This window comes from Maylandia zebra, linkage group LG6 (genome assembly GCF_041146795.1).
Source record: "Maylandia zebra isolate NMK-2024a linkage group LG6, Mzebra_GT3a, whole genome shotgun sequence".
Classification (NCBI taxonomy): Eukaryota; Metazoa; Chordata; class Actinopteri; order Cichliformes; family Cichlidae; genus Maylandia; species Maylandia zebra.
In genome coordinates this window covers 7,916,871-8,205,228 of record NC_135172.1, presented here as the reverse complement: position 1 = coordinate 8,205,228, position 288,358 = coordinate 7,916,871, and the positions used below count along the sequence as shown (strand labels likewise).

The window sequence follows — 288,358 nt, the reverse complement described above, 5'->3', positions numbered from 1 at the left end:
AGAACTCAATATCCCCGTGCTGGGCAAACAGGTTTTGCAGCCGTTTGAGCTAAGATTTAAAAATTATTCACATAATGAAAACCTATACTTTGTTTCAGGCGAGTTTCCCATTCAAATGCATGTAACAGTGAGAAACGCATTGTCTTGGCGAAATAAAGCGTTTTTGACCAACTTCATATAAATCGCTGTAACTTTTGATAGAAGACTCAGACGAACATGTTTATGGCTTTATCTTATAGAACTCAATATCCCCGTGCTGGGCAAACAGAACAGGTTTTGCAGCCGTTTGAGCTAAGATTTTAAAATTATTCACATAATGAAAACCTATACTTTGTTTCAGGCGAGTTTCCCATTCAAATGCATGTAACAGTGAGAAACGCATTGTCTTGGCGAAATAAAGCGTTTTTGAACAACTTCATATAAATAGCTGTAACTTTTGATAGAAGACTCAGACAACCATGTTTATGGCTTTATCTTATAGAACTCAATATCCCCGTGCTGGGCAAACAGAACAGGTTTTGCAGCCGTTTGAGCTAAGATTTTAAAATTATTCACATAATGAAAACCTATACTTTGTTTCAGGCGAGTTTCCCATTCAAATGCATGTAACAGTGAGAAACGCATTGTCTTGGCGAAATAAAGCGTTTTTGAACAACTTCATATAAATCGCTGTAACTTTTGATAGAAGACTCAGACAAACATGTTTATGGCTTTATCTTATAGAACTCAATATCCCCGTGCTGGGCAAACAGGTTTTGCAGCCGTTTGAGCTAAGATTTTAAAATTATTCACATAATGAAAACCTATACTTTGTCTCGGGTGAGTTTCCCATTCAAATGCATGTAACAGTGAGAAACGCATTGTCTTGGCGAAATAAAGCGTTTTTGAACAACTTCATATAAATCGCTGTAACTTTTGATAGAAGACTCAGACAAACATGTTTATGGCTTTATCTTATAGAACTCAATATCCCCGTGCTGGGCAAACAGGTTTTGCAGCCGTTTGAGCTAAGATTTAAAAATTATTCACATAATGAAAACCTATACTTTGTTTCAGGCGAGTTTCCCATTCAAATGCATGTAACAGTGAGAAACGCATTGTCTTGGCGAAATAAAGCGTTTTTGACCAACTTCATATAAATCGCTGTAACTTTTGATAGAAGACTCAGACGAACATGTTTATGGCTTTATCTTATAGAACTCAATATCCCCGTGCTGGGCAAACAGAACAGGTTTTGCAGCCGTTTGAGCTAAGATTTTAAAATTATTCACATAATGAAAACCTATACTTTGTTTCAGGCGAGTTTCCCATTCAAATGCATGTAACAGCGAGAAACGCATTGTCTTGGCGAAATAAAGCGTTTTTGAACAACTTCATATAAATAGCTGTAACTTTTGATAGAAGACTCAGACAACCATGTTTATGGCTTTATCTTATAGAACTCAATATCCCCGTGCTGGGAAAACAGGTTTTGCAGCCGTTTGAGCTAAGATTTTAAAAGTATTCACATAATGAAAACCTATACTTTGTTTCAGGCGAGTTTCCCATTCAAATGCATGTAACAGTGAGAAACGCAATGTCTTGGCGAAATAAAGCGTTTTTGAACAACTTCATATAAATCGCTGTAACTTTTGATAGAAGACTCAGACAAACATGTTTATGGCTTTATCTTATAGAACTCAATATCCCCGTGCTGGGCAAACAGGTTTTGCAGCCGTTTGAGCTAAGATTTAAAAAATTATTCACATAATGAAAACCTATACTTTGTCTCGGGTGAGTTTCCCATTCAAATGCATGTAACAGTGAGAAACACACTGTCTTGGCGAAATAAAGCGATTTTCAACCACTTCATATAAATCGCTGTAACTTTTGATAGAAGACTCAGACAAACATGTTTATGGCTTTATCTTATAGAACTCAATATCCCCGTGCTGGGCAAACAGGTTTTGCAGCCGTTTGAGCTAAGATTTTAAAATTATTCACATAATGAAAACCTATACTTTGTTTCAGGCGAGTTTCCCATTCAAATGCATGTAACAGTGAGAAACACACTGTCTTGGCGAAATAAAGCGATTTTCAACCACTTCATATAAATCGCTGTAACTTTTGATAGAAGACTCAGACAAACATGTTTATGGCTTTATCTTATAGAACTCAATATCCCCGTGCTGGGCAAACAGGTTTTGCAGCCGTTTGAGCTAAGATTTTAAAATGATTCACATAATGAAAACCTATACTTTGTTTCAGGCGAGTTTCCCATTCAAATGCATGTAACAGTGAGAAACGCATTGTCTTGGCGAAATAAAGCGTTTTTGAACAACTTCATATAAATCGCTGTAACTTTTGATAGAAGACTCAGACAAACATGTTTATGGCTTTATCTTATAGAACTCAGTATCCCGTGCTGGGCAAACAGGTTTTGCAGCCGTTTGAGCTAAGATTTTAAAATTATTCACATAATGAAAACCTATACTTTGTTTCAGGCGAGTTTCCCATTCAAATGCATGTAACAGTGAGAAACGCATTGTCTTGGCGAAATAAAGCGTTTTTGAACAACTTCATATAAATCGCTGTAACTTTTGATAGAAGACTCAGACAAACATGTTTATGGCTTTATCTTATAGAACTCAATATCCCCGTGCTGGGAAAACAGGTTTTGCAGCCGTTTGAGCTAAGATTTAAAAATTATTCACATAATGAAAACCTATACTTTGTTTCAGGCGAGTTTCCCATTCAAATGCATGTAACAGTGAGAAACACATTGTCTTGGCGAAATAAAGCGTTTTTGACCAACTTCATATAAATCGCTGTAACTTTTGATAGAAGACTCAGACGAACATGTTTATGGCTTTATCTTATAGAACTCAATATCCCCGTGCTGGGCAAACAGGTTTTGCAGCCGTTTGAGCTAAGATTTTAAAATTATTCACATAATGAAAACCTATACTTTGTCTCGGGTGAGTTTCCCATTCAAATGCATGTAACAGTGAGAAACGCATTGTCTTGGCGAAATAAAGCGTTTTTGAACAACTTCATATAAATCGCTGTAACTTTTGATAGAAGACTCAGACAAACATGTTTATGGCTTTATCTTATAGAACTCAATATCCCCGTGCTGGGCAAACAGGTTTTGCAGCCGTTTGAGCTAAGATTTAAAAATTATTCACATAATGAAAACCTATACTTTGTTTCAGGCGAGTTTCCCATTCAAATGCATGTAACAGTGAGAAACGCATTGTCTTGGCGAAATAAAGCGTTTTTGACCAACTTCATATAAATCGCTGTAACTTTTGATAGAAGACTCAGACGAACATGTTTATGGCTTTATCTTATAGAACTCAATATCCCCGTGCTGGGCAAACAGAACAGGTTTTGCAGCCGTTTGAGCTAAGATTTTAAAATTATTCACATAATGAAAACCTATACTTTGTTTCAGGCGAGTTTCCCATTCAAATGCATGTAACAGTGAGAAACGCATTGTCTTGGCGAAATAAAGCGTTTTTGAACAACTTCATATAAATAGCTGTAACTTTTGATAGAAGACTCAGACAACCATGTTTATGGCTTTATCTTATAGAACTCAATATCCCCGTGCTGGGCAAACAGAACAGGTTTTGCAGCCGTTTGAGCTAAGATTTTAAAATTATTCACATAATGAAAACCTATACTTTGTTTCAGGCGAGTTTCCCATTCAAATGCATGTAACAGTGAGAAACGCATTGTCTTGGCGAAATAAAGCGTTTTTGAACAACTTCATATAAATCGCTGTAACTTTTGATAGAAGACTCAGACAAACATGTTTATGGCTTTATCTTATAGAACTCAGTATCCCGTGCTGGGCAAACAGGTTTTGCAGCCGTTTGAGCTAAGATTTTAAAATTATTCACATAATGAAAACCTATACTTTGTTTCAGGCGAGTTTCCCATTCAAATGCATGTAACAGTGAGAAACGCATTGTCTTGGCGAAATAAAGCGTTTTTGAACAACTTCATATAAATCGCTGTAACTTTTGATAGAAGACTCAGACAAACATGTTTATGGCTTTATCTTATAGAACTCAATATCCCCGTGCTGGGCAAACAGGTTTTGCAGCCGTTTGAGCTAAGATTTAAAAATTATTCACATAATGAAAACCTATACTTTGTTTCAGGCGAGTTTCCCATTCAAATGCATGTAACAGTGAGAAACGCATTGTCTTGGCGAAATAAAGCGTTTTTGACCAACTTCATATAAATCGCTGTAACTTTTGATAGAAGACTCAGACGAACATGTTTATGGCTTTATCTTATAGAACTCAATATCCCCGTGCTGGGCAAACAGAACAGGTTTTGCAGCCGTTTGAGCTAAGATTTTAAAATTATTCACATAATGAAAACCTATACTTTGTTTCAGGCGAGTTTCCCATTCAAATGCATGTAACAGTGAGAAACGCATTGTCTTGGCGAAATAAAGCGTTTTTGAACAACTTCATATAAATAGCTGTAACTTTTGATAGAAGACTCAGACAACCATGTTTATGGCTTTATCTTATAGAACTCAATATCCCCGTGCTGGGCAAACAGGTTTTGCAGCCGTTTGAGCTAAGATTTAAAAAATTATTCACATAATGAAAACCTATACTTTGTCTCGGGTGAGTTTCCCATTCAAATGCATGTAACAGTGAGAAACACACTGTCTTGGCGAAATAAAGCGATTTTCAACCACTTCATATAAATCGCTGTAACTTTTGATAGAAGACTCAGACAAACATGTTTATGGCTTTATCTTATAGAACTCAATATCCCCGTGCTGGGCAAACAGGTTTTGCAGCCGTTTGAGCTAAGATTTTAAAATTATTCACATAATGAAAACCTATACTTTGTTTCAGGCGAGTTTCCCATTCAAATGCATGTAACAGTGAGAAACGCATTGTCTTGGCGAAATAAAGCGTTTTTGAACAACTTCATATAAATCGCTGTAACCTTTGATAGAAGACTCAGACAAACATGTTTATGGCTTTATCTTATAGAACTCAATATCCCCGTGCTGGGCAAACAGGTTTTGCAGTCGTTTGAGCTAAGATTTAAAAATTATTCACATAATGAAAACCTATACTTTGTTTCAGGCGAGTTTCCCATTCAAATGCATGTAACAGTGAGAAACGCATTGTCTTGGCGAAATAAAGCGTTTTTGAACAACTTCATATAAATCGCTGTAACTTTTGATAGAAGACTCAGACAAACATGTTTATGGCTTTATCTTATAGAACTCAATATCCCCGTGCTGGGCAAACAGGTTTTGCAGCCGTTTGAGCTAAGATTTAAAAATTATTCACATAATGAAAACCTATACTTTGTCTCGGGTGAGTTTCCCATTCAAATGCATGTAACAGTGAGAAACACACTGTCTTGGCGAAATAAAGCGATTTTCAACCACTTCATATAAATCGCTGTAACTTTTGATAGAAGACTCAGACAAACATGTTTATGGCTTTATCTTATAGAACTCAATATCCCCGTGCTGGGCAAACAGGTTTTGCAGCCGTTTGAGCTAAGATTTTAAAATGATTCACATAATGAAAACCTATACTTTGTTTCAGGCGAGTTTCCCATTCAAATGCATGTAACAGTGAGAAACGCATTGTCTTGGCAAAATAAAGCGTTTTTGAACAACTTCATATAAATCGCTGTAACTTTTGATAGAAGACTCAGACAAACATGTTTATGGCTTTATCTTATAGAACTCAATATCCCCGTGCTGGGCAAACAGGTTTTGCAGTCGTTTGAGCTAAGATTTAAAAATTATTCACATAATGAAAACCTATACTTTGTTTCAGGCGAGTTTCCCATTCAAATGCATGTAACAGTGAGAAACGCATTGTCTTGGCGAAATAAAGCGTTTTTGAACAACTTCATATAAATAGCTGTAACTTTTGATAGAAGACTCAGACAAACATGTTTATGGCTTTATCTTATAGAACTCAATATCCCCATGCTGGGAAAACAGGTTTTGCAGCCGTTTGAGCTAAGATTTTAAAATTATTCACATGATGAAAACCTATACTTTGTTTCGGGCGAGTTTCCCATTCAAATGCATGTAACAGTGAGAAACGCATTGTCTTGGCAAAATAAAGCGTTTTTGAACAACTTCATATAAATCGCTGTAACTTTTGATAGAAGACTCAGACAAACATGTTTATGGCTTTATCTTATAGAACTCAATATCCCCGTGCTGGGCAAACAGGTTTTGCAGTCGTTTGAGCTAAGATTTAAAAATTATTCACATAATGAAAACCTATACTTTGTTTCAGGCGAGTTTCCCATTCAAATGCATGTAACAGTGAGAAACGCATTGTCTTGGCGAAATAAAGCGTTTTTGAACAACTTCATATAAATAGCTGTAACTTTTGATAGAAGACTCAGACAAACATGTTTATGGCTTTATCTTATAGAACTCAATATCCCCATGCTGGGAAAACAGGTTTTGCAGCCGTTTGAGCTAAGATTTTAAAATTATTCACATGATGAAAACCTATACTTTGTTTCGGGCGAGTTTCCCATTCAAATGCATGTAACAGTGAGAAACGCATTGTCTTGGCGAAATAAAGCGTCTTTGAACAACTTCCTATAAATCGCTGTAACTTTTGATAGAAGACTCAGACAACCATGTTTATGGCTTTATCTTATAGAACTCAATATCTCCGTGCTGGGCAAACAGGTTTTGCAGCCGTTTGAGCTAAGATTTTAAAATGATTCACATAATGAAAACCTATACTTTGTTTCGGGCGAGTTTCCCATTCAAATTCATGTAACAGTGAGAAACGCATTGTCTTGGCGAAATAAAGCGTTTTTGAACAACTTCATATAAATCGCTGTAACTTTTGATAGAAGACTCAGACAAACATGTTTATGGCTTTATCTTATAGAACTCAATATCCCCGTGCTGGGCAAACAGGTTTTGCAGCCGTTTGAGCTAAGATTTAAAAATTATTCACATAATGAAAACCTATACTTTGTTTCGGGCGAGTTTCCCATTCAAATGCATGTAACAGTGAGAAACACACTGTCTTGGCGAAATAAAGCGATTTTCAACCACTTCATATAAATCGCTGTAACTTTTGATAGAAGACTCAGACAAACATGTTTATGGCTTTATCTTATAGAACTCAATATCCCCGTGCTGGGCAAACAGGTTTTGCAGCCGTTTGAGCTAAGATTTTAAAATTATTCACATAATGAAAACCTATACTTTGTTTCAGGCGAGTTTCCCATTCAAATGCATGTAACAGTGAGAAACGCATTGTCTTGGCGAAATAAAGCGTTTTTGAACAACTTCATATAAATCGCTGTAACTTTTGATAGAAGACTCAGACAAACATGTTTATGGCTTTATCTTATAGAACTCAATATCCCCGTGCTGGGCAAACAGGTTTTGCAGCCGTTTGAGCTAAGATTTTAAAATTATTCACATAATGAAAACCTATACTTTGTTTCAGGCGAGTTTCCCATTCAAATGCATGTAACAGTGAGAAACGCATTGTCTTGGCGAAATAAAGCGTCTTTGAACAACTTCCTATAAATCGCTGTAACTTTTGATAGAAGACTCAGACAAACATGTTTATGGCTTTATCTTATAGAACTCAATATCCCGTGCTGGGCAAACAGGTTTTGCAGCCGTTTGAGCTAAGATTTTAAAATTATTCACATAATGAAAACCTATACTTTGTTTCAGGCGAGTTTCCCATTCAAATGCATGTAACAGTGAGAAACGCATTGTCTTGGCGAAATAAAGCGTTTTTGAACAACTTCATATAAATCGCTGTAACTTTTGATAGAAGACTCAGACAAACATGTTTATGGCTTTATCTTATAGAACTCAATATCCCCGTGCTGGGCAAACAGGTTTTGCAGCCGTTTGAGCTAAGATTTAAAAATTATTCACATAATGAAAACCTATACTTTGTCTCGGGTGAGTTTCCCATTCAAATGCATGTAACAGTGAGAAACACACTGTCTTGGCGAAATAAAGCGATTTTCAACCACTTCATATAAATCGCTGTAACTTTTGATAGAAGACTCAGACAAACATGTTTATGGCTTTATCTTATAGAACTCAATATCCCCGTGCTGGGCAAACAGGTTTTGCAGCCGTTTGAGCTAAGATTTTAAAATGATTCACATAATGAAAACCTATACTTTGTTTCGGGCGAGTTTCCCATTCAAATGCATGTAACAGTGAGAAACGCATTGTCTTGGCGAAATAAAGCGTTTTTGAACAACTTCATATAAATCGCTGTAACTTTTGATAGAAGACTCAGACAAACATGTTTATGGCTTTATCTTATAGAACTCAATATCCCCGTGCTGGGCAAACAGAACAGGTTTTGCAGCCGTTTGAGCTAAAATTTAAAAATTATTCACATAATGAAAACCTATACTTTGTCTCGGGTGAGTTTCCCATTCAAATGCATGTAACAGTGAGAAACACACTGTCTTGGCGAAATAAAGCGATTTTCAACCACTTCATATAAATCGCTGTAACTTTTGATAGAAGACTCAGACAAACATGTTTATGGCTTTATCTTATAGAACTCAATATCCCCGTGCTGGGCAAACAGGTTTTGCAGTCGTTTGAGCTAAGATTTTAAAATTATTCACATAATGAAAACCTATACTTTGTTTCAGGCGAGTTTCCCATTCAAATGCATGTAACAGTGAGAAACGCATTGTCTTGGCGAAATAAAGCGTTTTTGAACAACTTCATATAAATCGCTGTAACTTTTGATAGAAGACTCAGACAAACATGTTTATGGCTTTATCTTATAGAACTCAATATCCCCGTGCTGGGCAAACAGGTTTTGCAGCCGTTTGAGCTAAGATTTTAAAATTATTCACATAATGAAAACCTATACTTTGTCTCGGGTGAGTTTCCCATGTAACAGTGAGAAACACACTGTCTTGGCGAAATAAAGCGTTTTCGTACAACTTCATATAGAAGACTCAGACAAACATGTTTATGGCGTTATCTTATATAACTCAATATCCCCGTGCTGGGCAAACAGAACAGGTTTTGCAGCCGTTTGAGCTAAGATTTTAAAATTATTCACATAATGAAAACCTATACTTTGTCTCAGGCGAGTTTCCCATTCAAATGCATGTAATAGTGAGAAACACACTGTCTTGGCGAAATAAAGCGTTTTTGAACAACTTCATATAAATCGCTGTAACTTTTGATAGAAGACTCAGACAAACATGTTTATGGCTTTATCTTATAGAACTCAATATCCCCGTGCTGGGCAAACAGGTTTTGCAGCCGTTTGAGCTAAGATTTTAAAATTATTCACATAATGAAAACCTATACTTTGTCTCGGGTGAGTTTCCCATTCAAATGCATGTAACAGTGAGAAACACACTGTCTTGGCGAAATAAAGCGATTTTCAACCACTTCATATAAATCGCTGTAACTTTTGATAGAAGACTCAGACAAACATGTTTATGGCTTTATCTTATAGAACTCAATATCCCCGTGCTGGGCAAACAGGTTTTGCAGCCGTTTGAGCTAAGATTTTAAAATTATTCACATAATGAAAACCTATACTTTGTTTCGGGCGAGTTTCCCATTCAAATGCATGTAACAGTGAGAAACGCATTGTCTTGGCGAAATAAAGCGTTTTTGAACAACTTCATATAAATCGCTGTAACTTTTGATAGAAGACTCAGACAAACATGTTTATGGCTTTATCTTATAGAACTCAATATCCCCGTGCTGGGCAAACAGAACAGGTTTTGCAGCCGTTTGAGCTAAAATTTAAAAATTATTCACATAATGAAAACCTATACTTTGTCTCGGGTGAGTTTCCCATTCAAATGCATGTAACAGTGAGAAACACACTGTCTTGGCGAAATAAAGCGATTTTCAACCACTTCATATAAATCGCTGTAACTTTTGATAGAAGACTCAGACAAACATGTTTATGGCTTTATCTTATAGAACTCAATATCCCCGTGCTGGGCAAACAGGTTTTGCAGTCGTTTGAGCTAAGATTTTAAAATTATTCACATAATGAAAACCTATACTTTGTCTCGGGTGAGTTTCCCATTCAAATGCATGTAACAGTGAGAAACACACTGTCTTGGCGAAATAAAGCGTTTTCGTACAACTTCATATAGAAGACTCAGACAAACATGTTTATGGCGTTATCTTATAGAACTCAATATCCCCGTGCTGGGCAAACAGAACAGGTTTTGCAGCCGTTTGAGCTAAGATTTTAAAATTATTCACATAATGAAAACCTATACTTTGTCTCGGGTGAGTTTCCCATTCAAATGCATGTAACAGTGAGAAACACACTGTCTTGGCGAAATAAAGCGATTTTCAACCACTTCATATAAATCGCTGTAACTTTTGATAGAAGACTCAGACAAACATGTTTATGGCTTTATCTTATAGAACTCAATATCCCCGTGCTGGGCAAACAGGTTTTGCAGCCGTTTGAGCTAAGATTTTAAAATTATTCACATAATGAAAACCTATACTTTGTTTCAGGCGAGTTTCCCATTCAAATGCATGTAACAGTGAGAAACGCATTGTCTTGGCGAAATAAAGCGTTTTTGAACAACTTCATATAGAAGACTCAGACAAACATGTTTATGGCGTTATCTTATATAACTCAATATCCCCGTGCTGGGCAAACAGAACAGGTTTTGCAGCCGTTTGAGCTAAGATTTTAAAATTATTCACATAATGAAAACCTATACTTTGTCTCAGGCGAGTTTCCCATTCAAATGCATGTAATAGTGAGAAACACACTGTCTTGGCGAAATAAAGCGTTTTTGAACAACTTCATATAAATCGCTGTAACTTTTGATAGAAGACTCAGACAAACATGTTTATGGCTTTATCTTATAGAACTCAATATCCCCGTGCTGGGCAAACAGGTTTTGCAGTCGTTTGAGCTAAGATTTTAAAATTATTCACATAATGAAAACCTATACTTTGTTTCAGGCGAGTTTCCCATTCAAATGCATGTAACAGTGAGAAACGCATTGTCTTGGCGAAATAAAGCGCTTTTGAACAACTTCATATAAATCGCTGTAACTTTTGATAGAAGACTCAGACAAACATGTTTATGGCTTTATCTTATAGAACTCAATATCCCCGTGCTGGGCAAACAGGTTTTGCAGCCGTTTGAGCTAAGATTTTAAAATTATTCACATAATGAAAACCTATACTTTGTCTCGGGTGAGTTTCCCATTCAAATGCATGTAACAGTGAGAAACACACTGTCTTGGCGAAATAAAGCGTTTTCGTACAACTTCATATAGAAGACTCAGACAAACATGTTTATGGCGTTATCTTATATAACTCAATATCCCCGTGCTGGGCAAACAGAACAGGTTTTGCAGCCGTTTGAGCTAAGATTTTAAAATTATTCACATAATGAAAACCTATACTTTGTCTCAGGCGAGTTTCCCATTCAAATGCATGTAATAGTGAGAAACACACTGTCTTGGCGAAATAAAGCGTTTTTGAACAACTTCATATAAATCGCTGTAACTTTTGATAGAAGACTCAGACAAACATGTTTATGGCTTTATCTTATAGAACTCAATATCCCCGTGCTGGGCAAACAGGTTTTGCAGCCGTTTGAGCTAAGATTTAAAAATTATTCACATAATGAAAACCTATACTTTGTTTCAGGCGAGTTTCCCATTCAAATGCATGTAACAGTGAGAAACGCATTGTCTTGGCGAAATAAAGCGTTTTTGAACAACTTCATATAAATCGCTGTAACTTTTGATAGAAGACTCAGACAAACATGTTTATGGCTTTATCTTATAGAACTCAATATCCCCGTGCTGGGCAAACAGGTTTTGCAGCCGTTTGAGCTAAGATTTAAAAATTATTCACATAATGAAAACCTATACTTTGTTTCAGGCGAGTTTCCCATTCAAATGCATGTAACAGTGAGAAACGCATTGTCTTGGCGAAATAAAGGGTTTTTGAACAACTTCATAGAAATCGCTGTAACTTTTGATAGAAGACTCAGACAAACATGTTTATGGCTTTATCTTATAGAACTCAATATCCCCGTGCTGGTCAAACAGGTTTTGCAGTCGTTTGAGCTAAGATTTTAAAATTATTCACATAATGAAAACCTATACTTTGTTTCAGGCGAGTTTCCCATTCAAATGCATGTAACAGTGAGAAACGCATTGTCTTGGCGAAATAAAGCGTTTTTGAACAACTTCATATAAATCGCTGTAACTTTTGATAGAAGACTCAGACAAACATGTTTATGGCTTTATCTTATAGAACTCAATATCCCCGTGCTGGGCAAACAGGTTTTGCAGCCGTTTGAGCTAAGATTTAAAAATTATTCACATAATGAAAACCTATACTTTGTTTCAGGCGAGTTTCCCATTCAAATGCATGTAACAGTGAGAAACGCATTGTCTTGGCGAAATAAAGCGTTTTCGTACAACTTCATATAAGTAGCTGTAACTTTTGATAGAAGACTCAAACACACATGTTTATGGCTTTATCTTATAGAACTCAATATCCCCGTGCTGGGCAAATAGGTTTTGCAGCCGTTTGAGCTAAGATTTTAAAATTATTCACATAATGAAAACCTATACTTTGTCTCAGGCGAGTTTCCCATTCAAATGCATGTAACAGTGAGAAACACACTGTCTTGGCGAAATAAAGCGTTTTCGTACAACTTCATATAGAAGACTCAGACAAACATGTTTATGGCGTTATCTTATATAACTCAATATCCCCGTGCTGGGCAAACAGAACAGGTTTTGCAGCCGTTTGAGCTAAGATTTTAAAATTATTCACATAATGAAAACCTATACTTTGTCTCAGGCGAGTTTCCCATTCAAATGCATGTAACAGTGAGAAACACACTGTCTTGGCGAAATAAAGCGTTTTCGTACAACTTCATATAGAAGACTCAGACAAACATGTTTATGGCGTTATCTTATAGAACTCAATATCCCCGTGCTGGGCAAACAGAACAGGTTTTGTAGCCGTTTGAGCTAAGATTTTAAAATTATTCACATAATGAAAACCTATACTTTGTCTCAGGCGAGTTTCCCATTCAAATGCATGTAATAGTGAGAAACACACTGTCTTGGCGAAATAAAGCGTTTTTGTACAACGTCATATAAATCGCTGTAACTTTTGATAGAAGACTCAGACAAACATGTTTATGGCGTTATCTTATATAACTCAATATCCCCGTGCTGGGCAAACAGGTTTTGCAGCCGTTTGAGCTAAGATTTTAAAATGATTCACATAATGAAAACCTATACTTTGTTTCAGGCGAGTTTCCCATTCAATTGCATGTAACAGTGAGAAACGCACTGTCTTGGCGAAATAAAGCGTTTTTGAACAACTTCATATAAATCGCTGTAACTTTTGATAGAAGACTCAGACAAACATGTTTATGGCTTTATCTTATAGAACTCAATATCCCCGTGCGGGGAAAACAGGTTTTGCAGCCGTTTGAGCTAAGATTTTAAAATTATTCACATAATGAAAACCTATACTTTGTTTCAGGCGAGTTTCCCATTCAAATGCATGTAACAGTGAGAAACGCATTGTCTTGGCGAAATAAAGCGTTTTCGTACAACTTCATATAAGTAGCTGTAACTTTTGATAGAAGACTCAAACACACATGTTTATGGCTTTATCTTATAGAACTCAATATCCCCGTGCTGGGCAAATAGGTTTTGCAGCCGTTTGAGCTAAGATTTTAAAATTATTCACATAATGAAAACCTATACTTTGTCTCAGGCGAGTTTCCCATTCAAATGCATGTAACAGTGAGAAACACACTGTCTTGGCGAAATAAAGCGTTTCTCACTGTTACATGCATTTGAATGGGAAACTCGCCTGAGACAAAGTATAGGTTTTCATTATGTTAATAATTTTAAAATCTTAGCTCAAACGGCTGCAAAACCTGTTCTGTTTGCCCAGCACGGGGATATTGAGTTCTATAAGATAAAGCCATAAACATGTTTGTCTGAGTCTTCTATCAAAAGTTACAGCGATTTATATGAAGTTGTTCAAAAACGCTTTATTTCGCCAAGACAATGCGTTTCTCACTGTTACATGCATTTGAATGGGAAACTCGCCTGAAACAAAGTATAGGTTTTCATTATGTGAATAATTTTAAAATCTTAGCTCAAACGGCTGCAAAACCTGTTCTGTTTGCCCAGCACGGGGATATTGAGTTCTATAAGATAAAGCCATAAACATGTTTGTCTGAGTCTTCTATATGAAGTTGTACGAAAACGCTTTATTTCGCCAAGACAGTGTGTTTCTCACTGTTACATGCATTTGAATGGGAAACTCGCCTGAGACAAAGTATAGGTTTTCATTATGTGAATAATTTTAAAATCTTAGCTCAAACGGCTGCAAAACCTATTTGCCCAGCACGGGGATATTGAATTCTATAAGATAAAGCCATAAACATGTTTGTCTGAGTCTTCTATCAAAAGTTACAGCGATTTATATGAAGTTGTACGAAAACGCTTTATTTCGCCAAGACAATGCGTTTCTCACTGTTACATGCATTTGAATGGGAAACTCGACCGAAACAAAGTATAGGTTTTCATTATGTGAATAATTTTAAAATCTTAGCTCAAACGGCTGCAAAACCTGTTTGCCCAGCACGGGGATATTGAGTTATATAAGATAACGCCATAAACATGTTTGTCTGAGTCTTCTATCAAAAGTTACAGCGATTTATATGACGTTGTACAAAAACGCTTTATTTCGCCAAGACAGTGTGTTTCTCACTGTTACATGCATTTGAATGGGAAACTCGCCTGAGACAAAGTATAGGTTTTCATTATGTGAATAATTTTAAAATCTTAGCTCAAACGGCTGCAAAACCTGTTCTGTTTGCCCAGCACGGGGATATTGAGTTCTATAAGATAAAGCCATAAACATGTTTGTCTGAGTCTTCTATCAAAAGTTACAGCGATTTATATGAAGTTGTTCAAAAACGCTTTATTTCGCCAAGACAATGCGTTTCTCACTGTTACATGCATTTGAATGGGAAACTCGCCTGAGACAAAGTATAGGTTTTCATTATGTGAATAATTTTTAAATCTTAGCTCAAACGGCTGCAAAACCTGTTCTGTTTGCCCAGCACGGGGATATTGAGTTCTATAAGATAAAGCCATAAACATGTTTGTCTGAGTCTTCTATCAAAAGTTTCGCCAAGACAGTGTGTTTCTCACTGTTACATGCATTTGAATGGGAAACTCGCCTGAGACAAAGTATAGGTTTTCATTATGTGAATAATTTTAAAATCTTAGCTCAAACGGCTGCAAAACCTGTTCTGTTTGCCCAGCACGGGGATATTGAGTTCTATAAGATAAATCCATAAACATGTTTGTCTGAGTCTTCTATCAAAAGTTATAGCGATTTATATGAAGTTGTACGAAAACGCTTTATTTCGCCAAGACAATGCGTTTCTCACTGTTACATGCATTTGAATGGGAAACTCGCCTGAGACAAAGTATAGGTTTTCATTATGTGAATAATTTTAAAATCTTAGCTCAAACGGCTGCAAAACCTGTTCTGTTTGCCCAGCACGGGGATATTGAGTTCTATAAGATAAAGCCATAAACACGTTTGTCTGAGTCTTCTATCAGAAGTTACAGCGATTTATATGAAGTTGTACAAAAATGCTTTATTTCGCCAAAACAGTGTGTTTCTCACTGCTACATGCATTTGAATGGGAAACTCGCCTGAGACAAAGTATAGGTTTTCATTATGTGAATAATTTTAAAATCTTAGCTCAAACGGCTGCAAAACCTGTTCTGTTTGCCCAGCACGGGGATATTGAGTTCTATAAGATAAAGCCATAAACATGTTTGTCTGAGTCTTCTATCAAAAGTTACAGCGATTTATATGAAGTTGTTCAAAAACGCTTTATTTCGCCAAGACAATGCGTTTTTCACTGTTACATGCATTTGAATGGGAAACTCGCCTGAGACAAAGTATAGGTTTTCATTATGTGAATAATTTTAAAATCTTAGCTCAAACGGCTGCAAAACCTGTTCTGTTTGCCCAGCACGGGGATATTGAGTTCTATAAGATAAATCCATAAACATGTTTGTCTGAGTCTTCTATCAAAAGTTACAGCGATTTATATGAAGTTGTACGAAAACGCTTTATTTCGCCAAGACAGTGTGTTTCTCACTGTTACATGCATTTGAATGGGAAACTCGCCTGAGACAAAGTATAGGTTTTCATTATGTGAATAATTTTAAAATCTTAGCTCAAACGGCTTCAAAACCTATTTGCCCAGCACGGGGATATTGAGTTCTATAAGATAAAGCCATAAACATGTGTGTTTGAGTCTTCTATCAAAAGTTACAGCTATTTATATGAAGTTGTACGAAAACGCTTTATTTCGCCAAGACAATGCGTTTCTCACTGTTACATGCATTTGAATGGGAAACTCGCCTGAGACAAAGTATAGGTTTTCATTATGTGAATAATTTTAAAATCTTAGCTCAAACGGCTGCAAAACCTGTTCTGTTTGCCCAGCACGGGGATATTGAGTTCTATAAGATAAAGCCATAAACATGTTTGTCTGAGTCTTCTATCAAAAGTTACAGCGATTTATATGAAGTTGTTCAAAAACGCTTTATTTCGCCAAGACAATGCGTTTCTCACTGTTACATGCATTTGAATGGGAAACTCGCCTGAGACAAAGTATAGGTTTTCATTATGTGAATAATTTTAAAATCTTAGCTCAAACGGCTGCAAAACCTGTTCTGTTTGCCCACCACGGGGATATTGAGTTCTATAAGATAAAGCCATAAACATGTTTGTCTGAGTCTTCTATCAAAAGTTACAGCGATTTATATGAAGCTGTTCAAAAACGCTTTATTTCGCCAAGACAATGCGTTTCTCACTGTTACATGCATTTGAATGGGAAACTCGCCTGAAACAAAGTATAGGTTTTCATTATGTGAATAATTTTTAAATCTTAGCTCAAACGGCTGCAAAACCTGTTTGCCCAGCACGGGGATATTGAGTTATATAAGATAATGCCATAAACATGTTTGTCTGAGTCTTCTATCAAAAGTTTCGCCAAGACAGTGTGTTTCTCACTGTTACATGCATTTGAATGGGAAACTCGCCTGAGACAAAGTATAGGTTTTCATTATGTGAATAATTTTAAAATCTTAGCTCAAACGGCTGCAAAACCTGTTCTGTTTGCCCAGCACGGGGATATTGAGTTCTATAAGATAAATCCATAAACATGTTTGTCTGAGTCTTCTATCAAAAGTTACAGCGATTTATATGAAGTTGTACGAAAACGATTTATTTCGCCAAGACAGTGTGTTTCTCACTGTTACATGCATTTGAATGGGAAACTCGCCTGAGACAAAGTATAGGTTTTCATTATGTGAATAATTTTTAAATCTTAGCTCAAACGGCTGCAAAACCTGTTCTGTTTGCCCAGCACGGGGATATTGAGTTCTATAAGATAAAGCCATAAACATGTTTGTCTGAGTCTTCTTTATGAAGTTGTACGAAAACGCTTTATTTCGCCAAGACAGTGTGTTTCTCACTGTTACATGCATTTGAATGGGAAACTCGCCTGAGACAAAGTATAGGTTTTCATTATGTGAATAATTTTAAAATCTTAGCTCAAACGGCTGCAAAACCTATTTGCCCAGCACGGGGATATTGAGTTCTATAAGATAAAGCCATAAACATGTGTGTTTGAGTCTTCTATCAAAAGTTACAGCTACTTATATGAAGTTGTACGAAAACGCTTTATTTCGCCAAGACAATGTGTTTCTCACTGTTACATGCATTTGAATGGGAAACTCGCCTGAAACAAAGTATAGGTTTTCATTATGTGAATAATTTTAAAATCTTAGCTCAAACGGCTGCAAAACCTGTTTGCCCAGCACGGGGATATTGAGTTATATAAGATAACGCCATAAACATGTTTGTCTGAGTCTTCTATCAAAAGTTACAGCGATTTATATGACGTTGTACAAAAACGCTTTATTTCGCCAAGACAGTGTGTTTCTCACTGTTACATGCATTTGAATGGGAAACTCGCCTGAGACAAAGTATAGGTTTTCATTATGTGAATAATTTTAAAATCTTAGCTCAAACGGCTGCAAAACCTGTTCTGTTTGCCCACCACGGGGATATTGAGTTCTATAAGATAAAGCCATAAACATGTTTGTCTGAGTCTTCTATCAAAAGTTACAGCGATTTATATGAAGTTGTTCAAAAATGCTTTATTTCGCCAAGACAATGCGTTTCTCACTGTTACATGCATTTGAATGGGAAACTCGCCTGAGACAAAGTATAGGTTTTCATTATGTGAATAATTTTTAAATCTTAGCTCAAACGGCTGCAAAACCTGTTCTGTTTGCCCAGCACGGGGATATTGAGTTCTATAAGATAAAGCCATAAACATGTTTGTCTGAGTCTTCTATCAAAAGTTACAGCGATTCATATGAAGTTGTTCAAAAACGCTTTATTTCGCCAAGACAATGCGTTTCTCACTGTTACATGCATTTGAATGGGAAACTCGCCTGAGACAAAGTATAGGTTTTCATTATGTGAATAATTTTAAAATCTTAGCTCAAACGGCTGCAAAACCTGTTCTGTTTGCCCAGCACGGGGATATTGAGTTCTATAAGATAAAGCCATAAACATGTTTGTCTGAGTCTTCTATCAAAAGTTACAGCGATTTATATGAAGTTGTACAAAAATGCTTTATTTCGCCAAGACAGTGTGTTTCGCACTGTTACATGCATTTGAATGGGAAACTCGCCTGAGACAAAGTATAGGTTTTCATTATGTGAATAATTTTTAAATCTTAGCTCAAACGGCTGCAAAACCTGTTTGCCCAGCACGGGGATATTGAGTTCTATAAGATAAAGCCATAAACATGTTTGTCTGAGTCTTCTATCAAAAGTTACAGCGATTTATATGAAGTTGTTCAAAAACGCTTTATTTCGCCAAGACAATGCGTTTCTCACTGTTACATGCATTTGAATGGGAAACTCGCCTGAAACAAAGTATAGGTTTTCATTATGTGAATAATTTTTAAATCTTAGCTCAAACGGCTGCAAAACCTGTTTGCCCAGCACGGGGATATTGAGTTATATAAGATAACGCCATAAACATGTTTGTCTGAGTCTTCTATCAAAAGTTTCGCCAAGACAGTGTGTTTCTCACTGTTACATGCATTTGAATGGGAAACTCGCCTGAGACAAAGTATAGGTTTTCATTATGTGAATAATTTTAAAATCTTAGCTCAAACGGCTGCAAAACCTGTTCTGTTTGCCCAGCACGGGGATATTGAGTTCTATAAGATAAATCCATAAACATGTTTGTCTGAGTCTTCTATCAAAAGTTACAGCGATTTATATGAAGTTGTACGAAAACGCTTTATTTCGCCAAGACAGTGTGTTTCTCACTGTTACATGCATTTGAATTGGAAACTCGCCTGAGACAAAGTATAGGTTTTCATTGTGTGAATAATTTTAAAATCTTAGCTCAAACGGCTGCAAAACCTGTTCTGTTTGCCCAGCACGGGGATATTGAGTTCTATAAGATAAAGCCATAAACATGTGTGTTTGAGTCTTCTATCAAAAGTTACAGCTATTTATATGAAGTTGTACGAAAACGCTTTATTTCGCCAAGACAATGCGTTTCTCACTGTTACATGCATTTGAATGGGAAACTCGCCTGAGACAAAGTATAGGTTTTCATTATGTGAATAATTTTAAAATCTTAGCTCAAACGGCTGCAAAACCTGTTCTGTTTGCCCAGCACGGGGATATTGAGTTCTATAAGATAAAGCCATAAACATGTTTGTCTGAGTCTTCTATCAAAAGTTACAGCGATTTATATGAAGTTGTTCAAAAACGCTTTATTTCGCCAAGACAATGCGTTTCTCACTGTTACATGCATTTGAATGGGAAACTCGCCTGAGACAAAGTATAGGTTTTCATTATGTGAATAATTTTAAAATCTTAGCTCAAACGGCTGCAAAACCTGTTCTGTTTGCCCAGCACGGGGATATTGAGTTCTATAAGATAAATCCATAAACATGTTTGTCTGAGTCTTCTATCAAAAGTTACAGCGATTTATATGAAGTTGTTCAAAAACGCTTTATTTCGCCAAGACAATGCGTTTCTCACTGTTACATGCATTTGAATGGGAAACTCGCCTGAAACAAAGTATAGGTTTTCATTATGTGAATAATTTTTAAATCTTAGCTCAAACGGCTGCAAAACCTGTTTGCCCAGCACGGGGATATTGAGTTATATAAGATAACGCCATAAACATGTTTGTCTGAGTCTTCTATCAAAAGTTTCGCCAAGACAGTGTGTTTCTCACTGTTACATGCATTTGAATGGGAAACTCGCCTGAGACAAAGTATAGGTTTTCATTATGTGAATAATTTTAAAATCTTAGCTCAAACGGCTGCAAAACCTGTTCTGTTTGCCCAGCACGGGGATATTGAGTTCTATAAGATAAATCCATAAACATGTTTGTCTGAGTCTTCTATCAAAAGTTACAGCGATTTATATGAAGTTGTACGAAAACGCTTTATTTCGCCAAGACAGTGTGTTTCTCACTGTTACATGCATTTGAATTGGAAACTCGCCTGAGACAAAGTATAGGTTTTCATTATGTGAATAATTTTAAAATCTTAGCTCAAACGGCTGCAAAACCTGTTCTGTTTGCCCAGCACGGGGATATTGAGTTCTATAAGATAAAGCCATAAACATGTGTGTTTGAGTCTTCTATCAAAAGTTACAGCTATTTATATGAAGTTGTACGAAAACGCTTTATTTCGCCAAGACAATGCGTTTCTCACTGTTACATGCATTTGAATGGGAAACTCGCCTGAGACAAAGTATAGGTTTTCATTATGTGAATAATTTTTAAATCTTAGCTCAAACGGCTGCAAAACCTGTTCTGTTTGCCCAGCACGGGGATATTGAGTTCTATAAGATAAAGCCATAAACATGTTTGTCTGAGTCTTCTATCAAAAGTTACAGCGATTTATATGAAGTTGTTCAAAAACGCTTTATTTCGCCAAGACAATGCGTTTCTCACTGTTACATGCATTTGAATGGGAAACTCGCCTGAGACAAAGTATAGGTTTTCATTATGTGAATAATTTTTAAATCTTAGCTCAAACGGCTGCAAAACCTGTTCTGTTTGCCCAGCACGGGGATATTGAGTTCTATAAGATAAAGCCATAAACATGTTTGTCTGAGTCTTCTATCAAAAGTTACAGCGATTCATATGAAGTTGTTCAAAAACGCTTTATTTCGCCAAGACAATGCGTTTCTCACTGTTACATGCATTTGAATGGGAAACTCGCCTGAGACAAAGTATAGGTTTTCATTATGTGAATAATTTTAAAATCTTAGCTCAAACGGCTGCAAAACCTGTTCTGTTTGCCCAGCACGGGGATATTGAGTTCTATAAGATAAAGCCATAAACATGTTTGTCTGAGTCTTCTATCAAAAGTTACAGCGATTTATATGAAGTTGTACAAAAATGCTTTATTTCGCCAAGACAGTGTGTTTCGCACTGTTACATGCATTTGAATGGGAAACTCGCCTGAGACAAAGTATAGGTTTTCATTATGTGAATAATTTTTAAATCTTAGCTCAAACGGCTGCAAAACCTGTTTGCCCAGCACGGGGATATTGAGTTCTATAAGATAAAGCCATAAACATGTTTGTCTGAGTCTTCTATCAAAAGTTACAGCGATTTATATGAAGTTGTTCAAAAACGCTTTATTTCGCCAAGACAATGCGTTTCTCACTGTTACATGCATTTGAATGGGAAACTCGCCTGAAACAAAGTATAGGTTTTCATTATGTGAATAATTTTTAAATCTTAGCTCAAACGGCTGCAAAACCTGTTTGCCCAGCACAGGGATATTGAGTTATATAAGATAACGCCATAAACATGTTTGTCTGAGTCTTCTATCAAAATTTTCGCCAAGACAGTGTGTTTCTCACTGTTACATGCATTTGAATGGGAAACTCGCCTGAGACAAAGTATAGGTTTTCATTATGTGAATAATTTTAAAATCTTAGCTCAAACGGCTGCAAAACCTGTTCTGTTTGCCCAGCACGGGGATATTGAGTTCTATAAGATAAATCCATAAACATGTTTGTCTGAGTCTTCTATCAAAAGTTACAGCGATTTATATGAAGTTGTACGAAAACGCTTTATTTCGCCAAGACAGTGTGTTTCTCACTGTTACATGCATTTGAATTGGAAACTCGCCTGAGACAAAGTATAGGTTTTCATTATGTGAATAATTTTTAAATCTTAGCTCAAACGGCTGCAAAACCTGTTCTGTTTGCCCAGCACGGGGATATTGAGTTCTATAAGATAAAGCCATAAACATGTGTGTTTGAGTCTTCTATCAAAAGTTACAGCTATTTATATGAAGTTGTACGAAAACGCTTTATTTCGCCAAGACAATGCGTTTCTCACTGTTACATGCATTTGAATGGGAAACTCGCCTGAGACAAAGTATAGGTTTTCATTATGTGAATAATTTTAAAATCTTAGCTCAAACGGCTGCAAAACCTGTTCTGTTTGCCCAGCACGGGGATATTGAGTTCTATAAGATAAAGCCATAAACATGTTTGTCTGAGTCTTCTATCAAAAGTTACAGCGATTTATATGAAGTTGTTCAAAAACGCTTTATTTCGCCAAGACAATGCGTTTCTCACTGTTACATGCATTTGAATGGGAAACTCGCCTGAGACAAAGTATAGGTTTTCATTATGTGAATAATTTTAAAATCTTAGCTCAAACGGCTGCAAAACCTGTTCTGTTTGCCCAGCACGGGGATATTGAGTTCTATAAGATAAATCCATAAACATGTTTGTCTGAGTCTTCTATCAAAAGTTACAGCGATTTATATGAAGTTGTTCAAAAACGCTTTATTTCGCCAAGACAATGCGTTTCTCACTGTTACATGCATTTGAATGGGAAACTCGCCTGAAACAAAGTATAGGTTTTCATTATGTGAATAATTTTTAAATCTTAGCTCAAACGGCTGCAAAACCTGTTCTGTTTGCCCAGCACGGGGATATTGAGTTCTATAAGATAAATCCATAAACATGTTTGTCTGAGTCTTCTATCAAAAGTTTCGCCAAGACAGTGTGTTTCTCACTGTTACATGCATTTGAATGGGAAACTCGCCTGAGACAAAGTATAGGTTTTCATTATGTGAATAATTTTAAAATCTTAGCTCAAACGGCTGCAAAACCTGTTCTGTTTGCCCAGCACGGGGATATTGAGTTCTATAAGATAAATCCATAAACATGTTTGTCTGAGTCTTCTATCAAAAGTTACAGCGATTTATATGAAGTTGTACGAAAACGCTTTATTTCGCCAAGACAGTGTGTTTCTCACTGTTACATGCATTTGAATTGGAAACTCGCCTGAGACAAAGTATAGGTTTTCATTATGTGAATAATTTTAAAATCTTAGCTCAAACGGCTGCAAAACCTGTTCTGTTTGCCCAGCACGGGGATATTGAGTTCTATAAGATAAAGCCATAAACATGTGTGTTTGAGTCTTCTATCAAAAGTTACAGCTATTTATATGAAGTTGTACGAAAACGCTTTATTTCGCCAAGACAATGCGTTTCTCACTGTTACATGCATTTGAATGGGAAACTCGCCTGAGACAAAGTATAGGTTTTCATTATGTGAATAATTTTTAAATCTTAGCTCAAACGGCTGCAAAACCTGTTCTGTTTGCCCAGCACGGGGATATTGAGTTCTATAAGATAACGCCATAAACATGTTTGTCTGAGTCTTCTATCAAAAGTTACAGCGATTTATATGACGTTGTACAAAAACGCTTTATTTCGCCAAGACAGTGTGTTTCTCACTGTTACATGCATTTGAATGGGAAACTCGCCTGAGACAAAGTATAGGTTTTCATTATGTGAATAATTTTAAAATCTTAGCTCAAACGGCTGCAAAACCTGTTCTGTTTGCCCAGCACGGGGATATTGAGTTCTATAAGATAAAGCCATAAACATGTTTGTCTGAGTCTTCTATCAAAAGTTACAGCGATTTATATGAAGTTGTTCAAAAACGCTTTATTTCGCCAAGACAATCCGTTTCTCACTGTTACATGCATTTGAATGGGAAACTCGCCTGAGACAAAGTATAGGTTTTCATTATGTGAATAATTTTTAAATCTTAGCTCAAACGGCTGCAAAACCTGTTCTGTTTGCCCAGCACGGGGATATTGAGTTCTATAAGATAAATCCATAAACATGTTTGTCTGAGTCTTCTATCAAAAGTTACAGCGATTTATATGAAGTTGTACGAAAACGCTTTATTTCGCCAAGACAGTGTGTTTCTCACTGTTACATGCATTTGAATTGGAAACTCGCCTGAGACAAAGTATAGGTTTTCATTATGTGAATAATTTTAAAATCTTAGCTCAAACGGCTGCAAAACCTGTTCTGTTTGCCCAGCACGGGGATATTGAGTTCTATAAGATAAAGCCATAAACATGTGTGTTTGAGTCTTCTATCAAAAGTTACAGCTATTTATATGAAGTTGTACGAAAACGCTTTATTTCGCCAAGACAATGCGTTTCTCACTGTTACATGCATTTGAATGGGAAACTCGCCTGAGACAAAGTATAGGTTTTCATTATGTGAATAATTTTAAAATCTTAGCTCAAACGGCTGCAAAACCTGTTCTGTTTGCCCAGCACGGGGATATTGAGTTCTATAAGATAAAGCCATAAACATGTTTGTCTGAGTCTTCTATCAAAAGTTACAGCGATTTATATGAAGTTGTTCAAAAACGCTTTATTTCGCCAAGACAATGCGTTTCTCACTGTTACATGCATTTGAATGGGAAACTCGCCTGAGACAAAGTATAGGTTTTCATTATGTGAATAATTTTAAAATCTTAGCTCAAACGGCTGCAAAACCTGTTCTGTTTGCCCAGCACGGGGATATTGAGTTCTATAAGACAAAGCCATAAACATGTTTGTCTGAGTCTTCTATCAAAAGTTACAGCGATTTATATGAAGTTGTTCAAAAACGCTTTATTTCGCCAAGACAGTGTGTTTCGCACTGTTACATGCATTTGAATGGGAAACTCGCCTGAGACAAAGTATAGGTTTTCATTATGTGAATAATTTTTAAATCTTAGCTCAAACGGCTGCAAAACCTGTTTGCCCAGCACGGGGATATTGAGTTCTATAAGATAAAGCCATAAACATGTTTGTCTGAGTCTTCTATCAAAAGTTACAGCGATTTATATGAAGTTGTTCAAAAACGCTTTATTTCGCCAAGACAATGCGTTTCTCACTGTTACATGCATTTGAATGGGAAACTCGCCTGAAACAAAGTATAGGTTTTCATTATGTGAATAATTTTTAAATCTTAGCTCAAACGGCTGCAAAACCTGTTTGCCCAGCACGGGGATATTGAGTTATATAAGATAACGCCATAAACATGTTTGTCTGAGTCTTCTATCAAAAGTTTCGCCAAGACAGTGTGTTTCTCACTGTTACATGCATTTGAATGGGAAACTCGCCTGAGACAAAGTATAGGTTTTCATTATGTGAATAATTTTAAAATCTTAGCTCAAACGGCTGCAAAACCTGTTCTGTTTGCCCAGCACGGGGATATTGAGTTCTATAAGATAAAGCCATAAACATGTTTGTCTGAGTCTTCTATCAAAAGTTACAGCGATTTATATGAAGTTGTTCAAAAACGCTTTATTTCGCCAAAACAATGCGTTTCTCACTGTTACATGCATTTGAATGGGAAACTCGCCTGAGACAAAGTATAGGTTTTCATTATGTGAATAATTTTAAAATCTTAGCTCAAACGGCTGCAAAACCTGTTCTGTTTGCCCAGCACGGGGATATTGAGTTCTATAAGATAAATCCATAAACATGTTTGTCTGAGTCTTCTATCAAAAGTTACAGCGATTTATATGAAGTTGTTCAAAAACGCTTTATTTCGCCAAGACAATGCGTTTCTCACTGTTACATGCATTTGAATGGGAAACTCGCCTGAAACAAAGTATAGGTTTTCATTATGTGAATAATTTTTAAATCTTAGCTCAAACGGCTGCAAAACCTGTTTGCCCAGCACGGGGATATTGAGTTATAACTCAATATCCCCGTGCTGGGCAAACAGGTTATCTTATATATAAGATAACGCCATAAACATGTTTGTCTGAGTCTTCTATCAAAAGTTTCGCCAAGACAGTGTGTTTCTCACTGTTACATGCATTTGAATGGGAAACTCGCCTGAGACAAAGTATAGGTTTTCATTATGTGAATAATTTTAAAATCTTAGCTCAAACGGCTGCAAAACCTGTTCTGTTTGCCCAGCACGGGGATATTGAGTTCTATAAGATAAATCCATAAACATGTTTGTCTGAGTCTTCTATCAAAAGTTACAGCGATTTATATGAAGTTGTACGAAAACGCTTTATTTCGCCAAGACAGTGTGTTTCTCACTGTTACATGCATTTGAATTGGAAACTCGCCTGAGACAAAGTATAGGTTTTCATTATGTGAATAATTTTAAAATCTTAGCTCAAACGGCTGCAAAACCTGTTCTGTTTGCCCAGCACGGGGATATTGAGTTCTATAAGATAAATCCATAAACATGTTTGTCTGAGTCTTCTATCAAAAGTTACAGCGATTTATATGAAGTTGTTCAAAAACGCTTTATTTCGCCAAGACAATGCGTTTCTCACTGTTACATGCATTTGAATGGGAAACTCGCCTGAAACAAAGTATAGGTTTTCATTATGTGAATAATTTTAAAATCTTAGCTCAAACGGCTGCAAAACCTGTTCTGTTTGCCCAGCACGGGGATATTGAGTTCTATAAGATAAAGCCATAAACATGTTTGTCTGAGTCTTCTATCAAAAGTTACAGCGATTTATATGAAGTTGTACAAAAATGCTTTATTTCGCCAAGACAGTGTGTTTCGCACTGTTACATGCATTTGAATGGGAAACTCGCCTGAGACAAAGTATAGGTTTTCATTATGTGAATATTTTTAAATCTTAGCTCAAACGGCTGCAAAACCTGTTTGCCCAGCACGGGGATATTGAGTTCTATAAGATAAAGCCATAAACATGTTTGTCTGAGTCTTCTATCAAAAGTTACAGCGATTTATATGAAGTTGTTCAAAAACGCTTTATTTCGCCAAGACAATGCGTTTCTCACTGTTACATGCATTTGAATGGGAAACTCGCCTGAAACAAAGTATAGGTTTTCATTATGTGAATAATTTTTAAATCTTAGCTCAAACGGCTGCAAAACCTGTTTGCCCAGCACGGGGATATTGAGTTATATAAGATAACGCCATAAACATGTTTGTCTGAGTCTTCTATCAAAAGTTTCGCCAAGACAGTGTGTTTCTCACTGTTACATGCATTTGAATGGGAAACTCGCCTGAGACAAAGTATAGGTTTTCATTATGTGAATAATTTTAAAATCTTAGCTCAAACGGCTGCAAAACCTGTTCTGTTTGCCCAGCACGGGGATATTGAGTTCTATAAGATAAATCCATAAACATGTTTGTCTGAGTCTTCTATCAAAAGTTACAGCGATTTATATGAAGTTGTACGAAAACGCTTTATTTCGCCAAGACAGTGTGTTTCTCACTGTTACATGCATTTGAATTGGAAACTCGCCTGAGACAAAGTATAGGTTTTCATTATGTGAATAATTTTAAAATCTTAGCTCAAACGGCTGCAAAACCTGTTCTGTTTGCCCAGCACGGGGATATTGAGTTCTATAAGATAAAGCCATAAACATGTGTGTTTGAGTCTTCTATCAAAAGTTACAGCTATTTATATGAAGTTGTACGAAAACGCTTTATTTCGCCAAGACAATGCGTTTCTCACTGTTACATGCATTTGAATGGGAAACTCGCCTGAGACAAAGTATAGGTTTTCATTATGTGAATAATTTTAAAATCTTAGCTCAAACGGCTGCAAAACCTGTTCTGTTTGCCCAGCACGGGGATATTGAGTTCTATAAGATAAAGCCATAAACATGTTTGTCTGAGTCTTCTATCAAAAGTTACAGCGATTTATATGAAGTTGTTCAAAAACGCTTTATTTCGCCAAGACAATGCGTTTCTCACTGTTACATGCATTTGAATGGGAAACTCGCCTGAGACAAAGTATAGGTTTTCATTATGTGAATAATTTTAAAATCTTAGCTCAAACGGCTGCAAAACCTGTTCTGTTTGCCCAGCACGGGGATATTGAGTTCTATAAGATAAATCCATAAACATGTTTGTCTGAGTCTTCTATCAAAAGTTACAGCGATTTATATGAAGTTGTTCAAAAACGCTTTATTTCGCCAAGACAATGCGTTTCTCACTGTTACATGCATTTGAATGGGAAACTCGCCTGAGACAAAGTATAGGTTTTCATTATGTGAATAATTTTAAAATCTTAGCTCAAACGGCTGCAAAACCTGTTCTGTTTGCCCAGCACGGGGATATTGAGTTCTATAAGATAAATCCATAAACATGTTTGTCTGAGTCTTCTATCAAAAGTTACAGCGATTTATATGAAGTTGTTCAAAAACGCTTTATTTCGCCAAGACAATGCGTTTCTCACTGTTACATGCATTTGAATGGGAAACTCGCCTGAGACAAAGTATAGGTTTTCATTATGTGAATAATTTTTAAATCTTAGCTCAAACGGCTGCAAAACCTGTTTGCCCAGCACGGGGATATTGAGTTCTATAAGATAAAGCCATAAACATGTGTGTTTGAGTCTTCTATCAAAAGTTACAGCTATTTATATGAAGTTGTACGAAAACGCTTTATTTCGCCAAGACAATGCGTTTCTCACTGTTACATGCATTTGAATGGGAAACTCGCCTGAGACAAAGTATAGGTTTTCATTATGTGAATAATTTTAAAATCTTAGCTCAAACGGCTGCAAAACCTGTTCTGTTTGCCCAGCACGGGGATATTGAGTTCTATAAGATAAAGCCATAAACATGTTTGTCTGAGTCTTCTATCAAAAGTTACAGCGATTTATATGAAGTTGTACGAAAACGCTTTATTTCGCCAAGACAGTGTGTTTCTCACTGTTACATGCATTTGAATTGGAAACTCGCCTGAGACAAAGTATAGGTTTTCATTATGTGAATAATTTTAAAATCTTAGCTCAAACGGCTGCAAAACCTGTTCTGTTTGCCCAGCACGGGGATATTGAGTTCTATAAGATAAAGCCATAAACATGTGTGTTTGAGTCTTCTATCAAAAGTTACAGCTATTTATATGAAGTTGTACGAAAACGCTTTATTTCGCCAAGACAATGCGTTTCTCACTGTTACATGCATTTGAATGGGAAACTCGCCTGAGACAAAGTATAGGTTTTCATTATGTGAATAATTTTAAAATCTTAGCTCAAACGGCTGCAAAACCTGTTCTGTTTGCCCAGCACGGGGATATTGAGTTCTATAAGATAAATCCATAAACATGTTTGTCTGAGTCTTCTATCAAAAGTTACAGCGATTTATATGAAGTTGTTCAAAAACGCTTTATTTCGCCAAGACAATGCGTTTCTCACTGTTACATGCATTTGAATGGGAAACTCGCCTGAAACAAAGTATAGGTTTTCATTATGTGAATAATTTTAAAATCTTAGCTCAAACGGCTGCAAAACCTGTTCTGTTTGCCCAGCACGGGGATATTGAGTTCTATAAGATAAAGCCATAAACATGTTTGTCTGAGTCTTCTATCAAAAGTTACAGCGATTTATATGAAGTTGTACAAAAATGCTTTATTTCGCCAAGACAGTGTGTTTCGCACTGTTACATGCATTTGAATGGGAAACTCGCCTGAGACAAAGTATAGGTTTTCATTATGTGAATAATTTTTAAATCTTAGCTCAAACGGCTGCAAAACCTGTTTGCCCAGCACGGGGATATTGAGTTCTATAAGATAAAGCCATAAACATGTTTGTCTGAGTCTTCTATCAAAAGTTACAGCGATTTATATGAAGTTGTTCAAAAACGCTTTATTTCGCCAAGACAATGCGTTTCTCACTGTTACATGCATTTGAATGGGAAACTCGCCTGAAACAAAGTATAGGTTTTCATTATGTGAATAATTTTTAAATCTTAGCTCAAACGGCTGCAAAACCTGTTTGCCCAGCACGGGGATATTGAGTTATATAAGATAACGCCATAAACATGTTTGTCTGAGTCTTCTATCAAAAGTTTCGCCAAGACAGTGTGTTTCTCACTGTTACATGCATTTGAATGGGAAACTCGCCTGAGACAAAGTATAGGTTTTCATTATGTGAATAATTTTAAAATCTTAGCTCAAACGGCTGCAAAACCTGTTCTGTTTGCCCAGCACGGGGATATTGAGTTATATAAGATAACGCCATAAACATGTTTGTCTGAGTCTTCTATCAAAAGTTTCGCCAAGACAGTGTGTTTCTCACTGTTACATGCATTTGAATGGGAAACTCGCCTGAGACAAAGTATAGGTTTTCATTATGTGAATAATTTTTAAATCTTAGCTCAAACGGCTGCAAAACCTGTTCTGTTTGCCCAGCACGGGGATATTGAGTTCTATAAGATAAAGCCATAAACATGTTTGTCTGAGTCTTCTATCAAAAGTTACAGCGATTTATATGAAGTTGTTCAAAAACGCTTTATTTCGCCAAGACAATGCGTTTTTCACTGTTACATGCATTTGAATGGGAAACTCGCCTGAGACAAAGTATAGGTTTTCATTATGTGAATAATTTTAAAATCTTAGCTCAAACGGCTGCAAAACCTGTTCTGTTTGCCCAGCACGGGGATATTGAGTTCTATAAGATAAAGCCATAAACATGTTTGTCTGAGTCTTCTATCAGAAGTTACAGCGATTTATATGAAGTTGTACAAAAATGCTTTATTTCGCCAAAACAGTGTGTTTCTCACTGTTACATGCATTTGAATGGGAAACTCGCCTGAGACAAAGTATAGGTTTTCATTATGTGAATAATTTTTAAATCTTAGCTCAAACGGCTGCAAAACCTGTTCTGTTTGCCCAGCACGGGGATATTGAGTTCTATAAGATAAAGCCATAAACATGTTTGTCTGAGTCTTCTATCAAAAGTTACAGCGATTTATATGAAGTTGTTCAAAAACGCTTTATTTCGCCAAGACAATGCGTTTCTCACTGTTACATGCATTTGAATGGGAAACTCGCCTGAGACAAAGTATAGGTTTTCATTATGTGAATAATTTTAAAATCTTAGCTCAAACGGCTGCAAAACCTGTTCTGTTTGCCCAGCACGGGGATATTGAGTTCTATAAGATAAATCCATAAACATGTTTGTCTGAGTCTTCTATCAAAAGTTACAGCGATTTATATGAAGTTGTACGAAAACGCTTTATTTCGCCAAGACAGTGTGTTTCTCACTGTTACATGCATTTGAATGGGAAACTCGCCTGAGACAAAGTATAGGTTTTCATTATGTGAATAATTTTAAAATTTTAGCTCAAACGGCTTCAAAACCTATTTGCCCAGCACGGGGATATTGAGTTCTATAAGATAAAGCCATAAACATGTGTGTTTGAGTCTTCTATCAAAAGTTACAGCTATTTATATGAAGTTGTACGAAAACGCTTTATTTCGCCAAGACAATGCGTTTCTCACTGTTACATGCATTTGAATGGGAAACTCGCCTGAGACAAAGTATAGGTTTTCATTATGTGAATAATTTTAAAATCTTAGCTCAAACGGCTGCAAAACCTGTTCTGTTTGCCCAGCACGGGGATATTGAGTTCTATAAGATAAAGCCATAAACATGTTTGTCTGAGTCTTCTATCAGAAGTTACAGCGATTTATATGAAGTTGTACAAAAATGCTTTATTTCGCCAAAACAGTGTGTTTCTCACTGTTACATGCATTTGAATGGGAAACTCGCCTGAGACAAAGTATAGGTTTTCATTATGTAAATAATTTTTAAATCTTAGCTCAAACGGCTGCAAAACCTGTTCTGTTTGCCCAGCACGGGGATATTGAGTTCTATAAGATAAAGCCATAAACATGTTTGTCTGAGTCTTCTATCAAAAGTTACAGCGATTTATATGAAGTTGTTCAAAAACGCTTTATTTCGCCAAGACAATGCGTTTCTCACTGTTACATGCATTTGAATGGGAAACTCGCCTGAGACAAAGTATAGGTTTTCATTATGTGAATAATTTTAAAACCTTAGCTCAAACGGCTGCAAAACCTGCGAAACATTTCAAGAGGGCTTGTGTTGATGGCTGATGCGATCCAAAACACAAAAGGGCCTGTGCTACTGGCTGAGGACATTCACATTTCACCAGGACCTGTGGTCATGGCTGACTCCAACTACATTTCACCAGGACCTGTCGTCATGGCTGATGCCATCCAAATTACACCAGGGCCAGTGCTCCCTGTGATGCCATCTTCACCACACCAGGGCCTGCGTTGCTGGCTGACGCCATCCACATTGCACCAGGGCCACTGCTCACTGTGAGGCCATATTCAACACACAAGAGCGTGTGCTGCTGGCTGATACCTTCCTCATTTCACCAGGGCCTGCGTTGCTGGCTCATGCCCTCCTTATTACACCAGGTCCAGTGCTCTCTGTGAAGCCATACTCACCACACCAGGGCCTGCGTTGCTGGCTGAGGCCATCCTCGTTTCACCAGGGCCTGCGTTGCTGTCTGATGTGATCCACAATACACAAGGGCCTGTGCTACTGGCTAAGGCCATTCACATTACACCAGGGTATTGGTGGTGCTGACCAATACCATCCATATTTCATCAGGGCGACTGTTGTTGGCTGAGGCCATACATATTACACCAGGGACAGGGGTTCCTGTGAGGCCATCTTCACCACGCCAAGGCCTCTGCTGCTCGTTGATGCCATCCACATTTCACCAGGGCCAGTGGTGTTGTCTGAATGGCCTCAGACAACACCACTGGAAAAAAGTGTTGTCACACCAGGACAGTGCTTCCTGTCAGGCCATCATCACCACACCAGGGCCTGTGGTGCTGGCCAATACCATCCACATTACACCAGGGCCAGTGTTGTTGGATGAGGCCATCCAAATTACACCAGGGACAGTGCTTCCTGTGAGGCCATCTTCACCACACCAGGGCCTGTGGTGCTGGCTGATACCATCCACATTACCCAAGGGCCTGTGTTGCTGGCCGAAACCATCCACATTTCACAAGGGCCAGTGGTGTTGCTGGCTGATGCCATTCAAAATACTCAAGGGCCTGTGCTACTGGCTGATGCCATCTACATTACACCAGGGCCTGTGGTGCTGGCCAGTACCACCGACATTTCACCAGGGCCAGTGTTGTTTGGTGAGACCATCCACATTACACCAGGGACATTGCTTCCTGTGAGGCCATATTCACCACACTGTGCTGTTGGCTGAAACCATCCACATTACATCAGGGCCATTGGTCCTTTCCGATGTCATCCACATTTCACCAGGGCCAGTGGTGTTGGCTAAGGCCATCCACTTTACACCTGTCTGTGGTGCTGGCCATTACCATCCACATTTCACCTGGGCAAGTGTTGGTAGATATAATTCACATTATTCACACCACGGCATGTGCTCCCTGTGAGGCTATCGTCACCACACCAGGGCCTGTATTGCTGGCTTAGGCCATCCACATTGCACCAGGGCTAGTGCTCCCTCTGAAGCCAACTTCACGACAGCAGGGCCTGTGCTGCTGTCTGAGGTCATCTATATTTCACCAGAGCCTGTGTTGCTGGCTGATGCGATCCACAATACACAAGGGCCTGTGCTACTGGCTGAGGACATTCACATTACAACATGGCCTGCTTTGCTGGCCAATACCATCCACATTTAAAGAGGGCCAGTGTTGTTGGCTGAGGAAATACACATTACACCAGGGACAGTGCTGCTAGCCTTCCACATTACCCAAGGGCCTGTGTTGCTGGCTGATGCCATTCACAATACTCAAGGGCATGTGCTACTGGCTGATCCCATCTACATTACAGAAGGCCCTGTGGTGCTGGCCAATACCATCCACATTTCACCAGGGCCACTGTTGTTGGCTTAGGCGATCCACATTACACCAGAGACTGTGATGTCGGCTTCTACCATCCAAATTACACCAGGGCCTGTGCTTCCTGTGAGGCCATCTTTACCCCACCAGGGCCTTTGATGCTCGTTGATACCATCCACATTAGGGCCTGTGATGCTGGCCGATACCATGGACATTACACCAGGGCCAGTGGGGTAAGCTAAGGCCATCCACATTACACCAGGGTGTGTGGTGCTTACCAATACCATCCATATTTCACAAGGGCCAGTGTTGTTAGATTATGCCATCCACATTACACCAGGTCCTGTGCTGCTGGCTGAGGCCATCCACATTGCACCAGGGCCATGGGGTTGGATGAGGCCATTCACATTGCAGCAGGGCCTGTGCTGCTGGCTGAGGGCACCTATATTTCACGAGGGCCTGTGTTGATTGCTGATTCCATCCACAATACACCAGGGACAGTGATTTCTGTGAGGCCATCTTCACTAGACCAGGGTCTTTGCTGCTTGCTAATGCCATCGAAAATACACCAGGGCCAGTGATTCCTCTGAGGCCATCTTCGCCAGACCAGCGCCTGTGCTGCTAGATATCCAAATTACCCAAGGGCCTGTGTTGCTGGCCGAAAACAACCACATTTCACCAGGGCCTGTGATGTTGCTGGATGAGGCCATCCACATTACCCCAGGGCCTGTGCTACTCGTTGATACCATCCACATTTCTCCAGGGCTTGTGTTGCTGGCTGATGCGATCCACAGTACACAAGGGCCTGTGCTACTGGCTGAGGACATTCACATTACAACATGGCCTGTTGTGCTGGCCAATACCATCCACATTTCACCAAGGCCAGTGTTGTTTGCTGAGGACATCCACATTACACCAGTGACAGTGCTTCCTTTCAGGCCATCTTCACCACACCAGGGCCTGTACTTTTGGCTGAGGCCATCCATATTACACAAGGGCCTATGGTGCTGGCCAATACCATCCACATTTCACCAGGCCCTTTGGTGCTGTCCGAAACCATCCACATTTCACCAGGGCTTGAGTTGCTGGCTGATGCCATCCACATTACACCAGGGCCTGTAGTGCTGGCCAATACCATCCACATTTCACCAGGGCCAGTGTTGTTGGATGAGCCAATCCGCATTACACCAGGGACAGTGCTTCCTGTCAGGCCATCATCACCACACCAGGGCCTGTGGTGCTGGATGATGCCATCAACATTACACCAGGGCCTGTGCTACTCGCTGATGCCATCCACATTACACCAGGGCCTGTGGTGCTGGCCAATACCATCCACATTTCACCAGGGCCAGTGTTGTTTGCTCAGGCCATCCACATTACACCACTGCCAGTGCTTCCTGTGATGCCATCATCACCAAACCAGGGCCTGTTGTGCTGGCTGAAGCCATCCACATTACACCAGGGCCTGTGCTACTCCTTGATACCAACCAAATTTCACCAGGGCTTGTGTTGCTGGCTGATGCGATCCACAATACACAAGAGCCTGTGCTTCTGGCTGATGCCATCCACAATACACAAGGGCCTGTGCTCCTGGCTGATGCCATCCACATTACACGAGGGCCAGTGGTGTTGGCTGAGGACATTCACATTACACCTGGGCCTGTGGTGCTGAACGATATCATGCACATTTCACCAGATCAAGTGGTGTTGGCTATGGCCATTCACATTACACCAGGGTGTGTGGTGCTGACCAATACCATCCATATTTCACCAGGGACAGTGTCGTTAGATCAGGCCATCCACATTACAACAGGGCCTGTGATACTGGCTGAGGACATTTACATTTCACCAGGGCCTGTGGTCATGGCTGAGGCCAACTACATTTCACCAGGGCCTGTGTTGGTGGCTGATCCCATCCACAATATACAAAGGCCTGTGTTACTATCTGATGCCATCCACATTACACAGGGCCAGTGCTCCCTGTGAGGCCATCTTAACCACACCAGGGCCTGCGTTGCTGGCTGATGTGATCCACAATTCACAAGGGCCTGTGCTACTGGCTAAGGCCATTCACATTAAACCAGGGTGTGTGGTGCTGACCAATACGATCCATATTTCACCAGGGCCACTGTTGTTGGCTGAGGCCATACACATAACACCAGGGACAGTGCTTTTGGCTGAGGCCATCATCACCACACCAGGGCTTGTGGTGCTGGATGAGGCCATCCACATTACACCAGGGCCTGTGTTACTCGTTGATGCCATCCACATTGCTCCAGGGCCTGTGGTGCTGGCAAATACCATCCACATTTCAACAGGGCCACTGTTGTTGGCTGAGGCCATATACATTATACCAGGGACAGTGCTTCCTGTTAGGCCATCTTCACCACACCAGGGCCTGTGCTACTTGCTTATACCATCCACATTACACCTGGGCCTGTGGTGCTGACCAGTATCATGCACAATTCACCAGGGCCAGTGGTGTTGGCTAAGGCTATTTACATTACACCAGGGCCTGTGGTGCTGGCCAATACCATCCACATTTCAACAGGACCACTGTTGTTGGCTGAGGACATACACTTTACATCACGGACAGTGCTTCCTGTGAGGCCATCTTCAACACAACAGGGCCTGTACTGTTGGCTGAGGCCATCCACATTACTCCAGGGACTTTGGTGCTGGCCAGTACCATCCACATTTCACCAGGGCAAATGTTGTTGGCTTCTACCATCCACATAACACCAGGGACGGTGTTTCCTGTGAGGCCATCATCACCCGACCAGGGCATCTGCTGCTTGTTGATGCCATCCACATTACACCAGGGCCTGTGCTCCTGGCTGATGCCATCCACATTACACCAGGGCCAGTGGTGTTGGCTGAGGACATTCACATTACACCTGGGCCTATGGTGCTGAACGATATCATGCACATTTCACCAGATCAAGTGGTGTTGGCTATGGCCATTCACATTACACCAGGGTGTGTGGTGCTGACCAATACTGATAGAAGTAACTTTTAAGTTTAAACTGCAGATGTCTATTATTAAAAGATACCTCCGTTATAAAGCTTTCAAATGTATTAAAATGTTCATATATTTTTGTATCACATGCCATTACATCCTGACACACACACACACACACACACATACACATGCTAATAAGTAAGCTTGAAAAACAGGAAATGCTATGCAACTGTCTCTTGGTATAAATAAATCTGACTGCAATGCCTCGGGTGTGAGTATCACTCGATCACTCACCCGTGCACGTAGCTCTATAAAACTCCTTTTGACTGTCTTGTATTCCTTCATCGTATTTAAAAATGTCACACACCACTGACATTTAATTGGTCCTCCGAGCCGGAGATTTTGACTGATATTATTATATCATCTAACTGTCCACAGACGGAGTCATCGGATCCTGACGTTGTGATCGCCTGCACTGCAAACGCTCGCTTCCAGGAAGACGAGGAAAGCCCAGAGTCGTAAAATTCGTCTACTGGCCAGTGTTTTAGACAGGCTTCACGGCGCCAGGACTCGATTACACCGGGAAAGAACACAGCGCTACTTTGAAGGTGAATATAACACAGTCATGAACATCATGCGTTTAGAATAAATCGACTTTAGAACGACACTCACAACCGTAGAATCCTGTGTGGATAATAAGAGAATCCTGTGTGGATAATAAGAGAATCCTGTGTGGATAATAAGAGAGGTCCTGTGTGGACCGAAGGTTAGAAAGTAACCTATAAGACGGGATTGCATGTCCTGTGTGGACCCGCCCCCGCTAAAAACTTGACTACGAAAAAGAGTGTCGATTAAAAGCAGGTTTTCGTTTAAACGCGCAATGTATGTGTGTGTAAAGAGTAAGTACATATTTGAATAGAGACTCCAGGTCTCTGTACTACTCTTCTGTTTTCCTGTGAGGTATTGAGTGGTGGGAAAGAGGAAAGGTTGCGCTTCATCGCATAAAATTGAGGCCGCCCTGAGTTTAGCTCAGGGTAGAAGGCTGCCTCAATAACCTCCTCCAACCCTAGTACCACCAAGCCCCATAGTGTGTGTTGGCAGTATTAATAAAGTAAAAACAAATAACCATGGGAAACAAACCCACAAAACCTGAATTAACCGCTGATGAGCAGTGGATGGAGAAAATCCATCCAGGTGCCGGCCAAATAAGTGCAAATAAGTGGAGGAATCCAGATAAACTTAACTGTGTTGCCTGGAAGGGAATCAGTAACCCCACCCCAGTGCAACAACTCGGACAATGTCTGAAGGAGGAAATAGAAAAAAGCAAAGGCAAAAAGAAAGGTAGACGTATGTCAGAATACGTTAGTTTCTTTGTGCCATGGCAGGAAGAGAGTAAAAGACGTGAGGAAAAGAGAAAAGAAAAACAAAACAAGCAGGCTAAGAAAGTACCCACCGAGACCACAAACCCCCCACCTTATAAACCACAGCCCTCAGCCCCGAATCCTTTTGAAGCGGGACAGCCGAGCCCCCCAACCCCATGTCCCACCATCTCAAAAAACCCTTTCACCAGCCCTCAAGATCCATACGCATCAGTTAAGACACAGCTAAAGTTAATGACGCAACCGGACCCTTCTCCAGGGTTTCCACCCCCTTTATGGCCCCTGTCTCCGTTAGGCCAATTCCCATTGATCCAAGAACCAAACCCAAACTATGGACGCGCAACGGGACCAGCAGTAGACGGTGTAATCCCCAGGGACAATAGAGTAGTTACATACTCATTCCGCCCGTGGTCAGCAGAAGACCGAAAAAATGTTCTGAAAGATGTGCCCCCTTTAAATGAGGGACACCAGCAGTGGAGAGATGCAGTAGAGCTAATCCGCGCAGATTGGTGTCTTAATGGTAGAGAAATGCTACAGGTGCTGCAGGACCTTTTAGGTCTAAGATTAGCCAGGGTAAGGGGAAATTACATAGGGACAAGAGAAGATGGAACGCCGATAGAAGCGGGCCATGCTGATCTGACCGCCGCACTAAATGAGGTTTACGAAAGAATTAGGGTGACTTTAGCCCCCAGACCAGATTATGGAAAAATAGGAGAGACAAAACAAAAAGATAATGAGTCTGCTTCAGACTTTTTAGACAGGCTGAGACCAATCTTTAGACAAAATTCAGGACTGGAATACGATCCAGCCCCTAACTCCCCTTATGAACAGCAGCTAAAGAATGCATTTTTAAAGGGCCTCCTCCCAAAGGTCCGCGCTCACATAGACAAACACTGGGTCACCCAAAACACTGGGAATTTAGCCGATGCTTTGCAATACGCGGAACATGCAGTAAAAGTTCAAAAGAACAAAACAGCCCAAACTGGAGTTTTTGTAGTAAATACTGAAGGTGGAATTGTTGCATACGCAGGAAGAAATCCACAAAAAGGGAAAGGCAGGAAACAGAACAGAGATGACAAAGAAAAACACAGGAGGTGTTATAACTGTGATAAAGAAGGGCATCTTGCCAGAGATTGCAGGAGCAGACAGAGGGAGGACCGCAGGGATAGGCGGGACAACAGGGACAGAGGCAGGGACAGATATGACCGCCCTGCTAGACGAGAAAGGCAGGACAGAGACGACAGGGACAGTACTGAGGAAATGTGACTAGGCCCCCACCCAGACACCTCAAACGAACAGCAAGAGTGTGGGGCTGAAATTTTTAACATTCATCAGTTACTTTTGGGTTCTGAATACAAACCAGAGGTAACTATTTACATAAATGGCAAACCTTACACAATGTTATGTGATACTGGCGCATGTATGACAGTTCTGACAGAAGAACCCCCGAGAACACACTTCTCAAAGGATGCCCGTGTGGTCACCTCAGCCTCCGGGCACACCACCACACAATTGTTAACACAAAAGTTAGACTTCCTACATGCAAACAGCGACCGAAAGTGCAAACTACAATGCATTATTGACTCTAGCTGCCCGGTAAACCTATTAGGCCGTGACGGACTGATGAAGCTAAGAATAGGAGTAGTTCCTGAAAGCAATGGCATGAGAGCAGAATTAATGCTCTCAGAATCACACACGCTCGTGTGTCACGGGGATGGTGAACCACACTATTATTGGACGCTGGCTTTGCCATCCTCTAAACAGCTAATTACAATAACTGAGAGATATTTACCGCGAACATCAGAAGTAATGCCGCACAATGAACTACATCATACTCTGCGTTTTAAACAAACACCAGGCCCTGACCCAGAGTATGACACTCAGGTCCACCGTCTAGGACTACAGAAACTAACCTTGCAACACCTTTATGTTACAAAAAGCGGAAATGCTGTGTGCTCGGTAATCCAACCCCCCAGAGTAAGAGATTTAAATAGGATGCCTGCCCCACATGTTTCCACAGCAAAAAACTCCCAAACACAATGGAAAGATCTAGGGATCGTTCTAAAACGAGTGCAGGATGATTATTATGAAAAGACAGAAGACACACATGAGGGCTGGCTTCAAGGCCGCAGGACAGGCTGTATGAGATACACTCTGGGGTGGGTTTTAAATGTAAAGCCCAGCACCCACCTAACTGACTCTCCAGCCTCATGCCTTGTAACTGAGAGGGCAGAATGATCGCTGTTGGCACCTGTAAATGAAACAGACATTGTAAACTTGCCAAAATCCCTATGGTCCACTGGACCAACAGATGTCGGCCTGATAAAAAACGCTGACTCAATACAAGTAAAGGTAATCTCAAAACACAGACCAATGAAGCCGCAATATCCACTATCTGCAGAAGCAAAAAACGGAATCCGCCCAGTTATAGCAGATATGGAAAAAGCAGGGATTCTCATAAAAACAAATAAAACAACGTGTAACACACCTATATTTCCAGTAAAAAAAGCAAACACAGGGAAATATAGACTTGTTCACGACTTAAGAGCAATTAATGACATTACAGAACAAATACCTCCTGTCGTGGCGAATCCACATACAATATTGAACCAAGTGTCACCCAGAGAAAAATGGTTCTCAGTCATAGATCTTTCTAATGCATTCTTTTCCGTGCCCCTGCACCCAGAGTCACAAGGGCTATTTGGCTTCACGTTTGATAACCAGAAATACACATACACACGCTTACCACAAGGTTTTCAAAATAGTCCAACACTATATGCGGAAGCTCTTAAGCACTCAATGTCTACTTGCACTCTGCCTGCTCCAGGAAAGTTCCTACTATACGTAGATGACATTCTGGTGACCGGAAACACGCAGGCAGACTGCAAGGCAAACACCCTCACCGTGCTATATCACCTAGCACAGCAGGGTCACAAAGTGTCACAACACAAGTTACAACTGTGGCAGTCAAAGGTCATATATCTAGGTCATGAACTGACAGGACAAGGCCGCAAACTGTTAGACAGCCGAAAAACAGCAGTACAAGAAGCCCCAAAACCACTAACAAAGCAGCAAATGATGAGTTTCCTCGGTCTCTGTAACTTTTGCAGAAGCTGGATTCCAGAATATGCTCTCAGAGTCCAACCCCTACAAGACTTAATATATGGGAAAAATCTAGCTTTAAGAGACAAACTGACATGGACACCTGATGCTGAAAAATCATTTCATGATCTGAAATCAGCATTACAAACCAGCACTGTCCTAGCATTGCCAGACTATGACAAACCATTTTATTTACATGTGGATGGCAGCTCTGGATATATGAAAGCTGTACTGACACAAGCCTTTGGGGATAAACAACGACCATTGGCATTTTATTCCTGCAAACTTGACTGTGTAGCCTCTGGTCTCCCCACCTGCGTACAGGCTTGTGCAGCAGCAGCAGAAGCAGTAAAAAAGTCAGCAGATATTATTTTGGGACATCCTTTAATAGTCAAAGTACCACATGCAGTCACCTCAATCCTGTTGCAAGCAAACTTATCATATCTGACACATGTAAGACAATTATCATACGTAGGTATTTTGCTATCACAATCGCACATCACCATAGAGAAGTGTGGCCAACTTAACCCAAGCACATTGCTTCCTGCAGAAATAGATGGTGACTCACATAGCTGCCTTCACAAGCTAGATGAGGAAACGAAACCACGTGCCGATATATATAGCACACCACAACCATCCTTTTTAGATATTTTTGTAGATGGGTCCGCAAGTAAAGACAACACTGGCCGAAACTGTGTAGGTTATGCTGTGACAACAATAGATACAGTCATTGAAGCACAGCCATTAACCTCCTCATACTCAGCACAAAGTGCCGAGCTAATAGCGGTAATCAGAGCCTGTGAATTACACAAAGATAAGGATGTAAACATCCACACAGACAGCCAGTATGTCTTTGCCGCAGTACACCATTTTGCTAAAATCTGGCAGAACAGAGGAATGGTAACATCCACAGGGACCCCAGTACAACATGGTGAACTTTTGAAAAAGCTTTTAGAAGTAATTATGTTGCCAAAACACCTAGCTCTATGCAAATGCGCTGCACATCAGAAAGATAATTCAGCCATTACTAGAGGGAACAATTTTGCAGATGAAACCGCAAAGGAAGCAGCAGGCAGAAAAACAGAAGTTCTCGCATTAACTTCCTCTCCTTTAATACCCATAACAGTACTGATAGACGAACAAAAGGCCGCATCACAAAATGAAAAAACCTCGTGGTTAAAGGAAGGAGCAACATTAAAGGATGATATCATGACATGTCATGGCAAACCGATTTTGCCGAAGTCCCTGCATAAAACTGCAGCGTTAGTGACACACGGTAATACCCACGTGTCAACAGCAGGGATGGTAGATATACTCTCTAAACAATTCTACACAAAAAATTTTGAAACTTCAGCAAAAGAGTATGTTAGAACATGCATGATATGTCAAAAACACAATGCCCAAGGGAATCTAAGGCCCAAAAGAGGTCATTTCCCCACTCCACCTCACCCTTTTCATACCATACACATGGATTTTATCCAACTACACAAGCACCAACAACTAGAGTACGCACTAGTAATAATAGATGTATTTTCAAAATGGCCTGAGATCTATTCAGTGAAAAAGGCTGACGCAATAACAGTAGCAAAATGTCTGTGCAATCACTATATTCCAACATACGGAATACCGAGCCTAATAAGATCTGACAATGGCACACACTTTGTGAATGAAGTAATATCAAAAGTCTCTGAAGCTTTAGGTTTCAGCATAAAACACCATTGTTCCTACCACCCACAGAGCGCAGGATTGGTAGAAAGAACAAATGGCACGATCAAACAAAGGCTAAGAAAATGTATGGAGGAAACTGGCCGCCCATGGCCTGAGTGCATAGGTTTAGTTAAAATGTGGATGAGATTAACACAGGGCTCAAACAAACTAACACCTTTTGAGATAGTACATGGGCGACCCTTCCCCCTCCCTGTTACCAGTGAGCCAATAGATAAATCAATAAGAGAAACAACATTAGCAGAATGGATGGCAAAGCTGCTAGAGAATAAAGAAATAATAACGAACAATCAACTGCCGAGTGATTCTCTTCCAGTCTCTTCCAGGTTGAAACCAGGCGACTGGATCCTGATCAAAGTACTCCAAAGAAAAAACTGGAGCACTCCCAGGTGGGAAGGCCCCTACCAGGTCCTGATCACCACGCCCACGGCATGCAAAATTGCTGAACGACCTTCGTGGATTCATCAAAGTCACACCAAAAGGGTAGAGCCTATCTAAAGCATAGACCCTAGTCTCCTCCAGACCTCTTTGTGTTCGCCCGGTGGGGGGTAGGGTGATCAGGTGGCAACACTCGTGAACCCACCTCTCTGGCCGGGGTCTACTCACTGGGGGTCTTGAGAGAGAGACACAAGGTCAAGAAGAAGAGACGCTCACCCAAGGGAAAATCATCCAATCAAGATGACCAACATGCTATTACCAACTCTTCTGAGCCTGCTGGTTGTCTCCCAGACACACGGGTTCAACCCTTGTAATGACACAGACGGACAGGCAAAGAAAACAGACGACCTTTACCTGTGTTACAACAAGACAAGCTTCACCTCTACCGTATGGATACCTTTTAACTCATTCTACATAGGAGGATACAAAGCCGAAGCCTGGAAAGGCTACGACTGGTACCTATCCAGTTCAGACGGAAACAACCCAGGATGGGACACCGTTTTCACTTATACTGGAAATGATTGGATGCCATATCAAAGCAGTCAACTGCAAGAATCAGCAAAAAACCTTTCAAAGCAAATGAACTTGACGAAGACAGCCGAACACCTGATCCTCAACTTCCACACGCTGAACAACCCATTGCTGGAGAAGCCACCAAAATCACAGAAAAGAACCCACCTGGTTCCAACGCTGGCAAGTAACTCTAACTGCTACCATCTGACCCTATTTATCTACAAGACCGGAAAAGATCCACATCACTTCGTGTCAATATGCAATAACATAACGAAAGGCATGGTCCCATCATCCACAGAGGCGCCACAGGAAGAAGACGAACCAAACGGAAGCCCGGCTTTATCTGCAGGCCCACTCTCAAAAACGATGAATACTGCCATAATAGTGGGACCAAAACTAAAGCCAGACGACTGGTTCCGAGTCACCACAGGGATCACAGGACACTCAAATAACTGGTTACTATTGGCAGAACAAGCAGCTCAAGATGCTAGTGATGACTGCATGGTCTGCCTAGGACCAAGACCAATACTGAGAGTGGTACCTGCACCTATGGAAGAAAACTGCCTGACAGCTGTAATGAACCATACCAACATTCAAGACAAGAACTGCACAAAATGGGACAGAATCTTTCCCATCACCAACGAAGAAAAAAGAAAACCCATATTCTCACAAGATGTGATGGTAGCAAACCACACCTGCATAAATATGATAGGCCCAGGAGAAAGGCTGGGAAGCCTCAACGCAACTAGCTGCCTAACCATTACAAAGGTGGACTCCTCATTCAAGCCACGAAGCAGAGCTGATGTCTGGTGGTGGTGTGGAGACCCAAACCTGTATGATCGTTTGCCTAACAACTGGATCGGCATGTGTGGATTGGTATCACTGTTGTTACCCATTCAGGTTGTAAAACTCAAAGCCACGGATATAACTATAACAGCAGGACGACTGAAGATAAACCCACGACAAAAGAGATCAGCACCAGAACAACCTGGACCAGACCCAACGTACATCGATGCCATAGGCATTCCCAGAGGAGTACCAGACGAATATAAACTAGTGGACCAAGTGGCTGCCGGTTTCGAATCGTCGGTGTGCTGGTGGTGTACAATCAACAAGAATGTGGACCGAATTAACTATATCCACTATAACGTCCAGAGACTAGGAAACCTGACACAATCAGGCTTCCATTCAGTGGCCGAGCAACTAAGAGCCACCTCACTGATGTCTTTCCAGAACAGAATTGCATTGGACATGCTACTGAGCGAGAAGAATGGGGTGTGTTCGATGTTCGGAGAGCAATGTTGTACCTTCATCCCTAACAACACCGCAGCTGATGGAAGTCTGACCAGAGCCCTAGAAGGCCTGAAGACTCTGAACGAGAAAATGAAGGAGCATTCTGGAGTTGACACTTCTACGTGGGACAACTGGATGGACATGTTTGGGAAATATCGGAGTTTGGTGTCATCAATCCTGGTATCTGTAGCAGTATTCGCAGCCATACTCACCTTGTGCGGATGCTGTTGCATACCTTGTATCAGAGCACTGATAAACAGACTTATCGCAACAGCCATAACTCCCCATGTCACATCCCCACCAGAGACTATGATGCTCCTTGAAAACAATGAAAGTGACACAGACTCTGAGGAAGAAGAGGACGACATATAAATAAGGAAAAAGAATTTATAATGTTGAACATTTAACTTTGCTAAATGACACTCTAGTTGAAAATGTACCCGCAAGTGACTAGAAGTTGATAAGATGCAAAATATTTGAACAACAGCAGGGAATGATAGAAGTAACTTTTAAGTTTAAACTGCAGATGTCTATTATTAAAAGATACCTCCGTTATAAAGCTTTCAAATGTATTAAAATGTTCATATATTTTTGTATCACATGCCATTACATCCTGACACACACACACACACACACACATACACATGCTAATAAGTAAGCTTGAAAAACAGGAAATGCTATGCAACTGTCTCTTGGTATAAATAAATCTGACTGCAATGCCTCGGGTGTGAGTATCACTCGATCACTCACCCGTGCACGTAGCTCTATAAAACTCCTTTTGACTGTCTTGTATTCCTTCATCGTATTTAAAAATGTCACACACCACTGACAAATACCATCCATATTTCACCAGGGACAGTGTTGTTAGATCAGGCCTTCCACATTACAACAAGAACTGTGATACTGGCTGAGGACATTTACATTTCACCAGGGCCTGTTGTCATGTCTGAGGCCAACTACATTTCACCAGGGCCTGTGTTGGTGGCTGATCCCATCCACAATATACAAAGGCCTGTGCTACTGGCTGATGCCATCCACATTACACCAGGGCCAGTGCTCCCCGTGAGGCCATCTTCACCACACCAGGGTCTGCGCTGCTGGCTAATTTGATCCACAATTCACAAGGGCCTGTGCTACTGGCTAAGGCCATTCACATTAAACCAGGATGTGTGGTGCTGACCAATACGATCCATATTTCACCAGGGCCACTGTTGTTGGCTGAGGCCATAGACATAACACCAGGGACAGTGCTTTTGGCTGAGGCCATCATCACTACACCAGGGCGTGTGGTGCTGGATGAGGCCATCCACATTTCACCAGGGCCACTGTTGTTGGCTGAGGCCATACACTTTACATCAGGGACAGTGCTTCCTGTGAGGCCATCTTCACCACAACAGGGACTGTGCTACTGGCTGAGGCAGACTACATTTCACCAGAGCGCATGTTGCCCACTGAGACCATCTACATTTCACCAGGGCCTGGCTGCTGTCTGAGGCCATCCACATTACACCATGGCCTGTGCTTCCTGTGAGGCCATCTTCACCACATTACGGCCTGTACTGTTGGATGAGGCCATCCACATTACACCAGGTACAGTTCTTCCTGTGTGGCAATCATCACCAAACCAGGGCCTGTGATGCTGGATGAGGCCATCCACATTTCACCAGGGATTGTGTTGTTGGCTGATGCGTTCCACAAAACACAAGGGCGTTTACTACTGGCTGAGGATATTCACATTACACCAGGGCCTGTGGTGCTCGCCAATATAATCCACATTTCACCAAGGCCACCGTTGTTGGCTGAGGCCATACACATTACACAAGGGACAGTGCCTCCTGTGAGGCCATCTTCACCACACAAGGGCCTCTGCTGCTCGTTGATGTCATCCACATTAGACCTGGCCCTGTGCTGCTGACCGATATAATGCACATTTAACCAAGGACAGTGTTGTTAGATGAGGCCATCCACATTACAACAGGGCCTGTGCTACTGGCTGAGGACATCTACATTTCACCAGGGCCTGTGTTGGTGGCTGATCCCATCCACAATATACAAAGGCCTGCGTTGCTGGCTGAGGCCATCCACATTGCACGAGGGCCACTGCTCCCTGTGAGGCCATATTCACAACACCAGGGCCTGTGCTTCTGGCTGATACCATCCTGATTTCACCATGGCCTGTGTTGCTGTCTCATGCCATCCATATTACACCAGGTGCTGGATGATGCCATCCACATTACACCACTGCCAGTGTTTCCTGTGAGGCCATCATCACCACACCAGGGCTTTTGGTGCTGGCTGAGGCCATCCATGTTTCACCAGGGCCAGTGCTCACTGTGAGGCTGTCTTAACCACACCAGGGCCTGTGCTTTCTGTCTGAGACCATCTTCACCAGACCAGGGTCTGTGCTACTGCCTGATGCTATCAACATTATATCAGGGCCACTGCTTGCTGTGAGGCCATCTTCACCACACCAGGGCCTGTACTGCTTTCTGAGGCCATCCACATTACACAAGGACCTGTGTTGTTGGCTTAGACCAATTAAATTTCACCAGGGCCTGTGCTACTCGTTGATGCCTTGCACATTACACCAGGGCCTGTGGTTTTGGCGGTTACCATCCACATTTTTACAAGGGCCAGTGTTGTTGGATGAGGCCATCCACATTACACCAGGGACAGTTCTTCCTAAGAGGCCATCATCACCACACCAGGGCCTGTGGTGCTGGATAAGGCCATCCACATTACACCAGGGCCTGTGCTACTCGATGATACCATCCACATTTCACCAGGGCTTGTGTTGCTGGCTGATGACATCCACAATACACAAGGTCTGTGATGCCGGCTTCTACCATCCACATTACACCAGGGACAGTGCTTCCTGTGAGGCCATCATCACCACACCAGGGCCCGTACTGTTAGATGAGGCCATCTACATTACAACAGGGCCTGTGCTACTGGCTGAGGACATTTACATTTCACCGTGGCCTGTGGTCATGGCTGAGGCCAACTAAATTTCAACAGGGCCTGTGGTGATGGCTGATGCCATCCACATTACACCAGAGCCAGTGGTGTTGGATGAGGACATTCACATTACACCAGGGTGTGTGCTACTCGTTGATACCATCCACATTTCACCAGGGTTTGTGTTGCTGGCTGATGCGATCCGCATTTCACCAGGGCCAGTGTTGTTGGCTGAGGCCATCCACATTACACCAGGGCCACTGCTCCCTGTGAAGCCATCTTCACCACACCACTGTCTGTGTTGCTGGCAGAGGCCATACACATTGCACCAGGGCCAATGCTCCCTGTGAGACCATATTCACCACACCAGGGCCTGTGCTGCTGACTTATACCATCCACATTTTTCCAGGGCCTGTGCTTTTGGCTGATGCCATTCACATTACACCAGGGCCAGTATTGTTGGTTGAGGACATTCACATTACACCTGGGGCTGTGGTGCAGAACCATTTCATGCACATTTCACCAGATCAAGTGGTGTTGGCTATGGCCATTCACATTACACCAGGGTGTGTTGTGCTGTCCAATACCATCCATATTTCACCAGGGACAGTGTTGTTAGATCAGGCCATCCGCATTACAACAGGGCCTGTGCTACTGGCTGAGGACATTTACATTTCACTAGGGCCTGTAGTCATGGCTGAGGCCAACTACATTTCACCAGGGCCTGTGTAGTGGCTGATCCCATCCACAATATACAAAGGCCTGTGCTACTGGCTGATGCCATCCACATTACACCAGGGCCAGTGCTCCCTGTGAAGCCATCTTCACCACACCACTGCCTGTGTTGCTGGCAGAAGCCATCCACATTGCACCAGGGACAGTGCTCCCTGTGAGGCCATATTCACCACACCAGGTCCTGTGCTACTGGCTGATACCATCCACAATTTACCAAGGGCCCACGTTGCTGGGTCATGCCATCCACATTACACCAGGGCCTGTGCTACTGGCTGAGGCCAACTACATTTCACCAGGGCCTGTGCTACTCGTTGATGCCATCCACATTACACCAGGGCCTGTGGTGATGGCCATATATCATCCACATTTCACAAGGGCAATTGTTGTTGGCTGAGGCCAAAGACATTACACAAGGGACAGTGGTTCCTGTGAGGCCATCTTCACCACACCAGGGCCTGTTGTGCTGGCTAATACCATCCACATTTCACCAGGCCCTTTGTTGCTGTCCAAAACCATCCACATTTCACCAGGGCTTGTGTTGCTGGCTGATGACATCCACAACACAGAAGGGCCTATGATACTGGCTGATGCCATCCACATTAAACCAGGGCCAGTGGTGTTGGCTGAGGCCATCCACATTACACAACGGCCTGTGGTGCTGGCCAATACCATCCACATTTCACCAGGGCAAGTGTTGTTGGATGAGGCCATCCGCATTACACCAGGGACAGTGCTTCCTGTCAGGCCATCATCACCACACCAGGGCCTGTGGTGCTGCCAATACCATCCACATTTCACCAGGGCCAGTGTTGTTTGCTCAGGCCATCCACATTACACCACTGCCAGTGCTTCCTGTGATGCCATCATCACCAACCCAGGGCCTGTTGTGCTGGCTTAGGCCATCCACATTACACAAGGGCCTGTGCTCCTGACTGATGCCATCCACAATACACAAGGGCCTGTGCTCCTGACTGACGCCATCCACATTACAACAGGGCCTGTGATAATGGCTGAGGACATTTACATTTCACCAGGGCCTGTGGTCATGTCTGAGGCCAACTACATTTCACCAGGGCCTGTGTTGGTGGCTGATCCCATCCACAATATACAAAGGCCTGTGCTACTGGCTGATGCCATCCACATTACACCAGGGCCAGTGCTCCCCGTGAGGCCATCTTCACCACACCAGGGTCTGCGCTGCTGGCTAATTTGATCCACAATTCACAAGGGCCTGTGCTACTGGCTAAGGCCATTCACATTAAACCAGGATGTGTGGTGCTGACCAATACGATCCATATTTCACCGGGGCCACTGTTGTTGGCTGAGGCCATATACATTACACCAGGGACAGTGCTTTTGGCTGAGGCCATCATCACTACACCAGGGCGTGTGGTGCTGGATGAGGCCATCCACATTTCACCAGGGCCACTGTTGTTGGCTGAGGCCATACACTTTACACCAGGAACAGTGCTACTGGCTGATGCCATCAACAATACACAAGGGCCTGTGTTGGTGGCTGATCCCATCCACAATATACAAAGGCCTGTGCTACTGGCTGATGCCATCCACATTACACGAGGGCCAGTGCTCCCTGTGAGGCCATCTTCACCACACCAGGGCCTGCGCTGCTGGCTAATGTGATCCACAATTCACAAGGGCCTGTGCTACTGGCTAAGGCCATTCACATTAAACCAGGGTGTGTGGTGCTGACCAATACGATCCATATTCCACCTTGGCCACTGTTGTTGGCTGAGGCCATATACATTACACCAGGGACAATGCTTCTTGTGAGGCCATCTTCACCACACCAGGGCCTGTACTGGTGGATGAGGACATCCACATTACACCAGGGACAGTTCTTCCTGTGAGGCCATCATCACCACACCAGGGCCTGTGCTACTTGCTGATACCATCCACATTACACCTGGGCCTGTGGTGCTGACCAATATCATGCACAATACACAAAGGCCTGTGCTACTGGCTGAAGACATTCACATTACACCAGGGCCTGTGGTGCTGGCCAATACCATCCACATTTCACCAGGACCACTGTTGTTGGCTGAGGCCATACACTTTACATCACGGACAGTGCTTCCTGTGAGGCCATCTTCAACACAACAGGGCCTGTACGGTTGGCTGAGGCCATCCACATTACTCCAGGGACTTTGGTGCTGGCCAATACCATCCACATTTCACCAGGGCAAATGTTGTTGGCTTCTACCATCCACATAACACCAGGGACGGTGCTTCCTTTGAGGCCATCTTCACCACACCAGGGCCTCTGCTGCTTGTTGATGCCATCCACATTACACCAGGGCCTGTGCTACTGGCTGATGCCATCCACATTACACCAGGGCCAGTGGTGTTGGCTGAGGACATTCACATTACACCTGGGCCTCTGGTGCTGAACGATATCATGCACGTTTCACCAGATCAAGTGGTTTTGGCTATGGCCATTCACATTACACCAGGGTGTGTGGTGCTGCCCAATAACCACTAAGAGGCCATCAACACCACACCAGGGCCTGTGGTGCTGGATAAGGCCATCCACATTACACCAGGGCCTGTGCTTTTGGCTGAGGCCATCCACATTACATCACGGCCTGTGACGCCGACTTCTACCATCCACATTACACAAGGGACAGTGCTTCCTGTGAGGCCATCTTCAACCCACCAGGGCCTCTGCTGCTCATTGATGCCATCCACATTACACCAGGCCCTGTGCTACTGCCTGATATCATGCACATTTAACCAGGGACAGTGTTGTTAGATGAGGCCATCCACATTACAACAGGGCCTGTGCTACTGGCTGAGGACATCTACATTTCACCAGGGCCTGTGTTGGTGGCTGATCCCATCCACAATATAAAAAAGCCTGCGTTGCTGGCTGAGGCCATCAACATTGCACCAGGGCCACTGCTCCCTGTGAGGCCATATTCACCACACCAGGGCCTGTGCTTCCGGCTGATACAATCCTGATTTCACCAGGGCCTGCGTTGCTGTCTCATGCCATCCATATTACACCAGGGCATGTGATGCTGTCCGAAACCATCCACATTTCACCAGGGTAGTGTTGCTGGATGATGCCATCCACATTTCACCAGGGTCAGTGTTTTTGGCTGAGGCCATCCACATTAAACCACTGCCAGTGCTTCCTGTGAGGCCATCATCACCACACCAGGGCCTGTGGTGCTGGATAAGGCCATCCACATTACACCAGGGCCTGTGCTACTCGATGATACCATCCACATTTCACCAGGGATTGTGTTGCTGGCTGATGACATCCACAATACGCAAGGGCCTGTGCTACTGGCTTAGGACATTCACATTACACCAGGGCCTGTGCTGCTGGCCAATACCATCCACATTTCACCAGGGCAAGTGTTGTTGGCTAAGGCCATATACATTACACCAGGGACAGTGCTCCCTGTGAGGCCATATTGACCACACCAGGGCCTGTGCTGCTGGGTGATACATCCTCATTTCACCAGGGCCTGCGTTGCTGGCTGAGGCTATCCACATTTCACCAGAACTACGTTGCTGGCTCATGCCATCCACTTTACATCAGGGCCTGTGCTACTCGTTGATGGCATCCACATTACACCCGGGCCTGTGGTGCTGTCTGAAACCATCCACATTTCACCAGGAATTGTGTTGCAGGCTGATGACATCCACAAAACACAAGGGCCTGTGATAGTGGCTGATGCCATTCACATTACTCCTGCTCCACCTGCTGCCATTATTTCTTCTGTTGAAGATTGTGAAACTTTTCTTGCTTTCTTTTTAGAAAAAATTAGCAACATAAGGAAAAACTTGTCTTTTTCAGCGTCTGCGCTGTCAGTTCCCACTCCAGCTCGGCCTGTTGTTTTATCAGAATCAGAATTGGAATCAGAATACTTTATTCATCCCGAGGGAAATTAGGGTTACAGCAGGCAGCACGCTAATGGCGCATGCGCACTTACAAAGGAACCTGACCAACTTTACACAAACATCACATTGGGCAGACATGTCAGAAAGGTAGGCTGATAGGAAAAAACAACGAAAATACACTACATGAGGTAAGAGGAGGAGAAAAAAAACTCCACTCAGACTGAGCTCCTAGTGGGAGAACAGTTTGATAACAGAAAAAACATCTCAGCACATGACTATCAATACACTATAGAAACACAAGACAAGCAACAGGGGCGGGTAAAGGGTAAGAGAGAGCCGGTGTAGACAGCGCATCCGGTCCTGCAGCATCTGTGCTGGTCCAGTTGACTGCTATCTTCCCCGGTAGGGCACAAGCATCGAAGGCGTTGGAAAGGGAGGGGGGATGAGTGAGTGCTTATCAGTGTAAGTGTGTGTGTGTGCGTGTCCATAGTTTAGCTGAGACAGTGTCCTTCGGCCTATCAGGCTAAGTAAACAGTCCTCCAGCCAATCCAGGTGTCCTTGCATGGGATGGGAAGAATAGCCGTAACACAGTCATTATCAGGTAGTGATTGTTCGGCTCCAGCCTTGGGCCTGCAGCTGGCGCCGTGATGGGGATCCGCAATGTTTATGTTGGTTTTGTTAATTTCCATGCGAGCAGCCAAGGAGAATTTTTCAGGCTGCTCTTTAACACTCCGACACTGGCCTCTCGGTCTCCCGTTGGAGAGTTGTGAGCCTCCCCATGATGGTATCAAACTTCTGTTCCATGGTGTTATCGTTCTTTTGATTCTGAGACCTCACAACTGCAGTGATCCGTTCCGCGATTTTTTCCAACTGTCGCTCAAGGGTCTCATTTTGAGCAGGCCTCTCTCTGATGTTTCCCCTCATACGCTCAATGATGTTGTTTTGAGCCTTCACAGCAGCTGCAAGCGTCTCCAAGGTGTTGACCATATTACGTTCGTTGTGAGAGGTTGCGCCTCGTTCCATTTCGATTCCAGCGGGCAGCCTTGGGGGGGTTTGAACAGCCGGTTCCGCTCTCTTATTTCTCCGATAAACCAGGGCTAAGCCAACTCCGATCAGCATGAACCCTGTTATCATGCTTCCGAATAGATAGACATCTTCAGCGTCCTCGATCGACAGTCCCGCCAGGCACATGATCCTCCAGTTCTGCCACCCGTCCATCGTGTATCCGGCAGGGAAAGTCCCTCCAGGGCACTCAGGCTCTCCCGAGCCCAGATTTCTTGTTGAGAAAAGGGTGTCAATAGCATTCAGAGACCAGTTGATCAAATCCATAATTCTCTTTTAGGTTTTAGAGAACGACAGTGGGAGGCTATTCCAGGGAAAGTAATGCACACAAGACAAGACAAGGACATAGAGGCTAAGCAGGGAAGATAAGGGTGAGGAGGAGAGGAGAAAAGTGCGACCGCCTTCGCTGAGGGCTAAAGAAGAAGAAGGTTTTTCACCTGTTTCACTACCAGAGCTGGGAAAAATAGTTAGTGCAACAAAATTATCCTCTTGCTCTCTTGATTTCTTACCTGCATCATTATTCAAAAATGTCTTTTACTCTACTGGTCCCTGTATTCTTACTATAATTAATACCTCCTTGGCCTCGGGCATAGTCCCTGCCTATTTTAAAACTGCTGTTATACATCCCTTGTTAAAAAAGCCTATGCTGGACCCATCTCTCACTAGCAATTATAGACCGATCTCAAAAATTCCGTTAATTGCTAAGATTCTAGAGAAGATCGTGGCTAAGCAGCTTACAGCAGTTTTAGATAAATATAGTATTTTCGACAAATTTCAATCTGGCTTTCGTAAAGTTCATTCCACTGAAACAGCCCTTCTTAGAGTTTCTAATGACATTTTGTTACAAAGCGATGCAGGTAAATGTTCTGTTCTCTTAATGTTGGATCTTACGTCGGCCTTTGATACTGTTGACCACTATATTTTACTTAACAGGCTGAAATACTGGGTCGGTGTCTCTGGGACTGCATTGAAATGGTTCTCCTCGTATCTCTCTGAACGATATTCTTCTGTGGCAGTTTCTAAGTATAGATCATCTTCTGCGTCCTTGTCTTTTGGTGTGCCACAAGGCTCTGTGCTGGGGCCTTTATTGTTTCTAGTTTATTTACTCCCTCTCCAGCACATTTTGAGCCCTTTTGAGGATATTTGTTACCATTGTTATGCGGACGATATCCAACTCTATATATCTTTTAAACCGGAAGAGGCTTCTAAGCTGCGGCTTTTAAAAGTGTGCTTGGAAACCATTAAAGGCTGGATGGCTGAAAACTTCCTCCAACTAAATGAAAATAAAACCGAAGTCCTCTTATGTGCCCCAGATAGACATATCCAGTATAATAAATGCTCTTGGTCCTCTTTCAACGTTTGTAAAACCATCTGTCAGGAACTTAGGGATTATCCTTGATCCTGCTCTTACGTTAGATAGTCATGTTAAATCTCTTGTTCGGTCTTGCTTTTATCATTTAAGAAATATTTCTAAATTGAGCTCTATAATATCCTATACCGAACTGGAGATTGTTATTCATGCTTTTATCTCATCACGACTGGATTATTGCAATTCCCTGTTTACTTGTTTAAACAAAGGTTCTTTGGAGCGTCTGCAGATCGTTCAGAATGCTGCAGCAAGACTTTTGACAAAAGCTTCTAAATTTTCACATATAACACCGTTGTTTATGCAGTTACATTGGCTTCCTGTCGAATTTAGAGTCCATTTTAAGATTTTGGTTTTAACTTTTAAGGCTCTTCAACAACAAGCACCACCATATATTATTGAACTTTTACAGCCCTATGCCCCTAGTAGGTCTCTGAGGTCGAGTAGTCAGGGCCTACTTGTCACTCAGTATACGAGACTGAAAACTAGGGGTGATAGTGTCACGGGTCTGGGTCCGTTGGACCCAGTATGTGGAGTTTCATGTTTTTGTTATTCCATGTTTGAGGTTATTATGTTTTGGTTTTAGTTTGAATCAGGGATTGTTTTCTTGTTCTCTTGTTGTGTTGATGATGATGATGATTATGATGTTTATTATTTGAGTTTCATGTTTAAGGATTTGTTCTCGGTTGTATCTCACGTTTAGTTTAGTTCAGGTTCCATGTGTCATTCTGTCTGTCTCTCAGTGTCAGGTCTGCGTCTTGGTGTGGTGTTCTCATTTCCTGTTTTATTGTGAAGGTCTGGGTCTCATGTGAGTGTGTTCAGTTTTACCTCTGTCTCGTCTTGTTGATCATTCCCAGCTGTGTCCACCACCTGTGTGTAATTCCCCTGTGTTTCTCTGGGTGTATTTAAGTCATGTCCTCCGTCATTGTAGTTGCTGGTCCGTCTGTGTTTCCACCCTGCTTCATCTGTGTGTTTCCCTGCAGTCAACCATCATCTGTTTCCGCCCGCTCTCATTCATGTCCAGGTTCGTGTTCTGTAGTTAGTTTGTTCCCAGTTTAGTTTAGTCATTGCTCCGTTCGCCGTTTGTCCATTTCCTTTTTGTGTTTAATAAACCACCCTCACACCCATACAAGTGCCTGCGTTTGGATCCTCCTTTATTTTCCACACGGCTCATCTCACTCGCCGTGACAGATAGAGCTTTTGCTACTGTGGCCGCCAGACTGTGGAATTCCCTTCCTCAGGACTTACGATCCGCTGATTCATTGATTACTTTTAAAAAACAGCTAAAAACACATCTTTTTAAAATTGCTTTTTGCTAACTTTGTTTGTATCTTGTTTTTATTTTGTTTTTTTTTATAATCTGTTATATCTTGTAAAGCACTTTGTGATTTCTATCTAGAAATGTGCTATATAAATAAAATTTTACTTTACTTACTTACTTACATTACACCAGGGCCAGTGGTGTTGGCTGAGGACATTCACATTACACCAGGGCCTGTGCTGCTGGCCAATACCATCCACATTTCACCAGGGCCACTGTTGTTGGCTGATCCCATCCACAATATACAAAGGCCTGCGTTGCTGGCTGAAGCCATCCACATTGCACCAGGGCCACTGCTCCCTGTGAGGCCATATTCTCCACACCAGGGCCTGTGCTTCTGGCTGATACCATCCTGATTTCACCATGGCCTGCGTTGCTGGCTCATGCCATCCATATTACACCAGGGCATGTGGTGCTGTCCGAAACCATCCACATTTCACCAGGGCTTGTGTTGCTGGATGATGCCATCCACATTTCACCAGGGTCAGTGTTTTTGGCTGAGGCCATCCACATTACACCACTGCCAGTGCTTCCTGTGAGGCCATCATGACCACACCAGGGCCTGTGGTGCTGGCTGAGGCCATCCATGTTTCACCAGGGCCAGTGCTCCCTGTGAGGCTGTCTTCACCACACCAGGGCCTGTGCTTTCTTTCTGAGACCATCTTCACCAGACCAGGGTCTGTGCTACTGCCTGATGCCATCAACATTACACCAGATCCAGGGCTACCTGTGAGAACATCTTCACCAGACCAGGGTCTTTGTTAGTGCCTGATGCCATCAACATTATATCAGGGCCACTGCTTCCTGTGAGGCCATCTTCACCACACCAGGGCCTGTACTGCTTTCTGAGGCCATCTACATTACACAAGGGCCTGTGTTGCTGGCTTAGACCAATTAAACTTCACACCAGGGCCTGTGCTACTCGTTGATGCCATGCACATTACACCAGGGCCTGTGGTTTTGGCGGTTACCATCCACATTTTTACAAGGGCCAGTGTTGTTGGATGAGGCCATCCACATTACACGAGGGACAGTGCTTCCTGTGAGGCCATCATCACCACACCAGGGCATGTGGTGCTGGATGAGGCCATCCACATTACACCAGGGCCGGTGCTACTCGATGATCCCATCCACATTTCACCAGGGCTTGTGTTGCTGGCTGATGCGTTCCACAATACCCAAGGACTTTCACATTATGCCAGGGCCTGTGGTGCTGGCCAATACCATCCACATTTCACCAGGGCCAGTGTTGTTGGATGAGGCCATCCACATTACACCAGGGACAGTGCTTCCTGTGAGGCCATCATCACCACACCAGGGCATGTGGTGCTGGATGAGGCCATCTTCACCACACCAAGGCCCGTACTGTTGGATGAGGCCATCCACATTACACAAGGGACAGTTCTTCCTGTGAGGCCATCATCACCACACCAGGGCCTGTGGTGCTGGATAAGGCCATCCACATTACACCAGGGCCTGTGCTACTCGATGATACCATCCACATTTCACCAGGGCTTGTGTTGCTGGCTGATGACATCCACAATACGCAACGGCCTGTGCTACTGGCTTAGGACATTCACATTACACCAGGGCCAGTGGTGCTGGCCAATATAAACCACATTTCACCAGGGCCTGTGGTGTTGGCTGAGGACATACACATCACCAGGGCCTTTGGTGCTGACCGATATCATGCACATTTCACCAGGGCCAGTGGTGTTGGCTAAGGCCACTCACATTAAGATAATAAGATAAGATAAGATAAGATAACCTTTATTAGTCCCACACGTGGGAAATTTGTTTTGTCACAGCAGGAAGTGGACAGTGCAAAAGTTATGAGGCAAAAATTAGAATACAATAAGAATAAATACAGTACACAACTGTACAGAATAGAATAAAATAAAATACTATATACAGTAGAATAAAATAAAATAAATATACAATAAGATAAAAATAGAATACAAATACAAATACTATATACAACTGAGTAAAATACAACGATGACAGAAAGGATTATTGCACTTAGTATTATTGCATATGTATGGATATGTGTGCTTGATCAGTTAAAGTCTTTATTATGGAGTCTGACAGCAGTGGGGAGGAAAGACCTGCGAAATCTCTCCGTCCCACACCGTGGGTGCCGCAGTCTCCCACTGAAGGAGCTGCTCAGTGCTGTCACAGTCTGCTGCATGGGGTGGGAGATGTTGTCCATCAGGGATGACAGCTTAGCCGCCGTTCTCCTGTCACTCACCACCTCACTCACCACCTCCACTGGGTCCAGAGGGCATCCTAGAACAGAGCTGGCCCTTCGGATCACCAGGGTGTTTGGTGCTGACCAATACCATCCATATTTCACCAGGGACAGTGTTGTTAGATGATGCCATCCACATTACAACAGGGCCTGTGCTACTGGCTGAGGACATTTACATTTCACCAGGGCCTGTGTTCATGGCTGAGGCCAACTTCACTCACATTTCTTACAGCCGTCATGGTCTGCTGTGTGGCAGGTAGAGTGTGGACCCAGATGCAGGACACAGAAGGCAGAAATAAACTCATAAAGTTCACCAAATGTTTACAGATGTCAAGAAGTCACAAGCAAAGAGAGACCACACCATGACACATGTTTAAACAAGGAATGTTTATTAATCAAAACTACTTATTAATCAAATAGACATGTTCAAAGCACCACAGTGGTAGAACGATATCACACAGCACCGTCACATGATATTAAACAGAAACTGGCAACAGTCTCTGTAGAGTGAGCGATCATAATGAAGCAGTTTATTTTAAGTTGTGATTCAACCTGCTCTTCATATTTCAGGCCACCAGATGTCACCAAAGACAACTGTGGTGAAAAGTTTCAAGTAATCAAACCTTTTTCAAAGCTTTTCAGCAGTGTTGGTCAAGTTTCTTGAAATTGATGAAAAACCTTCATCCCAAAATGCATCAATGATGTCACAGAGACCAAGAGAGTAACAAGAGAGTCATAACTCGAATAATAAAAAATACAAAAGTTGAATAAAAGTATGTAAAAACAACATGTAGAGTGTAATCATTAGCTGAATTTGTATAGAAGGAGACCACTGGTCAAATCATTCCTGATCTTCCAGCAAAGCGCTGACCGTTTCTTCTCTGTTGGCATGATGTGGGCGTTAGGCACGTAAACTCTCTGAGGTTTAGGCTGCAAAGACGAGGGGTAAACTGTTTAACCTCTAAAGCTGATCAGGTTTGGAATGTTTTGAGACATGAACTGTGATCTATGCCAGTGGTTCTCAAACTTTTCACTATGAGTACCACCTCATAAAATATATGTCTCTTTAAGTACCACCCTTATGACCAACATTAAAGTACAGTAGTATAGGCCAGCGTTCCCCAATCTTTTTTGTGCCACGCACCAGTTTAATGTCAGACAATATTTTCACAGGCTGGCCTTTAAGGTGTCGCAGTTAATACAACAAAATAAAATGATATGATATGACCAAGACAAAAACCGTGGTTATTTTGTAAATATAATAATAAATCCAAATTTGCTGTGTAATTGTGTAACTTTATAAGCAACATCCCCCTGAAATGCACCAACAACATTGAGAGTAACATCCTCCTCTCTGCCCCTTAATGCTCACTGGTCGCTATGGTAATGCGTAAATAGTTCTTTCAAAATAAGACACACAACTACAACACCGGTAAAAACCCAGGGAAACAGAGTTAATGATAAAAACCCTGAAAACCATACATTTCACTCCCGAGCCTCAACTCTCGGGCCCAGTACCAAACGACTCAAGGACCAGTACCGGTCCGTGGCCCAGGCGTTGGGGACCGCTGGTATATGCCTATCCATATACAGTTGACACAAGACAAGGGCCGCGTACTCAAAGACCGCTAAGGCCGGAAGTGCGAGGCTTGTGTAATGGGACGGTCTAGCCTCCGCTGCGCTGATACTGTTGTTTGTCAATAAAGTTTAAAAAAAAAGCCTCCGTTGCGCTGCCCAGGTTGCCTAGCAACCATGATACTAACCACTGGAAACGTGTCATACAGCTTTGTTTGACAGAAATGAAGGAGAAAATCTTTTGTTCATTTGTTTGTTTGTTTCTACATGAGCTTTGATCATTCTCTGTAAGATTAAGGTCAGCTATTGAACGGCGTATATTTTAAAGTAAAGGCTTTAAAACCAAGTTAGTACAAACGTCACTAATGTCACATAACTTTGCCGACATGTGGCCAACAGTAATGTTTAATGTTCTTCGTTATTAAACATTTGCACATAAATAAGTGACATAATATTCAGTACTTAAAGTGTACTCTTCGGCCGCCCCTCATCCGCCGTTTTTTTTTCTGCAAATTTATCCACACCCATTGCAGCGCTATGCATTCTGGGATATGTTGGACCACGAAGGCTACACTGCCACAGCCTTAAAATTCAGGGAAATGAAGGACGCATTTCAGGGCCGCATTTCAAGCAGCCTTTGAATTGGGACAGCCTTCGGCGCGCCGCTGTGACGTAATTGGCCTTGAAGTCCGTACTTTAAGGCTGCAGACCCTGAATTGAGAGACAGCCCTGGTGTGTTGTAGATGGCCTCAACATGCAGCACAGGCCCTGGTGTGGTGTAGATGGCCTTAGCCACTAGCACAGGCCGTGTTGCAGAGGGCATGGTGTGGCTCAATTGGTTTTTGCTAGCAGCACAAGCCCTAGTGTGTTGTAGAAGGCCTTGGCCAACAGCACAGGCCCTGGTGTGTTTTAGACAGTGTCAGCCACCAACACAGTCTCTGCTGTGTTGTAGTTGGCCTCAGACAGCAGCACAGGCCCTGGTGTATTGTAGTTGGCCTCAGCCAGCAGCACAGGCCCTGGTGTATTGTAGTTGGCCTCAGCCAGAAGCAAAGGCCCTTGAGTGTTGTATTTGGCCTATGCCAGCAGCAGAGGGCCAGGTGTGACTCAATTAGTTTTTGCTAGCAGCACAAGCCCTTGTGTGGTGGAGATGGCAAACGCAGGCAGCACAGGCCCTGGTGTGTAACAGATGGCCTCAGCCACCAGCACAGGTTGTAGATGGCCTCAGCCAATAGCACAAGCCATTGCTGAAAACAGCCAAAAAGAATGTCGTTAATGTGCCCTCATTAATGGGCAGCTGCTTTGGGTCTTTCAACACCCTCCTTCTCTGGATCAAAAGCAGTTCAATGACATGAAAAGGAAAAGCTTACAACACCTGGTATTCCCAGGAATTCTCCCATCCAAGTACTAACCAAGCCCAAGCCTGCTTAGCGTCTGAGAACAGAGGAGATCGGGTGTGCTGAGGCTACCTACAATACATCAGGGCCTGTGCTGCTGGCTAAGGCCATCTACACCACACCAGGGCTTGTGCTGCTAGCAAAAACCAAATGAGCCACACAAGGCCCTCTACTCTTGGCATAGGTCATCTACATTACACCAGGGCCTTTGCTGGTGGTTAAATGCTAAACTGAGTCCTTGAGTAAAGCAAGTAAAGCAAGCAGCCCAAAACAAAAACAGACGACCAATCCAGGGCGGGCGGCGGGGGCCCAGGACGGAGGGACCAACACCGAACAAAACAAGCTCCAGCGAACCGAGGGAATCGTCCAAAACAAAAACACACATGCTTTTGTTTTGGACGTGCTCCCCAAGCGTACTTGGGGAGCACGAGAACAAAACACAGTTCAGGAGGCCGGCCCGGAGGCTGACAACTCAGAAGTCCAGGACAGTTCATCTTCTGAGGCCGGCCACGTCGGCGACGCAGATCGATAAGCCGACCGAGCGGAAGGCAGCGGTAGCTCTTCCCGCTCCACCACAACCACCCACACATGCAGGGCCTTGGAGTAGGGGTATGTCACCAGGGTGCAGAGGAGGCTACCCCCCCCCTCTGTCCCCTTCTGGCTGCCTCTGCCTCAATTTTATCCCACAACTTAGACATTCACATTACTCACACTCTCATTACACATACATATAGGATCTTGGGGGTGGGCACGATACACGGAGTCCAAAGTACCATCAGGGTGTACACCCCACCCCTGGCATCATTGCCCACCTCTCAATTTTAAATACACGTAGACATTGAGGGCTAGCAGGAGGGACCATGCGCTTACCTGCTGCTCTCTGGCAGGTAGCTCCAAGCCCTCCTGGGTTTTAAATGCACCTTAGAACACACATGCATCAACACTACAATGGAGTCTTCTCTCACCCCCATTCTCTGCGACCTGCTGGAGCAGGGGGGCTAGGACTAGGAGGAGGAGTTGGCCGTCCGACTGCGGTCTGGAGTGTGGAGCCTTCCTGCTGCTGCGGAGTCGGGGCGGTCTGCCTCCCCCCACCGCAGGGAAAAGGGAAACACCACCTGGGTCTGGGTGCAGTTCCCCCCTCCAGGGGCGGGGGCACCTAGACCCGGTTTGTAGAGTACGCTTGGGGAGTGTGATCGTGTGTACAACGTCTCTTTATGTCTGTCTCCACGTTGGTTGAGTGTGGAGTAAGTGCATATGAGAGCATGAGGGTGGGAATGGATGTTTGTATCTGTGTGTGCCTGTATGTCTGTGTCTATATGTCAGGTTGGGTGTCAGGCGCCACCTCTCTGGGGACATCTCAGGCCCTCCAAGGTTTGGAGGCCTATCTCCCCCTACCACCACTTCCCCTGGCAGTGGCGGAACCCCTCAGACATCGGTGCGTTGGTGGTTCTTTGTGTCCGGGGATGGGCGTCCAGGTACACACCGGCTCACTCCTTGGCGGCCGCTTATCGGGGCCTGGAGCCTGGGGCTCGCTCGGGCCACTTCGGAGGTGGGGTGCCCCCGGCCTCTCGGCCTGGGGCTCGGTCACTCAGGCGCAGCTGGCTGCCGGCGGAGCTCACGGGCGCGTCACTGCAACCCCCCCTGGCTTCTGCTCCGCGGCTGCTGGGTGAGCCCTCATCTGGGACTCTCCTCAGCTCTTTCCGGGACAGTGGCGCAGCTGCCCCTCTGTTGGTCTTCCTTGGTCTCTTGTGTTCTGGGGGCCTCTGGATGTCTGGAGTTTTGATCTCCTCCACACCTGCTTCACGCCCTGGAGGACGGGGCTGTGGCCCCCCCACACCCTCTAGCAGATTATTACATGAAGGAACCTTTTAAAAAACAAAAAACAAGCGCGTCCATGCTCACAGGTGTACACACGGGTGATCACACCCACAAACTACACCCTTTTTGGCTCCTACCTCAAAGCACACTGTGTTCTGTTGATCTTATGTGCTGCACAATAATGTTTAACATTTAGTATTTACTGTCATATTCCCATATATCATTGTGATGTTGTTTATTCTATTACTCTTGTTCTCTTCTGCTTGCTTTCTTTTTTCTTTCTCAGCAGGTGATCCAGGTGATTGATATATGCATTTTTTTTCTCTGCCTGTTCTGTTGGTTTTTGTCTTTTGCCCTTCTCTCCCGTTCCTCTTCCCAGCTGTTTCTCTTTCCTTCTTTCTTTCTCCCCTTCTTTCCCCCAGTCAAGTCTGTCCCGTATTCAGTAAGTGAAAATAAAATAAACAATAAAAGGTGAATCAAATGGACCATTACGGCAAGGCTGGGATGGTCAGTTTGGTAAAGTAAATCCGTTGGGCATCTTTCTTTGCCTTTAGACAACAATTCTGATGGCAAAAGAGCCAAACGGGACAGGCCAAAAAAAAAAGAAAAAAAAAAAAAGGAAGGCAGCGGTGGCGGAGTGGAGGCAGTTCAGGGGGCCGACCGTGCACATGGCAGCAGCGGCAACAGGGAAACTGTTCAGGCGGCCGACCGTGCGGACAGCAACGGCGGTGACGAGGAAACCGTTCAGGCGGCTGACCGTGCGGACAGCAACGGCGGTGACGAGGAAACAGTTCAGGCGGCCGACCGTGCGGACAGCAATGGCGATGACGAGGAAACAGTTCAGGCGGCCGACCGTGCGGACAGCAACGGCGGTGACGAGGAAACAGTTCAGGCGGCCGACCGTGCGGACAGCAACGGCGGCATCTAGGAGGTCGTCCATAGTGACGATGACGCTCCACCAGCGGCCTGGCAGATGACCGCCGACGTCGAGGCGGCAGTTCAGGACCCGAAGGTGGCGTAGCCGTCGCAGCACCAGACGAGACCGAAGCAGAGGCTGGACCAGGCGCGGCTGAAGCTGAAGCGGAGGCTGGACCAGGCGCGGCTGAAGCGGAGGCTGGACCAGGCGAAGCTGAAGCTGAAGCGGAGGCTGGACCAGGCGAAGCTGAAGCTGAAGCGGAGGCTGGACCAGACGAGACTGAAGCAGAAGCAGAGGCTGGACCAGACGAGACTGAAGCAGAGGCTGAACCAGACGAGACTGAAGCAGAGGCTGGACCAGACGAGACTAAAGCAGAGGCTGGACCAGGCGAAGCTGAAGCCGATGCTGAAGCCGGGCCAGGCGAAGCTGAAGCCGATGCGGCAGCCGATGCTGCAGCCGGGCCAGGCGAGGCAGATGATGATGCTGCAGCCGGGCCAGGCGAGGCAGACGATGAAGCTGCAGCCGGGCCAGGCGAGGCAGACGATGGAGCTGCAGCCGGACCAGGCGAGGCAGACGATGGAGCTGCAGCCGGACCAGGCGAGGCAGATGACGATGTTGCAGCAGGGGGCTGGACGGGCTCCTCAGGCCCTCCAGCTGACGAGTCTTGGGGCTGGACGGGCTCCTTGGGCCCTCCAGCTGACGAGTCTTGGGGCTGGACAGGCTCCTTGGGCCCCCCAGCAGGCGAAGCAGGAGGCTGGACGGGCTCCTCGGGCCCCCCAGCAGGCGAAGCAGGAGGCTGGACGGGCTCCTCGGGCCCCCCAGCGAAAACAGTCTCTGGACCAGTGGGCACCGGGGCCCCTGGAACACACAGTTCAGAACCAGTAGGCGCACGGGCCTCTGGTAGGCACAGTTCAGAACCAGCAGGCGCACGGGCCTCTGGCAGGCACAGTTCAGAACCAGCAGGCGCACGGGCCTCTGGTAGGCACAGTTCAGAACCAGCAGGCGCACGGGCCTCTGGCAGGCACAGTTCAGAACCAGCAGGCGCACGGGCCTCTGGCAGGGACAGGTCAGAACCAGCAGGCGCACGGGCCTCTGGCAGGGACAGGTCAGAACCAGCAGGCGCATGGGCCTCTGGCAGGAACAGATCAGAACCAGCAGGCACACGGGCCTCTGGCGAACACAAAGCGGACTGCGGCTGCACAGAGCAGTGACTCAGCTCAGGCAGCGACAGCCGGATGCAGTCCTCAGCTGGCTTCTTAACCTCCAGGGGTCCAGAGTCGGCTGGGGGCTGGAACCCAGCCTCTGGGGAGGCCCTGGAGTGTGTCACAGTCTCAGAACTGGCCAGCTCTTGAGGAATGTTTTCAGTATTGTGTGGTTTGTCTCTCACAGCTGGCAGTTCCGAAGTCCTAGTCTTCGGCTGTGGGGTGATGCGCCGACGGCGCGATCGTCGCTTCCTCCCGGGCAAAGCCTCCGGCGGGCCGGGCAAAACCTCCGGCAGGCCGGGCAAAACCTCCGGCGGGCCGGGCAAAATCTTCGCCGCTGGGCTGAGTTGGGAAGCGGTAGCGGCTGGTGGGTGAAGGTGCAGTTCGTTGAGTATGAAGTCCTGTGCGAGCGGGTGAAGAGAGTCCAGCAGCCAGGAGTGAGCGGAGATGAGCTGCTGTAGCCTGGCTTCTACAGCGCGGAGACACTCTTCCCCCTCATGCTCGAGCCATAGGTTAACCAACCTGGAAACAGAGTCAATTAGTTCCTCCCGAAGCTCCTCGGGAGGTGCGGATGCCGCTGGGTCCATGTCTGGTCGGCTCGTACTGTCACGGCTGGCGGAGAGCCGTGTGGAGTGGAGGAAAAGGAGGACCCAAAATGCAGCAAACTGATGATACGAGTGACGTTTATTTACAGGGTGGTAGTGGCAAAAACAGGCAATGAAGCATGAGTAATTACAAACGGAAACCTAAACTGGGAGAAACTAAGTGACAAACCTGAGACCATACAAAAGGGGTGCGGGGCAGAGAGACGCAGAGACAGGAACACCATAGAACGCAGACGAGCCGACAACGAATACAGACCGACACCCACTATATATACACACACAAGGTAATCAGGTAATCGCACACAGGAGGGAAGAACAGCTGATCTGAATACACATGATGACTGGAGGACACAAGCTGAACACAATGACAACAGACACAGACTTTCAGAACAAAACAGGAAATCTAGAACCCGAACCGGACACAAGGGGGAGGACACAGAATAACTAGAACAGAGGGAAATAATCACAAAACACAAAACGCTGGGTCAACGACCCAGGACCATGACAATATATACATATATATATATATATATATATATATATATATATATATATATATATATATATATATATATATATATATATATATATATATAGTATATACACTGGGTGAATGTGCAGTAGTAGCAGCAAGCAGGTGAATTCTGTACATTAATATGAATAGACATCTGACTATTTTACAGGATAGACAATATAAACATATTTAAAATTAAAGGAATTGAAATGTACATTGTGCCTTGGTTTAGAGTGTCTGGAAGAGAGTCCTGTCTCAGTCAATTATAGATGATGTGAGAGGGCGGGTGTGTGTGTTTAGGGCACGGATGGCTTGGGGATAGAAGCTCCTCTTGAGTCTCTCTGTCCTTGCCCGGAAGATGCGGAACCTTCTACCAGATTGCAGAAGTTGGAACAGTTTGTTGCCTGGATGGGACGGGTCCTTCAGTATCTGCGCTGCTCTAGTCCGGCATCTCCTGGTGTAGGTGTCCTGAAGCGGGGGGAGAGCAATCCTGCAGCAGCGTTCTGCTGTACGGATCACTCTCTGGAGAGCTTTTTGGTCCTTCACACAGCTGTTCCCAAACCACGATTTGATGCAGTGTGAAAAAAATGCACAGAAATCAATTATTTTTCAAGAAATATTAAATAGATTCAACATCTCTCTTCAACAAAATTGCAGACTGCACAGATGGTACCTTCCCAAAGGAAAAAGTACTATAGCTTACTAGGGTATATATATTAGACTTAATACTCATTATATACAGTAATTGACTTCTATTCATTTTACATCAAATTAAAACTTTGCGTGTCAGATAATTATTTATTAAAAGCTAGACATTTTAAATGAGAATAAGAAAGAAAAGTATGTCTTTGTGCCCCCTTTTCCCTGTTCATGCCCTATCGGCCCCCCTGGCTAAACTTTGCTAGATCCGCCCCTGCACAGTTACCAGCGTCAGCTACGTAGAAAAAGATCCTGGTGTAGAAAGTAATATTAAATAAATTCTAACAACAACTTATCAAGCTTAAACGTGCTGCTGTTGTTTATCCACTGGTTTCCTCTTTCTGGCGTGAAGTGGGCCAAAAACAAACAAGAGAGACGGACTCGCGACAGAAAAGCAGTTTCATGATTGAAGTAGCAGCAAGAAGAGGCAGTTGCTTGTTAAGCTTAACGCAGGAATGCTTTACAAACATTCAGAGATGGACTTACTTGCTTTACTTCTGTCGGGGATAACTTTGTCGGAGATGAAATGCCGGGTTGCTAGCGAAGCTCCACATGCTAGCCAGACCACCAACAGGTCCCGCATGCCACAGCCACTCTATCACGTGATGCATACTGCTCCTACGTGCTAATGTTCTGAGGCGAGTTACGGCGTGTTGCAAGTTTTGTGAGGTGCTTTCGTGATATTTAATGGATCGGATTACATTTTTAATTTTTCTCCGATATCCGATCCAGTAATTTAGGTCAGTATCGGACCGATACCGATACGTAATATCGGATCGGTCCATCTCTAGTTTAAACCTCTGTATGCTCTTAACTTTTATCTTATCTTTTCCAGTTTTTGTGTTTTTATTTGTTGTACAGTATCCTTGGGTGCTTTGAAAGGTGCTATTTTTAAATAAAAAATGTATTATTATTACCACCCTGAGCACACCTGATCTTGTTTGATCTCAGAAGCTAAGCAGGGTTGGGCTTTGTTAGTACTTGCATGGGAGACTTCCTGGGAATACCAGGTGCTATAAGCTTCCCCTTTTCATGTCATTGAACTGCTTTTGATCCAGAGAAGGAGGGTGTTGAAAGACCCAAAGCAGCTGCCAATTAATGAGGGCACATTAACGACATTCCTTTTGGCTGTTTTCAGCAATGGCTTGTGCTTCCGGGTGAGACCATCCGCACCACACCGGGGCCTGTGCTGCCTGCTGGTGCCATCTCCACCACACCAGGGCTTGTGCTGCTGGCAAAACCTAAGTGAGCCACACTAGGCCCTCTGCTGCTGGCATAACCAACTACAACACACCAGGGCCTTTGCTTCTGGCTGAGGCCAACTAGAACACATCAATTCAATTCAATTAAATAAAATTTTATTTATATAGCGCCAAATCACAACAAAAGTCGCCTCAAGGCGCTTCATAGATACAGAGAAAAACCCAACAATCATATGACCCCCTATGAGCAAGCACTTTGGCAAAGTGGGAAGGAAAAACTCCCTTTTAACAGGAAGAAACCTCCAGCAGAACCAGGCTCAGGGAGGGGCGGGGCCATCTGCTGCGACCGGTTGGGGTGAGAGAAGGAAGACAGGATAAAAGACAGGCTGTGGAAGAGAGACAGAGGTTAATAACAGATATGATTCAATGCAGAGAGGTCTATTAACACATAGTGAGTGAGAAAGGTGACTGGAAAGGAAAAACTCAATGCATCATGGGAATCCCCGGCAGCCTACGTCTATTGCAGCATAACTAAGGGAGGATTCAGGGTCACCTGGTCCAGCCCTAACTATATGCTTTAGCAAAAAGGAAAGTTTTAAGCCTAATCTTGAAAGTAGAGATAGTGTCTCTCTCCCGAATCCAAACTGGAAGCTGGTTCCACAGAAGAGGGGCCTGAAAACTGAAGGCTCTCCCCTCCCATTCTACTTTTAAATACTCTAGGAACAACCAGTAGGCCTGCGGTGCGAGAGCGAAGTGCTCTAATAGGGTGATATGGTACTACAAGGTCATTAAGATAAGATGGGGCCTGATTATTTAAGACCTTGTATGTGAGGAGCAGGATTTTGAATTCAATTCTGGATTTAACAGGAAGCCAAAACAGGAGAAATATGCTCTCTCTTTCTAGTCCCTGTCAGTACTCTTGCTGCAGCATTTTGGATTAGCTGAAGGCTTTTCAGGGAGTTTTTAGCACATCCTGATAATAATGAATTACAGTAGTCCAGCCTGGAAGTAATAAATGCATGAACTAGTTTTTCAGCGTCACTCTGAGACAAGATATTTCTAACTTTAGAGATGTTGCACAAATGGAAGAAATCAGTCTTACATATTTGTTTAATATGTGCGTTGAAGGACATGTCCTGGTCAAAAATGACTCCAAGGTTCCTCACGGTGTTACTGGAGGCCAAGGTAATGCCATTCAGAGTAAGAATCTGCTTAGATACTATATTTCTAAGATTTTCAGGGCCGAGTACAATAACCTCAGTTTTATCTGAATTAAGAAGCAGAAAGTTAGCGGCCATCCAGGTCTTTATGTCTTTAAGACATCCCTGCAGTTTAACTAATTGGTGTGATATATCTGGCTTCATAGATAGATAGAGCTGGGTGTCATCTGCATAGCAGTGTAAATGTATGCTATGTCTTCTAATTATGCTGCCAAGGGGAAGCATGTATAATGTAAACAGAATTGGTCCTAGCACTGAACCCTGTGGAACTCCATAATTAACCTCAGCGTGTGAAGAGGACTCTCCATTTACATGTACAAATTGGAGACTATTGGATAGATATGATACAAACCACTGCAGCGCAGTACCTGTAATACCTACAGCATGTTCTAATCGCTCTAATAGGATATTATGGTCAACAGTATCAAATGCTGCACTAAGGTCTAGCAGGACAAGCACAGAGATGAGTCCACTGTCAGAGGCCATAAGAAGATCATTTGTAACCTTCACTAAAGCTGTTTCTGTGCTGTGATGAGCTCTGAAACCTGACTGAAACTCTTCTATTAAGCCATTCCTCTGCAGATGATCAGTTAGCTGTTTGACAACTACTCTTTCAAGGATTTTTGATATGAAAGGAAGGTTGGATTTTGGCCTATAATTAGCTAAGACTGCTGGGTCTAGAGATGGCTTTTTGAGTAAAGGTTTAACTACAGCCAGCTTGAAGGCCTGTGGTACATAGCCGATTATTAGAGATAAATTGATCATATTTAAGATCGAAGAATTAATTAATGGCAGGACTTCTTTGAGCAGTTTTGTAGCAATGGGGTCTAAAAGACACGTTGATGGTTTGGAGGAAGTAATTATTGAAGTTAACTCAGAAAGATCAATTGGAGAAAAAGAGTCTAACTTAACATCAATGGTACTAAGAGTAGCTGTAGATAATATTACATCTGTGGGATGATTGTTGGTATTTTTTTCTCTAATGATAAAAATTTTATTTGTGAAGAAGTTCATGAAGTCATTACTAGTTAACGTTAAAGGGATGGTTGGCTCAAAAGAGCCACTGACTTTCTGACTTTTTGTCAGCCTGGCTACAGTGCTGAAGAGAAACCTGGGGTTGTTCTTATTTTCTTCAATCAGTGACGAATAGTAAGATGTTCTGGCTTTGCGGAGGGCTTTCTTATAAAGCAGCAAACTATTTCTCAAGGCTAAATGATGATCCTCTAAATTTGTGACACGCCATTTCCTCTCCAGCTTACGAGTCATCTGCTTTAGGGTACGTGTTTGAGAATTATACCACGGAGTCAGGTACTTCTGATTTGAGACCTTTGTTTTCACAGGAGCTACAGTATCCAGAGTCGTATGTAGTGAGGAGGTAAAATTATTAACAAGATATTCGACCTCTGTTGGAGTAGTGTTCAGATAGCTGCTCTGCTCTATGTTGGTACAGGGCATTGAAGATGATAACAGTGGGTGGATTATATTCTTAAACTTAGTTCCAGCGCTTTGAGAAAGACATCTACCTTGATAAAGTCTACTCTCCACTGGTGTGTAATCAATTATTGTAAATGTAAATGTTATCAGGAAATGATCAGACAGGAGAGGGTTTTCAGGAAACACTGTTAAATGTTCAGTTTCTATGCCAAGATCTAGAGTGTGATTAAAGTGGTGGGTGGGTTATTTTACATGTTGAGAGAAGCCAATTAGCATCTACATGGATGTTAAAATCACCCACAATAATTATTTTATCTGAGCTGAGAACTAAATCAGATAAAACGTCCGAGAAATCAGACAGAAACTCTGTGTAAGGCCCAGGTGGACGATAGATGATAACAAGTAAGACTGGTTTCTGAGTTTTACAGCTGGGGTGGACAAGGTTAAACATCAGGCTTTCAAATTAATTTAAAGTCTGTCTTGGTCTTTCGTTAATTAATAGGCTGGTGTGAAAAATTGCTGCCACACTGCCCCCTCGGCCTGTGCTTCGAGATTTCTGGTAGTTAGAATGACTCGGGGTCTTGATTCATTTAAACTAACATAATTATCCTGCTGCAACCAGGTTTCTGTAAGGCAGGGTAAATCAATTTGTTGATCAATTATTAAGTCATGTACTAACAGAGGCTTGGAGGAGAGAGACCTAATAATTAAGAATCCACATTTCACTGTTTTACTCTTTGGTTCAGATGAGGATACAGTATTGTTCTTTCTTTGTGATTGTTTATGTTTAAGTTGTTTATTGCTGGAGGCACCAGGGCCTGTGCTGCCGGCTGAGGCTGTCTACAACACACCAGGGCTTGTGCCGCTAGCAAAAACCATTTGAGCCACACCAAGCCCTCTTCTCCTGGCATAGGCCATCTACAACACACCAGGGCCTGTGCTGCTGGCTGATGCCATCTCCAGCATACCAGGGCTTGTGCTGGTGGCTGAGGCCATCTACAACACAACAGGGCCTGTGCTGCTAGCTAAGGCCATCTACATTACACAAGGTCCTGTGCTGATGGCTGAGGGAAGCTACATTACACCAGGGCCTGTGCTGCTGGCTGAGGCCATCACATCACACCAGGGCCTGTGCTGCTAGCTAAGGCCATCTACATTACACAAGGTCCTGTGCTGCTGGCTGAGGCCATCTACATCACACCAGGACCTAAGCTTGGTAGAGGCCATTTACAGCACAAAAGGGCCTGTGCGCTGGCTGATGCAATCTACATTACACCAGGGCCTGTGGTGCTGGCTGAGGCTATCTACATTACACGAGGGCCTGTGGTACTTGCTTAGGCCATCTACATTATATCAGGACTGGTGCTGCTAGCTAAGGCCATCAACATTGCAACAGGGACTGTGCTGCTTTCTTAGGCCATTTAAATCACAGCAGGGCCTGAGCTTCTGTTGGTAGAGGCCATCTACGGCACACCAGGGCATGTGCTGCTGTCTTAGGCCATCAACATCACAGCAGGGCCTGTGCTTTATTGCTAAGGCCATCTCCATCACACCAGGGCCTAAGCGTCTGTTGGTAGAGGCAAACTACATTACACCAAGGCCTGTCCTGCTGGCTGATGCCATCTTAATTGCACCAGGGCCTGTGTTGATGACTGATACCATCAACAGCACACCAGGGCCTGTGCTACTAGCTAAGGCAAACAACATTGCTACAGGGCTTGTGCTGCTGTCTTCGGCCATCAACAGCACAGCAGGGCCTGTGTTGCTAGCTAAGGCCATCTACATCACACCAGGGCCTGAGCTTCTGTTGGTATAGGCCAGTTATAGCACACCAGCACATGTGCTGTTGGCCGAGGGCATCTACAGTACACAAGGGACTGAGCTGCTGTTGGTAGAGGCCATCTACAGTACACCAGGGCCTGTGCTTCTGTTGGTAGAGGCCATTTACAGCAAAACAGCGCATGTGCTGTTGGCTGAGGCCATCTACAGCACACCAGGGCCTGTGCTGCTGGTTTAGGCCATCTACATTACACCATGTGCTGCTCTTAGGGGCGATCGTGGCTCAAGAGTTGGGAGTTCGCCTTGTAATCGGAATGTTGCCAGTTCGAGCCCCAGCTTGGACAGTCTCGGTCGTTGTGTCCTTGGGCAAGACACTTCACCCGTTGCCTACTGGTGGTGGTCAGAGGGCCTGGTGGCGCCAGTGTCCGGCAGCCTCGCCTCTGTCAGTGCGCCCCAGGGTGGCTGTGGCTACAATGTAGCTTACCATCACCAGTGTGTGAATGGGTGGATGACTGGATATGTAAAGCGCTTTGGGGTCCTTAGGGACTAGAAAAGCGCTATATAAATACAGGCCATTTACCATTCACTTACAGGGGGGTCATCAGTGACTTTGTTGGCTGGTGTGAGACCAACGTACTCCAAATCAACGCCGGCAAGACAAAGGAGATGATTATAGACTTCAGGAAGAAGTCAGAATCAGAATACTTTATTGATCCCTGGGGGAAATTATTTTTTGTTACAGTGCTCCATTTTAAACCAACATTAAGACAAGACAGACAATACGCTAACTAAGAATAGTACAATATATACATATATATACATACATACATACATAAGTCACTTATAAATAAATATTTGGAAAAGAAACATGTGTAGTTGTAGCAGCAAACAGTGTGTTAAGTGGATGCGTTGTACAGGGAGATGGCCACAGGCAGGAATGATTTCCTGTGTCGTTCAGTGGTGCTTTTCGGTAATCTCAGTCTCTCACTGAACGAGCTCCTGTGACTGACCAACATGTCATGGAGTGGGTGGGAGGTGTTATCCAACATTGTCTTTATCTTGGACAGCATCCGCTGTCACCCCCTACAACACCGATGAACATCCAAGGGAAAGACATTGAGATAGTGGACTCTTATAAGTACCTGGGTGTTCACCTCAACAATAAACTGGACTGGACTACAAATACAGACGTCCTGTATAAGAAGGGCCAGAGCCTCCACCTGCTGAGGAGACTGAGGTCCTTCGGAGTCTGCAGGACTCTGTTAAGGACATTCTATGACACTGTGGCAGCATCTGCCCTTTTCTATGCAGTGGCCTGCTGGGGGAGTGGATGCACGGACATGGACAGGAGCAGGATTGACAAACTGGTGCGGAGGTCTAGCTCCGTGTTGGGATGTCCCCTGGAGTCCGTGGAGGTGGTTAGTGAGGGGAGGATATTAGTAAAGCTGACATCCATCATGAACAACCCACATCACTCACTGCATGAGTATGTGAGTGGGCTGAGCAGCTCCTTTAGTCAGAGACTGAAACACCCTCACTGCAGGAAGGAGCGCTTTCGCAGATCATTCATCCCAACAGCAGTTAGACTCTATAACTCCTCAATCACGATGTCATAAGCAGTGTTGGGTAAGTTACTTTAAATTAGTAACTTAGTTACATTACTAGTTACTTCTATCAAAAGTAACTCAGTTACTTCAAGTTACTCGTTACTTTCAGAGTAACTAGTTACTAGGGAAAGTAACTTTGGTTTTACTCAGAATTCTCTTGTTAATGTGTTGCTTCTGTAACTGGATACCCAGCCAGACTACCAGTCTTCTAGCTTGCTTACTTGCCACAAGTGCACTGTGCCACCTACCAATAGAAAGGAAAAAAATAATGTGCACACTTCCATGAGAGAAATCCCACGCCTGGACCGTCGTTGACCGCCGCATGATTCTAGCCTGCTTTTTACATCCAACACAAAAACTGCAGTCGTGGTGCTTTCGATTGTACTTAGAACTCGGAAATTCTGCCTTCTGTATAGGAAGATGCAGGTAACACCAGAGTGCAGATGAGCTGCTTACAGGGCTGGACTGGGACAAAAAAAAATCATCCTGGGCATTTTGACTAGAGACCGGCCCACCATTATAGGAAAAATCATAAAGCCTTTGAATGAAAACAAACGCTGTTGTGACAGTGATGTACACTGTTCTGATGGTATATATGTATCAATCTATCAATTGTTTGTTGTAAGACTCAGATAATTATTTTTTAAAAGCTAGACATTTTAAATGAGAATAAGAAAGAAAAGTATTTCCTTGTGCCCCCTCTCCCTGTTAATGCCCTACCTGCCCCCCTGGCAACACTTTGCTAGATCCGCCCCTGCACAGTTACCAGCTGTCAGCTACATAAAAAAAGGATCCTGGTGTTATTTCTCAGAAACAGTTCATAACTTCCCTTCAACTCATTCATGTCACCTAAAAGGTAAACCTGTTTCTCCATCACCTGTTCAGCTCTGATGATCCAGTAAGGACATCTCCTGGTTTCATCTTCATGTTTCCATCTCACCACATATACAAACCGATATCATGACCAGCAGCTTTACAGCTTGGCTCCAGCAAACATCAGCTGATACAAGAAATTAATATTAAATAAATTCTAACAACAGCTGATCAAGCTTAAAAGTGCTGCTGTTGTTTACCGCGACATCCGCTGGTTTCCTCTTTCTGGCGCAAAGTGGGCAATAAACAAACAAGAGAGAAAAGCCGATCAGCTGATCATTGATCAGTTTCATGATTGAAGTAGAAACAGGAGAGGGAGGGGGGAGAATGAGAGAAGAAGAGGCAGCTGTGCAGCGTAAACACAGAGTAACTCCAGCTTTGTGTCTTTTTCATTGTAGCTGAAGTCCGGGACAAAATGTTCCTTTTCACCTCAATACGAAACCCGTAAAATTTTCTCCAAATACAAGACGATTCTGTTTTTTACGGGACGGTTGGCAACTCTAATAATTAACCGTATGAACAAAATAAAGTTCAACATCCGTAACATTGCACCCACCCAGCTGTATAGAAACTCCGTCATGCTAGCTAGTACGCAGTACGAAAAAGTCAGCATAACGAAAATAAACTCCACCTAAACTTGATTTATATGTGACTGAGATAAACTGCAGGTTATAACTTCTTACCTGAAGTTCAGTTCACCTGATACTCGGACCGGCGGCTGCTTCAGGTCTCTCCTCTTGCATCCACCTGCTGGCTTCCACCACTTGCTAATGTTATTGAATCTGTGGAAGCTCCGCGATAGCCACCACACAAAGTAACGAATAACGAGCCTATTTAAATCCCAGTAACGAGTAACGCGTTCCTGGTTTTGGCATAATAACTAGTTCCCGTGCTCGTTACCACAATGATAACGTAGTTACTGTAACGCGTTACTTAATAACGCGTTAGTCCCAACACTGGTCATAAGTCACTGGACACTGTGAACATCCACGGTCACCACTTCATGCATAATGGACCTTCCATGACCTTCCAAGCTATATAGTTTATGTCTTCCATATTTCCAACTATATCCATAATCACATACTGTGTATGCTACCATTGTATATAGTGTATTATCTTACTTTTTTTCATTGATTGTACTTAATTGTGACGCAAAAATTTCCCCGTTGTGGGATCAATAAAGTCTTATCTTATCTTATCTCTTGGTAGAGGCAATCTGCAGCACACAAGGGCCTGTGCTGCTGACTGAGGAATTCTACACAACATCAGGGCCTGAGCTGCTGGCTGAGGTCATCTACATTACACCAGAGCCTGTGCTGATGGCTGAGGGAAGCTACATATACACCAGGGCCTGTGCTGCTGGCGGATGACATCCAAAGCACACCAAGGCCTGTGCTGCTGGCTGATGACATCTACATCACACCAGGGCCTGAGCTTCTGTTGGTAGAGGCCATTTACAGCACACCAGGGCCTGTGCTGCTGGCTGAGGCCATCTACATTGCACAAGGGCCTGTGCTGCTACCTTATGCCATCAACAATGCAACAGGGCCTGTGCTGGCGTCTTAGGCCATCAGCATTACACCATGGCCTGTGCCAATGGCTGACGCCACCTACATTACATCAGGGCCTTAGCTGATGTTGGTACAGTCCATCTAAGGCACACCAGGGCCGGTGCTACTGGCTGACGCCATCTACAGCACACCAGGGCTTGTGCTGTTGGCTGATTCCTTCTAAATTACAACGGTTCCTGTGGTGCTGGCTGAGGCCATCTACATTACACAAGGGCCTGTGCTGCTGACTGAGGAATTCTACAGTACACAAGAGAATGAGCTGGTTTTGGTAGAGGCCATCTACAATACACCAGGGCCTGTGCTGCTGTTTGCTGATGCCATCTACATCACACCAGGGCATGTGCTGCTTTTGGTATAGCCATCTACATCACACCAGGGCCTGTGCTGCTAGCTAAGGCCATCTACATTACACCAGGTCCTTTGATGCTGGCTGAGGCCATTTACATCACACCAGGGCCTGAGCTTCTGTAGGCTGAGGCCATCTAAAGCACACCAGGGCATGTGCTGCTGGCTGAGGCCATCTACTCAACATCAGGGCCTGTGCTGCTGGCTAAGACCATCTACATTACACCAGGGCCTGTGCTGATGGCTGAGGTCACCTACATTACATCAGGGCCTGAGCTTCTGTTGGCTGAGGCCATCTAAAGCACACCAGGGCATGTGCTGCTGGCTAAGACCATCTACATTACACCAGGGCCTGTGCTGATGGCTGAGGCCATCAACATTACATCAGGGCCTTAGCTGCTGTTGGTAAAGTCCATCTAAGGCACACCAGGGTGGGTGCTACTAGCTGAAGCTATCTACATTACTTCATGGCCTGTGCTGCAGTTGGCTTAGGCCATCAACAGTACACGAATGCCTGTGCTGCTGCTTGAGGCCATCATCACAACATCAGGGCCTGTGCTGCTTGCTTAGGGCATCTACATTACACCATGGCCTGTGCTGCTTGCGAGGCCATCTACATCACACAAGGGCCTGTGCTGCTGGTTGAGGCCATGTTAATTGCACCAGGGCCTGTGTTGATGACTGATACCATCAACAGCACAACAGGGCCTGTGCTACTAGCTAAGGTGTTCAACATTGCAACAGGGCTTGTGCTGCTGTCCTAGGCATTCAACATCACAGCAGGCCCTAAGCTTCTGTTGGTAGAGGCCATTTACAGGACACCAGCACATGTGCTGCTGGCTGAGGCCATCTACAGTACACAAGGCACTGAGCTGCTGTTGGTAGAGGACATCTACAGTGCACCAGGGCCTGTGCTGCTTTTGGTAGAGGCAATCTACCGCATACCAGGGCCTGTGCTGCTGGCTGAGGCCATCTACATTACAGCAGGGCCTGTGCTGATGGCTGAGGCTAGCTACATTACAGCAAGGCCGGTGCTGCTAGCTAAGGCCATCAACATTGCAACAGGGACTGTGCTGCTTTCTTAGGCCATTTACAGTACACCATCGCCTGAGCTTCTGTTGGTAGAGGCCGTCTACAGCACACCAGGGCATGTGCTGCCGTCTTAGGCCATAAACATCACAGCAGGGCCTGTGCTGCTAGCTAAGGCCATTTACATCACACCAGGGCCTGAGCTTCTGTTGGTAGACGCCATCTACATTACACCATGGCCTGTCCTGCTTGCTGATGCCATCTACATCACACTAGGGCCTGTGCTGCTGGTTGACGCCATCTTAATTGTACCAGGGCCTGTGTTGATGACTGATACCATTAACGGCACATCAGGGCCTGTGCTACTAGCTAAGGTGTTCAACATTGCAACAGGGCTTGTTCTGCTGTCTTAGGCAATCAACATCACAGCAGTGCCTGTGCTGCTAGCTAAGGCCATCTACAGTACACCAGGGCCTGTGCTGCTGGCTGAGGCCATCTACATTACACCAGGGTCTGTGGTGCTGGCTGAGGCCATCTACAGTACACCAGGGCCTGTCCTGCAAGCTGAGTTCATCTACACAACATCAAGGCCTGTGCTGCTTACTTAGGCCATCTTCATTACATCAGGGACTGTGTTGATGGCTGAGGAAAGCTACATTACACCAGGGCCTGTGCTGCTGGTTGATGACATCAAAAGCAAACCAGGGCCTGTGCTGCAGGCAGATGACGTCCAAAGCACACCAGGGCCTGATCTGTTAGCTGATGCCATCTGCAGTAAACCATGGCCTGTGCTGCAGGCTGAATCCATCTACAGTACACAAGGGACTGAGCTGCTGTTGGTAGAGGCTATTATTGTTATTGTATATTTTACACATGTTTGTATGGGATATTGTATTCGTTTTAAATGTTATATACCAATGTGGTATGTGACTTTTGTTGCCATGATGCCAGGTCTCTCTGGGAAATGAGATTTTTAATCTCAATGAGATTTGTTACCTGGATAAATAAAGGATTAATTAAAAAAAAAAAAACTACATTACACCAGGGCCTGTGCTTCTGTTGCTAGAGGCCATCTACAGCACAGTAGGGCCTGTGCTGCTGGCTGATGCTATCTACATCAAGAATAAAGTTACGTTGAATCCAAGCACACCATTGTTTTTCTTGTGACATTACCAATAAGTGTGATGTGTCACATGGCCCTCTTCCTATTGAAGAAACAAAAGTTGTATCCAAGATGGCCGACTTCTAAATGGCCACCATGGTCACCACCCATCTTGAGGAGTTTGCCCCCTCACATATACTAATGTGCCATAAACAGGACTTTAATATCACCAACCATTCCCATTTTATTATGGTGTATCCATATAAATGGCCCATCCTGTATACTGAGTGCAATGTACATACCTAAGATCAATATATTCCTTTCAATAGTAACCTCTCTTCAGCAATAAATGCTGGTGTGTTTTATTTTTTCCATTTTTGTGTGTGATGTGAGAATTATTAGAGGTTTCAATTGTTTTTCTTTCACTTGCTCTTTCTGATTCTGAAGGAAAGTATATTTTGAGGGATTCTAAGTGTGTGAATGTTGTGAGTACTGGGTTTGAATGATTCTGTGCGAGTCGTACTAAATAATAAATAAATAATAATCACACTACACGGGTTCATAGCAGAGTGTGTGAACAGAGGAAGTCTGAGAGAAAAGTGTGTGTGGGACGGCGAAGTTTAGGGAAGGATGCAAAATGCTGAGGAAACTATTGTGTGGATGATGCTACAAAACTGACCTAAAGAATGGTGATATGTGTGGAAAAACAAACAACAAAAACTGTTAATTGTCCTGAGGTCTGAAAGAGATCTGCTAAGTACGCTGAAGACTGTGATGAATGTTGGGTCTGTGTTTCCACAAGCCCCGCTAATTCTAGAGACTTATTCATCATGAAGAAAACAAGACAGTCGATCGATCGATTATTTGCGCAAGGGAGGCCTCGTCTGTGTCCACCACGAAAATGACCCCCAGATCTGACCTCCTCCTGCTACCTTTTATTGAGAGACAGTTCACACAAAACACGTCAGAACAAAGCCACACCCCCTTGGTTCTAAGACAAAGTATTTTATGTGTGAACTTCTGTAAGAATGTGTGTGCGTGTGTGTGTGTGTGTGTGTGTGTGTGTGTGTGTGTGTCAGACCTCCTGCTGACCAAAGGGTCGTAAACCCAGGAAGCTTACATCAAAAGAAACAGAACTTTCAGATAGGATGTATCTACAATAAAACCTCCCCCAGCACAGAGTGGTTGGAGAGGTGGTCAGGATCAAAGGAATGGCTTTGAGCCTACTGCTTGAACTAAGACTGTACAAATTTAAGAAACACAATGGCAACATTCAACAAAGAACTTAGTATATTTAAAAGTGTGTGTGTGTGTGTGTGTGAAATAAGGGTGCATTGTTTTTAGATCAAGACTTAGCAGAATTACAGAGGGTTTATAGACTGTAAATACAAAAAATAAGAGTTTGATTATCCTGAAGAAACAGGAAGGAGAGAAACAGAAAATATGAGTCTGTGTGGCTGTGTGTGTGACAGGAAGTAGTGTGTGTGACAGGAACTTTGCATGCCCATAAAAGGAAACTGGCTGATGTGTGTAATGTGAGACCAGGGAGAAAGACTTAGAAGGATTGTCTTAAGAAAAAGTAATAAAAAAGGATATTAATCACATGTTTTAGTGTGTCAGTACAGGTGGACTCTTCTCAACCTGAAAACATGAGTACAGCGCAAAAGGATAGATTAACAGAATTGCGATGAAAACAGGCCAGTCTTTGGCTTAAAATTTTTTACAGCTTGACCTCTCATTCTGTCCCAATCCTGAGAAGAAGCTTAAAGGACAGACAATCTCCCGATGAAGACAGACAGAACACCGTGTACTTGAATAATTAACAGCAGGCAAAAAGACAGTGCAACTGAACTATTACACTGACGACTCCAGCAGCAGCATGTAAGGAAGCACGTGATGCAACATGCACTGTGAATTACAGGTTGGTAAGAACAGTGGGATAAATAACTGTTGGAAAGCACTGGACACTGATTTTCAGATTTGCCATGTGAGTGAGAGGTCAAGCCCGGACGAGTTCGAGTGAGAGAGTACAGGATATGACTGGATTGACAATGGTGACTGAATTCGTGGAGGTTTAGAATTGTCCACCACATCACAACAAAGAGGTAAAAAAAAAAAAAGAAGAAGGTAAAAATAATGAGAGGAACTAACTAACAATTACATTAATGAATAGAAAACACACATACACAAATTGTTACATGTGAAATTATTTTTTGGAAAGAATCAGAAGTGAGACAGTTTGAATCCACAGCTCAGTGTAAAGATGCATGAATTAAACCTTATTATAAAATACATATGCAATGAAGAAACAGCTTACACTCAACATTAATATGAACACATAACATAAATGCAATGAAGACACGCTTACACTTATATACATGACATGAATTGTTATTTCTGGCGGGTGGGAGAGAAGTGGGTCGGTTAAGCACTGATGATAATAATGAAAATGTCTCAGTTTTGTTATTTTCAGGCGCAAAGCAGACCTGGACCAATTTTCCACATGCAGCGGTCGGAAGAAATTTATAGGTGAACATCACTGGTGTCACTAATTCTGACATGAGAGCTCTCACTCCTGGCTGAAGACAAGGAATGCTGTTATTTAAGGTGGGAAATCAAAATTTAGGTTAGCAACCTTGGGGAAGAGAAAACTGTCTGATTAAGTGGGAAAATTGTGAAGGAGTCTGAAACACTGCAAAAGCAACATATACAAAATCACACACACAAACAGAAAATGCATTAACCTTAAGAGAGCTCATGAAGATTAATGCACAGACATTGATTAAACCTGGCTAAGAACACAAACATATGCAATGAAAATCAGCTTGCTACTTTCATAAGTATTAGAATAGTGTGAAGTTAACACACTTAAAGCTTGAAGTTGAGGAATAACTCAGGGAGTTCCATGACAATGAAGTGATTTATGTGAAAAGGAAAATGTCTCCAGCTTGAGAAAGGGTGAAATTGCAGATCACCCGAAGCCCTTGCTGGATACAAAATGAAATATAAATAAAATATTATAATAGACTATTGTATATTAGTAGTATAGTAGTATATTGTAATATACTAATAAAATATTGTAATGTCCCATTGCTGTTATATAAAAAGGTAATAACATCAATAATGACATAATATTAATACGAAGAGGCACCTTAGTCAGTTATGATGTGAGGTTAAGCTTAAGGTTGCTCAAGCCTGTAGAATTGCAGAGAGACCATTTTGGATTCATCAGAGTCACTGCAAGGAAGTGGAGCTTGAAGCCCAGACTGTCACGGTCGCAGTGGCAGACCGTGTGGAGAGTGTGTGGAGGACTCAGGTGCAGACACAGGCGTGGACACAAAACTGAGTTGAACGAAAAGCGAGCCTTTATTGTGGCTGAAGACAAGGAGTGCAAACAAGGCAGAAGCGCAGTGACAAAACTAAACTATAACTAAACTGGGAAAGTGATACCAGGATAAACTATGAAGACACAGGAAATCATAACTATGAATACAAAAGACTGGCTGTGACAACATGGAGGGTGGGAACACAGACGACGCGACACAGACTGCATGAAACACCGAGACTAAATACACATGAGGGATGATCAGGGGAAGTGGCCACACATGGGAGCACAGCTGACACACATGAACCTAACAACAGGACAGGAGAGGTGAAACTAAATACACTGACATTGAATACAGACTTTCAAAGTAAAACAGGAAACATGGAGATTAGACATGACATGAACTAAACATAACCACGCACACATGACTCATGACAGGTAGACGCACGAACCAGGGATACGGAGTACAGGGGAAGATGACAGAAGTGACAGCATGAACTTGACAACACAAGATACACAGACATAAACACATGAAGGGCAAGGGAGGCTTAATACAAGGGTAATATAATTACAAATGAGCTGGAATAACTTAATGAACCTAACAAACAATAAACATCAAAATAGACTAAACACAAAACACTGGGTCGCACGACCCAGGACCATGACACAGACCACTAGAGATTCACAAGTGTAAGGAGTATCTCACCGGTGTCAGTGGGTTCAGTGGTGAGGGAGGAGTGCTGATTGAGCTCAGCTAGCACTCTCATTCTCTCCAGCCACTGACCAACTTTAGGCTCACTGATGCATTTGGGTGTGACCAACCTCAAGCATGAAGTGTTCTCAGGTGGAAACTGGCGTCTTACTACTGGCAACGGCTCTGCTCATCACGCTATCCGCACTGGAAGATGGCAGAAAACAATACACGAGCCGAGAAAGGAGATGGACACATGACAACTCACATCTAACGCACATGACACAAGCACATCAGTACATCTAACCATATATGGAAAAAAAGTTACGAAGCATTCTGCATACTGATGAAAGCACTGAACTATAATCATTGTATACACAGAGTGCTTATTAAGAAGTGTGTTCTGGTTGACCACCTCAGGGAATGAGACAACACCTGAGGTTGTTGTCTCATTCCCTGAGCCAGAGGACGGCTAGAGAGGGTCAGAGCGAGGGCAGTGGACCCCTCGGCGGTGACCCCGATGTCCATGATGCCATTGATGGACATGGAAGCAGCTGAGTGGGCCGAGGAGTGACACAACACAACGTATGGTGACCTCTTGTGGTCAAGAGGTCAAGAGAGGGAATTGTGGAATTGAACAAGTTATTTTACTGCTACAGTATAATCTACAGCATTAACATTGCATTAACAATATAACAGATAGCTTTAAGATGTTTAAACATACAGGCACCATATTAACCTTTATTCCAGGTGCAGTTATAACCATTTTATACACACCTTGCAGTTTGTGCTTTTTAAAGAGTTGAAGCTCAGTCAGTTAATTGAAGGTCAGAAGCTTCGTCCGGCGCTAGGTCCAGACGATCTATTGTGCAAAGTGACTTAGAGTTATGGAAGGATTGCCTACATGCTTACAAGACACATATGCCATGTTACTCATTATTATCTTTTAGTTGTTTATATCCTTTTTATTAAGCTTTGAGTAGTGGCATTTGATTAAAGCATTTATTCAATATATTCCGTATATATAGTTTCAGTTAGATTATTACACATATGAGAGTGACTTCCGTCTGGTAAAAGGTCATGAGTTTAGTTGGCGAGGTGAGACAGAGTGCATTTGAGGTCAAGACACACACACACACAGGAGGTAGACTCATATTCTAGGTAAGAGTTCAGACATATTTTGCTTGTAGCTGCATTTTGTGCCTGCATAAGTGACAGTTTGTTGTAGGACGTGCGTCTGATGTTCCAGAGATAAGCGAGAGCAAGAAGCATCTACAGGAAGCACCTGGCGTGGAGACGGAGAGAATGTTCTTTTCAAATGTGTCAAAAGTTGTCAACAGAACATTTGTGGTTTTGAAACTTATGCATGTGCTTTGACGCATGAGGGGGCGTAAGAATACCCTGATGTTATAAAAACTGCTTGTGTATTGTTAGGTGGAGATCGATGCTGATTGTGTGTAGTGTTCATCTCCCCACGCGTGTGTTCATTAAAATCATTGTTTGACCCAAACTCTTCTGGACCATCATTGTTTTGTTCTCATCCTCAATATTCTGAACACGCGACAAGGGTCAGCAGTGCTAAGTTCCTGGGTGTACACCTTTCTGATGACCTGTCCTTCTCCATTAACACAACAGCAGTTATCAAAAGAGCACAAAAGTGTCTCCACTCCCTGAGGAAACACTGAAAAGGAGGACTCTCCACACTTCACCTCACAATTTTTTACTGTGGCACCATTGAAAACAGCCTGACACAAAGTTTTACATCTTGGTTTGGCAGCTGCAGCTGTCCTATGAGAAGCGACAAATCAATAGGATTGTTAAGACCGCCAGGAGGATTGTTGGTACACACACAAACACACACACGTGTATACGTATATGTATATATATATATATATATATATACATATACGTATACACTGTCACACTGCGACTGAACGGACTCACACGCAGGCTCTAGGTCTTGCCGATAGTCACACACACACACTCCGTCCACTCCTCTTCACACTCCACTTGCTCGGGTAACACAGGGGTTGGTCCAGGGAATCTGTACACAGAGACACGAAGGGATAGTAAGGCAAATCGCTGTGAAAGCACTCTAGAAGTAATTGAGCTGGGGTTACACTGACGAGGGTCGGCAACGGTCCAGCGACGAGAAACACAGAGCTGCCATCTTATAAAGGAGCTGGATCACTCGTGATGAGCCATAGGTGCATGGGCCAAGGGCAGGAGCCCACAGGTGAGCTCCGCCCAGGCAGAAGGAGGAGGGAAAGGGGGGAAGGGAGAGAGCAGGAACAAAAAAAAGAATACAAAAACATATGTAGCCATACTGAGCCGACCGGGTAGGCACAGGGACCCTGACATACACACACACACACACACACACACACACACACACACACACACACACACACATATATATATATATATATATATATATATATATATATATATATATTAGGGGTGCAACGATACACAAAATTCACGGTTCGGTTCGATACTTTGGTGTCACGGTTCGATATTTTTTCGATACAAAAAAATGTTCATGCCTTTTTAATTTGTCATTTATTAAAATTATAAATATATATTTTAACTCAAAAGTACAGTTTTTAAATTTAACCCTAACCCTTGTGCGTGTTTTTTATTTTGACAGCGAATGCGCACCTGCGGACCACTTATGTGCAGCCCTGGTTATTTAGCTCGTCATATTGCAGCCACAGAAATTATTTTGTCCATGAAACCATAAAGCTGCACTTTCTTTTTGCCTTATAGTCTGATTTGTCATAACTTCTCCGTTTTGTGGTAAGCTTTTCTTTGGCTGTCACTTCTTCACCCTGACCTGTCTTGTTTGGCTCAGCAGAACTGAAATGCTTTTACACACTCACTCACATAAGCTCAGCGATCAACCTCTCACATGTTTAAGCTTGCTGCGGGAGATTTCACTTGTCATGTTTGCATAGTAAGCTAACGATTAATAAGACGATGTCAGAGGAATTGGTGCGCAAATTATCATCACTCACAGATCAGTGCTGTCGCTCTCTATACACAGTTCGCACAATTGCAAAGTGAAAGCAAAAAAACAAGCGCAAATTCAAACGCGATTTCAATATGTCACATATTGACAGTGGCTCACCGATGCCAATAACATAATTACCCAGCTACATTTCTGAAAGAATGCAAAACATTGACATATATTTTCCCTTCCTACAATAGCCCGACGGGCAGGGTAGCCCGACTGAAAAAATCGCTAGCCCCAGGACGTCAGGCTAGCGATATTGCAAGCCCTGTATCTGATTGAGGAATCACTCATCTTTGGAAAAGAGAGTTTATTACAGAGAAATGTCTCTTTCCAAAATAAAAGCTATACTATCCGCTTCTTCTGGGCTATATTCTCAGCAGCATAAGGAGAATCATGTGCTAACAGCTGTCTAAATGACTCGGCTAAAGTTAGTAGCATGCTTGTTGTTTTTGTCTTTGCACTAGGATGATGTCGGCGTAAATGTGCAGTCATATTCGTTGTGTTCCCACTAGTGCTTTCAGGTTAATCTCGTTGAAATGACCTTAACGCCACAACACGGCAAATCTCCGTTAACGAGCTACCGCCGATCGCCCGTGCATGGGGCTAGACGGCTAACACGTTAACGAGCTAACTGCGCTAACACACTAGTTCCCACCCATGTAATTGAGCATTGCATGGCACATCCAACATACTGTTTTACTTTAGTCCATGACTCGCTTACCTTCAGGGTCATACGTCACATGAAAACCAAAATAATTCCAAACGCCAGATCTGAATGAGGGTGGGGGAGGTGCCCTGCGCTCTTCCTTCTGACGATGCTGTCTGTGTGGAACACTCAGTGGATCTGCGCTCGACAGTGCAGCCTAGGCGGAGTAGTCGAACGCAGATTCACTGAGCGCTCCACACAGACAGCATCGTCAGAAGGAAAGTTGATAAAATAAATTACAAATGTTGTATTGTTCGATACATATGCGTACCGAACCGAAAGCACTGTATCGAACGGTTCAATATCGATACGAATATCGTTGCACCCCTAATATATATATATGTATATATATACATACATACATATATATGTATATATACACATACATACATATATATGTATATATACACATACATACATATATATGTATATATACACATACATACATATATATGTATATATACATACATACATATATATGTATATATACATACATACATATATATATACATATATATACATACATATATATACATATATATATACATACATATATATATATATATACATATACATATATATATATATACATATACATATACATATACATATATATATACATATATATATACATATATATATACATATATATATATATATATATATATATATATATATATATATATATATATATATACACACACATATATGTATGTGTCCCTTGACCACAGAGGGTTAAGGAGACTCACCTTCTTTCCATTTCCAGAGTGTAGCAACCAACCACCTGTGTGAAGTCTGAAATACCCATGATGTTGATTCAAAATGTGCTCTGGCACAATCATAGGCATTGGTTGCTACTGAAAGCAAGAAATAAAGCCGGTCTGCGCTATGGGCTAAACCATTTCTTAATGGTGGAAGGGGGGGGGTGTAACACAATGGAATACATTCAGTTTTAGAATTTATATTTAGTGTTAGCCATATAGATGGCTCAAAGTGTCAATGCTCTTATTTTAATAAACAACAATGTCATATGCAAAACTAGGGTGGTACTATAGGTGGCAAGAGATCATTTTAGGGTGGCCACCCCATGCCGCCCTTCTAGATCCGCCCCTACAATAAATCCCTGTACCCGTACAGCTGGAATCCCTGGAAACAGAAAGGAAGTGGACGAGCTCGGCATGGAAGCATCCGATCACCCATTTGGAGAGGAGGTGCCTCTTTTTGATCTTATTGTAAAACTTCTGTTTTCATTTTTTCCCTGTCTGCTGTTGAATGAACATCTGTTTTATAGTCCAGCGTATGCTCGTCTCTGTGTCATGACTCCCAGAAACATGATCACCCTTCAGTGGAGTTGATCTGGAAGGATTCCCATGCTGGAGGCCAGTATGGTCTGACTGGTTCTGTGTTTCATTCAGGTGGAGTGTCTCATGGACCCAGAGGACCCACCAGTTACTACTACATGTTACCCATGAAAGTTCGAGTGCAAGGACTCAAAGTGGCGCTGAGCTCCAAGATGGCTCAGGTAAGAGAAACCCCTTTGTTTCATGTGAAGAGCAAATACAGCTGCTAGTGATGTTAGAGGCTCATAACATCTGTAATAAGAGTTGTAAAACATGCAGTAACATATGACGGTGTCCACAAGCAGCTGTTTTTGTCACCCACTTATCTCAAGCGCTTATTGCTGTTGTTATGATGTCACAGAGACGATAACCCGTACAGATATCTCACACGTGTGAATACAGAAGCCGCACCCACCTATTGTTCAGACCCTTTGTTTGCAGTGGTTAGCCACTTAGAAGAAAGTTTGCTTAAAGAGGGGAGGAGATAAATCCACTTGTTTTAAATGGAGAATTTCTTCACCCTTTATGTTCTCATATCATTTCTTGAGAGTATTTGGTTTGTAGCAGATTGGTGACAGTGACGAACTTGTAAGAAAGAAAGAAAATCCTTTCTTTATCTGTGACACTATAATTAGAGCACATAACAAATGTGAGAATAGGATACACGATGACTTTAACTACATTATTACGTATCCGTAATATTTCTTGACAGCTGAATACTTTCCCCCCTTTTGAACTGCTAGCTGACAAAGGATGATCTTCACATTGTGAACTCCCTGAACATCCCCACACCAGACTCTCAGTACCTGCTTGACCTCATCAGACACAGGGGAGAGTCTGTGTTAATAGTGGATGTGTGAGTATCTTTAGCAGCACTTCTGTACAAATGCGAAGGCGGTCACACTTTTTCTCCTCTCCTCCTTACCCTTATCTTCCTTGCTTAGCCTCTTGTATCCTTGTCTTGTCTCGTGTGTATTACTTTCCCTCGAACAATCTCTCACTGTCGTTCTCTAAAACCTAAAAGAGAATTATGGATTTGATCAACTGGTCTCTGAATGCTATTGACACCCTTTTCTCAACGAGAAGTCTGGGCTCGGGAGAGCCCGAGTGCCCTGGAGGGACTTTCCCTGCCAGATACACGATGTCCTGACAGTCCTGGCGGGACTGTCGATCGAGGACGCTGAAGATACCTACCTATTCGGAACCATGATAACAGGGTTCTTGCTGATCGGAGCTGGCTTGGCCCTGACTTATCAGAGAAATAAGAGAGCGGAACCAGCTGTTCAAACCCCCCCAAGGCTGACTGCTGGAATTGAAGCGATGGGACGAGGCGCGACCTCTCACAACGAACGCAGCATGGTTAACACCTTGGAGACACTTACGGCTGCCGTGAAGACTCAAAATAACAACATTGAGCGTATGATGGGATACATCAGAGAGAGGCCTGCTCAAAATGACACCCTTGAGCGAAAGTTGTGGGGTTGTGGGGTCTCAGAATCAAAAGAATGACAACACCACGGAACAGAAGTTTGATACCATCATGGGGAGGCTCGCGGCTCTCCAACGGGAGATCGAGAGACCAGTGTCAGAGTGTTAAAGAATAGCTTGAAATTCGGAGCTGCTCGCATAAAGGAGAAATCAACAATATTCAACATATGGACACCACGGCGCCAGCTGCTCAGGCCCAAGGCTGGAGCCAATCAACAACTTCCTGATAACGACTGTGTGATGACTATCCTTCCCATCCCATGCAAGGCCACCTGGATTGGCTAGCAGACTGTTTATTTAGCCTGATAGGGCGAAGGACACTGTCTCAGCTGAACTATGGACACGCACACACATACACTTACACTGATAAGCACTCACACATCCCCTGTCCCCTTCCAACGCCTTCGATGCTTGTTGCCTCCTGGGAACACGAGGCGGGTCTGGGCCCGCACTGGAGAGTCGGCGCAGTGGCAGGATGGCTGCTGTGTTGCCTGGGAGAACTCCTTATCCCCTACCGAACCCTGTTACTGGTCACGTGCTCTATAATGTTGTACTGTGGACATTTATGTGCTTTTCTGTGCAGAGGAGTTTTTTTGTTTCCTGTTCTCATGCTGTCCTCCTGTAGCCCAGCATGAGTAGAGGTCTCTTTTTTTCCTCTTGTACCTTTCCCACTGTAGTGTACATTTCAGTGTTTTTTTCTGTAATGCAACCGTTCTCTGACTTGTATCCCCATGTGATGTCTGTGTTGTATGTGTAAGGTCAGGGGGCGGGTTCATTCCACTGCAGGGCAACCTGCCACTGCATGTGGCGAATAAACTTTGAACTCGAAATGATCAACTTTAAAATCTGTTTGAATCTCCACCACTGGACGCCCACTGTTGCTCAGTGCTCACGTTGTTGTTGTTGCTTTCAGAGGTGAAGACTTTTCTGAAAACATCCTTCAGGCCACGGCAAACTTGAAGACAGTGAACATCATTCCAGCAATCGGTAAGTTCACACTGAGTGATTTTTGTCTCTCTTAACTCAGTTTTAGCAGATTAATTCAGTGGTTCCCAAACTTTTTTCGAAGGGCCCCCCTTTGTTTTACAGAAAAATGTTGGCGCCCCCCTCACGCGCACACACACACGCGCGCACTAACACATCCTCCAACCACACACACCCATATTTGCTCAATTGCGGTTTATTTCACACCTCAAACATTTAGTAAACAATTAAGCAAATACAAGTAATCTGCAGGTAGTAAGAAAATAAACTACTAACGCACCTACACGGGTATTTTTGAAAACGCAGCTGTTTCTTCCACACGTAAACGGCGTTTCGAATCACCGAAAACTGAGATTTTTTAAAACGAATTTTTTGCGTTTACGTGTGGACGAGGAATACAGAGTTCTTCACGCAACGTTTATGGTATGTGCCTTTTTTCACATCAGCTGTGCGCCACGTTATTGCTTACATGAGGGGAATTGCAGAATGGCAGATAGTCAGATTAACAGTATTTTGTATATCTTCAGGTTTTACACGCTTACATATAAACACGCAGTTACTGTCCCTCTATTTACAAAGGCAGAGGCATCACGGTGTAATTATTTTACATCCATCCATTCGCTTCTGCTTATCCTTTTCAGGGTCGCGGGGGGCGCTGGAGCCTATCCCAGCTGTCATAGGGCGAGAGGCGGGGTACACCCTGGACAGGTCGCCATTCTGTCGCAGGGCTAACACAGAGAGACAGACAACCATTCGCACTCACATTCACTCGCACATTCACACCTGTGGCTGTAGCTCAGGTGGCAGAGCAGGTCAGCCACTAATCAGAAGGTTGGTGGTTCAATCCCAGGCTGCCTCCTGGCTGCATGCCAAATATCCTTGGGCAAGATACTAACCCCATGTTTGCCTACTGGTGGTAGTCAGAGGGCCCGGTGGCGCCAGTGTCCGGCAGCCTCGCTTCTGTCAGTGCGCCCCAGGGCAGCTGTGGCTACAATGTAGCTTGCCATCACCAGTGTGTGAATGTGAGTGTGAATGGTTGTCTGTCTCTCTGTGTTAGCCCTGCGACAGAATGGCGACCTGTCCAGGGTGTACCCCGCTTCTCTGTGAAGCGCTTTGGGGTCCTTAGGGACTAGAAAAGCGCTATACAAATGCAGGCCATTTACCATTTTACACCTAATGGCAATTTGGATTATCCAATTAACCTATCCCCACAAGCTGCATGTCTTTGGATTATTTTACATGTAGTTTTTTTTCCTCCATCCATCCATCCATCCATCCATCTTCATCCGCTTTATCCGAGGCCGGGTCGCAGGGGCAGCAGCCTAAGCAAAGAGGCCCAGACCTCCCTCTCCCCAGCCACCTCCTCCAGCTTATCCGGGGGAATACCAAGGCGTTCCCAGGCCAGCCGAGAGATATAATCTCTCCAGCGTGTCCTGGGTCTGCCCCGGGGCCTCCTCCCGGTGGGACATGCCTGGAACACCTCACCCAGGAGGCGCCCAGCGGGCATCCTTGTCAGATGCCCGAACCACCTCAGCTGGCTCCTTTTGATGTGGAGCAGCAGCTGCTCTACTCTGAGCCCCTCCCGGATGGCCGAACTTCTCACCCTATCTCTAAGGGAGAGGCCAGCCACCCTGTAATAATATTCAACATTGCTATCAATACATTTTTCAAAAAATGCCTCTCTGTGCAAAATATTTCATGCATTGAAGTCTTTGCAGCACTGTGTCTATGGACCCCTAACATGCCAGTTTAATTAAACAGTTGTTAAAAAGCTCAGGGTTTTAAGTGTTATATGTAACAAATCTCTTCTTTAAAACTCACACAGTTTGTCATATTTTCTCTCTCAGGTCTGAATGTCCACAGCATGCTGAAACATGAAGCCATCGTCCTCACTTTGGAAAAGGTTAAGTTTCTGGCACGATGAACGTTACACGCCTCTCTACCCGTTTAAACTAACCTACTCTGACTTTCCTTAAAGAGTGACCTGTAACATATTAACTGAGTTAAGTGAGTCACATTTTCTTTGTTTTTATTTTTTGTAACAAGAAAGTCAATAATAAATAACTCCAATGATAAAAAAAAAAGCAAAAGTTTAATAAAAATATGTAAAAACAACATGCAGAGTGTAATCATTTGTATGGAAGGAGACCACTGGCCAAATCATTCCTGATCTTCCAGCGAAGTGCTGACCGTTTCTTCTCTGTTGGCACGATGTAGGTGTTGGGTACGTAAACTCTCCGAGGTTTAGGCTGCAAAGACGAGGGATAAACTGTTTAACCACTAAAGCTGATCACTTTCGGATGTTCTGAGTCTCCAACTGTGATCTATGCAACAGCAGGCTCAGATATGTAAGCCACTTAAACAGTTGAGAGACGTTTTGTGTAGATTTTTGATCTCAGTTCTTTACACATCAAGTTAAAGGAAAATTTAGCTCTGTTTGCCAAGTGACCGTTGTGTTTGTTACACGTGGTCAAAGAGATTCAAATAGAAATCTTACTCTGAACACAGTGCTACCTTTATTTACCCTTTAACACTTCTCAGAACATCCACACTCTCCTATAAACAGCTGCCCATTGTGTTCTTGGAAAATATTTGCAGAATGTGTAAAGATCCAAAGATAAGATCCAACCACAGAGGGTTAAGACTTTAAAGGACGGAGATAAAACAATAAACTCTTGTTTCAGACAAAATCTGAAATAAAGAGCTGCAGGTCATTGCACTTGGGACATATTTGCATTTCTTAAAAATTCGTCCATGAAATAGATGTACACTACCAGTCAAAAGGTTGAACACACCTTCTCATTTCATGTTTTTCATTTATTTTTATTTTTCCTCTGATACATTTTAACCTTCCGGTTGAGTGAACGCTGGCGCGACTTGCTGCCGCTACTCATCGCTACCTCTGTCGCTACCGGATTCCTGTCCTGTTCCTGTCTCTACGGCCCACCGGTGTCTCTGTCCGGTTCTTCCTGTCCGTGATGTGGCCTCTCAGGATCTATGCACTGTCTGTGTGGGTCTGGATCTTTATGTCATCGATCTTCCGACTTTGCACTGGGATCCATCAGTATACAGCTGATGAGCTCGTCCAAATTCCAAAAATACACCTAGACTTGGTCCCTAATGCTCAATGTAGCTCTTCTGTCTTAATTCCACCCCCTTCTCACTTCCTCTCTGTTTTTCAACTTCCGTCTTTAATTAATATTGCTGAGCTCATCCACAAATCAAAGCCTTCTACCTGCCAGCTTGATCCTATCCCCACTGTCCTTGTCAAAGTCTGTTTACCCCCTCTCCTTCCCCTCATATCTGCTATTATTCACTCTTCACTCACCACTGGAACTGTTCCTGCTTCTTTCGAAGTTGCCGCCATTACCCCAATCCTGAAAAAAACAGGTCTAGATCCCAACAACTTTAACAATTTTCGTCCTATCTCCTAGATTGGAGATAGGACTCATTCCTCTCAAAAATTCTTGAAAAAATAGTTGCTTCACAAGTCCATCTACACCTAACTGATAATAACCTTTACGAACAGTTCCAGTCTGGTTTCCGTCCTCTGCATAGCACCGAAACTGCTCTTATAAAAATAACAAACAATCTTCTTATGGCAAGCTGATTCTGGTCTCCTCTCCATCCTTATTCTCCTTGATCTGAGTGCAGCCTTTGACACCATCTCTCATCCCATTCTTCTTAGCAGATTAGCTTCTATTGGTCTCTCTCATACTCCATTAGCCTGGTTTAAATCATACCTGTCTGACCGCACTCAGTTCATTCAATGAAAATCCTTCACTTCTCAGCCTTCTCTATCTACTGGGGTGCCCCAGGGATCTGTCCTCAGGCCCCTCCTTTTCATCATTTAGCTTCTTCCACTCGGACACATTTTTCGTAAATATAACATTCGGTTCCACTGCTATGCTGATGACACCCAGCTTTACCTCTCTACCAAACCCGATTCTACCCCTTCCTCCACCCTCCCTCACCCTCTGCTTAGCTGAACTCAATTCCTGGTTCTCCTCCAACTTCCTTAAACTCAACAGCAATAAATCAGAACTTCTCATGGTCGGCACTAAACGATTGCTATCCAGAATTAACGATTTCTCTCTCACTATCAATAATTCGCTGGTCCCTATCTCTCCCTCTGTGAAAAGCTTGGGTGTCATTCTTGATAGCACATTGTCCTTTAATTCACATATCAATAATGTCACACGTGCAACATATTTTCAACTCCGTAACATCAATCGCCTCCGCCCTTTCCTCACTCCTCATGCCACTGCCATTCTCGTCCATAATCTTGTTATCTCGCGAATTGATTACTGTAACTCACTATTATTTGGCCTTACACAAAAATCCATTAACAAGCTCCAACGTGTCCAGAACTCCCATATTATTACTAGGACTTTCTCTACCCACCACATCTCCCCACTCCTGAAGTAGCTACACTGGCTCCAGTTAAATTTCGCATCCATTTTAAAATAATCCTTTATACATTTAAGGCTATTCATTCTCTCTCTCCGATTTAGTACAGATGAACTTCCCATCCCGGTGCCTCAGATCTTCATCTTCTCTTTCTCTCTCTGTTCCTTCCGCTCATCTGATTACAATGGGGGCGGGGCTTTTAGTTGTTCTGCCCCTCGACTTTGGAATTTCTTACCCCCTGACCTCAGTAATAGTAGTTCATTCCCTCTTTTTAAGTCCACCCTCAAAACTCATCTGTTTAAAATTGCTTATGTTTAAACCTCTGTATGCTCTTAACTTTTATCTGTTATTCTTATTATTGTGTATATTTCCAGTTTTTGTGTTTTTATTTGTTGTACAGTATCCTTGGGTGCTTTGAAAGGCGCTATTTTTAAATAAAATGTATTATTATTATTATTATTATTATTTTTACCATAATTTATTTTATGGTATGGTATACCATATATTTTATGTTTTGAGAGAGATTATCCAAAGTTTGTATTCACACAACTTGTGTACAAAAAGGACAAATGAGAAATAGAAAAAAAAATCTGGAGAAATACTTACTGGTGGAGGCTGATATGTGAGCCGTTGCTGAAAAGAAAAACATACACTCATAAGTACTTCCAATAAACATTGCTGCCCAGGACAATGAAACAAAACAGGAATTTATAAGTCAGATCATTCTATTACTGAGAAAAGCGACGGTGTAATAACTTTATGTCTCATCCCACAAGTATGAAAACAAAGATGATTGAACATCTATGTGAGGAGTGCTAACACTTGCCTATTGAAGTTATATTTTCTACCTTAATCTCTGAGCGCAGTGCCCTCCTGTCCTTCTCTCCTGAAAGTTTGAACATCTCCCAGAGCTGCTTGTACTGGAAATACCTGCAGATATAAGAAAACCCAGTGAGCAAACATGTAACCATCACATCAATGTGAACCTGATGGGTGTGATTCTTCCAGACTGCTGCTGTATTAAGGAAGTACAAACAGAATGTTACAGAACTGTTATACAACATGAGGATAATCAATTAAAATTACTGTCCTTTATTTGGCATAATTACTGTCTAACTTACACTAACCCAAGTTATAGGAAGTACTGAAGTGCTGTATGGAAAGCGATTCCGCTCCCTGAAGACCAACACAGAGAGACTGAGGAGGAGCTTCTTCCCGCAGGCGATACGGTCTCTCAATCACACCACCACACAGTACTGACCCACACATATGGTTCTTACACACACACTGGACTTTCTGGACTTTGGTTTTGCACAACACTGGTCACTATATTCTTCATTTCCGGTTAATACTTGTACAGCTGCTGTTATTGTGTATATATTTATTTATATTTAGATTTCTTCATACATTCTTATATAGATCTATATTGTGTATTGTGTATTTTGTTGTACAGTTATTTTATTTTCAACTTTAATTTATATATTTATCTTTATCTTATTCTTCCCAGTTAAATTTACCCTTCATTCTAATTTGTGTTGTACAGTTATTTCATTTTTAACCTTAATTTATATTTTATTCCTTCCTAGTTAAATTTACCCTTTTTAATTTTTCATATTTATTTCCTTTCTTATTCATAGCCTTTTCCTTTTTTGTTTTCTTTAGGTCACGAGCAGTTGTCCAAGCATTTCACTACATATCGTACTGTGTATGACTGTGTACGTGACAAATAAAAATTTGAATTTTGAATTTGGAAGCATTAAGGTGCTGCACATGAGTCTTCTAATGGAAAAGAAATCATTAAGAAACCTATCAGGAGCCTCTAGAATCATAATTCCACATTATTTCAGGTGTGAATCTCAAACAGAAGTGGCAATCCTTTTCATTTTTTAACCACTGCATTTTGTAACTTACTTGGCTACTGGGTCAGTCTTCTTTATGGTCTGTTGACTCATCACTGGCCGGATGACTGAAATGAAAATCTATGTGAGAAATTATCGAAAGTTCAGAGAAAGCAAAATCTTTATATTGTGCTTTATTGCCAGCTTACAGGACTTTGGTTTGGGCCTTATATCACCATCACTCTTAGTTCGAGTCTGCTTCCACCATAAAGAAAGACAAACAGAAGAAAAAAACAAGATATTACATCTTCAACTGTTATTAACAGAAGAAAATGTGTTAGTTTTATTAATATAATATAGCTATAGATATAATATCGCATAAAATCTCAACAACAGTCTCCTCAAGGCACTTTGTATTGTAAACTAAGACCCTACAACAGGGTAAACCCATAGAGAGAGAACAGCAACAATCAAATGACCCCTTTATGAGCAAGCACTTGGTGACAGTGGGAAGGAAAAAAAATTCCTTTTAACAGGATGAAATATCTGGCAGAACCAGGCTAAGGGAAGGGCAGCTATCCCCCCTCACCCGTTGGCAGGAGGAGCAAGATGGGACAGAAGACACACTTTGAACTCTATTAAATTTCTTAAATCTTAAGAGACTACATTACCCACCATGGTCAAAGGAGCTTGCAAAGAAAAGCGTCTGGACTTCTTTAAGTTGCCTTAACGCCCACTCACATCCTGGGCCATCTGACCTCAGGAATTCGCATGATAAAGTGGGGCCAGGTTTCACAATGAACACACCCGAAACTCTGGCGGATTGGGACCCACGCCCAGTTTCCCACCTTGGCTCAGGCGATTAGAGGATCATCAGGGGGTCCTTTTGTCCCTCTGTGGGGGGTCACTCCCACTAGGTTTATATCTGGGACTCTCCACCATTTGACATTAGAACTGAAGAAGCTTCTCGGATGAGAGGTGAAACGTCTTCAAGCAACTTAAAGAAGTCCAGACGCTTTTCTTTGCAAGCTCCTTTGACTACGATGACCTGGATGACTGAGAACCTTCACAGACATATTACCCACCATGCCTTTCATGTACAATTCAAAAGCGCTTAAAGACACTCTTTCACTCTCAGAGGTCTGAGTGTCGCTCTGATCGTCCAGGTCTTCATTGTCTGACTCAGGTGACTCCTGCTCAGGTGATGTGGCTAAATGAAGTTGAGCCAGTCTTTCTTCCAGACAGCTCGCTGTACCTGCAAACACAAATTACTAACCATCAGCAAACCCAACACTTCACTCTCAGCTACTTTAAAAGAGACATAGTTTGCTTATCTCCAACTCCATATTTGGATTCTTAGCAACTTTGAAGAGAGTAGCAAAGTCTGTGTTAATATATGTATAAATATTAAACTTTCCCTGCTAAAATTAGCAAATTTCCATATTTTTGCCACAATTCAAAATAATTATTTTTAATTTGATAGTGAGCCTTGGTTCTGCTTCAAGGTTCATCTACTCTCTGACAGAATTACATTTTAGTTCCTCTTCCTATAAGTGGCTCCAAGACAACATTCTCCTGATTGGCTGCCCTCAAAGGGTTGAAAAAACGGCCTTAAAATGAGCATTTAGATCAGTGAGAAGCTTAAGTCTCACATCGATTACTAACACACATGAACACCTCATTATTTAAAACACTCGACCTGTTTAACAGAAGTATTTATTTTGTAATAGTACATATATATGTTAGAAAATAAGGGAAAGCATAATCAGCCCACCTTTTAAACTTTTCATATCAACACTAATTGAGAAGTCAATTTACAATTAATGTGATGTTGAAATTTAATACCTGCATTAAAAATGTACATCTTATATCAAGAAATTTAACTCTTTGAAAAATTGTTTTCATACAACATGTATTTATTTTTCTGAATATAAATTCAATAACCTTTTTTTAAATGTCCAAACTGGGATGTAATTTATTATTCAAAGCTGACCTTTTTATGGCTAAATGCCCAAAAACATGTAGCCCATTTCTGAGCCTCTGACCAAACAGCAAAAAAAAAACAACCTCCTTACAGTAACAAGTATCATGACGTGCTGATTTAGAAGCTGGAAAACATTTACCCCTGTCCTGTCTGAGGTTTCCTTCCCACTCTGCACACATGTTGCCATACATCATGGTCGAGCTAATGTTCACTCTGGAGTCAATAAACTTGATGTCTTTGTTGCTCGAAGACTCGTCTGGATCTTCACACTCCGCTTTTCCTCCGACGTCTTTCTTGACATTATTGAACCCATGAAGGTCGTGCACCTCTATTTCTTGTTTTTGCTTCTCGTTCAGCCGGAATATGTCTTCAGCCTGAACAGTGCGATGCTGTTCTTTTGGTGCTTTCTTTTCAGATGCCGCATGTAGATCGCACTCCTCCTCACCTGCCTGCTTTTTCTTCTGTTCCGAATGCACTTCTGTGATGTGGATGATTTCTCTACAGCACGCCACATTATCAAAAATCTTGCTGACCTCTAACACAGACAGTTCATTGAAGTCTGGCTTATGTGTAGGTTCAATAAAGTCGCCAAAGCTGCTGAGTGACCGACTGTCCTCTTCGTCCTCTCTCATCTCAGACAGACTATCCTGATCAAACTCTGTTATGGTGTGGTCATCTCTGTACTCTGCTCCCTCCTGCCCCTCTGGTTTGTAGGTCCCGTAGCCAGAGGTCATCAGACTTGGTGCGAGACTATCTGGACTGCTACTACACCTTTCTTCTTCCTCCTCCTCATCGTTATTTGTCTTATCCAAACTTTCCTTGCTGAAGTTGCTCTGGTTGTTCAACCCACTCTTTACCTCCTCTGAAGCCCCCTGAAGTAAATCTTCTGCATTGGTGGCTGGTTTAGAGTCAATCATTTGCTCAATCTCATCCTCTTCTTCTTCTTTCTCCTCATCTCCATCAGACCAAAATGAGGAGGAAAGGGAATTCTTGTCATCTTCACTCTCTTCGTCTGACCGAGTGCTGCACATTTTGTACATGTTGAGTTTGCACTACAACTCAGGTGTATGGAGTGTGTGATCTGAGAAGGCACAGGACTTAAGGAAGTAGCTAAGAGGATTAGCTGAAGCCTCAAAAGCTTCTTCTCACTGGAACAGCGCCCACTGCTGCTGACCAAAAGGAATTACACTGCTGCATTTACTCTTTAATGCTGCTTGTTTCAATAGTTGTTTCTTATTGTGAGACAATGAAGGCCAGGGTTCAACTATAAACATGAAACTTCGGATAAAACTTGTTGTGATCCATAAATACAAACTGGATGTCTACAGCAGTACTCAGTCAATTTATTCTTTCATTTTCTTCTTGAAATTATTTCTGCACTTCAGTTTACCTATTTTTTTTTTTTATTCTAATCTAGTTATAGTAAAGCTACCTAAAAAAAAAAAATCCCAATTTGATTAATAGTACACAGTACAATTGTACATTACAGCTTTGTGAAAACATAAAATCGAACATTATTACTTATTATTTTAGAACAATAAACCTTAAAGCAGATGATCAGAAGATATTACAGATTTTTGTCCATTAGTTTTTGTTACCTGAGTCTTCACTGTAGACTGATTCATCACAGACAAGTGACTGTCCTTTGTGTTTCCTGAGGGGCGGGAAGCATAATTAGAGTTGAAGACCTTCTCCATTTGGCACATCTGGAACAAGTCATATCTCCACAATAAGTTGACTTGTTCCAGATGTGCCACAAATTCCCTGTTAGTGTTAGCCAATGAAGAAATGATATAAAAAGAGAAGAATATGTCAATGATTAAAAAAACAACTTAAATTTGAATACCGACCTGCGATATAAATTGGAGATCGGTGTCAGAGATGATGAAAAACACGGGTTTTATTTCATATTTATTTAAAATCTTGGGCTAAACTGTAATAAAGTTTAAAGTTTAAATAAACTGTAAAAAAATAAAACAGACTAATCCAGACAGTAAGCACATAGGCCCATAAACCCATAGACTCTTTCACTCGTGAGCCATTAGTGGTTACAGAGCAGAATAACATGAAAAAAACAAACAAAAATAAACAAACAAACTTGTTCTTTGGTAATCAGAACAAAATTGTATCCGGAAAGCTGTTTCCTAGAAATGCATGAAATTCTACTCTTTACGTGCTTTTTTTATTAATACAAAGAAAAATCCAGCTGCTGCTAGTTGGAAAGACAAATAAAACTAAAATTAACTAATGTGTGTGAATGGGTGGATGACTGGATATGTAAAGCGCTTTGGGGTCCTTAGGGACTAGTAAAGCGCTATATAAATACAGGCCATTTACCATTACCAAATTAACTCTGGACAAACAAATGAAAAAATTAGCACACGATTCGTAAAACTACCTCAGAACTTTTCTCTTGATGAAGTGTCTCCCCTGGGTGTCTGGGGTAGATGTGTAGCTATCTGTCAGTGGTGAGTGGATGGTATCCTCAAGATCCTGCTCCACCTGAAGCCTGCTTGGAGCACCTGGAGGGAGCTTGAGCTTCTGGGCCACCGAGTGTTGAGCGTACGAGTCATAGTCTCCGTTATAACAGTTGATGAGCGTCTGGGTGTGACATTACATGCTTTTAATTTATTGCACATGCCTGACACCATTACAATTAAGACTATGTTTGTTGTCCAATCAAAGTAGTGCTACTCATGACATGATTTTATGTGGCAACACATTAACAGCATTTGGCTCAATAGAGCAATGAATGCAAGAATAAATGAATATAATATAAAAACATATCTTGTATGTTATGAGTCATTAATGCTTACCTTTCTGGCATGGTCTGTACTGCCTGCATGTAGGAAGAATGATTCACTAGTGCCTTTAAAGCAGTGTGGACTAACTGTGGAGAAAAACAGAGCTCAAGTTAGATGTTATTAAGTGTTATAAAAGTGAAATACTCAAAATCACAAAGTGAGTGCTCTGACCCTTTTCTTTGGTATAGGCAGGGGGACTTGGCTGAGGTGTAGTTGCCTGAGATTTGGCATTTATCTCATTTGATGAGGAAAGGCCTTTCCACTCCCCTCGTCGAACCAGCTCATCCAGATCTAATCACAGAAATGACAGTTTCCCCTCAATATTTACTGATTAACATGTCTGCAATCATTTCCTGTAATGCCTGTCATTTCCACATCTATTTCTATTATTACACTCTACCAGAGTAGCTCTGCATGATTCACAGTTCAAAATAATCCTTAACTTCTGTGCAGCCCCTCAGTTCATCTATAGTGTGAAACAACTGTTTAATTTCATCTCTCTTTAGGCTAACTTTCCTCTGATTAACTGCGCCTCAGAAACTGATGGTTTGAACAACACGTGTGCCCATACTAGAGTTGTGCTCCTGACATAACCACATAAGGGAAATCCATTATCTAAGACAAGTTACACCCCCTCCCCCAAAAAACAATTACTCAACTCTTTGAAACTCCTAAAGTCTGAGCTTTTTACTCGCAGAGATTACTTACTGAGCTAATTTTTTGAAACTTTGATTATGTTTAATATATGACAGAAAATTACTGAGCTCATTATTTGAAACTTTTATGTTTAATGTGAGTATATGACAGAAAATTAAGAAAAACAAGAGATCAATTCTTAGAATTAAAAATGTAAATAATCAGTGCACAATAAATATATTAAACTGCAAAACAATATGGCAATGTGAGTTGGGAGGTTTAAGAAGGGTTGGTAGATATATGTTTAACCTTGTTTAAATTCACGCAGCCTGTGCTTTGGTATGTTTTTGTAGCCAAGGAGGGCTAACTGTTCTTGAATTTCCTCCTCTGAGAAATCCAGATTGTCCATAATATTTCCAGCTTCCAGTCACTGATATGAAAACAGTCCTACATGAAAAAAAATCTAAATCAAACACAAAGACAAAACCAGATATGCAGGATGCAAGATGTTATGTCATAAACAAAATGTTCTTTTGATACATGTAAAGCTTTTCAAACACGTTTTACGCATGGGCTTTTATCACAGTGTTGGACAATGAGACACACTTTTGGTATGATTACTAGCGCAGTTGCAATTTTAACAAACAGTCTGTAGATACTCTATAACAAATATCAAATAAACCAAGAGTAAATAAATAAGTCTAACATCTGCGTTGATTTCCTACTGTCCTAACAACAATTCAAAACTGATTTTACAACAGCTGTTAGCTAGCTTGACTAGCCGTTCCCAACCAGACATAAAGAGAAACGATGTTAACTAATTTTAACTTGTCCGTTCTCACCTTCACACAAGCCGGTTAGGTGTTAGCGTGAACCCATCCTGCTAATGTTACCGGTGTAGTTTACCGAAGTAGTAGTTGCGCTTTATTGTTTGTACAGAGTTAAACACTCAGCACCAAGACAACGGCCGTAAAGAGCTTTGAAAATGACGCCTGCTAACGTCATTGACATAAACATCCGGTCTTTTTCTTCTTCGTTGTACTATTTAGCGATTGACGAGTCGACGCATTACCACCTCTAACTGGACTGGAAAAGTACAACGACGATAATAAATAGTTCTCACAAATCACATTAATCATCCTCCCAGATAGGAACGCCAGGGCACGGTGTGTGAGAGGAAAATGTTAAAGTTGCTTTAATAATATCTTAAAGTAAATGAGGAACTGATTTTGAGGTAGTATATTGCTGTAGTTTTTAGTTAAAATTGGATATTCAATCTAATTTATCAATGTTGATGTTTTCATCAAATATTAAGCAAAGACATTTGCACAACAGTAATATAATATACTAATATAATTGTAATATATTGAAAATTATTTCTTTAGATGATGTAATTAAAGAAACATGATGGATTGACATTAGAACTGAACATTTACCGTCCGTCCATTGAGCCATTTTCTTATGCTTATCTTTATGAGGGTTGCAGGGCTACCGGAGCATATCCCAAGTGCTATAGGGTGAGAGGCAGTTTCCTGCTTCCTGTACAGAATGTCAGTCTGTCGCAGGGCAAACACAGAGAGACAGACAGCCATATGCACTCACATGTACACCTATGGAGAAATTAGAATCGCCACTTAACCTAACCCCACTAATTAATGGTTAGTTAGTGGATTGAAATCTGAGACTTTCCATCTTAAATGCACATATTAAACAAATATGTAGGGCTGCTTTCTTCCATTTCAAGAGTCAAGATTGAAGATTCTTTATTTGTCACATGCATAGTTATACGAGAACAACACGTAGTGAAATGTGTACTGAAAAGCTCCTTGACTGTGCAAAAAGAGAACTTAATAAACAGTAAGTGAATATGTACAAGGATGACATTCAGTAAGTGAGTGAATTACATACATTAAGTAAATGCATTGAGTGTTTCTTCTTCAGTTACCTTTCTCACTCACTATGTCATAATACACCCTCTTAGCATTGAATCATACTTGTTATCAATCTCTGGCTCTCTTCCACAGCATGTCTTTATCCTGTCTTCCTTCTCTCACCCCAACCAGTTGCAGCAGATGGTCCCGCCCCTCCCTGAGCCTGGTTCTTCCAGAGGTTTCTTCCTGTTAAAAGGGAGTTTTCCCTTCCCACTGTTGTGCTTTCTCAAAGGGGGTCATATGATTGTTGAGTTTTTCTCTTTATATATTATTGTAGGGTCTACCTTACAATATAAAGTACTTTGACGTGACTGTTGTTGGCGCTGTATGAATAAAATTGAATTGAAAAATAAATTGAAGTACAATACAAATAAGTGGTGTAGTTGGGCACAAACATGTAAAGGCCCCCACCTCTATCATTTAAAGCTATACCACCATAGTTCATTTAGGGCTTCTGTTAGCAGAGTTGGACCTTAAGTTGATGTTGAAGGCCCCACAGAAGACTAAAAGGTAAACCTTGAGTTTCGAAATCTTTGGTATTAAAAGTGGAATGAAAGCATCTTACTTTACAGAATGCTGTTATGTTTTATGTAGCAATTTACTGATAAGAACCACAGTAATGTAACAGTTGTGTGTGTATTAAACATTCAGCTTAACCTTTACAAGTAAAGGGAAGTACGTCCCACCCTGTGTGTGCAGGGAACCCCTCCTCCTCCTCCGGCCGGCCTCAGCCTCTCAGAAATAATCAGGACTTTCTAACATCCTCCCCTTCCAACAGGCGGTGGGGTTTCAGTCAGGGGGGACGCTGACAGGTGGACTGCCTGAGAGCCCCATCTGATCTGGAAAAAGGGACTTTCAGTGTCTTCCTCGGTCCGTAGGAAGATCATGGCTCCACCACGAATCTGTCGGGAATCCTTCTTGGTGCTTTTACTGCAAATTGTGTTTATTTGCTCCGCTCAGGTGAGAGATAAGCGTAGATTTTTTTTCTCTTCTCTGAACTGCAAACGTTTTTAAAGTCCTAATGTCCTATGCGTTCATGTGGCAGAGCCGATGTGGTATATTTGATAGGTATTTACGACTCAGAAAGGAGCACACTTTACGGTTCCTAACTGTAGTTTTTACTCCGCTGTGTTTCATATACTTGTGTAGCACTTTAAGTAATCTCATTATGAGTTAAATATTCTTCTTTAACTCTGTGCTCTAACTTTAGACATGTAAAAAGCTTTCTGTGGTGGAAACGTAACTACCCTAAAGCAGTTACTGCAAAATGCACGGTACTTTAAGGCTACTGTACTTTAACATGCTGTATTGATGATTAAATGAATGATTTCAGTGTTTTTGATTAGGTTTTTCTAATGTCAGTTCATCCCAGTGATCGCAACTGGCACCAGTGAAGTCCAGAGGGCAGCAGTAATCTGAGCACATGCGGTTACTTAGGTGGAATAATAGGAAACCTGGTTCTGTGACCTAGCCACTCACATCACGCAGACAATGGGACTCTGTGTGAGCTTACCTTCACACTAGCAGCAGCAGCAGCACTGCTTGGTATTTGGAGATGGATTTCAGTTGGAAAAAAAGTAAAAAAATTTTCTGTGTTTGTTTTACAGAGAGGCCCAGTCGGTCCCAGAGGCCCTCCAGGGCCACCCGGGATAGGTGGAGTGCCCGGAGTGGACGGTATTGATGTGAGCCTGCTTTTTGGTTCTTCTTTTGTACTGAATTTTATTCCAGGATTAATCAGCTCAGTGAACAGTGAAACCAAACAGCAGCTGATGTTCTCCGACAATAACAAAGCTCTGTCTGTCTCTCTGTCTAAATCATGGTATAGTTGTATCTATGCAGGGCTCGTTGACCTTTTTCAGAAGAACTGCCCTACAGAAAAAGAGAAAGTTGATCATCTTAATCTAAAGTGTGCCATACATTGTGCACTGAAAGTCTGCCTTTTCATTTGGATGCTGGCCTGCTATGGGCTCAAAAAGTTTAAGACAGTCTTTTAAATCCACATTTAATGAAATCATTTGATGGTATCATGATTGCATTGAGCCATTTATGTATCACCTTATAAATGACAATGAAACATAAAGTTATATGTATGATGAATATTTAGTTTTCATTGTATCATCTCCTTCATGTGTCTTCAGGGCGACAGAGGAGAAGACTCTACAGTGACTGGTGCACCAGTGAGTCAGTTTTTGGTTTCTCTTCTCACATGCAGAAGTCTAAGATTAATAAAATCAGTAATGCTGAATCTTCTGCTTCCAGGGACCTGATGGAGAGAATGGCAAAGATGGGACTCCTGGAGCTCCAGGCATCCCAGGGGCAGATGTAAGTAAGACAACATGTCAACACAGGCACAAACTGGTAAAGTGTTTGTCCAGCAGTCATGTTTTATAGCTTAATCATTCGCGGTGTGGTCTCTATAGTCCAAACCAAAATAAAAGACTTTATTAAGTTCTGAATTCACCAGCTAACCTGATCCAGTAGGTCTTAAATTCTCCAATGTGATAATGTATTAAGTGTCCGTAAGATCTGAGCCACATGACTTAAGACATTCAGATCTGCTGCTGTAGGAGCAGTTTATATTGGCCCCAGCTGAGCAAAAGTGTAGAGGAAAAAGAAAGGTCCCTTGAATAAATCAATCTGTTTATTTATGGTTGAGTCTCAAATAGCGTACTGACAGAAACAGGGGTCTTTTTGTGCACTACTCAAGGAGTTCAGGGAAATCAGCTGCCCAGAGATGGCTGACTGAAGGCTGTACGCTGGGAAAGATGGTGCAGAATGGTCACAGTGTGTTTGCTGTCCTCTATGTGGTGGTGGTACAGAGAACAGACTGAAAGACTCAGAGTTTTATATGTACTGAATTCTTTTTTAGCAAGCCTGCACAACCACTCTGTGATTAATTAAAAACAAAAGTTACACCAATTTCCTTGTCTCAGTGCCATCTTTGACCAACCTGCAACATGGCTTCTGATGGCTGTGATAGCTTTCTGCCTTGGTGCTTATTGGTGGTTCTTGTGCCACTATGATCAGAGCCCTTATGCTATCCCCAAGGAACTTGTATCTTGATTTTATATCCCATGAATGGCTTACACATATATTTAACATTTCTTTTCTCTTTTTGTCAATGTTATTTATCGTCTGCTATCTCAGACTCTCTTCTCGCAGTTCATCTCAGGGTGCCATCCCCCTGATCTTTTCATTATAGCTCTAACTACCGGTAATCCTCTCTTTGCTGCCTTCATGAAGTGTGATGAGTTTTTGACATCAGTGGTATCTGTCTCCTGCTTTGGCCAGCTCATTATTTATTCTGGGCTTCTAAGTGATGCAAACCCTTGTCCAATCCCTACTTGAGCACCCTTTGTTGCATGCAAAGTGACAAGTTGCCAGGACACAAAGGGCATCACAGCATGCTGTGTTGTATGGTCATTGAACTGTCAGAATGCTCAATTTGCAGTTGTACCTTAGGTCCTGTCTTTCATGTGAATGTTACTTTGATACTAAGCTAATCATTACTGCAATCTAAACCCATCACTTCAAAGCACATCATTGGCCTATTTCAGGATAATAATGCATCCTGACATATTGGAGCAATTCTCCAAGAATAGTCTTAGGAACATAAGGGAATTCAATGGGTTGACTGGACTTTAGCCTGAACGAGCAACTATGGGATGTACTGGAAAAACAAATGTGATTCACATAGGCTACAACTTCCAACATCCAGCATTTAAGGGATCTGCTGTTAACGTCTTGGTGCCTGATATCACAGGAGACCTCCAGAGCTTTTGTAAAGTGTATAAGAAAAAGTAAAGTGTATATTATTGGATACAGAAAGTTACAATTTCTCTTTACACAAGTCCACCAAGTCCACCTATAAATTCTCTAACCTCAGTCCTATACTATGAGACACACACACACACACACACACACACACACACACACACACACACACACACACACACACACACACACACACACACACACACACACACACACACACACAGAAATCAAACCAAACAACAATAGGAAAAGAAAAAAATGGTATGGCAGCTAGAGTGCAATATATATTTAAAATATCATTATTGCATGCCAAGATTTGAATGTACTTTGTTTCATGTCCACAGGGACCTGTGGGACCTCCTGGGGATCCAGGCCTCGTGGGCCCAAAAGGCTTAAAAGTAAGTTTATTGTCTAAACATATTTCTCAGTTAGTCATGTTGCTCAGATCTCTAAATCAGTTTTTTCACACTACAGTATAGAGTAGCACCACATATCTGCAAGTATACTGTACTCTGTCCTCATGTGAAATAACATTTCTGTTCTTGCTGGTTTTCAGGGGGAATCTGGAGCACGTGGGCCCCTTGGAGAACCTGTAAGTACAGATATTCAAATATGTATTGCTTTATATATATTACCTTCTTTTCAATGCAAATTTGACCTCTTTCTTCATTTTAGTTATTACCTATTATATCTTGTACAACCTAGTTTTAAAAAGTGCATTGAGACAATTTGACTAAAGCTAATAAAGCCAGCCAGAAGCTTTGCAAATTTGTAATTATTTCTTACTCTCAGTTTGACACATTGTAATTTAGGACTTTTCTCCCACAGGGCGTAGGACCTGATGGACTTGATGTGAGTACACTGCTGATTTCTAAGTCCTTTTCAGGTTTGCATAAGTATGTACATTAAACAAACGAACAAACAAATCAGTGGTTGCCGATTTGTGTTTACCAGCAACTGAGTGGTTACTGGTTACTTTGTAACATATTTACAGGCTGTTCTGTAGTTCCAGGGCTCTTATACGATATTATTCTTTGGGCAGAGTATGGTGAAAAGATCTAACTTCTGCTAAAAACAAATTTGAATGTTCAATGTTTTTTGAAGCAAGGCTTCATTTGATAAATGATAAATATCTGATCATCTTGTTAATGTCATTTCCACAAATGGGAGCGTTTAAATTATTATTGTGGCTAATATTTTGGTGTGTTTTTGTTAGAATTTATCAGTTCTTCTGTTAAAAACTGCTCAGTGTTGCACAGGTGGAAGTAGAGCTCATTTACAGCTCATTTATGCTATTTTGCTGTATTTTTTAACAGGGTATTCCTGGTTCTGATGGGCTACCAGGGGAACTGGGAAAAGTAGGACCCCCAGTGAGTATATAAATCATAAATTGCCTAAATACAATTTCTTAGCTTTTGTAGAATAAAAAGTTTTTATCTTTGAAAGAGCCAATACCTTCAGTACAAACAAAGTCAACAATCATCACAAAACATGTCCTGCTGGTGACTACACAACTGATTAATAAAAACACATCTATCTGCTGCAGGGAGCAAGAGGGAGAAGAGGTCAAGTTGGTCTTCCTGGTCCTCGTGGTCCAAGAGTAAGTATCCCAGTTTCTGTGTACACTGCTAATGAACATCATCAGGGAAAAAAAGATAATAAAGGTTAATGATCTGGTAATTTATTTTAATGAATAGATGAGGTCTGTATTGAAAATAAAAATAAGATGATTTAAGCTCAGACACTTTTTTCTAGGGGCCTCCGGCTGTCTATGAAGGCAAAGACCTGGTAAGTAGATAAACCTGCAACTATTTGTTTGTAAAACCACAATTTTACATTTGGCTTACATACCAGGGAAACATACTAAGAACAGAACATGAATAGACTTAATGATGTGATTAGCAGCAAAATTATCATTCCTTTGTTAATTTCAAAATATTATTATTATTGTTCTTATCGTAACATTTGTAATAAAAGAATTTCCCAAATCTAGAATAAAGTATTATCTTATCTTAAAAGCTGATTATCTTGACTGTGAGATTACAGCGTTGTTTTAGCTGTCAGTGGAGCCCCCTGGTGGGAGGGCGTTTCCATGACCTCAAATAGGCTGTTGTATTTTCCAGTGTCCCAATGCCTGCCCCTTAGGTATTACTGGATATTCTGGCCTCCCAGGCATGAAAGTAAGTTGATCAATTATTAGCATATTTAATTAGCTTTTTGTTGATAACTTCTAACATTTAGTTTCTGTTTATAGGGTCACAAAGGGGTTAAAGGTGAATCAGGTGAGCCGGGAAGACAAGGACACAAGGTAACCTTATGCTAACATCTTAGTTTTCACTACATGAAAAAATTAAGCATTGATATCAAATCCTGACATTTCTGGGACGTTCATTTCTCAGGGAGATGAGGGTGAACAGGGACTGGCTGGTGAAGTTGGATCTCAAGGACTACCAGTAAACTAATTCATCATTCTCTTGTGACCCTAAAAATCTGAATGCATACAGAAATTGCTCCATGCAGTCAAACATATTAACACTCCTCTATCTGCTGAGTAATTCTAGGGCCCAGCTGGATCAAGAGGCCTCCCAGGAATAATGGGCTCTAAAGGTGACAGGGTGAGAGGACGCACACTGCATACAGTTTCATGGATTGTATTTGTAAACGTAAACAGTAAAGTTTGAGCCAAAAGGGCATATATTAAGGGACAGTCCAATGTAAAAAAAAATACCTCTAAGGAAGTTTGTGCAAGTTGCTTATTGTAGTCCATAGCTACAGACGTATTTACAAACTATTATATGAAAAGGGGCAGCACAGTGGTTAGCACTGCTGCCTCAAGAGAAAAGGCCCTGAGTTTCTGTGAGGAGAGTGCATGTTCTCCCCAAAAAATCGTTATTAATAAAGCTCAGTAATGGTGTTGATTTAGCTCAGTGGGATATACAGGCACTCATATGCCATATGGATGGAAAGCAGTAGCCCTGGGTTCACGTCCAACCCCCGGCCCTTTGCTGCAGTCTTTCCCCACTTTCCTGTCTTTCTACACGGTCTCTATCCAATACAGCCTAAAAGACCCAAAACGCAGTAATTTCATGATCTAAGACGTGCACTGGAAAGTGAATCATGTATACTTTTAATAGAAAAAAAATGTATTAACTTAATTTGACTTATGTCCATTTTTCCGTTACTATAAACAGGGACCTCGTGGAAACCCGGGCGACATAGGCCCTCGTGGAATCCAGGGAGCTCCGGTGAGTGGAAGCTTACTATTATCTCTGCACAGTCCTTTGTGTTACTTGGATAAAATCCTGATGAAAACTGACCATTTTTAGGGGGATCCAGGCCAGAGAGGACCCATTGGTGAGAACGGCCCAAAAGGAGTGCTGGTAAGATCACAAATAAAAAAAAAGAAAAGAAATTTAGCATCAGCCAAAGTTTTCTTTTAACTCTCCGTTTCCACTTGAAATACATCACCCAGTATGAACTTAGCATGAAATGAACTTAGGCCTGTCATCATGTGAATTTGTTTGCAGTTAATTGCAGTTTGTTATTTCATAGGGGGACCGAGGTCCACCAGGAATCAGAGGAGTTCCTGGGCCAAAAGGAGACCCTGTGAGCACAGATATGTCTTATACATGCTAGAATCAATCAGTCAATGAATCTTTTCTTCTATGTCTTCTTGCTGACCTGCTTTTCTGTTGTTTTCTACTTCTAAAACCATCCGACCATTGTCTGTTGAATTCATATTGTTATCCTCCTTTCCCACCTGTATTCTATGGACGAGTTTTCCTGTGTCTTTGTCTTGCTAGAATTCAGAATTTAATTGCAATAACGCTCTTATTGTGCTGTTTAGCTATCATGACTGACCGTATTGGGTTTAAATAGCTTTATCTCTACACATATTCCTTCTCTACCAAATATAACATCTTCCTCTTTTTCTTACTGTGGAACTTTGATTTAAATGTGTGAAATAAGCTTTGTAATGAGATCCCTCTTATCTTGCCAACAGGGCCTTCCTGGTCCAGATGGTCGTGAAGGAATTCCTGGACTGCCAGGGTCCAAGGTAACTGTTTTAATTAATATCTAATTAATAATGAACAGAAGTCTAGATTCTCAAAAGACTGCTTTTAGTTTAGCCTTCAGTCTAAGTCTGTAGACATTTCCTTAGGAATTACTTTTAGCAACAATAATACAATAACAATAAAGGTGTTTAGCAGTTCCTCCTCCTTTAGCAGTTCAATTGTTTTTATTTTTAGGGTCTTCCAGGAAAAAATGGGGCTCCAGGTGATGCTGGCCCACAGGGACTTCCTGTAAGTGACGTCTGACAGCCTGATTCCTCATTAACATCTTTTCTTGACTCAGATATTTTCACTTATTACAATTTTCTTCATGTAGGGTTTGCCGGGAGCTTATGGTCAAAAAGGACACGGAGGTGCAAAGGTATGATCAATGCTTCTGTACCAACACCTCGTGAAAAACAAAACTATGTTTGCAAAAAGACAGGAGTTCCACAGTAAGATGAGCCAATGATGTTCTGTTTGTCTCTCTGTGTCACCAGGGTAACGCAGGCGATCCAGGAGTTGTTGGTTTGATGGGGTCTCCAGGGAAACAAGTAAGTGTGAAGCAAGGCGAGATGCATCAGGTTCATTAAATTGTTACGCAAAAGTCTCAATAGACGCATGTAAAAGCACATTAAACTACTGTACCTTACCGGGTTAAAGGTACCAACTAATGGATTAGTCAGATAACTTTTACTATGAGTAGATGACAAAAATTCTTGCCTTTTGGAGCTCTGATGATTATCTTGTCTGATATCTTGTTCACTAGGGTGAACGTGGTGATCAAGGAGAGGTGGGACCCATTGGGCTCAGAGGAGGACCAGTAAGTCTCTGAAATTCATGTACTTGGTTTTCACTTTAACCTCCAAAATAGTTGTTTTCCCTTCGTAAACCAGAAGATCCCCTCCTGTTTGCTTCCAGCCCTTCATGATGCCCCAATATCTACTATTTATCTCACCTAAGTCCTGACTTCCACCTTCCTGTGGGCAAAACACAACAGCCAGAAGCAGTCACCTGTTAGCTTTGCCTACATGGCCTACTTGCAGGGCATGGTGCAAACACGTCTAAAGAAATTGTTTGAGCCTTGTTATTTTATGCTAGAAGCTTTAGTATTATAGCCTCTGTAAATCTGATCAATATGAACAGAGGAAGCAAACTGTTGCAGAGTAAAGGAAACTCCATGATGTAAGTAACTGTTCATCTTCCTCAGTAGGGTAAGATTAAAGAGATAGAAGGCAGCTGATCAAACACACACAAACCCACACATGTGCAATAAGGCTAAGTGCAATATTCTTTTCTGACAAAGTTGTATTTTTACTCAGTTGTATATAGAATTTGTATTCTATTTTTATCCTATTGTATATTTTATTCTACTCTATATAGTATTTTATTTCATTCTATTGTATTCTGTACAGTTGTGCACAGTATATCATTTGTATTGTATTCTAATTTTTGCTATATAACTTTTGCACTGTCCACTTTCTGCTGTGACAAAACTAATTTCCCACATGTGGGACTAATAAAGGTTATCTTATCTTATCTTAACAGTAACTTCAGCAGGATGAGAAATGAGATGAGAGGGAAAACAGTGCACCTATGCTGGTCTCCATTCAGAACATACACAAACAGATGCAAAGTCCGCTGCCTCAAATTTGATTAAACGATATTTATTGAATGAGAAATTGAGAGCAAACAGTCATGTAGAGAAGAAATGCATTTATAGATTTATAATCAGAAGGAGAGTGTACCCGGACATCTGTTAGCCAAAAGCTCAGGCTTCAAATTTGAGTGACAGCATATTCTTAGACACACAACCTTTAGGAGCGCCAGCCAATTACAAAAAAATCAAATATCCCAGTCAAACCCAGAGGATCGACTGGGATATATGATAAATAAGGATGTTAATATACGGTGACTTGTTCAACTATAAAAATAATGAGCTGTAAACGATAAGGATATAAAAGATTCCCTGTAATAGCTACAGGACAGTTGACCTAAAAATATCATCACATACAGTATATCAAACATGACAAGTTACCAAACTGCATTTCTTTTTGTTTATTTCACTTGCGTTTTGACTCACTTCTGTCTGTATTTCCAGATGTGACCATAGCTCTTCTGTGTTTTAGGGTGGACAAGGAGAAAGAGGACCCGATGGGCCCCCGGGATTATCAGGAGCCAGGGTAAGACCTGAGGGAAAGCCGTCTTTTCTCTTGGGGACATTATGTTTTGAAAAAAAATATGGGAGAAAAAGAATTTAACATAGTAACACAAGTAAGATTCTTCTTAAATGTAAGATATTTAAAAATTTTATTTGAGATCTTATTTTCTGCAAAGAGTCCTGTCTGGGAAATGTGCTAAAAATCAATATTGCTTGCTTGCTGAGGTCCTGGTTTTACTGTAACTTCCGTGATCTTTGTTGCATTCATTTACAGTAGTTCCCAGTGCAACAGTCACACTCTAAGTAAAGGCTTTTAGTTTAGTCTGAAATCTGAGATATATGTGACAATAACGGAAAATCATCAGAAATCTTGATGGTACATATAGTTTTTTTGCCTGTAGCGCTAGGTATTCATCTAGATTTTTTGGAGTGAAAACTATTTTATCTCTTAGTGAACATCACTGAACACAAGAAAGCAACTGTCTGACTTCATGAAAACTGAGCTGTAACATTAGCTTCCTGCTAGTGCTCCTTTGGGTTGGTGAATTCAGACAGGAAAAAAAAAAACAGTCCAAAGAGCTCCAACAGATTTGTAGATTTTGGTTTCTATAAAGACATTTTGCTGTAGATTTTTTCAGATGTATGCTGACATATTGTTTTGGTTCTAATATTGATGGAAAACACAAGGGTTGTATAGACTGGAAAGGCTTTAATAATACATGGTAAAAGGACATCAACAGGTATCCATGCTTTTATTATGCTGGAGTTTAACTGTATTGCATAATATACTGACACATCAACACGATTTAAGGATCTGAGCTGAATGTTATGGAACGCCAGGACTGCCATAATGAATTAATTAAATACACCATTAAATAATTAATTAAATGTGGCAATAATTAATTAAAATTGGAATTAATTAATTAAATAAATAGTTATGACACATGTAATTAATTAATTATTGACACATTTAATTAATTATTTATGTATTTCACATTTTAATTAATTATTGACACATTTAATTAATTATTTAATGATATATTTATTTATTTCATTTTGGCAGTCCTGGCGCCTGGCTCTCATCATGAAATAATTTTATCTGTCAGCCTCACCCATCAAACTCAGGGGGCGGGGTTAACGCTGATCGAGTCAAAACCATTGCTTTGGCCTGGTGGCCATTGTTTCTAGCACACAACAACCGGCATGTGGAAGCTAACAGAACTGAGCTTTGAAAAACCCTGTTTGTGTGTCACCAAATACCGTTTTAATATTTTTTTTAGCCGAGAATGTAGTGGTTTAATCTTCATGTGTCTGGTCGGTTTGTCAAGATACAGCCTCTTTGCAAAAGTGTTTCGATGATTTCAGAGATGTCTGCCCAGTCTCACGGCAAAGCGTGGGATAGATCCGCTCGCCTCGCAAGCAATCCCACCGACAAAGCGCAGGCCCCGGTACACAGCTGTAGTAACCCCCGCTGACTTCTTTTACTGAGGTTATATTTATCGGTGTTTTATTTCCTGATGTTCTTATGTGTCCTACGTGTTTCAGTCGCCAATTCTGAATTATAACTAACATTAAAAACATGTTTAAGGAGGAGAGAGAGCAAATAAATCTGTTTAACATCTGATCTTTGGGTTTTTGTTCAGTAATCAGCGTGACCTGTGTATAAACACATAAAAGAGATAACGTTGGTGTTTCTGTCATGTAGTAACTGCTGGCTTTAACTGTACAAAGGTTGTTCGACACTATGAAACACATACAGACTTCATGATGTTCGGCTAATATTTTTATTGTGAATATTAATCATGCTGACCTCGCTCTGTACACCACGCAGCGAGGTCAGCATGTCCACGATATCCACGATATCCTCAGCTCCATGAGTTAACACAAAGTTTCCCACCTGACTATCTAACTTCCAACTATTCCAGAGACGTGAAAATATACAGCATAAAGAAAAGTGTAAGAGACTCAGCAGCAGATTAGAATAACAGTTATAGATTTAATAAATCACCAAATGAATCCAAGAAACGAGCAAACCTGTTCCGACAATTTGAGTTTGTATTCCCTCAGCTGCAGACTGTTTAAATGTTTGAAAAGGAAGATTAGATATAAAAAACGTCAAACATAGACTCAGTCTGCCTTCACATTTGATATGAGGCCAGCACGTATAGTGGCCTCAGCTATTACTGAAATACACGTGCTATATCATAAACTATGATATAAATAGGGAGGTCCTATTAATATGTTTAGTTTTAAAGGACACCTTCCTGCCTTTAGTCTCATTCATGAGCAGTATTAGTTTTCTTCTAACATCCAGAAGTCTGCACGATGTGTTTCATAGTTTGTAACAAGCCTTTGACAGGTAAACATAACATGACCGAAAAAGCAAAAAAAAAAAAAAAAAAAAAAAAGAGAGAGAGAGAGAGTGTTGAGATAAGAAGAGAAAATGCTCTCAATTATGGAGACAGGCAAATGGTTCATTTATGTTTGATGTGTGTTTATTCCTCCCTAAATATCGTCGGTGAAGTTCGCCATGCACGTCAGATTTTCCTGCGCATTTTTATACCTCTGCCAACAGAGAGAGAAAAAAAATCACATTCTAACAGACAGCTGGTGCTTAGAATACAGTTGAATAACTATTAAAAAACAGATGATATTTAGATGATAGTTCAGTCTAACACATGTGCCAGTGAACCATTAAACGTCTGTGAAACTATGCAGTTATGAAACGTAACTTTAACCTCAGCCAAACCGATTTGCTCAGTTGTAAATAAAACAGCGAAGTAAACGTGACCCGACAGACAGAACCTGAGTGAATGAAGTCCAGCGTTTAACCACTGAGAGCTAAAACTCAGCTGAGGTTTGAAAGCTGTGTGCCGGTGATTGGACATCAGCCGCTGATGAAGCTGTTCGCCTATAAAGTGCTCTGTAAGGAAACAAGCTCCAGCAGCTCTGCGCTCGGGGAAAACACTATATTTACTTATCTTGTGCAGAAAAATGCGCTGACATTGCTTTATATCGAGCACCGGCTGCCCAGTTAAACTGTGACTATCACCAGGTAACGTAGGCGTGTTTCTTGAATTAGCAGCAGGTGTTAAACAGCTGACAGATGAGGAGGAGGATGCATGCAGGTAAACTGAGGGTCTGTTGAGCTGATCGCTGGTTTCGTGAGAAAAATGTCAGCTCGTTCTTTATGTTACAGAAGCACAGAGACACAAGACCAGGCGGAAAGAGACAATCGTTCGGTGAAAATGAGAATCTGTGAATGCAACATGTGGAACACGGAGAGTGGAATATGTAAACAAACCGGTTAACGTAACCCCCTCGGTGCACTCTGCATGCTAATTGTTAGCAGAGCTAGTGAAATCTCTGAAAACATCTGAGCACTTTTGCAAACATATTCTATGTTGACAACCTGACCAGACATACGGCGCGACATTCGCGGCTAAAACACTGTTAAAAGTGTAGCTGGTGACAGAAAAACGGGGTATTTTAAAACTACACCACCACCATTGCTGCCTGTGATTTGATCTGCATTCTGGGATACCTGGCTGCCCCAAGTCTACACAAGCAATCGATTATCTAGGATCGACCTGTTTTGACTTACTTTGCACGGCAACCAATCAAATGTTAGAGAAGCTGCATGGGCAGCGTTAACCCCGCCTCCTGAGTTTGATGGGTGAGGCTGACAGATAAAATTATTTCATGATGAGAGCCAGGCGCCAGGACTGCCAAAATGAAATAAATAAATATATCATTAAATAATTAATTAAATGTGTCAATAATTAATTAAAATGTGAAATACATAAATAATTAATTAAATGTGTCAATAATTAATTAATTACATGTGTCATAACTATTTAATTAATTAATTCCAATTTTAATTAATTATTGCCACATTTAATTAATTATTTAATGGTGTATTTAATTAATTCATTATGGCAGTCCTGGTGTTCCATAGAATGTCTACAGAAGAATTTATTTATGTTAATTAATTAGTGGGAAAATAAAAGAAAACTCTGATTTAGATCATGAAAGGGTAGAAAAGTTGTATTTAATTGTTTCTTTTTACAGTCATATAAATGCACAGTTCCTGAGATCTCCTGCTGGCAGACAGACAGATCAACAAATCTGGGTTAAAAGCAATGCTTTTTGTTAGAACCGAGTCCGCCTGAGTGAAAAACAACAGGATTATGATAGTGCTGTTGTGGGAAAAGAAACAGGAGACGCTGTACAGAGAGGAAATGTTCAGATAACGATAACTTCAAACAAGCAAAAAAAAATTAAAAAGTAGAACGCAATAATTTCCAAGGTCTGATGGGCCTTGAGAAAAGTACACGCTGGTCTTTTTTGCTTGTCACTGGGAGAGCAAAAATCAGTAAGAAATGAGCGCCTCGAAACTGAAAGCCAAGCAGACACAGTGTTCATAAATACAATCCATCCTGAAAGTATTATTCGACACGAGAATAATCTGGTAAAGAAAAACCTTGTATCTGCTCAGATATTCATTGCAGGAAAGCAGAGTCATGTTTTTGTGCTTTTAATAAAGAGCTGAACGTCTTTATGAACGCCTGTCCCTGCAGTTAAGTCTCTAATCCACTGGTGAGTGGGCATGAATGGTCTCTTGTGTTACAGACTTTTATTTTTTCTGCAGCTCAGGGGGGATTCAGGACAGGAAAATAACCCGAGAAACCCTGAAAGAAATCTCTGTTCCCCAGGAATGCCCACATCCCCACATGTTATCCCTTGAAACCCTAACACATCCAAGGGAGGGTGGATGCTTGGGGTGCTGGTGGGTCCAGCCTGTGGTTCAGAATGATGTAAAGCTGGAAATGTTTTTTTCCCTTGTAGATATGGTTAGATTAAGTTGGGGGTGGTATGGTACCTGCTCTAGGCTTCACACAGTGTGTTCTGTGTTGTGATTTTGAATGTGTGTATTATATGTTAAGAGGAGGTTATGTCTCTGTGTGGCTATTTTTAAAAAAAAAAAATAGGGGAGCAAAGGAAATCCAGGCCTACCCGGACTCCCTGGCCCTGCTGGTTTCCGTGGTCAGAAAGGAGACAGGGTAAGAGACACAAAATGAAACAAGATAAAAACAGATCTGATTTAAACCGAAGTCATGTGAATGCAACAGTCCAAAATAAGTAGTCACATGTACCGTGGCTCACAGCACTACCTCACTCTACTTATTAAGTTGCACACTAATGTTATTTTTGTTGAACAATATGGGAATTGAATTTGTGTGGGGATATGGTTGAGATCTGCTGATATCAAAAGAAGCAAACAGATATAAATGATCCTCTTTAAAGGTGGGTGCAAACCCAACAAGACATTTTCACTCTGCTCAGTTCGTGTTCAGACCTGCAGAGCAGAGAGAAAGTCAGATCAGCTGATCACTTGCGGGGGTGGGGTGGAGGGTGTGCGGAGAATATACGAAGTTAAAACATAGCAAATGTTTACAGTGTGTATTAACCCCCCGAAACCTTGGCTGATTGTGACCCACACCCATTTTCACACCTTGGCTCGTGTGATTAGGTAGGGGATCAATAGGGGGTCCATGACCCTCTTGGGGGACACTCCCATAGGGCTTAAAATCTGGGACTCTCCACCAATTGCTCTTAGAACTGAAGAAGCTTCTCCGATGTGAGGTGAAACGTCTCCACAGAAACCTAAAGAAGTCCAGACACGTTTCTTTCCAAGCTCCTTAGACTATGATGACCTGGATCACTGAGAACCTTCCCAGACAAATCCTTAATTCTATTGTTTGCAGGCTTTCTGGTGTAACTGGAACTAAGTAGGTGAATTGGATGAAGTTTTGTATAAAATTTTATAGCAGGAACAATTGTGTGTTTTTACCCCTGAGTTGAAAAAAGGCTGATGGAGTGTTGTTGTGACTCTGCAGATGACCAGTATCAGGCCCCAGTCAGGAAATACTGCACATACAACTGATAGATGGCTTCAGATTAGCTTTCCAAATACATTTGTCAGAATGGGTTACTGCTGTGTGTGATCACCACACTAAAATGACAATTCTATTAACTCATTCACTGCCATTGACGTCTATAGCCGTCAATTGCAGTGAATGAGTCAATGGGTTTAACTCATTCACTGCCAATGGCTGGCAGTGAATGAGTTAAAAATTCATCGAAAATTGTAAAAATAATAAATAACTGATACAGACAAAAAGTCCAGACGCTTTTCTTTCCAAGCTCCTTAGACTAATAAATAATTGATCCAATATCCCACACTGTCCTAATGCAGGTCCATTTAAAGTCATATCTTTTTTTGACTCAGGCAGCTTCAATCAGATAAATGAAGTCTGGATCAGATCTAGATTAGCAAATTGGATTATTGTGGGTATTGGTGCACTAAATTTATTTATTTCCAGTTAATACTATCAAACTCCCAAAAATAATTATCTTGCTTTTTTGTTTTTCTCAGGGTGCAGTCGGTCTTGATGGTCCAAAGGGAGACCAGGTATTTTTATTTATTTATTAAACTGTAATATCATTATCATTATTATTAGACAAATCACAGAGTGGGATTTGAGCTAAAAATCTGCACATTTTAATATTTTTAGGGACTTCCAGGAGCTGAGGGAACAGCAGGAGAGAGAGGAGATGTGGTGAGTTATCAACTACTGAAAGTACCAAGAAGTGGGAAAACAGACATGCTCGCAGTGATGCCATTAAGAAGGATGTAGTTGTTAACAGTGTCAAGAATCACTTGAGTTTGCAAAATCTGTTGTGGGAAATACTCCTTTGTGACAAAGTGACACAGCTTTGCAGAATAATAAAATATGATACGTATCTGGTAGAAATATCTTCGGATGTTTCTGCATGCATGTAGTTATTTACGCCTGCTTTCTTTTTTTCAGGGTGAACCAGGAGAATCTGGAGAGAAAGGATCGGTATGTTCATCTAACCAAGTGTATCCTATCCTTAAATATTGGAGATTTTTTTTCCCATAACTTAGTTCAAAAAGGTAAACTTTCATATATGCTAGCTTCCTTACGCATAAAGTGAAATATTCGCTGACGATTATGGTTTATATGTTCTTAAAAATGAGAACCCACCTAATTTTTTAGATTGATCAAAATGTATTATTGTATTATTCTGTCCAGTGTTTTCCATCTTACTCCACAGATTCCCACTTCTCTTCCCTTTTTTCTGTTGAAGTCATCTGTTTGGTGCTATTTTTTGTAGTCAGGCCCACCAGGAGAGACGGGAAATAAAGGACCCGAGGGCAGCCGAGGACTGCCAGGTAAAGAGGGCAAGTTGGGCCAACCAGGACCCCGTGGCATGCAGGGGGACATGGGGGTGCCTGGCCTGCCGGGAATACAGGGACCAGCGGTGAGAAATTTTTATCTCTGTACTGTTCTGTTACAACTCTCTGTTGAATCATGGTCGATTATTGAACAGCATGTTCGCTCAAGTGAAATACAATGCTTGTTATTTTGAATTTTCAATAAATGGATTGTTGGAGAAAGGGAATATGATACATCCAGTGTTTATTATTAGTATTCAATTAAAAAATACTTGTTCAGTATTTTTGCAGAATGTTTAATGAGACTATAAATATCCAATCTTCTCAAGAAACACCTTGAGAACACCAGAATTTCCTCAGTAACCATCACTCATCACTATCAACGATCTGTTTGTTCAGGGAAAATCACCAACAGATACACACATCAAACAAGTCTGCATGAGGGTAATGCAAGGTAAGCGTTCTATCGGCTGGTTACCACTAGGTGTAGTTACTGAAGACAGTGTGCTTTACAGTCATTTGGATAAAAGAGCTTTTCAAACCAATCTGTGGCAAACACAAAATGTTTGTTATTTTACATCTATATATCCACCGATTAACACAGAAAATTAAAAAATAAAATTCTCCTGGGCCACAGATCAGTTTGCCCAGCTAGCAGCTAGCTTGACCAGGCCTGAGTCAGGTATTGGTGGGATGCCCGGTCCTCCAGGCCCACCTGGACCTCCAGGCCCCACAGGAGAGAATGGTTTCCCAGGTCACACCGGATCAAGAGGTCTGCCTGGTCTGAAAGGGCCACCTGGACTGATGGGAATCAAAGGACCTAAGGGTGAGCTTTATCTTGGCAGTTGAAGATTGTTGGAGTAGCGCAACCCCTAATGTGCAAGTCCAGTGAGCACAAAGACCGCAAAACTGTCTGACTTAAGTTGGTGATAAGTCACTGCTAACAAGCATATAATAGCACATTTCTTATTCTCTGCCTTTTTTTGGTGCATCACTGAGTTTCTTGGTGCATTACTGCCATCTGTAGATCAGTTCAAAAATAATGGGAAACCACTGGCAGAGGTGTGCATTTCAGGTGCATATATATGAAAACAGGCAAGGTTAAACCAAACATGGAATCACATGCAAACTCAAAATTAAAAATAAATCTTTCATGCTTAACTCTAGTATTGAGATACACAGCTATGATGTATTTGTAATTTAGACAGAGGAAATCTGGAGCTTATCAGGAGGATTACTATTACTGAATCAGAAAAATAAAAGCAAATGACTCATGTGTAAGCTGCAAGCCTGTGGGATTATCGAAATTAACTGACAGTCATTTATATTCATGTTGTTTTGACCCGTAGCTCCTCAGGGACAAATCATCTGAATGAGGGACCAGATGTGGTGTGAAGCCTGAGTTTGAACCTCATGCTAAACACAGCTAAATATAGTAACTTTAATTATGTGTTTCCCATTGGTGATAATTACTTTCCCTCCCCACAGGTGACCAGGGTGATAAAGGGGACAGGGGACCCATAACGAGAGGACCCAAAGGAGAACCAGGTGCACCTGGTTTACCAGGTAATTGACAAGATAGCTGTACATAGAATAAATGAACTAAATGTCTCAGTCAAGCATCAGGTAGTGAAGATTATGTAATATTGTCCAAAAGAAAAATGCCGTTTGGATGAACAATAATGCTGGACAAAAAAACCCCAGATCTGAGCTCAATTACACAAAGCCTTTTATATTAATTAACAGCAAAAATATCCCTTTCTGTCCTCCCGAGTGCATAAAGTCTTATAGGTTAATAATATTATAATTTTCAAATCAAATCAAATCAAATCACTTTTATTGTCACATCACATGTGCAGGTACATTGGTACAGCACATGTGAGTGAAATTCTTGTGTGCGAGCTTCACAAGCAACAGAGTTGTGCAAAATACAATAATGTAAACAAGCAAAATACAAGAATGGCTACATCTGAAACTAATAAATATATGTACAATATATAATAGTATATGCATTTCTGGATGTGTATACTAAATATTTTTCTACGTGTGTGTGTGTGTGTGTGTGTGTGTGTGTGTGTGTGTGTGTGTACACATATTTTACAAATTAAATAGAGTAAACAATAAATAAAATATATAAAATAAATAAAATAAAATATACAGAGTGAGACGTGCAAAACAGTGGCATTACTGTACAGTATGGAGTGCATAATGTTAAAGTTCCAGTAGTGAAGCTGAGGTGTCTATGAAGTGTTCACCAGTCTGATGGCCTGATGGAAAAAGCTGTCTCTCAGTCTGCTGGTACAGGACCGGATGCTGCAGAACCTCCTTCCTGATGGAAGTAGTCTGAACAGTTTATGGCTGGGGTGACTGGAGTCCTTGATGATCCTCCCCGCTTTCCTCAGGCAGCGCTTCCTGTAGATGTCTTGGAGGGAGGGAAGCTTACCTCCAATTATCCGTTCAGAGCACCGCACTACTCGCTGGAGAGCTTTGCAGTTGTAGGCGGTGCTGTTGCCATACCAGGTGGTGATGCATCCAGTGAGGATGCTCTCAATGGCACAGTGATAGAAGGTCCTGAGGATGCGCGGGCTCATGCCGAATCTTTTCAGTCTCCTGAGAAAGAAGAGGCGCTGCTGCGCCTTCTTCACTGTTTTGTTTGTGTGTACTGACCACAAACAAAACACACAAAACTGACCACGTAAGATCCTCAGCCAGGTGTACGCCAAGGAACCGGAAGCTGCTCACTCTCTCCACAGCAGCGCCGTTGATGGTGATGGGGGTGTGTACTTCTCTGCACCTCCGGAAGTCCACTATCAACTCCTTTGTCTTTGCGACGTTGAGGGTGAGATGGTTGTCTTGACACCAGTGGGTCAGGGCGCTGACCTCCTCCCTGTAAGCCGTCTCATCACCATTGGTGATAAGACCCACCACTTTAGTGTCGTCCGCAAACTTCACAATGATGTTGGAGTTGTTAGTGGCTGTGCAGTCGTAGGTGTAGAGTGAGTATAGGAGAGGGCTCAGTACACACCCCTGTGGAGCACCAGTGTTCAGTGTGACGGGGGATGAGGTGATGCTGCCCAGTCTGACCACTTGGCGTCTGTCAGACAGGAAGCTAAGGATCCAGCTGCAGAGGGAGCTGCTCAGTCCTAGATCCTGCAGTTTCCTGTCCAGCTTCGAGGGAACGATGGTATTGAATGCTGAGCTGTAATCTACAAACAGCATTCTCACATACGTGTCTCTCTTCTCCAGGTGTGACAGGGCAGTATGTAGTGTCAGGGCTATGGCATCATCAGTGGACCTGTTGTGGTGGTATGCGAACTGTAGAGGGTCCAGTGAGTCGGGTAGTGCAGAGCAGATGAAGTCCCTGACCAGCTTCTCGAAGCATTTGCTTACGATGGGGGTCAGGGCTACAGGTCGCCAGTCGTTCAGTGAGGAGATGGTGGAGGATTTGGGTACAGGGACGATGGTGGCCATTTTGAAGCAGGCTGGGACTACAGACAGAGAAAGGGAAAGGTTGAAGATGTACGTGAACACTCCAGCCAGCTGAGCCGCGCATGACTTGAGGACGCGGCTGGGAATCCCGTCCGGACCAGTAGCTTTGCGTGCGTTCACCTTCCTGAAGCACCTCCGCACATCCTCCTCAGACACAGCGTGCGCACTGACGTCATCCGCGGTGCGCACACTGTCCGGTCTCATGGTGTTCGCTGTGTCGAATCTAGCGTAGAATACGTTTAGATCCTCACACAGAGAGGCCGTGGTCTGCGGTGTGCTGGTTTTCCCTCTAAAGTCTGTGATCGTGTTTAGTCCCTGCCACATACTCCGAGGGTTGTCAAACTGTTGCTCCACCCTGTCCCGTGAATGCTGCATTTAACACCGTGAATGCTGCATTCAGTCATTGTAAAAAATGTTTTTTAATTAGAGGCATGGAAAGCTCTGCAATTCAAAGAAAGGGTGCACATTAAATAAAAAACAGTATCACTTTGACAGTTAAATAGTTTATATTTAGGAGAATAAGTACACTTCTCAAAACAACTGTTCAAAGGAAGACTTTGAAAACACATCAGATCTTAATGGGGAAAAAATCCATCCATCCATCCATCCATCTTCATCCGCTTTATCCGAGGCCGGGTCGCGGGGGCAGCAGCCTAAGCTGAGAGGCCCAGACCTCCCTCTCCCCAGCCACCTCCTCCAGCTATCCCAGGCCAGCCGAGAGATATAATTTCTCCAGCGTGTCCTGGGTCTGCCCCGGGGCCTCCTGGAACACCTCACCCAGGAGGCGCCCAGGAGGCATCCTTGTCAGATGCCCGAACCACCTCAGTTGGCTCCTTTCGATGTGGAGCAGCAGCGGCTCTACTCTGAGCCCCTCCCAGATGGCCGAACTTCTCACCCTATCTCTAAGGGAGAGGCCAGCCACCCTTCGGAGGAAGCTCATTTCTGCCGCTTGTATCCGCGATCTCGTTCTTTCGGTCACTACCCACAGCTCGTGGCCATAGGTGAGGGTAGGGACGTAGATCGACCGGTAAATTGAGAGCTTTGCTTTTACACTCAGCTCCCTCTTCACCACGACGGACCGGTGCAGCATCCGCATTACTGCAGCTGCAGCCCCAATCCGTCTTTCGATCTCCGGTTCCCTTCTCCCATCACTCGCGAACAAGACCCTGAGATACTTGAACTCCTCCACTTGGGGCAGGAACTCATCCCCGACCCAGAGTGGGCACGCCACCCTTTTCCGGCTGAGAACCATGGCCTCAGATTTGGAGGTGCTGATCCTCATTCCCGCTGCTTCACACTCAGCTGCGAACCGTTCCAGTCCAAGCTGGAGTTCCCCACCCGATGAAGCCAACAGAACCACATCATCCGCAAAAAGCAGAGATGAGATTCTGAGGCCACCAAAATGAAAGCCCTCTGCCACTTGGCTGCGCCTAGAAATCCTGTCCATAAAAATTATGAACAGAACCAGTGACAAAGGGCAGCCCTGGCGGAGCCCATCACCCACCGGGAACGAGTCCAACATTCTATATATAACATTGTGGTGTCAGATGGATCGAAACATGGCGTCCCAAAGATGTTCTATTGGCTTTAGGTCAGGTGAGCATGTAGTCAATCAATGGCATCAATTTGTTCATTCTCCAGAAATTTCCTGCAGAGTTTTGTCAGATGAGGTTGGGCATTGTCATACATCAGGAGGAACTCAGGACCCACTGCACCAGCATAGGGTCCGACAGTTGGTCCAAGGGTGCTGTTGCCTAGCCTCTATAGGGTGTGTGTGCCTTTTCAGACCAAACCATGCTGAATGATGTTACAGGGAGAATAATGTTTTCCACACCTTCTCCAGATCCTTTCCTCTCTCTCACGTGTGCTCAGCGTGAACCTACTCTTATCTGTGAAAAACACAGGACATCAGCAGATCTGCCAAATCTGGTAGTGTATGCCAAATGCCAACTGGGCTCTATTAGCAGTAGTGACAGTGCCCCTAGTTGTATGCAAAACAAGTGAAGAAAAAAAATGCCAGTGTCCTGCACCTTCAAAACCATTCCTGTTTTGGTGGTTGTTTCATTGTTGCCCCTCTAGTTCCCCTGTTGTTAATTTCACAAACACAAAAGCAGCTGAAGCTTATTGACAGACAACCCCCTCTGCTGCTAAACTGACCAGATCAATATCCCACAAGTTTAACTGACTTGATTGCTATAGTGATTAAAAATTGTTCATTTCATTTTTGTAGTCGTGTACTTTACTCTGCAAATAATGATGTTAATTATTACAGAACTGCTTTAACACATCATGTTTAGAACTTTCTAGATACCCAGGGCCTAGTAACTTGTTGATATTCATCTGATACATGAGTTTTAATGCCAGCAGTGCCAAACATGACACATTTTAAGTGTAATGAGAAGCTGCAAAAATTCACAGCACTTGACTACTACTGGGTTAGATACTTGGCCTAAGGTTTTCCACATAGTTGACAAAGGCAGATATTCTATGCAAACTGAACATGGGAAACTTTTGAATATATTTATATTTCCTCATATTTTGTGTTTTTCTTTGCACTGCTCTTGTGCAATCATTACATTTGACATACTAACTGAAGGTTTATGGATAATCTTCCTGGACTGTATTGCAAAAATTTGTAAATTAGTGCTTAGTAAACACAACTAAACTAAATCAGTGTATCACCCACAATCTTGTAAAATAGAGTGAATTTATTGACAACCAGTCATAGAAAGAAGGTGGGCATAGCAATATCACAGTGCAGTGTAAAAAGTCAGGTCCAGGGGCTGCATCAATGTAGTCTATAGGATGATTACAGAAAAACGTGGATGTTTAACTTCTGATCCTCTGTCATTCTGTTTGCAGGCAATCCTGGTCGACCAGCTTATGGCAGAGACGGTCGTGACGGAGAGAGGGGACCTCGTGGGGTTGCTGGTACAGCTGGTGTTCCTGGACCTCCTGGTCCTCCTGGTTTGAACAGTTACTGTGAGCCGTCGCAGTGCATCCTTCCCATGGTGGCATCACCGGTTTCGGCAAAGGACTCCAGCATGAAAGGTCCCACTGAGATGTGAGGAGGGACCACAGCTGCATTAGGCGGAAAACTGACAGAGTGGAGGAGAAACTAGAACTCTGTAGAAAATGTGTCCATTTGAGTTTTGAAGCTTGGTGTGTGTGTGTGTGTGAGTGTGTTGTTGTGTTTTTAAATGTAGTCAGCTGATTTGGAACTAGATTTATTTTTAAGCCATCTTTGAGGTTATAAAGTCATATTATGGTGGACACTGAAAAACACCCATCAGCTTTTGAAACTCCTTTATATGACAAAAAAAATAATTTTACCTCAACTTTGCCATCTCTGTACTGTAAAAGTAAAAGGAGGGTTTATTTTTGAGAAATTAAAAGCTCCCTCCACAAACCTTCTAGCCCCTTCTCGATTCAAACAACACGGCAATATTTTCTGTGTGTTTATGTAAATGTGTCAATATGCAAATTATACTGATGAAAAACATACATTAGTTTGTGAGTATCTTTGTTGGTTGTCCACTTAAATCCCCACTTGTGCTTTTTGCTCTTAATGTAGGAGAATGTTTGATAATTTCTGTCTCTGTGTGGTTTTGATTAGAGGTTGGCCATGTTTGAAAACCTCTCTGGCAGTTTTATATGACTTCTTATTTATTATATCAAAGTTTGACGTGACATCTTCAAGTTGTACAAAGGAGGGAAATAAAAACATTTTGATAACCCCTGGCATGTTTTGTATGAACAAGGAAAATAAAAATGAAGTGCACTTAAAACAAAACGTAAACTTGAATCACTACGATGAAAAACTCAAAGCTGTTTGTTACTTTAAAACACACCAAGTTCAGACAAAAGGATTAAAAAGTATCAGAAAGCCGATCTCATGAAGACGTGCTTAACCATGCTTACTAAAATGAGTGCTTTTACAGTGTCATTAAAATTGTCATTGATATTGCATCCTGTTTCCTCACTGTAAATATTTCAAATATTTCATTAAAATTTTAGGTGGTCTCTGCCAAGCTTTCACCTAATTTTTTTATTTTACTTTTATCTTCATTTACTGAAACCAGGGCAAACCAAACTATTTTGGTAGGTTTTAATTTTCTTTAATCCTTTGACTTAACCCGAATATAAACAGTTGTGTACACTGCCAGTGTTGGTCAAGTTACTTGAAAAAAGTAATTAGTTACTAATTACTGATTACTTCTCCAAAAAGTAATCCTGTTACTTTGCTGATTACTTATTTCCAAAAGTAATTAGTTACTTTATTACTTAGTTATTTATTAAAAAGATGATACACAACCTGAATATGTAATCAAGCAATAGACCCAATTCTGTTTTTTTGCATATAAAATTCAAAAAGTCTCTTTTTAAAACTTGTTTGATTAGTTTTAATCTTTTAACTTTATGCATCAAGCAAAAAATAAATTATATGTAATATTCTCTGACTTGAAGACATTTGTTTAGCATTTAAACCTATTTTCTGCATATTCCAGCATACAGAATAAAATAATGTTCTGTGTTTACACTCTTTCAAATAGATGCAAGTAAAACGGAGCAAAATAAATAAATAAAATCAAAGACTCAGTGGCACTAAGTCCTGTCGCTCTTAAAGCTATTGTCACCTGTTTAGCAGGGGTGGGGCAGGAGGTGGAGGTTTGCCCGGTGCTGCAGAGGTCATGTCAGTGAGAGGATTTGGGGGTTTCTTTTAGAATTTTACATTCTCATGGCAGCTTGCTCGGTGCTTGCTCAGATTTGAAGTTTAATTTTTTTGCTGTAGAAAGAAGTTTTCTTCCCACACTGAGTGAACAGCGGACGCTAATGTTTGTGTCACTTTTTACGGAATCAAACTCAAAGTAATGTCAGTACTTCCAAACTTTAAATGCAGCATGGATGGACTCTCTCCCGCACTCCATATTATCCATTGATCTACACACGTCTGTTGCCACGGATGTCACACACTCGTACGGCACTGTCATGAGACACTCTCACAAACAAAATCACGGTTTAGTAACATGCTTATGGGAAAGCAACTGCAATCTAATTACTGTTTTGCAATAGTAATCCCCTACTTTACTCGTTACTTGAAAAAAGTAATCAGATTACACGTTACTGCCCATCTCTGTATACTTGAAATTCACTGTGTCCTCCCCCTTTTTGAATACTCTTTCTCAAAGTTATTCCAAAACGTACACCAGAGGTTGTAGCGGACCGTTACAGGCTCATTTTCAAATCTTTGACAAAAATATCTAATCAGCCACTTAAATGGCAGCAGCTCATTGCATTTAGGAATGTAGACAACCTGCTGACGTTCAAATGACGCATGAAGAAAACGGGTGATTCGAGTGACTTTCATGTGTAATGGTTGTTGGTGCCAGACAGGCTGGCCTAATTAATTCAGAAACTGCTGATCTACTGGGATTTTCCCACACAAGCATTCAGACAATTGTCTAAAAAGGAAAATATCCAGTAATCAGCAGTTCCATGAATAGAAATGCCTTGTTGGTGTCAGAGGTCAGGGGAGATTGGGCCCGATAGCATTGAACTAATAGTAAGAAACTAACTCGAATGTTACAGCTAAGTTTTTGTAAATATTGAAGCAGATGGGCTCCAGCAACAGAAGATCACGTTGAGTGCCACGCTTGTCAGCCAAGAACAGGAAACTGAGGCTTAAATTCATGTAGACTCCCCCAAACTGAATAATAAAAGATCAGAATCATGTTGCCTGGTCTGATGAGTGCTGAATTTTACTGTGACATTCAGATGGGTCACAGAATTTAACATATACAATATGAAGACATGGATTCATCCAACCATGCATTAATATTTCAGGCTGTAATGATCTATACTATCAGTCAAAAGTTTGGACACACCTTCTCATTTTGTGTTTTTTCTTTATTTTTACTACTTTCTACACTGTAGATACAAACTGAAGACATTGAATATATGGCGCATAAATCCAGATATAAATGTAATATATATCTGGATTTATGTAGCAAAGGCAAAATGATAAATAACTCTAAATATGTCCTATATTTTAGATTCCTGAAAGTAGCCACCCTTCGCTTTGTTGATAGCGCTGCAAACCCTTGTCAGGGTTCATTTGTTGAGTTTCTTGCCTTCTTAGTGGGGTTGGGACCCCACTCTTAAAATTCATATTATGGCAAGAACAAATCAGCTAATTAAAGAGAAACAACAGTCCATCATTACTATAAGAACTGAATGTTAGTCAGTAGGTAAAACTGCTAAAACTTTGAATGTGCAGTTGCAAAAACCATCAAGCGCTCTGTCAAAGCTGGCTCACAAGCTACTGAGGATAAATTCATCCAAGTCACCAGCCTCAGAAATTGCAAGTTAACATCCCCTCAGATCAGAGCCCAGATAAATGCCACACAGAGTTCCAGTAGCAGACACATCTCTACATCAACTGTACAGAGCAGACTGTGTGAATTAGGCCTTTATGGTCAAACAGCTGCTAAGAAACCACCACGGAGGAAAAACAACAAGCAGAAGAGATTTGTTTGGGACGAAAAACACAAGGAGTGGACATTAGACCAGTGGAAATTTGTGCTTTGGTCTGATGAGTCCAATTTGAGATCTTTGGTCGACCTGCCATGTCTTTGTGCGATGCAGAAAAGGTGAATGGATGGTCTCTACATGCATGGTTCTCACTGTGAAGCATGGCTGAGGAGGTGTGATGGTGACACTGTTGGGGATTTATTCAAACTGAAGGCACAATGAACCAGGGGCCTGTTCTTCGTACCTCGCTAAGTAAGTTAGCTGGATTAGATTGTTGACGATTTCGCGTGATCCTGGATCGTTCGGTTCCCCGAAGCCCATCCGGGACTTGCTGTCATAGCAACAGAGCCGTAAGCGTAAACCTGCTGGGGAGCAGGTTTACTTTATGTAAACAGGATTAGATCGCGGCCACGCAGGTATGCCCGCGTCATTCACACGAAAGCAACAGCGATATTCCACCACTGTTTCACCATAAATAAATAACATCAATGTAACTAAAGACAATGCAGCACCTGATCCATTTATTGATTTCACACAGGTCATTTCCTAAAAAAGGGAAATGTACTATTAACATTCTATTACATGTATGTGATTATTACAGATTTAATTCATATTTCAGAGTAGTAATTGTAAATTACTTCGTGTAATCAAGATGAGAGACCACGGCTATAAAAGCGAAGGTGGATTTGGGAAGTCTGTCGCAGCCATGTCCTGTCCGTATACGCGAGCCACCCATTGCGGAAGGTGCAAGATTGATAAGGAGAGTCCTCAGAATTCAGCGTATATTGCGGGACAGACAGGATCCTTTAGCTCAGCGCGACAGTGTGCTCATAGAGAGATATCGATTTTCCCGTGAGGGTATTATTTACTTAACCAACTTGTTGACGAGGGGGTGCAGGACCACCACCTGTCTTTTGTTGCTCTGCCCTTTTCTTGGTTGCTGTTATAAACAAACAGATTATTCCAGGGTCTCTTTCCAAGAGACTAAAAGCAATATAAGTGATAAATATTACCATTCTGTAGAATATTCTTATATTTCACTTTTACCTGTTCCCATGTTCTAGTGGGTCCTGTCGTGGCTCTAATGTGACAGAGGATAAAATATAACATATTATAATATAATGTAATATAATATTGGATAATATAGTGTAATATAATAAATCTACCCTACCGCCTACTGGTGTTGGCCAGAGGGGCCGATGGCGCGATATGGCAGCCTGGCTTCTGTCAGTCTGCCCCAGGGCAGCTGTGGCTACAACTGTAGCTGCCTCCACCAGTGTGTGAATGTGAGAGTGACTGAATAGTGGCATTGTACAGCGCTTTGGGTGCCTTGAAAAGCGCTATATCAATCCACTCCATTATTATTGTTATTATTAAATTACTTACGAGTTTAATTTGTCAGCAACTTCCTGCCAGCCCTCGCTCCTTGCTTTTGCAGCCTTTGCAGTGTTCCCTTGCGTTCTGATTAAACTCTGAAACTCCTGAAATCCCTCACTCAAGAGTTCTTGCTCTGCTGCCGAAAAATACCGAGCCGAGCGCGCTCCGTCGACATTTTCGCCGACCAATCAGAGGGTTGCCGATCAATGTTTCTACTATCGATGCGTAGCCCCTTTTACGACACCCAGTGATGTCACATTACTGCGTCCAGCTGTACTAATCGTCAACAGCAGGTGTGTTCGGGGAACCGGATTAGCGCGTTCACGGTTAGCGCGATGGTTTGGTCTTGGATGTTTCATTTGATCTTGGATGTAGTAAGCGACGTACGAAGCACAGGGCCCAGCATGGCTACCACAACATCCTGCAGCGACATCCCATCCAATCCTGTTTGTGTTTAGTTTGACCATCATTTATTTTTCATCAGGACAATGACCCCAAACACACCGCCAGGCTGTGTAAGGGAGGGAGAAGGAGAGTGATGGTGTGCTGTGTCAGATGGCCTGGTCTCCACAGTCACCTGACCTAAACCCAATCCAGATGATTTTGGAAGAAATGGACGCAGAGTGAAGGCAAAAGGGCCAACAAATGCTCAGCATCTCTGGGAACTCCTTCAAGACTGTTGGAAAACCATTTCAGGTGATGGCCTCATGAAGCTCATCGAGAGAATGCCAAGAGTGTGCAAAGCAGTAATCAAAGCAAAAGGTGGCTATTTTGAAGACTCTATAATATAAAGATGTTCATCACACCAATATGAATCAAAGTTTCCACTGAATGTTTTTAGCATCTTGTTTGACCTGTGTCAGAATTAGGGCAGGTAAGGTCTAACCTGGTAATAGTAAGGTATAATTAACAAAGTGGCCAGTGTAAATAGTTTCCACGGATCTTTGGCAGATATTTCTACAACTTGACTGGAATCCACCTGTGGTAAATTCAGTTGATTGGATATGAGGTCTGATTTGACAAATACGGTCCCATTGTTGGCAGTGCATGTCAGAGCCTAAACCAAGACATAAAGTCCAAAGCATTGTCTGTAAATCTGAGAGACAGGATTGCATTGTGGTTCAGATATTGGGAAGGATACCGAAAAATTCCTGAAGCACTGAAGGTCCAAATGAGCACGATGGCCTCCATCGACAGTAAATGGAAGAAGTTTGAACCAACAGGACTCATCTTGGAGCCAGTCACCCAGTGTTACGGCCCTAGCAGGGCGTTGAATTAATCATGGGACTGAATGTTTTATTTCAAAGACTATAGAAACTGAAACAAATGTAACTGTCAACTCATATTGGGCCACAAATTAGCTCAATTTTAGTCTTTGCAATGATTAAAATGTAAACTGGTTTACTGGACTATTGGTGATGTAAATGCTAAAAATACAGGTATTTTACGATGAAAGGTTTGAGAAAAAGCCGCTATTCAACCAAACAGCTAAATCTACCAGTGTGTGAATGCGAGTGAATGAATAGTGGAATTGTAAAGCGCTTTGGGTGCCTTGAAAAGCGCTATATAAATCCAATCCATTATTATTATCATTTTTCAAGAAAGTCTTTTAGCGCTACATCTGCAACATTTTTTTTTATTAAGAAGTATTTATCAGTCCTATTTTGCTCAAACCCCTCCTGCATTTTTCTTCTCTTGAGAAAATGGGGAGAAAAGACCATCTTTTTTCAGTGTATCATTTAATGTACTCTCAAGTTGGTGAACAGGTAAAACTTTTTTGCTCACTGTACTAAATCACACATCCATTGATAGTATAAATAGCCAACCTAATAATAATAGTACACATTTTCAAATACATAAAATCATCAAGTATCCAAGTCTTAAGTTATGGACATCAAATAAAAAGGCATACAAAATATTGCAGATGTTGGAAGTCCAGTTTGAAGCGCACACACACACACACAAACAAAACTAAACAAAAATAAACCAAAAAAGGAAAAATGAAAAAGATCACATTTTTATTTTAACATGGCAGTTAATAAGTAAACAGAAGGTCTGATAAAGACTAAAAAGTTCCTAGACTTTCAATTGACAAATATTGCAACAGTTAAGCATTTATAATAAAAAATAGTTACTGAAAGGGCATAAGTGTGTGTAAGACTTCCTGCACAAGACAAAGGCAACAGTTTAGGGTTTTTTTTGTTCCAAGTAGAAAAATGAAACACCTTTTCCAAATGCCAACAGGAGCCGACTCCTGCTCGATTGCCTTTGTTCCACTTCCGATTGTAAGGCATTTATGGATGATCCATCTGATTTGAAGAAAGGCATACCTCTTTCTAGTCAGTCTTGAAACTGAATCCTAAAATTGAACAGGGTACACATAATTGTTCACATCAAGAAAACATTTCTTTAACCTATTTTCTTTTCTTTTTTTTAACACATTTTCAGGCAATGTGAATGCACGGGCCAATCAAAATCTTTGGGATGCATTTTCAGAAAACAGTTAATCCAACATCTTACAATGATACACGACTCTTCCTATTTTTTTTTCTGGGCACATGAAGAAAAAACTCTGTTCACACAACTCTTGTTTTTCATTTTTTTTTACATTTAATTTTGAAACTAGAAAGGGAGGGGGAATTTCATTTACCAAGCATGGTTTTCCAAATTAAAATACAACACAATGAAGAAAAAGAAAAAAAAAGAAAAAAAAAAAAAAAAAAGGAAGCCTGCCAGGTTATAAGCTAGCAAGGTTTAATGAAACTCTTCTGTGTTGGAGGGTAGGTTGGGGAGAGGTTGGTGTGGCTCAATGTTTGGCTCTATTGGATGCAGCAGTTATTGCGATGGCCGTTAGAATCTTTGAAACGCAGGCGCATCTTTGGACGATATTTCTCCAGGTAGATCAGCTGCTTGCTGTTGAATGCTCCTCTGCGCTTCCTGAAAGCAAGTGTAGAAATTAATTAGCTCATGACTGCCGATTTTTTTGTAAATCCATAATATATATTGCTACCATGGATATTGTAATATATTAAACATGCCCAAAGTTTAAATAATTCATGTCAGTGTGCATATAAGCAGTCTAACCCCTGTGAGTCAAACGCTCAGCTTTTGTGAACCCTACTTACAGGCTTTTCTATGATGGCTTTGTCTGATGTTAGAGAGGAAAGCTCAGCCACAGATCTGTGACTGTAAGAAAAGAAGCTCCACCCACTAACTGTTCTAACCTTCTGGGTGTGAGGGGCAACCAATCAGATGATTGGTTAAAGGGAAACGGAAAGGAATTAAAATGCTGTATTAAGGACCAGTACTCTGAATAACAAGGTACTGTGATAGAGTGCAAGAATATAAATGCTGGGTTGGAAAAGAGCAAAGTGGTTGTACTATTACATTTACAGAAATAGTCAACTAACTCTGTTCTATATGAAGATTCATGGCAATATGTATGATTTTTACATTCAGCATGATAACGATTCTTTGGCTTGTTGAGGATTTTAAAAGAAACTTTAAAAAATTCAAGTCCTATTATTAACTGTTAATTTAAAAAGAAAAAAATGGATTTTATCCGTATTAATAATATTTAATCAATAATATAACACCACTTTCTATGACAGCCTCAAATTGCTGAGCTTGCCCTCATTTTATTGATTAGTCTTTGGAAAAAAAAGCTGACTGCCAAGTGCTCTATAAATATTTCAAGGGATGACACATACTTTAAAGCACACCTACTGAATCATCCTTTATCTCACTCTCTGACATCTCTGCTATTTATAGATATGACTCAGGCCTCCCTGCTTTACGTATCAAAGTATCAGGTTACTGCAAGACAAAAATCAAGGATTTTCTCAAAGTTAATGCCAAAGTCTGTCCACCAGAGAGCCTTACAAATGTAATTAACTATCAGATATTTTAATGGTTTTATAATAAAAAACCTCAACTCATCCAAAAAAAAAAGTAGCTTCTTTAATCATTTCCTGCCAAATGATTTTTACTTACTGTCGAATGAACTGGACAGCATCTTCATACTTCATCCCACATTCAATCAAAGCGAGTGCCACCAGAACAGGAGCTCTGTGAAAAAGAAAGGGAACAGACAGTACCAGGAATGTTAGTTAAAACTAACATGCAAAATAGTGTTTTGCTCCAATTACAAAAACAAAACAAACAAACATTGCTTCCTCATAGATCAGATTAAAGCAAACAGGACAGAGACAGGACCTGGCAGGTTGTCTGTACTAAGGAAGCACACACTTGGGACAAAATGTGGGTGATACTGTGAGTCACGTACAGCAGGATCAAAGAAAATGCAAATGACTGCGTCTTTGCTTAAGATCTTCTTGGTTTGTTTTTCAAACCACAACTGATAACAAGGATGTTATTCCTATATGATAGTTTTCACTATGATAGCTCAGGTTGTAGTTCTGCAGTTATCCTTTGGATTGGTGGATTAATCATTTAAAAGTCAGATAATGGGGGAAACGTTATTTAATGGATTCAAACAGTTTTGTTAGAGAAAATCCCCTAAAATAAAAGCTTATGTACAATATAAAAACAATATGAAAACAGGGATCATCAAATAACTGTTTTAGCACCGACTGCTTCTGTATCAGAATACAAACAGAAGCAAGAGCCACATTTCACTATCATACGTAAAATATAACAACTTGAATCTTTGTGTCAGTGACTGCTTACCTCCCCAGCCCTGCTACACAGTGCACAGCAATGCAGCAGCCGGGCTCCTCCCTGAACTTCAGCTTCAGCAGGTTCAGCCAATCATCCACGATCTGATTGGAGGGAGGAGCTCCATCGTCGAATGGCCAATCCTGCAGAAAGAAGAGAGAAGAAAAAAGGAAATGATGTCAGTGGCCTCCGTTCCTTGGAAACCAAAACAAAAGAAGTGAGAAGGCTGAGCTGCGGGGAAAGAAAAATGTTGTTGCAGCAGCAAGGACACCCGTGGAGCTTGTCTTCCTGCACAATCTGAACCTTCGCTTGGAGGGAACCCCCCCCCCCCCCCCCCAAACCTAAATCTGTTACACAATAAAAACCAGAATAAAAAAAAAACAAAACAATAGCCTGGTATACTGGGGGGGAAAACCCAGAGCAATGAAAAAAAAAAAAAAAAAAAAAAAAAAACTACATTTGTTTTGGTTTGAAACATTAGGAGTCATGATGAAGTCAGAAGTGTGAACTCACCAGAACCTGGATTCCCTCTTTCACCACCAGGGTGGCATCATAGGTGGCCTCACAGACTCTCACAACCGTGGTGACTCCATATTTTTTCAACTCCTGTAATCACATGTCACAGGATTTATGAGCGAAAGAGGCAAACAAGACTGTTAAAGCTACCTCAGGATACTAAGGTTGGACGACACGTTAAAATTCCAACAAAAAGAAGTGAAAATGAATTTGCTGATGTATGCAAACACTAGCTCATGTCAGTTAGTGATATTCTTCATATCATCAGTTTTTAGATCATTCGCTTGACTAAAGAGTTGATAAGTTAAGCTAGATAGCTTCGCCCATGACTATTTTAGTGACATCCCACTGCCTTTGGTTGACATAAGCGGCTAATCTGTTCTTGTGTGTATTTCCCTTTTAAAGGAAAGAGGTACTGTCTGGTAGCTCTTTTGTAATGTGCAATTTCTTGAAGTCTGTGAAAAAAAGCCGACTGTTAAAGGAATCAATTGATTTTAGTCACCAATTTTGTCCGATTGCCCAACCCTCTAAAGCACACTGACAGTAATACACCTACATACGTCAATTCCTGTAATCTAAAACGATTCTGTAGTCATTGCGTTCATTGGCTGAAACATTTCCAGGAAAGATTTTAAACTGCGGTCGTTTCCAAAATATTTCTCAACATGTAATCACCGGTTACATGCTTCTCCAATGTGGGCTTAGAGTAATATACACTCTGTAATATGTAAACACTTGACCACAATTTGGCTCACCTCTATGAACTTGTTCAGGGTGGCGTTGGTGGGATTGTGGGTAATGAGGAACCGCATGTTTTTGTAGGTAATCTCCACAGGGGCTGGTCTGTTCATTCGAGCCATCGTGACAATGCGGGAAAAAAATGTATAACAAAACTAAAATGTCTTCCACAGAGTAAACACTAATGTAAACAGTTAAACTCGGAGGGAATGTCAAACAAATGTCCAACAAGTTTTGAGGAACTCCGAAAGAAAAAAATCCTCCAGTCTTCTTCGAGGTTGGCAAGGCTAAGTGTCAAAATAAAATAAAAATAATCCCGCCAAAAAGAACAGTAACAGGCAAATTTGGGAAGTTGGCAGCTGGGAAGGGCGGACAATTGGAGAAGTAACTCAAACCCTCTCCTTTGGAATAAAACAAAAGAAAAGGAAGAAAAAAAAAAACCAAGGTTGGTTCCACCTTGATTCTGGCCAGGCGGAAGCCGACGAGGGCAGTGTGCAGCAGGTGGAGTTACCCCATCCAGGCCGAGTTATCGCTGGTTCTGGGAGGAGTCCCGGTCCTGCCAATTTTCCGGGGTCCCTCCTGTGGCTCAAGTGCGTCGGATCGATGGCGAGTTTGGCTGTTCACTCATCTGCATAGGCAGCGTGCTGAGCCTGGCAGTAGTCCCCACTGCCCTTCAGAAACTCCATAAATGTGTGACCCAGAACACCACAGAACTGCTGCAGGACACAGAGGGGGGCAGGAGGGAAGAAAAGCTTAATTTTTTATTTTTTTAAACACCTTTAAAGAACACAAAAAGCACAGGCAACTGTTCTCAGTGTAGTTCAATTCATTTGCCAAAAAGAAACTTTTACTGAGAAACTGTTTTTATTCACATTCTATATGGAAACTGTGCCTCTTTTCTTTTTTCCTAAGCACAATAATCATGAAATGGAAAATCTGATATTGTGACAACTCTAATCCCAAACACATATCCATAAGCCCCTAGTCAAACATACCACTCCATCAGAGTAAAAGACAAAGGGATTAGATCATAGAGGAAGCACAGGGCCAAAGTATAGACAAAGCAGCCGTGAAACAAGTGAGGGATTTTCAGTAAAGTCATGAGCCATTCATTTTTAAAAGAATAAAACAAATTTCCTCATTTGAATTTTAGAATTACCTTCAGACAACAGCACAGAGTCTGGCTAGAAACACAGATTTAGGGTGTAATGACAGTAATCGAATCCCACAGTATAATTTTCTTTATATTAGCTACCCTGAAACAGGCAGTTAAACCGCAGCCTTTCTGAGCTACTCTTTTTTTTTTTTTTTTTTAAATTATGCCAAGTTTCACACTCAAGTATGTCAACAGCCACATTAACATTGTTTGGAGACTAAATACACTAGAGTGTCTGGGGTTTGATTCCCATGCAGAGAAAGTGGTGTTTCAGATAACGCAATGATTAACACAGCAGAGCAGACTGTACCTCCCAGTACATAAAATCACAGTGCAGTGCTGCCGCTGTACAGCAGAAATAAATATATAACGTGTCATTTCTGACATCCAGGTCGTATCTGTGTGCGCAGGCTGAGCTCACCGTGGGGCCTTCAGCGGGGCTTTAACATACACGCTGTTATGATCGTCAGAAATGTGACTCACAAATGCTTTCTCTGCCATTTCCTCCCTAATGCTTCTGCCCTTTACTCCTCACAGAAGCTCGATACCCGAGCGCTGGCTTACTGGAAAGGTTTTCTTCATCTTATTGTCGAAATAGTAAAATCTAAGCCGGTCAAGCATGCTTTGTTAATCTGATATTTTCCGGCCGAAAAGCAGCATTTACTTAGAAATATTACCAAGCACTTAAAAGCCACTGCCTGACTGAAAGGACAGTGATTTGTAAATATAAGAGAGACGTGAAGCAAAGCAGAAGTGGCTTAAATAGCAGACATGTCTCTGCATTGCATTACAAGGCTGTAAAGTGTCCTTTGTGTGAGGATAGACCGGGCGCCATCATATAACATTAGAGGCCTATAGGCCCCGTCGGGAGCTGTGACAGACTGCACAGTGCTCTGAGGTGACAAAAAGACGCCCGACCCAGACACCGTGCACGTAGCCAGTCTCGCAAACCACTAACAACACGTCATTTACGTGTTTCGTTTATTTCAAATAAATATGCGTCGATTTTAGACGGCAAAAACTCCGAGAGCCGGGACCAGCCCGAGCTGCGCATCCGTCAGCCGCTTCCTAATCGTGACGATCATCATGCAGCTCTAAGATTGCACTCAAATAACATGGCCAAATCCATGTTCTGTGAATTTTCGTTACAGTTAAATGAGAAAGGCAACGTTAGGCAATAGCACTGTGGAAATATTGAACTGGGTTTTTATCGAGCAGGCCGTGATTTCATCGAAGCAACGTGAAGGCCAGCTGGTAACAGTTCACCGTAACGTACTGATTTACCAGAGGAGCCTAGGAGACGAAACCGAGAAACAAAATGGCAGCCACGAAAAACAGGTTACTTACTGGGATATGCTTACTCATTGAAGATTGTAGCTTAATCATACAGCCGGTCCCTAGAAAAAGGTAAAACTATGAAACGGTTTTCCACCATAAAGTCCTGTGCTGTTTCTCCGAGCGGAGCCGAAGTCTCCTGATCTGCCGGGAAAGAGTTAGAGAGAGAGAGCGCGCGAGAGCCCGAGATACTAACGTCATTTCCTGTCAGGACTTTCACTATAAAACACTGTTCAGTATTAAATATACACCTTTAGTTGTAAGTTATGTACCTTTAGTTTTTACTAAAGGTTTCTGGTAGCTGAATTAAATGTATAATTTTGTAGAACTATACACTATGTGAGCATACAACAAAAATATTCAAAATCTTAAATAATGAAATGTTTAAAACGTCCCAATGTGTAAATGTCTTGATGAATGCTCACGCGTCATGTCCCATTCACTTGTTTACAGAGCTTTATTTCGAAGCTAAACCGAACTTCCTTAACCCTTTGTCTTTCTTTCCTTTTGCCTTTAGCTTGACTGGTCTCGTGAAACCCCACCCTGAAAATGTGTAGTGTTATGTCCAGACATCTCTCTGTCTTCAGGCTGCAAAGGTCAGTTGGTGACTGTGGCCTAATTCGTCCTTCACTTCCAGAAAATACACAAGGACAGAGGAGGCCAGAAATCACGACACCATAGAATTATACATGTGTGGTTCTTTTCACTTCATGTGAACAGACCTTTGTGTAGATACATTTCATAACTTGAAATGGAAAGGAAAATTCCCAAATAATTTCTGAGTTTTAAAGCTTTTTTACTGTGCTTTGAATCACAAATGGGATAACACCATGGTGCAGTGGTTAGCTCTTCTGGCTCACAATAAGAAGGTCCTGGGTTCAAATCAACCATCATATTTACAGGGTGGTAGAACAGGTCATCTACTAATTGGAAGGTTGTTGGTTTGATCTCTGGCTGCTCCAGTCTGCTACTATTCCAGATACTAGGCAAGATATCGAACCCTGAGTAGCTCACTATGTGTGACTGTGTATAAATCTTAGATAGAAAAGGGGCAGCAAGGTGGGACCGTGGATAGCACAGTTTCTTCACAGCAAAGAAATTCTTGGTTTTCAATCCAACATCTGGCCAGGGCCTTTTTCTGTGGAGTTTGCATGTTCTCCCCGTGTCCGTGTAGGTTCTCATTGGGTACTCTGCCTTCCTCCCACAATCTCGAGACATGCAGTCAGAGGGGTTAGGTTAACTGTGGATTCTAAATTGTCCGTAAAAATTAATATGAGTGCTGATGGATGTCTGTCTCTCTGTGTTATCCCTGCATCGGTGCACCCTGCCTCTTGCCTTATGGCAGCTGTATTAAATGTTCTGTTAAGTTAAATCTATGTGATAGTCTACAGGAACATCTATTACAAGCATGGGTTAAAAGTTCCAAAATCAAATGGAACACTCAGCAAGGATGCACAAAAAAACCCCCAAAACACAATAGCTCAGATCCTGTGGGAGTTCAACGTGCAAAGAAACAGCCACTGCTGACAACAACATAACCAATACGTTATAATGGCCTACACGGAGAAGGTATTTGACTACATCCCTCAAAGTGCCCTGGTGGGAAGTCCTTCTGGAGCATGGGATACTACTTATTCAATATAATTATATTATTGCTTTAAAAATTTAAAAATGGTTTAAAAATATGAAGGACTTTTTTTTAAATTTTTTTAATAAAATGATCAAGGAAAAATAAATTGAGAATTAAATGTATTGTAGATTCACCACCGTCCAACCTTGTCATATTGATCAAATATGCTTTGTATTCACATGTCTTCACATGCCTATTAAAATTCAAATGCCTGTATTCACATGCAAAGTTTGATCTGTCTACATAGATGTAAACCACATGATTTTCTTCTCTTTTTTCTTTACTCTTGATTTGCATGCATCTGTACAAAAGCTTTGATCAAAGTAGTTATTTCTTAATCTTTTATAAATTCCCTGTTTAAGAACAAAAGCCAGATCATTAACATGTGCATTAAACTTAATGCTGAGAGGATGTGAAGCTGATCTCTAGAGCCACTGAGTCATACTATTTGATGAGTAATTCTTAAGTCATCAGGATCTAATTCTGAGTCATCAGAATCGAGTAAGAGGAGCACCAGAATGACTGAATAACTACAACAGGTACAATAATCCCGACTAAACATATACTGAACAAACCTTCTTTTAAGATGGTTTATGAAATTGGTTAAAAAGTAATTTATTATTGATTTACCGTTATAGTATATATCTTATTTTAGGTAACTTTAGTTTTGACTTATTTTTCAGCAAGTAAATTAAAAGACTGATTAACTATACATGATATGGATTCCCGTTAATTACTTGAATAAACTGGAAGCTGCCAGCAATATGTCAGTATTTAGCATGTTCTGAAAACAAAACACATAATGTACATGAAGGATCAAACTGTTAGTAATAAGCAAATAATAATATTTAAATGGGAAAGAAAATGCATATTTTCTCTTTAGTTAGTACCAAATTACATATTTTTGTCCTTTGAAATTGTCGAGAAGTTCCTTGTAAAAAATGGAACCTTTCTAGCCTTTAAGCCATTGAATAGGGTCATTCATGACTCCAGCAGTATACGTGCTGCTGTGTCATTTTAATTGTAAAAATATTTTCCATCATACATTTTTCAATCCACTTATACAACCTTTCAGACTTTAAAAAGAAATTGGCTTATTAGTATAGTAAGAATAATAGAAGGTTCTACCCCTGGAAATATGTGTGTCTGTTTGTGTTTAATATTATAAGCTTTGCTTTGATTGCAAATTTCCACTTCTAATCATTATACTACATTGTGATGTGTCACAGTGAACCATGGCTAACATTGTTTTAAACAGAAGTGTGCAGGTAACAAAAAATAGAAAAACAGTTGAAAAAATCCTGATCATGATGACTTCATCGTAGCCCAGCATTGATTAAGGTATCATCGAGTCACTCGTTCATCAATATTTTGTGGTAAAATACATACTGCACTCAAACATACCTTAAGTTTTAAAATGAATTCTTATAAAGATTATTGAAAAAAGTAACATACATGAATTATCAAAATTAATGTAGATTTTTTAAATCAAATTTGTGATTTTCAATTAACAAATTTTAGCATAATTAATGATAACAATAGCCTCTGACAGTAAACACATGTCTATGCTTGTACTACCACTAGACCTCAGTGCAGCGTTCGATACTGTTGAGCACAATAACCTATTACAGCGATCAGAGCATGCTGTAGGTATTACAAGTACTGCTCTACAGTGGTTTGTATCATATCTATCTAAGTTGTTGATGTAAATGGAGAGTCCTCTTCACACAGAAGATTAATTATGGGGTTCCACAGGGTTCTGTGCAGCATAAAGAAACAAACAAACAAACAGACAGAAAAAAAACAAAAACAAAAAAAACACCCCCCCCCCCCCCCCCCCAAAAAAAAAAAAGCCACATATGTGGGAAGAGTTCCAGAAAGGAAGAAACAAAGAATAGGGTATATATGACATATATGAATATGTCATGGGTCTAGACAGGACCGGATCTGTGATGTACCCCATTTTTAGATAACCGCACTGAAGTACAGTTTTTCAGCAACGCTGAGCTGCCCGACTCTGAGCTTAGGCAGTATCATCAGAAGACATAGCATACATTTTCACTGCTATGTAAATAACACCCAACTTTATTTATCAATGAAGCTAGACAACACACACCAATTACTTAAACTGCAGGAATGTCTTAAAGACATAAAGACCTGGATGACCGCTAACTTTCTGCTCCTTAATTCAGATAAAACTGAGGTTATTGTACTCGGCCCTGAAAATCTTAGAAATATCGTATCTAAGCAGATTCTTACTCTGGATGGCATTACCTTGGCCTCCAGTAATGCTGTGAGGAACCTTGGAGTCATGTTTGACCAGGATATGTCCTTCAATGCACATATTAAACAAATATGTAAGACTGCGTTCTTCCATTTTCGCAACATCTCTAAAGTTAGAAATATCCTGTCTCTTAGTGACGCTGAAAAACTAGTTCATGCATTTATTACTTCCAGGCTGGACTACTGTAATTCATTATTATCAGGATGTCCAAAAAACTCACTGAAAAGACAGGGACTAGAAAGAGAGAGCAGATTTCTCCTGTTTTGGCTTCCCTTCATTGGCTTCCTGTTAAATCCAGAATTGAATTCAAAATCCTGCTCCTCACATACAAGGTCTTAAATAATTATATCCCATCTTATCTTAATGTCCTTGTAGTACCGTATCACCCTATTAGAGCACTTCGCTCTCGCTCTGCGGGCTTACTTGTTGTTGCTAGAGTATTTAAAAGTAGAATGGGAGGCAGAGCCTTCAGTTTTCAGGCCCCTCTTCTGTGGAACCAGCTTCCAGTTTGGATTCAGGAGACAGACACTATCTCTACTTTCAAGATTAGGCTTAAAACTTTCCTTTTTGCTAAAGCATATAGTTAGGGCAGGACCAGGTGACCCTGAATCCTCCCTTAGTTATGCTGCAATAGACGTAGGCTGCCGGGGGATTCCCATGATGCATTGAGTTTTTCCTTTCCAGTCACCTTTCTCACTCACTGTGTGTTAATAGATCTCTCTACATTGAATCATACTTGTTATTAATCTCTGTCTCTCTTCCACAGCCTGTCTTTTGTCCTGTCTTCCTTCTCTCTCCCAACCGGTCACAGCAGATGGCCCCCTTCCTGAGCCTGGTTTCTTCCTGTTAAAAGGGAGTTTTTCCTTCCTGCTGTTGCCAAAGAGCTAAAAAATATGTTGCTATTTTTTTGTTTCAGACTCCACATGAACTTTTTACTGTTATAAAAATAATAATAATGTAAATGTAAATGACAAAAAATAAAAATACTTAATATAGGCGCAGTTTTGACTACCCGCTGTTTGGAATGATAGGTTAACTTATATTGAAAGGATAAAAAACAGCTGCATAAAAAAGCTTAACATACTCATCATGATTTTTTTGGTCATATTTCAATAAAGTTATGAATTAAATAAATGTAACACATCCCTTGACTTGGCTGTATCAGCAGTAACATGTGTATCACATGCAGTAGGTGGTACTTGATCTAGACATAAAGTGGTACAAAGTTTAACATTTTTGAGCAGTTTAAAGACAAGATTTTTGTCATAAAAGGTGGAATGGAAAATAAGAAGGATTGTTTTGTGATTCACTGAAAACCCCCAGAATGCATAGTAGCCAACTGATTCACATGTTTTTATCTGCTTTAGTAAGCTGAAATTAATGGCTGTAATGATTTAGGCTTATGGTTTATTTTTAAATTATAATTTAGTACCACTTTTACAATTGTTTTAATAGTACACTTAGATATTGTGGCACCGCATTTAAATATAAAACACATTAGAAAGTGGCACCATTTATTATTGAGTAATTAAGAAAATTATGTTGCTGGTGTCACGCTGCCCTGTAGCAGTTCTTAAATGCTTAGACTGTCAGTATCAGCTGCTATTGTCTGCTCTTTATAATTGTGTGGAATAAATACTTTTGCTCCCATATCTTTCTGGAAACACACACAGAACTGCTGAGCTCTGCAGTTTTACTGTGCGGTGACACAAAAGCGCCACTGAATTGGTCTCGGAAACAACCAATGAGCTCAAAGCAGCAGTGCTTCAGTGTCCACCAGTGGCCGGCTGATGTCAGTTTCCAGCTGGATTCTCGTGGCTGTTTTGTGGGGCAGAAAGAATTTTCTAATCCGTCATCATTGTACCAATTGTCTATAAAAATTAATGTGCGAGTGAAGCTCTTTCACAGGGGGGGCTATCAATATCCAAATCCCAGTACATGAGTACAAAAAACGAAATGAATGACTCTGAAGATTTCAAGGTAACAACTTGACATTTACATTTTGGATTTGAATTTAATTGAGCAATGTCCATTGGTAGGGTTTTCATATATATTACTTCACTTTTTTTAAAAATACCTGGAGGATTGTATTTTTAATTTAGAAGTCTTTCAATATGATTTCAGATTTGATTGCTTACACTTCTTGGTAATCATTTTCATGCATAACTTGACCTTCTCTTACCATTATTCTGACAGAGCCATTGTTTGTTTTCCAGGAAGGCCAAAATAGAAGCAACGACCAAATAGATGGCACCGGGATGAGTCTAGGCAGCAAGAAAGGAGTCAGGGTGACTGGGAAGTATGTGCCTCCGATGGATTGGAATAGCAGAGGAGGTGGCCCATCCATCATCCATGGTCCCGTCGGTAGACCAGTAACTCCCAACACTCCCACAGTTATCTCCACTGGCCCTCTGCCTCACCAGCCCCCAGAGCAAGTTAATGATCCCTCTGTGGATGAAGCTGACGCTGGGGACGACTGGACCACAGAGGCATCATGTCAAACCAGGTTGTCCTATGATAAAATGGGTGTTCCAAGGCAGACCATGGAAGAGCTGAAGACCATCCTGAGGGTCAGTCCCCTGCTCAGTATCCGGGAAAGACATGAGGGGAAACCAGGGAGTCCCTACACGTATCTCCACGGAAGCAGCACTAGTGGTGGAGGGACGGATGGACGGCAGGATGATGGAAACTCTCACAGGGTGTTCAGCACCTTCAAACCACACTCTGATGCTTCCAGAAGGGGGCCCAGATCCAGAGATAGCACATCTATTCAGCTGCCTTCCACCATGGATTCATCCAGCTCGTTCAGGTTCAGTGCCAACACAAATAGGCAGCCTGAAGTCAGGACCCACACATATGTGAGTGGTGGCTCCTGGGGAGAGACTGGCGGTTCTCATACAGGTTGGTGAAGTTTGATTAGATTTAGTTACACTGTTCTTGATAGAAAGGAAGAAATATTTTATGTTGAAAAAGTATATATTTGGCAAATAATTCGACTTGGAATGATACCTTTCTGCTCACGGAAAACGATTAGAAATTACTGGCTCATAAAAGCTGAATACTGAATATTTCTCATTGTCTTGAATATAAAAAATGGACACATTTTTGTTTTTGGAAAATTCATATGATTTAAAACCTTCTTAAAGGTAATTTAATCAAAATAAACAAATTAGTGTTGTAATAAACTCTCATTATTCTACATTTAAAAGAATCTGGGACAACAATATATGAGGTCTAGCTTAAGGATTTTTTTGGTGGGATTTGGCTTTCTCTGCTCATAGTATTACATTCAGTGACTAACAGTGAGGTGTTTTAAGCTGTAATATCCACTTGACTGTGCTGCCTGTGGACAAACTGTTTGAAACTTATCTTAAACCAGATAATTGTTTCTTGTCTAGGGTGGTCCTGATGATGCTACTTGAACTTGATTATGAAATCTCTGACTTAAAAAACAACATGCTTTTTTTCTTTCAAAAGTGTGACACTTTATATTTAAAATGAAAGATTCTCAAATGTTTTCGCAAATATTTCAAACTGTTTCCCACAGATAACGGAAAAGACACTATTGAGATCTCTGGGAACCAGAGGTTCATTGCAGCCATGGAGCAAATTAAACAACAAATAGCACGTGACAATATCAACTTCGTCCGCTTTGAAGCCACTGACCTCCATGGGGTGTCAAGGTCCAAGACAGTACCTGTCCGCTTCTTCCATGTAATGCACATCTATCTATCTATCTATCTATCTATCTATCTATCTATCTATTAGGGGTGCAACGATACACAAAATTCACGGTTCGGTTCGATACTTTGGTGTCACGGTTCGATATTTTTTCGATACAAAAAAATGTTCATGCCTTTTTAATTTGTCATTTATTAAAATTATAAATATATATTTTAACTCAAAAGTACAGTTTTTAAATTTAACCCTAACCCTTGTGGCGTTTTTTATTTTGACAGCGAATGCGCACCTGCGGACCACTTATGTGCAGCCCTGGTTATTTAGCTTGTCATATTGCAGCCACAGAAATTCTTTTGTCCATGAAACCATAAAGATGCACTTTCTTTTTGCCTTATAGTCTGATTTGTCATAACTTCTCCGTTTTGTGGTAAGCTTTTCTTTGGCTGTCACTTCTTCACCCCGACCTGTCTTATTTGGCTCAGCAGAACTAAAATATATATACTGCTACTTTTACACACGGACTCACATAAGCTCAGCGATTCTCTGTGCGATCAACCTCTCACATGTTTAAGCTTGCTGCGGGAGATTTCACTTGTCATGTTTGCATAGTAAGCTAACGATTAATAAGACGATGTCAGAGGAATTGGTGCACAAATTATCATCACTCACAGATCAGTGCTGTCATTGCAAAGTGAAAGCAAAAAAACAAGCGCAAATTCAAACGCGATTTCAATATGTCACATATTGACAGTGGCTCACCGATGCCAATAACATAATTACCCAGCTACATTTCTGAAAGAATGCAAAAGCATTGACATATATTTTTCCTACAATAGCCGACGGGCAGGGCAGAGAGATTTTTGTAGCCCGACTGGAAAGATCGCTAGCTCCGGGACGTCGGGCTAGCGATTTTGCAAGCCCTGTATCTGATTGAGGAATCACTCATCTTTGGAAAAGAGAGTTTATTACAGAGAAATGTCTCTTTCCAAAATAAAAGCTATACTATCCGCTTCTTCTGGGCTATATTCTCAGCAGCATAAGGAGAATCACGTGCTAACAGCTGTCTAAATGACTCGGCTAAAGTTAGTAGCATGCTTGTTGTTTTTGTCTTTGCACTAGGATGATGTCGGCGTAAATGTGCAGTCATATTCGTTGTGTTCCCACTAGTGCTTTCAGGTTAATCTCGTTGAAATGACCTTAACGCCACAACAGGCAAATCTCCGTTAACGAGCTACCGCCGATCGCCCCGTGCATGGGGCTAGACGGCCAACACGTTAACGAGCTAACTGCGCTAACACACTAGTTCACACCAATGTAATTAAGCATTGCATGGCACATCCAACATACTGTTTTACTTTAGTCCATGACTCGCTTACCTTCAGGGTCATACGTCACATGAAAACCAAAATAATTCCAAACGCCAGATCTGAATGAGGGTGGGGGAGGTCCATGTTGCAAGGAGAGCTTAACTTCTGTCTCGCTAGCTTGCCCTGCGCTCTTCCTCCTGACTATGCTGTCTGTGTTGAGCGCTCAGTGGATCTGCGCTTGACAGTGCAGCCTAGGCGGAGTAGTCAAACGCAGATTCACTGAGCGCTCAACACAGACAGCATCGTCAGAAGGAAAGTTGATAAAATAAATTACAAATGTTGTATTGTTCGATACATATGCGTACCGAACCGAAAGCACTGTATCGAAAGGTTCAATATCGATACGAATATCGTTGCACCCCTACTATCTATCTATCTATCTATCTATCTATCTATCTATCTATCTATCTATCTATCTATCTATCTATCTATCTATCTATCTATCTATCTATCTATCCTTCTAACGAAAGGTGAGAAGTGCTTTAATGCATATGTTTCACTCACAGGAGAAAGCAGTATATGGGGTACCAATGCCAAGAAGCTATTTGGAGCTAACCCTGAGCCCACAAAGCAATGAAGTGGACCATGCAAACACTGCCAATTTCAGTAGTGATGTCCTTCTGATCCCTGACCTTTCGACTTTTAGGGTCCTACCCTGGGCTGAACAAACAGCACGGGTCATATGCGACCCATGCACCGTGACCGGAAGCCCCCTTCGCACTTCGCCTCGCCTCATTGCCAAGCAGCTTCTCGGTCAGCTCCAAAGCCTGGGTTTCTCCCTGCACTCATCCTTCACCTATGAATGTTGTGTACTAGGAGCGCCGGACCGGATTGGACCAAAGACACTCCTGTTTCCTGCCACAACCCTGCTCAGCAACCATGACCTGCCTTTCTTCCAGCAGCTAGTGGACAGCATGTACTGCATGGGGGCTGACATAGACAGCATTGCTTCTGCAAGTGGCCCTGGGCAGATGGAGATCAACCTGAGGCCAGAGTTTGGTATTGCTGCCGCTGATAGCGCCTTCACCTTCCGCACCGGCATCAAAGAAATGGCTCGCAAACACAGCTACATTGCCAGCTTTTTTACTGACGATGGTCTATACAATGCTGGGGTGCTCTCTCATAGCCTGTGGGATGCTAATGGGCGACGGAGTCTTTTCCACAGTGGAGAGAAAGCAGGCGAGATGTCTGAGATTGGTAGAAAATGGTTGGCAGGCCTCCTGACCCACTCTGCTGCCCTGAGCTGTTTGATGTCACCTGGCCTGGGTTGCAGAAGTCACATTGCCAAAACCATCAAAGACCCCAAGCGGTTGCTGTATGCCACTTGTGGCAGCAATGATAACAGCAGCTCCTTCAACATCAAGTGTCACGGCGGGAGGGAGACGCACATTGACAACAAGCTGGGCTCAGCCATGGCCAACCCTTACATTGTTCTTGCAGCTACAGTGGCTGCAGGACTGGATGGTATCAGAAGAAACCTGAATGTTGAAAGCAGTCTTAACAAAGCCCCTATCCAACAGAAAGAGTTCACCATTCCAGTAAAGCTTGACGAAGCTCTGGAGGCGCTGGGGGAGGATCATGTCATCCGCAGTGCCCTTGGGGAGCCGTTTATTCAGTATTTCATTGCCATGAAGAAGTTTGAGATTGAGACCCAGGAAATGGATGATGAGAGGAACAAGTGCTTTGAGTATTTCATATAGAAACCCTGAATTTACTTTATACAAAACACACCTCCTCCTGCCAAACAACTAAAAGCATGTGAATCAGCTGCTTGAATATACACGATTTTATTTTATACAATGTTATACATTATTATTAGACACACTCTAGATATTTTAGAAGATATTACTTCAAAATAAAGGCATTAAACCCCCCAAATAAACAGCAGTATTGTGCTATTTTTTTGTTGAGTTATTTTGTTGTTGTATGCACACAGCAAAACACTGTTCTGGTTGTTAATGCCAAGAACAATGCAGTCTGCTCTTACTCTGAATGGTGTGAATATAATGGCATAGTAGCACTAAACCTTGGTAATCATTCCAAACCTAAACTCCAGACCTAGGGATAGGTTTAGGGTTTAGTAATAATGTCAATTGTTTTTAGTGCATATTAGTTAGAAGGATTTGATCTTGAACACAGGGTCAAGTATAGGGTCATTGCCAAAACATTGCCATGTTCACTGTAGAAAGCTAAAGTTCTCTCCATTGTGCATCCATTTATATTTATGCCTCACTTACTTTGGCACATTATTTTTGAAGCTCTTAGCACTGAAGTTGCAGTTCTTTAAACTGCTCATACATGTAGCAGTAGACCATCGGTTAAATGCAAAGGTTGCTCACCCCAGTGTGTGTGTCAGAAACATTGTGTAAATGAAAGTCAACAAAGTCAAAAGTTGTCTTAACATTGTGTAAAACCAAACTATTTTGTCTGGCTGACAGTAGGTGTAGAAATGCTTTAATGACAGCGAAGTGGTGGTGAAGACAACTGACTACTACTGTCTGTCAAAGTAACTAATTATAGATCATCTGACATATAACAGGTAGGTATTGGTTAATTGGTTAAGTCATGCCCAAGTAAATACTGGACTAGATCATTAATGATGAGGATGGGGGGGAGGAGACATAATCCCCACCTGTCTCAAAATAACACATGCGTGATTGGTTAATTTGAATTTTTTTTCTGTTTCCTGTCTTGTATTTATGCAATTTTCTACAATGTTTTACTATGACCCTGATGAAGGCCACAAGCCGAAGCGCGTTGGTCAATTATTAAAGTTGTTCATCTTCCCTTAAGTGTTGCTGGAGTTCCTGCATTGTGAATTCTATCATCCTCTCCATGCACCTTGGAAGTAGGTGAAGTTGTGTCAGACATTTTTGCTGAAAGTAACTAATTATCAAATGCTGATTTCAAGGGCAGAAAGTTTTACATTCTAATCTGTAAAGCAAAAGTGGGATTTAATTTACATGAATTGAAAGGAAAAATGCACGTTTCCTTCAGTGGTCACACAGTCAAGCACAGTAACCAGAAAACTAACAAATTACTTCAATGTGCATGCACATTATCCATACCCGAAGTATCAAACCAAAACAGTCCTATTATCTGCAATATAATGCTACAGTGCTAGCAATAGCACAGAAGGGCTGAGTCATTGTCTATTTGGTCACAGATTTTCTCTGACCTCCCACCTGATGTCCTCTTACAAGGTAACATAAGAAAAGCTACCGTGCATGCTACATCCATCCTTTGCACTTTTATGCACCTTCATGCATTCTGTTGTCTTCCCTTTATTTACTGCCACACATCCTCTCTGCCCTGCATATTTCACAGGCTACAAAATGTTTGTATGAGCAGTTCCTCCGTGTTAATGTTGTGTTATAGATTTATTTTTGATCCACCAGTGCTCAGGCTTTAAAAATATGCTTTACAACATACATATTCAAAGTTTATTGTGCATAGAAAGATTAGAGAGATTTTGAATTTCTAAAGATTTTCTTTGACATGTGACAAATATTACACATGAAATTAAAGTATATTTTAGAGAATTAAACTATTTAACTGATAATGTGTTTTAATGACAAAGACATGTGCAGCAAGCAGAGTCCTTTGCCCATCTGTGCTAAAACATTTGCAAAACAAGAATTAGAAATGCTTTATTTTGTGCAGAAGAACCAAAAAGTAATGAAGAATTTCAGATTATTTTGACAAATTCAGCTATTATTTAGGAGTGCAGCCCAAGCAGTTGAGAAAATTGCAACAATTTAGTTTTCTGGTGTGTAATAAGCATGTTACCGTCTTGGGGTCCCTAGCTTGGCTGCAATTTGATATTCTTATTTTTTCTGTGGCCTCAGTGTGAATCAGCTGCTCAGCTAAATCTTTGACTTAATAAAAGCCACCACTCATTATTGTCTTGCAAAGTTATGACATCATCATTATCATCAAACATAGCTACCCATAGCTACAGTTATGGTCTTATTTCATGGCATGTAAGATATGCAGGCTGAATGTTGTGCACAGGACCAAAATGTAGACTCTCAGGTAGACAGCGGTGAATTTGAAGTGAACTGTTTATTGTTTTTTGCAATAATACAAAAGGTAAATCATAAATCCAGAAGGGAAACACTGAAAACTATAAACTGCTGAAACCTAAACAAATACACTAGAGCTACTATCACTGGGGTTGAAGCGAATAGGCACACTGACAAAGGACGCACAGAGACAGCAGAAGATGAGGCAAGGAAGCAAAAGTAAAAGCAAAGCATAAGGAACAAGCAGCTCACAAAATAAAGCAGGAAGCAAAAACCTAACACGTTATAAAGAACAACACCAAGATGGTGATCTGTAGAGGGAGCTTATAAAGTAGGCATGTAACTGTGTCTCTGCTTAACCTAAAAAGCTTTGTAGAACTGATGTGAAGAAGAGTAACACTGATGACTATGCAGCAGATATCTTCCACAGAGACTTAGAAAGCAGTTTAGTGTTCACAGACACTTTATGATAAAATATCTGATAGAAGTCCAGTGTGAATGCTTTCATATTTGGAACATAGTTGCTAAATTCATCAAAATACACTGAGAAAATGTACAGCATCGTCCATATTTAAAAAAAAATTATATATCAATATGCTTCATGAATGATACATTATATGATACATTAAATGATAAGGCATATGACATATTTTTGGTGTTTTTTTGTGACACATTGCACAAAAAAACCACCAAATCCACCAACGCTTTGCTCCACAATTTCAGTCTTCATACACCATATGGACAAAAGTAGCTAGTGAGCTATCTACACATTACACCTACAGGAGCTGGTTATCAATAGAAACCCACACCATAGAGCTCCTGGCATGCAGTTTTAGTACTGATGTTAATCAACTGTAGAGTAGAGAGTCAGCAGAACATTAGCGCTGTGGGTATGGCTGACAATGACTTCCACTTTGCCATAATAACACTTACAGTTCATCGCAGAATATCTAGGAGGGGATACAGTTCACAGACATGTTGTTTGTGAAGGCAGACTGTATGACAGTGTGTTTGATTTTATACACCTGTAACAATGGGACTGAAAACACATAGATTCAAGACTTTTGTCTATATAAGAAGTATCCATCCATTCACTTCCGCTTATCCTTTTTCAGGGTCGCGGGGGGCGCTGGAGCCTATCCCAGCTGTCATAGGGCGAGAGGCGGGGTACATCCTGGACAGGTCGCCAGTCTGTCGCAGGGCCAACACACAGAGACAGACAACCATTCGCACTCACAGTCACACCTAGTGGCAATTTGGATTATCCAGTTAACCTATCCCCACAAGTTGCATGTCTTTAGACGGTGGGAGGAAACTAGAGTACCCGGAGGGAACCCACGCAAACACGGGGAGAACATGCAAACTCCACACGGAAAGACCCCGGTCTGATGTTGGAATTGAACTCAGGACCTTCTTGCTGTGCTGCAACAGTGCTAACCACCGTGCTGCCTATATAAGAAGCAAAAAAACCAAATATGTTTATTAATTGAACACTTTTCAGTAATTTCCAGCAGCTCTGAACATTTTCAGAGAATGAACTGGTTCTTATATAGCACTTTTTTACACTACTGAAGATCTCAAAGTGCTTTTATACAACACGTCTCATTCACACAAGCACTTTTTTCTACTGTAATTCACACACATTCATCCTCCCGTGAATCCATCGTAGAGCAACTTAGGGGTGAGTATTTTGCCTAAGGATACTTTGACACACGGCTCAAACCACGACCCTTTCAGCTAGTGGATGACCTGCTCTGCCTCCTGAGCTACATCCACCCTTTGTTTCAGTACTGTTTCTGAAACAAGAAGAAATATATTCAGTGGCAGATGAATGTATGCATTACTGTATTAGAGTAAACCAGTGTATGTTTGTTTAGAAAACCTCAGGTACAGGTTATAACAGTGGGCCTTACTGGTGTGGGTTTTTTTAAACGTAGATATTTCACAACAATACTGAACAACAACAGAGGTGTTGGTGTTGTCATAGCATAAAAGATGCTCTCATCAGTCTGATCCTTTAGGTAAACTAAAAGAATAAACATATTTTGCATAAGACATACCGTATCATTATAATTTAGCTTACTGAATCAAACATTGCTGAATGTCCTGAAGTGCTACTGTCAGATTCTCCCTGGTTGCCTTAACTCCTCCTCCCCAGTAAGATCCATCTCAGACTTTAACTGCAAATACCGATTTATCAAGCCTTGTTACTGGCATCAGTGGCGATTTAAAAAAAAAATGTGGAGCATACTGCTGCGGTGTAAAGAAACCGTTTGTCTAGGCATGGAAAACAGCTGCATAAACAAAACATGTAATATGCTTAAACTTTGCCTTCATTTCTGACCATGTTGGCCTTCTTCTGTGCCTTCGCTACTTGTTCTTGTTTATTAGATTTCCAACTCGCTGCATGAATCGCTCCAGTTTGTTATCAGTGCTGCTCTGTGTCTGATTCACTGAACGGGCAGACTCGCGCCTTTGCAAAGAAGAGATTCTCTCTTTGTCTGACGAATATGAATTTGCCTTCTTCTTTGACTTATCCAGACGTAGATTTTCGTTGCTAAGCAAAAACTCATACCGACTGTAGGCTTTGTCTTTTGGTCTCTGATATAAAGTCTCTCTTTCGTCACCCACAGTGCCCTTTGAGTCTTGCTCTGCTGCAAGGGCCATCTTCTTTTTGCTCAAACGCTGAGGAGAAAATCTTGACAGTGGAGATTTAGTCTTTTCTATCTCTGATGGACTAGTAAGGGAGCTCTGCAAACTGGGCATGCTCAGTGACTGGCTTTTTGTTGTGTGCACTGCATCAGGTGCCAGGGAATGGGCAGCCTTCAGTGGCTGGCTTACTCCTGAGGTCCTTCTTTGGAGAGACTTATTTTCATTTTTGGAAGTTTTCTTTTCATCTGATGTAGGCACTTTCATTTTCATAGAATGTTTTCTCTGTAGCGCTGCATCTTCTGGCTGTGCTTCCCCTTTTTCTGTGTGACTGCCCTTATCTTCCACTCCCCGCTGAGGTCCTGTAGATGGATTGAAGACTTCCAGAGAAGTTTCAACTTCATTAGAAATGGATTTCTTTCCTTGCCTTGAATCACCTGAGCCTGTGCTTTTGGCCACCCTATAATGCTTTCCTGTGGCTTGATCCTGAATTTCTTTTTCTGGAGATTTTACAGAGTTCTTAGGAACAACCTCCTCATCTTTGCAAATCTCACGTCTGACTTTAAGTGCTGGGTCTAAGTGAGTGTGGGAACTGTCTTTTTCTTCAGGGACCTCGGTCAAAGATTCCATTGCTCTCGGATGCTGAATGCTAACACTGCTGGACTGTAAATGAGAAGGCTTGAGTGGTGCATCACTCATTTTCTGGTCTAAATCAGCAGCTGATCTTGTCTTGGATAGAGGCTCACGCCAATCATATGTCTGCATTGTTTTTCCATCTGAAACCACATCATGGTGAGAGGCAGAACGATGTCCATCAGTGAGCACTGGCTCTCTTTTGTTACCTCGCTTCTTGAGCTCCCTGTTTTCCTGGCTGCAGCTTTCTTGTGCTGCTAGCTCCGATTCTGTGATACTCTGCCTTACATCCAGGCCTCTTAATGAAGACATCAGTTTGGATGTTTCTGCATTCAGATACATGGACCTCAAAGACTCGTGGCTTTGCCTGAAATTGTTATAGTCCTGCAAACTGAACCTTTTTTGCCGTGTTTCTTCCATTCTGGACTTAATATCTCTCGACCTGCTGTGAATGAGCTGTGACTGATAATCATTTAAGCCTGTGTGACTGCTATATGGAGATGTCACAGGTGAGATCGCATCACATGACGCACCTGGATGCATCTCATTCTCATTAAGATAAGAATCAATCTTCCAGCGGTGGAGTGATGTTTCTGAGTTGAATGGTATTAGGTACTGGTCCGCACCGTAACGTGTCTGGTGCCGGAGGTGATGGTGCGACATCCGGTTTGGTAGAAGCACCTCCCCACCTCCCCTCGGTTTAGATCCACTTCTCCCAGGGACTCCAATGTCTTTAGTTCCCATCCTTAGCCGAGTCATGGAGTTTACCTTTTGCAGCTCGCCTCCATAACTGTGTCCTTTCACTAGGTTCCCCATTTTAGTATAGTCATACTGATGGAGCCTATCCTGGACACTCAAGCCTCTGGTCATTGTGCCAGAATTGTTGAACCTGTTGTCCTGAACACTTCTCACCACGTGCATCACCCTGGATCTCCTGTGAATCATATTAAGAGAAAGCTGGCTGGAGTTTGGGCTCTCCAGAGCCAAAGTATCTTTAAGGTACAGAACAGGTGGCCTCCCGTTAAGCAAGACTGAAGAAGTTGTGGAGCAAGCATAGAGTCTTCTGAACTCTTCATCATAAGTGGAAACCAGTTGGCCTGTGACAACCAGGACCATACTGAGGTTGATTTTCTCAAAAGTCCATGTGTAGCTGAAAAAGAAATTGAAGAACCAGTACAAATCATAATGATGCACAAATTTTTAAACAGTATTAATAATAAAGTCATGCATATCTTCATTATCTAAATTTTAATGTGCTTAATCCACAACTGAAACATAACAGTGGAAATAAGGGCCAACCAGGAAACACATCCAACACAACAAAAGCTATAGTAGCAGAGCATAGGACTAAAGTTTAAATCATATGATGTTTGAACTTGGCAAATTCAGCAGAAAGTTTATGTGTTTCTGGTGCCTGCAACTGCCCACAGGCCACTGCATTTATTAAGTGTTCTTCTTACCTCAGCTCTGTGTGTTCTCAAACAGATAAACTAGTTTTGCTGACTTGGAAGATTTGTTAAGTTTGTCTTAGAACTTGCTCTGGGGTTTGTCTTTTTTTAAAACTTTTTTTTCTCTCTTATTTTTACTGTTTCAGTAGTGAAAGTTTCAAATAATGTAACTAATCTCCGTGAGCCACGAGCTCAGGCTGCAGACTGCTCTAAACACATACTTGCTCGATATGATAAAAGTGAGACAGAATCTTCCTAATATGGCTATTTGACCCGCCAGAAGAAAGCCGGTCTAAGTGGTGAAGGAAGGCAGCTAATCATATTTTTTTCTTCCTAATTCACCAATTTTTATTTTTAAAAATACCAGAGTAGCACAGTGAGTTTACATGAAATTGCTTTAAGGTTTACTTAAAGTTAGCAAAGCTGCCAAGTAGAGCTAGGCCAGGCCTCTATTTCAATTTAATCACAGAATACTTTTGAACAGCACTGACTCACCTGTATGTTCCATACATAACTGTCCTGCAGTCCACAAGTATAAACTTCTGTTCCAAACCTCCATGAAACTTAAACCCCGAGCGACACTGATACTCTGGCCCCTGAACCGTCCGAACACAAAGATTCTGATGGAAAAATAAAAATGAGAATTAAGGCCAAAAATAAATCAATTTCATTTCACCTACAAGTAATATATGTAATGCTTATTTGAGAATGCATTAAGCAATCTCTATTTGTAAAATGCATTATCATGCAATGATAGAAGAACCTACTTCTGGCTTATTCACAACAGATCAAAACAGTGGGAAGCTCCATGTGTTTAATTTCAGAGTTTTTATACCAGATGCTCATCGTAATGCAATACCAAAGGGATTTATGTCTTCATCTTTGATAAAACCAGTGATCTTTTCCTTTTTTGGTGAATGTGTAAACATCATGATACAGTAAAAAGAAGAACAAATGGAACTCTGCTGACCTCCAGTGACATCCTCACTGGCTGCAAAACTAGCCAAGGAGGCTTAATCAGGTCAAACGATACAGTGACAAAACATTTCCTTGTTCCTGATTTCTTATTTATTTATTTAGTTTTGCAAAGACAAAAGGAAATACAAAACACAGCTTTTAAATCATGATTTCACTTATTAGTGCACAAAAGGCTACCCAAATCTGGAAAAGTAATTCCCCCCTAAATCTTATCTGCAAGAATGAAAGCTACTGTGGATACTGCCTGTGGCTACAAGTTGCAGAAAGTCACTTTCCCACCAAAGATTACTCCAAGTATTCTCAGGCCAGACATCATCTGGTGGTCCACCGTGCAGAAGTGCCTGTACACTGTGGAGATAATGGTACTATGGGAGGCAGCATATACAATTCAAAAGGCTCAATTATGCAGACATAGTTGCCAAAACAAAATGATGTAGCTGATGCAACCAGGTTTCTCAAAAGCATGAGCATCCAAGTACATGCGTGGGTCTATCAGTGACCAGTGAACAAGGGTGGCTACCTGATGACCCTGACAACAATAAGAATAAGAATAAATTTACTGATCCTTCTGTTGCTGCCTCCCCAGTGTTCAGAGATGTTCAGCATGAGGTAGGTTTTGTGACACCAGTGGCTGAAGGTTTTTACGAGATCCCTGTGTTCGGATTCCTGTCTGCAGTTTTAAGCAAGTTTGTCTTGGTGTAGAATCAGCTGTTCCAAGGTTTTCATGATGTGCATTATAAGGGACACTGGTCTAAAGTCATTTAGTTCAGCAAGACGTTTTATTTTTGGTACCGGAAAAATAAAGGATGTTTTCCACAGTCCTGGCAGTAGACTCAGATTAAAAATCCTGTGGAGAGGTTGACACAGTTGGGCAACACAATTCTTGAGCAGCCTTGGACACACACCATCTGGGCTATCATAGTCTTCCTAACTCCAATCTCACCCCTGTCTGTGACAGACGAGCATGAAGGCACAGGTGTGAGAGGGGAAGTAGCTGCTGTATTAGAAATGAAAGGAGAAGGGGGAGCTTGTGCAGGAGCAGACGGAGTTACAGTGAAGGAGAAGCAGTGGGAGTGAGTGTGACCATAAAGTTGAAGGACTAAAGAACTGCTTGAGTGCATCAGCTCTTTCCACATCACCCATAAGTGGCTGTCTTTTCTTTTTGTTTTTGTTTCTTTTTAGTATTCATTCCTTTTCACACCTCACAGATGTTGCTGTATTCTAGCTTCCTTTTTATCTTCTTTATCTACTACATTTCTGCTGTGTTCAGTCACTTCTTCAGCTCATGTTGCATCTGTTTGAGCCATTCTTTGTCACCACCTCTAAAAGCTACCTTTTTCTGGTTGATGATTGCTTTTATGTCATTTGTAATCCAGGGTTTGTTAACGGGGCACAGTCTCTGTAAGTCATGACTGATGTCTGTCAATATTTCTTCAACTGTTCTCATCTGCTTCCAGCAGAACATTCAAATCTGTGCATTCAAAGCAGATAAAGGTTGTACCCCTCCCTCCTGACCACAGGACACCAGTGCTGATTATCAGGGATTCTAACATCAAGTCTTACGAGCTTAACTGCAAGGAGATTTTCAGGTTAACACTGTTTTATAGTTGATAGTACAATCTTTGAACATGCATTGTTTTTCAAAGACATTACACAAGAAACAGGAATGTGATTTTGCCAGTTTAAAAATAATTCATGCATGTGCTGGACATACTTCCTTCTAAAAGAATTACATAGAAGTAATTCAGCTTTTGTGTTATTGATTGTGTTAGTTTTGTTTTGGGCTAACAAGTTTGGCAACTTACATTAGCTAGTTTGTTAACAGGAATATGATGCAAGCCTGTTTCCAAAAAAGGAGTGCTTTGATTATCATTTCAGTAAGAAGTACATAATTTGAACTCTTTACTTAAATGAAAAGTGCACAAAGGCACCACATTAAATGTTGCAAGTAAATCTAATATTCGTTCATTTTGATTTATCTGAATGTAACTTCTTTACCGTGTGAAAGAACTATGTGCCACATCTTTTAAAAACTAAATGATTCCCAGGTCTCACTGCTCAACACATCAGGGCCTTCAACACTCAAAAATGAAACTCAAAAACTCAAACCGAGAGCATGAAACATGAGTTCAGGGTTGTTTCAGTCATCAGGTGCAAACAGCCTAAATCTTAACTTAATTGAAACACTCCCCCCCCCCCCCCAGTTTCCATTACTACTACCTTTACACAAACACATGAAAGCACGCACACCCTTTGTCAAACTCTACATGATCAAACCTGTGTGAGTTTTCCTCAGGCTGTTTTTTTGATGTTGCTAATGGCTAGGCACGCTGCAAAGAGGTCGTGAAGCCGTCACTGCGTTCAGAGCTGATGACTCTTTGTTTAGACTGTGGAAACATCATCTAATGCTGTTTAACAGGAAAATCCAGCCACACTGACAGATCTGTCCTGCGGTTGCTGCAGTTGTGTGAAAATGGCAGGTAGAGACACAGCAGGGAAATGTTGGTAAATGACTGTATTTCCATCAGGGTGCGGAGAAAATGTCAAACGTAATATTTTAAATGCTCTTTTGCCAACAGAAGAAAGGTTGTGAAGCCTCATGGGAAGCTCTGGGGGAATGCAAATGTTAGACTATGTCAGATGATGTTTAACAGGTCAACAGGCATGTGTGGGCCCAATTATGGCTTTGAGTAGCAAATGTCTCCATACATGTCTACAGATCTGTGTACCCCCCACCCCTCACACACACACACACACCCATCCCCCCACACACACATACACACACTCACTGCCGAACTGACTATGACTTAGAGTGCCAAGGGTTAAATAAATGCCCAGCTCTAAGATGACTCTACCTGTCTTAGTTTGGTATGTGGCTGTTGTTCACTATCAGCCACTGTGCTACTAAAGCCACCACACAATGGAGTTGACAGTTTTCAAATATTTTGCAAGATAAACATTGTTTAAAATGCTAACGTGTATACTATGCACGGGAACAGGAAAATTACATTTGGCAAGAAGTGCAGAAGAGCATGTTTACCAGAAGCCCCTTTTTATATCAGGAAAAGTGGAAAACATAAGAATAGGCCTGTTGTGTCTCCACTGTGAAATCCAGATAATCACATAGGTCTAGTGGAAGATAATACATTTTTTTTTCCTGATGATTTTTATTTTTTGCAGTTCATGGCCTCAACAAGTACAATAATGGTGATAAAACATACTCATCTGATACTGTCGCCCTTTAAACCTTGTATTTCAAGGTGCCGTGTTTCTCACCTTGAGCTCTTGAATATTAATCTCCATGTCGTGTGCCATTTTGAGGAAGCTCTTGACATGGGAATCATCCAGAAGGATGTAGACCACCACTCCCCTCTGTGTCGCATTGATGAGTTCTTTGAAAATGTCGCCATCAGTGAAGACATCCATTACAATGGCAATAAGCTGGAAGCACATTAGACGTGGAAATGTTTTCAATTTTGAGAAAATACAAATTAAGTCAAAAAATGTATGAGTAGTCAACATCAGGACTTGTATAGTAGAGATGACTTTCCACACAAAATTAACTGTATCATTGTGCAAAACACCTTCTTAACTTGAAATAATCTTTTATGCAACACAAATAATGTCATTACTTCTGATGCATGCAAAGAGAAGTAACTGCCAACTGTATATATGCAGTTATGTGAAAAAAAAAATCTTTTATTTTTAGAGTTTATGTACTGGGCCATAATAAAAAAAAATCATCTGGTCCTTAGCAGGTCTTAGAATTAGGCAAATGCAACCTCGTGTTGGTTAATCTGTGACATTTTGCACAGTTTCATTATTTATTTAACAAAAATTAAGCTACAATGCAGAAGCAGTATCTAAAGTATAAGAATGCGGACTAATTTGTTTTACATCCTTTTTGCTTCCATAGAAATGTGGAGGATAATTAACAGGTTCTGTTACTATAAGGTCATCAGCAAATGTGAGTACCTCTATAACAGCAGATGTTTTAACAGTTTGCTGTTTTGGCGCATTGAGGGGGTGAGAACACAATCCCGGGGAGGAAAGACATCAGCAATGATCTTACAAAAACAACTGTTGCTCCCCATCAATCTGGGTGGGTTATGAAGCATTTCTAAACAACTGGAATTTCATCACTATACAGTCAGAAACAGTATTCAAGTGGAAAAAAGTCGCCAGTGTTGTAGTGCACATCCTAGCAAATTTAATTTAAGTAAGACTGTTTAATGCTCAGAGAAACTTCAAACTTCATAATAGTACAGTTAGAAAAAGACTAAATAAACACAAAATGTTTGAGAGGATCCAGGAGGAAACCTCTTCTCTCCAATAAGCACATGGCAGCATAGTTTAAGTTTGCAAGGTTGCATCTGAACAAACCAAAAGACTTCGGGAACAATGTCCGCTGGACAGACAAGACCAAAGTGAAGATGTTTGGACATAATACACAGGACCACACATTTGGTGAAAACCAGACACCTCATACCAGCTGTCAAGCAGGAAAGGTGATGATTTTGTGGCAAAAGGGGAAACTACATAGTTTGTATCTCACTGACATGACCAAATGTTTAACAGTAAGAAGACAACAAGCCCAAAGAATTAGAATTAAAAGCAAGTGTACTTTCTTTGTCAGGTGACCGTGAATGAGTAAAGCTTCGTGAGCAGACTCACTTTTTAGATTGTGATTTACTGAGCACCTTTGCTTGTGATATTTTTTGTTGTTATGAATTCTGTAAATTAGACAAGTGGTTTGCTAAAGAGGAAAGACAGATTTTTTTTTAATCAAATATCAGACAAAGTTTTACCTGTTTCAACATAACTGTTGCCTACGTCATTTCATGATATATATTTATGTATAGGTACTTTTATTTTGAAATTAGTTAGATTTCACCTTTAATGTGTAGCATCTAAATTTGTTCTGCCAGTTATTATGTGGTAGAACAAAAAAGGTCACTTTCACAGTTACGGCAAGTAGAATGATTTATTTTTTGTGTCAGCATTTTATATATCAGTGCTTTCATATGAATTTAAACAAGTATTTAAACATGTACTTGATCACAGGAAAACTATTTTTTAAAGAGTGGTCTGTTCAATTGTTGGTTTGCAGTTGGTTTAATTAGTTTTTCTGTAATCAGTTTAAGGCCAACCAATCCAGCCATAGCTATCTGATCCTACTGTGGTATTTTGCTACAATGTTGACTACAAGAATTAATGTTAATGTTTCACAGTGATACTTTTTCCATCTCATTTGACTGATCTTTTAACTAATTTGAAAGCAACAGTATCCTTACTGTTGTATCTCATCATTTTTTTTTGTAGATCCTGTGATTCAGTAAAATCTTCAGATGTTTGCAGTCTTTATTGGAGCAGTTTTTCCTACACTGCATACATGTGCACAGAAAAAAGCTCTTCTCTTTACTCATTACTATATTTACTTATTTCTAAATTATAATAAGCACTTTTTAAATGACTTAAAGGTAATCCTTAAGTTTAATATTATAGGTTTAAATAAAAAGGAAAATTCCAGGAAGTGTGAGGTAAAAAAGCAAAAAACAGCGTGTCTGTTTGTGACCTCCACGGGATCCTACAAGATCATCTCATTAAAAGACAGCGATGTGAAGACTAGATTAAACATACAGCAACAAATTGCGAAAGCAGTGCAACAGCACTCATTTTCTACTCTTTCTACAGGAGATAACTGCACAGGAAGTACAAGATGAATTTGCTTCATGAAGCAGGTTCCTGGGGAAAAAATAGGAAATGGAAAACTGCAGTGACTTGCTGCTCTAATATAATATTACTAATATTTCTAGTCATGAAATGCATTTTAAGCATAAATACAAATTTCTACCAGGTTGACATCACTGTTACCGCTTCATGATAGCTACAGCTTTAAAGAACATTGCTGCAACAATGTTTCTGTGAATGTTGAATTGCTAAATACTTTTTCTCTGAAACCTGCCAAAGTTAGTGCAGCCTACATGAATTCAGACTGGCCACTCGCCTGCCTCACACGTCACAAAGCAAAAAGCTGCACAGTAATGAGTGACTTCCATCGTGTACATTTTCATGATAACAAAAGTTCAGTTGCCATAGTAGTTAACTGCTTCAAACATTTGAACTGGTGTAGTCAGCTGATTGTGTGGGTTAATGTATGTTTAGCCCTTCCCTGCAGTCTCCTGTGTATGCAGAGAACTATGCAGAGGTGTTTATATGCCTACGCAAAACTACACCTTTCACTAGGAATTTGTACTATTGATAAACTATTGTCCTTGTTGATTCCTCCACCTGATAGATGAGGCGTTATTTTCTGGCACTGGCCCAGGAGCATTTCTTTTGTTTATATCGCAGTGCTGAGGCCTCACCTTCTGCGCAGCCTGAATCTGCTTCCGAACCACCTCTTTAATTGTTGGTGTGTTCTGTCTGGGTGGGTGAAACAGCAGGCTAATGCTGGTCTCTACACCCTCCAGCGCAACCCCTGGCCAGCCCAAATCCAAGTCTGGCACCTCCTCTTCCGACTCAATTGGGAAATAGGTGGAGGGTCTGACCTCGTCTGTGCTGCGTCTTCCCTCTGAATCATCTTCCACAACCGGTAACTCTGCATTTTCCAAAATGAACACAGTCTCTTCCTCTGAAAGGAAGTGGTTGATCTGCTCAGCTCGAAGGAACTCTTCATAGGCTTCTTTGCCGCCACATAGTAGGGCATAAATGGCTAGACGATAGGATTCTTTATAGTGCGGCTGAATGTAATCTGAACAGTCCTCTTCAAGTGAAGACAGGCATGACAGATTGGACTCCATGGATGCGAGAACCCCTCTGAGTCTCTGTGTGCAGCAGACTTCTTCTTTACCTTAAATGTGACACACACTATGCTGTTACAGGGTTCACTGAGTTAAACTTGCATTTTAGAGCTGAATGTCAAAAAAGAGATAATTAGGAAAAAAAATATTATGTGTATGACTTTAACATTTTTATCTGCATTGCTGAGTTGTAATATGTAATCTTTAACTAATCATTAAACATGAACAGGACAAACATGAGACAACTGTCAACATACAATTTTTACATAACACTACAGAGCTTTGGAACAAACATTTTATTTTCAGTGCATTTAGTTGTTGTCTTAAAGAAACTTAGACATGCAGATAATTTTATTACCATGGTGTCATACGAGAAATGTTTCTCCTCTAAGCTCTTAGGAAACCAAAAAGGTACATGTGGTTCAGCACAAACACATAAACAATATGAGGCATGTGCTTACTTCTTCAGTAACTACTGTAAATTGTCAGGAATTCAACACACTTTCAGCAACATATACAAAGAGACTTACTTCATAACTGGCCAAAAAGAATCCTGGTCTTCCTGATTAATCAGAGGCGAGAAACTTTAAACCAGCTTAAAAAGTTAAAACCTTCTGTCGGTCCTGGTGTCGGTACTCTCTCCAGCATAAGCCGGTAAGTGCTAAAGGTGTGGATTCGCGAACTCTGTACAAACGAATAGCCTGTTGTACCTGCTCTGTTTGCTCGGCTGACAGCTACAGTAACAAACCCCACCCACCTCAGCTCACCTGGCTTTCAGAGGCAGGTTGGCTTGTCTCCCAAGTTGTCATGCAGTCCCTTGGAGTCTGGCTACAAGTGCACATTTTTACTTTTGGCTTCATTAACTGTAGCCGAAGGATTTGAGTTACGTCTTCTAGGGTGAGGTGTAGCAGTGACTACTGACAAAGACAACAAAAGTAGGTTGAGAAGTAAAGTTTATTGCCATCACAAAGCACTGGGGAGGAAGACATAATGTGTCACAGACAGAAGAGCCTCTCAGGTACAGAGACAAGGGCTGTGAATGTTTTTGTTCACAGACAAACTAACCCTGGGAGAAGAATGGCTGGAGCACAAACACAGTAACCTGGTATTTGCATTTTCACCCAGGTACTAACATTACCCCACATCTGTACCTGCTGACTCCCAGCTCATCCACTTTGATACTGGTGTATTACAACTTGGATCTTATTTTTGTAGGTTTTGATATTATTTGCTTTGTTTTGTATAATATCACACTCTTTGACATAAGTGCTAAATGTAGGGAAACACAGTAACAGAGAAGATTAAGATTAAAGCACTGAAACTGGAGCTTAAACCTAAAATATTTACTAATTTCTTTAATTTTGTCCTCTAAAACTCTGCTTATCTCTTTGTAAGACAGTTCACTGACTTACTTTTTTGTGTCACTAATACCCAAGTTGTAATAGAGCATAAATATCCTTTGACATCCACAATTTGTTGCAGGCATTTCACTGACATTGCATAGTGGAAGGTGCAGCCTTTAAAACTTTGTAATGAATATACACGGACATTTTATGTTTCTCAGTGTTTTTCTTGTGTTAAAAGGAACCACTTTAAAGACATATGATGGCCCATACATGACTGTGAGGTGTAGTCCAGAGTAAGCAGCAGTTTTTGAAGTGGGACTTTGACGTTATCTAAATCTAAATAAACTTTAAAGTAAGAGCTCATTGTTTCACACTAATGCTTATAAATCAGTGTTGCTAACAGCGAACATTAACCCCCACATTCTACTTCCTGGGTGGAGTTGGAGACTTCATGAATCTGGGTGGGGTTGGAGACTTAACACTGCGTGGTGGAGTAGGAGACTTCGGGGTAGGGGTTGGAGACTTGGAGATTGGGGTGGAGGCTGGAGTTGGGCTCTTCATGGATGGCGCTGGGGTCTGGGTTTTAGAAGGGGTGGGGGTTGGGGTCTTGGAAGGGGGAGCTGGGGACTTTGGCAGCACAGGCGTGGTGGCGGCTGCTTTGGCCTGCCCCAGTTTGGGCTCAGGGATCTTCTCTCCGTGCCTGTAGACGCTGACAGTGATTTCCACAAACTCACCACCATACTTGTTCCGTACATTGATGCTGTACTTTCCGGAGTCTTCGGGGGTGACTTTGTTAATGACGAGGCTGGCAAACTTGCCACCGTCAAACATGACCCTGGTGTGCTCAGTGGAAGCGACTTCCTGCTCGTTCTTGAACCAGGTGACCTCAGGAGTAGGCTCGCCCCACACGGTGCAGGTGAGGCTCAGGGACTAGAAAGGACCAACAGTCAACTCAAATCAAAATATATTCACAGAATACGATTCATATTTTAGGTTTGTTACATTCTTACACAAAGATTTATTTATTCATGTGTTTATTAAACTAATGAAAATTGTTGTAATCACTTGACATAATGAGGTCAGACATTATAGTATTTATTTATTATTAACTCTGACCCACAATTTGAAGTTGAAGTTGGCATTTCTTTTTAAACATTTTTAGAATGAACCTTAAACTGCAGACTAAATATGAATTGAGGCATGACATCTGAACAAAAGCCATCCAAAGAAGTGTTTTGTCAATACTGTTATCAATACTGTACGCAGCAGTACATCTCAGACTATGGTGTAACACAGGGGTGGGCAACTCCAGGCTTCCTGGGCTGGTGTCCCTGCAGGTTTTAGATGTGTCATTGAACCAACACAGCTGATTCAAATGGCTAAATTAGCTCCTCAACATGTCCTGAAGTTCTCCAGGTAAAGAACTAATCATGTGATTCAGGTGTGAGATCTAAAACCTGCAGGACACCGGCCCTCGAGGCCTGAACTTGCCCACCCCTCTTTTCACTCTCTGTGTTTATCCACCACTCTGCATTTAATCATTACTCAAGCATCATCTTCCACAACGTGTCTTTTCTCCCTCTGTGAAAAGAGACGTTGATTGCCGAGTTTGGAAAATGTTTACCTTCTCCTCCATAATGGTGACCACATCAGGTAGACCACCAACCACTCTACCACGGTCTGAACAGAAAAAGAAAAAGTCACTTTTCACTCCCAGACTTAGAAATCAAAGATCTTAAAACTACAGCAATCTGTCTTTTTACATTTATTGTGTAGTGTTGTTATTGTGCACTAGTAGATCAAGTCTGAGATGTTCAGGGGGAGGAAGAGGAAGAATGAGTAAGACATTCATTTCTACTTTGCCTTTAAAATAAAATACCTTGCCCACAAATTCCTGTGAAAATTTTCAGAATGCTTAAAGAGCTGTCGAGGGCACTTGTGATTATCAATTTTTTGTCCTTGTAAGATGTGCGCATAGTATAAACAGCTTAAAAAATAATTAACCAATGTACCTTTATTGAAAGATACATGAGGAATCTCTCTCAAACTGTCTCAATACAAGTTGTGAAATACTCACTCTTCTCAGCGAAGGCAGCCGCCCTAAAAGACGAAGAGGAAATTCGATTTGATTAAAATTTGACATGATTAAAACCGCATGTCTACAAACTTGTAACATCAAAACACTTACTTAAGTCTTAGGTACTCCTCATAGGCATCTGTATATGCTACAAAACAAATGATTACAATGGAGTCAATTTTTCAAAGACAAAAGGTTTCACATCTTAGAAACTCCAAAATAAATAGACAAATAAATAAGACAATCACAGCAAAAGAGAAAAACTGTAATGAAAACAAATGGTGGCACAGATGGAGGTTTTTACCTTGTCCAGAGAGGTCAAAAGTCCGGGTGTGGGTCTTGACGCCATCTGAGATCTCCATGGAGTAATGACCCTTCTCCTTATCGGACGGATCGCAGATCTGCATCCAGGCCATCTCAGCTGTACCGCCAATCCTCATCTTCTCAGAGGAGGCAATCTTATTCTCCCTGCGGGTTTACATCATGGATCTCAAAACTTCGTTATTAATTCATACAGAGTGAAAAAACAAACACAGACATTTCGTAGGCTGCTTTCAAATGTGAGATATAGTGACTCTAAGGCATAATGTCTGTGTGCTTTTACACCCCTTTAAAAACTAGCAGTGCTTCTCTACAATATTAAACACTCCTGATCAAAGTTGGACACAAACAAACCCCACAAGTGACACATTTGCATGACATCTCCTTTTGCTAACTGAGCCACCCACAGAACTACTCAAAACATCTGTGTTTGAAGTGTTTCATAGAAAATTTGTTTCAAAAGATGTTATGATTCAATGCTGTCTCACATGCAGCAGCCTGGGTAAGCTCACAGACTGCCTATAAGTGTCTGTGAATAATGAACTTTTGTTCCATATAAACAGTAAAACAAAATATCTCAAAAAGTAAAATAGCTAAACCTTAAAATGATAAACTAAAAAGAGATATTTGAATAATCTAAAATATTTAAATTCACGACTGTACTTGTGCTTCCAGATGGTTTTCATCTCCTCTGTATAGTAGTTCATGTAGCACTGCAGTCTGATGCCCTCTGGAGTACACTGCAACACCAGCTCAGAAGCAGATGCACCTAAAGACAACCACCATGAAACGCACAGGCACCAACAATAGGGAAATGACTTCAGAATGTCATCACAGCCTCGTCTCTTAGCCAAAGCAGACTTAATGTAAATTTGTGTATTTAGAGAAAAGCTGGGGTTCTCAGAATTGTTTCCAGGTTAACATGTACACGTACTTTATCCTTCTGAACCAGTTTCCAGCTCTGTCAGCATCAAACTGCAGCAGTACTGTTGCAGCTGACTTTGGTGCAGCTTTTCCACTGGACTTTTCTTAAGAAAGGCACTTCTAGTATATGTATATATATGTATATATATGTATGTATATATATATATATATATATGTATATATATATATATATATATATATATATATATATATATATATATATACATACATATATATATATACACATATACATACATATATATATATATATATATATATATACATATATATACACATATACATACATATATATACATATATATATACATATATATACATATATATACACATATACATACATATATATACATATATATATATATATATATACATATATATATATATATATATATATATATATATATATATATATATATATATATATATATATATATATATATACATACACATATACATACATACACTGGCCTATGCAGCAAAGATATTTTAACAGTTTGAGATGCTGTGTAAGTTAGCTGATCCAACCTACCAGCGATCTGGGCGATGGCATTGATGATGTCATCAAACACTGGAAATCAAAGTGGGAAAAACGACACAATGAATACGGTACAGAAACCTAATATGACAATACCAAGAGCTAATAGCTGACCCATCACAACACTAAAAATTTACCTTTGCCTGAAATGTCAAACACAGATGTGTCCTTTCCTCTGTCGTCACTGAGTACTGCCTTGTAAACACCATGATCTTTTCTGGAGAACTGAATAAAAACAAGGTTATTTTATATTACATTATATTTTTCAGTGTGGATTGTGCAGATGTTACCAGTGGGAGGGGAAGAGCACAGGATCCAGACATGACATTGGGGGGAGTATCTGGAACAATCTCCTCATCGTCTTTGTACCAGTGTAAAGTTGACTCCTTCTTCACATTAGCCACCTGACAAGTACAAAGATTAAAGGATTTTGTTTTTACAAGAAAGCAAAGCAATAAGAAGTGAAACAGAATCAATGAACATGTGGAAAGCACATCTGACATGTGGTTCAGAGTTACAGGAAATCCTACATAATTACGTGGTTTTGTTACCTTGCAGACGAGCATAACAGTACAATCCTCGGTGACAGTAAAATATAGATACTCAGAGAAATGTGGGCCTACAAGGACAAGAACAAAGAACCACATGAATGACATAAATTAAGGCCGCACACATCTCTAAATCCATTATTTTACTCAAACTTGCTTACTACTTGTGCCAAAGTCATCAAAAATATTCATACCTTGCTTCCTAATGTGCTCTTTCCTCTGAAACTCAGCCTCCTTCAGAGCAGCCTTGAACACTGAATGAGTAAAAAACAGACACAGATGAAATGCTCGCTGTGCTGCCCTTTTGGTTGGTGCAATCAGAGAAACAGAGGTTTTTATAAGTTTCCAAAGTAGTATTCCAACACGAGTTATATGGACTTCTATGTGAGAGATGGAAAACTCTCACCATCTCCGACCAGGACCAGGGAGCTCTGGGTTTTGGCCTTGCCATCATGGATCTGAACAGTATATGTGCCCTCATTGGCTCTGGTGAAATGATCCACTGTCATCTGGATGATTCCAGTGGCCACATCGTGACTGATCTTCTGTCCCTAAGAGGAATAAAATGATGAAAATATTAAACTATGAGAATTTCAATGTGTTTAAATACTTTTGCCACTCATTTGTAAAAAAGAAAAGACTACTTTACAGTATCTGTTCTGCTTTTAAGAAACTAGAATAATATAATAAAAGATTTGTAAAGTTTCCTTGTCTTTGTTCAAGTTACATATGGGTTCCTTTACATATTTAGCTAAACTTTACTTTTCTTAGTAGTCATATTATCATGTGGAAACATTTTATTTTGAATGAAACTAAAGAATAAAAATGAAGTGAGCCTGAGCTGACTGCTTGGCAAGAATGATGTTTGTGTGTTTGTCTGGTTGGGTTTTTCTGACTGAATGCTGTTTGAGATCATATCAGTTCAAGAATGATGTGAACCAAAGCTGGGAAAAAGGAGAACAAGAAATGCAGGAAGTTTTACTCTTAAGTCCTCAACTTCATATTTATGTCATGTAATGGAATGTGTAGAATGAAAGTCCAAAAGGCAAACTTCAGATGTAGACTCGATGAAACAAAAGGCCAGCTGCTGATTTAGCTGATGAAATCCAACTTAGATGCAAACTGAAGTTAAATAATACAAGATGCAAAGTAACTAAATCCAGGAAACCAGAAGAAACATTCCAGGAAACAGAAAGGGAAATATGACATGACAAGTAAACACACCCAAACTAAGGCTTTAAATACACACAGGGCGGCTGTAGCTCATGAACAGGTCATCCACTAATCGATCCGTGGCCGTTCTAGTCTTCATGCCAAAGATGTGGAACCTTGAGCTGCTCTCGATGCGTGAATTGTGAATGTCAGAGAAAAAGCACTTAGATGTAGTGCGTGTTTAAATGTGTGTGTGTGAATAGGTGAATTAGACATGCTGTAGAAAGCGTTTCGAGTCCTCGGGTACAATAGAAATGCCCTATATAAGAACCATTTACCAGTTACATGCAGACACAGAGGGCAATCAGGGATGAGTGAAAACACCTGGGTAACAGAAAACAGCTGAAACCAATCAAAGACAATAATACAGGGGAAGTGAAACAAAATACAACACGAGACATAAATGACTATCAAAATAAAACAAAATAAAACACCCAAACAGAGAACACCTAACAGAGGAGACAACTTGACCAGATACACACAGACACTGGGAAGGCTAAAGGCTACACAAAGTGTCAGAAACATAAAAAATATTAAAGATTAACAGAAACCATATTACAAAGATAGTAAGAACTTAAGACTAAACATGGAGACATTACTAAAAGAATAAAATCATGAAAGTGATAAACTAAACTCTAAATAATCAAACTCAAACAACTAAAATCAAAATAGAGGATGCTTAATGACTAATAAGAATTCAATGTCCTAAAAGCAAGAGTTCAAAATATCTCGATGCGTGGGAATGTTCAATCATTCAGGTAAGAAAATCCCCAAAAGTTGATTCTGTTCATCTGCATGTAGCATTTTTGATGGGAGAAAGGACAGTGGGATGACTGACGAAACGCTTCTCCCACTGAGAACGCTACGTCCAGATGAACAGAATCAAGAATTCAAAATGTGTGATTGTATTTTTCTATTAGGACTGAAGAGACACAGAAGAGAAGACATACAACTCACTCATAATTAGATTTCACACTCACTCATTTCTGAAAGGTCGACACCTTACCTCCCCACTCGTGACTTCTTTGTCATTGACAATGAATCTATAGGACACAGATGGTGAAAGTTTGACTGCCTGCAACCAGAATCGCACGTGTCCTTTCTCCAGAACCTCATAGTTCAGACCATGTTTCAGAGGAACAACTGAAAAAGAAAAAGACATTTAAAAATTAAATTAGTAAGAAACAAACTGGATGTAAATGGGTTTGATGGGGAGGCACAACACTCACTCGGATGTCTGATGGCATAGCTGAGCTCCAACATAGTGTTCAGGGCTGCGGGAAAGATTCAAGAAAACAAATATACTCATAAAGAAACAATTCGGAGCGAGAAGAACTAAGGGGCTCTGAATTATGAAATCTGATGTTTTTATGACTGCTTTTGACATATAGAGCAACTTGTAGACATGACTGACCATCCTCAGTGAGAGTATGGCTGGCAGAGACTCCATCTGTGTCAGTGACGATGACAGAGTATTTGCCCAAATCATCTTTATCAGGGTTAGTGAAAGTAAGTCTGGACCTGTGAAATAAAGGTAAGATCCATTACAGTCAGGACATTTAAAGCAGTTTTCAACTGGGATTCAACAGGGTGTCAAACAAAAATTCTTTCACAAGTCACTTAATTCTTACTATAAATTTAATTTCCATTCAAATTTGCTGTTATTTAAAACAGTGGGTTTGTTACAGTGTCATGTTACATATCCTAATGGTATAGTCCTCACTATTTCCTCATACTCTTATTAAAAATATTCTGGTACATTTTGGTCAGTCAAACTTTTTTTTACTTTAAACTTAAATCAGTAAATTCCCATTAAATGCTAAGGCAATACAATCACCTGTGACTTTTTGGCCAGAAAAAAATGCAAAAAAGTGGCCAATAATGAGCTTTTTTAGAAAACACTTGAATGAACTATTAGCTTTTTGAATGGAAACATAAAAACTTGATCCGGCTGTGTTTCATGTTTTCATTTTGAGTTCACCGAAGCAAGATGACAAAGCAAACTAGTTCAGGCCCCGAGGGAGAAGCTCATTGTTTGCGCTGGTGTATTTACTGAATGATTCATTAGATTCGTCCCGCTGTCACAAACGAAGGACACAGAACAAAGTCAAAGCTCAAAGATCAAGCTTACGTTCTGCCTTTAGTTGTGACAGCCACTCTGGGACAGTCACTGATGAGTTTGTAGTTCTTCGACCACACAAACTTGGACATCTCGCAGATTTCACAGGCCTCAAGAGACAGGAAGACATCTCCAGTCTCCTCATCCACACCAGCCACAATCTCCTTTGTGCCTGCAAATTACACGTGAAACTCTCCAGTGAGTAATAACAAAAATAAAATACTCGCTGTCATAAATAATCAGATAATAGTCAGATAATCTGTGTGGTTTTAATTCTAAACTTAGTGTCATAAATTAAACTGATAATCATGATATGAACAAATTCAATTTGCATTGCAGTAATTTGCATGTGTTTGCAGGGAGAAGTGATCAAAGATATTCACCTTCCAAAGTGTGTACACATCTTTTCAATGATATGTCAAATATTACAAAGTAAGGAAGAAAGCATTACTATGTGTCTGTAGAAATGAAAAAAGTAAACTACATGAAAGCACTACAGCCTCTATGTTTAGACTGTGTGAGAGAAATTCCCAAAATACTGTGATACCACACATAAGTTTTCATTTGTATATGAAATTTGATATCTCTAGTGAATGCTAAAGTTCTCTACTTAAAAATGCTTAACTGTAATTATCAGTGATTTTGTGTTTTATGTCTGCTCATACGATGTCTAAGTATTTTAATAAAAGACAATTATCATGCTGTCGTCTCACATGTCTCTGAATGTTTTGCCAATATAAAGGATAAAGTGCAGAGCTGGCTGCACACGTTCAGTTTGTTTTCATCACCTGGAATAGCTTTAGCACAGACCGGCTCTGACAACTGGGAAGGTTTTCCAACACCGTGTGCATTGACAGCACGGACTCTGAACACATAGCTTTCACCTTCCTCCAGTCCAGTCACCTACGAAAACCAGGGAAATATCATCACATGGAGAGTGTGACTTGGGTGTGGAAAGAGGGTTGGCCATTTGTTGGAATATGCATGATGCACCAGATTTGCTACCTGCAGGTAACGGTGGCTCACAGCTTCCTGATTCACAGTGACGAACTCTGATGAGCCCTTCTTAGCCATGTCCACAAAGTATCCAGTGACAGCACTTGCTCCAGTATAAATGGGAGCCCTCCACAGGATGACCAGAGAGTGGCTTCTGACCTCACTGAAGCTCAAGTCATAGGCTGGGCCTTGAATTTACAGAAACATCATCAGTTCCAGAAAGAACACACGACGCACGAGCTGTAGTTGAACTGGAGTCAACGCAACTTAACTGACATTTTTATCAGTTAAGTTTTTTATTTTTATTTTTTGGGCTGGAATTCAAATGTTTTTTTTTAACCTTTAATACATTTTAAAAGCCTTGGATGCTCATTTTATTGATACATTTGCAGGAGTTCAACAGGCATTTTGGTGAATTTGCCTCTGTCAAAACAACAGCTGCCATACTCACTGTGAGATGCAGAGATAACTCTACAGAATAAAGTCACATGGACAATCCTGTACCTGGCTCTTCCATGGTCCAAGCTTCACATTTCATTGGAACGCTGGCAGCAGATGGTAGACCAACACCAGCCATGTTACCAGCAGTGACCCTGAACTCGTAAAAAGTTCCCTCCTTCAGATTTTCCACCTAAAATAACGTGTGGCACAATCATCAAATGAATGAATAAAGTAGTAATAATAAAGTGAGTAAATGTAAATTAATCAAATTTAGCTTTATCAAGTACAAGAAAAGAAAACTTTAAGAAAGAAAATCTTAATCTTGTGTCTGATTACTCACAGTGCACATTCTTTCTGTGACAGCGTTTAGGTTGACCTCCTTCCAGACTAAAGTGTCAGCGTCCCGCTTATCAATGTAGTAAGCGTTAACCTTGGAGCCACCACAGTGTTTGGGACTCTTCCAGGCCACAGTTATGGAGGAACCATCAGAACTCAGCATGGTGATCCCAAAGGGAGAGCTGGGAGTTGCTGAATTACAAAGTTTCACATTTAATGAAGCTTCATATTTAAACTTTGTATGACATCATCTTACATAACGTCTTTCAAAGTTCAACATTTTTTAATCAATCTAGGAAACGATGACTGTGATCGGCTGCATGTGAGCCTGTCATGCACTTTCTCACACTTCACTGAGCAGCCTGCAAAGTTTTATCGTAAAGTTTTCAACTCTTGTGCTGAGTAACTGTCAGACTTTGAAGTGTGAAGTGTTTTGTAGAGTCCTGTTAAAAATACGTCTCTGTGTGATCAAAACACAATAATGTAAAGTGAAAGGTGGATAAAGAGAAAGCTGTGGGTAAGTAAGGGGGGGACAAAAGTAAACACAGCTATTGAATACATACCATACTCAGCCCCCTTGCCTGCACAGAATAATGAAATGAATCACACTGAGCATCACGTTGGTTCAAGGACTCTGGTAATCTTAAGAAACACCATTTCTCTTAAATTATACATTCTCCAATGTATTCCTCTATTTTTTCAAAGAAATGTACATTTCTTTGAAAAAAATGACAGTTTCAAAGAGCGTTTTAACTTTTCAGAGGCAGCATATAAATCGCAATCATGAACTTGATAATACTCTTACCGAGTGCAGGCTCCACAGCAATGGGAGAGGACTCCTGTGACTCCTCACTGAGGCCAAAGAGGTTGACAGCTTGGACACGGAACACATAGGTCTCCCCTGGGATCAGGCCGTGCACCACAAACCTGAGGCACGCACACACTCATTTTTTAAATCAAATACATATAAAACCTCTTGAAGTCTTTCCTCTTGTTTCTATATATTTCTTTTTTTAAATATTATTTTTGGGGGGGGGGGGGGGGGGGGGGGGGGCATTTGTCTTTATTGAACAGTGACAGTGAAAGATGGACAGGAAAGTGGGGAGAGAGTGAGAGAGGGGAAGACACACGGCAAAGGGCCACAGCTCGGACTCAAAGCTCGCTCGCTTCTTCTGGTCACAGGGCGTGTGGTCACCTGCTCACCTATTGAGCTAAACCAGTGCCCACATCGGATATTTCTATGTACATATTGTTATTCTGGCTAAACTATTTTTTGTGAGCTCCACTCACAAAAGCCATCGTGAGTTTATCTTCAGATTTGAGAAAGTCAGCTGATATTGGGAATACTGCAGAATAAAGTATAAAACAAGCTAGAAAATTGTTGAAATCATCATCATTTATCCATGACTCCACAACCTGCCTTTGCCTTATATTAAACCTGACACATTGCTCAGGGACTCTCAGACTGAGCTCTCTGTGTGCTGTGGAGTTACTGCACTCCTGTGTAACACTCCTCTAGAGGAGACACTTTATTTATATTCATTAAATTCTTTTTTTCCTTCTTGTTCAAAAGGCTGAGAAGCAAAAACTCGTGTTTTGCCAAACTGGTGTCATTTGAAACATCTGAATCACAGTAAGACCATCGTGTAACATTTTTGTCCCTCTTACCTGGTATGTTTGAAGGGTTTATGGTTGCATGCAAACCACTCCTTGGCTCCAACGACACGGCCGTCGATGTAATATCCCATGAGGTGTTTCAGGTGTTTGGGGGCCTCCCACTGCACAAACACAGATGACTTGGTGTTCCTAGTAGCAACAACATGGCCAGGAGCAGAGGGGACGCCTGTGCGGCAAAGAAAAAACATATATCAGAATCAGAATCAGAATACTTTATTGATCCCTGGGGGAAATTATTTTTTGTTACAGTGCTCCATTATAAACCAACATTAAGACAAGACAGACAATACGCTAACTAAGAATAGTACAATATATACATATATATACATACATACATAAGTCACTCATAAATAAATAGCTGGAAAAGAAACATGTGTAGTTGTAGCAGCAAACTGTGTTAAGTGGATGCGTTGTACAGGGAGATGGCCACAGGCAGGAAAGATTTCCTGTGTCGTTCAGTGGTGCTTTTCGGTAATCTCAGTCTCTCACTGAACGTGCTCCTGTGACTGACCAGCATGTCATGGAGTGGGTGGGAGGTGTTATCCAACATTGTCTTTATCTTGGACAGCATTCGCCTCTCCGACACCACCTTGAGGGAGTCCAGCTCCATCCCCACAAGATTGCTGGCCTTACGGATTAGTTTATAGAGTCTGTTGGCATCTGCGACCCTCAGCCTGCTCCCCCAGCATGCAACAGCATAGAGGATCGCACTGGCCACAACAGACTCGTAGAAAATCCTCAGCATTTTCTGGCAGATGTTGAAGGACCTCAGTCGCCTCAAAAAATAGAGACGACTCTGGCCCTTCCTGTAAAGTGCTGTGGTGTTTTTAGCCCAGTCCAGTTTATTGTCAATGTGTACTCCAAGGTATTTATAGTCCTCCACAATGTCAACACTGACCCCCTGGATTGAAACAGGGGTCAAGTGTTTCCTGGTCTTCCTGAAGTCCACGATCAGTTCCTTGGTCTTTGCCACATTGAGCTGCAGATGATTCTGCTCACACCATGTGACAAAGGAGTCGACCACAGCCCGGTACTCTGTCTCATCATCCCTGCTGATGCATCCAACCACCGCAGAGTCATCAGAAAACTTCTGAAGATGGCAGGTCTCTGTGCAGTGGCTGAAGTCTGTGGTGTAGAGGGTGAAGAGGAAGGGGGAGAGGACAGTCCCCTGTGGTGCCCCTGTGTTGCTGATCACCTTGTCAGACACACACTGTGGGAGACGTACATATTGTGGTCTTCCTGTCAGGTAATCAACAATCCAGGACACCAGAGAAGCATCCACCTGCATCACTGCTAACTTATCACCCAGGAGGGTCGGCCTGATGGTGTTGAAAGCACTGGAAAAGTCAAAAAACATGACCCTCACAGTGCTCGCCGGCTGGTCCAGATGGGTGTAGACACGATTGAGCAGGTAGATGATGGCGTCCTCAGTTCCGAGACGAGGCTGATAAGCGAACTGAAGGGGATCCAGATGTGGTCTTACTATGGGTCGCAGCTGGTCCAGGATGAGCCTTTCCAGGGTCTTCATGATGTGGGAGGTCAATGCCACGGGCCTATAATCCTGGGGGCCACTGGGACGTGGCGTCTTTGGTACAGGGACGAGGCATGATGTCTTCCACATCACTGGGACCCTCTGCAGACTCAGACTCAGCATAAACAGTTTATGAAAGACTCCACACAGCTGGGGGGCACAGGTCTTGAGGACGAGGGGACTCACTCCGTCTGGTCCAGCAGACTTGCCTGAGTGAAGTCTCCTCATTTGCATCTCAACCTGGTATTGAGTGAAGGTGATGGGTGGGGGAGGGGTGTCAGGAATCTCACAGGAGGCAACAGCGCCATGTGAAGAGAGAGGCTGGCACAGTGGTGTGGCTCTAGATTCCAGGCTATATACATGTAATATTAATTAATTACCAAAAGTATACAAAGCTGAAAGTGTTAAAGTGGAAAAAAGGACAAGGACAGAATGATTCCACAACTGATGACCTCAGACATCAAACCAGTTGTAAATATTTTTTTCTGTATTAAAGAACATTTTATTCAAATGACTAATTAATGTATCAGTTACTAACAATTTACTTTCTTACAGAACAGAAATCATGACAATTAGCTGTAAATAATACTCACTGAAGCTTTGACTTCCACCTACTTGTCTGCAGGTTACAGCTACAGCACGTTACTGCTACTCAAAAAACATGCATGCATTCGATATTTGTGCTGTGTTCTGTGTTCCTGTATATTGTGTGCACAAACACAGTGATTAAACACAGCACAGAGGACTTGTTTTTCAGTTCCCATGGAATGGCTTTGCCATGCCTTTTTGCAGAACAGGATGTTTAAGCAGAACACTGTGACAGAGGAGCGTTTCTGGGATTTAATTTGAATTTAGGCACGAGAGCCCAGAATAATCCCATTTTGCTTTATCAACTTCTCGTTACCCTGTAATATAACAGCTTACTAAGCCATCCCCAAGTGCTCCAGTTCATCACTTATAGTGAGAACAAACACACACAGAGCAGAGAGTGAAAGAGTGAACTTACAGCAGTGTGAAAAAAGTGCTTTTAAAGTGTGTTTGATATTTTTCTGTACATACCAATTGGAAGTTCAGTACCTGCAAAACACAGTCAATCACTTTTGAAATAAACTGTATTTGGGCTTTTCATGCATTTGTTTTTGTGGACACATTTACATGTATGCACTAAAACACTTTGCTTAAGGTAGACAAACACAAAAAAAGTTGTTTTAGTGACCTTCCCATCTGGACCTTTAATATCTATAATTCTAATAAATTACAAAATTTGACGATTCAGCATTTCTTCACAGGTTTTTGTGTGCATTGTGCTTTGCTGGATATATAATCATGTGTCTTTAAGTCTGCACTGATCCTGGCTCTTACCATCTTCATCAACCTTTTGGATGGGCTCAGAGGGCGCAGAGGCCTCGCTGGAGCCATACATGTTGACCGAATACACTCGGAACTGGTACTTTTGCCCGTCTTGCAAATCAAAAACTGGGTAACGAGGGGAGTGCAGTTTGACTGTTGTGTTGATCCGCTGCCAGTCTCCAGTGCCTGCTAAGCACTGTGTGGGAAAGTCAGGGAGGGGGGCAAATGAGAAGGTATAGCCATATGTGTTGTGGCACAGACAAAAAGAGCAGCTTTTATACTGTGTTTTACAAAGTTAAATCTCACTTTTGTTAAATTAATTAAATAATTTAAGATATAAGAATCATAAATAACAAAGTGTATGTTTGTGTGTGCCAAAAGGGTTAAAAATAAAATCAATCTTTGTGTGAATTCTGCTATTGACATGTAACTGAACCGGGGGCAATGCTAACACTGTTATTCAAGCTAAACCTGATGAAAACATTCTCTCACTTTTTCGGGAAATATAATAAACATATTGTGTAAATGTCAACATTTTTAGCAAGACTGTTTACAACTTGACTGGCTTGCTTAATGTGTGGCATTAAAAATACTATAAAAAGCACAATACATCAGATACAATATGTAATAAACAAGATTTCAGACTATCATCAACTTGAAATCTAGCATCTCAATATATAGCTACTATCACACAAATTTATATTACATTTGAACTTCTTGTATAAGCATTCACTATGGCTACTATATGAATTTGTTTGCAATATATTATAAGCTCACAGCTATGTTTACATCCTTGCGATTATATGCATTAAAACATGTCATGTGACTCTACACTGGTTGCAGTAAATCCATTGTTCCATATTTACACTGGGTAGCAAAACCCTGTTTAAACCCACGGAAGCTTCTCTAAAGATGAGATCAAAAGTTCAAAAATGTATCAAACTGAAATCTGGAGATATGCTAGTGTAGAGTTCTCTGTGTGAAATAAAAAAAAAACAAAGAAAAGAAAAAAAACATGTAGTTTGGGGTATTGAAGTTTCACGCAACCCAAACGTAATACAGCTTCGTTTGTGTGTAGTGCTGCCATTTAAGTAAAACTTGAGAGGACATTTAAATGTGACTGTCTTGTTTATCCCTCAGCTACAGTACCAAGGTTAAATCGGCTAAACTGAGAGCAACTGATGGGCAAAAGTGAAGCAGCACACACCTTCTCGATGACGTACCACAGTGGAGCTCGTCCACGGGGGCTAGGAGGCTTCCAGCTCAGCACAACATATGATTTGAAAATTTCGGATGCATGCACATCTGTGGGTTCACCTGGAATAGTTACGTAGCCTAGATTGGGAGTGAACAGTGTTGAGGCATAACATACACAGAACAGCAGCCACTGCAGAAGTCCCACATTATTCACTTTTTGTACTCAGGTTTTTATCTGTGGCTACAATGTAGCTTGCCATGTGTGTGAATGTACACACATGGGTGGATGACTGAATGTAGTGTAAAGCTGGGCGATCGTGGCTCAAGAGTTGGGAGTTCGCCTTGTAATCGGAAGGTTGCTAGTTCGAGCCCCGGCTTGGACAGTCTTGGTCGTTGTGTCCTTGGGCAAGACACTTCACCCGTTGCCTACTGGTGGTGGTCAGAGGTGGTGGCGCCAGTGTCTGGCAGCCTCGCCTCTGTCAGTGCGCTACAGGGTGGTTGTGGCTATAATGTAGCTTGAAATCACCAGTGTGTGTGGATGACTGGATGTGTAAAGTGCTTTGGGGTCCTTAGGGACTAGTAAAGCGCTATATAAATACAGGCCATTTACCATTTAAAGTGACTTTTACAATGCTTCTAATGTTACTGTTGAGCTTGCTTTCAAAGGCAGAGAGGAGATTAAATATTCACCACTATATGGACTTCAATAACGCATTTTCATAGAATTGTACTTATAAGTGATGAAAACAAACACAACTAAGTCCTGCCTTTTTCTCGCTTGTTAAATTCTAAAAGTGCTGATCAGCAGGACAATAACATTGGTGGAATTTTATTAAAGATTAAATAATTATTTTTGGTAGCATTCAACAATAATTACATATCCAAATGCTACACTAGAGCTGCCACAGCCTCGTATGTGGTTTGGTGGCTCAATGCTCACAAAACACACAATATTTTAGTTTTGTTTAACTACAAGTTTCATATACAGCAGTTAGCCATTAGATAAACCAGAACATGGATAAAAACCCCTGATATCATATTTCAGATTTTAAAAAAATAGAAATATGAACTAAAAGGACGTATCAAAGTTAAAGTTAACAGTGAAATGTGGGACTTCTACAATAGCCTTGATTGTGATATTATACAAATATGTAATATTTTTGATATTTTCTATTAGTTTCTAAAATTAGTTTTCATCTGTTATAAGTTTTTGTTAAAGTAGTATATTATATTAAGTGGACACAATTTAAAGAGAAAACTGTTTCAGTTAAAGTGTGAATGGAAAAAGTTCGATTAGATCAAAGACAGCACCACAAAAGTTAAGCTGGGAAGGCTCTGGAAAACAGTTTTCCCTGTGTTGTTTAAAAAAAACCTTATGAGAAAATGACAGATTAGTTCTAAGATCCGCATTAAAATGTTTTTCCTTCTCATGTTTCCTTCGTTGAAAAAGATACGAATGTAAAGGTCAGAATTCAAACGCCACACCTTAAGATGAAAACATATTCCTGTAATAGTGACTAATTTAATCATGCAGCACTCATTTGTTACTGGAATAATGATCATGTCCAATAAACAGGTATAAATGGAAAGAAAATTCACTGATAGTGGAACAGAAAACAGAACAGAACAGCAAACAAACATCAGTGAGAGTTTGATCAGGGAAGATGCCTTTTTAAGCAAACATCCCCATAAAATGTAAAATGTTCTCATGATGGTGCTGCTGGGGTTGAGTGACAGATGTTAGTATTTAGTGAGATTGTGAGGTGGTGGCTTAAAGATAGGGGAAACAAAAACTGTGAAACCAGACGAGTGTGTAACCACTATACCTTCCAGGTCATCATCCTTTATCACTATGTCGTATTTTCCTTCAATTTTAATCACTGTTGCAGGAAATGACAACAGATCGGTCAGAAAACGCTGGCATCCTGCTGTCCTGTATTTTGTATTTACCTTCATCTGTACCTTGCAGTCTCTCACTCTCTGCAGCGTCCAGGGCCGTCACTTTGTCTGACTTGCGTGAGGGCCTGCTGATGCCACTGCTGTTCACGGCTCTGACCCGGAAGTAGTAGGAGTGGCCAACCCTTAAGCCATGTACTGGGTATTTGCAGATCTTCACTGGGGCGTCGTTGCACTGCACCCAAGTGTCAGTGCCAGCTTCACACCTTTACAGCAAATAAACTCTCCATTATCATGAAATTAATATCTTTTTATAAGAAAGTACTTCACATGACATTTTATATTTGTTATGAGGCAATTTTGACAAGCTGAGAAGTTAAAGTATCCTAATAAACTGGTGAGAAGGGCTGCACTTGCAAGTATTTTTGTTTAAAGAAAACTGCAGTCCAGACCTTTCACCAGTTGAAAACATTTGGTGCATCATGAAATGAAAAAGATGACATAGAAGATCATACAGCAGGCAAAAATAGGGCAAAACTGATCTCCCAACCCTCCGCTGTAACCATCTGGTTGTTAAAAGAAGAGGGGATGTAGTCAGCTGTAAACATGGCTCTGCACCAACGTTTTTTTCAAAGATGTGTTGCTGCCATCAAATCGAAAATAAGGTATATTGTTTTTCTTAAAATGGTTCATTTTCCCACTTTAAACATCTGTTTAAAATATAAACATATGTTATTAAATACATTTTCAATGTTCCACTGTTAATAAAATACGCGTTCATGAGATTTGCAAATCCCACAAGTCTTATATGCACTTTATGTAACCATGAAAATAAGCAAATCATATCTGGCATTTGGTGTGAAAAGATACATTTAATTTAGAAAATCTTCTAAGGAGTGCAGCTCTAATAACTATGACTCACTTCCTTGGCATTAAGTGCAGTATAATTCCACTGTATTCATGTCAGTGTGCCAACTGTGGTCTATTTAAAGAGAGCTGGAAGCCTTCTCAAGATTAAAACTGACCGATCCACAAAGTATCCAGTGATGGGTGCCTCGTTGACAGTGTTTGGGGGTTTCCAGGCAACTAGGACATAGTCCGAATTGATGTCATAGGCCTTTACGCTCATTGGTGCGCCGGGGGCTCCGGGTGCAGAGGGAGCAGCATCTAGGGAATAAAGAAACACGGGTATGTTGGGGAGGAAGAATGGAAGACGAATGGTGATAGACACAACTATTATGGCTCCACCGCTTATTTGCATACTATGCCTAATGTGTGGTAACAGGAAATAAGGAGTCAATAACACCTGTTTTAAATCTATGTACTGCTGTGAGTATAGAAAAGATTAGGAACTCTTAATTTAATTGCTAACTAATAAAACATTTCATTTTGCCAACCAAGCTTTCACTTGCTCAAGATACAAGACACATCATTTACCACATTTACCACCATTTGCATAGTGTAGTTATTTTTCTTTGTTAGGGGCATATAAACCTGCGTCTCATCTGCATAGCAACGGAGAGGCTTCTAAAAGTACAGCCAAGGGGCAGAAGATAAAAGCAGAGGTCCAAGTATTGATCTCTGTGGTACCCCACATGAGACCAGAGCTGAGGACTTACACAAAATGTTCTCTCAGCCAGGTAAGACCTAAACCATGCAGAGCATTCCCCTAAAAATCTTTAGCCAGGAGGATGGCATTAACAACCCTAGGCAAAACAGATTCTGTGCCAAGCAGAGATTTAAAACCAGACTGAAAAGTCTCAAGGTCACTATTTTCATCTAAAAAGGTTTTTTAGCTGACTATAAGCAATTTTCTCCAGAACTTCAGAGAAAAAGAAAAGCTTGTAAATAGCCCTAAAATTTGATAAAATACTGTAGCATGCTTAAAAGGTTTGGGAAAAATACCAGATGAGAAACTGGTATCGAGGACAGATGGAGAGATGGAAGAGTAGAAATGACCTCTTTAAATAATCAAGGTGGAACAACATCAGCAGGGAAACCTGTGGGCTTCAGATGACCAACAACCTCATACAATAAAAAGAAAGTTACAGGCTCAAACTGGCCAAAAGCAGCAGAGCAAGGAACAGTGACTGAGGTGTCAAGAGCAGACGTGGTGATATCTGAGCCCTGGCATTATTCACCTGTTCCACAAAGAAATTCTCACCTCAGAGGAAGGTTCAACAGTGTTACGTATTTTCATTTTTAACCAACTTATCTTCATTTTTTTCTTTTATCTATTATTACACTACACATAATCAGACTATCATATATATTAACCAGATTATAGTTGGGTATTTTAAGTAAGGTAAGTTATAAGTGGTAAGTTTAAAGTTTCTAAGGTTTGTGCTATTCTATCTCTTTTGCTCATTCATGGCTTTTTAAAATTTTTTCCATTGCTCTATTTATTCTAAACAGCGATTTCTGATTTGTTCTTTCAAAGTCGATCACGTGGTGTTAGGACTGTGTCCTACCTGAGACAAACAGGTAGGCGCTATGCTCAGCAGTGCCGTCCTTTGTGAAGATCCGAAGCGTGTAGAGGCCCTCATCATCCTTGGCCAGGTGAGGCAGCGTGAGAGAGGCAGCACCTCCACCCACTGACATCTCCACCAGTTTACTTGGTTTCAGCAGTTTATCTTTTAGAATACAAGATAGAGGACATAATGAGAAGTGACCAAACTCCACAGTCAACCGACAGTGCCACACACAAACATAATGAAAGAATGAAAGAAGGTCTGACCATCTCTGTACCACTGGGCAATGGGTGGTATGTTGGGGAGATCGGGGACCACCACCATTGTACACACCAGTCTGATGGAGTTGCCCTCCACACCAAAAGACACTGGGAACCGGTCAAGCAGGCTGACATCCAGCTTACTGGCATGGATCTCAGTCAGATGAGGCACTGGAGGACAAGATTTGCAACATTATTAGCAATCAGATAATAATCGTATTTTGTGGATATGTGGAGAGAACATGTTTGCAATATCAGAATGATAATGTAGAACCACAATGGATTTATGAACATAAATCTGACATTTTTTCAATATAACTATATGGTCTTGTCATTCAAAAGCATCAAAATTCAGTATACGTGTCCAGGAGCCAAAATGAGGTCTGAGATTTGCTATCTTAGACGTCAATGATTTTAAGGAAATTTTGTGACACTGTCCCTTGCTTTGGCAACCACAGGCTGTGATTTCCACAAAGTGATGTGTGATGAGTGTTTCACTTTAAACGTGGACTTGGTTTAAGAGCTTTCAAGTACAATCAGCACATCCAGTAACATTAAGAAAGTAGAAACAATTTGTAGTCACAGTTATTTCTCTGGAACTTTTAAAAAATGTGTCCATAAGGAGTGAACAGCATGAGTTTTTTCATTTCAACAATGTATACAATAAATCTTAAATAAGGTAATCCAGCTTAATTAGTTTTGACAAAGGAGATGTCTGGTGTTTTTAGTCTAAATGAAATCTTGTGGAGGTTAGTATTTTCTGGACTGCTCATTATTTAAATCCCAACATGTACATAAATGTTTCGATCGCTTGCTGCTCATCTAAAGACAGATCTGTGTTTTGTTTTTCTTCAGAGGGAGTCACGGGACAGGAACAGCTTGCTATCAGTTTCCACTTCTTATCAGGCCTCTCATTGCTTGCTGCTATTTGAAGTGTCATGATTCCATGAGCTTGTGTCTGGGCGTGACACCTCAATCCCCACACTCCCCAGTCTTACTAACTCCCTTTATGCTCTCACCTAAACCAAGATGGCAGGACTCTCCGGCTCCAGCTGGTCCTGTGAAGAAAAGACGTTTATGTTTACAGAGAAAGACATGGGAGGTGAGCAATGTCTTTAAGAAAGAGGGAGACTTACTCTTCACAATAATTTTAGCTTTGCTGGTAGCTGTGCCATGCTGGTTGGTTGCCACAGCACTGTACTCAGCAGTATCACTCACAACACACCTACAAGGTCAGCCAGAGTAGGAAGAAGTCACTGATTGCAGTATATCAACATTTATATTTGATTTGATGCCATTTGGTTTGAAGAACATGTATTATTTAGGTTAATAGAAGGTAAAATGCAAGCAATTGTGTTGAGACTCAAGAAGAGTCTGAGGTTTAGAATAGAAGGAAGAAATTTGACCTTCAGCCTGAGCTGAACTATTTTAAAAGATCCATTTTCCCAGCTGTGTTGGACATAGATGCATCCTTCTTGTCACTTGGTGCTTTTTGCATAAAGAATGTGAAAATGACTGATTCTGAAGAAGTTTGGCAAATAAACTACGATGTTCTCAGTGACCTTCAATGCTACGACGGTCCAGAGATATTCCAATTCTCAGAGAGAGGGAGGGACAGAGAGAAGCGGAGCGCAGTCAGAGGAATTCATGGCTCGAATGACGCAAAGGTCAGCACTCCAACATGAACAGCTGAGGGGTCTTGAAGATGACGAAAAGAAGCAGGCTGCAGCCTCACCCTCAATTTAGCAATCTCCCCTCTAACTCTCCAGCTGACTGTCAGATAATGTCAAGATATCGATATAATGTGCTAACAAAATAAAAGTCCTGTAAGTGTAAACATCTACGCTGAGCATGAGTGACAGACGTTCAGTCTTTCCAAGTTTGTTTCTATGCTGCTTTCCTTTCAGTTTGAAGGCTGGTTATAATACAACAACTAGAAAAATTGCTTGACTATATAAAAATATTGTCTTTTCAACAAACCTCATAAAACATATTTACACTAAACCTTTAATGGGACATTTTTTTAATTTAAAATGAAAAAAAGTTTACAAAACCCCCAAAACATATATAGTCCATGCAGGGAGCAATTTCAGTTTGCGCTGTTGGAAGAAAAACTAATACACAATCCAGAAGAAATCCTGAAAGCTGGAGCTGGAAGCCTTTTTGTTGCTTAAATGCTAGAAATTTTCACTCAGCTGATAAATTCATTAAAGTCTTAAACAACCCTCACTTCTTTATATTTTGGTGGGAGAATCGGAAGCAGATGCAGAGATTTATAGAAACATGTAAACATACAGGGAAATACCGCACACGAGGCAAAATGGTTGAACTGCAGCCTCAAACGATAACAGAGCCTCCATCATGCTTTATAGACAGCTATAGACTCTCACTGATGATCATTTGAACCAAAAATGTCCTATTCGGATTCATTGGCCAATCAGAGCAGGTTATACTGATTTTCGTTCCAGTTCTTGTGCAGTTTAGTACACCACCTCAGCCTTTTCTCCCTATTTCACTTCCTTTCGAATGGCTTCTTGGCAGCCACCATTCATCTTAGACCATTTAGGCTGAGGCTTTGTTGAATAGTAGAGCCAGATCTCTCAGGTCCTGTGTCACATTTTTAATTGATTTTTACTGAGCGTCACTTTCAGATAATCTTCAACTGCTGTAGATGTTTTGTAATGTCAGCCATTTCTTTTGTCCTCCACTTGTCTACTTTTCCCAGATTTTTTAAGGACATATTGCCAACCATGCAGCAATATGACAACAGTTAATAGCTCTTTGGGCATCTTGTTGGTGCAATTTATCTGTTATGTGTAGACACATAGTGTTAGGTGTTAGGTGATGCTTTTTTGTGCTTGAATGATTTGTAGGTCAGTGTTAAGCAGAACAACAAACAAACAAAAAATTGTGAGCTTAAAGTCACGTATGACTGAAAATGAGTGAGAGCTTGGAGAAGAAAGAAAGTCTGAATCTGTAAACTATAAAGAATATAAAGTGGCTGAAGACATTTGCACAGTACTGTATAATATATTCAAGACTGTATTATATCACTTCCTGTTGCCCTAACATTAGTTTAGGCATCTTAGTCTGAGGAAACAATATATTGGCTTTTACCTTATTACTGTACATTTACAGTCTTATTCTATAGTCTACAGAATAACTACATTTTAACAATTTTACATTTTTTATTTAAATCATTTTTATATGTTATTGATGATACACTTCACTGTTACAGTTTAATGCTGACCGCCACATGCACAAAAAGATGACAATGACGACAGTAACTAGTAACTAGCACGCTTGGTTACTACCACACTGTGGCTCAAAACAGTGTCGGAGGATTCTGAGATATAAAACGGACAATCGACCTCCACCTGGAAAAAGTTAGCTCACTGATACTGGAAGTCTTTACTAAATTTGTATGAATATTTCAGAGATGCTAATGCATTACCAACACATATCAGTAATTAATAACTTCATTTTAATTCATAACTTAATTTTACTAAAACATTTTACTTCTCTAATTTACTGAACAACATGACTTTTTTCTTTTTACCTCATTTCAGGTAAAAAGAAAATCAAAGGCTGCAGCATCCATGTTATAAAACTCAGTTTAATGAAATCATTTATGTCTAACTGCTGAGAGTTGTAGATAATACATACCTGCTAACAATCAAACTATGGACTCCATATTTATTCTCAATCTTGTACTTTCCTGGGGTACTCAGTGGATCTACTGGCACTCCATCTTTATACCTGCCAATGAATCTGAATCAGTTTCACACTACAGTGATATTCTACAGTCCTAAAATATTTCAATAGTGTAATAAATCAGAAAAGCTTATAATGGTATTACCATAAAGCTTGAGTCAAATTTAAAAACCCGCTTGTGTGTGATGGCAGTATACTGACCATTTGACGATGGGCCTCGGATTTCCTTCGACGGTGCAGAACAGCTTGACAGGAGTCTTCTCCCACACAGTATGCGGCCGTAAGGCCACCAAGAAGTCTGGCAATTTGGGGATTTCCTCCAACAGATCCACTCTCTTTCTCATCATCCCCTTAACCTGGAGAGAGTCAACTGCATCAAGTTAATCTATTTATGAAAATGACATTTTTATGCATTATCTCTATAGGGCAGAGATTACATAAGCACTTTAGTGCAACATGTTATCTTTGTCAACAATTCTTAGCTAACAGCAAATCTGAAACCTGACAAAACCAATGAAGGAACATGAGGCCAGCAGATGTTAGTGATCATATTGTTAAAACTCCTAAAAAGTTGGTTTATTCCTGAGACTGATTTGACCAACAGTTCACTGATGCAATGTCAATAAGACCATTGGGCTCAGATTTCATAGAAATGTACAGCTGAGTATCTACAGTGAATGATTTAGATTACATTTAGAGACTCTAGATCTGCTGTTTTGCTGTACTCATGATTACAAATTGATATAATTTTAATAGTGATTGTAACAGAGACAGATACATTAAAGCGTACACACAACATTTCCACAGACTTTTAAACTTGGTCCACATATATGCGATAAAACACCAGAAAAACAAAGGAACTATAGTGTCACCTTGATTTGTTTAGCGGATGGTTACTAACCTCTTTCTGAATTTCAAGACTTTCCACTTGGGCCTTAGTAGCGATCCTCATCCTATGAAGCTCCTCCTGAATAACAGCCAGTCCTTTCCCAACATTTTTGCTTACTCTCTGGTACTCCTCAGTCTCCTCAGCAGTCCTAACAATGCATACATCAGATTAATCTTTGACTAAGATTGACTTTAGCATCATTGTTAGCTATACGCTTGTTACATATTTACCTACAAGCTGAACTGTTACCCTAAAATAATTGTATGATACAACCTGAAACCGTTGCATTGAGCATATCAAGCATAACACAGGATAAAACTAACCTTGAGGGCAGGGAGTCAGTGTTATGAGTCTATAGGATTGTAGCAGTAAGACTGTGCAATTGTTTCATAATTTAAACGGTAATCATTGAATAATTAACAAGTTATACTAAAGAAATGTGCTGTGGTTACAGGGGTCAGCCAGTAGAAAATGTAGTTGCATGTTACCTTGCGACTGAAATAGCTGTGAGCCAGAGCAGACTCACCTCTGCCGGAACACCGGCACGGTATAGGCTTGTTCTGCCATAGCCTCCGTGGCCTGGGCCTGTGCCTGGCTCACCGATTTAGAGCTTGATTTGCTGTTGAGGAAAACACATCATTAAAAATCAGAAAGCAAGTTCTCTGCATAAAAAAAATTCTCAGGTTTTAATTTAGCAGCTAAGCTGAGTTTGTCTTCTGAACATATACATACATAAAAACACAAACACTCGCAGTAAAAAATAACTAACAGTTACAAACATGCGGTTACAAGATTTCCCAGCATATCTGCCTGATGTATTGTATACGCCACAGAGGGATTAAATCTGTTTATGTACTTTGTCTTTTTCTCAAAATTAGCTGGGGTTAAGAAAATTGATTGATGGATATTATTCTCTACATGCATACCACAACCACTATTGTGAAAAATCTGACAGTGGCTAGTGTCATTTGCACAACAAACTATGATTTTATCCAGAAAATTATTTTTACAAAATAACCAGAAAATTGACATTCTGTGTATAAAGACTAACCACCACTTTGAGAGAAACTTCTTCAGTACTAACACAACTGTGTATAGTTAGTAGCCTCAGATGTAGGTCAGGTTCAAGTGGTGACATTAGTCATCTGCCATTAGACAGCTGCAGTTTCCAGATCCCTGGGAGATCAGAACTTGGCTCGTAGGGGCTCAGTTTATTACCTCACCACTAGTGACGAAAAAGCCAATCTTCAGCATGTATAATATCATGTTAAGTATGACTATACTGCACAGCACAGCTGTAAGGGCCAGAAAACCTTTTTAAAAAGCATGCTATAGCAACAAAGACAAATGCATACATGTCTTTCATTGGCCTGAACTATAAGATCTGTTGGCAGAAGCTGCAGAGCAACAGAAGCAATAGCACTTCCTGAAATACCGACTTGGGTTCTGCTCTCAGAGATTCTGGAGCTCACATAGACAAAGAGCTTTAGAATCACTGGTGATACATTGAGGTTTTACAAAGAAACGAACTGAAGCTATAATAAAGAGGCATGAAAATATATTCCTGTGGAAAACGATAAACAGAACTAACATCTGGGTATTCAGTCAGTTAGCATGTACCACTCTGTGACTGACTGATTTGTTCATGAAAATCAGAATTTGCAGAACTTTGAATTTGAATTGACAATTAAACTGCCAGCTAGGAAGCAGACACACCCACTACCGCAGCTGCTCCTCAGCAACACCCCTGTGTGTGTTTTTTGTTCTACGTCGCAAAGCAGCAAGAGCTGTGCTACTCAAAGCAGCAGGTAAATGTCACTGTCATACCTTTCTGTGTGCTGCTTGGAAACATGTTTAGTGTGATGATAAGCATAATCAGTTTTGACTTGGCTCACATGCTTCTTCTTATACCAAGGTATGACTTTGGAAGCCATGACTGGAACACTTCAAGGAGTCCTGGCCAAGAGTACCAGTGGGAGGGGGAGACCAAACATGTGTTAGCCATGTTAGAAATGTCAATACAAGTATTTACTTTACCACCACTGTTACTGCAATCATTCTGTGATGTAAGTTTAAAGTATTAGATGCGCTGTCATCTCTGAAATCAACCGTGTGCAAAGGTTAACAGGTGCAGTTTCTGCTGTTCTGTTGTAGAATTTATACAACACATGAGAAAAATACCCACACCCGAATCTCTAATAGACCTAAACAATGTTTAAAGGCAAACATTTATGAGACAGCATGGCAGTTCCAACTTTTTACTCGAGCTCAGCACTTCAACTGCTTCCTCTAACAGCCTCACACAGCTCAGCTATGAATAGCTTTCACCAGTCTGCCTATTCCATTAACGGAGAAATGAAGGAAACAGTGTCATTACCAGAAGAGCACAGTCCTCACACTATTTAATTAAAACGATTGCGCAGGAAATCAGAGTGATCAGACTGTACAGGAACAAGACTTAGATCTAAGCCAGCTGTCATATCCACACTCTGCTGCAGGCTAATTGTGCTTCCGTTCTGTATAAATAATTATTTCAGCACAATATCGTCCTTTTTTGGCTGACGCAAATTAAGAAAAGAGGGTCAGCAACCTCTTAATACCCTGATATGAAAGGAAGTACAGCTCAGGGAGATTACAGACTGCTGCTTCATTTTCCCCCACACAGGAGACAGATTATCTGCTGCCATTTATTTATGCAACACATTTCACCTGCCCCAGGATTGGCAGCAGATAAGTCCTCTTCCTAATGTGAAGCTCATTTTGAAAAAAGTTATTTCTAAAATAAAATTAGCACACCAGCTAGCGAATATTAACAAAAGAGACTTACCCCAAGAAATTTAAACAGCGCAAAGAGGTGGCAGACCAGCCTGATGCCGCTTGGGAAGCACTCGCTGATGGCAACAAAAATATTACCCTCTCACTGGAGGAATGCTGTTCCCCTTCCACCCCATGTATGGATGCACTTAAAACTATATATAGCATTTACCCCCAAATTTCCTTCTCATTCTGCACTTTGTAGATGAAGAGTGTGCACCTGTACCACAAGGTTTAATGAATTATTCTGGAGGCAAGTTTTATCCCCTTTCTTTATAATATGGGAAACGTTTTTTATATATATATATATATATATATATATATATATATATAGATATATAGATATATATATATATATATTTTAATGGAATATTAAAGATGAGAAAGAGTTGGAACAGTGAAACAGTAAATGGTGACAGAGTTTAGAAATTGTTCCACACAAAGTTTCATTTTTGAAAATCAGAAAAATAAATCTGAAATACCAGAGTGCCTCTCTTCTTATTATTGTCGGTAAGTCTAACATTTTTTCTAAAAGTATGAGGTATGAAGGATCTCCCCTTTAACCATCAAAAATATTGATCTGTGCAAGAGTCAGGAAGAAGTTTTCAGTCATTTCTGGCAGATCCTGACACTCAAAGCATTATGAGACCTTTTTAGGTTTCTCGAGACAGCTTGTCCTCCTTGGCTCAACACTTGCAGGCAACAGTCAAGCTATTTTTAACAGCAAGTCCTCGGTTACAGTGATACCTCTACTTCTTACTGTACACGAGCCACTGCAGCTATTTTTATTCAAACAAGTCTATTATAAATAACAGAATATACATGGAAATATCTTATAAAACAGACTTAATGGCAGTCGAGATCACAGTGAACTAAAAAGAGATATAAAGTCTTTAATTTTTCCCCTTTGACCTGTAGTTGTTAAAATGTTACTGATTTTATGTTTAAAATATTTTCACTGACATCTTTGCTCACTTTTACAATACAGTATATAGCAGTATATTCTTTAAAAAAAGACATTGTAACAGACATCATCTCATTTAATTAAAACCCGCAGATAAGAAATCAGAACAATGCAGAGAAAAAAGATGTAACTTCTAGAAACAATGACTATATAGGAAATACTGAGCTTAGCAATTGTCCTGAAGAACTGACTCAAAAAAGTCACCCATCTCCCACCTTTACTCAAAGACAACAGTTACGCTACGATCAATTCATACATGCAAACCGAAACAAAGGCTGTGTGATTGATCATTCTTGATGTTACACGGGAAAAAAGGTCAAACACCAACAAAGGAGAAGGTTTGCATAAGGTTCCTCAGAGAAACTCATTCAGAACTTTCTCCAAGCATGACATCTGAGCGCACTACACCCTTAGACAAAAAACGGCTCATACAGATGCTGTACAACTGCTCCTAAAGGACACTCTTTTGAGGATGTTCACATTTTGGACTGAGAAGACGGATGGTTTGAAAGAAAAGTAAAGGAGACCATCTCTGTCCGCTGTGAACAACCATCTTTGGACAGAGGTGATGGCTTACAACACCAGCTATCAACTGCCTACAATGTAGTCTTGAGATCCCTTCCCAGTACCTCAATAGGTCACATGATGGGTTGGGAAAAGGTTTCACAGAGGTTTCACCCTTAACCCCCCGGTGACAATAAAGACCTCAATAATCATGTCCACACTTTAGCTCATGCAATGACTCATATGATCAATAGTAGGTCAGTGACTCTCAGGACCACCTCCTATGCCTGCGTCTCTCCACAAGTCCCGTTGCCTTTCTTTTTCTTAAGACTACCATTATCTGGATGACTGAGACCCTCCACAGAACAGAGTGCGATCAAATCATTAGACTGTACCTCTCTTAACAAGTACCAGTCATGTTAAGAGAGGTGAGTGATCCATAATTTACAAAACAATCCATACATCTAAATTGGCTTTCAGATGCTATGATTTTCATTGGGTGTGACCAGGAGGGACAGAATTAGATAGAGTACATCTTTCCCAAACCGGTCATGGCAGATGGCCCCGCCCCTCCCTGAGCCTGGTTCTGCCTGAGGTTTCTTCCTGTTAAAAGGGAGTTTTTCCTTCCCACTGTCACCAAAGACCTTGCTCATAGGGGGTCATTGTTGGGTTTTTCCTTGTATGTATTATTGTAGGGTCCACCTTTACAATATAAAGCACCTTGAGGCAACTGTTGTTGTGTTTTGGCGCTGTATAAATAAAACTGAATTGAATTGTGCAGAAGGAGGACAGTAAAATTACTGGACAAAGGATGTTGAACATAGAGCACAGGGGAAGTTCATGGATTTAGTGAAGGAGGGCATGCTTGTCCTACTTTGTTGATGTGACCAAGGAGGATGCTGGGATCTAGTGAGATGGAGCCAGAAATCCACAACGGTGAAGGCATGGGCTCAGTTTGGTGTGACTCTCTGTTCAATGCTGCCACCTGATGTCCATCTGCAACAATATCTTTTCACACTCATACTTTCAGCCTTCAAAACAGTATTACAATGTGATTTGAGGCAGCACACCAAAACTTTCAGCCTTAAGAACTGAATAAAGTGCAAAAGACTAAAGATAAAGCTGATGAAAATATGATGAGTTCAGGAATTACAGTTTTCAGGGTTTTCTTTACTATATACTGTAATGTATATAGACTATATTTTTATATATTATATATTTTTTGCAGGTACTTCTCCTCAGCTCTTTTTTGCCACCTTTAAATTCCTAGGAACACATCTCTGAAGATCTTTAGTGGTCAGTTAACAACATCTGTGGTGAAAAAGGCTCGGCAGTGCCTCCACTTTTGGAGGGTTTTAAAGATGAATAAACTGGAGGACAAGCTGCTGGTGACCTTCTACTGCTCTACACTCGAGTCTGGACTGTCATGCACCATTAGTGTGTGATAGTGTGTGGCCCGCCGGCTTTACAGTGGCTGACAAAGAAAGACTGCAGAGGGTGATAAGGTCAGCTGAAAAGACCACAGGATGTTCTTTACCCTCTCTGGATGAGATTGAAAGTACTTCATGTCTCACCAGAGCAAAACTCATTTTCAGAGGCCACTTACCCTCCTGCCCAGTATAACCGTCAGCCTGTACAGTATGACTTAGTATAAGTAATGCCCTAACTTATTATCCCTGTGACCTGGAAGGAGAAGCAGAAGAAAATGGATAGATGGATGGATCTCCATCTGAACTAGTGAAAGTTACATGCAGAATGATAGTGTGCTTTCAACCAAAGTGTAGTTTAGTTCAAGTTTAACCTTTTGTAATAAAGATTAAGGCTACAAAGATCATCATCATCAAGTAAAACCTAACTAACACTGACTATATGCACTAAATGTGAGAGACATTTTTGTGTGTTTGTTTTCTTTTGCACAATTGCAGTAACAGTTCTCTTTATCTGTTTCATTGTCTTTGACTTTAGGTCTCCTGTTGGATTCCAGTCTCGTTCCCCTCTCTGGCCCCACTACATAGCATGTTTGTACTGGGAGTAAAAGAGATTATTGGAGCATGATAATGTGACAAGCATGAAGTTCAGACATTTGAGATGCCTCATGTCTGCAGAATATTTAGACTACATAAGTGCCAATAGATTCAATGACTTTATGATGCATGAAGGCTACAGAGATTTTATTTATTTATTTTGCTTTTATTTGATGAGAATTTATAATAAACTAAACACCTCTAGAAATGTCAGTATATGTGGTCTTGGTCCCAGTAGATGTTCGAACTTGGTTCCAAGCAGGACATCTTACCAAGAAAAAAAGAGGACAATTGCAAATACCTTGGATTACATCAAGTCTCTTCTATTTATATCTCTTTTTAAACATGCCAACGTGAAAAACATGCTAACCTTCACTGTAACACCACAATCTGGCCAGTTTGCTCCTTGATATGCAGGGAATAGTCAAATCTATTTCTATAACAGATTTACTGAGGACATTTAAGCTTCCCAAAGGATATTCCTCTGACAGACAGGAATCTTGTGTGCCTTTACAAACAACAAGCACATATATACTGCAGCAGATTGAAAATGGATTCGTGGATGAATGATGAACTCTCAACTTCAGTAACAGCAAAGTTTAAGTATACCGATAAACATATCAAGCATAACATATTAAAAGGGTCGCGTGTTGAGGAAAATACTTAAATGAGAAAAAATGAGTCCTTAATATTCAAATAAACATGTGGTTACATAAAGAAACTGTAAACAATTTAAAAAAAAGAAGTCCTGCTTAAGCATGCGTTACTTCATTATAAAGAGCACAACATTTAGGTCACCAGGAAAGGTCACCCTGAAGCAGCCATGACACCAGCCGGATAGTCTTCCTCAGAGGGGAGTGAATGAATATTAAGCCCTCCCCCTTTTTCCTCTCTCCTTTCTGAGCTTCTGTTTCACAGTGGGGAAAGGCGGCACCGGGAAACCATTCTTTAGGTTGCAGGCTGCTAAAGATGGAACACAAGAGGAGGGGGACTGTGTGTAGACTAGAGGAAAATCAAAGAGGGAAGTCCTAAATCACAATGGTTAAGGGGGGGGGGGGGGGGGGGGGGGGGGGGATATAATAAAGACGTCACAAGCTTTAGGCGTCACTGAGTCAGGAGACATGGTTCATTTTACGCAGAGCATGGTGACGTAATAGAGCCACAGGGGGCAGAGGAGCTGTCCCTGACTATGTATAGCAATGCTGAAGCCTCATCAGCAGTCAAAGAGGGGTGGGGGCTCGAAACATGTGCTGGCTATAGCTAAAGACACATTTTAAGCCCATGTAAGAATAGATTTAAAAAAAAATATAAAACACATTTTCAAAATATCAATTAATGTGACTGCAACCTGGAAACAAATGTTTTTACTTCTTGTCTTTGGATGAGTCGTCCTGACTTTTTATATTCTTTGTCACTTTTTGTTTTTAGTTGTTGTTTTTTAATTAAAAACGCTGATTCGTGGATTTATAGGTACATAATGTGTGCAGGTTGCCTTCCATTAAGAAATGTCCTCTCAAGGTCAGGAATGACACTTAGCTTTAAAGCTATATCTCTAGCTTCTGTGTTGCAGTGGGTGGGGTGTGTGCTGCAGAGATAAGAAGCCATCAGTCACAAGTCTGACTCTCCAACGGTGCTGCTGCATGTGTGGAGCTATGAGAAGATGCTTGGATGTTGCAGCATGAATGTGATGTGCTTCAGGCTGCAGTTGGTGCTCAGTGTATTGCAGTAGTGACATCATCATGTGGCTGCCCTGCCTCTCTGCACGTCCACCTCCTGTAGCCGTGGAAACATGGAGACGTGCAAACTCGGGGAAGTCTATGGAGGAGAGTGGCCAGTTATCGTGCGTAAGCCGCTTCCTCATTCAGCTCACAACTCCCGTGCCCCCACTCCCATTTGCACTCCCCTGTTGCCCCCTCCTCCAATTTGCTCCCCACTCTTTCCTTTGCTTCCATGTCCTGGGTTCAGCCAATGGGAGTGCTCAGTGGGGGCAGGGCAAAACAGAACCACCATTCCTGTGCCGAGCTGTTACATCTCCTCAGAGCTAACAGGGAGCTAGCAGCTCAGAGGGAGGAGGCATGGCCAAACCCAGCCTGTGTGTGTGTTTGTGTGTGTATGTGTGTGTGCCTGTCGCAGACTAGCAGGCAGGGCCGCTGCTGCACATTTGTTTCACCAGACTTTTTCCTTTTAACCTTGCCTTGACACAGTGCTCAGGCAAGGCCTGCTTTTGCTTCTACTTCAGGATAAAGCGGGATCAGCGTGAGGGGAAACTGAACAATCTTCTTTTCCCTTCTTCTTCACTGTCAAACCACCTCGTAGTAAGTGACAGCTCCCGAAGGACACGCAGACAGGATGATAGCGGCTCAGCTTCTGGCCTACTACTTCACCGAGTTGAAGGATGATCAACTCAAAAAGGTGAGCGACAGCAGCTTTAAACTGTTATGGTGGTCCTTTTATATTAGACTTCAGAGCTTTGTTATATCACAGCAGCCTAGCGTGTACCCACAGACACCGGCGAACAGTGGCTGCATGCTGGGATCGAATCTTTGGGGTTTATCGTGTTGGGAGAAGAGGATGCACCATTTGGGAGTTACGGGAGGAGAAAGCCAGCATGGTGTTTAATATTGATATGGTGCATTTTCAGTTTGTTAGCAGTATTTGACACAGATGTCCTTGAGCAGGGCTGTGGTCATTGATCGTGGTGAAAGCTCCATCACTGAGCTTTTACGGAGCACTGGTTGCTATGGCATCTGAAGCAGACAGGTGTCTATGAGGGGTTGTTGGCAAAAGTCAAGATCTCCAAGATCCACGATTTTGTCCCCGACTGTCAGTGTCTTTCTTTTCCCAGTCATTCATTTTTACTGTTTCACAGATGTTCTATCCCATTGCACTGTTGCCTTCTTAATTTCATTCCTCTTTTAGTCCATCGTGAAAACACATTTCAATTTTTTAGCAGCTCATAGACGTTGCCATCAGTAAAATCTGAGCCTGATTACAGCTTCTAGCTGCCCATATAAACGGACTCTGTGTTCACAGCGAATTCGTGACTGAACAAACTGGTAAGATATCCCCAGGGAATAGGGGATACGGGTGAGGGCAGTCAGTGTAAGTGGGGGTGGGGTCAAATACTCATGACGTCATGTGTGATATCACAGTGCAGTAGCAACACGTGCCACTGCTGAAGTAGGTTACTGGAACTACTGGGGTAAAAACAATCCTTGAAAGGATGAAAGCTCTTAAACCATGCACATCCTGCAGGGGACACCGACACTGTAACCATATCAAGATAAGGAGTCAAATTTAGTGACAGCTAGATTTACTATCTGTTATCCAAGTGTTGTAGTAGCGGGGTAGCCTTAGTGTGTAGACCTTTGGTCTTACTAGTATTCTTTGATTAAGCATCAAAGGATCAGGCAAACAAACAAAATTTAATTTAAATCCGTAAGAATTCTGAAAAAGTTTGATACAAAAACATGACAAAAGAAGGCATCACACAGATGCAGTTAAATAACATAAGAAAGAGACTGATAATAGATGCCATATTATAAGTGTCAGGAAAACTAAGAGTGAATAACTATACGAATTTACTGCATTTACATACAACATTAAGAAGATTGGCCATGAAAAAAATCAAATGTTACTTTATAAAGTATATATAGACAAACATCAAAGTTACTGTATTTTAAAAAAAGTTACAGACATGTTTCATTACTCTTGTAGACAAACTCTACAAATCAGGTGACATTTTGGAGAGGCTAATATTAATAATGTGACAGAGTAGCTTGATGGGTAACAAATGTGTGGACTGTCTCGTGGCACAGAGCAGGTTTCAGGCGTGTGGGGTGCCCCATGGCATGCACTGTGATTATATAACAATAACAAAAACTGTCCTCTGTAAATCCTCCCAACAAACATTTCATTCATTAGATGTGTTAACTGTGATGTAACCATATAATGTAGCTATTATTAAAAAATGTTTTGTTGATAATTTAATTGTATCAAAATGTTATGCTGACTAGTACATGGATTCAAGTGTCCAACTTCAGGCTCTTTGCCACAATTAGAGGTACTCCCTGTTTATTGATTTTTGCCCATGTCCTAGAACTCCTGCCATGCCGTTAACTAATTCAAATGACACAAACCCATTATAAAATCCATCCCAGGAAACCCCCATTGTTGTGTTTAAACCACGACAATACTAGTAGGCAGTGTTTACATGTGTTTAATTCATGTTAATTGATATGTGCTCAGGTTGCAAAATATTAGTGTCTCACAGATGTTTAGCAAGCATAAAACGTCCCTAACAACTTCTCTGTGCACCTATTCTTCAGATCGATAAGTACCTGTACTCCATGCGGTTCTCCGATGAGACGCTTAAGGACATCATGAACAGGTTCCGCAGGGAAATGGAGAATGGGCTTGAACGTGACACCAACCCCACTGCCACCGTGAAGATGCTGCCCACGTTCGTCAGGTCCATTCCTGATGGATCAGGTAGAGTGTGTATTAAGAGTCTCACAGAAATCACAGATTATTGAGAAAAGTGCTCTGATCAGCTCAAAAATATTCTCCTTAATTGTGTAAGTGCCCAACAGTGCCCCCAAATGCCCAAAGTCATTGGCAGTTCACTTAATGAGGTCAAACACATGGGTTTAAGCCTTTAAAACTTAAAAATGCTTAAAAATTTGTAAAAATATTTTAACAATATAAAAAATATCACAAAGCTCAAAAATAATTCTGCATTTTAGAAGTCAAAATGGTTAAAAAATAAAGGAGCATTTCCACTATTATGCAGAAGAAGCAGCATCATTAATACCTCCTATTCACACACTGATGACAAAATTTCATCCATACTCGTTGAAGGATGTATTTGTTTCTGTCTGACTGTAAAGAATGTGCTGATGTTAAAATTGTCACATAAGCCTCTTTGTGTTTGTGCTCTGGGTTCAAGCTAAATAGATTACTATTGTTTTAGGCCTGAGGCCAAACAGTCCACACAGCCTCATCACTCAGTGTAACGTACAAGCAGAAGAAAACCTCATAATGTTACATTTAACTTACCTGAAACAGAATCCTCATAGGCTCGTCTAATCCAATCATATCTTTGTGTCAAATATTTTTCTTTACTAGTCTGAGGACTGGCCTGTAACCAGCAAAAGGCCTTTAGTAAGACCATGCAACTAGTTTAAGATGTTACTTTTCTTATATTTTGGGGCTATACTGATAAAATAATAGAGGAACAGAATGTATATTCAGGATACTTTGACAGTCAGATTATTACAGATGATAAAAGATCATTTACTGGGAAACAAACCTCAAAAAGTAGAATTGATGACTAAATATTTGAATGTCTTTCTGCTGTTTTTGGTTTTATTCTTGTATTCAAGTCGAAAAATGAGAAACAAAAATGCAGAAATATACTTCAGGTATATCTTAGTTTTCCTGCAGACTGATGTCCGAACAAGGCAGCCGGACATTCCTGCCTTCTCGCACTATATATAGCCTAGGGTTTCAACATGAGGTGACAGGGATGAAGCAAAGTGCGAAGTTGAAGCTATGGTGATGGCAAAAAAAATAAATAAATAAACATTTTAAATCCATATAATGACAGTAGTGACAAACATGTTGGCAAGGTTGGTTGTCATGATAAGAGGGATAAGTGAAAATTAATCCCATTCCTCTGTCTTGACTTTTTTCTCTGGAAAGAAAATTCACAAATGAACAGCTCAGACTGTAAGTTTTACTGTGTAATAAGATTATACTTGGTGTAAAAGCTAATGAGAGATACAAATGTAGACAGACCAGCTTAGGGTCTTCATCCTAAATCTCACGGATTCTGTTTTCACTATCTTTTATTACTAAAACACATTTATGGAAATGGAATAATTAAAAGGTATTTTAGAATCAAATGGCAGATAGAATCAAATAGAATCAAATCTCTCGAAAATAATAATTTAAAAACTGTAAACCATATTATGTTTCTTTTTTTTTGCCAGTACTACAGACACCAGCCATGCCACAGATAAAGCCTTCTTTTATCAGTGATTAGATTACAACACTAGTTTTGACGAGCTTAGTTAAGAATTTTTGCATTAATTAAACGAAACAGCATCAGGACATTTGCATGCTAGCACTGAGAATATACAACGACATGGGTTATAAAACAGCAAATGCTCTGCGGCAAATCACTAACACTTGTATGTCCAGCCCAGACACCCATCTCATTCCAGTCAGGTCAAGAGGATTAATAGCTCAAGGCAGCAAACATTACAGTCATGGCACAACTGAACAGTGTTTTGTTGGAGGGCAGCTGAACTTCTTTACTTAAAGGTTACAACTCTGATTCCAGCAATAGTAAATTTACATCCACATGTTCTGTTCTTATCCAGTGTCAGATTTCAAGAAGAATAAATTTATGTAATTACCTGTAATATTGCACATATAGGTCTGTGTATTCATTTCAGAACAAACTTCACATTTTTTAATCAGAGGGGCTATTTGTTGACATTATGCTTTACTTTTCTTTTCTTTTCTTTCCTTTCTTTTTTTTATTTTATTCGGTGGGTTTCTTTATATATTTGATTCTAAGGACAGGCAGCATTCCAACCATAAGTAGGGAGTAAGGAAAATAAACCTGAGGATATGTTCCTCGTGTCTTTGTTGAGAAATGTTGATATAGATCTTTGTACTTTTGGCCAAGAGGGGAGTATTATTCCAAACATTGTCTTTTGTTGATGCTACTACTAACAGCATGTGCTTTGTGGTGGATGCCTGTAAAGCTCCTTTTCTCTTTTAGTGACATGCCAAGCTTGGGAATACTGATGGCCTTAGAGAGAATTAGCAGTGACAGCTTTAATAAAGTATCAAACATTCATTAATTTCTAATCTGCCCTAAATTAAAATTAGGATATTATATTACATTTCTTAAAAAAGAAACACATTTTCACTCCCTTTGCTTGTAAAAACTGTCAAAAAACAAAATGCAAAACATAAATCTACCCAAAACTCACATTTGACCCTGGTAGCAGTCTTTGGGCCACCTATGAGTTGACTTCTGGTATTCAGGTATGATCCAAAATATACATAATATGGGGAAAATCGTCTGTTTTTTGTTGTGTGTGTGTGTGTGTGTGTGTGTGTGTGTGTGTGTGTGTGTGTGTGTGTGTGGTTGGAATACACCAGGGGGAGGACTAGTTGCAACTGTCTGTCATGAATTGCAATTGAAAAAAAATCACAAAACTCAAAAAGACTAAATGTGTGACCACACTCTCAACCTGACAGAAAAGGGGGACTTCATAGCTCTGGACCTTGGAGGGTCGAACTTTCGGATCCTGCGTGTCAAAGTGACACAAGACAAGAAGCAACCAGTTCAGATGGAGAGCCAGATCTATGAGACCCCTGATGACATTACCCATGGGAGTGGGGCACAGGTAACCAAAAATATATTTCTACCATTTTTAAATGTACTAAACATTCTTGTTGTATTCTTCTTATTGAGCCATTCCTCTGTGAAAACATAGCTAAGAAGCAATCAGACATGTTGTTCTCATGCTGTAATCCTTGTCACACCGATGTATCGTAATCACACTTAATTAAGAATATTCAACATTACTGTCTACACACCACACAAAGCAGTTATAGGAAGGCCGACTCAACATTCAGTTTGTGTAAAATGATCTTTGTGACACTTGGGAATAATAAGAGCAACGTCAGAACCTACACTGGCCTACACAGGACAGACAGCTGGCGGCCGTGTTGTAACATGATAACCAAAACATGAATGACTGTCTGCGGCGGTGTGATTGGTTTAGGCCATGACTTACACAGACAGAACAAGACAGATGCTGTTTAGTGAAATGCTGAATGGACAGCTGGTCAGAAGAAATGTAATGTGATATATCACAGGTTTGTTAACAAAGACGTACATTTAGATTGTGACTTATTGTATAATATACAACTCTGTAAACAGTCTTCATTGGTGTGATTTTTTTTAAAAACAATTTCATGCAAGTATACAATTAATCCAATGACTAAAAAGAAAAAAGAAAAAAAAATAGTTTAAAAACATGCTAAGTCACAAGTCATGTCAATATGGGTAGATATCAGCTATCTTTCCAGGATCTCATGATGATTTCTAAAATATGCATGGTTTACAGAAAGGCTTTTAACTGTCTGCAGAATCTTTTATGTTCTTTACATATTTGTTGAAGCATTTTCTAAGTAAAGTTTCAGGGATATTTATGTAAACTGGAAATTGTACTTTAAGGATGCATTAATTTAAAATGATAAAGAAAATGTTACATTTGCGCCAAAATGTAGTTACATCACCTTGAAATTCTTAAAAATGTCTTTTTTGTGTGTCTGCAGCTCTTTGACCATGTTGCAGATTGCCTCGGTGACTTCATGGAGAAACAAAAAATCAAGGATAAAAAACTTCCTGTGGGATTCACGTTCTCTTTCCCATGTGCCCAAACCAAACTAGATGAGGTAAACACTTCCAGTTTAAAGGATAACTGTACCACTCACTGTGCTCATTAAACACGTCATCACTACAATCTCGACATGTGTGGCTTGTTTCTTTTGTTAATAGTTTTAGATCAATAGCTCAATAAAGCCCATAGAATGTAACAGTGTAAATTCATCAATGCATTATATTTTATTGTATGTATTGTATTTATATTAAAGTATCATATTATTGTGTTAATATATTATAGATAATGTGTTTGGCGATGCCGTGACTGAAATAGCGATGGACATATATTTGAGATTGTCTTTGCCCGTCTTATAGTAAATTAAAGTTAGTCTTGTTTTTCAGGCTGTCTTACTAACATGGACAAAGAAGTTTAAAGCCAGTGGTGTAGAAGGCATGGACGTTGTGAAGCTTCTAAACAAAGCTATCAAGAAACGAGGGGTAGGTTTTTGTCTGTGGATTTCATTTGCAAACATGGATAAGACATCTGCCAGGTGGCTCTTTTTTTCCATTTTGTTTTGAGTTAAACATAACCTTGTTTTCCCAGGACTACCAAGCAGACATCATGGCAGTGGTGAATGACACCACTGGCACTATGATGACTTGTGGATTTGACGATCAGCGCTGTGAAGTGGGAATCATTATAGGTAAAAACGGATTTTTACCACTGCATTAGGCAAATACAAATGCCTGAGCCAATGACACTTTTAAAGTAGGGGGAAAAATATCTTGCATTTCACATGATTTGATATGCCCCTTTTAAACAAATAGATCCTTTCCCCAGGCTTTGGAAAAGGTATTTAGCACCTTAAAGCCAACAGGTTTTAGTAACCAAGTGTACTTTATCAGTACTTCAAACCATCCCAGGATGTTGAGAATACATTTTTATATTAAAGTTCTAACCCAGAAGGGCAAAAATCAAGCAAAAATAATGTCTCTCGTCCAAGCTTGGGCAAAAATCACACGAGGTCCTGAGCACTGTACAGAAGCGTGTACACAGTTCTACATGTGGGGGCGCCAAATAAGCTAAATAGCACACTGCATTCTGCTTTGAAGTGAAATAAGAGTTATGTCAGTTGTGCATCCTTTCAGGAACGGGAACAAATGCCTGCTACATGGAGGAACTGCGTCACATTGACCTGGTGGAAGGAGATGAAGGCCGGATGTGCATCAACACTGAATGGGGTGCTTTTGGGGATAATGGGTCCCTAGAGGACATCCGCACAGAGTTTGACCGTGAGATTGACAGAGGATCGATCAACCCAGGAAAACAATTGTAAGATTCCTTTCTTTTTTTTTTTAAACTAAAGAAGGTTTTGAAAGTTTAAATATCTTTCAGTAAGTTTACTTACTGTAGACTACGATAAGTACAATGCAAGTTAGTTTTTTAAGTTGTGCAGCCAAACAGTAAACGAACTGCATATAATACACAAAAGTATACCAGTATGCTTAACTTCTTTGGGACTAGTTCTCTTTGTTGTTACACATTGTGAAGTTACTGTACACACACCACTATAGATAAAATATAGCTTTGTCCCTTAAGATTACAGTTGAAAAAAAGCATTCTAGTCTGCAGTGGACTGTAATTTAGATGAATAGAAATTGTAGCTGTGATACCTTATATGAAAACACTGTTGTGTTTCTTTCTGATTAGGTTTGAAAAGATGGCCAGTGGCATGTACATGGGAGAACTGGTACGTCTCATCCTGGTCAAGATGGCCAAAGAGGGGCTGCTGTTTGAGGGACGAATAACCCCCGAGCTCCTGACGAGAGGAAAGATTGAGACGAAACATGTATCTGCAATTGAAAAGTGAGACATGAAGGAATAAAATAGTTTTTCCACTTCCATTTTTCAACAGAAGAGTTAAGACCTTTTTAATGTACAATACTTGTAATTTTAGGACTAAGGAAGGACTGAAGAAGTGCATGGAAATCCTGACAAGGCTTGGAGTGGAGCCCTCAGATGAAGACTGTCTGGCTGTGCAGCACGTGTGCACCATCGTATCCTTCCGCTCAGCTAATCTAATATCTGCAACTCTGGGAGCCATTCTTTGTCGCCTAAAAGAGAATAAAGGAGTTGTGCGGCTTCGTACCACTGTCGGCATTGATGGATCCCTGTACAAGATGCACCCTCAGTGAGTAGGCCATAAAATGGGGACTAAAGGGCGCTTTCCAGAGACGCACATTTAGTTTGGATATTATGCACTCCAAAAAGACCTATGCAGCATAGAAAGGATGTACGCCAGATAATTCTTTGAGTGGCTTCAGATTCAGTCCTAAATGAAAAACTCCAGGTTTTGGTCTGTGTGGAAGTTCAGATCTGCTGCATTGTGAATTCCTAAAATCCTAAGTCACAGTTATCCTGTAATTGTGTAGTGTTTTATATATTTCTGCAGCCTGAATACATAATTCTGATGAAAAATAGATTTTGACACATTCTAATACTGACTTGAAGACTCACGAGGAATTCTTTTGCTCTCTGAACAGATATGCCCGTCGTCTGCACAAAACTGTGCGTCGCTTAGTCCCAGACTCAGATGTCCGTTTCCTGCTGTCCGAAAGCGGGAGTGGGAAAGGAGCGGCCATGGTGACAGCAGTGGCATACCGTTTAACTGAGCAGGCGCGCCACATTCAGCAGACTTTGGCAGAATTCCGGTTGAGCAAAAATCAGTTGTTAGAGGTAAAGAAAAGGATGAAGGTGGAGATTGAAAGAGGCCTGAAGAAGGACAGCCACAAGGACGCTACAGTCAAAATGTTGCCCACCTTTGTTCGAAGCACACCGGACGGAACAGGTAATTAAAATGAGACATACATAGATTCGTTTTTTTGTTAGCTCAGGTCCAAGTCAATCATTCACGCCTGTCTATGTCATATATGAAGGCCAAAGGAAAGTAATGCAGATGGAAATATCAATATCCTTTGATACTAAAGTGTTTCGTGTGGTCTATAGTGAAACCATGTGTTATACTCAGGAGTGTATTACCTGTAATAAGGCCACCATTGCATCAGGTAAAATTATTACGTGCTTATAAAATACAATATCAGTGTTTGGTGAAACAAACAGTTGCATTATTTACCACAATAAAAACAGCATTATCAATAATTAAAGCGAGTCTATATGTCATCTCAAAGTAACTACTAAACTACATAATGTATCATGAAACAATCAGTCACTATATGTTTGGTTTTTGGTAATAATGAAAGCAGCGCTTGTGCTAACACAAAAAGCTTGAGTAAAGTTCATGGCACAAGGAGTCAAACAACAGGCTTCAGATATTTAAAAACCCAACAGCTGGACATGTTTACCCAGCACAAGCACTGCTTTTAGTGTATGAGGTGGACTTTATGGATCTGCATGAAAGGATTTTCACAATCCAATAACCAGTAACAGTACAAATGGTCAGTTTATGCTGACTGAAGACACAGCTGACGTTTCCTAGATCTATGTGTTTCTTTCAAAAGGTTTTCTGAAAATAGGTGAATTACCAGACACAGAAGCACACACGAGTAAACGTTGGCCTCACCTTGATAAACTAGCACTACTTATCTGTGATGCCTAATGGCAATTAATACATGAAGGTTAACATTTAGACAAATACTTTAAGATTTAAAAGCCAATAATTCTGTGCCTTATATTTTGTCCCTAATTCTCTGTACCTGGCAGTCAAATATAATTGCTATTTTCAAGTTTTTTAACCATAGAGAGAACAATATTTATTCTAAATTATAACCAGTACAACAGATAAAACTTATTCAGTGGTTGTAGAAATATGTTTTGTGCCTTCTCATGCTCATTTCTTTGGCTTTTTTTAACAGAAAATGGTGATTTCCTTGCTCTGGACCTTGGCGGAACGAACTTCCGCGTGCTTCTGGTCAAGATTCGCAGTGGGAAAAGACGATCAGTGGAGATGCATAACAAAATCTATGCCATTCCCATAGAAGTCATGCAGGGCACAGGGGAAGAGGTACCGATCAGTTTTGCGTATTTGTTGCAGGAAACAGGAACAATAATCATGTTTAAATAATTCTCAGTCTTTAAAAACTGCTTATTCCATGAAAACAGATTAAACATTTATAGACATTTATAGCAATTTCTTCTCTTTTCCATCTTAATTTCTAGCTACAACAAAATCCATTTGAAACATGCAACTATCCAAATCCAAACCTGCATTGGTGCCATAAAGAATCTTTGTAACTCACATGAAAAAAAAAACACCAAAAGCCATTAGCAGTCCTGACCTTTTCTTTCTATATGATGTCTCTTTCCAGCTTTTTGATCACATTGTGCACTGCATCTCTGATTTCCTGGACTACATGGGAATGAAAAGTGCTCGACTCCCACTGGGTTTCACTTTTTCGTTCCCCTGCCATCAGACCAGCCTGGATGCAGTATGTTCCCTTTTTCCTCAAAGCAAAAACTTTACGTTGCTTTCAATCCAGCTACAACCAAATTACCAAGAAGGCAAAGCATAATGTACAATGTAACGTACACATGTAATGGACACATACTTGGTTAATAAGTCGTTTTTCTGTCATGTTTAGAGAATTGTGAAATGTTATTCAGTCAAATTAAACATTATTATAATTTAAATCATTACTTATTGTTTTGTTATCTTCAGGGCATCCTTGTAACATGGACCAAAGGCTTCAAGGCCACAGACTGTGAGGGTGAAGATGTAGTGGAGCTTCTTCGGGAAGCAATCAAAAGGAAAGAGGTAATCACAGACCAGTTTGGTCACAACAACACGAACACTAGTTAATCCACTGGATTTGACAGAAAGCCCAAAGATGCCATTATTGTGAAAAGTTTGCTACTAAAAAATATGCATCATTTAGTCAAAATATATCCTAAAAGATATAAAACCTAAAATACCCTAAAACCAGTAAAATGGTTTCATTCAGTATTGTTAAAATGATCCCAAATTTAATAGACATAAGTGTATATTTTATACCTCTGACTGCTGCTTGGTTATTGTTACAAAGAACAGCAAAACAATAAGATAAGATAAGATAAGATAACCTTTATTAGTCCCACACGTGGGAAATTTGTTTTGTCACAGCAGTCTTTGCATGGGATATTTGGTGAGATAAAAAAGGGTTTGTGTAAGCTGCACCTTTGCATCCTGTATAATGTAGGCACAGTTTGTCCCTCATATTGTTGCTTCTTTAACCCTCGGATGGTCATAGTCAAAAAAGGGACCCAAAAGGGTCCCTTTTTTGACTATGACCATCCGAGGGTTAAAAGTGCTGTCCAGGTTCTGACTGACAGCACTCTGAGCAAATAAATGCTTGCCTTCAATGAGCCCCTCAAAGCAGTGTCTTTTAAATAATGAAATTCAGCTATTTTAGAGCTTAACTGTTTTTTTTTTTATATTCACTTATCTACCCACTATTTAGAGAACTTTTGTTATTTTGGTCGTTTAAAATCTCATAATTTAAACTTTGTTTCATAAAAACATTACAGAATAAGGAAGGGAAAGAATCTGGATATGTAACCTAACAGACCACCTCATTAAAAACCTTATAGTAAATCCTTAGTAGTAAAGAAGATTGCACATCATATATTCACTCACCATCCACGTCACATGACCACATAGCTGCTAATCCCAGCATACAGGCATCTTTGCTGTGAACTGCAATTTTGCAGTTTCAGCATAAACGCACTTAACCCCACCTCGTACTGTATAAACCTACAACAGAACAACAAATATGACTAATTACTCTCTCTAATAAATTACATTTTTATGAATACAGTTGAGTGTCACTGTTATATCTAGAAAATTCCTAATATCCACATGTTGCCACTTTTCGGTTTCACATATTAATTTTATTTTTTTAGATGGAGAATCCAGTAAGTATTAACCAAAGGTAAATCATTAACTAACAGGTAAAGCGGTACGAGCCTGGACCTGTTTACTGTCCTTATAGCATGCAATAACACCCAGAAGACATGCAGCTAAGAGCAGAGGTCTGGCAGAGCTCCTGAACCTTACAGCTCTTTGAAACTGCTTGTGTAGTTTGTTGTTTCGCCTGTCTAGGAGTGTGGGTTAACCGCATTGTGCTCAGTGTGGCATTTAAGATGTTGCCAGGTGTGATATTGATTCATCTGTCAAAACAACCATCCAGCAATGTTTAGTGAAAAACATGGACTTAACGCTGCTTTAACATCATCTTGGAAAAGTCTTAAGCAACAGCAGCTACCTGCTTTTCTTTAGACTGCAGGGAAAAAAATCTATATGGCTATTAATATAAGTAACCGGATGTAAACACTTCAGTATCATGAGTATGTGAATTAAAAATGTAATGAATATATTCTGGGCATTCTGGACACAACTGATTTTTTGCACGACAGATTTTTTTAATTGAAATTTGTCTATAACATGGAAAGCATACACAAGTTCTTACTGCATTATACGTGCATGTAATATTGTTGTACTTTGATGTGTAAACAATAATTCTTGTGATGTTTGTAGGAGTTTGAGCTGGATGTGGTAGCCATAGTGAATGACACAGTGGGGACGATGATGACCTGTGCATATGAGGAGCCCACATGTGAGGTGGGACTGATCGCAGGTGAGTGACACACAACCTATAACAAAAATATTTTTTCTACAATTATCTTGCAAGGTATGAAAGATGTAAGTAAATATCCATACAACAAAATGATATGTTTATGTATTTATTTTATTAAGCAAAACTACTTTTGTGTTATTTTGCACCTTAGCCCAATACTAATCTACAGTTAGAAAAGAAATTTGGTAGTTCTTTTTAGATGTAACAGCCCTGGCTGTGTATACACTCAGGAACGGGCAGCAATGCTTGTTATATGGAAGAAATGAAGAACATTGAGATAGTGCCGGGTACCGAGGGTCGGATGTGTGTCAATATGGAGTGGGGGGCATTTGGAGACAATGGCTGTCTGGATGACATCAGGACAACATACGACCAGGCAGTGGATGAGAACTCACTCAACGAAGGCAAACAAAGGTTAGGATGCAGCTAGTACCCAACTATTTCACAAATAACAAAATAGCAACACCTGCCACAGTGCTATACTCTCCCCTCAACATCTTGGCCTGTTCAGTAATACTGGATCAAAGAGCAAACAGAAAAATATATTTAAAGGGAAAAAAAGAAAACAAATGGTATCTCTAGTTAAGAGAGCATCTTTACAGCTTACTGACACAGCTGTGTTAATTCTTTTGCATCACAGATATGAGAAGATGTGCAGTGGAATGTATCTTGGTGAGATTGTACGGCAGATTTTGATTGATCTGACCAAGCGTGGCTTCCTGTTCCGGGGACAAATCTCAGAGACACTTAAGACCAGGGGCATCTTTGAGACAAAGTTTCTGTCACAGATAGAAAGGTGGGTGAATCATTTCACACTAACATTATTTTTTTTGCAATTATTGGTTAGGGCTGTTTTAATGCTATCAAACAATCATTATATACAAACTGTTTATCCAGGAGCAGACATTACAGAATTGTGGCGTCTAAAAAATAGTCTGTCCTATTTAAAGGTAAAATTCACCCCAACTATGTTTTTGAGCATTCAATTCAAACACAACATTCAATTTCTTCAATTAGAAGATAAAGAGCACATAAGTTGTGGTTACAGTCTTCAACCACTGCCGGTTTGGACTGATTTTCAACATTAGAGGGATCAGTTGCTTAAATAAAAAAAGATCAGTTTCTTCTCTCATAGAACTGTTACTGAATGCAGCCACCTGTTATGCTCTAGGTGATCTATGCTATGACATGGATATTCTGACAAATGTGTAAAGTTTACAAAGTTGCGCACAGATGTCAAGCCAGGAGACAGAAAAGTGAGTTTGGTACATTTACATTTACCACTCTTATCAAACATCACAAGTTAATTCAAATAAAAGTTTAGCACCAGAAGTATTTTGCATTTAATAACTACAAAAGTATAAAATTTAATTATATAACTTATATAACTTTACACAGAACACTGTTTGCTTTATACACCTCCTAGCAGGCATAGGCTCCACTGACTTTTACAGAATATTATATATTATCTATCTTGTGAATTTAGAAGATCAGAATATCAGATAAAGCTAATAGCACATAAGAAGTAGTCTATAATACACCTCAGACAAAAAATGCACTTAGTTTGTACTTAGTTTTTTAGCTACAATATTATTGTGTGGGACAGTTTTTAATGTTCTGCCCCTACAGAATACCTGCATAACCATACAGAGGTTAAAAAAGTAATTTGTCTGATGCAGACTAATTTTCATACTGTAGCGAAATAAATGAAAACGGAAGTTAAGAAGAAAATGGTGAATACCAGAAAGCTAGAAAGAGTTAGTAGTACTGTAAAGTATCTGTGTTTATATAAAGCCTGCGGCTTAAACATGCAAAATGCTGGGAAATTAATAGTATACCAGCATGAAAACATGGGATTAAGCTGAAGTATTCAGCAAAAAGCAGTTTTTAATGAGTCACCACACCTAGGAATGATGAAGGAAGGGGGATGTGAGCACTTGAGCTTATGTGCTGTTTAAGCCTACCTTAGTCTCTGGGAACAGCTGTGAGGTATCCAATGACTCTCCTGACCTCTGACTCTCCCCCCTCCCACCTCTCTCCACAGCGATCGTCTGGCCTTGCTGCAGGTCAGAGCGATCCTGCAGCAGCTGGGGCTCGACAGCACCTGTGATGACAGTATTATCGTCAAGGAGGTGTGCGGCACAGTGTCCCGCCGAGCAGCTCAACTGTGCGGAGCTGGAATGGCTGCAGTGGTGGACAAGATCCGTGAGAACAGAAGACTGGACCACCTGGATGTTACAGTGGGTGTGGATGGCACACTCTACAAGCTGCACCCACAGTAAGAGCTGGGATAGGAACACAATAGAGGGCATGTTTGTGTGAAAGGAGACCCGTTCATTTTAAAATGTTACTGTATTTCATCAGTCTGCAAAGAATTACCCAAGATTACCAAACTCACTGGCCTTACAGTAGCACTGAATTATTTATTCAGTCACTAGGATGGAAAAACATTCAAAAAGTGCTGAAGGACCTATAGTCAACAAATATACTGGTCTTTTTTTGACATTAAATAATGCATGTTAGACATTGAAAAGATAAAGCAAATTGTACGTTTGCAGATGTCCAGAATAAAAACAGCAGAAACTGTAATAAACATATTACAACCCATAAATAGCCAAGTATTAGTATGTTATAAATCAACTAAATGTACAATCTGTCTACATCTCTTAGCCTTAAAACACTTTGATCTGCTACCACTTGTGATTCTTTGTGAGGACAAATTACAACTATACCAGTTTTTTATATAAAAGATAATTTTATGAAAAAGTACCTCAAGGCTAACATCTTCATTTGGTTGTTTGTCGAGGGGACTACTGATGGACTCTTGTAACTGGGGTTACAAATTAGGAGATAACTGCACCAATAAAAATCCAGAGGACCTCTTTTACCTCCAAGTCCACACCCTCTCGATAGGCCCGAATGAACCTCCTCACACAACTCTGTGCTGCTTCTAGTTGTAAAGTTTGAATAATATGTATGTCTGTCACCTATGCTGGAAAGCAACTGTCATTTCAAGTTCAGTAGCAAGCTGCCTCATAACCACAGTTTCCTCTTGCTCTCTTTTCTTCAGTTTTTCTCGGATCTTCCAACAAACTGTGAAGGAACTCGCCCCCAAATGTGATGTCAACTTCCTGCTGTCTGAGGACGGCAGCGGTAAGGGAGCTGCCCTCATCACTGCTGTGGGCTGCCGCCAGAGGGAGCTGGATGCCCAGCAACACTGAGCAGCTCTGTCCCAATTGTCCACAAGAACTACCTGCTGCTCCACCATGACCTTCACGCACCGCACAGCCTACATCCATTTCCCCTTGGCAGCCGTGACTCCACCTGTGCCCAACTTGGTCCACCTACAGCCAGAGAGATATACTGCATGCAGAGAATTAAAACTCAGTATCTAAATATTTATTTATACTGCACCAGATGGTTTATTATTTCCGTGTTTGTACATTTTCCTCAATAGCTTGTCAATAACCTGACAAATCTAAACTCCCTTAGGTGTGCAATATTTGTGTACTACTAGTTTTATTTTTATATGAAGCCAGATATATAATTGTATTTATATAGCTCGGGCCAATTTGAATCCCAGAGGTCATCAAGATTTTTGCACCATAGACACAAGTAAATGTCTGCACTTTTTATATGAAAGTTACAGCAGCAACACGTCAATGTAACTTCCCATATGAAGGACCTTCTTGAAGCTGAATGAAGCCGATTGTTTTTACAGGCTCCTTTGGTTGAGAAAAACCAGTTTCAAAAGGGCTCGTTGCAAAGGTTTGAATGCAAGAGTCACGGCTGTTAAAATCTCCCTCATTTTGTGTGCTACATGCTCACACAACGTGTTTGTCTACTAACCCCTTTCTGTGTAACTGTCAGTGTAATTCACATATTCAAATATTCCTGCATCACCATACCATTATTCCTCAAGAGTGGACAAGGTAGAAAAATCCCCAGAGAAGTGTTAGCCCATCCTATTGCTATTCGTAAACTATTAAACTTTTGGTGTTGTGATTTATACCACTTCTACTCATTGTATGTGCAAACAATAAATGTTTATTGGGCCCCAAGAAGAGTGGACATAATGAGCGCTTTTGTGTGTATTTGTAGCTGAGTGTCAGTGTGTCTCACTGTATGACCTGTAGCTTCAATGTCCAAAGCTCTATGGAGACTGCATGCCTTACATCAACACAAAGGAGGGTACCGGATCATTTTCTTTCTTTTGCTCTATTTTTTTTAACATCATTATAGATTTGTGATTGACACAGTAAAAAGCTAATTCATTAAATTATATTTTGTTGTGGAGTAAAACCTGTGTCTCATTCTTTAGCTGTCAAGCGGGGCAGAACTGGAAATGCAGATGGTGAAGTTGGTAACAAGCTGACACATAAAAAGTGCATTAAGTTCACCATTCATCTGATACAAAGGAAGGGCTGTGCCTGTGCCATAGCTTGGTAATTATCAACTATCTTGACTAGATAGTTGACTAGACACTTCAAATCCTGTCTCCCCCCCCCCACCCTGGACCCCCACCAATTCGCATACCACCAGAACAGGAGCACAGAGGATGCAGTCTCCATCGCACTGCACTCTGTCCTCTCACAATTGGACAACAACAACACCTACGCCAGAATGCTGTTTATAGACTTCAGTTCAGCATTCAATACAATCCACCCCTCACAACTCATCAGGAAACTGACAGACCTGGGCATCAGTTCCCTCATGTGCAAATGGTTATTGGACTTCCTGACCAACCGCCCCCAACATGTCCGGCTGGATAACCACTGCTCATGTACAATCACAATGAACACTGGTGTACCACAAGGCTGTGTGATGAGCCCTTTCCTCTACTCCCTCTTCACCCATGCCTGCAGACCTGCCGGTGGTTCTAACACCATCATTAAGTTTGCAGATGACACCACGGTGATTGGCCTCATCAGTGACAACGATGAGGCCGCCTACGGGGAGTAGGTGGATCGTCTGGCTGAGTGGTGCGACACAAACAACCTGCTGCTTAACACCGAGAAGACCAAGGAGCTCATCGTGGACTACAGGAGAAATGCTGACCCACATCCACCCATCTACATTAACGGGACGGCTGTGGAGCGTGTGAGCAGCTTCAAGTTCCTGGGAGTCCACATCTCCGAGGATCTCACCTGGACAACCAACTGCTCCAAGCTGGTCAAGAAGGCTCACCAGCGCCTCTTCTTCTTGAGGACTCTGAGGAAGAACCACCTGTCCTCAGACATCCTGGTGAACTTCTATTGTTGCACCATCGAGAGCATCCTGACCAACTGTATAACAGTCTGGTACAGGAACTGCTCTGCCTCGGACCGGAAGGCGTTGCAGAGGGTTGTGAAAACTGCCCAGCGCATCGCCGGAGCACCACTTCCTGCCATAAAGGACATCTACAGGAAGCGGTGTCTGAAAAGGGCTGGGAAAATCATCAAAGACCCCAGTCACCCATCACATGGACTCTTCACCCTCATGCCCTCTGGGAGGCGCTACAGGAGCCTCCGGACTAAGACCACCAGGTACCGGAACAGCTTCTTCCCCACAGCTGTCAGACTCCTGAACTCTGCCTCCTGACATCTGACCCACGTTAACACATGGACTGGACATACACACACCCACAACCACCTACACACACAATGGACAACTGTACCCTCAAACACACAATAATAACATGGACTGAACCACCACTCAAAACCACTAGCACTTTATATAGCCTCTGTAGAAATTATCCACATCTTAACTGCACTACTGTATAATTCTGTGTAAATAATCATTCTGTACAATACGATAAATTTTAAAACTACAACTGTTTATTATCTGCATAGTTCACATTTCTGTATAACTGTATATCTCAGATTTCTGTAAAGTTATTTATTTCATATTCTGTATAGTTTTTCATATTTATATCCTGTTCATAGCCTGTACATAGCTTGTACTCACTACAGCCTGTACATACTTATAGTAATAGCATATTTATAACATACTTCATACCGTGTACATTATAACATACCATAATAGACCCATTTCTGTAATATACTCACATATCTATATTATTGCTAATATATATTTGTAATATATCTATATCATGGCTAAAGCACTTCTGGATGGATGCAAACTGCATTTCGTTGCCTTGTACCTGTGACATGTGCAATGACAATGAAGTTGAATTCTATTCTATTCTATTCTAGATATTTAATAATACCACCACTTTCTCATGAAATTCTATAGTTTGCTTTTCAGAATCATGGTTTGTTTATTTTAAAAAGGCACAAAGAGTTCCTTTACATCAGATAACTTGTGATGGTTTATAGATATCATGGGCAAAAATCAGGAAGGGTACAGACAAGTTCAAAACAATGCGCTACATGGAGACAATCTATCGCTGACCTTTTATCTGTCATCTATAGCATTTTTAAGGTGTCTCACAACCTATGAGTATTTGTGAATGGGTTTTTTTCACACCACAATTTTTGGATTATATGTCTAATATATAGCGCATATTTATTACATTATATCATCATTTTGTATTCAAGTTTGCCACTCATGATTAGGTGGTGGTGGGGGCTGAACTATTGTCCCACTGGCTGTTCTGTTTTATATAAACTCTCCTTTACACCTTTCCTTGACCTCATTGTCATCAAGGCCAATGTAATGTGATTGGGAAGGGTTAGGACTTTTCAACTGGAACCTGGTACCCACATGGCTTTTAAACCCAGAGAAAAGTTCAGATACTGACCTTTTTTTCTCCCATTTCATGCAAGCATTTACTGCATGACGAACATTCTTGAGCATGCAGCACTGCATTAAGGCTGATCTAAGAATCTTGCCCCACCAACTTCAACAAGCATGTTGCCTTTCTTACTGGGATTAAGTCAGGTAAGTGGAATTCTTGTTGTACAAATGCCCTCAGATACATGCTCATAGAAACCGTAAGAAATCGCAATATTTAAACAACTTACTATAAAAGTTAACTTGAAAATCTATGCTCCTGTGATTTGTATATTTGTCTGTATTATATTGTTGCTATTGTTGTGCTTGCCGAATATAATTCATTTAAAATTTTGCATTAGTTTCCTCTTTTGCCATATGACAAGCTTGGGAAGAATTAAAGAGTTTAAACAATTGAGTGTTTGCATTTCCTCGAAGCTATTTAGGCGTGTACAGGTATGTTGAAGATCCTCTTGTATCTAGACTTTGTCTGCAGGTATTTGTCCTACGTTTTTAGATGCACAAGCCTATAATTAATACCATAGAAGTGGTGCATGTACATTAGCAGTTGCCGCTCGTGTAGCTTGCGTTATACAAGAGAAACTCCATATCCCTTTCTGTATGTGTGTATATGCGTGTGTGTGCAACTGCGTGCATGTGTGTTTGTTACCAGCTCTCATCAGGTTGGGTACGTTATTTGAGGGCTTCCTGCTGCATCCATCTGCCTGAAACTACCAAGAACCGAACTGTCACTGTATTTTTCATTGTAAGTAGTCGTGATTAAATAGCATGCAATGACAGTGTCACAGTAAAACACGTAGGTATAGCCTTAAGAAGCTTTGTGCAGAAAAGGGTGGTAGCCCGTTAGCTGCTGACATGCTAACTTTACTAATTTTTCGCTAGCTAACGCAAGCTAGTAAACTAGCCAGGTTAGCATTCTATTTGCGCGTGGGGGCGAGATTTGATTGCTGCTTATATGTTATGCTAGAAACGTTGCCAGTTGCTGTTATATTCAGTGCTCCACTTTTGTGTTTTATTGGGCGTCGAAGCTTTTTTTGCATGTATAAAATTGTGCAGATTTCCGTGTGAGACTCGAGCGGCTAATATCAACAGCTAACGGTAGTTAACGTTAGCTCGCCGCTCTTAACCTGCTCGCTTGTAGCTGGAGGGAACGTTAGCTGGTCAGTCATCAATTTAATCGAGCTATTAGTTACACATTTAGGTAACAAGTGCTATTAATTATCCACCCATTTTGCCTCGCTATTCCTGCGCCTGTTTAGCTCAATCAACGGTGTAATTAACTCTGATGTTGCATTACCGGCCACCTACTGTGCAAGATAACCACATATACTGACCCGGGGAACCATTGGACTCGCGCACGGCACGTGCTGTCGGTTGACCAAAACAGGTGTGCCAGATGATGCACGCGACTAATTTGATGATGGATTATTAGCTGCTCAATTGTTACTCAGCCACCTTTCGTTACGGCTGGATTAACTAGTTCCAACACGAAACGAGTCACTGAGAACAATATAATTAAGGGGTAGAGTTGAGGATTATTAGTATAATTTGTGAATGATTTATTTTAAATCATGAAATTCTTATTACTATCTGCAAAGGTTTTAGAAAATAAGAAAAAGGGGCATTCCATTCAACGACTTTTAGGAAAACAATTCAGGTTCCTCTTTGTTCAACCCCCAAACAAAGAATGTTAATTTTGATTAATCTAATGTAAAGACAAGTTCTGTATTTTTTATATTTGAGTTGCAATTGAATAAATTAACATTTTTGACATACATATATTATGTATATATGTATATATAAACACAGTAGTGTTTTTGCACTACTGAAAACTTTATAAGTGCTTAGTGTATAATTGTTTTTGTTATGGTTTATTTCAGCAGGTTTTAACAGAGGTTAACGTTCTGGTGGAAACAGCCACTTGACATTGCCCACACTCAGGACATCGAAGGCAGCTCCTCATACCTTTAGGCATATCAGAGAAGCAGTTTGTAAACATTCATCAGACTCATGACTGTTTGAGAGGACACGGCCCCACCGTGGCCCATGCACTGTATCCATTTCCCTCCCTGTCCTCCTTATCCCTCAAGCTGACGCAAAACCCCAGACACCTACCCCCCCTCCCCCACCCCCACTCCCATCCGGTTCCCAGTGACTCGCCTCCTCCTGCCATGGTGTCCGGCACAGAGACCGTGCACTACATCCACCTCCACAACTCCAGCCAATCAGTGCTGGAAGCCCTTCGCACACAACGGCGTGAGGGCCTCTTCTGCGATGTGACCGTGCGAATACATGATGCCTCCCTGCGTGCTCACGCCTGCGTTCTGGCAGCTGGTAGCCCCTTCTTCCAGGACAAGTTGCTGCTCGGTCATTCTGAAATCTCTGTTCCGCCGCTGGTGCCCGCTGAAACCGTGAAGCAGCTTGTAGACTTCATGTACAGTGGCTCGCTGGTAGTGCTGCAGTCACAGGCCCTGTGCATCCTCACTGCTGCCAGCATCCTGCAAATTAAGACGGTCATTGATGAGTGCACTCAGATCATCTCTCAGAGGAAGGCAGCGGCAGGGGCAGCAAGTGCAGCAGCAGCGGCCGCCGCAGCTGCTGCTGCTGGAGGAGGAATGCTTGGAGGGGTCCTCCCTAAACAAGAGGAGCGTGGCGGGGGGAAAGGGAGAGAGAGTGGCAGCAGTGGAAGCTGTTCTGTTAGTGGGGGTGGGGGTTACGCCAACTTCTCTAATTTCATGGCTGAATGTGGAGGTGGTAACATGGCCGGTGGGTTAGGGGGTGCCAACGTTAGCGTCAGTGATAGCGGCCCAGGCCCAATGGATCAAGCTAACACTGTAAGCCTGATGGCACTTGGAGACATGGGCCCCGGTGCCATGTGTGGTGGTGACGCGATGGGCACCGGGGGAGGTGCAGTCCTCATGAAGCAGAGCTCAAGCTGTACTCAGGACGTAAGGTACAAGCTCCGAGACCTGTTGGCACAGACAGCCAATGGAGCCAGCACAAGTAGCACAGGGAACCTCTCAGCGGGCTGCAGCTCCGGTGTGGCCAGTGTGGACAGCATTGGCAGGGACAGCCTCCGCGGCAACACAACTGACCTCTCTGATGACCTTGTGGGGATAGACCGATACAGCGAAGAGGAGGACTTGGATGGGAGAGACAGGGGAAGAGATGGAGATAGAGACAGGGGGGCGAGCCACAGCCGCAAGCAGAGGCAGCCGCTAAGACTCCAGGTAGGGGGATAAGGGGAATGGTTGCTATGGTTACAGTTTTCAGGCATGCAGAGCTGCAACGTTTTCGTTTTCTTTCTTTTTATGCTTTTCCCTCTTCTCACACTGCATTGGCGTATATCGCTGAGATGTTTCTGCACTTTTCACAGTTGGATCTCTCGCCTAAACTTCAGCAGTAATTGCCTTGTTGATAATCTATGGACTTCTGCATATTGACTGTAGGTTATTCAACTTATCAGAACCTGCTTGAAGGGGCTGTAGCTGGGGCATTGGTTGCTCTTATAGACTTTTTGTTGCTTTTTAGCTCCAATACTGATCTAAAGGTATTTCTTTACTACTTGAAATTGAAATGGACCTGTCTTTTTTTCTCCCTAGGTGCTGGGAGGAGAGGGAGTAGTGGTGAAGGATGAAAGTGTACAGGATGCAGATAGGACTGTCTATGCCTTGGAGGATGGGAGACGAGATCAAGAGCAGGAGGGCTCCCAGGAATCCATGGCAAGCTTTGGACAGGTATGTTAACTCAGAAGTGAATAAAAAAAACTAAAATGAAGAAAAAAAAACAACCCAGCTCACCTGCGCTGAATGTTTCAATAATTTATCTACTATGCAAGGAGAAGCATGGCATTCAGAGTATTACACATATTGCAGTTGTGAAGTGATGGTCTTTGATTTTTTTAGAGAAATATTTAGGTACATTATCTTCCGTTTTGGCTTAGAAAGGCCTTATTGTAGTACATTCAAACTCAGCATTTGTGCCAGAAGTCCTGAAATAAGTAGACGGGAAAACGTGGTGGAGCAGATTTATGCCGCAGCCTGCTGTACCCTGCAGTCTACACAAGGAACATCTGCCACACAGTCAGAAAGATTCAGCCCTGCTTGTCAGTTTTGCTGCAGATTGTCACGTTTGGAGATAAAATCATCTACTCAGTTTAGTCAAAGTCACAGCATGTGATCGTCACTTAACCCAACATTGCTTGAATAATATAATCTTGTCTTTGAGCAATGTGTGAAACGGGCTCTTGCTTTCATCCCTGCAGACATTATTTTTCTTATTTGTCCTCCTCATGTCTATGACGGTTAAAAGGCAATTGCTCTGCTGTGATTGTAGCCATGTTTACATGTAAGATGAGCGTTCAGAGAGAAAGTTTGAATCTGGAGAAGCTCTCCTACTTTTTTCCTCTTGCACAGTGCACCGCTGCTCCCTGCCACTCTGAACGCTCCCTGCTTGCTCACCCAGTGAACAGAGCAGAGCGAGAGAGCTGTTCCTGTTCCATTCGAGCAAGATGTTGTTGCAAAGCAGGAGGATAAAAATATGAGTATGGAAAGTGCTTAAATTTCTGCAACAATAGCGGGAACCAAAGCATGACGATAACTGCAGTGAGTGTGATAGATGTGGTTAGCAAGCTGAGATATACATGCATACCCAATGAACAAATATCTGAATAGTAGAATATTTGGCCACAGCCCTAGAATGCGTGCAAAAATGCTTCAGTCGGCCACACGCCACCTGGAGGTGTTATTGCTAGTCATCAGTTGTAAATGATGTCTGATCCCACATTTTTAAGAAAAATCAACTATATATCCAATATATTCAAAGGTCATCTTGGTCCGATATCTCAAATTCAGTGATAAAAATCTGCAGATGGGCCTGTTCTCTGCAAGGACGTAAATAAAGCCTGTGCAGTGGAGTTTCTTGAAGAACTTCCAGTATGTGTAAGACTGTCTGTTTTAAGTAGGTTAGCAGTACTAGTGCTAGTGCAGTTCTTCACTTCCTTTTACTAGAAGTAGTGTTAATGTTTGACTTCTCTGTCTACCGTGTTACCCTCACTGTGTGTGCTATGGTACCGTTACAGGATGCACCCAGGTTGTTAACAGCTCTGGATGCTCTTCTGTTCAGTCTACCCCAAATCCATACACATGTCTGACTCTCGTAAAATCAAAACATATATTCCACTATGTTATTTCTATTATTATTACTCAGATTTAGTAACAACAGTTTGGGTATTTTCCACTTTAAGAAAATCATGGCCGGGACAAACAGACTAGAATAGTACTCACATGTACAATGAAATTATGGGCTGCAAGTGCAAATTATTGAAATCCCAGCATTGACATTACTGGTTTAAACATTTGGCACTAGTTACTGGAAACTGTAATGCATGACACTATTGCATCATCACACAACATGTATCAACACAGATAAGAAGATACCAGACCACCTAAGTAGCATGTGAAACTCGATCAGCCTCTCAGACAAACAGAAAGTTACTACTGGTATGACTCATGTTGGCATTTCGTGCTTCTTTACATTGAGGTGGATCATCTTCCCAGCCAGGTCTAACTACTTTCAGTGAAACTGCTGCTGACAGTCATTCTATGACTGGTTGGACTGTAATGTACGATATCGTGTCAGCATCTGCTCGCCTGCAGCTGTAACATGGTAGACTTATAAACAATATAAAGAAAACTGGCTGTATATTTAGGTAATGAGGGATGTAGTTTGCCTACACAGAAAGTCTTTTTTAGTTGCATAATGTGTGTTACATGAAAAAGATAATCTTGTTTCCTTCAAACCAATGGCATAAAGGAATGTCTTTTAGTTGAGCTATATGCCCGTATAGATGACCAGAAGTCTAATTTTAGGTTTGCTTTTACATTCCTTTGATGATATGTGCTGTCTGCAGAGCTGCGGAGATGTGAACCATCCGACCCTTGAACTGATGGCAAAACAAGCAAAATTTCTCATGTTAAATAGTCTTTTTTTTAGCTTGTTCTTTTGTTTGTTTTAGTTTAGTTTTGTTTTTTTAAATCTATGTTTGTTTTTGTGTTTCAGGATTTCTATGATGAGCAGGGCGTGTTTTCAGAGAGTTTTTGGCCCCAGAGTGAGCCCCCTCAAGCCATGGCTTTTAACCCCAGAGGAAGGGTCAATAAACCACTGACTCCACCTCCAACCACCCAGGCCATCAACAACCAGGTCAGTGCTTCAGTCAAATTCACGAGGGGTGTACTGGGAAGTAAGATTAATGGATTAGTGAGCTCTGTCGAGCTCAAAGTCAGAGCTTTCTGTATCACCAAAGTGGCTTTTTTTTATGGCAACTTATGCTGAACTCATAACCTGGTCAAGAGCAGGTTGTGGTCAGAGTTTCAGCTTAAAATTGGCTGGACATGCACTAATTGTTTTATTTACAGCATTTTTAAAAACTGTGTTATACTCTCTAGTGGGGAACATGTTTTATATGTGCAAGTTGTTAAGCCTTACCTTACTAACATCACGAATTAAGCCCTGAGTGCACCTTTCATTTTCACTGGAATGTGCATGTATTCAGAAAAAATGTATAAATGTTTTTATTCTTGATTCTAATGAAACACCTTTTGTATGTATGTTAGAACTAAAAACAAAATGAGTGCAAACCTAGAATGAATCTGTTCACCGTTTTCTGAGTAAACAATTATGCAGTTAAATGAGGAAATAATGAGCAACTTAATTGTTAATGAAAATAATAATTGCTCCTCCACATTTCATATATAAATACATGATTGCAATTGCAAAAGTTACAAAATAATTGAATTGTGAAAATTGAAGCGCCTTAAATGTGAAGCACTAATCTTATTAAATGATGTTTGCATTGAGGCAGGAAGTGAGATGATTGACGGAGAGTACATTTTAACGCAATGCAGCACTAAGAAAAAACACACACACATACTCAACCAACACAGAACAACAGAAACACAAATAAAAGCTTCAATTTAGTGTGATGGGCTGTATATCTTTTTCAAGCTTCAGCCTACACACTTTGATTGACGGGTGTGCTGACTTTGAAAATGAAAATGCAGAAATGGCCTGCATAGACAATGATTTTTTTATTATTTTTTTCAAGAATGCAACAAAAAAAGTAAAAAAGAAAATGAAACAGCATAACATACCAGACTGTAACATACCATTTCTACATATATATGCTCAAATCAGGCCTTCTCAAAATTCTGATGATGATGGGTTCAGTCACATGTCAGCTCCTTAAATTGGCAAATGGAAACGCACACCTGTCAAACGATTTGTACCATATTTACTGATGGTCTGTGCTAGCACAACGCTCTCTTTAGGCATTTAAGAAATGACTGTGTGTTTTCCAAAGAGGCATGGTGTGTTTTGTGGCTGGAAGGCGTGGACACGGATATTTTTGAAGATGGATTTATTGCATATGTGTATAGGAGTGGAGCTTCCAAGGTGCAATATCTGGGGAGGAGTAGTTTCAAATGAGTCGTGCAAACGTGACTTACAGAGGTTTTAAAAAGGAGAAATAAACAAATAAGAAAAAAATGCGCATTCACACTATCTAACCTTTTTGTGGGTTAGATAGTAGTCAGATCCTGTGCTTTACCTGAGTTCTGCTGGGCAAATCAACACTGATTCTGTTTCAGCTGACTATTCCTCTCTCGTGCACGGTGTCCAGAGAGAAGCACGTGTGTAAAACCTGCTGTTATTTTGTTTAGATCTGCTTTTGTCCTGCCACACTTGGTAGGATGGTGGTCATTACTGAAATGCACCAGCTATTGTTTTTATTAGGGGTATATGTAGTTAATTAGTTCTAAATATTATCGATTGTGTTCGGAAATGTTCATCCAGAGCAAATTGTCTGTATCATGTTTCTTCACAGCTTCTGTTCCAGTACCCAGTGAGCCAGTCGCAGCCAGCTCCGTTCTATGTGGGCGGGCCCATGGGTGGGATTGACACCATGGCGGGGACAGAGCCCAGTCAGCAGGCTCCACCCCCAGCACCGATGACCCCAGCTCCGCCACCCTCCACCTCTTCCTGCTCCGCAGGGCCCTCACCTTCCTCCCAGGGATCTGAGACCTCGTTCGACTGCACGCACTGTGGCAAATCTTTACGTTCCAGGAAGAACTACAGCAAGCACATGTTCATCCACTCCGGTACGTTCATGTCACAGTAATTGATCAGCTGCATGTATGTTACACAAGTGTGAAGAGGACAAAGATTAATTGCATAGTTACGTATGCAGTATTCCAGCATTCACCTCATTATCACCTGCCATTGAGGTCAGCATAAAGGTAGAGACTTGTATTTCAGGATAATCTCTCGAATGAATAGACATGTTTCTATCCCAGAATTCTTTGTATCGTATTAAAAGAACTGTAAAATAAGTATTTTTATATGAACAAAAGGCAAACAGAAAATGATTCACTTGTATTGGCAAGACTGTTCTTGGGGATGGTTTTATAAGCGTGCTTCTGCACATGCCTGGCTCCACAGGTCAGAAACCTCATCAGTGCTCCATCTGCTGGCGCTCCTTCTCCCTGCGGGACTACCTCCTCAAACACATGGTGGTGCACACTGGTGTCAGGGCCTTCCAGTGCACCATGTGCGGCAAGCGTTTCACCCAGAAAAGCTCGCTAAATGTGCACATGCGCACCCACCGTGCCGAGCGCACCTTCCAGTGCAACGTGTGCCACCGGGCCTTTACTCACCGTACCTTGCTGGAGCGCCATGCCCTGCAGCACGCCCACCACGCCCCGCAGACCCCAGGTCAAGGCCAGGGGCGTGGAGCCGACATGACCTCACCTACCAAGCACAGCCCTCCAGCTATGGGAGGGCACTCAGGTATGGCTGGCGCGGCTGGCATGGTTGGCAGTATGGCCAACATGCAGAGCCACGGAGCTTCCTCCACCTAGAGAGAGGGGGGAAGGAAGGGGGGGGGGGGGGGGGGGGGGGTTATGATCCCATTCCTTGAATCAACAATTTGCTCCTAACAGCCTTGTTGATCTTTTGTTCTGATGGAAAGAGCGCCATTTTAGCTTAATACCATTTTCAGTCAGGGCTCCTACACAGGACTGGAACGCCTTTTAAGAAAAAAAAAAAAAAGTACTCTTACGGGTATTTTTGAATAGCACAGATATTATGGGAAAATCTGGCTGGAAAAAAAGTCATTTTCTAGAAACCTGTTTGACCTAGTCGTAGCTGTAATTCGTGTTGTCACATCAGTTCCTGTGAGGACTAACCATAAGCTTATAGAGCAATGTCACGATAATCATGCCTTGTTGAATAGCCATGTTTCTTCTTTTGTGTAATAACTGAGACTTGTGTAGGAGCCCTGTTTTGAAAAGACCAGAGAGTCACCAAAGAGGTTAGGAAAACTGAGCAGGGTTTGGGAGTGGGTGAGGCTAAGGAAAGTTGTAGCGTTTCTTTTTTTTTTTCTAAGTGGAGGTGAGGGTGGGAGTGGACTAACATTTGGAGTTTTAAGGAGATGCAAGTTAGGGAAACAGGGAAGGATAGGTCGGTCGGTGAGTTTACCAGGTTTCATTCACTTTCAATTCATTTAAATGAAGTTTGTGTCAGTTCATGCAAATTACCAAAACATAAGCATGTAACCATAACCCAATGTGGTTGTCCAATGAGGATGATTCTATACGTAGAATCTTTGAAGCAGCAGATTGGAAAAGTGCTTGAGGGTTTTTTTTTTAATTTAGTATTTAAATGTGTCACTATAAAGTCAATATTACAGAAAAGGGAAAATTTGAGTAGTAAATTGTTAGAAAACAGTGAATGTGCTACATGTGAGCACAGAGTAGGAGAAGCTAACCCAATGCAGACGGCTAGTAGAGGTTTAGCTAGCACTTTAGCATAGAAGCTAACAGATAAATACAGTCTCAGTTTCGTCTTTTTTTCTTATTTGTTTTAAATGATCATTTAAAAGTTTTCACAATTCCATTAGCTATTTTTAGCTATTAGCTATTGTTTAATATTAAAAGCTAATGATAGCATTAGCCACATTTAGCTATGCTAGCATGTATAACAGTTCTTGCAAGGAACAGTTAAAGTTATTTGCAAGCAATATTCAGAGAATTATCACTTCTTTCTCTACTGTTTAACTACCTTTTGTGGTGGTAATGTTTTTGTTTTGTTTTTTTTTTCATCAAAGCCAACACTGACTTTCTATATAGTTTTATATAGAATAATTTTTTACCTGTAACTTCTACATTTATGGTTTGGTTTAGTGCATTACTTTAGATCAAGTTGGACAATAATAGAAAAAATAATAATTTAAACAATTTAAGAGCACTGATGTTGATTTAAATATAAAGAATTAAGTGTTGATTACGTGTTGTTCAGCAGCTGAAGTTTATGGTTCTCACATCAGTTCTCAGGAGTAACGTACACATGGGCGCATTCTCTTTAGCAAAACATTTTGCTTGCCTTTTACTTTCAAAACACCCTCAGCGCCTCTTTTTTTCACCCGGTTTTGAGTTTTGCGTATTTAAACTTGAAAAAAAAGAATACACTTACTGAGTTAATTGAATTGAATGTGAATGGAGCCCGGCACTATTCAGGAGCAACCTTTGATGACAAAGAAGCGTGCTGATGAATGAATCGAGGAAGAAGGAAAATAGTCCGAGAAGAGTGAGAATACAGCAGGGAATGGGGGAGGGAGGAAGAGGCGGGTTGTATGATGCACAGCAGTGTGAATGAAATTCACCATCATCCATCAGACCGCTTTGTAACATTTTCCACAGGCGCCACCGGTCGGCACCAGGATCATATACCTCGAACCAGAACGAGCCCCCGATGGCTCAGAGGGACACTAGTTACTCATTTGAAATGTTTGCTAAACATTTCAGCATGTTTTACACACAGACACGCACACACACACACACACCTACAATTACCTCGGTGGTCCAAAGACAGGCATTATGCTTCACATCTTTTAAGCTACATCAAACGAAGAAACAGTGAAAACTAAAGCTAAGATAGATCCATATACTTTTTAAAAGCTTGCTAAAGTACTTATGTGTAAAATTCCTGTACATCACTATAACGCTCAGTTTGTTATTTGTCGCTCATGTGATTCTTTGATGCAAAAATAAGGCAGAAAAAAAACAACCTAAAAGCGAAAGAGCCATTCAGAGGAAGTTAAACTTGGATGAATATCAATGACAAATCAGTGACCATTATCAGGATTTTTATTAAGTGTTTGGTTTTGTTTGTCTTTTGGGGCTCTGGTTGATAATAAATGGGAAGTGTTTGTTGCTTAAAAAAATAAAAGCTTTTCTTACAGCACTATAAAAAAAAAACAAAAAAAAACAAACAACTTTTGATGTTTTAGTAAGACTAAATTAATCATAAAACTGTACAATCACCCCTTCAAGTTTTGACCAAGTCGAACTAGTGATAATATTAATTATCACATTAATATTTATTAGGATTTGATCTCTATGCACAGTTAAGTTTGCACATCATGTTACTTAGACCTAATGTTGCTGTCCCCTAAAATATTTGGCCCGAGATTGTTTTTGTTTTCTTTTTCAGTACCTTAAAGGTACATAAAAAGACCTTATGTGTTCCTGCTTTTTGCTCATTTTCCTCAATGTTTGTTAGCTGAAGCATTATATGATATTCAGTAGTTTACTTAAGCTTTGTAAGAGCCTTCTAATTGACATGATTTTATAAGTGAACCTCTCAAAAGTGAGACATTTTGAGCTTGAGAACTTTGCAAGTGATTAGATAATTTGACATTTAAAAAAATCTCTTTAATGTAGACGTCTTTTAAAAAAGTGAATCCAGGAAAGATACAGATTTGGATCCTTTCTGCCTAGGCTTCACTATAAATATTGACATGAAATGTCCCACATAAATGTGTAAAACGACTGCTTATTTACACAGAACAGTCCTGGCAGCATGTGTTCATTGGCTTCTGAACATTGCAAGTGAATTTGCAGACTCAGTACATAGTTTCTCCAGTGTTGTGGATAGAAGAAGAGATGCTGGACTGAAACTCCTCCAACTGCCTGTTGGTTATAAGCTATATATATATATATATATATATATATATATATATATATATATATATATATATATATATATATATATATATATATATATATATATATATATATATATATTAGTGTGTATAAATGTTAACGCCAAAACATTGGTGCTTTTTTGGAAATCTTTACCTCATTTGATAGATGCCAACACCACGCTGTGGTCTGGGTTTGGTAAATAAGCAGTATTGAGCTGTTTCTGAGGTTTGATCAATCCTCAGCAGTGAAAGTGGTTTTGGTGCATTTTGTCTGAGGCGGACCCTTGTACAGTACTGTATTATGTGTGCTTTGAAGCCATGTCAGCGCATTGTATCGTACTGTGTTATGCCTTTTTTGTTTTCTGTACTTTCGTTTTATTGAGAGGGATGATAATTGTTTTTTCTACATTATTTCTTTAACAGAAGCTAAATATGTCAGAAGAAGAAAAAGTCATTTTATAAAAAAAAAAGTTACTTGTCATTGTAAAACTACATCTTTTATGTATAAAAAGACTAAAGGCATGATTTTAACTTTTTCTGAGAACTTAGATGTCGTACTCGATGAATTAATTGAATTTTAAAAATGAGTGATTTCAAAGATTTCTTTCTCCAAATAAAAAGTCTTCTATGGCTCTGGGCCAGCTGCTCTTTGTGGATCTCAATTTCTTAAAAATAACTTTTTTTTAACTCCTTCTTTTTTTTAACCCTAAATGCGTGTTTGTATCTGCGCATGTCTTGTGGGCAAATATAGATATACAATTCTTATTTTGCACACGCCCTCAGTTCTCTTTGAAACACGAGGCATCAAAGCTGCCGTTTGATGTTGGTATTTTTACCCATCCAGCACTGCTCATCACACAGTGTAAATCATACAACCCGTAGATGCAAAACTCTTCTTCCATTCAAATCTCCAATTAATTCAATTCAATTTTATTTATATAGCGCCAAATCACAACAAAAGTCACCTCAAGGCGCTTCATAGATACAGAGAAAAACCCAACAATCATGTGAAATTAAAAATCAGTTTGTGATAAACTATTAACGTTAAAGAATATATAAAGACATATATTTAATATATTTATAAACTGTCCCTGATCGGACATTGTACATTCAGGTGCTGAGATCATTAGAGGCCATTATTGTGAAAGCACAGTTATCTCTTGGTATTTTGTGTGACCCCCCTCGATGGTGGAATGGGACGATGGTGTCCTGGCTCTTCATTGAGTATCACTCTGTATCTTCAGTTTTAGCCTAATTTAGCAACTGTGAATTGCTTGCTTGCTTTATTCATTGTGATGTATTTTTATGCACTTACTGCTGCTTCGAAGAATACATGGAGCTTAAGCCCTGGACAAAACTTTGAAATCTTTTGTCCTTAACAAGTAAATAACTAAACGTCATGTCAGCCAGCTCCTCGTCAACACGTTTGTCTGGGGTCATTTGTTTTGGAATAAATGTACATGTCTTGGTTTGATTTTTCAGAAGTTTTTTGAAAGAAGGTGGATGCTGCAGAGTCGAACAGGACACTTTTCCAGGGCCAGTGGATGGCAGCTGGAGGAGAGAGGGTAAACTCTCCTCAGGCTGCACAGACTGGTGAATGGTTCTTAAACATCTGTGCAAGTTTCTTCTTGTTGACCCCGCTCTGAAGCATATTTTCATTTTACAAATTTACACTCATCTTTAGTTTCTAATATCACTAAAATGGAGCCAGTTGGTGCTCCTTTTCTGTTTTCGCTCATTTCTTCCCTTTCACCCGACATGCTTGGACTTAAATCCGGCTCCTTGTTTCTCTATCGCTCGGTGTACTTGGCCTGTACCGCTTGCTTTCTTTGATTCGTGATTGGCCACATGGTGTACCCATCAAAAAACAACGTCCCACCCCTCCCTGCATGGATTTTATCGGAGCTGAACAGAAGTGGCTGAAGAGTCAATTTTCCCTGTCGGGACATCCTTCATATATATTTCAATATAAATATATTTCAAATTTGTTCCATAAGATAACGCAAAAATGCAGTTCTCTAAAAATGATCAGGTGCATAATCAGCCAATGTCCAAAGAAGAACATTTTGAAAGATCTCCACAAGGTCTAGTGAACTTCTGCTCAACGCAAATTTAAAACTGCAAGAAAGTCTGACTCGTTGGAAGCAAAATATAGAATTGTGCTTTTGCTTAAATAAACCCACCCTCATAGCATGAAAAAAATCCTACAACTGTTACACTTGACAGATTATGTTTTATCAGTTGGTATTTATTTGGTGTTTATGAACTTTGAAACACCACAGCCGAGTGTTCCAACAGGAACAAAAACACATGAATGAAGCAGGCAAATGGTAACTGGTCTTGTTCTATTAGTGCTTTTCTATTCTATCTGAGCACTCAAAGAACTTCATACAGTTGAATCCTTTTCAGTGAAATGACATTTTACTAAATATTAGTTGGGGTGTCTGTACATATTTGAGCTTGTATGGATACTTTTGACCCTACCTTTAGAGAGAATCCCAAATAAATTCAAACTTCTGCACTGAATTATTCTTTATTAAAGTCATTAAAGATGTGTGCTGTACAGTAATTTCAGGAAAAACAACAGTTCTAAGAAATCATTAAAAATCTTAAACTACCATGACTTTCATTCCCATGGTGTGTGTATATAAACCTCTGATCACAACTATATATTTATTGTCATTATGTCGCACAGCTCAACTCCAGAAGCGCTGGAAATGAGGTGAAAAGCCTGTTTTTAGGGATACAAAAAGGTTGTGAAGGGATGCCAAATTGCTATAATTTTTCTGTAAAGCAAATTTACCTTTGCGTATAAATAAAGCAACCGTGAACCTTTTATCAAATGTAAGTATATCAGCTAATAACAGTGCATTCACTGATGGCCATATCGGTTTTTGTCCTCAAATCTGAGATTCGTTTTCAGAGTTTGTAATTTTGTAAGTCTTTAATTCTTAAGGTCATTTTATTTTAATGGAGAGAGACTGAATATCAACCAAAAATTTAGGGGAGAAAACACATTACAGAAAAGATATTCACTGATTTGCATGTTATCGAGTGAAAAAAGTATTTGATTCCTTACAACCAAGCCGGAATAATGGGTCCCACAGATTGCCTGTGTGCAGGGATTGCAATTAAACCATTAATTATAGGCACCCCTGTTTTCAGCTCTTTATGTGTATAAAACACACCTGTCTACAGAGTCAGTTTCTTCCAGTCCACCACCATGGGCAAGACCAAAAAGCTGTCAGATGATGTCAGGGACAAGACTGTAGACCTGTACAGGGCTAAATGAGCGTCAGCATGCTTTGTGCGAAGGTGAAAATTGTTGAAGCAATGATTTGGGAAGGAAAAAAATGACTGTTAGTTGCTTTCAGTTCCATGCTACGTGAGAATGATCATGGCAAAGGTGGTGGATCAGCCCAAAACCACATGGCGTGGTTTGGCTTGTTAGTGATCTGACAACAGGACCACAGTCTAACAACACCACTGGTAACACACTGCACCATAAAAGATTTAAATCTTGCAGCACTCACAAGGTCTGCTGCTCAAGAAGTGACCATGGCTGTCTTAAGACTGTGAAAACGTAAATGATTCAGAGAAGACTTGGGAGAAAGTGTTCTGGTCCACTAAAACCAAGATCATGCTCTTTAGTGTTAACTGGACCAGCTGTGTTTGTGGTGGAGAGGAATGCTGAGTATGATCCAAAAAAAAACACCATCCCCACCATTAAGCATGAAACTGGAAGAAGTGGGGCTATTTTTCTGCTAAGGACACAGGATGACTTCACAGTATCAAAGAGCCAATGGATGGGGCCATGTGCCATAAGGTCTTGGATGAGAAGCTCCTTCTCTCAGTCAGAACACTGAAGGTGGGTTGTGGATGAGTCTTCAACCATAACAATGACCCAAAGCAACAAAGGAGTGGCTAAAGAAGAATCACATTAAGACTATGGAGCTGCCAATCTCAAGACGTCAGTTTATAGAAAATCAATTTAAAGCTTTTATGTAATGCGTTTTGGGGGGTTGTGGTCGATATTCTGTCTCTCTCCATTAAAATGAAACTGTCATAAAAGTTAGAGACTTTTCATGTCTTTGGAAGTGGGCAAATTTACATATTCAGCAGGGGATAAAATAATAATAAGTATGTCTTCAGAAAGACACTGGTGTATCACTGTGGTTGCTCAGTTTAAAAACGTGTTTTTAGTTTAAATTGTTTCTTTTTTATAAGGCTTTATCACTCTTGCTCTGTGAGTTTTACATAGCTGAAGCTAAATATGAAAACATTGAATTTCTCAGGCTGCTGATTGAGTGCTGTAGTGTCTTTGTATTCCTCACTGTGCACAAAAGTCCTCTTAGGTTCTCTCTTGTGTTGCCCATTTCTCAAAAATCCCAACAAATTTATCAGAAAGGAAGACAATGCAAAAGCTGTTGTTTCTTGAAGGCCCATAGATAATCGTTTTTTTTTTTCCTTTTACTGCTGCTCCTTTGAAGGTCTGGCTGGTTGTGGCTGAACTCTGGCCAGAAGGCATCTGTTACTCAACAACATCTGTTCCTGTTACTCTCTTTCTCCCAGCATGCCGAGGGACACGCAGGTTCTCCCAAGGGTGGCCTTTTGTGTGCCCCATTGTCAATTCCATCATTGTCTGCTGAAGTCTGTTCCCATAAGGCCGTGGGTTTATAAACCCCTCCAAAGGACAAACTCTACCGCCCTGATGATTTACAGTTATTTGTGTCCAAACACAATCTGTATCTTTGTGGGGCAATTAAGAAAGAGAACTCCGAGGAACTGATTTTATACTGTATGACTTTTATGTTCAGATGTGACCGAACTTTGCTGTTTGTTTGTTTTTTAATAGCTTTTTCTCTGGCAACAGGAAGTCAAGGTTTGAAAACCAAACCTAAAGTGGTCCAGTAGGTGAATTTCAGAGCCGTGAATTACCTGACTTGGTCTTTAGGAGGAGAAACAGGAGTGGTAAATCTAGCGTAGGGGTATTGTTTTTTATGAATAGGGCCCCCTCTCTCATCTCCAGGGAGACACTTTCAACTTCTGGCAGTAGCCAACAGTGTCGGCATAGAAAAGCCCACTATGGGGTCGCAAGGGGAAGACAACAGATGTTACTGATTAACTTTGCTCACAGACCCCTAAAGAAGTGTTTTTCAGAGTGCTTGCAGATGGACAAAACAAAAGTTGGACGCAATCAAATGTTCACATTTAGCAATATTTATTTGGAAAAATAGTCTTGGCTAATTCCTTCATTCAAATACGGTAAAGGAAAGGGTAACATAACAATTTGTACAGTACAATCCCTCTTAAATAACATTTTCTTAAAAAAACAAAACAAAGAAAAACCATCCCATTGACCTGAAGTGCCTTTGCAAATATCATTAAAAAAAGCAACTTAAATAATCATAACAAACATCACAAGTATATAATACAAAATAAAAATAACACAAAATCATTAAATTAACTTAAATTAAATCATAATTTTAAATCATAACTTGTTTTTTTTCTTTATTTATTTTACAAAATCAGTATCAAAAAGCAACTTTCTTTTTCTTTTAATCGACACAAAGTTTTCATATCCCAAAGAAGAAAAGAACTGAACAATACTATGTCATAAAATGGTTTGGAGGGCTTAGGGAAGAAAATGCACTTCAGTTAACACAGTGATCAAGTATACATACAGTCTTCACAGGTGCAGTGATGGGCGCACAGCCCACGAGAACAGCCTTGTGAAGAACAGGCCAGTATGGCCAAACATCCACCGTTTGATGCAGTTCCTGCGCTCAGCAACGGCGTGTGGGTTAGAGAAAAGGCCTGGGTGCAAATGTTGCAAAACAAAACTCGTATATCATCGCTACGGGACAGCGTTCATTTATATTTTCTTTTTTTTCTTCTTCTTTTTTTCTTATTTTTTACAAAAACCCCACTCCCTGTTAACAGGCAGAACAGAAAGCTAAGAAGCAGTTTACTTTGAACTGTAAACTTTTTTTTTTACCCTGCCAGTTCTAATCCCACAGGCCGCCACTGCCTGCGCTTAGTTTCCAGTAGAGAACCAGCTCACTCTGAATATCAGTTAAACGTATCAGCAGCAGTCTCAAGGCGGGACACCTCCCCCTAGGTTTAGAGCAGCATCTGAAGGAGCATAAAAACTCTCCTATAGAGTAAATGAACAACGGGCAGCCCATTGGTGGCTTCTTACACCTGGGGAAACACACCAAAAAGACAGAAAATTTTAGTTTTTGTTTTTTTAAATTCCAAATGACCGCAGAAATCGTATCTCTGGCTAAGGGTCAACAAAGTAGAACTCACCTCAGTTGCAATTATACATTCGTCCTTCTCCTCTGACATCACAAACACAGATTTGTACTTGGTGTCCGCACATGCAGACATTTCTGGGGCTTTCTTTTCTGATGCATCGCTGTAGGAAGGTGAGAAAATACGTTAGATTTGTGGACATCCACAGTCTGATTTTGTGTTTGACAGACGTTTATAGCGTCAGTTATTTACCTTTTTAAACGTTTGCTGCGCTTCTCCTCAAACTCAAATGAGTCCTTGTCCTCACAGGCCGCCTCCAGCATGGCCTCCTTGGCCGCCTGCTCGTAGTTGACCTCGTGTACGAGCTTGTAATCTGCAGGCAGATGGCGGCTCTTGTAGCTGCTCCTCCCTGGTGGAGATCCTTCATCAGGGTCCCCGCTGCAGAAGTCCATCTTCTTGTTGATGTTTTTGACACCTGGCATCGGCATCACACTGATGGCCAGGTCCCTGTCACTACGGTGACAGTTGTTAGTAAGGTTATTTATTGTCTCTGCTTCGCCTACAGTTTCTACTTGGCCGACATGCTGGACTTTTGATTGCAAAAAGCCAACCAGAACAGCAGAGCCTGCCAACAGCAGCAGCACCAGCACCACCCCGGAACCAATGGCCATCCAGGGAACTTCTGACCCCCGGATGGCAGCGTGCTCTGGAAGCAAGAACTGACAGTTTCTGCCACCGTATCCATGAGCACAGGCACAGACATAACGGTTGTTTCTCTCGTGGCAGGTGGCACCGTTGTGGCAGGGGTTGTGCTCGCAGCGGCTGATCGGGGAGCTGCAGTTGCGACCCGTGTATCCCGGGGGACAAGTGCAGGTGTAGCCATCAGGACCTTCCTGGCACGTGCCACCATTCTGGCAAGGATACGAAGAACACTCATCACCAGTGTGGTCACAGTTCTGGCCGGTGAAGCCGTCTGGACACTGACACAAGTAGGAGTTCACGAGATCCACACAGCGTGCACCTGAGAATAGAGATGAAGTCATGAATGAATGAGTGTTCAGTTCGTGCAGACTGAGCATCTCAAAGACCAAACCCTTATTCTGTTTGTACTTACCATTGGAGCAGGGGCTGGAGGTGCAGTGGTCAATCTTCTTCTCACAGTTGAACCCTGCATACCCCGTGGGGCACTGGCAGAAGTAGCCTCCGTCAGGGTTGTCAGTACAGCGGCCTCCATTGGAGCAAGGCCCATCAGCACACGTCATGGCGCTTAGCTCGCAGTTGTTGCCATAGAAACCGTGAGGGCAAGTGCAGGTATATGTGTTTTCCAAATCCTGTGGGAAAAAATAGAACAGACTTGACATCAAGATCTGTGTGGTGCTGCATCTGCAGCATTTCCAGCTTGCTGCATGCTGTATGTCTTGATTTTTTTTAGGTTTAATATAATTGAAGAATGATCGAAAACAGAAAAGATAGATGAGAAGGAATGAAGGCTGATGCATTCAGGCATCACTGGTGCTGAGCCGCAGTTAACAAGATGTCTCTATTCTTATTCCAAGTTCATTTAAGAAGACCCACGAGCACTCACAGTGCAACTTCCTCCATTACGGCAGGGGTTTCCAGCACATTCGTTGACCCGAATCTCACAGCTGGCCCCAGTGAAGCCAGGCCTGCAGGAACAGGTGTAGCTGCCCTGGCCAGTGTTGCTACAAGTGGCTCCATTCATGCAGGGCTTGTGGTGAGTGCAGTAGTTGAGATCTGGAAAAAACACAGCAGCACATGTGGATTAGCCAGAGCATAACACATGGCGGGACAGCAGCAGCGGCGACAGTATGCGCTTTTGTCCTCAGGCACACTTGACTGTTTCTCTTCTGCCAGTGGTTTTTTGTTTCCTTGCCTCCTGTCTTTGCTGAAACAACTGCTGCTCTGTTACTGGAGTGTTGATGCTCTTTCGCTTCAGTCTACCTTTTTACTGGCTTGTTTGAAACCAAGTTTGTGGTTTGAATAAATGACAAACCAGTGATGGAAAACTTGCCTTCAAGAACAAGTTGTCCACATTTTGTCACCTTTCCACCAAATAAGCAGGGCATTTGTAAGTTGTTTAAGCATTAATTTGTTATCTTCCTGTTCATGAAATCTAAGTCTAAGCTGCACATAACCAGATTTTTGTTTCAAATACATTTCAAATAGTTTTTTTTATTTGTTTGTTTTTTAAAATTGTGATGCAGCCTAGATATCTGGAAAACGTCTAAGCAATCGTTGCTGTACCCTACGTGTTGTGGCTTCCTTCATCCAACAAAACCACTTCTCTCTCTGTCCCTACTTCCCAGACTCTTTCCTTACCTTGGTTGCAGAAGAGTCCACCCCAGCCCTCCTGGCAGTTGCACTGCCAGGGCTGCTGGCAGGTCCCATGGAGGCAGCCCGGATAACGAATGCACTCATCGCAGTAGCGCCCTTTGAATCCCACTCTGCACCTGTTGTTGTCCAATTAGGAGGGAACACCGGTCACTCCACTCACATTACTTCACGCAATCCACTAATTAATTAATGCCCCAGTGAACTTGTGGAGAAAACTTACTTGCACTCCCCGGGTTTCTCGCAGAACCCATGCTCTTCATCACATCCTGGCAGACAAATCGCTGTACAGGAAAACAAGAGTATGCTTTTTAGAAACATTGAGGCAACTTGTTTTTAAGATTTGCTTTTAAAGATTAAAAAATCCAAAGAAAGTAATTAAAATGAAGTAAAGCAGTGGATTCTGAACCCATTAGCTTGTCATCATGGAAGATTTTTCTGCTTAACATAGTGCAGAGACAAAGGAGGGAGTGTGTGCATGCGTGTGTGCCCCAGAGTGCACACACGCACTCACACACACAGAGGCCCTCAGCCCACCACCCTCTTTTTTTTCTTCTTCACTGCGGGTCAGAACTCTTTTATTCATTCTGTGTGTGTACACACACACATACACACACATACTCCCCTTAATGTCTCGGATTGGGGTAGATAAGAGTGGACAGCTGGCGAGTGTGTTGCCAGTGCGCGACAGCTGCTCCATTGTCTCCTCTCTGCCGGCAGCTGCCCACTTCAAACAATACCTCCCCCAACTCAGCCAATCACCGACCGGCCCACTTCGAGAGTAACGAATCGGAAGGTAGCATGTAAATTTATGGCACGCGTGAGATTATTCTCAAAAACTTTCCTTAGAATAAATCAAGTGGTCGTGTGTGTGTGTATGTGTATGTATGTGTGTGTGTGTGTGGGGTGGGGTGGGGGGGGGGGGGGGGGGGGGGGTAGGAGAGAGGAGGGGGTGCGCGTGGTGTTTACGCCCTAAATTGCCTTCTAACGGCACTCAGAGAACTTGACTATAGATACATGGAAATAAAAACTTTTTGAACTTTACCTTCACTAAAAAAACATTCAAATTGGTTTTAAATCTATCCTTTTTAAACGATTTCCTTTTAAACGGATTTCTTTACCTCTAACTTCTTTTCCTTTCTGTGTTTTTTTGTCTCTCGTCTAATCTAAATATTTTATTCTATAACGGGAAAAATCTCTGCAGCTCACGTTCAGTGCAGTACTGCCCCTTCCACCCGGCGTCGCACACAATCTCCCCGCGCTCTCCACAGGTGAAGTGGCCGAAGGCGTCATCTCTCGGCCGGCAGAACACTGAACAGCCGTCCCCGTAGTAGTGCTCATCGCACACGAATCGATAGGAGTACTTGAGTTCGGTCCTTCCCCCGGTGTGCAGGTCCTGGGACCATTCCTCTCCCACAGTCAGATGCCTCTGGGTGGTCATGGTGCTGATAACCCGGTCTGGGTTCTCTGAAATGTGCATGTAGAAGTACAAGATGAGGAGGAGAAAGTGTGTAAATGTGAAAACAACAACAACACTGAAATGTGAGATTTAGTTCCTACCCGTGGAGAGGTCGTCTTTGGAATCGGCGTGTAATGCTTCAATGATCAGCGAGAAGGTCCCCTGGGAACACAAATGGCTTCATGAGACAGGTGGCCAGCGGAGATGTGGCGATAACATCAAGTAAAGGCCCGAGGCGATTGTGCCATACACTCAATGTGCTGAATGCAAACTGCCTAACCTGATCCGATGAAACTAAATACCTGTAAACTTTGTGTGCTCTCTGAGCCTTCAAGTTGTGCGCAGGGGAAAAGGTGCTCTTTTCACGCACGCATTTACAAGAATTGGCGCGATTTCTCAGCCTTAACTCCTACTCTACATGAATGGTTGTATTTACCGGCCACGTGAAGCCGAAGTTAATCCTGATGGGGTTGGTGAACGAACTCTCCGGGATGGCATCTGGGACCTGGAATGAATTGGAGCCGAGGACGGGTGTCACAGCGCCGCCGTAGGTGCACGGGGGTTCTGGGGAAGCGTTGGGTTGATAGTGCTTGAGACAGATCCTGAAGAAGGTCTTACACTCGCACTGCTGCTGGAAAGACGAAGCCAGACCTCCTTTACAGCAGTTTTTGTTGCCTTGTACTCCCTTCTTGTTCAGAAACTCCTGCAACTTCAGCTCAAAAACTCCCGAGCAAAACCCCTGCGGAGGAAAGCGGCTTATTATCATCAAGTGCACACACAGTACCGCTTGTGTGAGAGTGCGTGTTGTGATGGGAGGGCAGGGGAGGCAGGGGGAGGGTGATGGTTCATTGTTTGGAGGGAAAATGTTTGATTTAGAAGCTTACCTGGCACAGCAACATGGACATGATGGCAAGAGTCAGCAGGATGACGCGCCCCATATTAAATAAATACATAATAAATAGTAAATAAATAGAGTAAAAAGTCTTGGGCTTGTCGTCAGGGTGCCTCCTCCTGTTCAGTCCGTCTGAGGAAGATACATTGAGCACGTTTCTGTCGCCTCACAGGGTTTTCTCATCAACTGCTGTGGATATCAGCCACGCCGTTTTCACTCATGTCCCGAGGCACAAAAAGACAAAGGATAAATCCCAAACCTTAAAAAATAAAATCACAAAACAAATGGAGTAAACTTCTGCGCTGTGTTGAAAAAGAAAAGCAGTCCTCGAAGTTCAGTTATAATCCAGTGCGTAAAGAGGAAAAAGCGAAGTGTTCCTTGTTTGTTACAGCAAGAATGTTAGGGCGAAGCTTTTTTTGTTTTGTGTGTGAAGGTCTTGGTCTAACCCAAGGACAGATTTGTCACTGGTCCAACATGCTTCTTTCTACTGCCTGATGTCTTTCCTCACTGTGAACTGTGCGTCTGTCTACAGCCAAGGCCGCCTGCAGCCTGTTATATACGGCCTGACACATGCTATGGTAATAGCATGCAAATGGACCCCCTCCTCCTGCTGCCCGACTACACCTCCCAATCTGGCTTGGCTCTCTACAATGGGATCCCATACAAGTACCCCACCACCATCCTCCTTATTCCTCCTGTAACCTCTCATACAGTGTTAATACCCGAGCTCAAATAAGGTTGTGTGGAAGTATTTAAGAAGTGAAAACTTCTGTAAGACTCCTACACAGGACAAGACGGGAGACAAGATTAATTAATACATGTTTTCTGCTAACACTAAACAGGAAAACTTAACATTCAAGCGGTTAAGAAGACATAAGAAGAAGAAAAAGAATTGGGCTGACTTTTGGTTGTTGGTCTTTTGACATCACAGACCCTCTCCTATATATGAAAAACAAACTAAAGGTGTTAAAGCGGTAATATGGATATGTTCTATACACCTTTTAAAAGTTTTCAGCATCGTACAGCTGCCAGATTTCCCCCTGCGCTGTGGACGACATGCGGCTGAATTGATCCATCCAGCTGTTGCATCACTGCACCAGCTCCTTTGTTGTGGGCGTCCTAAGATGTTTTGGATGCAGTGCCAATTAACAGTGTGAAGCTGATTCAAAAATCTCCCCCAAAAAGAAAGAAAAAGCGTTTCCTGGTCAAACTCTGACTCAGTTAATTGTTTTTCAGCCCACCTCCCCCCTTTTCTCTTCCTTCTCCCCTTCTTTCTCAGCATACACACACGCTCTAAATTTTGGTATTTGTATCTGTGGGAAGAATTTGATGCTTTGAATTGACTGAAAAGACTGAAGAAAACATTCCTTGGCAGAGCTGCGCAATGAGGTAAACGACATGAGGGGCTGGACTCCTGCTTTTCTACTTTGCTCTCGCCTTCTTCTCTTTCTTCACACTAGGATGAAAAAAAGAGACCGTGTTTGGGTGCTTATAGGTGGCAGTGTGTGTGCGTGCACAGAGGCGCGCGCGCACCGTAGTCGCTCGCGTGGCCAACATAAGGGGGAACTTTTGTTGTTGTGTGTGGTGGAGGAATAAGTTTGCTCTCTCTCTCTCCCCCCTCAGCTGTATGGTAATTCGACCAGCACCTGCTCTCTTCTCCTCAATAACAGCGCGTGTACGCCTCACTTGGCTGAGCGTGCGCGCACACATCTAACACACAATACTCTCCCTGGGCGCGTACACACGCTCACACACAGACTTCATTTGTCATTAAGTATATATATATATGTATATATATATATATATATATATATATATATATATATATATATATATATATATATATATATATATATATCCTAGTATGAAAAGGGAAAACTGTGCTTCGTCCAAAATCTTATGTGGTGCGCATATGAATAAGGAGTGGGAGGACGGGGGGTGTGGTGAGGGGTGTTGCTTAATTAGGTTGTTCATTAGATGTGTGATTTTTCTGCTGTATAATGGGGTCTACTGGAACTGCACGCGCGGGCTAGCGCACGTACATTGCGTCACTGTGTTGAGATATGTACGTCACGACTATTGTTTTCTGGCGCCTCTCTCCGACTTCGTTACCTGCTGCCACGGTCCGTCCTACACACCGGCTGTCAGAGGAGCCCTCCCCCATGAAAAAGTGTTACGTTCCCCCACAATTACCTTCACTTCATACGTCACATAACAGTGTTACGTATTATTTCATGGGCAACAATCAAACAAAAAGTCCTCCTCTATTGATAAACCTCAACTCTCGACTCTTTCTCAAAGTAAACTCCGGCTGAACCATGACCATCACAATTAAGCCGGTTGAGACAAGAAAATCAATTACACTCAGGGATAGGGGAGACTTCATCCGTCCTTGGGGGAGGGGATTGGAGGGTGCATCTGGGTGCAATACCTTTAACTTTTGGTACCGACATGGTAAAATTACACAGACACGTTTTCAGGCTATATTGAACCCCCATAATGTCCGTTATCAGAAACTTTAACTGAAGGGCTATTTACTGTTAATACCTTGGCCGCTGTGCTGCACTTCACCTGGAGTGAAGTGTTGAGTTTCTACACTCTACACTCAAAACCAGAAAAGTAGACCCCCCCCCCGCCCCAACAACCAAAAATAAAACAGAAAAAACAGAGAACACAATTAGGACACTGTCCATCGAAAAGATGGTGCTGGCTGTTTAACCAAAGTGCTACTGTAGGGGGCTGCTGTAGTTTAACTCCTGCCCACCAGTAGCTGCGTCAAACAAAAAAGGGTGACTCGGGGTCTGACTATTCATCCATTCTCTGCGCTTTAATTTCCATTGATTGTGAATGCAGGGGGGAAGGAGGAAGGGGGTCTTCAGTGAAGGACCACGACACGCCTTCAGACGCGGACAGACCCTTACAAGCCATCTGCCACTAACTTCCCCCTCCCCTGCATATCCAGAAAACGACGTTTATTTCCCTGCTTCCCTCCCTCCCTTCTCCGGCCTGAAGCGCACATCTCTATGTGCCTCTGTCCACTGGGCTCCATCTACACTCAACTGGAAGCATGTATAAGGACCTGTAACGGTATGGGCCCTCCGGGGCCATATGGCGAGGGGGAAGCAGGAGATTTTTTTCCCTTTCTTGGTCCCAGAAGAGGAGACACCACATGGTCACTCGTGGGAACATAAACACAGCGAGCATCACACGATATCGATCATAAGAGGCGGTGATCGGGGAAGGGGAGAAGGGAGGGTAATGCTGTGTGATGATCAACTGATTATTTACAGTAATATCTCATCAGTGCAGAAAATATGACTGCAGACTTCACCTGGAGTCAAAGATGCACACATGATGCTGCTATGGTTGGTGGTTCAATCCCCCGAATGAAAAGGAAAAGGTGCAGAATCAATGTTCTCTTGCTGGATGCAGCTGAGAGGAGAGGGGAGGGGGGCGCTAAGGAGGAGAAGGAGGAGGATGAGGGGATAGAGGCCACCCGTGTAAGCGCTGAAAGCCTAAAGGAAATGGCAGGTTTTGAATGGGCACGTTCATGAGAGATGCTATTACGCATTCCTCCTCCAGGCATAATAGCTTACGGGGAAAAAACACCTTAGCAACAATATGGAGAAATACAATTCCTTTGTGTGACTTTACCAGTGTTTTATATTCTATTTGGAAGACCATCCCATCAGAATTTAGTTTTGCTAAACAGTTCGGACCATTTTAAGGCTCTTTGGAGACTCGGGATTTCAGAGGAGACTTGGACTGCCTTCTCTCAGGTCCGCTTGTTCTACCTGCTCAGACGCAGAGATCAACAGGCTCCTTTGTGTCCAGATCAGATTACTGTGGCCAGCTGCTCGAAAAGGGGGCCACAGGCCAGACCCGCGTTTCCCCAGGGCCTGTCGGGGTTCCGCGAGGCTCCTCACGGCTTCCCACGGCGCTTCGAGGCTCCCTGTCCGGCCTGCTGTCTCATTTGCATACTTTGCTGTTGGTGGAGACGTGCTGAGTTTACGTTTATGGGAAGAGTGCGGCAGTAATTACGTGGGAGGCCCGGAGACGCGCCTGCAAGTGTGTTTGTGTAGGCATAGGGGACCTAAGGGGGAGGTAAAGAGCGAGCTGTACGTGGCCAGTCGCGTGCCAGTGTTTATAAAAACACATCTGCTGCGCACCCTGGGGTGACGCACAACAACACACGCGGGTCCCTAAGAATAAAATCGATAAATCCACAACTGATGCAGTGCGCCACACGTTTACCCAAAACATATACTCACGTTAATGCCCACACCCACGGTCCTACCGTAATGACGAGTAGGGGAAGGATTGAACAATCACAAACCTTTAATAAATATAAACTTATAGTTGTCAAAGGTTATTGATAAAATGATAAAATTTACATAGAAAAGTGAATTAAAGTTTAGCCTGTTTTTATAATATTTTCTGTGCAACAGCAACCAGAATAGTAGAATAGAGTAAAATTGGGCTTTGTTGTTATTGTACATGTACAACAAAATTATGGGTGCTCCACACCAACCGTGCAGGAATAAAATATAAATACCACCTGGACAGCAGGAATAAATAACAAACAGACAAAACATACACAGTCAAGAGGATACATACATGGATGTAGGGTTAAAAAATAAAATTAAAGGCACTTAATGGGTAAAAGCAAGTAAGACCTTTTTAAATAGATTATAACTCTGCTTTTGGTTTAATGTGGTTTGACATGGGAGTGTAGTGAATAAGAAAATAGGGTGAATTATATTTAAGTGGCTTCATGTGACTTTGTGACTTATATAGTGCAATTTCCCACCCAATTCTTCTGAATTTAGAGTGAGTAACAACTGGAAAATGCAAATTATACTCTAAGTGTTATGAAACAATACGCACTTTCAGAGTATCATAAAAGAAGGGAGATAGACAGTGTACTTAGTGGCCACTTCATCAGCTAGACCCTGTTGCTGCTGGGCTGCACCCCTTTGGCCTCCACAACTGCCTAAACTCTTTGAGGCCTAAAGTCAACAAGCTGCTTGAAAAATTCCTCAGAGAATTTGGTCCATGCTGACATGATAACATCACACAGTTGCTGCAGATTCGTCAGCTGCACATCTGTCATGTAAATCTCCCGTTCCACCCAAATCCCAGTGTTGATCTGTTGGATTGAGACCTGGTGACTGCAGAGCCTGTTTGAATACTGTCAACTCATTTTCACGTTCAAGAAACCACTTTAAGATGATTTGAGCTTCGTGACATGGTGACATGGTTAACTGGCAACGTTTGCAGCCGTCAGAAGACATGTACACTGTAGTCATAAAGGGATGGACATGGTCTGGCAGTTTGGTAAGAAAATATCCACCACATGATAGACACCACTGCTCCCAGCAGCCTGAATCATTGATACAACGCAGGATGGAGCTATGCTTTCATGTTGTTTATGCCAAATTCTGACCGTACCATTTGAATGTCACAGCAGAAGTCAAGTCTCATTAGACCAGGAAAGATTTCTCCAGTCGTCTGTTGTCCTACAACTATTGTTGCACGCCTAGCATTTTATATACTACATCACGTGTTTGTTAATGATTGCCAAATGTTAATGCCATTTTTGGCTTTTGACCTGTTGTGTTACCCTGAATTGAACCTTTGCCTCATTCCACCCGCTTTTATTTGTGATGCAGTGGAACAAGTCGACATGGACTGTTTTGTTCATGTTTGGAAAGAGAACTATTTACTGTTTGATAGAGTCATTAAACACTTAACAGCAGGGGTGAACCTATCATTTGAAATGACTGATAATCTGCTATTGCAAACATCATTTGCAACTTTATAATATCAAATCAAATGACACTTATAGACCATTTAAATTATTATTATTTTTTTACATCAGTTGCCGCTTTACAGTGATGCCAAGTGAAGGGTTTAGAAAGTTTACAAGCCAGTTATTAACATATTAGTAAAGATGAACACATGTATTCTTTGCTGACAGTAACTAATTATTTTTCCCTTTATTAACAATGGTTATTAATATTAAAGTGTAAAATACTACATGCCCTTAAATTTCACCTAGATTTAAGATCACATGATCAGTTTCATTTGTCAGAATTCTTTTTTTTTTTTTTTTTTTTTACCAAATATCTGCAAAATCAATCAAGAGCTGCACTTGGTGTTCAGTGCTAGTTAGCAATCACATCATGCTATTTGTGAACTTTGTATATATTACCTGTTCAAATACATGCTAGCTTTGTTGGTAGCATTTTATACTAAGAAAGACCAGCCTCACAGAATTTATTGCATGGCCGTGGTCTTGTCTTCCTTTCATTTTTCACCTTTCTGATGGGATTAGGAGGCAACTGTTGCTGGTGGAATTGCTATTTTAAAGCAAAAAATGGCTGCCAGAAAGCTCAAAGCATGATCAAATACTGTTTTATGCTACAGCATTGAGTATTCCCTGAACTGGTGCCTGGGTCAAAACATAAAGACAGACCCAGAACAATCTGAGCAGCGTTGTATATGAAATTCAAACATTGAAAGTTCTCTTTTTCCCCAAGAAGGGGTGCAACACATCATTTTTCATTCTTAGGTCTACTCTTATTTTGTTCCATTTAAGCTTAATCACCAGTGTGAATGATGAGAGAGTAAATGGAGGAAGTCCATCTCCCCTCCCTCTCTCACTCTCTCCCTCTCTATCTCTACAACCACGAGCATCTGCCCAGAAATGAACAGATGTAGGCACCTGCATTGTGGGCTCACATATGTGCACATGTCCCCCTCCTCAAACCCCCTTTCAACCTTCTATGGGACCCAGAGCCCACCACAATGGGGCAGAGATCAGGGATGCAGTAACCAAATACTGCCTATCCCCTCAGGACACTCGTTTTGTTAGAGGCATTGTCACCAGTTATATCAAGTGGGTGCACCAAACAATCTGCTATATGACTGCTCATTTGAGACATAACATAATTCAGAGGGATGTAGGAGGGAGGGAGCAGAGAGAGGGGGAGTTGGGTGGTGTACAGAGATGGCTGTCTGGACAATTTTTGCAGCTCCAGAGTGAAGTGGTAGATGTTTTAAACAAGTGAGCTTAGGTTTTTTTGCAGCTGGGGTTCGAGTGAACTGAATATGGTTAAGTGGCTGTTAGGCTTTTTTGGAGAGTGTCAGGGTGGCAGGTGCTAGCTGGGGTAGTAGGATGAAAGAGAGGCTTGTTGGAGCTGGGTGGGTACAAGACCAGGTTACACATAAAAAGCCTTGTTTTTGTTGGAGAAAAGAGCTCCGACAGCCCACCGGTAGAGCAGCAGTGGATAATGGTGCCATAATAGCCCCGTGTTCCTATCTCTCAGCTGCCGCTGGATGACAGAGGATCCACACGCACCTGTTGTCGTCCCCTATTGTGTCCAGTGAACATTAGTGTGCTACACCTCAGGAATGCTCCCTGTCCAGAGGCCTGCCTGTTCGTCCCAGGAGAGAGCTTAGCCATGGTGGGATGATGGGATTGTGTCAAGAGTGTATGTGTGTGTGTGTGTGTGTGTGTGTGGGGGGGGGGGGGTTGTACAGGAACCAGCAGGGAAGCTTTAGAGGACAAGGCACAAAAAAGGAGGGGAGGTAGAGGTGGAAAGAAAGAGAGAGAGGGCGAGTGTGTTTCTCCAAAGCCAGTGTCCTCTCTTCCCCTCTTCAGGGGCCTGTCCAGAGAGCCCTGTCCTAAATCACTGGCCCCCGAGGGAAGGCTCTCCATTGTGAAGAGATGGCCCCTGCAAGCTGGGCCGCCAGCTGCCACTGCTGCAGCGTCATGCCCCCCTCACCCTCCGCGCACACACACACACACACACACACACACACACACACACACACACACACACACACACACACACACACACACACCGCCTCCCTATATCGCCTCCACCTTTAGCAAAATGACAATGCTCCCTGCAGTCGTGGCCAGAGGCCAGTGAAGAGCATTAAAAAGAATTTGAAGGAGACACTTGAGAAAGGCCACAGTGGAGCGACACATTTTTTGGACAAACATTAATGATGACAAATTCAAAAGTGGGCTACAGTGCATGACACGGTAACCTGGACAAATCTGACTGCCAGCCGCCCAGAGAGACTGAAACCAAGAAAAGAAACACCGAAAGATTTAGTGTGATCGTTTTTAACTTACTGCAGATGATGCAGGGATCGAAGCTCCTTCTGAGTCTTCAGCATGCTCCTTTTTTGTTTACTTTAAAGGTATAGTCCCAGCCTGGACTTTTTTCTCTCTGAAAGAGACACTTTGAGTATCATGTTGTATAAAATCAGATCCTTATTTAAACCTTTGGACGGGAATCATAAAATCAGCACAGTTTATCAGTCATTCGTCAGGTAATTACACTTATCTTATCAACTAAGACTTAGTCTCTTTACGTATTTGACGCCCACCCCCGTCAGTTCAGAGCTACAGTCTCTAGACTACACCGCGATTACGCTGTTAACCCCTTAACACCTAGTGTTTATCATATTGGATAGATACGGTTTTTGAGACTTCTACATCATCAGTGTGATTTTTTTCCATTGAAAAAAAAAACTTAAATAACTTGCACAATACATAATACAAAAAACTAAACAATGATAGATATATCAAATATGGTACAAATTAAAGCTCATGTATGCAAATTAATATCTATTTTTTAAAATGTTTTAATAATTATCAGATCAAATTATCAATAAACACTTTATTTTAAAAAATCCTCTCATGATTGAGGCTTTAAAGGGTTAAACTACCATTTAGATGAAGTTCAGCTATATGGCTGCTAGTTAACTGTATGATACGGTATTATCAAAATAACGAACTGCACCTTGTATCTTAGTGTTATGTAATCTAGTTGTTATTACAATTTTCACTTTCAGTTTGTCTGAAAGCTCAGGCAGGTGCACCTTAGCACTTGAAAATGCAAAGTAAACCAGAATTGAGTGGGTATTTGGTTATTGACCATTCACAGGCTTTAAAGTATCAAAACACAAACTCCAAGAATCCTGTGACCATATATGTAATCACATGACCCAAATGTAAGTGTCATTTTATAGGGTAAACTGGAATTTCTTATTTTGCTTTTGCTCACAGGTTACTTCAGTAATCTGTGACTAGGATTCATCTGTAGCACGGGGATTGGTGTCTCCCTGTGACAGCTGCCTGGCCCTCCCTGAGCCTGGTTCTGCTGGCGGTTTCTTCCTGTCAAAAGGGAGTTTTTCCTTTCCACTGTCACAAAGTGCTTATTCATAGGGGTTTATCTGATTGGTGAGGCTTTCTCTGCATTATTGTAGGGTTTTTACCTTATAATATAAAGCAGTTTAAGGGAACTGTTGCTATGATTTAGCACTATATTGATTAAATTGAATTGAACTGAAATGATTTGAAGATTCCACAATACACACTCTGTGTCAGGGCATAATTCTGATGAACTCTATGCACCCATGATAAAAATGTGGTAAGTTGTGCAGAAGTTTTAAAATATGGAAAATGAGGGAAATTTAAAAATATTATAATTCTTCAGAGAGTTGGTTATCACAGCCAATTAATTATTAAGCAGGTCCTTAATCAGGGATGTGATGAGAGCCCAAATGTTCAATTCAAAGTTGTTTTTTTATACTTGCACTGCAGCTGTAAACTAATCTTGACGCGCAAGAACACAGATATCCAATGCTGTCACAAGTATGAAAAGAAAGTCAAAAATAGAACTATTTTGGCTTTAAGCATAGTGTCTGGCAAACACTAGACAATAACCTGCTTTTCTGTAAAACCCTCAACGTTGCAAAACCTTTTTGGCCAGAAAAGAAAATGAACTACAAAAATTAGAAAACATATTTATTAGTAATATTTCAGATAACAATGCAACAACAGATATTATATACCTGAAACAAATTGTTGATGTCGTTGTCCCCAGGTCGTTGGTCCAGGTTTCTCTGGTTTTATATTTTTGATTATTCTTGGTTCCAGTGTCAACATTATTGTTGACATTTGGGCTTTCTGTTATGGTGCTATGGTTACTTTCAGGTTATCTGTGTATGTAGCTAACAAGAGGTTGTTTACCAGTTGGGTTTGTGTCATACTGCCTGTTACACAGCCAACCTTGACATAAATATCAACATGTTGCTTGAAAACTCAGAGCATTACCTTTGTACTACCCTCTTGGTTTTCATGCTGCAACTGTGCTGATTGATAGCAGATGGTCAGCAAGACATCTTCCCAACCTGTTAAGTCCAACCTTGAGTAACATGAGCTCTTGAATGGAAGTTGACCATGTCAACACTTCACCTGTCCATCAGCTAAAGCATGCAGCACAGGAAATGCCACAGATTTTCCAATCACAGTGAGTACCTAACTGTTTTTGAGTGGCCCAGCCAATGCCCAGGACACAGCTGAAGATGGTCATTGACAGATTTTTCATACCCAGTGAGATAAAGCTTGAAAAACAGGAAGAGTTGTCTAAATGGCTGAAATTCATGTATATAACTGAATTTTTTTAGCAATTTCACCCTATTGGCCTTGTTTGACTGACCTGTGGTAAAGATGTATCCAAAAAAACCCTGACACAATAACTGCTGCAGCTTCCACAAAATGTTGGATCAACAGAGAGATTTCTGTAATTTTCAGTAATGCACATATAATATCATTGCAAGCAACTGTGTAATTGTTCTTTTTGTAAGTTTCTTTTTTTTACTGCTATGAAAAAGAGTATAAAAGAGTGTCTCAACATCTGCATGCACTTGCATTTTGAGTTAAATATAAACATGGTCATTGGATTTTTTTTGATCATCGTAAATGTGAAATGTAAATTCGACATCATAAGAGCCCCAGCAGAGATATTGTTCAATGTATTCTTTCTTCTTACTCTGCTTAATTTTATTAGTTAGTTTTATGATTAGCAAACATTTTGAAAAATGAATACATTAAGGGGTTTCTCAGTCATATTATTTTTATGCACAAGGCAGAAACTTTCTAAAATGTTATCAGATGATGGCTTTCTCGCTCATGTATGATCTATTTGAAACAATTTATCTTGGAAAAAAAATGATGGAGATGCGCAAAATGAGCTGCGCTGCCTCACCAGGAGAAACTGTTGAAAATTCATTAAAATGACACATTCGCACTCACTTTTTGTACCCTTAAAAGAAAGAAATGTCATCCCCCCCACTGCTGCCATCAGTTCCTCTGCTCTGCTGGAGGATTTTCCCATCCATAGCTAAGGGAGGTATGCTCCATTGTGCAGCTTCTAATGATGATTGTAATGATGGCTTGTCCATCTTTGATAAGAAACAGCACGCCCCTCATTAAAGGCCCTGGGGCCCTGGTTCTCATGGCTGCCGGTGCTTCCCCAGGAGTTGGACAGCAGGCGAAGGGGAGGCGAGACGACACCCGTGGCACACGCCTGTTGACCGTGCCACAAAGCAAAAGCGTGTGACACTCGCCCTACCCCCGCCGCTCCTATTGTCCTCCCCATGGGTCCCACAGACAAGACCAATCCTGTTACCCTCCCACCCCATGCCCCCACGCCCACATCCAACAACACACACTGCTGCCTAACACTCCCCTCCATCCTTTCTCCCTCTCCTTCATGATCAGTTTTACCAATCAGCTGATCGCTCCCTTTCTCACACACCCACCAGTGTTGCCTTCCTTCCCTTCTCTCCCCTCCCCACCCTCCGCCCACCTCCTCCTTAACCTCCCCTCTTTCTCCATCAGCTGCTATGTAAGGTGGAAATCCATCATTATGTGTAAAGAAGGTGCTTGTGCATGCTGCTCAGCCATTACAATGCATACACACAAACACACATGCATGCAAACACTTATTTGGGGTGTGTTGGGTTGGGGCCTGATTGGTCCAGGAGGTTTTGGGTGGGGGACTTTAATTCACTGATTCAAATGCAGACAGTATTTCTTGGTGGTGTTGGTGGAGGAGGGTGTGGCAGGTGGGTGGGGTCTGTATTTTAGGGATGCTGGATAGTGGTCACGGACGTGGGATGGAGGAAAGAACAGGAGGAGGGAGGCACGGGGTGATGGGAGGGAGGATGAAGAGGAGGGGGAGCTGCAGCGGCTGCTGGGGTCAGGACTGTGTGTCCTGGGAAAGTTGGGTTCTCCATTTAAATCTGCACATGTTGTGGCCTTCTGGTGGCTGCGTGAATGTGCACGCTGACAGATGGCCCCGGCCCATAACTATAGAGTCCATGCACCCCGGTCCCCTGAGGGAGAGAGCGAGAGAGTGTGACAGATAGAGATAGAAAGAGAGAGCGAGAGAGAGAGAGGTTGCTAGAGAAGAAGAAGAAGAAGAGAATGTAGCGCTCAGCTGATCCCATCAAAAAGAGAGACAAGGGATCGAGGAAAGGCAGAGTAAGGGGAAAGAGGAGGGATGTTGCATGTGTGTGTGTGTGTGTGTTCATAAAGGGGGAGGGGTGGGCCCTTAATCCCAAACTCTAAATTGAGTTAATGTATTTGCTTGGTCTGCATACTCCAAAAGGAGGCCTGGGGTCCCCAAAGATTCTGATTAGGTGTCTAGTTTATCAGATGTTGGAGGGTGGGGAGGGTTTAGGGGAGACTGTTTGTACATGAGTAGAATAGCAGCTTTGTATGTTAGGTGTGTGTGTGATTGTGTCTCTGTGTTGATGAGATTTATGTGTTTGTGTGTGCGTTGCCAGCTTCAGACGCTGCCCCATGTCTCCATTCACTGAGCTGGTAGATCTCTGGTGCGTTCCTCTTTGTTAATCCTTTTAGGCAACAGTGTCCTTCGCTGGTTTAAGATGATTTCTTAGCAATGTTTCGTCTGCCTTCAGGACGACGAATTGTCTGACTTTGAAGACAAACGTTTTTAAAAGCATTAATATCATTTGCAGATGACAATTAAAAAAAAAAAACGGTTTGGTGTAATGACTTGATCACAGTTTATAGGCTGCATTATGTTCAGAAATCCTCTGTAAGGGTAGAAAATGAAAACTTTTGCTTCCACACTTTTGTTGCCTACAATTATTCATATTTTTATGCAGATTATCAAACAAACACACAAATTAAAATAAGTTAAAAAAAAATAGATTAAATAAAAGTAAATTGATGAAAATGGGCCTTTTTGGATTGAATTGTAAATAAACATGTGGCTTGATTGTTTTTATGAGTGTTTACCTTTTGGAGTCCGTCTGTCAATACGGCTCTGAAGCATTTTACATTTTGTGTCACAACTTCACAACTTTATATCAAACAGAAATAAGAACAACTGGAGGACGTCATCTTGATAGTCTCTAATAAATACCATCCTTCTGGTTCCACTTCCTCAGCTCATGCACAGAGTGGTTGGAAATCTCTTCTTATCCTGAGGTATTAAGTTCTTGGAGTTTGCTCTTCTTTTTGTATTTGTAGATAAAAACACAGCTTCTTTGAGAAACAAATAGGAAACAAAGGGTTTTCTTTGCATATAGAGAAAGACAGAAACACCTGATATTTCTGTGCTGGGAGAGAGATTGTAAAAAGACGTCCTCTGGACAAATACTTCAACAATGCCAATTGCCATTAAAGAAACGGGAACACTTCATGCAATGTGTCCCTAAGAAATATATTCTTGTTCTCACTCTGTGGGGTGCTGTTGCTGTTAAATGCATGGCAACACATTCTGCCTCCCACATTCTGCCTCCCACACATTTCTCCAGGAGACTGCTGTGCAGAAATCACACACTTCACACAAAGGTGCCGGCTGGGCTTAGTGAAGCAGTTTCTCACCTCGTCTGTGATGACAGAATAAATCAAGGTTAGTTTATTTCATTGGGTAGCTGTAATCCTAATATTTAAAATCAATCACAATCTGCAAGAATTAAAGTTCCCTGTTTGACTCCATAAAGGAGAAAAAAGTATTTGTTTTTAGATTATTATTACTGGTCCAGTGCTTCATACTTTTATCCAAATTAATTTGGAAACTAATCTCAAGGGTTTGACCTTAAAACACAAAACTTTCATGTTACTTTGATCACACACATCAGAGACAATTTCCCTTTTTAAATAAATGCTGAATTAGATAACTATGAACTATTTATGATATTTATGGTCACTGTGATTTTTACTGAGGGTGTTATAACAGCTTTCCCCCGTCACGATATGCAGCCGCCTCTCGCCACTTCTGATGTTTTCAGCCTTCCCTCTCTTTCTCTGCTGAAGCATTAGACCTGCAGTCTACAGCTTGTCTGAGTAATGATTTGCTACTGCTCCTTCAGTCTCCACAGCTGAAATGATTTAACCACCAGAGGGCATAGCAACGCTTCTTTCTCATTTTCACTAAGCAGCAGGTTGGCAGAAATGAACTGATGTCACAGTAACAGTGAGTCAGCATTTGTATTGATCTTTTGTTGCTATGTATGTTATTATGTCGGCTATTTCGTCAACATTAACATTTATTCAGCAGAGGAGTTTCATGGTGCTCCATCTGCGAAGATGATTTCTTTTTTTCTTTTTGTATATAGGAATGAAATCAAATCCGTATTTAACGGTAAACGTTTCTGGTAAGCTTAGCTGATTTCACTTGGAGAGCTCTGCAGCTTCAGATGGCGCTCAGCTCTGTAAGCCTCTTATAGGAGACACGACCACAGCAGATGCAGGGAGAATGCCAATCAGGAGCTCCTGCTGAGCAGAGAAACCCGACGGCTGTGCCACTGCCTGCTCCAAATATCTGACATGGTTAACACAAATCTCCGAAGTACCATTTAGCGTTTTAGATTTGCAGTAGAGAAGCCCAGTCAGAAGAAACAGTGTTCAGGAAAATGGAGCAAACGGGAAGCCTCCAACAAATCTGAACCGCCATAAAACTTCGGATCTTCTTCTGTGCAAAGGCAGAGCCATGCTCCCTCAGGATATTGGGAAGCAGAAGCCTCGCCTTGTGTCGGACCCGGTGTGCGCAGGGGACTGTCCCCCGGTCCCGCCTCTGCACCTGAAGAACCGGGACTTTCCGCTGAGCATGAAGCGCCTTCGTTCCGGCTCCGCGCCCGAGCGCAAGGTGCACTGCGTCCTGGTTGGAGACGGAGGGGTGGGCAAAACCAGCCTCATCGTGAGCTACACCACCAATGGATACCCAACAGAATATGTCCCCACAGCGTTTGACAACTTTACCGGTAAATCTTGATCGTTAGTGTAGCTGATCCAGCGAGAGACACACACACACACACACACACACACACACACACACACACACACACACACACACACACACACACACACACTTCTTACATGCCTCAGTTAGTCGTTTATCCACATTTTCGGTCACAAGAAGCGTTTATTGCTGCAAAGCTTACTGAAGCTGTAAAGGATCATAGCTCAAAACATACTGTAAGCTGTCTTTTGATCTTCTTAGCGATGGTTGTGGTTGACGGAAAGCCGGTGAGGCTGCAGCTCTGTGACATGGCTGGACAGGTGAGCATCAGCTTTTCTTTTTAGTTTCTTATTTTAAAAAGCTAGCAATTGATATGATGAATTGGAGAGCTGGAGTTAAAATATTGATGTATGCAGTGTAAATTAAGTTTACTCCTCTCTTCCTTATAATGCGTTGCCATGATAGAAATGGGGGCTGGTTGATGGATCGATTAATGTAAGTCATCAGTGATCGATGAGTAGTTGTCAGTCATTGGATCCAAAATTAGCAGTGATTGTTTGTGCTGGCTGCCCCCTGCAGAGTACACAAGGATTTAAGTCCAGAGGTAAAAGCAAGTCCTGGACTTAAATCCTTTATCACCCCTTCAGTTTGAGTTGCCCACCAATCCCAAGTATGTCCCTGTAAGCCCCCAGTTTATGTCGCCCCCTGTAGGAATAAGTGAGTTTGTATTTCAGTAGTTTTTGTTTGTTTTTTTTGTTTTTTTGTGCTCCTTGTGCTCTATCGACTTTTTGAGGATTCTCTTATCTTCACCCTTTCTCTAATAGACTAATCAGTGATAGATTGGACAAAGATTTACACCCAGGTTGTTTTGTTCTTTATAAAATAAATGATAGGGTTGGGCTATCCAACTTATAACAAAACCCTTTTCCACGCCTTATCACCGTAAATGATCTACAGATGAATGGCCCCATGAATGTAATCTTGTATGAGGAAGACCAATAGCAGTAACATCACCATAACAGAAGCTGCTGAAAACACTCATTAAAGAATCAAATTGGGAATTAGCCATGCTCGCAGCAGTACTTGTGCTCAGTTCTGATCAGTGTAAGTAAATAAACTATATTATTTATTTCTATATATTATACTTTATCTGTGTTTCTTTTATGAGTGAAAACCAGCAATCACAATATTTCTGTAACAGGGTTAGGGCACTTACAATATTTTAAAAGAATAATTATTCCATAAGGAATATCTCCTCAGTGGAGTCAGCAGGCTTGGATCTGAGAGCCACAAATGAGGCGAGACAGATACGCCGCTGATGTTGATTTTTGTGGGAATAACTGACACAAACGCTGAATGAAGCCACCTGTCTGTCTGTAAAACAAATCCGCTTGATTATAATCTGGTTTGTCTTCATATTCACGCAGGGGAAGTTGGAGAGCCTCCGGCCCTTGTGCTACAAAAATGCTGATGTCTTCCTCCTCTGCTACAGCGTCGTCCGTCCCTGCTCTTTCCGTAACCTCACTACCAAATGGCTTCCTGAAATCCGTCAGCACTGTCCCAGCATGCCCGTGGTCCTGGTAGGCACCCAGCTGGACCTGAGAGAAGATGTTCAAGTACTGATCCACCTGGCACAGAACCAGCAGCAGCCAGTGTCCACAGAGGAGGGCCAGCGGCTTGCCCAGGAGCTTGGGGCAGTGAGTTTTGCAGAGTGCTCAGCACTGACTCAGAAAAACCTGAAGGACACTTTTGATTCAGCTATCTTAGCTAGCATCCAGTACACAGAGAGCAACAACGTCCAGCAGCAGAAGAGGCTAACGCTCAGGAAGAAGACCCCTGATAAGATCAAGAGCCTTTCAGAGACCTGGTGGAGGAAAATCAACTGCCTGATGGGAGAGCAGAGCTGTGAATTCAAATGAACACAGTTTGATTACAAACCTGAGTGATGTTGTCTTTTACAGAGCTGACCAGGTGACAGATAATGCCAGTAGAGGAGGCATTATCAACACAAAGAGCAACACAAGTTCCTGAAATAATTCAAATAGCAGTTAAAAACTCTCAAACTGACAGGAAAATTCTGCTAGAAAAATGTTAATAGATCCCCAACAATTGAATAAGTGCATGTTAGAGTACATAGAAAATGAGCTGCACAGCCAGTGTAAAGAGTCTTTGTCATTTATGAGGTATCTAGAGTATAAAGACAGATTTTAGTAAACTGCATTATGTAGTAGAAATGTAGTACCTGTAGTCTTGATGCATGTTCAATCATCCAGCTACGGAAAGATGTTTTTGTGCTGCGTTGATTTTTGACAATTTATTGAAGTGCAGCACTGCATTGCAGGAGCACTGCACTGGAATCCTGTTACTAAACCATCAACTACATAATTGCCATCAACAAAAGAAGGTGGTTGCAAGGAGAAATATTCAGCAGATCATTCAGTGTGCAAAAAGTTCCTAAAACACAACTAGGACTCGAAGATATTTAATAAAATAATGAAAGTAATGTTAATATGAAATGCACTTTGTAAACAATGAACAAATGATGCATGTAAGAATCATTTGTACTCTAAATCATTTTTCCTGACTTGTGAACTGAGAAATGAGCAGAATCTGAGGCTACATGTAGATTTGTGATTGTGGGTTCATATTTTAGCCCTGATTTCGTTAGCCTCACTCATCTAAAGGGTAAAAAAAAAGAAGTATTTGGTTTGTTTGTCACTTTTACACCCAAACATTATATACTCTTTGTTAGTTGTAGATTATTTATTGTGTGTTTATATTTATTGATTTGAATGCCATTCCTGATCATGAAATATGCTCAGAAGCCTTGAATAAAAGTTTATTACACCTGTGCAAGATCGTTTCTTTTAACAACAGAACAAAAGAAAGGTCACTTATAAAGGACTAGAAATCGTAGGACAAAACTTGAATGATTTGTTTGTGCACTTTTATCTTTCAACAGAAAGCTCAATATCAAATTAGAGCATTAATTGTTGATTGAATTAAGTGTTGCTGATTGCGTACTTAGCACTTTGGTCCACCTAAGCAACTCTACAAACTCTACAAAACCCGACTTGACAAGGTGAACCTACATGGATAAAAAGTATCTCTATCTTTAGAAGTTGGTTTTGAAAGCAGGCAGTCAGGGAGCAACTCCTAGTAAGCTGGTAAGCCAGCCTGTGGATTCATTGTGAACCTGGTGGAGTCTCCCCCACTGGCAGCCTCCTCTAATAGAAGCAGACAGGACCACCTGGACTGGATTAGACCAGTTTATTTAGCCTGTGTCTCTTCACATGAAGGCGCGCCTCTCTCACACCTCAAGAAGCAGGAAAAGCAGATTGGTACACTTTCATTGGTTTAGCAAAATCTCATGTGCAAACTGTAAGTAAGAAAAACATTTACAGCACTTTACACACACAGACTGCTCAGCACACACACAATATGCATTTTGTACTTTCATTTTCAGGAGTTTTAACCCACTTTTAACAAAACTCTAAAACTGACGGTCAGTCAAAGTTTACTATTGTAAATGTTAAATATATGCGTGCACACATATGTGTAAATATACAGCTATAGTTCATAAAAATAATTAATCCAGTGATCAGAAATGTTGGAACTACGGGAAAGAAAATGAAAGAAAAAATATACTTTATTAGAAAATTGTAGCATGTAACCAGAAGACTAAAAAGCTCAAATTAATACAATTCTATTAAAAGTTTATTGTCAATGTTTTTAATCATTAGATAAAATAAAAGTAAATTTTTAGCATATGCTACCTAGATGTTTATTCGACTAGTTTATTGCCTTCTTTTTATTTCATTTACACCACTCAGCAGCATGCTGACCAGAAGTTTAACAGGTAGCCTGACCTGACCTGGCCTAAATTCCCCAGCACAGAGGCACAAACAGCTTGGGAGATTTTACAGGCAGGTGTTGTGATTCGCTCTCTGGAAATCTGGGTGCTAATGCTCATCCCCTCAGGATTTCTCTGAAGAACATATTGTCCTGATTCAGCAGACTGTATGAGACCTACCCATAATCTATTTGAAAATTTAAACAACTTCCTGTTTCAGTTAGAAGAAGAAGAAGAAGAAGAAGCCTTTCAGAAATATCAAGTTTAGGTTTAAAAAATAATCCTGATTGAAAACTTTGCTAACTTTTTCAGGCTGTGATATTTATTAGGGGAAACACAACGTTGGACAATGTTTGGCACCAGAGCAAACATGTTAATAACAAGATGCTAAAATATGTACGCATGTCATGAACTGGACCCCAAACGCAGACTCACGGAGACAGACTGAACTCAAAAAACACCTTTATTGCTGAACACCAAAAATACAAACTAACTAAACTGGGAATACACACAAACTAAATGAGCAAGCAGGCAGACAGAGACGGAACGAGACACACATAAGGTGCTGGGGAAACATGGAAAAACGTGATAGAAGAGGCAAACAGGGAATGAAACGCAAAGAGAGGAACATGGCAGCAGAGCAGGGAAGAAGACACAAGGACAGACCCATAAACACTGAACACACCGAGAGGGACACAGAGGACAAAGACACAAGGGGAACCTAATAGACAAGAACTAAATGGGGAGACAATTAAAAATATTGAATAAACTCGTGACTAACAAAATGAACGTAAACTATAATACAAAACAACATCAAAACACAAGAACTCAAAGCACTGGGTCAAATGACCCTGGACATTGACAATGAATGCATTTTGTTTGAAAAGTCTGAGACTGGAACCAGCACACTTTAGAAATAATGATAAAAGGCAGCCCTGAAGAAGATATGCTTTTCGAAGTCAAGCCCAGTATCTAAAATCACACCCAAGTTTCAGGTGCTCAAGCAGTTTTAGTGTCAGTAGCATTAACAAGAAGTGAATCTGGTGCTTTGAAACCTTGGAATTTGCTGAAATAATCTCTGTTTTGTCTTCCTTTACCTGTAAAACAGAAGATTGTTGTTGCAAATACTTATAAAAATTATGAAAATGCATTTCAAAATCCTTTTATTTTGATTAGACGTTATTCTGATGTCATCTATAGATTATAGAGGATGTCAGGATGGTTGGAGGCCAGCAGATGAAGAGACTCTACTGAACAGGTGTCAGAGTAATTGGATGTTCTTCACTAAAGTTTAGTTGAGTGGGTAAAAGGGGGACGACATCTTGTGCCAAAGGCCAAGAGTTACACACTGACCAGAGAATGAAGCAACAAACTGCAGAGCCTTCAGTTCAGGCCCCTCTTCTGTGGAACCAGCTCCCAGTTTGGATTCAGGAGACAGACCGTTCTCCTGCAGCCAGTTAGGGCTCGATCAGGTGACCCTGAATTCTCTCTTAGTTACACTGCTTAGAGCTGGGTTTGCATCACTGTTACTTCTGCTGCCTCCTCGCAGGGACTCACCAGCAAAAAAGGAGGTTTCAGAGAATTTAGAGCAAACATGTTTAGATTGATGATATAATTGAAGCACGATCAGTTATATTGTAGCCTCTAGTCTGATCATTTTAAATGTGCTCTAATAATAATTTGGCTCAACTTTAACAACTTCATATTTTGTCTTCCAGTTTAAACTCCATCAATAGTGTAAAAATTCACGATATACTTTTAAAACCAACTGGTAACTGATCTGCTGTTTACTGATGTACTGTTTACTTACACCGAACTTCTATGAACACAGACACAGAGAAGTAGTGTCTCTGCAGGTCAAGATTCCTCTTTCATTTGTACAAAGTGTAATTAGCTGCTGCATTAATGGCTGCCTTTAAAGCATGAACCTCTCACATTGCAAACACACATTGTTGACGTGTTGCTGGAGACACAGTGAAGTGAACTCACACACAGATGGAGAGCGGTAATCCTCATATCCTGTGAAAGCAAAGGAGATGATGTCTCCAGGATAAAAGCAGTCTGTATAAGTAGAAGTTTGAACTCTAGATCCACCTGCGTCATAAAATTCCTAACATGTTTCTGAAAATACTGTCAGTGTGTGTTCATCACTTCCTGTAACGGTCTGAGTTGTAAGCTTGTAAACTAATAAACTAATAGAGAAGACCTTCATTACACTGAGACAACGCGTTTTGGGCTGAAGATGGCACCAGAGCTCACTAACCTGAATCTCCTCTTTCAACTGGCCACTCTACAATTTGTTCGTTCTTTGAATTCTGTATCACAGCAATAAAAACACAACTTTAAAGAAGATACTTCCATGACAGTTAACACTAAACTGCCATATGTTTCTGGGAAATAAAATAGAATCCTACTGAAAATTTTCTAAAATGAGCTTTATGCTCATGGTGATGAGTTACATTCATCGCAGGTCGGGAACTCCCAAAGAAACACACAGCAGATCCAGGCTGTGTTCACACTCTGAGATGTTTGTTTACTGTGCAGTGCAGAGGCCTCCTCCACAGAGGCTTGATGTTTTGATCTGTGAAGTAATAAAGCGACACAACTACTGCAGAACAAATATTAAAAGGTTAAACTTGAGGTACAGTATAGAGTTTAAGAACAGTTCTCCTGTGTAAAGAGCTGCTCACCTTCTAGTACTGCTGACATTAGTGGTGGAAAATACAACACTTTCATCCTGGTATCTCTCACGCTGACTTCGGTTAAAGTTGGAGTTAGTAGAGTCTGGCTGGGTTGAAGCGAATTGTACAGCAGCGTAATGAATCTCATCCATCTGATGGACACATGGGTCTTGTTGACACTTGAAAGCTCCAGTGAGTAGCATTGTTAATTAAGTGGAGGTGAATAATATGGGTGAACAAAGTGTCCATAGATACAGTTGTTGTAATCAGCCTGTGTGATGAGTTTGAGCCGATGGGTGACACAGCATGACTCACCTGTGCTCTGTTGTCTTGCCTCTCTGCAGCCTCTGATTGTTGTTTCAGTGACCTTCTGAGTAGATAATAAAATACATGTTAAACAAAAAACAGGATAGATTCATGTTTTAAGCATGCGAATGTCCAATGACATAAGACTGGACAGTACGAAGAAGAGGAATGATTAAAGCTAACAGAAACTTTATACAACATTATTGTTGCAGTTTAAATTATTAAACCTACCTTATGTACAAAAAAGTGAAGTTGTGAGGATAAACTGTAACGTAAATATACCAGATAAGGTCAGGATAAACATTCAAAAGAAGTCAACATTAGATATGAGGCCATGTTTCATCTGTATGCAGCTCTCGCAGAATCTTAAAATTCTAGCCAGCTTCTCACGTAAAAGCTTTTTGCTCACAAATATTCTGTAGTTTCCTTGCTGATGGTGTTTTTCTTACATTGTGCTAAAGATTTTCAAAAGGAGTTAAATCAATGCACTGATATGGTCACTCATATCTTTTAGGCTAGAGTCTTTAACAAACTTTTGGCTAATATGTTTTTGTAGCAAGTACACTGATCATGTTCTCATAATCTGTCCTAATTTATCAGTTTCACGATATGTACTAGGATTTTTAAACTTGTGAATGATACTGCCAACTAAGCGTCAGTGGACTTTAAATTTCTCTGGATGAGAAATCAAATAAGAAACATCCCACCTACTTCAGAGCAAGAGAAAGAGTAGTGTGACGACCAGAGCAGTAGCAGCGACTGAGAGAGTGATGGGGAAGTTTCCGATTAAAATATACATTTGAAAATATACATGTGTATACATTATCACTCTCACTGCACTTTATGTACATTAAAAAAAAAATAAATAAAAAAAAATAAAATCTATATTTTCATGCATAACCATTTGCCCATAGTATAGCTTATCTTATAAGTATATTTTAAAAACGTGTGTCTATGATTTTAATTTTTTCAAATTGTTACTTGTCTGTATTCAGTTTGAACCTGGACCATTAACACAACATGAGTCATACAAAACACATAGAACCAAAGTTACATTTTAAATCTACACCTAAGTCATTCAAAGTGATGGGAAGGCAAAATTCAAACTTTTGTATAATCAGCTAACATTTCACAGCTTGATCACTGACACACATTCTTAAGAGTTTCATATGTGATGAATGATGAACTTATGGATGTTCACAGAATAAAAAGCAAGAGTTCATGTTATCTTAAAGTCATCATATGTAAAATTTTGGTAAACTGCATTTTTTTTTAGAACTTAGCTGATAGCTGGACTTAATAAATACACTCGTCTAACCTCCTAAATGTTGTGATTTCAAAGTTTGGATGGGTGAAACTGTACAATATACAAAACATGATCCTCAACTCAGATAGCTACTTAGTTTTGAAAGTGAGACTATAACTGTAATAAATGTTGTAAAGAGGAAGTGATCTTAAGGTATTTCTTCATTTTCAACTCACTGTTGGCATTTTAACAGTTTCATTCCAGGACAGCTGAAAATGCTGCAAATGTGTGCTACGTAAGGGAACACTATAATCAAGTTTATACTGTTTAATGCTGGTAAATATCATTATAAGATCAAGCTAATGATTTGTTTTATCATTTTACTTCTGCATGTCCAGCTGTAGTGCAGCTCACAGGCAGCTTGCCATGTCAGGTCTTGTGTTTGGAGATCTATTCAGCTGCTGAAGCTTGGCAGAGTTAGTGTAATGAAGTATTACATTGTTAAGTATAGTCCTTTAACTAATGAAGGACATATGATAGGTTTATTAATTCCAACAGTTTATTTCAAGCTGAAAATTAAAAACGTGTTGGACGCTGTCGCCCTCTGCAGCAGGGATGTGGAACTAAAATGTGTGTGTTAAAAAATGAGTTTCCATCTTCAAAGCTAGACAGATAGCTTATACTATGAATTTTTCTGGTGAGCCATAACATTCTTAGTTCTTGCCAGACGACCTTGACTGCAGCTGTAATGCTGAACAGAGTTGCAGTACAAATCTGCCCTGCATGCTCTGCAGACTCCACTCCGAATCACTTTATCGTCAAATCCATCTCTCCTTCTTGATCTGAAAGTATAAGCATTTGTTGCATTTTGAAAATCCATGAATAATAATTCTCTGGACTGTCAACAAATTGCAAAGTAACTACATTAAAATGTTCTTCTGCAAAATATATTTTGTGATGTTTTGGACACCTTGACTTTGGGATGACAGCTCTCTTTAGGGATAAAATTGTGGCTGAGGTAATCTGGTGGCATTTGTTTTATCTATGAATTCATCTTTTTCTTTTTTTAATTCCAGCTTTGCCTTTACCAGGAACCACTCCTGCATTCATCGTCCTGTCACAGTGCTTACGTGCTCTCTTGTGGAAACTAAGTGGATCAACTTTGACTGAAATTTCCCCTGAATATCTTCAGAGCTTCAGAACATATTCAGATGTCTGCTGGTGCTCTAAATTGCTGCCACTGAGCTCAATTTTACTAGAGCTGTCTGCTTCATCATCAGCTGCAGCCTCAGCAGTATTAACCCTGATTCTTTTGTCCCCGTGATAGAACAGAGAAAACCGACTCATAGTGTGTTAAAACATTTATATTTCTTTTTATTCAGTCATCTTCCGGAAGAGAGAGACCCCTGCACAGACCAAACGCCAGTTGCAGGATCTCTAACATTAGAATCATAAACTGTGCCTCATATAGGTTTTATTTTGGTACTTTACAAAGTTCCTCTTTTCTGTATCTTATCTATTAATATGCCTGTGCACTACAACTTCCTGTTTTTCAGTCTGGCTGAGCACTTAGTTTGTGAGTCAAAAGTGGCCTTGCTCTACAAGCCTTCATTATTAAAGTACATAAAACAATCTAATGAGCAGATACATATTAAAAATATCTCTCTATTTCTTAACAGCAGCCACCTCTTTGGCTTCTTAAAATATGAAGGTTAGATTTCAGCTTTCTAGGTTCTATTTCAAAATTATCAAAAGAAATAATAACAAATAAAACATTTTATTTTCATATGGAATTTGAAACTTCTTGCACATTATTGCCTTCTGCAGCAGTGAGACGCAAATGAAACACTTTTAATCAGAGTATAGCATCCAGTCAACTAAATTTGGGATATTGATCTGGTCAGTTAAGTAGCAAAGGAGGTTGTTAGTCAGTTTCAGCTGCTTTGATGTTCATGAAATTAACAACAGCTGCACTCTTATCCTGTTTAGTTTCTTATCCAGAAAACTGAACTCCAGGCTTTTCTGTGTTAATCATCATTTGATAACAGTTTTGTCATGATAGGAGTCATTATCTGTAGAAGAAAAGTATGATCCATGAAACACCCAGTTTAAATTGGTTGGATTTGGCTAGCACCATCCCTTTCATGTGAATGAGCAGAAGAGAAATGTCCCAATCATGCCCTCTCTCTTTAGTGGGCCACTGGGATCGGAGGAGGTAGGTCCTAGCTCCGGACTGTAACATCACATCGTTAGTATTGTTATTGCTGTGTAGGTGAATAAACGTACTCTCGTCCTGAATGGCTGCCTATGTGGTCCTCGTCACAATGTACTACACAAAGGAAGACAATAGAGTTAAGTTTAGTATTGTACGATGCAAGTAAATACCAAGATCATGGCTCACTCACTCTCATTCTCACCTCCATAGTCTCCACGAGTTCACATAGATCATTAATCTAGATTTAATACAAAAATAATAAATAAGTAAATTTTACATTTAAAACCTTTAAATCAGTTAGTAAAAGACTGTCTCGGAAGATGCTAGGATTTGTCATTCTGCTGAAAGATAGAAGTCAATCAGTCATCGTCAAATGAGGGAAGGTCATCGTTACAGAGTATACCTGCATAACTTGTCTTTGGAAAACCTGACAGGGAAAGACACAGTGCTAGTTTGTTCTTGGCATATCAGTGAAATATGACATGCATAGCTTTGTTCCCTTCAGCACCCTCTGCTGGTTATAGTGGGACTACTCACAAGCTAATATTTTGGTGGAGATTTTTTATGTTCCTGTTGGTGGAGGAAACAGGAAGCTGGCTGCGTTGCTGCTTTGCAGACTTGTTGCTTGTGAGTAGTAATGGTACAACATGTTTACAAGTTTAGTTAACTTCTAAACAAATCTGTGTGATAGAAATGCACTATTTATTCTATCTGCAGTCTTATTCTATACAGAAAGTTAAGCTAAGTATTTGATCATAGTCTTGGGCCCCTTCCTAATGCTTAATTGGCTTTTTTTCATTTTCACTCTTCATTCAAAGGCCCCATATCTACTCATAATGCAATATTATAGGTTTGTGAGATTTTGATCAATTTGAGGTGTTAAGTGTGAGCTGTGAACATCTGGAGTTGCTTGCTGCTGGCATTTTACCATTGTGCAAACAGCGGGGATTCTTTTGTAAGTTCAGTAACCACTACTGTTACTTGTTTTCTTTAAACATGTTTCACTGTTTCAAATGTGTTACTAGATTTTATCATTTTAATGAAGATCACATGTTATCAGATTTCAGACACCTCCACCAGCAAAACCGTTCTGGGTAACTGATGCTTTCCACTCGCCTTCAAATTCTCCAGCTAAAAAGGTATTCCCCCTCATTTTCTGTTTTATAACCGTAGTTTAATTTCACTTTTCAAACTTCTTTTCTTTCCAATAATAGCCCCACTTTGCACAAGTATCATCACTTTGTAAATTGTGTCTTTAGCTGATCTCGTTAAAAAAAGAAAAAAAATTATAGCTTTGAGCTAACAGGAGCTATAATGGTTTCACACATCTATCTGATGACAATTCCATTTAACTCCTGATTTGAAATGTTGAAACCCAGTATAAGAAATTCCCACGTGTTAACAGATGGCCAGGACACCTCTACTATTGTAACACATCTGGAAAGTGGATGAAGCACCATCCTGCACCCATTTTCTTTCTGGAAAGGTATTTCTGAATATCTGACTGTCTCCATCTGCTTCTCTCTGTGTCGCTCTCAGAGGTGGCAAAGGTCAGAGGTCGCTCTCAGAGGTGGCAAATTACAGACACTCTGTACTTTAGTGCAAGTACAGATACTCGTGTTAAAAATACTCCTGAAATATACTTAAAGAAAAGTAGTTCCTTGAATTTCTAACATTTCTACAAACCATTTTATGCAAAGCTAACTGAACCTCAGGCTATATTCATGTAATGATAAAATATATTAGTAGATAGAATACACACTTTATTTCAGTCTAAATTTTAATTCTAATAAAGGCTCCCAGCTTGAATCAGTAAAGTAGAACATGAACAGAAAAAAGGGAAAATACATCTATTTTCTTTTGCCTCCATTGTAGAGGGTGACTTTGCCCCTAAACAGGAAAATGAGAAGGAAAGAGATGACTCACAATATATTGCGATATATTCTTTTCTGCTGTCAAAAATGACTGAACAGTACAGAATGCCATTTTAAGAACATTGTGCAAAACTTTTTTTTTCCCATTTAAATTACAAAATTATTCAAATAAATTTTAAGATGTAACAGATCTTTTTCCAAACAATGTAACACACACACAAAAACAACAACAACAACAACAAACAAACAAAAAAACCAACACACAAGTAAAATATCAGTAAAACAATTCTAAATAGTTTTTTGGTTTTTTTTGGTTTTTTTAAAAAGTGCAAAATGTGGCTTGGGAAATATCAGTTACTGGTGTGTAAGGCTAGGTAGGACTACCTTTTTTCTTTCCACTTGAGTGACTGGGCGTCTGTGGAGCGTGCAGTTTTTGACTTTAATCATATTCCAAAACAAGCTTTGTTATGAGGTGATAAAACAAATTACTTGTATTCCCTCTCTTCTCTATTACTGTCGCCCGGCATAATTTGCAGATGATATTTTTCTGCTCAACATCCGACTGCTTAAACCCAAACCAGGTCGATATGACAGACGTCGTACTGGTCTTTTTTATGAGCACCACCTCCTCCTCCCCACGTGCAATCTAACCCGTTTTTCCTGCACGAAACTACACAGTATTTTCATGCAACTTTTAAATATCACAGTGAGTGTGCCTCAGTTTGTTCACAATATGAAACATGTCATATGTCACACACACACAATAAATGAAATATACCAAAAGTAATGAGTCTGCTTTGAAAATGTAAGACATTTGAAACTTCGTTGTAACAAGAGAAAATACATTATATTGCTTAACCTTGAAACACATTTCATTAAATGCTTAAGAACAACATGTGCCCCCTCTATCATTCCTTGAACAGCCTCTCCACGACACAAATGAAGACCTACTGACGGAGGAGCTACAGAGCAACAAAGTTCAGCACTTTTGGTGTGTTAGTGCAACTCATTGTCAAAGTGATGAAAGGTTTAAATCGAGAATTCTCTAGAAATTATCAACGCACATGTAATTCCCTCAGATTCCTGGCCTACCACAATAAGGAATGACAATTCAACACAGCCCAACTTGATAAGGTGCTCAAACAGGGAGATGTACTCTATGGTTGGGTTAAAGCAAATCTTCTGCAGGAGGATCATTATATGCACAATCTGACAATAGAAGAACTACCCGATCAAGCTCCTACAGACACAAATGTCTACAGTGTGAACGTGGAAGATGTGCGGTATGGATACCTGAAAGCAGCAGAAAAAAAGTCCTCAAAAACAAAAGAGGTGGTTGCCTCAAGTGTCTGTCAACAGATGTGAACCATGCTTTGGTCTCACCTGAGTGCGTTGCAGTTTTCCATGACAGATCAAGGAGGTATGGATTCTTTGACTTACACTAAAGAAGTGAAGCAGGTTCACTTTCACTCATGAATGACCTGATCAACTCCCTGTGACCTTTAAATTTGTGGCAGTTATGAAAGATATGAGTTTGCACCAGTTCAAAAGTATCAGCACTCACAGTGAACATCCTGGACAGTCAACTCAGGTAACACAAAGAGCTACTGCTACAAGTGCCTCAACCAGAATCAGGCCAAACCTACATGACAATGTTACAAAGTACTTTAGACTCATCAGAAGACAAAAGGGCTACAAATCAAATCTGAAGACCAACTTGAAACATCTGTTGAACCAACAGGCAGCATCAGGAAAGAACAAGAACATCTTGAACTAAATGAAAGACAAGGTCACAGATAAAAACCCCAAAACAGCAGAAAATGTGTGCAAACTAAATAAACGACGTAAGTAAGCGATCTGCCAAGCCAAAACAAGTCAGAGGCAGCATGTACAACCTGAAGACAAATCTTCATCTGATGAAGAGGCAAAAACAAAAGAGAAAAAAATAAAAAGGACATGAGAACAACGATATGCCAGCTGTCCTGAATTTCAGATGAGATGGCTATGAAAACTCATTAGGCTGAAAACTGTCATTACCACAAACAAAAATAATTATTTTGCAAATCCTCATATTCAAGGAAAAATAAAAGCCCATAAGGTGAAGAGGTACCAAACCGATCCTCATTTTCAAAACAAAAAGAGACTATCATCAGAAGATCTACCACAGATCCTGATTTTCAAAGCAGACAGAAAAGAAAATACATGGACCAGAAATACAGAGAGGATGGTGTCAGAGAAAGGAAGAGAGCATAAAAAAGAAGGTACGCATCTGATCCAAACTACAGGCACAAACAAAAACAATTCATGTCAGGTATCACAATGACCCACAATTCAGACTGCACCATATACAGTGTCCTGTACCAGAGACACAAAATGACCACAACTGGATTTTTCTCCATACATAATAAGTTGCACTGCGCACTGAGAATGAAGATAAAATACAGCTGGCTCACAACAATGCCAGCAAACTCCAGTCTGAAGCACAGCCATAGGGTGTAGTGAACACTGATGCAAGCTGCCATATTAGCTTTCCGTGAAAGAATTCGATTAGGGCCCACCCATGTCTGTACAGTGTGGCACAGAACTGTTTCCTGATCAAATTAAACACTGCAACAAGTGTTAGAAATAGTCACGTTGTTGCTACTTGCTTGACAGGGAAATGTGTCCATGTTTGTGACAGGGAAAGCGCAACTCTTTGTAATTTCCAAAACAAAGAATGCAAGAGTGGATCTGCCACAGTTGTGACAGCCACCTAAAAAAAAAGCAGTGGCACACATTGTAGCACTAGTACCCATTCCAGCTGAACTGAGTGAATTAAATATACTTGAACAACAACTGATTGCTAAAATTCTTCCATTTGCCAAAATCATCGCATTGCCCAAACGACAGCAAAGAGCAATACGTGGGGCTGTTTGTTTACCATCAGATGTAGAAACCACAGTAAACTTGCTCCAAAGACGCAGCAATGAAGGCCAACTCCTGCAGGTAAACTGAAAAGGCACACCAGGTACAAAGGATACCAGCACTTCTACACTGAACACAAAGAATGTGTTAGCAGGACTATCAAAACTAAAAGAAATATATTCAGAATACAAAGATGTGTCAATTGATGAGGAAGCTACTTTATAAAATCCCACAGATAATCAGGTAATAGAGACAGAACATTGCACTCCTGATGCAGATATACAGGGTGCACAGCCCAGAAACTCAGAACACCAAATTGTGTCAGAAAGGAGAACCACTGAGGATACAGCAGCTGAGCTGCTTCAGCCATCTAACAACGTAAATGAACAAATAGAGCTTGAACAGTCAAATTCAAATGAAGAGCCATTAAAAGATATGGAGAAGGAAAAGGAGGAACTTCGACCTGGTCTTTCTCTGGATACCTGTATGCAACCACCAGATATAGCACAGGAAATGTTATCATATGGCAAAGGAATTTTTACCTTTGCACCTGCCCAAGGAAATAAACCTGTTAGCTTTTTCTCTGTTCCTAAACTTGAACCTTTCTTGAGCAGTTTGCAACTGGACAGAACAGATTAGATAAAGCCAGACAAATTAAACTGTCCCCAAGCATGTACTTTAATTCACGGATGTTCTCTGCAGATACACGCTTTGCAACTTATTTTTTTCACAGTTTGTGACAGAAACACACATGGCTACAAACAGCATGTCAATTCAATTGCACAAAAGTAAGGCAATCACCAAAGATGAATCTAAAACTCTAACAGAATGCTTCAGAATAAAGATGAAGTGGTGAAATTGATAGATAACAAAGATGAACACGCTTCATCAAACCTCTGAGAGGTACTCCAGTCTATTGGGAGAAGGTCACTGAAAGATATCCATGCTATGGTCAGACAGCTAGGATAGCCAACTTTTTTCCTGACATTTTGGACTGCTGAAATAAAATGGCCTGAGGTTGTTGAAGGCATAAAAACTCAACAAAGTGAACAAGTGGAGTTTTCAGAGCTTGACTGGAATTCAAAGTGTGAAATTCTCTGATACAAACCTGTCACTGTCATGCGCATGTTTGAAAAGAGAATCGATGCCCTAATGGCAAATCTGATCCTGTAGAAGGTGACTTCTATAGAATGGAGTTTCAGGCTAGAGGTAGCCCTCATATCCATTTACTGGTTTAGGTCAAAGATCCACCTGAATTAGGAAGTGACCTCAAAGACCATGTGTACAAATTTATTGACAAGTATATAACATGTAAGATGTCTGACCAAAATACCCAACTTGCTTCTGAGAAACACACTTGTCTGGATCCTCTCATTCTCCCTCCAGCTGGAACAATACAGCAGACACGTCTCTTACACAAACCATACAGACACGGCAAAGGTAAATGGTGGTGGATTTACACTGTACTATAAGAAAACTCTTAGAGCTGAGGCCTGAAAATACCTGCAAAATGTGACTGACCTTGAATTTGTTGTCCTCAAAGTTGAATCACCAGTCAGAGCTTTGATTGCAACTGTATACAGACCACCAAATTACAGCCACAAAAGGTTTTTACCACAAATGCAAAACCTGTTGGACTCATTGAACATGACGAATCACCAACCAGTCATTGTTTGTGGAGACTTATGAGAAGAGGGAAAAAAGCATCTATGTCAAGAGGATATACGCAACTTATTGCTCCTGCAACTACTGAAAAACACATGCTGATTGATCGCCTTTACATATCACAGACATACGCCTGCCTCCAATCAGGTATTCTCAATACATATCCCAGTTATCACAGCTCCATTTACTGTGTTCTTCACTAAAATAAATCATCAATTTCATTTATACGTTTCACTTGTTCAGTGGTTCAGAGCGTAAAGTTGGTGGGTTTGTTTGTTTTGCCATTTGGTTCAATTGTTCACTATGACATTGTGTTCTACATGATGATGTTCTATTCCACATGATTATTTACCATGCTAGACAATGAAATTCCATTCTGCATGATAAAATGCCATTCTATACAATGACATTCCATTGTATATGATGACATTGCATTCGGCACTGTGACATTCCATACTTGAGTATGTTTCATTGGACAAGTTGAAATTTTCTTGCATATTTTGACATTCTATTTTAGACGATAATGTTACATTCTGCATGATAAAATATGATTCTTCATGATATTCCATTCTAAATGATAACATTCTATTCTGATCGAAGGAGCTTAAAGAGAAAAGTGAATCGACTTCTTTAGTTTTTTGAAGATGTTTCAAGAAACCTTTTAACGAGAAGTCTCTTCTGTCACATTTGCTGGTACTACACTCAATAGGCAGGACTCTGTACTGTGCAGTCAAACAGTCAGTTATACTTTATAAAGTCTCATTTTTCCCCATGTGACCTTTTTCCTAGCTGTCGACATTGTTCCAATATATGACCATCCTGTACACAATACAGACAGGAAAAAGCTTGATTTGACAGGAGACTTGTCATGTTTGAAAGAAGCAATTTTACAGTCATTCTTAAGAGAAACATGAGTGACAAAGGTGTTTCTTTTAAACTGCAATTTTATTTGAGATTTAATAGGTTTTATGATTCCCTTTGCAGCTGTAAATCCTGTATATCTCCAAAAACTGGGTCTGGTATAATCCTAATCTGATGTTCAATAAAGTTACCAATATCTAGAAGACATGCTCTTTGGTCAGTCCTCTCAAGAATCTTGTTTGTGTTTATTCTCCATTTTTCTCTCAGTTTGAATGGAAACTTCTGAATCTGAATGTTTAGTAGCGAGGAAATTTCATGACTGAACTTGTTGCACAGCTGGCACCATATCACGATGCCACGCTCAAATTCTCTGATCTCCTGAGAACAACCCATTCTTTCACAAATGTTTGTAGAAGCAGTCTGCGTGCCTAGGTGCTTTATTTGATACACCTGCAGCCATGGAAGTGGCGTTTCTTTTCTTTCTTTTCATCACTTCCTGTAATGTTGCTGTCGGGGTTGTTTAAATGCACTTATGGAGCGTCTTAGAGACTGATAATGGATATTGTTGAATTTATGAAGACTTGTACCTGCTGCTGAATTATATGGAGCTGTTACATGCTGTTGCCATTTATGGAGAATTATATGGAGCACTGATATAATACTGCTCTGAATAATCCAATGGTTTTGGATTATATATACTACTACTAATACTAAATGGTTTTCAAAGAATTTCTGTCACTTCCTCATTATGTTTAATATGCACGTGTGTATTATTATTATTATTATTAATATTTACAGCTCATGTCACCCTTTCATTAAACCAAAATACAATAAATTTAGGTTGTTCTCTTTCCAACTCTTGTCCACTTAATTTGAGGTTGATACTATTACCAGCTCTTTTCCTCGTAAAAAACATTATTTTAGTCTTATCAGTTGAAAATTTAAACCCCCATTTATATGATCACTTTTCAACTTTTGTAACTGCTCCACATAACTTCTTCACAACAAACTAAATTTCTCTTCTTCTCCACGGTGCCCAATCATCTGGAAAAAATGAGAACCCAATCTGTAGGCTGGAGCCTATACCAGCTGCAATAGAACAAGAGGCTGGGTACACCAGGTTGCCAGTCTGTCGTGGCAGAGATCCATTCTCACACCTATGGGCAATTTTAAATCATATATATATACTACTACTAATACTATCACTACTACTACTATTAATAATAAGGTCATACTTGACAACGCAAAAGTAACTGTAATTTTTAAAAAAAAGAATTGACGCCTGGCTGATATTTTGTGTAAAATTTGCGGATATATAATAGCTGAATGAGCTGAATATTTAGTTCATTCAGCTCTGTTTGTTTACTGATATCGTTTTCCTCTCTATTAACCCCTACATTCAAACTGACCAATCATAGTAAGAGACATGCAAATCATGGCCCTCGTGTCACGCCCCGAGTTCGACAACCACCAATGGTTGACGACGTAGGCGGTGCCCAGAAGACAACAGCCGAGCATTCAAACTGAACATGGCTACAAGTAAAGCTGCAGATGAAAACACAGAAAAAAGAAGGTAAAAACGAAATAGATTTTTTATATTTTGTTGGTATTAACATAGACGAGGAGTTTCTTACGCTTATTGCTGAACTATGGAGTTTTTAAACTGCTGAAAACGCGTTATGTTAATGAGAGTGATAAACTGCCACTCACAAGCTTGGTCATTTTAGTGTAGTGGCACAGCAGCGTGTCATCAGCTTGTCGTCGTCGTAATGCAGTTTAAAACACCCACACATTATATTAGTTACAGTTTTGGAGCAATTTAAATGTATAGCTACGTCTAAAAATATTATCGGATACTAGTGGGAACATAAAGCACTGGCAATGTTAGCTGAGTTGCTTGAATGTACATAATGTGTTTGGGCTGATCTACTTCACATCAGCTAAAATGGATCTAGGTTAACATCTATAATATACACGCTATCACTGTCTGTGTATGCATTCAGCTTCTTCAGAGGGTAAAACGAGCTAAATAACAAAGTAATCTTGTTTGCCGTAGCTTACTGTCTTAAAGTTCTTATCAAACTTTGCTTGAGATGTTGAATTTTGAAGATCAGATCTATAAGACAGTTTGTGTACACCTTATTGCTGTTTATGTTAACATTTCTTTGGGTGAAACTGTGAATCCCACATAGTTAAGGCCACCTTGGATGGTGACTCACTGTTATGGGTGTATCAGCAAATAGTTGAATGAGACACCAATTCCAGAGCCCTTTGGATAAAAGTGCTAAATCTAAATGTAAAGTGTCCTCCTCACACTTGTATACATGTGTTAACCTTATGCATCTCCTCCTCAGCAATACAGTGTATAGTATGGTGATCAACCATGAGGAATCTCCTGGGGCTTCTCGTGCTGGCCGACCACCAGTCATCTTCAACCCAGACTTTTTTGTTGAGAAACTCCGCCATGAGAACCCAGATGTTTTCCTGGAGCTGGTGCTCAGTAACATTACTAGACTAATTGATCTTCCTGGGTCAGAGTTTGCACAGCTTCTGGGAGAGGACAGCCCCAAGACCCCAACAGGCGGAAATGGAGGATTTTTCCGTTCTTTCAACTTTCTTAAACGCAAAGGTCAGACACTCAGCTAGGTTACGACTGTGGTGAAAACTGAAAGCGCATGCAGAATATGCAAATTTGTTGAGAGGTCTTTAATTTTTAGTATCTCCTTTTTCATGCTTTCACAGATAAGAGCCTTGTGTTTGGAACCTGTCTGACAGAAAGCTGCATGGCCCAGATGTACAAGCTTATTGATTACCTGAGTAAAAGTGAGTGATTTAAATGATATTTGCAGATTCCTTAATCAGTTGTTAATACATCCGTGTCCTCTTCGCTCATGTAGAAAGCAACTACACTGGCTGCAACATTGGCCGTGTTTCATTTGTGAAGAGGCTTTCTCAGTTTGTGCACTCTTTTAGACAAACTCTCCTGAGGTCACAATCATGCAGTACATTTTTGGATTCAGAGCAGAATAACAAGATAATCAGTTTTGAAAGTTTAGCACTGCAAATTTTATTTGATATGTACTATATGTTAACTCTTACTACACGTTTGCCACAACTTCTTCATACTGTTCAGATACATTGACAAAACACACTTGACTGCAAGCGCAAAGAAAAAACTGACTTATTTTTAAAGCTTGAAATATCCTGCTAAATGTGGTGATTATTAAAAGACTTTAACAGTCAGCATATTTTCAAATTGAATACATGTATGCACCATATGCATTAACTGTTCCAATCAGCCATATTAAATAGGGTTGCACAATTATGTGCAAAACGATTACCATGATCATTTTGCATAGAGTAGAAGTATTTCCATTTTCGGAAAAATAATTACAGAACAGGATAACGTCTGTTTTGTCTGAGTACATTGACCATTTTATTGAAGCCTTTGTGTCTCTGTGTGAGTAGTGGACACATCTTTGGCCACGTGGAATGCAATTGCATTGGGGATTTCAGTTCATTGTTGCAAGCTAGTTGTTCTTGGTTAACATCACTTGCCCTAAATCCAAAATATTTCTGTACAATTCGGAAAATGATCTGTTTTGAGGGACAATCATTTTTCCTTCTGCAGTGCCAAACATTTGAATTCAGTTTTTTTGTAGCGGATCTGACTTTTATTTACTTGTTTTATTTACTTGTGTTACTTGTTTTGATGCCATCCAGGAATGGTGAATCCGTAAACTGATCCAGAATGATGACATTCGATTATTCTGGTCTTGCACACTTAGATCTGCACGTTGAGGGACTGTTTCGAGTGCCTGGAAACAGTGTTCGACAGCAGGCCCTGAAGGAGCTCCTCAACAGTGGGGCTGATTTCAACCTGGAGTCTGGGGACTTTCATCCCAATGATGCGGCCACGCTGCTGAAGACTTTCCTGGGAGAGCTGCCGGAGCCCCTGCTGACACACAGACACTTTCATGCTCACCTCAAAATAGCTGGTAGGAATATAAACAAACACACGTTTGGTTATACCTTTATTTTCTCACTTTAGAACAGAGGTACAATTCTCATTTAATAATTCTGTCATGTTTTTGGTGAAACATTTGTGTTTTTTAATACATAGCCACTCTAATCTATTTTGTCTGTTTTAAATAACTTTTTTTCTAGACATGACTCTGTTTGATGAACAAGGCAACAAGACCACGATACCCAACAAGGAGCGTCAGATTGAAGCCCTGCAGCTTCTTTTCCTGCTCCTACCTCAGGCCAACCGCTCACTGCTCAAACTGCTGCTGGACCTGCTTTACCACACCGCCAAGCAGCAGGACAAGAACAAGATGTCCTCCTTCAACCTGGCCCTCATGTTTGCTCCACACGTCCTCTGGCCTAGACATGTAAGAGTCATAATTTACTCCATATTAAAGATTCTCAGAAAAAGAAATAAAAACTTTGCAAATTATAGATCAAGAGTGTCTTGCTCATTTTGGAAGCTAAATAGTTTTTACATCAGTCATTCATGCAGTGGAGGATGGCGAGTATCCTGATGGATCCCACTGAAAACACTACGTTCACATGAATAGAATCAAATGTTTGGGATATGCTGATGGATTTTAAGGGAATGCACATGTTTTGTAACACAGACTAAAAAACCCACATTTTGTCTTTATTGGAGGGGCTTATATGTTGTTAGAACTTGGGCAATTTAAAAAAGCAGCATCAATGAAAATAATAAATTAATACATTGAGGCTGATTCAAACCTGGAAAAATGTAACATGTAATCAGATCTTATATTACAGAGATTTGAAAAGCTTGTTAAATACATTTTGTTATTGAGTCTACATTTTCATGACAATATCCTATGAAGGTTAAAAGACCTGCATTTTTACACTGGTAAGATTTATATTTTCTTCATTCTGTTCTCCTGCTCTAGATGACAGCTGGTGACCTTAAAGACAATCTGAAGAAACTAAACAGCAGCATGGCTTTTCTCATCAAACACTCACAGAAACTCTTCAGGGTGATTATAGACAAACGTGTGACTTAACAGCTGAACATTTTGAAAATGAATCAGGGTTTTAAAAATGTCATGTTACTGGTTTAGTGAGGCACATCTTTCTGCTGTATGTTGTTCAGGCCCCAGTCTACCTGCGGGAATACGCTAGAATGCATTTCATTGGGACCAAGGCTCTGCAGACCAAGGTTAGTGAACCAAGTTCACATTATATTGCATTTCTCCTGCTTTTGAATTTTGGAACAATAAATTAATTGAAAAGACAATAAAAACTAAAAGACAACTTTTAAGTTGTTTTCTTCACTTCCTCTTACTTTTTACAGTCAGTGAAAAGTATGACGATGGTTATGCTAAGGTTTGGTTTTAGCAGGGCAGGTTTGATGTCAAATTGAGGCCCCAAATTGTACCTGATACATCCAAGTGTGATTATGTGTGAAACCTTAAAAAGCATTTAGAATAAATGGCTGCATTAATGTGCAGTAATGGCTCTAATACAAACGGTGTGCCCTCAAGTGTACAGTCTGACTTGTCCTGTGCTCTGTCAGGATGATCTGGAGCTTCTGGCGACCAGCAGCTCCCCTGCTCAGCGGACAGTACTACCTCTGAAGAGGGCAGCTGCTCTGGGCCCCGGCTCTCAGGAGCAGTGTCAGTCACCAGCTAACCAATATACAGAGGAGGCTTTGAAGGAGCTCTTCAGACACGTCCACCACAACATGCCAGACTCTGCCAAGAAGAAGAAACTTGTTAGACAGGTTCGCTTAAGGGTCTTCATACTATACTAAAATCTGACAGCTCAGTTTCTTTTGAAATAAAATGTAATGTGATGTTTTTGTGTGCAGTTAGTCAAACAGACAAACTCTGGGACACGTACCAATGAGGGCAGCCAGGTCCCTCCAGCTCCCAGCAAGAAACACCCGCGTTCCCGCTCCTTTGGTGGCTTCATCAAGGTAATAAATAATTCTGGGAAGTCTTGAGAAATGAAGTTTAATAATTAAACTTGATTTTTATGAAAATTTATATGCATTAACAAAAAGAAGGAAGACAGTTCAGAAAACCTGTGATCACCAAATATTATATAAATATTAAAAAAGGCATTACTGGAAAAATCAAAGAGCTTACAGGTTGATTTTTAGTGCTAATAATGAAGTTGTACATATCCATATGTAACTTTTGCTGTCTCTTACTGTTGCCCCGTGCTCCTCTGGTAACAGCGCAAAGCTCGAGGTGAGCAGCTGACTGCAGAGAGACGAGTCAGACACATCTCTCCTGATGCTCTCACCAGAACTGTAAGAAAATCTGATAAAGAGAACGACATCTTACAAGCAGTAAGTCTGTTTTTGTTTTTCTAACACTGACATTTTTGTATTAACCACAAAACGGGGGATCCCAAAATTTCACTTTTCCTTGGAAATATGATAACATCATGTGCTAAATGGTATTTAAAGCCAGGACTCTGTCATGTCAAACAGTGATACTTTTGTTTCCTGTGTGTGTGTGTGTGTGTGTGTGTGTGTGTGTGTGTGTGTGTGTGTGTGTGTGTGTGTGTGTGTGTGTGTGTGTGTGTGTGTGTGTGTGTGTAGGTGAACAGTCCTTTGTTGGGAAAAGCAGGACTGGTAGTAAAAAACCCAGATTTTGCTTTTCACAAAGACAAAGCTCTGAAGGTTTCCAAGGTATTTCATCATCCACTCGTCTTTGCTTAATATATATTTAAAAGTCAATGTTCAAATTTTAATTAATTATTTTTCTTCCAGGCACTAATGAAAAACTGTTTATTGCAAATAATTCAATTTTGTGTGTTAGGACTGTCATTTTCCATATTTACTTTTTTTTTGTTTTTGTAGGAAGTTGCACAGGCTTAACTTTAAATGTGTTTTCATTTCCTATCTTTAATACTATGTATGAAGATTTATTACGTGCATTAGAGCAGCGGTCTCCAACCTTTTTTGCGCCACGGACCGGTTTATGCCCGACAATATTTTCACGGACCGGCCTTTTAGGTGTCGCGGATAAATACAACAAAATAAAACTAGTACCGGTACCGAAAAAAAGATTTATTCATAACACACGTGAAAAGACCCAGGAAAACCGAGTTAACGATAAAAACGATAACAAAATAACGCTGAAAACCGATTAAAAACCCTGAAAACCATACATTTCACACCTGAGCCTCTCTCGCGGCCCGGTACCAAACGACTCACGGCCGGTCCGAGGCCCGGGGGTTGGGGACCGCTGCATTAGAGTCTGTCACGTCTAAATGGGAATTTCATCTGCTTGTCTAGTTCATCTACTCTTCTCCAACCTAAAAGACTGGGCTTTTTAATGCGGATCCATCAGTGTAAACAAAGCATATTGGGCTTCATTACTAAATTGGGCTGTGGAATTAATCATGTTTTAATTTCATTTATGAATTTGGCTTTTAGTGACTATAAAAATGAGACTATAAAGAGGACGTGTCTCTTCTTCCTTCGGTTGCTCCCTTTAGGGGTTGCTGCAGCAGATCATCTTCCTCCATCTCACCCTATCCCAGCCGTCTGCATGTTCTCCGTCACTACATACTTGACTCTTCTCTGTGGTTTTCCTCATTCCTGACAGCTCTATCTTTAACATCTATTGCGCTATACATGCACTATTCGTCCTTTGCACATGTCTAAACCATTTCAAGCTCGCCTCTCTTTGTCCAAACCACTCAGCTGGAAATGTCCCTCTCATACACTCACTACTAATCCATTCTGATCTCTCCCAATAAAAATCTGCTACTTCCTGTTCAGCCTCCTGTGTTTTTTGTTAGTGCTACTGTCTCCAAACCAGGTCTTGTAAACTCTTGCTGCTCTCCTTCTGTCATCCTTGACGTATGTGTTCATTCACTCCACCCTACCTGCTCTCTGATCTTCACCTCTGTCCACTGTCCATTGCTGTGGATGGGTGACACCAGTTAGACACGTCATCTACCTGCACTATCTCTGCTTCTTGCAGAGATAATACAAGAAGCAGATAATGAATAATCATAATCGAATCCATTTTAAACACTGATGGTTATAATTTTGTAGGTAATTGCGTTATTAGAAAATACTTATTAATTCATAAAGGCACGCATTTTGTTTTTGTAACGTTTCATTCTGCTTTTGCGGTTTTCATGATTCCTCTGTATTATTGGTGGTTGTATAGGTGAAATAGTATTATGATTGAATGCCAGCATTAACATCTTTTATCCTTCCACCTTCTTTCCACCTCTTTTTCTTCCATCCATCTCTCAGAAGGACTCGCCCTCAGATTCCAGGCTGTGTTGCTCTCCTTCTCAGGAGATCTCCGTGTAAAGCCCCACACCGCCTCATCTCAGACAGGACTTTGGCAGTATTAACTTTATTGTTGCTTTTTTTTTTTTTTGGTTGGTTTGTTTTCAGAGCATTTTTGATGCATAGCAGTGAAAAAATTAGTCAGTACGGCCAAACCAATGTCAGAAAGTTTCTTTGTCTACTGCACTGTTTACAAACTATTACAAACATGCATGATAGGGTTTTTTTTTTCTTTCTTAGCTTCCATCAGTGAAAACTGTTGGTCCTTCAGTTTATTTGTTTGAATTGATTTCAACTAATTCAGGTGAAACAAAAGAGCTCAGATTAGCTGTTTATTTTGGTTATCAAGTGCAATATGAGCAGACTTGATAACCAGTTGCAATGTGTTACAATTTGAACAGGGAAAAAAAAGTCTGCTCCTTCCAGTTTGATCATCTGAATAATCAAATTTGCACATAAGTTTTAAACCATTCGAACAGTGTCGCTTGCCACTAACCTCTGGGGTTATCACCCAGCTCTCCCTGAATGTGAATGGTATCAATCAATAACAGGATCCTGGCTTTGGTTTGGCTCTGCTGTTGGAGCTGCTTGTGGCAGTCATCACTTAACATTCTAGCTACTGTATCAAAATACATGACCACTAGATAGCTGTGTTTACAGTCTGTTGTATAGAATATGTATACATGTTGTACAGTATGTTGTTTTTATATGTTTTTAGGCTTTGTTTTTGTAAACTTCATTAACATGTTTGGTACGTCGTATTTTAACTCTTGGGTTACAGTAACTGGGTCATTGATTTTTTTTTTTTTTTTCCTGTGCTGTGCTGCTGATCCAGAATCAGTGAGCAGGTCACCTTATTTTTCCCCCCAAATATGGAACCAGTGACTGGGATACTTCTCACTGGTCAAATATGAAATGCTGCATTCTCTGAATGCTTTATGGGAGCTAAAATATATATTTTTTATTCTTCATATATATTGTGGCAGGTTCTTATTCTTAAAGGTGCTATACTAATTCTATTAACTTGAAAGTCCAGATGCTGCTTGCTTCATCTTGTGTTTTCCTACACTTGTCAGTGTGGTGGTCTCCTGCTGCAGACAGACCCCAAATCCACAGTTTGCAGGGAGGGAAACATGGGAACTGCTGAGCAGTCACTAAACTTTCAAAATAAAATATTTGCACAGCGCCTTTTAATAAAGGTGGTCAAAGATTTGTTGGTCTAAGGAAAGTTGAAAGGATGGAGGTTTTGGCTTTGTTTGTTTGTTTTTATTATTTTTTTTTTTAAGGTTATTCTGATTAAGATGAGTAGTAATCTTTTACAGTCAGGTTCTTATTGTAATGGGTTTAGTGTCTTTGGCCTACTCTTGGGAAAGTACTTACTCCACTATGACTCTTATTACAGTAAGAAAGCAGCTACAGTTCATTTCTTTACCATTTTAATACCACAAAATGCTAAAACATAAGACTGCTTGCAGTCACGTGCCAGCACATAAGTGTGATTTACAGATGATTTATTTATTTTAGCACCAACGAGTCTGTAAACATGTTCGTCTTCAGAATATTTTTAAAAATCTGTTTGTGATGTCATAACACACATGACTTAACTATAACTCACACAAAAGTTAAAAGTAAAATTTAAGCAATCTTATCTTTCTATAAACTTTTAAAAAGGGTTGGTCAGTGTTCAAAGATCGGACATACACAGGCAATAAGTAATGTTATTTGCTTTGCCTTTTATTTGAGTGCATAAGTTGTTATGTTCCTTTTATTGTTTATTCTCTGATCTGTCGAGACAAAAGGAGATCAGCTTAACTGCTCAGTTCATTGTATTGTGAAACATACAGCCCAACAGTTCCAGATTTTCAGATTACATCACTAGATTTTTTTCATTACAAGTGCTGGTTTAAAATTTAAAAAATGGTGTTGGAAAGCTGTTTCTGCTGTATCTTGTTTTGAAAGTACCGTGGATGTTGTTACAATGGGTTTGATGAAAGTGTATGAACTGTTGAACATCACTGATGGAGACTGAAACCTTGCCTTCTCTTTGCTTTATAGAATTAACAGTCTTTAGAGACTAAATTGGGATTTCCATTTCACTTTTCTACAGTTTAAGGGGGGAACTCCATTGAATTTTTTAATATTTGCTTGTTTGTTTTGATTTCAGATATGCCTCTGTGTTGGAAGAGCGTCTTCATGATGTGAAACTGTTTTATATGTGAAACACAGCACAATAGATGTTTTAAGTCTCAGTGTTGCGTGTCTGTTAGATAATACATGTCACATTTACATCAGTCAGACAGCGCACACAGTCATATAAGATACACACACACTTAAGCCAAGCCTACTCATATTAGTAACTATGCATACACAAAGTCAGACTCAGGGAGCATCTCGCCACACATTTTTTCTCTCTCTCCTTCTCTTTATTTATGAACAAGTGACGTATTCTCTCCACCTGTCTAAGCGACGCACACAGCATACATCCCTAGTTATACACAAACATCTATGGGTACACTGAGGTTCATTACATGGAATATAAATGGAGCTGGCTCCAGAGAAGAGGTTAAAAATATTTAACCAACTCAAAAAACTACAGGCGGATATTGTCCTATTACAAGAGACCCACAGACCTCTTAGAGGTTCGAATGAACTTAAAACACCTGAGTTTCCCAATGTGTTCTCAGCTTGTTATAATTCTAGACAAAGGGGAGCAGCAATTTTAATACATAAAAATATTAATTTCACAGTACTCG

At 41.0% G+C, this 288,358-nt stretch overlaps 12 protein-coding genes, 2 long non-coding RNA genes and 2 pseudogenes across 28 annotated transcripts; 9 read left to right on the top strand and 7 right to left on the bottom strand.

Annotated features, from left to right (window-relative positions):
• Positions 1-37,098: 37,098 nt before the first annotated feature.
• On the top strand, positions 37,099-46,279 carry LOC112435005 (uncharacterized). Its single transcript, XM_076884616.1, has 2 exons — positions 37,099-37,661; positions 43,576-46,279. The coding sequence occupies exon 2, from the start codon at positions 43,938-43,940 to the stop codon at positions 45,873-45,875; it is 1,938 nt and encodes a 645-aa protein (XP_076740731.1). The 5' UTR covers positions 37,099-37,661; positions 43,576-43,937; the 3' UTR covers positions 45,876-46,279.
• Positions 46,280-68,691: 22,412 nt separating this feature from the next.
• On the top strand, positions 68,692-68,808 carry LOC112432120 (5S ribosomal RNA; annotated as a pseudogene).
• Positions 68,809-80,735: 11,927 nt separating this feature from the next.
• Positions 80,736-86,172, bottom strand: LOC143419133 (uncharacterized). The gene is made up of 3 exons (XR_013099112.1): positions 85,909-86,172; positions 84,742-84,826; positions 80,736-84,171 (listed from the first exon to the last, which is right to left on the bottom strand). It is a non-coding gene; the product is annotated as an uncharacterized LOC143419133 (long non-coding RNA).
• Positions 86,173-88,709: 2,537 nt separating this feature from the next.
• On the top strand, positions 88,710-93,557 carry LOC112432955 (large ribosomal subunit protein uL4m-like; annotated as a pseudogene). Its single transcript, XR_013099070.1, has 6 exons — positions 88,710-88,732; positions 88,824-88,897; positions 89,102-89,208; positions 89,779-89,882; positions 91,428-91,501; positions 93,346-93,557. The product of XR_013099070.1 is annotated as a large ribosomal subunit protein uL4m-like (transcript).
• A 14-nt stretch (positions 93,558-93,571) lies between these two features.
• Positions 93,572-104,207, bottom strand: hyls1 (HYLS1 centriolar and ciliogenesis associated). 3 transcript variants are annotated; one of them, XM_004571812.5, is made up of 12 exons: positions 104,013-104,207; positions 103,480-103,633; positions 102,706-102,825; positions 102,547-102,620; positions 102,129-102,331; positions 101,329-101,384; positions 98,832-99,001; positions 97,956-98,001; positions 97,820-97,874; positions 96,757-96,838; positions 96,515-96,541; positions 93,572-93,747 (listed from the first exon to the last, which is right to left on the bottom strand). In XM_004571812.5, exons 2-12 carry the CDS (start codon positions 103,577-103,579, stop codon positions 93,628-93,630), a joined length of 1,053 nt encoding a protein of 350 aa, XP_004571869.1. In that variant the 5' UTR covers positions 103,580-103,633; positions 104,013-104,207; the 3' UTR covers positions 93,572-93,627. The 3 variants fall into 3 exon arrangements, with proteins under 3 accessions (XP_004571869.1, XP_004571868.1, XP_004571867.3); XM_004571811.5 differs by having other exon boundaries at positions 103,480-103,617; positions 104,013-104,206; XM_004571810.6 differs by lacking the exons at positions 101,329-101,384; positions 102,129-102,331; positions 102,547-102,620; ... (1 more) ...; positions 103,480-103,633; positions 104,013-104,207 and adding an exon at positions 99,870-100,938.
• A 1,647-nt stretch (positions 104,208-105,854) lies between these two features.
• col9a1a (collagen, type IX, alpha 1a) lies at positions 105,855-129,634 on the top strand. Its single transcript, XM_076884615.1, has 32 exons — positions 105,855-106,061; positions 106,709-106,783; positions 107,240-107,278; positions 107,361-107,423; positions 109,220-109,273; positions 109,432-109,467; positions 109,704-109,727; positions 110,192-110,245; positions 110,422-110,475; positions 110,631-110,663; positions 110,999-111,055; positions 111,130-111,183; positions 111,275-111,328; positions 111,437-111,490; positions 112,067-112,120; positions 112,202-112,255; positions 112,428-112,481; positions 112,879-112,932; positions 113,126-113,179; positions 113,265-113,309; positions 113,428-113,481; positions 113,697-113,750; positions 115,057-115,110; positions 120,080-120,151; positions 121,528-121,563; positions 121,667-121,711; positions 121,964-121,996; positions 122,292-122,438; positions 122,752-122,806; positions 122,990-123,178; positions 123,841-123,918; positions 128,704-129,634. Exons 1-32 carry the CDS (start codon positions 105,987-105,989, stop codon positions 128,907-128,909), a joined length of 2,064 nt encoding a protein of 687 aa, XP_076740730.1. The 5' UTR covers positions 105,855-105,986; the 3' UTR covers positions 128,910-129,634.
• Positions 129,635-135,469: 5,835 nt separating this feature from the next.
• On the bottom strand, positions 135,470-140,296 carry ptp4a1 (protein tyrosine phosphatase 4A1). The gene is made up of 5 exons (XM_004571808.4): positions 139,698-140,296; positions 138,940-139,032; positions 138,439-138,569; positions 137,743-137,817; positions 135,470-136,686 (listed from the first exon to the last, which is right to left on the bottom strand). Exons 1-5 carry the CDS (start codon positions 139,800-139,802, stop codon positions 136,569-136,571), a joined length of 522 nt encoding a protein of 173 aa, XP_004571865.1. The 5' UTR covers positions 139,803-140,296; the 3' UTR covers positions 135,470-136,568.
• Positions 140,297-140,300: 4 nt separating this feature from the next.
• Positions 140,301-142,354, bottom strand: LOC143418901 (uncharacterized). Its single transcript, XR_013098830.1, has 2 exons — positions 142,184-142,354; positions 140,301-140,396 (listed from the first exon to the last, which is right to left on the bottom strand). It is a non-coding gene; the product is annotated as an uncharacterized LOC143418901 (long non-coding RNA).
• Positions 142,355-147,871: 5,517 nt separating this feature from the next.
• On the top strand, positions 147,872-153,031 carry lgsn (lengsin, lens protein with glutamine synthetase domain). 2 transcript variants are annotated; one of them, XM_004571807.2, is made up of 4 exons: positions 147,872-148,065; positions 148,302-148,986; positions 149,633-149,799; positions 151,640-153,031. In XM_004571807.2, the coding sequence occupies exons 1-4, from the start codon at positions 148,024-148,026 to the stop codon at positions 152,831-152,833; spliced, it is 2,088 nt and encodes a 695-aa protein (XP_004571864.1). In that variant the 5' UTR covers positions 147,872-148,023; the 3' UTR covers positions 152,834-153,031. The 2 variants fall into 2 exon arrangements, with proteins under 2 accessions (XP_004571864.1, XP_076740729.1); XM_076884614.1 differs by having other exon boundaries at positions 148,282-148,986.
• Positions 153,032-155,179: 2,148 nt separating this feature from the next.
• Positions 155,180-168,527, bottom strand: LOC101483857 (uncharacterized). Its single transcript, XM_004571806.4, has 5 exons — positions 168,200-168,527; positions 167,235-167,719; positions 164,143-164,307; positions 160,384-160,508; positions 155,180-159,590 (listed from the first exon to the last, which is right to left on the bottom strand). The coding sequence occupies exons 2-5, from the start codon at positions 167,667-167,669 to the stop codon at positions 157,529-157,531; spliced, it is 2,787 nt and encodes a 928-aa protein (XP_004571863.2). The 5' UTR covers positions 167,670-167,719; positions 168,200-168,527; the 3' UTR covers positions 155,180-157,528.
• A 78-nt stretch (positions 168,528-168,605) lies between these two features.
• Positions 168,606-223,032, bottom strand: myom2a (myomesin 2a). Of its 8 annotated transcripts, XM_076884605.1 has the most exons (40): positions 222,946-222,989; positions 222,261-222,321; positions 204,177-204,315; positions 194,057-194,149; positions 193,543-193,678; positions 192,843-192,997; positions 192,594-192,686; positions 190,064-190,152; positions 189,947-189,985; positions 188,934-189,098; positions 188,668-188,829; positions 187,222-187,363; positions 186,263-186,462; positions 186,127-186,180; positions 184,311-184,438; positions 183,116-183,299; positions 182,813-182,830; positions 180,214-180,388; positions 179,351-179,472; positions 179,109-179,126; positions 178,550-178,737; positions 178,273-178,399; positions 177,778-177,956; positions 177,561-177,675; positions 176,785-176,944; positions 176,068-176,174; positions 175,883-175,927; positions 175,660-175,796; positions 173,848-173,992; positions 173,636-173,695; positions 173,445-173,512; positions 173,184-173,297; positions 173,031-173,118; positions 172,888-172,926; positions 172,077-172,182; positions 171,397-171,560; positions 171,204-171,240; positions 171,093-171,115; positions 170,640-170,695; positions 168,606-169,945 (listed from the first exon to the last, which is right to left on the bottom strand). In XM_076884605.1, exons 1-40 carry the CDS (start codon positions 222,955-222,957, stop codon positions 169,439-169,441), a joined length of 4,650 nt encoding a protein of 1,549 aa, XP_076740720.1. In that variant the 5' UTR covers positions 222,958-222,989; the 3' UTR covers positions 168,606-169,438. The 8 variants fall into 8 exon arrangements, with proteins under 8 accessions (XP_076740720.1, XP_076740726.1, XP_076740721.1 ...); XM_076884611.1 differs by lacking the exon at positions 222,261-222,321 and having other exon boundaries at positions 222,946-223,032; XM_076884606.1 differs by lacking the exon at positions 179,109-179,126.
• LOC101482510 (hexokinase-1) lies at positions 214,143-218,952 on the top strand. Its single transcript, XM_076885077.1, is given in 7 exon segments — positions 214,143-214,154; positions 214,777-214,876; positions 215,151-215,224; positions 215,226-215,290; positions 215,517-215,672; positions 216,921-217,154; positions 217,947-218,952. Coding segments are annotated over 7 exon segments (792 nt in total). The 3' UTR covers positions 218,098-218,952.
• zbtb45 (zinc finger and BTB domain containing 45) lies at positions 222,113-230,556 on the top strand. Of its 2 annotated transcripts, none has more exons than XM_076884613.1 (6): positions 222,113-222,356; positions 223,495-224,841; positions 225,214-225,348; positions 227,672-227,812; positions 229,494-229,767; positions 230,108-230,556. In XM_076884613.1, the coding sequence occupies exons 2-6, from the start codon at positions 223,783-223,785 to the stop codon at positions 230,524-230,526; spliced, it is 2,028 nt and encodes a 675-aa protein (XP_076740728.1). In that variant the 5' UTR covers positions 222,113-222,356; positions 223,495-223,782; the 3' UTR covers positions 230,527-230,556. The 2 variants fall into 2 exon arrangements, with proteins under 2 accessions (XP_076740728.1, XP_004571877.2); XM_004571820.4 differs by having other exon boundaries at positions 223,492-224,841.
• An 8,304-nt stretch (positions 230,557-238,860) lies between these two features.
• On the bottom strand, positions 238,861-245,131 carry dla (deltaA). The gene is made up of 11 exons (XM_004571799.3): positions 244,605-245,131; positions 244,157-244,459; positions 243,822-243,882; positions 243,471-243,728; positions 242,485-242,545; positions 242,250-242,380; positions 241,495-241,664; positions 241,024-241,240; positions 240,162-240,930; positions 239,964-240,072; positions 238,861-239,855 (listed from the first exon to the last, which is right to left on the bottom strand). The coding sequence occupies exons 1-11, from the start codon at positions 244,671-244,673 to the stop codon at positions 239,850-239,852; spliced, it is 2,154 nt and encodes a 717-aa protein (XP_004571856.1). The 5' UTR covers positions 244,674-245,131; the 3' UTR covers positions 238,861-239,849.
• Positions 245,132-258,936: 13,805 nt separating this feature from the next.
• Positions 258,937-262,542, top strand: LOC101481729 (rho-related GTP-binding protein RhoU). Of its 2 annotated transcripts, XM_076884604.1 has the most exons (4): positions 258,937-259,717; positions 259,957-260,015; positions 260,161-260,190; positions 261,123-262,542. In XM_076884604.1, the coding sequence occupies exons 1-4, from the start codon at positions 259,447-259,449 to the stop codon at positions 261,612-261,614; spliced, it is 852 nt and encodes a 283-aa protein (XP_076740719.1). In that variant the 5' UTR covers positions 258,937-259,446; the 3' UTR covers positions 261,615-262,542. The 2 variants fall into 2 exon arrangements, with proteins under 2 accessions (XP_076740719.1, XP_004571855.1); XM_004571798.2 differs by lacking the exon at positions 260,161-260,190.
• Positions 262,543-278,758: 16,216 nt separating this feature from the next.
• arhgap19 (Rho GTPase activating protein 19) lies at positions 278,759-287,854 on the top strand. 2 transcript variants are annotated; one of them, XM_004571796.4, is made up of 12 exons: positions 278,759-278,873; positions 279,655-279,929; positions 280,043-280,123; positions 281,089-281,298; positions 281,468-281,694; positions 282,232-282,318; positions 282,435-282,500; positions 282,858-283,064; positions 283,152-283,259; positions 283,524-283,637; positions 283,893-283,982; positions 285,570-287,854. In XM_004571796.4, the coding sequence occupies exons 1-12, from the start codon at positions 278,830-278,832 to the stop codon at positions 285,624-285,626; spliced, it is 1,566 nt and encodes a 521-aa protein (XP_004571853.1). In that variant the 5' UTR covers positions 278,759-278,829; the 3' UTR covers positions 285,627-287,854. The 2 variants fall into 2 exon arrangements, with proteins under 2 accessions (XP_004571853.1, XP_004571852.1); XM_004571795.4 differs by having other exon boundaries at positions 285,567-287,854.
• The last annotated feature ends 504 nt before the right edge of the window (positions 287,855-288,358 follow it).

Coding starts and splice junctions, on each gene's coding strand:
- LOC112435005 (XM_076884616.1), top strand. CDS start 43,938: ATGACCAACATGCTATTACCAACTCTTCTGAGCCTGCTGGTTGTCTCC.
- hyls1 (XM_004571810.6), bottom strand. CDS start 100,770: ATGTACAAAATGTGCAGCACTCGGTCAGACGAAGAGAGTGAAGATGAC. Junction 97,875..97,955: donor AAGGCCCAAACCAAAGTCCT/GTAAGCTGGCAA, acceptor TTTTCATTTCAG/TCATCCGGCCAGTGATGAGT. Junction 96,839..97,819: donor AAGACTGACCCAGTAGCCAA/GTAAGTTACAAA, acceptor TTATATCTGCAG/GTATTTCCAGTACAAGCAGC.
- col9a1a (XM_076884615.1), top strand. CDS start 105,987: ATGGCTCCACCACGAATCTGTCGGGAATCCTTCTTGGTGCTTTTACTG. Junction 107,279..107,360: donor CTACAGTGACTGGTGCACCA/GTGAGTCAGTTT, acceptor TTCTGCTTCCAG/GGACCTGATGGAGAGAATGG. Junction 121,564..121,666: donor ATGGTCCAAAGGGAGACCAG/GTATTTTTATTT, acceptor TAATATTTTTAG/GGACTTCCAGGAGCTGAGGG.
- ptp4a1 (XM_004571808.4), bottom strand. CDS start 139,802: ATGGCTCGAATGAACAGACCAGCCCCTGTGGAGATTACCTACAAAAAC. Junction 138,570..138,939: donor AAGAGGGAATCCAGGTTCTG/GTGAGTTCACAC, acceptor TTCTTTCTGCAG/GATTGGCCATTCGACGATGG. Junction 137,818..138,438: donor TGTGTAGCAGGGCTGGGGAG/GTAAGCAGTCAC, acceptor TCTTTTTCACAG/AGCTCCTGTTCTGGTGGCAC.
- lgsn (XM_004571807.2), top strand. CDS start 148,024: ATGAGTACAAAAAACGAAATGAATGACTCTGAAGATTTCAAG. Junction 148,987..149,632: donor GACTGGCGGTTCTCATACAG/GTTGGTGAAGTT, acceptor TGTTTCCCACAG/ATAACGGAAAAGACACTATT. Junction 149,800..151,639: donor TACCTGTCCGCTTCTTCCAT/GTAATGCACATC, acceptor TTTCACTCACAG/GAGAAAGCAGTATATGGGGT.
- LOC101483857 (XM_004571806.4), bottom strand. CDS start 167,669: ATGGAGTCCAATCTGTCATGCCTGTCTTCACTTGAAGAGGACTGTTCA. Junction 164,308..167,234: donor AGATTCAGGCTGCGCAGAAG/GTGAGGCCTCAG, acceptor ATGTGCTTCCAG/CTTATTGCCATTGTAATGGA. Junction 160,509..164,142: donor TTAATATTCAAGAGCTCAAG/GTGAGAAACACG, acceptor TTTTTCCATCAG/AATCTTTGTGTTCGGACGGT.
- myom2a (XM_076884605.1), bottom strand. Junction 194,150..204,176: donor GAGAACCGCATGGAGTACAG/GTACTTATCGAT, acceptor TTTCCTCAACAG/CAAATCAAGCTCTAAATCGG. Junction 188,830..188,933: donor TGCCCAGTGGTACAGAGATG/GTCAGACCTTCT, acceptor GTATTCTAAAAG/ATAAACTGCTGAAACCAAGT.
- zbtb45 (XM_076884613.1), top strand. CDS start 223,783: ATGGTGTCCGGCACAGAGACCGTGCACTACATCCACCTCCACAACTCC. Junction 224,842..225,213: donor GGCAGCCGCTAAGACTCCAG/GTAGGGGGATAA, acceptor TTTTCTCCCTAG/GTGCTGGGAGGAGAGGGAGT. Junction 227,813..229,493: donor CCCAGGCCATCAACAACCAG/GTCAGTGCTTCA, acceptor GTTTCTTCACAG/CTTCTGTTCCAGTACCCAGT.
- dla (XM_004571799.3), bottom strand. CDS start 244,673: ATGTATTTATTTAATATGGGGCGCGTCATCCTGCTGACTCTTGCCATC. Junction 243,883..244,156: donor ACTTCGGCTTCACGTGGCCG/GTAAATACAACC, acceptor TTGTGTTCCCAG/GGGACCTTCTCGCTGATCAT. Junction 241,241..241,494: donor GTAATGGAGGAAGTTGCACT/GTGAGTGCTCGT, acceptor TTTTTCCCACAG/GATTTGGAAAACACATATAC.
- LOC101481729 (XM_076884604.1), top strand. CDS start 259,447: ATGCTCCCTCAGGATATTGGGAAGCAGAAGCCTCGCCTTGTGTCGGAC. Junction 259,718..259,956: donor AGCGTTTGACAACTTTACCG/GTAAATCTTGAT, acceptor TGATCTTCTTAG/CGATGGTTGTGGTTGACGGA. Junction 260,016..260,160: donor TCTGTGACATGGCTGGACAG/GTGAGCATCAGC, acceptor TTGCCATGATAG/AAATGGGGGCTGGTTGATGG.
- arhgap19 (XM_004571795.4), top strand. CDS start 278,830: ATGGCTACAAGTAAAGCTGCAGATGAAAACACAGAAAAAAGAAG. Junction 280,124..281,088: donor TATTGATTACCTGAGTAAAA/GTGAGTGATTTA, acceptor TTGCACACTTAG/ATCTGCACGTTGAGGGACTG. Junction 282,319..282,434: donor ACTCACAGAAACTCTTCAGG/GTGATTATAGAC, acceptor TATGTTGTTCAG/GCCCCAGTCTACCTGCGGGA.